This window comes from Myxocyprinus asiaticus, chromosome 3, assembly GCF_019703515.2.
Source record: "Myxocyprinus asiaticus isolate MX2 ecotype Aquarium Trade chromosome 3, UBuf_Myxa_2, whole genome shotgun sequence".
NCBI lineage: Eukaryota > Metazoa > Chordata > Actinopteri > Cypriniformes > Catostomidae > Myxocyprinus > Myxocyprinus asiaticus.
In genome coordinates, this window is record NC_059346.1 from 19,351,742 (window position 1) to 19,640,099 (window position 288,358).

The window sequence follows — 288,358 nt, forward strand, 5'->3', positions numbered from 1 at the left end:
TTTGGTGCAAGTGGCGGAAAAATGACACACTTCAGATTTAATGTGCAGAAACATCTGTAAGTAAGCCATTCATAAGTTGATTTCCCCAAAAGTATAAACTAAACACTGGGGCACTTGCAAAATATTGCTTTATTTGTTTGAGCACAACATAATATTTCATTCAACTTTTAACTCATCCAAAGCTGTGAGTTTGGGGCAGGACTATCTCTTTTTCCTAACAATAGCAAAAAGAGGGCGATGCAGAAGGGATGTAACAGTATTTTTTGCTAGTGGCATAAAAATATACTGAAACCTTAAAGACAGGTGTGTGGATTTCTCTTTAAGTGATCATTTGGGGCTGAATGGACTAATATACGCTGAAAAGAAGAAATTGCTGTACAGTACATGCACCACCCACTGAGTCACAGAATGCTGCACTTTGCATTTAAGTGCAGTAGGATGCTGTAATTGGGCACATTTAGCAGCATGAAGCAGATTTGGCTGAAAGAGTTGTACAAGTGTTTCCATTCACTTGACTTGCAGTATAGTGAATGCTAATGGACTAATTCAATTAAAGGCATAAAATACAGTCAGATCTATCTTTTTTTTTTTTTTTACCCATATTGCAGTGGGGAACCATTGGTACATGTTAATGCTTTTCAACTACATATCATGTCCTAATCTCATTACTGGGAAATTAAAGTAATTTTTTAGTTGTTAAAATCCCAATTTTGAGAATCCTGACCAGCCTGACATAGCAACATTAGCTCAACCAATGACAAAAGTTTAGATTGAGACTACCAATGGTCCTAATGCTACTAATGGTAGACAGGGGGAGTATTTGGGAAACCTGTCATTATTTTTGCAGTTTTGTTTGGTGATTAATTTAATCCATAAATGAAAGTGTCTAATTACAGGGCGGTTACTGAGATTAAGCGAGTAGTACTCCTAGTAATAACAAAGTCCCTTTTCACTATTTTTCAGTCTTATCATGCTCATGCGCACTCTCAATGAAAACAAACAGGCAACATCACATAAAAAAGGTGATTGGCTCTTTTAACTGTAAGGCGTGAATTTCATTCCTAGAGCCGCCATATTCAGCATTACGATTTCTCCCAAAAAATGTTTTTTTTCCCAGTGCGCTTTTAAATCCTCATGGTTGCGTAGTGATTTGCCTCAATCCGGGTGACGGAAGATGAATCCCAGTTGCCTCCGTGTCTGAGACCATCAACCCATGCATTTTATCATGTGGCTTGTTGAGCGCATTGCCACAGAGACATAGCGCGTGTGGAGGCTTCACGCCATCCACCGCGGCATCCGCGCTCAACTCACCACGCGCCACTGAGAACGAACCACATTATAGCGACCACGAGGAGGTCACCCCATGTGACTCTACCCTCCCTAGCAACCAGGCCAATTTGGTTGCTTAGGAGACCTGGCTGGAGTCACTCAGCATGCCCTGGGATTTGAACTGGCGAACTAGCAAGCTCCAGAGGTGGTAGCCAGCATCTTTTTCCACAGAGCTACCCAGGCCCCCGATTTCTCCCATTCATAAGTTTACCAGTGACTATTCAGTCTCTGGAAATAATCAAGACAATGCCAGGCAAGGCACGTTTATTTATATAACACATTTCATACACAAGGGTAATTCAGAGCGCTTTAAATGGAAATAATAAAGAAAATAAAAGATACATAAAAGTCCACATAGAAGGTTCGTTGTCTGGGCAATGAAGGAGTCAGGAGGCAGCGAACTGTCAATGTAAGTATTTTTATTACACTTCAGTGTCGTTCATAAAACATAAACAAAAAGGCACTCAGTGGCCAAGTAGTCACACACACAAATGAGTAAAGGCTTTTATCGAGCACACACAGGTACAGTCTCTCTGGTCTCTCTCTGTCACTCTGACGCCTCGTGCACCTTTTTATGTCTCCCTCCGCTGACACTACATCAAGAAACAGGTGTTAGAGATAATGACAACCCAGGTGATGAGCCTTACCGCTCTCTCTCTCCCGCAGACAGACACACGACCATGCCCCATCACCACATATCCCCACTGCCTGACTCAGGCCAGGGCAACATCTGGCCTGCCAACCCCTGAACAGAGGGTGAAGGCCCATCCCAGCATGTAGTAGCGGAGAGTGAGGACGGACCACTTAATCATTAGACACTCCTTCTCCACTGTGCTGTACTTAGTCTCTATCAGCGAGAGCTTACAACTAATGTACAGCACTGGTCGCTCCTCCCGCTCCACCTCCTGCGAGATCAATGCCCCCAGCTCTCTGTCAGATGCATCTGTCTGCAGATAATTTTATAATTACATAATAAAGGGGAGAGAGAGAGAGAAGAGAGAGAAGGAAGAGCTTCTGGTTCGCTGCCTCCCGGAAACGCTACCATGTAGTCCTCGTCCAGCTGGACTGCCTCCTCCAGCGACACCGGGCGGTGGCACTGGACCCACTCTGCCATCCCTCAAGGAAGCTGGGAGATGAACTGCTCCAGTGTCACCAGGTTGACGATCTCCAAGGCGCCGCGGACTCCCTCAGCCAGCAACCATTTCCGGCAGGCATCCCGGAGCTATTGTGCAAAAGCAAATGGGTGGCCGTGTTTCCCGAACCTCAGGGAGCTGAAACGCTGGCGGCTCTGTTCGGGAGTATGGCCAACCCGTTGCATGATGGCCCTCTTCAGGTCTTTATACTCGAGGAGGCTGGCGGCAGGAAGTTACTGGGCTGCTAGCTGTGCTTCCCCGGAGAGTAGTGGTAACAGGCAGGCCGCCCACTGGTTGGGAGGCCACTTCCACACTTCAGCGGTCTTTTCAAAGAGGTCGAGGAAGGCCTCGGGATCATCGCCTGGCCCCATTTTGATGTGGGTCACTGGCGATGTAGGCTCCGGGGTCGCAGCTGCAGCCCCCTCTCGGTTCATCAGGCTCCAGAACGCCTGTCGGTCCTCTGCTTGAGCCTGGAGCAGGAGTTGGAAACACCATGAGGGCCTGATGTTGTGTTTGCTGGATGCTGGCGAGGGACTCGATGACTTCGCCCTGTGGTGAAGACTCCATGATGACATTGTCCTCCAAGAATCCTGGGTTTCAGCACCACTGTAGAGGGTTTGTTGTCTGGGCAATGAAGCAGTCAGGAGGCAGCGAACTGTCAACGTGAGTATTTTTATTACTCTTTAGCGCCGTTCATAAAACATAAACAAAAAGGCACTCAGTGGCCAAGTAGTCACACACAAATGAGTAAAGGCTTTTATCGAGCACACACAGGTACAGTCTCTCTCTCTGGTCTCTCTCTGGTCTCTCTCTGTCACTGACGCCTCGTGTGCCTTTTTATGTCTCCCTCTGCCATCACTACAACAAGAAAGAGGTGTTAGAGATTATGACAACCCAGGTGACGAGCCTTACCGCTCTCTCTCTCCCGCAGACAGACACACGACAACGCCCCCATCACTACAGTCCATTTTAAAATCACTTAAGAACAAGAAAATAAAAAATAAGAATAAAAAGACATAAAAATGTAACACTGAGTTCGGGGTGCCACAACAATGAAAACGTTGAACAGGTGCGAATGTCGATCACCCTGCGATATTAAAGCAACCACTTCCATAGGCTTTATTAACCCCCAAACTTTCTTGTTCAGATGTTTCCACCAGGTATTTCAATAAAATAAAATAATACAGTGCAATCAGTAAGAACAAGAAATAAGAGTTTGGGCTTCCCTTATCCGAGTGGAATCACTGAACAAGAGCCCCAGGTCGATCACACGTGACAATGAAACGGCCACCCCCTTGACCTTTAATAACCACCTTCCTTCAGTCCTAAAGTTTATCACCCAGTGATCTTGAAGTGACTACTCTCATAGTCTTTAATAACCCTCAACCTTTCAGATGTACTAAACAGATGTGTTTTCAGTCTGGACTTGAATGTAGCTACTGTTGCAGCACATCTGACCTCTTCATGAAGCTGGTAACAGCTGTGGGTGACATAATAGCTAAATGCTGTTTCACCTTTTTTTGAGTGTACCCTTGGTATTTCTAACTATCTTGATCAAATCTCCATTCATAATGCAATTACTACTGGCTTGCACTGGCTTTAAAGCACATGCATTCACACATACTGTACACTGTCGATCTCTTTGGCTCTGCAGCATGGTTTATTTTGCAGGTTGATTTGGCAGACATTAGCGCAGCCAACACGTTTTCCAGACACTCCATTGTGTTGGCTACGTGCGCACCATTGCCTGAGCTCTCAAATGACAGCACATCTAGCCTTACAGCACTGCAATCACCTTCCACCATAATAGACTATTAATAGAGGAGAGCAAAGAGAAACATACTTCTTCTCTTTCACATTCGGCAGGTTTCAATTTCCCTCAAAACTCTCCAGAGTGGGTGGGAACCCTGTGGCCCACTGTGTGAAGAGTCAGCAGGCCCACAGAGGCTGTTTGGTAGAGACACTGAGTGATGGGTATTGCTTCAGTGCTCCTACATGAGCCTTTGCCCTTATTTCATTAGCTGTTTGACTAAAGATCTACTCCGTGACACTATCCTGATGACTCTCATGACCATCTGATAACGATTAATTCAAGATCACTGTTGGTGCACAATGCAGCTCTGACAGCAACTGAGGTTCTCCACAACACATTGGCTCTCTCAGATACACTAAGATTCTGTTGGCTGAATGTTTTCAGTATGCTTTGCTGCATTCATGCTTTGGCTGGTATAGGTAGGCACAATTTCAAAGACTGAATGCTATTGTATATAGCAGTGGTTCTCAACTGGTTTGCTTCAGGACCACTTTTTTTTTTTTTACAAAATTTACGATGGACATCAACTGGCAACCAGACACAGTACCAAAATTGTTTACTGTACAAAAGTAAACATAAATGTTTGTTCAAAACATTTAAATCTATTAATATTATGAGCCACGAGCATAGGGACAACAATATCCAAAATAATTAATATGACAGAAAAATTTACAAAACAAGCCTAAGGGCCATTTTCATCAAACACGTTTTTTGCTTTGACCGCTATGCTATGTTTTAACGCGATGCTGTGTCAAATTAAAAGAACTTGAAACGTCTTGAGAAACATGCATTTTGTTCCATTTGCAGTTTTGGGTGTCATCCAATTACAAAATAATTAGTTACTGTAATATAATTACTTTTTAAGTCAAACAAATAGTGTAATGCATAACATTTTAAATACTTGTAATCAGATTACAGTTACTGAGTTTTTTTTATTAATTTAATTAAGTACAATACATTATATGGTTTTGCTTATTCCTAATATATTATTTATGTAGAATACATGAATTAATATGTCATTGTGGAGGAAAAATGTGTGGTGCTGAGTGTATAGGTGTGTCCCAAACACTTCTGCACTATTCTACGCCATTTTGTAGTGTAAGAAGTAAGAAGTGCGAGTAGTATGTTTACACTAAAAATGCAGCAAAAAGAAGTGTCCTTTAAGTACCCGGATGATGCACTTTTTCAACTGTGAAAACGGAGTGTGGAATGTTGGACACTTCATGCACTCAACGCACATGGCTTGCCGTACATAGCGGAAGGGGCAAGTTACTTGGTTGCGCTGCTGGTCTGACAAAACAGTTGTAAATAATTAAAAAGATATGTATTTATTGTTTTCCAGGTGATTTACACTACCGTTCAAAAGTTTGGGGTCACTTGCCTGAAATGTTTCTCATGATCTTAAAAATCTTTTGATCTGAAGGTGTATGCTTAAATGTTTGAAATTAGTTTTGTAGACAAAAATATAATTGTGCCAATATATTAATTTATTTAATTACAAAACTAAAATTGTATTTAAAAAAAAAAAGTTTTTGAAATGGATGACTTGGACTGAATAATAAAGAAAAGCAGCCACTAATTGCCCAACATAGATGGGAACTCCTTCAATACTGTTTAAAAAGCATCTCAGGGTGATACCTCAAGAGGTTGTTTGAGAAAATGCCAAGAGTACATTTCTGCAAAATCTAGGCAAAGTGTGGCCACTGTGAAGATGCTAAAATATAACACAGTTTTGATTTATTTTGGATTTTTTTTAGTCATAATATAATTTCCATATTTCTATTTCTATTATTCCATAGTTGTGATGACTTTACTATTATTCTAAATTTTTATTTAAAAAATAAAAAAAATAAAGAATGAGTAAGTGACCCTTAACTTTTGAACGGTAATGTATGTAAAATGTATTGTTCTTCAATATGTTCAACACTAAAAAGGGTCTGCAAAGTATAATACCTGTTGCTTCAATGAACAGATATTAACATCATCTTACATACTGTGTAAGTACTGTCTCATCACTGTCACGACTGCTATGTTGATCGGAACTGCACCCAAGAATTTCACACACCATTGCACTTGTGTATATGGCTGTGTGACAATAAAGTGATTTGATTTGATTTGATTTGATTTGTAACTATTGTCATCTAAGTCACATATAAGAGCATTCACTTACAAATTTAAATGTGTAATATCTATACTAGACTTGAACCCCTTAATAGCCTCTCTGAGGGACAGACCTAGATGCAGTAATGAACCAATTAAAAGACAATAGTAATTAGGTTTTGTGACAGTTACCTCCTGCAATCCACCTGTCTTCCTGACACATGGGGAAAGATGAAACATGATTACCACTACTGGCTCAAGGGCCTCTTGAACAACAGGTGTTACTAGCCAAGCACGCAGGTAACATATGTGGAGGAGGTTTAAATTTTTAAAGAGATGCTGTATCAGTGCTTTTATACTCATCATCAGATATCTCTTCCCCTGTCATTTGAGATGCTGACTCAAAAATGATGTGGGTGAAGTTTGCTATCAAAAAGCACAGGAAATCCATTTTATTGGTTGTGTGTTGTCACTCTGTGGTGAACCACTGGTATCCCTTTACTACTGTAACCACAATTTCTGCAAACATACTACTAAAATGACTGTTATTAACTGAAAAACATTATAAATTAATATGGAATCTCCTACAAACATTGTAAAAAGCTTTCAAATTCTTACACTTTTTAACCACAATTAAATTCTGGTAACAATAACTGTATGAACTGAGGTATTATGACAGAATATGGATACCATGGCAAATGTTTGTAAGGGATGTTCAGGATTGTTGAGTGGACACTAGCCTAAGCTAACACATCTGTAGTTGGCCAGAGGCTGAAATACAGACCATAAAAATACTGGTCAATCAAGTTCGCCATAATAACAAGCTACGTGTAAATTTTTGATAGAATATTAGACCTAAAATTGAAAGACACGCCCACATACACATGCAAAAGTCGGTTGTATAATATTAAAATGCAATGACTCTCATAAGCTTCACAGAGCATTGCTGTATATGAGAATATCAGCTGACATTAGCATGAGGGCTAATTGAGGCGCTAATGCCAACACAGCATTCCGCTATTTGTTTTGATACTGTAAGAGTGAGACGGACTGCTCATCTGCTCATTTTGACATATCTGACAACGTGGTTTAAAAGTCGGCTGGTTTAAACTTCGCAAATGCCAGTGGTGAAATGTTTGGTGTAAACTAAGGTGGACTAGCATCTCTCCACGCCATAGAGGCGCTCATAAAGTGCATGAAAGTCCGCGTGTGTGTTTGACAGCTCTCATGACCTGCCTTGACATGATAAGCCCGTACAGTGATCAGCCACAGAAAAGCGTATTGATACAGGGGAAATGTTTGCTTATAATGAATTATTATTTTTTTTATTTTATTTTTTTTATTTTTAAGTTGCATGACATATTTGACTGTGAATGCTTATCGAACGATGCATAAATACCTGTAATAGGACAACAGTCCATTGCTGAGCACAAACCATCTGCGCTGGTAACCTTTAATATAGTTAGTCCATTTAAAGAGCCAGCCTTTATAGGTGTCCGAGCCAGGGGCTTGTGTCCCGCTCACTGGCGTGGACGCGGCACTCTTGCCCAGTTCGCTCATCCTGCTCCGGTCCACTGCCGCAGACTGATGCCGCCGCCGCCGCCGCTGCTGCTGTTTGCAGGGTAAGCACGGAACCGCGGTAAGAAAGGACACGAACCTGCCGGGGCCGCTGCAGGGAGCGGCCACTCTCCCCATAAACTAACCGCCGATGCGCTGAGATGAACGGACTGGCGGAGGAGGAGTGTCTGGGGCAGGGACAGAGAGATGAAGAGCAGTGTGAGTGTGAGTGTGAGTGTGAGAGCTGGAGCGACGACCACTGGCGTGAGATGAGAGCGCCCGCTACTGCTATCACTACATACCGTACTTCATCCAATCGGTCACACTTCACATTACAGTGATCATGTAACATTGAGTTATGCAAATGAACATATACTTCATTATTTTATGGAGCAACTTCTTAATACACTTATCATATACACTTTATCAAAGCCTATGGTATACTTGCACTATAATTTATACACAATGTAAGTTTATTTATTATTTGTTGTTGATATTATTAAATATTAATTATATGAAAATGATTATAAACATATGTTTCAAAAATACAATTAATTTCTTTAGGAGTTAAACTTTTTTAATGAGGAAAAAATTAACTGAGTGCACATTTAACCCTTTAAGATCTGATTGTGTTTGTTAAAGATTTAATGTTTCCGTGGCATGCCCAAAATTAAAGGCTTATAACTCTTTTTTTATAGCTTATAAAAAAAAAGTTTTGTATTATTTTAAAGAAAACTGTTCAAATGTTTTAATGATATAGATCTGATAACTGATACATTCTGAGACTCTCAGCCTATGAAACTGTTAAAAAATCAGAAAACTTTTTATTTTAAGTTTATTAAATTATTTTTATTTATCAGGGTGTAAATAAGGTAGCTCAGAAAAACTGCGTTTGTTTTGTTGCTAATCATGTCACCTGTAACTGAGTAAAAGTCTGTGTTGATGAGACAAAGCAATCAAAAATTATAGCATTATAAAAATAATTTATCCTCTTGTCCATAAACATCTCCAAACAAGTAAAACATAATGATTGTACATAAGAACTAATTACACTTGCAAATACAATGACTAAAGGTATGCTCTCTCTCCAAAGCATGCAGGTATGAGTAACGAGATCTTATTTAGTTCCGTTCTGTTATCATTAGATCATCATTATCATTATTTTAATTTATTATGAAACATTTTATTTGAGGACCGAAATTATTATTATTTAAATTTGACTTAGAGCCATCATTGAGTCTGTGTCATGTACTTGGCGCCATCTCCTGGTGGCCATATGTAATTAGTGTGAACGGTCCTCTCTGCCCATATTTGAATGACTTCCACCTCTGGTTGCCGCGATCTGACACTGGACAACATACTACATCGTTTCGGATGAAGTCATCTGATCCAGGAAAGCTAACGTGTTTTTCATCCTCCACTAGGGGATTCTGTTTATTTTCATGAAGTTATAAGTGAAAACGTAGCTTATAAGCAACACCTGTTTACATGTAACATTTATGTCAAAGACACATACTTAGCTATTGCACACTATATTTATTTGTATATATTTATTTTTACACAATATTTTATTTTTTATTTTTTTGCCGGCAGGCCAATCCGAGCTTAAAAGGTTAAACTACTGTCTTCTGCTTTTTCTGTTATGTGTTGAATATTCATTTTCTGTTTTATTGCATTGAACTGCTTTTAAACCAGAGTGAGTTGAGTGTAGACAGACAGTATTGTGATATCTCTTTAATATAAGATAAAAAATACCAAAATGTCATTTGTAGAATGGGGACAGTGAGACTGCAATCATTCAATGTTTTCTGAGCTCTCACCAACTGATGGCGCCACAGAGCTGCAAACGTAACATCACCTCTGAGTTTGGGATGTCATCCTCAAGTGATATGAAATATTGAACACAAGCGAAGAATTACTCTAACTTAGACGTTATTTGAAACAGTTTATTCATTCTTCATTAATGAAACATTACGACTACTAAAAAGAAAAACAATAATTTGTTTCAATTTTAGAAAAATCAGGTAGCCCTTTTAAATCTAAAACATATCGATACACAAAAACAATCCAGACAATTCTACCCAAAAAAAGAATCCATATTCTGCACTTGTCTGAATTTTCAGTCTAAAACCTTTAACATTACTACCACAGAACACATTCCAAATTTACACGAACATGACATTGCTACATGTTGTCTAGTCCTCAGTCCACATCTTAAGCACTTAACACTGTGACATGCAAATGTTTGACTCCGTCTGTGCTGTTTGAAATTTCATGATACTAGCCTGCCTCCTTCTCCACCCTTTTCAGTTAAATTACTTGGCTAAGTATGCTAATTTCACATTAACATTAAACAAAAAGACAAAAATGAGGCTCAAGTACTATTACAAAGATCAGCTTGTACTCACACAGTAGGTACATCAGTGCAATTTACCCCTGAATGACTTTGCTTTTGCCAATTAAAGCATGCAGCTCTATAAGACAGAAGACACAATTTAGTTCTATTGAATATTTTTATGGCTAAAAAAGATGTTTTAAAGATGACCTAAGTTACTAACTTCTTTAAGGATCTGCTGACAGATTTTCAACTCTTTTGAGTAATGTGAGAGACATGTACAAGTGCATAGATGAATCTCAGAGTTGCATTTGTGAGACAAGATGGAGATTATTCTGTGCACACTCTGTCTGGAATATGAATATTATGTCTTTTACCATTTTCTGCCATAGGAAATCATTCTGGGTGCGCATGGCTTCTTAATGCGGCATGCAAATTGACAAGTGCAGTTTTTGTAATGACAAAGTGATGACAAAGTTAACGTAGTGCAACCATCAATTTGCCAGATCAACCCAGATCTCATTGTAGACACTGAACTTCACTTAAGATTTTATGTATTCTTCATTTCTCAGATATGCTCCAGAGAGGAACAAGTTGATTGCTCTGTCATCCACTACCACACAGACTGCAGTCCACTACGGTAAAGGAGATATCCTCCTCTGCATCTTGTGTGTGTGTGGTCTTGTTTCAACACAAAATGTCTTCCCAGTTTTAGGGAAGCCCCAGAAGATCTCTTAGCTTTATCATTACTTCTCACAACTTCTAGAGTACCAGTGATTGTACATGCTTGCTGAAATCTGTACACCTTGTTAACCTGCCTGAGGAAGACTTTTTTTTGTGCCTCATTTCATAAATGCACCTATCTATATCTAGGAGGTAGGATGTTTGCCATGGTTACTGTACTTGATTTCTCAGGGCATCTGGTGAAGAAAGTATAATGTAGTTTTAGAAGGAGAATGTTGCTGCTATCTTGGCATATATGCTCAACAGCACAGGTTTATGAAGTGAAATGCTTTCGGTGGGTTCATAAGGCTAGAAAGTGTTATGTTATTGACTGGGCCTCTACAAACCCACTGTTGAGCATCTCTTACATCGCCTTGTTCATGAATACACCACAGGACAAAATGCAAAACAAGAGTGGTATGCGTGGAAAGACACCTAATCCACAGCTCATTAGACAAAATGCTGCTGCTTATTTTTTAAGGGTAGCTACTGGAAGAATATATTGTGGATGAAGACAAAGTTTTGTCATCTAAATTATCATCTAAAAAAAAATTTATAATTACAATTCATGTCTTTAGGATTTAAACTTTTAAGGAAACTTAAGGAAAAAAATACTGAGTGCACCTTTAAGCCTCAATGGGTCATAGTCCGCACTAATACATTTTCATTTGAAAACTTGTTGAGTTTGCTACATTTACTCCTCTTATCCACACGAGAACAGTATTTTGTCTCCACCAAAAATGGAGGCTTTCGAAAAACTGAAAACTGAGTTTTCAAAATTTAGCAGATTATTGTGGATGTGACCATAGGATTCATGTATGGTCCATGGATAGCTTGTCATAGATGGTCAAATGGAGTGGGAAAATGGTCAAATGTCTGTTCATGATAAGTCTAAAGTTTCACACAGGCTACTTATTGATAGAGATAAAGTTTATAAACATGTTACATTTTTTGCTGTTATTTCTTTGATCACATACTCTTTATTTATTACTTTAACATAGGAGAAGATCAGATCATATATCAAAAGTCAAATTTGAGCAACACTATAGATAATTTATTCATTTTTGATGAGAATAAAAACAAGGCTGTGTGTGAGAGATCAATTTTCAGTGTTTTGGAATGGATGTACTATTGTTTAAATTGGTGTTTATCGTTCAGCTGATGAAATATTGAAAAAAAAAAAAAAAAAAAGACCAAAAATTTTAGAAGGCAAAAAACTCGAAATTTGATGTGATCTAGGAACTTCATGCAGCTATATACAGTGCATGCCATTGAACAGACCGTAAGTCTATCCCTCACAGCCTCACTTTCATTCCCATCAAAAATTGTATATGTCGCTTCTCTGAATAAGGTCTATTAATTCACAAACTTTCACACACCATTATGTCTGAGCTCTAAGTGAACCTGCCAAGCTGTTTCCAAGCAACAGTTAAAAATGCACCTGCACCCACACAGTGTCTATTTAAAAATGAGACAGAGCTGGAAGCAGGGACGAATTACACTCTACTTGAGACAGATAAGCCAGTAACATCATACTTTCACCCTGACAAACTTTGGTAAGATGAAAGATTCCTTATCTGGTTCCAATTTGGGGATTTCAGTTTTCTGTTGGTTGGAGTAAGCTGGAAAAAGTGAAATCAGTAGTACTAATCCATCAGATTTATGCATCAGTTACAGAGGCCCCAAGGTGTTTGTATTCCAGCCATTTTGATTGACAGTTTGTCCTTATTCACCAAAGCTTCATCCTAGTAGTAAGTTGACTTTAAATCCTGATCTAAGACCAGTTTTGCCATTTTAAACCAAATAGTTCAGAAAATGATCAGACGAGCTGGTTCTAAATAAGCATAAGCAGTCAACTCCCACTACGAGGGGCAAATGGTTTCTTAGTCAAGGCAACATACTGTATCTATCAGTCACATGACATTACAGTGGTTCCTGTGCAGTGCCCCCTGTAGACGAATAGAGGTGTGGTTTGGACGGAGTCCTCGTGTCACAGCAATTCCCAGGAGCTCCTTAAAGAGCAGAAGTACATGCCAGTTATATTTGGCGGAGCACTCAACATAACCACACTTCCAGGTCTTCTTCACCAGTACAGACACAGCCCTCCGCTGGGTGAACCGTTGCCGCTGCAGGTCCCTCTTACTGCCCACCACCAGGATGGGCACCTCACTGCTGCTGCCCACTCTAATGGGGAGAGAGAGAGAAATAGAGAGAGAGAGAGGTTTAGTCTTATTATTTAGTTTATTCTATCTAAGCTTAGTTCATCTTCATTAATTATTCGTTCAATTTATATTATTACATCTACAGTAACATTTTACAATAAGGTTGTATTCGTTAGCATTAGTTCACTTCATACCATCAGTTAATATGAAGTAACATTGTACAATACATTTTCAGCCATTATTAATATTGGGTAATATTAATTTCAATATCCAAAATTAAAAGTTGTATATATTAACATTAGTTAATGCATTATGAACTAACAACAATTTTATTTTTTTATAAATTTACATTAAGATTAATAAAGGCTGTAAAAATAATTGTTCATTATGGTAGCTAATAAGTTTACTAATGTTAATGAATAGAACCTTATGGTAAAAGTTTTACCACATATTTATTCCCTTTTGTTTACATTTTTGAAAGGCTACTTTCTTAGTTTATTCTGCATTTTTACTGTATTTTATTTTGTTTTAACATTTTATTTTGCACTACAGACATTTCATTGTATTTGTTAATATTACTTTCCACTAATGTTATTTTACTTTATTTTACTTTCCACCTTTGTTAATTCCACATAGCTACAGGTATGCTGAAAATGCATTGGCAATATAAATGTGCAGTTTTTGTAAAAATAACAACAACAACAACAAAAACACTAAAACTGAAATTCAGAGAGGGAGAGATGGACAGGGCACAGATGGTTGAAATGAAAGAAACAATAGATGAGGAGAGCAATAGAAAAAGTGGTTTAAGAGGCATTTAGCAAGTAAAACAAACTAACTGCAAGGGAATCAATCCATTTCTTATATGGTATTTATTGGACATGACATTTGTTGGACATGGCATGCTTCTCTGTGATTGGTTTTATTTTTTCAAGCATCCCTTGCTGGAATGTCATACTAAAAACATTTACTGAAGATATTGTTGACTTTTGTATGAGAATTACTTGTTATGTTCCTCATTTGTAAGTCGCTTTGGATAAAAGCATCTTGTAAATGACTAAATGTAAATGTAAATGTAAAACCTTATTTAAAGGTTCACCAGTATCACCTTTTCATGATTTATAAATAGAAACACAAATTTAGCCGCATCCCACTGCGTAGCACAATGAAGAAATATGGAATTTTGGTCACAAAAATGGCGGCGCGGTTATACTGTACAGTGATGTCACATGAAACAGGTCAATATAAACAAGGACACTACGACAATGCTCAGCTCCTTGTCAGCCTCTACCTAGGCAATGAGCTCATAATGTGTGCTGGAGCATTCATGATGTGCTGTCCTGCTGTCCTTTCAGTGCTTGACTGTGCTTGAAGGTCACATACATATAATGAAGAATGAAGGCGTTTCAGTGTCTAGGGGGCTTTACAGCCACATAAGTGTGTGTGTGTGTGTGTGTGTGTTTTGCTGAAGGGAAAAAAAAATTAAATTAATTTAATTGCTATTCCACTGGAGCTAAAATGAAATAGCAAGCTTTCACTTTTGTCAGTAATGGTACTGTCCATATAAATTTAATTGGATATCTAGAATAAATAATTGGTCAATTAATAAAGGCTTTAAGTATGCTTTCATAATAGCAAATTACATTGAGCTCCATGTGTACACTCAGAGCAGTTGGTATTTCTCACAGTATTACCCTCAAATTATGTATTATAAATATTTAATAAATTAAATTTGGATATGTTAATTTAATTGAGAACCTACTTAATGTAGCTCATTTTTAATAGTTAAAGGAATAGTTCACCCTAAAATTAAAATTCGCTGATAATTTACTCACCCTCAGGCCATCCAAGATGTATCTGAGCTTCTTTCTTCATCAAAACAGAATTTAAGACTTTTAGGATTTCATTTCAGGCCTCCTCCTCTAAACAATGCAAGTGAATGTCCTCCATTTTTTGACGGTCCAAAATGCATATTTAGGGTGCATCAAAATAATCCACACGACTCCAGTCGACAAATAAAGTTCTTCTGAACGCAAACGGTTGATTATTTTTAGAAACAAAACAATACTTATATACTTTTTAACTACAAACGTTTTTACTACATCTCTGCGACATGCGCTCATGAGAGGGATGACGTAAGCTCGTTGGTAAGGTCACGCGTCACGTGGAGGAGGAGTCAGGAAGACTCATTGTTTACATTGTTTTTTTTTTTTTTATTATTATTTGGACATGATTTTTTTAATTTTATTTTATACTGTTTTTAAATAGTTTTGGACTGTTTTGGTTTGTGAACGGCACAAGTTTCTCTTGTAAACAATGACGCGCTTCCTGACTCCTCCTCCACGTGATGCGTGACCTTACCAATGAGCTTACGTCATCCCTCTCATGCGCGCATGTCACAGAGATGTACAGAAGCGAACATTTGTAGTTAAAAGTATATAAGTATTGTTTTGTTTCTAAAAATAATCAGTCGTTTGCATTCAGAAGAACTTTATTTGTAGACTGGAGTCGTGTGGATTATTTTGATGCACCCTAAATATGCATTTTGGACAGTCAAAAAATGGAGGACATTCACTTGCATTGTTTAGAGGAGGTGGCCTGAAATGAAATCCTAAAAGTCTTAAATTCTGTTTTAATGAAGAAAGAAACTCAGATACATCTTGGATGGCCTGATGGTGAGTAAATTATCAGCAAATTTTCATTTTTGGGTGAACTATTCCTTTAAAAGAATGCTTTTTTCTATTACTTTAAGATCTGCTTATTGTAAGTCTTGAGGATTTACACCATTGTGTGCATGTGTGTGTATATGTTTGGGGATAGAAAGGAATGTGTATGGTGAAGTGTGTCTGTGTGTTATCAGCACAAAAGCAGAATCTCGCAGAAGTGAATAATCATTCAAACAGACTCATAGCAATATGCTCCATTAGCCTATACCAATTCCTCATGCCTGTGTTATGTTTTACACAGATTTATCCCCCTTCATACAGTTTATCTATGCTTTAAAATATGACTCCCCCACTGCCACAGGCTATCTCTCAAACCTTTAAAGTCCATATTTAGTCCCAATACTTTTTTTTTTTTTTTTTGTGAAATGCTTCCTGGCACAATCTTCAAGATTTTCTCAGTACATATTCATATATATTAAACGGATTGTTCATTCATGAATGAAAATTCTGCCACTATTTACTCACCCTCATGTTGTTCCGTAAGACTTTCTTCCTTCCATGGAACACAAAAGGAGATGTTAGACAGGATGTTAGCCTCAGTCACCATTCACTTTCATTGCATCTTTTTTGCATACAATGAAAGTAAATGGTGGCTGAGGCTAACAGTCAATAACATTCTGCCTACAATATCCTTTTGTGTTCCACAGAAGAAAGAATTTTTATTTTGGGGTCAACCAACCCTTTAAAAGTATTTATAAGGGCTGTTTTTGTTCAAAGAACTGCACTAAGAAAAGGCACTAAGGCTGAAATATATTCAAAGCACATGCAGTAAGAGCGTGAACAGCATTTATAAAACAGAGGCGTGGTATTATGGCTGTGATAAAGGGTTAAGGGTGGAGACTGCAGACCTTTGCTGTCATTCAGTCAGTGAACATCAGACCTTTATGCATATACATGAAGCCACACTACATCTATGATGACAAGACCAGCATATGTGAAAAGATTTCTCACTGGCATCTATTATTCCTTATCAACTGAACGATGACAGTGTTTCTGCTCTGTAGCTGTCACTCATCCATATTCTCAAATGTCATCTCATTATTCCAGCATCAGCCAGGCAATCAAGGGCCGACTGTTATTAAGAACATCAAAACCAATCAGTAGTTTGTCACAGCAGCTGATAAAATCACATTAATCAACACAGATGTGTGTTTTAGTTAAACATATGTTTCAGTGATCCCATTCTGAACAATACTAAAAGAACATAACATAACAGGATGATTGTTCTCTACTGTTCTCTGAGGTGGCTCATTTCAGGTTCTGAATGAAATCTACCACACCTGTTTTCCATGATTTGCTGTCGGATCATCTTGACATACTCAAAGCTCTCCACACAGCAGATGTCATAGACCAGAATGTAGGCGTTTGCACTGCGGACTCCTCTACACCGTGCATCCAGCCACTCCTGATAGAAACAAACAGATAGATAAAAAAAAAAAAATGTTTTTCAAACAGAAGAATGCAACAGATAAGCACTCCATTTTTGATAGGAGATCAATGTGTTACTTGTATATATTGAAAATATTTATGCAAATAACTTCCTTTTACAGCATTTTACAGCATTCAGTTTTGGTTGTCGAAGTACAACATCTTAAAACCTAAGATAAAACATGTCATATAACCAATACATGATGTGCAATTTATATATCTGGAGAAAAAAAAATCAGATGAGTCTGGGACTTTGAGAAAGAAATAATTTCGTTTCAAATATGTCTTAATTTTATACAACCAAAATAAAATGCTGAGGAAATGTTGTGAAAAAACCTATAGATTTTCATTAAAGGAATATTATGTGTTCAATGCAAGTCAAGCTCAATCAACAGCATTTGTGGCATATGTTGATTACCACAAAAAATATTTCGACTCGTCCCTTGCTTTTTTTTAAAAAAAAAAAAAGCAAACATTGTGGTTACAGTAAGGCACTTACAATGGAAGTGAATGGGGCCAGTCCATAAACACAAAAAATACATAATGTTTCAAAAGTGTAGCCACAAGACATAAACATTTTACATTTTGAAATTATTTTAGTGTGATAAAATCACTTACTTTATCTGTGTAAAATTATATTCAATCTAACAACTTCACTGCCATGACAATGAAACCCTGTAATCCTGGTATTTAATATACTGTAAATGTATACAGATAAGGTTAGTTAGTGATTTCGTCACACTAAAATCATGTTAACACGTATAATGTTTACATTTTGTAGCTAAACTTTTGAAAATATATGTATTTTAGCATTTATGGATTGGCCCCATGCACCCTTAAACACATGCCTCGGGTCTTTAGTGACCCAGGAACTCATTCCACCCCCTGTACCTCATCCATTTTGTGGAGATGTGCCCACACCTCTTTAGTATTCCTCAATCTATCTCTTATAAATATTGCAACAACAAAAAACAAAAACAAAAAAAACGGCAAAATTGCAACAAAAATTTTTTAATAATAATTTTAACATTATCTGATGATAGATATGTGCCGGGTCTCTAAAGACCTGAATATGTAAGAGTATTTAGTAAAATTCACATCCATTTAAGGGTGAATTGCATGGGAATATCACCAAACACTCTTACATATTCGGGTCTTTAGAAACACGGCACATATATCTATAAAAATGGATCTACAAAATGCCCAGATAGTGTAACATTTTCCAAATATTTTCAAGACGATTAGAAAATAATAAGATAAAATATATTATGATATATTTTGATGTTTATATATATATATATATATATATATATATATATATATATATATATATATTTATATCATAGAGATAATGCAACAAATCAGGACAAATCTAGAACAGGATTCATTACTTACACACTGAAATTCAAACTGTCAAACACATACTGAGCTACATATAAGCTACTCATTAGCTACACATAAGTATTTTCCCAGGCTCTTATCTAATGTCCCTATACATTTTTGGTACGTAAACTATTATAAAAATGTTGTCGTTTTGTTTTTGGCGTTACACTATTTATAAGAGAAAGACTGAGGAATACTAAATATATGTGGGCACAACTCCAAAAAGTGGATGGGGTACAGGGGGTGAAATGAGGTCCCAGGTCTTTAAAGACCCGATGTATGTGTTAAGGGTTATATAAACAAAGGACGAGTCAAAATTGCTTTTTGTGGTAATCAACATTGTGCCACAAATGCTGTTAATTGAGCTTCACTTGTACTGAACCTGGAACATTCCTAGTATCCTCAAAAGATAATCATAGCATAATTTTATGACAAAAACAAAATCAGACTGTGGCAGGGCGGAGGGAGGGATAAAGGCGACCGTTGACGGCAGTGTGACAGAGAGAGAGTTACGGGCTGTCGTGCTTGACGAACACTCTCTCTCCCTCTGATGCTTCGGCGTGCCTTTTAAGCCTCCCTCCGCCATCACTATCATGAGAGACAGGTGACAGAAATAATTATGGGCCAGGTGACGAGCCTTACCGCTCTCCCTCTCCCGCAGACTGACACATGACCACGCCCCCCATGCCACACCGACCAAACTGCAAAGCCTCATATAGGCTTTTTTTTTTTTTTACTTCAATTAATGGCCCACTAGTTGTCTGGTGGTAGTCATGAAAAAGGCTCATAACTGAATGAGATTTTGATTGCAGACATAAATAATTAACAGCCAAGATAATAGCTCAAATATTTTTTATGAATGTCAAATCTGATCCACTTTGTTTCTAATGCCAGCACTCTACTCCAGCCAAAGCAATGAGAGCACAACATGCAAAGAACAAGGTGTATCTCTCAGGCGTGTGTGTGTGTGTGTCCATTATCATTTGTATTCTGGTACATTATAGTGACTCTTGTTAGCTCAATAGAGTGGGAAGAATATAAGGTAGCGGCTAATGAATAGTAATGATCTACCTACAGTAATTACATGACACAGCTGAATGGGGGACAGCCGAATGAGGCAGGGAGCAAATTGCTTCAGCCATGACACGCTGACCTCATCGCCTCTCTCCCTCCTTCCCTTCCCCTCCTCTCTCCTCAGCAGAGTTTTTATGTTATGAACTGAATATCAATTCCAATATCCATTTTACACCATGTATCAAATTTGATATATCATATTGTACTGGGTGACTGTGATTTCACCAAGTAGTACTGTATGTGCTCCTGAATCTTCTTTCAAAAAATTCCAAATAATTTAAGTGAAACAAAAGTCCAACGAAATGAACAAAACAAGTTCTAGCTCTGTCCCTAAACCCAACCCTTACCATTAACCACCCCTAAAATCAGAGGGTAATTATACTGTAGATTGATAGGAATGTTCTTCGAGCCCCAATCCTGCCAAAGCCTAGCCTTACCCTTACCTTGACCCTAAACTTACCCAAAAACCTGGTTTATTGGAATGTTGTTCAGGATGAACAAAATGTTAATGTTCAACTTGGCGAAATCACAGTCACGCACGTCATACTGTGAGATACAGATACAATATAATCTTATTTTATAAATGATACAGGTTTAATGAGATCCTGTCAGACCAGAGCCCATTCTTTTGTACTACATTCATAGCCATTAACCGGATTGAGTTTACTGTATATGTGGTGTTTGTGTGATTCTGTCCCTTGAGATTCCAAAAGATCCTATTTAATTGTCATATTGATTGTAGTGTTTGTGTATGGGTTGGGCTGAAGAGAAAGAGGGGGAAATCAAATTAAAGTAATTCGTCACAAGCTGATCTTTCTTGTAAAGAAAATCAATGTCAACTGTAGCAAAGACAGTGGTTGCACATTCATCTTGACAGGGAAATAATTACTTTTGTCCTCTAGTGGTACTAGAAAAGCTGCGTCCTGTTAATATTTCACACTTAGTAATGACCACTCTGATGAGTTGTACTGAGATTCACCCATACTACAAACAGAGTAATAATGAAAGCAATCAGACATGCACGTAAACACACTGGACTGTTTTTATCATTACAGAATGTATTATCAACATAACAAATTGAGTAAAAAGTTGAACTGAAAATGAACAAGAATTTCAGTATTTTGTAGTAATTGTTATATACCCTTTTTGTTTTAGTGGCAGCATGCACCCGAGTTGGTTTGGACTCCACAAGTTTGTGCAAAACCTAATGATCGAAGTTATTTCAGCATTATTTTAAATGTTCCAAAGTGCATCTTGTGTTCTTCAGTGGAAGCAAGGAAATCTGAGGTTTCATCTGTTTTGAGTCGAAATGGTCAATGTCACAAATTTTATTAGTGACTTAGAATTAGTATGGACTCTTAAAATTGTTTCTTATTCATCATATCAAAATATGCATCAGAATTCTATTCTACTTTCAGTTAAGATTTTCAGTCTAAGATTTTCAGTGTGGACTTATCTGAACTCCACTGTATATTTGAGCTGATTTGAGGTATTTCTACTGCAATTTCATTCAGCTCATGGCTGATAATCTATGAAACCCAAAAACAAAAAAACAAAAAACAAAACAAAAAAATACAAATAAAAGAAATAAAGGACGGGGAGAAAGTGTGTATGTGTCTGTGAGTTTAAACTGATCCTCAGCTACTGAATAAGAAGCCTTTATCCCCTCTTACTTTTTTGCTCTTTTGCTTTTTTCCTTCCTTATCAATTTTCCTCAAAAGCAGATGCCTTCCCTGCTGTCTCCACATGGAAATATGATGGTTCTCAGAACCACAAACTCAAATTCTATGAGATTTTATGGAGTAGCCCACAGATCATTGGTAGATTGAAGCAATTATCTACCATGGTTTTGGGTTAACTTTGGCCCTAGAGTGCAAGACACATTCACCAAATTTAAACATGAGCCTCAAAGCTTTCAATATCAGCTACAGAGTACTGTTCTTACATAAACACGCCCTCAATGTGCATCTGGTAGTGCATCTGAAACTGTGGGATGGCAGTTTCAGATGCACCGCCATCCCTGAGAAAGCTAAAAATAGAAGCTTCTCTCTCTTTCCTTGTCAACCCAGTGCTATTCTTCCCAGTGAGTGGAGTCGAGAGAGGACACATTCAAATTCACTTTCATCATAATTCAGTATTCTTCTCCAAGCAAGGAACTTATCCACATAAAACAAAAGGTCTGTCGAACATTGGAAGACGTCCAGCAGAAATCACTGAATAGGAAACTGTATTGCTCAGAGCTTCCAAGTGATTTCACAAATAAATGTGATCTGATCTGTGTGTGTGTGTTTGATTTTGTCCTGGATGGACAGCTTGGACAGACAGAGCATGTTACTACTGTACTAGGCTAAAATATGAGTGGATAGCAGTGCCGAATTCTCAGGGCCAGCAAAGCCTTCTCTGCTGGCCTAATATGCCAAATAAATAAATATTTTTCATCCTTTCATTCTCGATCACCTTTTTGCCAGTGTATTTTTAATCGCTTTCCACTCTTAATTAATCTACAAACAAATAGAGAAAAACGAAAAGTTTATCCAGTCAGAATTTATTCCTTGATGCTTACAAGCGAAGCGTGACAACTGTTAACCAAATCACATGCCCGAAGCAGCACGTGAGTTTGAGCTCCACCCCCTCAGGCCTTCAGAATTTCTACAGAATCCCTCAACAGTGCAAATGAATGGGCAACTAAAGTCAGATTGTCAGATTCATCAGCCAATCAGGTTTATTTGTTCTTGGTGGGTGTGATCTTTAGGATATGTTCCGGTCGAGGCCTTCTAGCTGGCCTTGAGTGATGCAATCACGCTTTAAGTGATGTAATTTGAAAGCGAGCGCCAGATCTTGCTGAGGAGTCGACTGTCATTACTGTCACTATTGCCGTTGAGAAAGAGATCCTTATGGATTTACAAACCTGAGATGTTCTGCATGACCGTGTGATTGCTTAATTTATTAATCATGAAAGGAGGACTGATTTTCATTTCAAGCAAATTGGTAAGTGCTTTTTACATTGTTATAGCAACATCAGGAGTTTTCTAAGTGTAAATTAGGTTGCTGGAGCATTCAGTGTCAGATCAAGTTTTGAAAAGTAGTGCAGTGTTCCATTCAACTCTGAAAGTCGGATTTTACAACTTCCAACTAGGAAAAGTGCAATGGAATGCATCTTGAAGTCAGAATTACAACTTGTAGGCTCATGCAGAAATTCTCTCAACTGCCGAGATGCAGGTGCATGATGTCACACAAACATGTCGACACTCAGGGAGACATACAAAGTACGTGATAAACATTCACTTTATTAAGTAATATCGATAAATGAGTTTGTTTCCACATTACATGATATTAAAACTTGTTTAATAAACGCCTGCAGAAACAGGTGTATAAAACACGGTAAATTATAATCTCTTTCGATAATTGTACACCTGAAGCACAAATGCTAGCGCTGCAGCATTATTTATCAGTTGGGTTGCTAGGAGACATCTCTAATGAGAGTCAAACCCCTGCTAAACTAACGGGAGCGTTGCAGTTCTGAATATCGGGGAATGGAATGCATTTATGGTCGGAGATATAAAGTAGGAATATCCCTCATCCAACTTGAATGGAACGCAGCATAACCGTGTACCCTGACGAAACTAAATTTTTTGCAAGCAATATTTAAATCGCAAATATTATTAGATAGATTTTTCCAGGTATTATAGACCTCCTTGGTAGATTCATATGAAAAATTATGATTTGTGAATGTTTGTTCGGGAGACGTTCATTTCACAAAACAGTCATGCTGCAGTTAAAATTAGGGTTGCTTGAGCATTAAGTGTCGTTTCAAGTTCTGGCTTTCTTGCGTGGACGAGTTTTTAAAATGTCAATTGGTATTACTAGTTAGCTGTGACATAATGTATGATGCCCAAAGGCATAGGGTGTCTTAATCATTGTGAAACTGTGTTTTCTTAATGGCATGAATCACACTGAAGATCTAGACTTTTAATAGTAATAGTAACTATAATGAATCAATGAGTATGAAAAAACGTTTTATTGTTTTTCTAATCAAACACGTAATTTGTCTTTTTTTCATCTGATATTTTTGAATGATCTCTTAGCCTCCTGTTTATTCAAAATGACTAGAGGCATAATGGAACCATACTTATAGCATTATAGCATAACATTCATTAATCTACAAAGCAATCAGTTTAGATAATAATCAGTGGCAGGTTAAAGATGTGCCAAATGTGGATAGAGAGACAAAGATCGAGAAAAGCAGGACTATGACAAATACTTTATGTCTCAGTTAAATCACTGGATGGCAGGGAACTAAACTGTTTCTTTATTATGCATCTTTATTTCTGGCTCAGTCCCTGGTGATTGATGGTATATTTACAGAATTATATCTCTTGATTTTATGCAGAGGGGTACAATTAGATTGATTATAGGTATTGTTTTTTTAATACTCACTGACACTGTGATTTATGATTATGCATCATTAATTAGAGATAACTCTTTTTAAGCAGTGTCCTTGAAACAGTTCTGAATTGTATTTGTTTTAAAAGGAGATTAATAAAATTAAAGGAGATCAATTAAATGCAATCTAGTCTCATAAAATGAATGGTACTATAACTAAATCTTTGCAAACTAAGTATTACGTGCCGCGGTTTATGTTTCGCATCACTTTCCTGGTGAAATTAAAGGTGTTGTAAGCAATTTTTTCATGGAAAGGTATGCAAAAAAATGACCTACTCCCTGAAAGATATTAATCAAATAAGTGTCGTGAGATATCTCACCTGTATCTGTGGCAGCTTTAGACACTGTAAACAGCAAACAATGTCAATAATTTTGTGCTTTCTCATAGTATTGTGGTTGCAGCGAATTATTGAGGCTTAATGCCACTTTTATGCTATGTTGTTCATTACAGTTGTCACATGAGGGCACTATACTGCTGCTGTTGTTTTTGACAAACGCTTCTGCTCAGTGTCCATATCAATAAAGCTCATTTGGTATCTTTGGAGTGCAGGGTTTTGGAAAAAGGGGGCGTGGCTAATCCAACAGCTCAGTCCAGTAGTTTGTATGTTAATGTAATCTTGTACAGAAGAGGTAAACGTATTTGGCTTACTATCCGTATACTGGAGGGCTCGGAGCTCAAGACTCGACTTGAGTTCTGATTACCCCCCAAAAAGGTGTTAAGGTGAAAGATCAGTACCAGGACAATGGCAGGAAATATTTAGGACAGCAAGCCAGCAACAATTCTATATGGTAAATTAGCTTTGCGGATACTTCTGAAAATGTGTTCTATTTAGAGGGAGCACTTTACACGTTTCTTTGAAGGTGCGTTTACGATGGCTGGTCGAGAGGGGCTACACAGCGATTCAAACGGGGGACCTCCACTCAGCATAGAAGTGGATGCGCTCATGGCATTCGAACGCGGAAGGTGAGAAAGAGAGTTAGCTCACACTGTGTTCGAAAGGGAGGGCTTACGCTGTGTTCGAATGGGAGACTGCTCTAAAGAGAGAGTGGTTTAGAGCACGGCATTCAAATGGGCAAGCCCAGCATGCATTCGAACGGGGGTCCACTCTGCGTCTGAAACGGAAAAGCCCATCCATCACCTCGAAAGGGAGAACCCGTGATAAGAAGACGTGGATGAGCTTGCGCAGCATTTGATCAAAAGGGGCTACAATGCGATTCGAACAGGAGACCTCCACTAAGCATAGAAGTGGATGAGCTCACGGCATTCAAACAAAGAAAGTGAGAACGGGAGTCGGCTCGCACTGCGTTCGAACGGGAGGGCTCACGCAGCGATTTGAACTGGAGACTGTTCTAAAGAGAGAGTTTTTTGGCTCGCAGTATTCGAACAGGTGAGCCCAGCATGCATCTGAACGCGGGTCCACTCTACATCTGAACAGAAAAGCCCACTCAGCGCTTCGAAAGGGAGAGCTCACTATACATGTGAACATGGGTGGGCTCACGCAGCATTCGAAAGGAGGGGCTCTTACTGTGATTCGAATGGGAGGACTCTGGTTAAAATATATATATTTGAAACGATTGGATCTGATGTAGCTGTGATATGCGTCTGAAGACCAGTGACCAAGAGATTAAATCTGTTGTTTTGCTGGGATGCCAGATTGGAGGAGGACTGATTTGAGGTGATTTTGAAACCAGAATCTTGAAGCTGCATGGTTATTATCATCTGTGAATAGCGGATCAAGAGGGGACTTAATTTGGGAATATCTATAAGCGAGAAATGACGCAAGAGATTGGTAAGGTTGGATGGGGTGGACAAGTTGAAAATACAAATCGAATGCCCCTATTAACTTGATCTGTTTGCTTAGTTTAATGAAGAGTCTGATCGTTTCGTTTGTCTATAATTTGCAGGTCTGAGAAAGTGGGATGAATGTTGGGATCGAATTGTGTATTGACAATGATTTCTGATCAATGTAGTAAGCCAAGAAATGGCTAGGATAAACATAGCATCGAGCGTGCAAGCTGTGTTTACTAAATGGTAACCAAGGAGGAGGGTGGTTAGGCATTTTGTTAAGATATCGATGGTTAGAGGCATCTTGGTGCCTGAGCGTTTAATGAGCAGAGAAATTTAGGGGTTATTGATTGCTGGGGCGGACTTGCCAAACATTTATTTATGGAAAAAAATACGGCGTTCAGATAGCCTTTGGAAGTATCTGGTTAAATGTATTTTAATTGGTTTAGGAATGAAATGAATGGTGAAATGGATAATATGCTGTAGTAGAACCATTATTAAGCGCAATATATATAACCCCCCAAACTGGGTGAAAGAAATGCAAAATCGAAGGCTGACAGAAGTGCTAGATCACGGTGAACTGCATTGGAACATCCGGTTTTCGGAGGCAGCCTCACGCGAGGGCCTGCTCTGGGAGGAAGGTTTAGATTAAAGGACCTGTGTTCGGCCATAGGGAGTTGTACCATAGGTATACTGTCAGATTGGCTGGCTTGAGGATGTAGCCTCACTCAATAGTCTACCCAGAGACAGGGAAATATGGTGCTTGAAAAGAACAGGAGGAGGTGGTGACTGCCATCTCCTGTAATACTCGTTGCAGCTGCTGAGAAGCAAAGACAAAGGGCTTCAGTGGAAGCATGGTAAAACACTGCTGCGGCTGTAGAGTAAGTGGGCCTCCTGCAGGAGCGGAGTTTAAAGTACTGTTGCCACAGTAGATTGAGTATTTGGGGGCATGGTTAAGGGGCTCCTGTGGGAGCGCTGCTGTGTTTCCATTGCTGTAGATGCACATCTATAAATTTATGGAACTTAGGAATTGAAAGTGCCTGTGGAGAAAATAGAAATAACTCTGTGTACACACCTGTAAGGGAAGCGAAAGTTTAGTTAGGAAAACCTAGCCATTATATTTATACACACCTGCAAGCCAAAGGTTAGTTAAGATAAACATGAAAATTACGTTCGTACACGTCTGTAGGGGAAGCAAGTTGTTAGATAGGAATACATAACTTAATTATATTTGGCATGGGCGGGGCACTGCTGCGGCAGTGTCAGGTGGGGCCCTGTTGCAGCGGTATCAAGTAGGGCACAAATGACTTTATTAAATTTATCAACACCTGTACGGGAAGCAAAGGTTAGTTTGTACTAACCTGTAGGGGGAACAAATGGTTAGTTAGGAATACGTTAATATATTACCTTTGTACACGTCTGTAAGGGAAGCAAAAGGTTAGTTATGGAAAACATGTCAATTACATTTATATGCAGCTTTAAGGAAAGCAAAAGGTTAGTTAAGAATACAACTTTATTACATTTGTCATGGTGGGGCACTACTGCGGCAGTATCAAAATGCGAAAAGGGTAATGCTGCGGCAGTATCAAGCATGGGCGGGCGCTGCGGCACATTGTATGGTGGGGCACTACAGCTGTAGTATCAAGTGGGGCACACATGGTTTTATTACATTTATGCACACCTGTAAGGAAATAAGGTTATATCAAGCTCTATTTATTATGTGTTGGGCTCGTTTTAACCATGAGTGAAGGAAATGCCAGTGCTAAGGTTAACAAGAAATGCTAAAAGGCTCTTAATATTACTGCAACACAACTGCGCTCAAACAGGAGAGCTCATACTGCAATCGAACGGGAGAAACTGTGGCTCAAATTGCATAGGTTCACATTGTGTCCGAAAGAAAGAGCCCACACTGCATTCGAATGGCATGTGGTGCCAAGTAGAGAACCTTGCCGAATTGTGGTTTGCAATGTGTATATACATTTATGAGTTACACCCCTAGACTTTTGATAAGAGGAAAACAGGCCCATGAAAGCAGTGCTTGGACAGTGCATTTACGCCGTTTGCAGGAATGATGCCACAGCTGTGGCACCTGTACTGCACGTTTGCGCTACTTTGCGATGTCGGGGGAGTTTGTCGTATGGCCCAAAAGACGCCTCGGTTGTGGCACCTGGACAGCCCATTTGTGCTGCTTAGGGAGGTTTTGAGACAATGGTAAGAAACCGCAGTTGTGCTTTCTAGCAACTTAAATGTTTTACCATCTTTGGCTCCTTGGAAGGTAACGGTGAAGCCTTGGAAGGATACCTAGATACCAAAAGCAAGAGGAAAACCTGTTAACAATCCCATGGAAGGAATTTTAGATGGGCTCTCGTAGAGACCTGCTGGAAGTAATATTGGTAAAACCCTTGCGGATGGTGCAATTTCAGGTGTTTCCGTAGAAACTACAAAATATTCATATTTAGGTGAAACTTATACACATTTCACAACCCTAACAATTCTGTGAAAAGTTAGATCCATGGCCACTGGAGTGTGGGTTTCACTTGAACCAGTTGCTAATGCTTATTTGAGGGGAAAACATGCGGACTGCTAATGCTTATTAGAGGGGAAAGCATGCAGTCGATGTTTCGGGGACATGAGTCTAGAGAGAAGAGAAACTAAATATTAGTAACATTTAGAAACAATAATGTGACCAACAGCATAAATTATCTAGGAATAAAGAGAGTTGCAGCTCTGCACTGCATACTGAAATGCAGGAAAAATGGACTTGCGATCATTATTGAAGGATTCACTTGTGGCCATTCGCTCCTTAGGAGTATGACTGCCACCTGCTATACGCCTTGCATAGGAATTGCATTGCATAGCAACAGATGTGAACAACATCATGAAATTATCTAGGAATAAAGAGAGTTGCAGCTCTGCACTGCATTCAGAAATGCAGGAGAAATGTGCTGGGAAATACATCTTAAAAAACAATGTGAAAAAACAGCATAAAATGATCTGAGAAATAAAAGAGCTTTGGCTCTGCACTGCATACTGAAATGCAGGAGAAATGGACTTGAGATCACTATTGAAGGATTCACTTGTGGCCATTCACTCCTTAGGAGTATGGCTGCCACCTGCCATACGATATACGTTTTGCATAGGTAATGCATCGCATGCCGATATTTTTGTGAGGAGGAAGTATTCCGCTCGATCCCCGGAGAATCAGAGCCCAGGCTTCAGCTAGCTCCAGGTGTTCAGCTCCTCCAGCTTTCACACGGGGCTCCTCAAGCTCTGGTGCGTGAGGAGTTTCTCAGGAGTTGCGAAAGAGTGAGAGGGGAAACAGCTGGAGTGCTGCAATTAAATAAAGAGGAACCACCTGCATGCTAGAACAGGAATAAATCAATCAGGCGCGTGGAATGAATTGGGAGAGTTACGATGAAAGGACCTGTGCACGGCCTTATGAAACGGTAGCACTGGTATACGATGAAGCAGTGGCCAGTCTTGCGGAGGCAGCCTCGATGCAATTTGATCTTCTTTGGTGAGTAATGGTTAAAAAGGAAGAAAGGTAGAGTAGAAAAACTACCTACTGCATTAAAGTGGCAGCCGCCATATTACGACAGTGGCGGTTCTAGATTGTATGGCGCCCTGGGCGAAACATGCTTCAACACGCCCCCTAATTTGTTTATGGGGTGGGGGGCAGATGGGGGTTGTATGTGTGGGTGCCTCGTGCCGCCCCACCACAAGATGCCGCCCCGGGCAACGGCACATGTCGCTCATGCCTAAATCCGCTACTGTATTATGATGTCTGAAAATAGTGAGCTGCTGCAGCAGCTTCCGTTGAATAGCGTAGTGATTGTGACAAAATGGCTTACAGCATCTATAACACTAGAGGCGCTACAACAACTGTGCATTTTATCCACTTTCACATAAAATCACGAGTACAGCGGCTGATTATGAATTTATAAACAAGTCATTTTAATTTGTATAGCGCTTTTCATAACACGCATCGTTTCAAAGCAGCGTTACAGGAAATTATGCTATAACAGAAAATGAAGCTTTAATGTCTGTAATGTCTTAGAGTCATCAATGTGCGGTTTGTTTAAAACTTGATTGTAGATTTTCCTTACAAAAAAGAAAAAAGGAAAGAAATAATAAATAATATTTGTATTTAGACCCCCAGTGAGCAAGCCAGAGGTGACTTTGGACAGAGGACACTTATTTTTCGCTCTATTACTCATTCACTGCTATGTTATGATATCGAAACACATTTACTCTAACACATCATCATTTGAAAAACAAGATATTTTAAAGCTTTTTTAACGTATTACAGACCCACCTACAGTAACACACTTTACCAAAGCGATTAGTTTCTGTGGTAGATCACTTGATAGAGTGTTAGACTTTGGACTTGGAAGACCAAGGCTTGAGCCCAGACAAGCACAAAAGCTGACACATGAGCTGAAAGTGTCATAAAAGCAACATGAAATGATGTGGTTGCTTCAGAAAATGTGCTTTCCATGTCACATTTGCTTTCAAGCGACTATCGTTAGGTTTAGGTGGTGGTTTAAGGTATCTTTTTTTAGGACACATTTTTGGTTAGGTAAACATTAAAGTTTTAGGTTAGGGAGGTAGTTTACTCAATAAACCCTCAATATAACATTCAATTTGTTCTGGTTACCTGATTGCACAAGCAGCATTCTTAGAGTGCTGATATTTAGAATAACCATTCTGGAATGCTTCACTGTTTGTGTCTTTCCATTGTTCATGTTCGTCTGTGCATTGCTCAGTGACACTCAACCATTAATCTCCGTGTGGGGATGGGGGCGTGGTCATGTGTCTGTCTGCCGGAGAGCGGTAAGGCTTGTCACCTAGGTTGTAATTATCTCTAACACCTGTCTCTTGTTATAGTGATGGTGGAGGGAGACCTGAAAAGGCGCATCAGTTTGGGAGAGAGAGAGCGACACGAGAGCACGTGTCGGCGTGTACTGAGTGTATTAAAGATTATGTTACTGAGTGTGGCGAAGAAGCCACGTGAATTTAGTGTTTTTTTTATTTTTATAGAGAAGTTAAGAACATGATTTTTTATTACTTGGAATGAATTGTAGTTACATATTTTAACACTGAGTTAGTAATCTATTTTATAAAGATATGGTATATATGGTAACACTTTACAATAAGGTTCCATTTGGTCTCTTAGTTTATTGTTAGTTCATGATACATAATGCATTAACTAATGTTAACAAATGGAACCTTATTGTAAAGTTTTACCATACATATATACTGTATATATAAATATAAGACATTTTATGTATTTGGAATTTTGTAAACTTATGAATTTGAATATGTTTTATAATATGTATGAAATAAAGTGATGAAAGGTCATATTTTAGCAAGCACTCATAATATGTGTTATGCCTTCAGCCAGAATAGTTTTTCAGTAAAATGATTTTCTTTTTTTTTCCTATTAACATTTTTTATTGATTCAACCATTAAATATAAATAGCAGAACACACATATACAGAATCAATATACAACCCCCACTATCCCCCCCACCCCCAACAACACCCCAGTGGTCACACAACCATAGACACACAACAAAAATAAATAAATTAATTAATTAAAAAAAATAAAAAATAAAAAAATAAAACAATCACACACATAAAACCCCCACACCTCTCTCTTCACTGTCCCTCCCTGAGAGCCCTCCAAAAAAGACAGATATCTGCCCCACTTCTTCACAAACATGTCCAGACTCCCCAGTCTTCTAGATACCCCCTCCTCAAGAGCTGCCACTCTGGCCATCTCTGAACACCACTCCTGAAACAGGGGCGCTCCAGCCGACTTCCAACTCCTCAAAGTGATCTGTCTGGTGATCATAACACTAGTTAGGACCCAGTTTTTCTTGTGCTTATTCTCCAAATTAATGACTGCCCCATCTCCCAAGATACAGAGTCTGGGGCAAAATAAAATTTGAGAGGCCAAAACCTCGCACATAAAACTCTGAATCCTCATCCAAAATTCTTGCATCTTAACACATCCCCAAAAGACATGGGTTGTGTCTCCATCTTCTGATTTACATCGCCAGTAGGTGGGTCTGTCTTTAAGACCAAGCCTGTGCAGTCTAGAGGGAGTCCAATAGACTCTATGTAAAATCTTAAATTGCATGAGGCGAACCCTTGCGTCTCTGGATGCAGATTTGACATTTTTTAGAGTCCCAGCCCACTGTCCCTCCTCCAATACCAAATTTAGATCTTTCTCCCATAATCTCTTAAGAGAAGTTGAAGTTCCATCTCCCAGACTCTGAATTAGTAGTGTTGGGCCTCATGTATTCAGATAGAAGACAAAAGCAGGTCTAACACAGTCGTAAAAACATAACTCAAGCCCCCACCTTCTAAGTCGTAAATCTTACTGATAAAAATCACGCCAAAATCAAACAAAGGGAGTCCAAAACAGTCTACAAATCCATGAAGCCTTGCTCACTAAAGGATCGAACTCTCAACTCCTATTGGATGAGGCACACAATAGAACGTCCCTCAAACATGACATCATCAGGAGTTGAAATACCTCTGAAATGCTTCCAGAATTGCTTCCAGCGACTTTGTTCACCGAATATAGACGTAGCTTTTTGCTGCTCTCAGGTGCAACCTCATGGCTCAAGGAAGTAATGTCCGACTTGAAACTGTAGCCATACAATCTCCATCTCGCTGGACGAGTTGAGATTACTCTGTGTTCAACCAAACACTCTATCGGATCCGAAGGAGACCGCCGAGCAATTCACATCTTCATCCGTTTGCCTACAGAAGTGAAGAGATTTCTCTTCCATCTTCAATCAAGTCGACATTTCTGAGTTCTCCGCCAGCCCGCCGAGAATCAACAGCCGTACCGCCCGCCGACAGAGCGAGGAAACGGCCTCCCTTCATCACCCGAGCCTCAAGGAACCGGGTCAGAGTTAAAGGACGGAGGAAAACACATTCTACCTGTGTCCTCATGCGATACAAGTAAGAGGTTTACGTCTGGGCAGAGATAGAATATTATAGTGTGTTATTCTTGTGTTTCAAGGTTTTTTCTTGTACAGTTTACGGACCGCCATGTCCGCTCATTATTAATACTCAGGGTATTAATTATCACGATTTTGTTTTGCTGTATTGTGGTCCAACCAAATTGGATTGTTGTGCAATTTCGCCATCGCGGGTGAGACAGCAACTGAGTTCATCCATTAAAGAGTCAAATAACACGGGACTGTTTATGAGCCATCCACCGTGTCTCTGAGCGATGAACTAAACAGCTGCTTTCTCTCCCACGATCGCGAAATCAGCTTTAGGGCTGTTACTTCTCTCTCTCTCTCGTACTAATTACACACACACTGTCACACACACACTGTCACACACACACATCTTATGTGTTATAGGATTATTTTATTTCCAAATCTAATCATATCACTGTTTAGTTTGTAGTTGTAAGTCGGAAGTTTATTGACTGCATTGTATTAATTATTAATTGATATTACTGCATAAATAAACTTTGTTTATATTACAAAGAGAAGTGTTTTGGTTTGTTTTGCATATGCCTGTGTCATGCTGACGGGATGTCAGTGCTCGGATTCAAACCTTCATTCATTGTTTTTTTTCCTGAAAATCGATATTCTTCGGATGTCGATTTTCCTAAGAAAACAATCTAATATTGAGACTGTTTTACTATTTGGTTATTAGTCCCTAATTCCAGGGTGGTGCCCTGTCAATGTTAATTCTTATTAATATTCTATTGATTTTTGATAATTGATAATTATCTTTGATGATTGAATTTGAATGATCAATAAGCTTGTGTTAATTTTAATTTATGTTTCATCGATGTTAACAATTAACGATTATCTTTGATAATTGTTGATTTAAAGGATTTTAAAAAGCTAACATTGATTCTCATCAATGTTCTATTGATTTTAATAATTAGTCATTATCTTTGATAATTATTAATTATTGCTAATAACCAAACTTGCTCCTAAACGTAGCACACTACATTTACTGGAGCCCCATATGAGGTTTTAATGAGTTAGATTCAATTGATTAATTTCAATATTAATTAATAACTACAGAAATAATTATTAATTATTTCTGATACTAACACTGATCTAAACAACCGGTAAAGCCCTACAGTAGGAAGTAATATACCGATGCTTTGTGACCTTTTCCAAAAGCAGTAATCACCCCTCCCAGAGTATCTGCCGCTTTAGGAGGGTGTAAACCACTCCCAAAAACAGTACAGAGCAGGTGGCGCAGCTGTAAATACTTATCTAGGAATCCCAAAAAGTTGAACCAAATTTTGAAAGGATCTCAACACTCCACTCTCATATAGGTCACGGAGTGTAGTAACCCCCCTCCCAATCCACTCCGACCAGCAAAAAGGGGACTTGTTGATGCATAGTTTGGGGTTCAGCCATATGCTCGAGGCAATATTTAAAAAAATGTCAGAATTAAACAGTCTGGACACTTTTGTGCATACCGAGTTCAAGTGCAAGATAACGGGATGTAACTTAGCTTCTCCAATTAATTTGATAGAAAGGCTCTGCAGTGGCGAAATAGGGGCAAGAACTTCCTGTTCTATACAGAATCAGGGAGGGGCTCTCTCAGGTGGAAGCGACCAATGAGCCAAATGTCTGAGACCGAATGCATAATAATAAAATAAATCTTGGGTAGGCCTAGCCCACCTTTGTCAATCAGCCTATGTAACTTATTGAAATGTAATTTGGGACACTTACCATTCCAAATGAAGGACTTTGCTATCAAATTGCTTGAAATAAGAGAGGGGGACATCTACAGGGAGAGACTGCAGTAAGTAATTGAATTTTGGAATACAATTCATTTTAATAACATTAACCTTCCCAATCATAGATAAATGTAATGAAGCCCACCTGCCCACATCGCTCGAAAACCGTTTTATTAAGGGGTCAAAATGAACTCTAACTAAATCACACAAATTTGCTGGAAATAAAATACCCGAATACTTAATGCCCTGTTTGGGCCACTGGAAAGTACCCGGCTGGAAAGCCGTTTCTGGGCAGTAATCTGTCAGAGCCAAAGCTTCCGATTTAGACCAATTGACTAAATTGACAATATATCCTGAAAATTTAGAAAAGGAATTAATAATTTTGTGGAGGCAAGGCATAGATCTACTGGGGTCAGAGACAAATAATAAAATATAATCTGCATAAAGCAAGAGTTTATGCGCCATACCTCCCGCCACCCTCTGGAAAATGATTTGGTTCCAGGGCAAGACAGAACAATAATGGGGAAACCCTGCCTGGTGCCCCTATCCAGAGTAAAATAATCTGAAATTAGTCCATTTGTTTGTACCACCGCTACCGGGTGTCTATAAAGTAACTTAATCCATCCAATAAACGTTCTCCCGAACCCGTATATTTCCAAAACCTTAAAAAGATAATCCCATTCTACCATATTAAATGCCTATTCGGCATCAAGTGAGATGGCAGTGACCGGAGATTGTTCATTCGCTACTGACCACATGATATTGATGAGACGCCTAATGTTATCAGAAGAGCTGCGGCCCCGAATAAACCCCACCTGATCTATATGTATAAGAGATGTCATAACTTTACTTAATTGATTAGCCAGAATTTTTGACAAAATTTTTACATCTAACTGGATCAGGGAAATTGGACGGTAACTTTTTACTTTTCGCTTGGATCTTTGTCCTTTTTAAGAATCAGACTGATCCGGGCTTGTGTCATGGTTGGAGGAAGCTTTCCATTCTTTAATGATTCCGTATAAACTTCTAACAAAAGTGGAGCCAGTTCTGTAGTATAAGATCTAAAAAACTCAGCGGAAAAGCCATCTGGCCCCGGAGCCTTGTGTAAGGTAAGACCTTAATTACCTCATCAATCTCTTCCAAGGTTATCTCAGAATCAAGAGAATTTTTTTGCTCAGTCATCAGTTTAGGGAGATCTTATGGTTCCACAAAGTTTCAGTAGACGAAGACGTGGAACTATAGAGATCAAAGTAGAATTCTTTAAAAGCATTATTAATATCAATGGCCGAGGTAAATATTTCACCACCAGCAGATTTCACTGAGGGAATGGTAGAAAAAGACTCTCTCTGCTTTATATATCTAGCCAAAAGTTTTCCTGCTTTGTCCCCCAACTCAAAGTATGACTGTCTTGCCCTGAATAACCAAAACTCCACTTTCTGCGACAAAATAGTATTATATCTATATTTCAATCGGGTCAATTCTCTGAGGCCATCAGATGACATACGGCGCTTCAGCTCTGCTTCAGCATTTTTAATATTTCCTTCCAACTCCACAAGTTCTCGTGCTTTGAATTTTTTTGGTGAATGAGGCATACTGTATGATCCTACCCCTAAGAACCACCTTCAGTGCCTCCCAAGCCACGCCCACAGTGGATACTGAGGACCAATTGGTCTCCATATAAACATTGATTTCAGTCTTTTTTGGAAATCAGGATTTTGCAAAAGGGACACATTAAGGCGCCAACTATATGATTTCTTTTTCTCCATATGTGGCACCACCTCTAAACTCACCAGGGCATGATCTGAGACAAAGATATTTCCAGTTGAGCAATCCACAACAGATGAAATGAGGGACTCGGATATAAAAAAAAAAATCTATTCTAGAATAAATCTTATGGACTGATGAAAAAATGTATAGTCTCTACCAGATGGGTTCAAAAGTCTCCAAATATCTGTAAGACCAAGATTTTTACACTTCCTGTGAAGCATCAGTGTTGCTCTAGGGGGCTTACACACTTTTGCTTCACTATGATCAAGGACTGAATCCATCAAAAGATTAAAGTCTCCTCCCAGTATTATATCATGAGGGGTGCCAGCGGTTTGCAACATCCCTTCAAGATCTATAAAAAAGCCCTGATCATCAGCATTAGGCACATAAATATTAGCCAAAAATCAACCTTTGCCCCTGAATTTCTCCTAAAACAATAATGACTCTTCCTAATTTATCTTTAATCTGTTTGAAACATTTGAATTGTAGATGTTTATTTACCAATATAATGACTCCCTTGCTCTTACTTGAGTCAATACTAAAGAAAACATGCCCACCCCATATCTTCCCAAATTTTTCCGCTTCCTGCGGAGAAAGGTGTGTTTCTTGAAGAAACACTATATCATATTTCTTACGTTTAAGAAATGTAATAACCTTCCTTATTTTTATGGGGTGCCCCAACCCATTCACATTCCATGTGGAGAGAGATAGTACACTCATATTAACAACTGACATACTGATATAATAAAAAAAAAGAAACTGTGTGTCAAAAACAAAATTGTACAGACCACATTCCCCATTAGTGAAACAATCAAACCCCAAATTTCCCCCGAACAAAACAAACAGAAAAAAGAAAAATGTGTGCATTAACCCCGCGCACGAGAGCGCCAACCGGCGACAATCCCTTTAAACTCAAAAGGTCCATGAACGCCCACGGGCCCCCACGACAACTTTGCCATCGGATTGCTCAATTTTGCCTCACAAATTTGTGAAGCAAAAGTACATAACAGAAAATACTTTGTAAAATAACCCCCAGCCAAAAGAAAGAATGAACATAGAACATGTAGATTAATTCACAAAACTGTTTTAAAGGTGTGATCCTCCACAAAACAAATTTCAGCTGATATAAAACCGTTCAGATTCACGGATAGACAAACGAATGTTCAGTGAGCCAGCTGTTATGAGTTCAGCGGATGACATAATCATTCCAGTGTCCCGTAAATGGCACAAGCTCCAGCCGCTTGGTGTAGCCAACACAAAAAGAAACAAAACCGACATCCCGGTTCCCCGGATGGTGAAGTCAATTCACCCGGAGGCCGCATAAAAGTATATACCATGACTTACTCAATCCGTCAACTTTATAAAAGACATCATTTGTGCGAGCATGTAGATATTTTGCAGTCATCCGTAGTGTTCACTCTCAAACTGGCCAGGAACTTCCATGCAAAAGTAATCTTCCGTCAATGCAAAAGCTTTTTTAAGGAAAGTGTTATTCACAAAACAAACTCCAGCCGCTAGGCGGAGCCAACGCAAAAAGAAACCAAAATGACGCCCAGCTTCCTAAAAAGCCGGAGTAAGTACAGCGAGTCGACCCATTCACATGAGAAACACCCAATGGTTTACTCACCCATTGATTCAATAAAAGACACTGCCTGATTGGGACGTGTAAATATTTTGCGACCGACCTTCGTTTCTATTCTCAGTTTGGCCGGGAACATCAGAGCAAATGTGATCTTTCACTGATGCAAGAGTTTCTTGCATTCCCTGAACCGATCACGTTTCTCTCTTGTCGAACTCGCAAAGTCCGGGAACAAGAAAATATTATGATTCCTCCAAGAAAGCTTCCCTTTGCTCCTCGCCTGGTGCAACACGACATCTTTATCGGATGACCTCAGAAATGTAGCCAGAATTGATCAGGGCCTATCTCCCTCAGCAGATCTCCAAGCAGGGACTCTGTGAGCTCGCTCAATTTCCAGCTTGTGGCCTGCTATGTCGAGCAGACTCGGGAAGAGCTCATCTAGGAATTTCACCATATCTATGCCCTCCTCATGCTCAGGAATTCCAACAATTCTGATGTTATTCCTGCAGCTTTTATTCTCAAGATCTTCAAGCTTTTCAAGAATACGTTCCAGAGCATCTTTGGTCGCGGGCAGATTAATGGTTAATACCCTCTCTGAAGACTCCAAATAATCAATTAGTTTCTCAGCATCCGACGCTCTTGTAACTAACAAGTCAGCAAGAACCTTCGTCATCATCACCGATATGTTGGACAACTGACGCTGGATTCCTTCTCCCACCATGCCATTCAAATCAAGTTCCCGGTCTGTAGGCCTGTTGGGGCTTTCATCCTGAACACGTAAGTGTCTTTTAATGTCTCCAGAGCCTGATGATTTTGACTTATTTGCCATGTTTTACCTCAAAGAGCAAATGTGTAACTGGGTGTATCGAATTTCACCAGATTATAACATGAGAATAATAAAAAAATTTAGCAAAATGCACAGAGCTCGTCGTTCACACGTCTGCTTCTTATATGGCATCACGTGACCTCCTGAATTGAGTGTTTTGATAAAGCAGCCATACAATACAAGACGCTGAAGGCAGAAAATAAAAAGACTTGCCTAAAACTGCTTAGTTGTCTCCTGACTCCTGGATTGCCCCGAAGAACCAAAACCTTCTCACACTCCCTTAGCCTTTGTTTGGAACTGTTTTCGTTAGTGGACCAAAATAGAAAAATAACTGCCCGTATTGTGTCTAAAATGTGAGTTACTCAATATTAACTTCTTGCTTATAGAACTTTTGTTTTAAAGCAATATCACACTTGTACTTATGTATGAATTACATCAGATATTCAGTCCAACAACTTTTTTGCCTGTGTGATATTGCTTAAATATCACATTGTGCTTTACATATTTATGTTTGAAATATATTTATGCTTAATGTGTGTGTGTGTGTGTGTGTGTGTATGGGCAGGTTTAAGTGGTTTACCAGGACTTTTTTTTAGGTTACAGACTGGTAATTACAAGGGTATTATGCTATAAATGTGGTTTATGAGGACATTTCTAGTGTCCCCATAATTCAAATCACTTAAAAAACATACTAAATGATGTTTTTTTGAAAATGTAAAAATGCGGAAAGTTTTTTGTGAGGGTTAGGTTTAGGGGTAGGGGTAGGGTTAGGGGATAGAATCTATAGTTTATACAGTTTAAAAATCATGACGTCTATGGAGAGTCCTCATAATGATAGCTGCACCAACATGTGTTTGTGTGTGTGTGTAATATTTGTGTAACACTCAACAGGTTACACTATAATTACTTTTGCTGTTTATGATAAGAGCGATCAGACCTGGAATTCAGATTTTCAGGAACTAAATGATCCTGCTGTTTACATAATAAATCATCCTCATTCAGGAGATTGAAAGAGAATAAAAAAGTGGAAACAAGCGAGAGGCAAGAATGAGAGAGGAAGAGAAGGTAATGAAGAGTCAATGTCTTCAATTCTTCCAAAATGAGAGCTGACAGTGTGACAATAGCACAGCTGTTGAGACTCAACACAGAGCTGAATAAAAACAGACCCTACAGCAACTGAGAGGCAGTTGTGTCTGAGAGGCAGAAACCTGCTGACATAGAGGGCACAGAACAGGAAAAACAAAACACACAGTCAATATTCTCCAACTTCACTGACTAAAGGAAAAACCAGATCTCCAGGGGGCGGCAAGGACATTCACCCCAACTAGCAGTGTGTGCCGCACTATTAATCCAGGAGGAAGCACATGGTTCTGGGCAAAGTGAATTGTACCATATTCTGAGGACCTTCAACAATTTATATAAATGTAAGTGCAGCGCAGTTCTAGCAGGAAGACTAGCAGCTGTACATCATCACGCCATTAGCTAGGTAACTCCTAGCCAATCACATGTAAGCCATTGCTTTATAAGTCTGCTCACAATCACATTGCTGTTTCAGTGTGCTAACATGGCAACCTCCACCACCCCACCACCACAGTTGAGTCCTGTCCTGCACGGGGGTAGGCTCCTCGCCCATGCCTCCTATCTCCGGCAGGATATGACGGTTCTGAGCACAACTTCTTCGGACTGCCAAACGGGGCTTACGCCAAAGAGAGACATTACATTTATGTTTTATATTCATCAAATAAATGTCATCTTAAATTTCACTCAAGTCTGCGAGTCTTCCTGATAGAATTAAGCAACTACTGTAGACACAGGGGAATGTCTCACTGAGCTCTCTGTCATAATAATGGAAAGAGAGTGAGAAAGAGAGGGAGAGAGTTTGGCAGTACAAGAAAATCCTGAATCATGCTGGCTTTTGATCTGCTCCATCTGCCATGGCATCATGTGAACAAACTATGACATTCACTCATCAAAGTTGCCAAGCAGCCACAGATTATTATTTACAGTTGTCTATACAAAGAATATCAGTGGATCTATCGCATATTGTAGTATAGTACAGAGATATGCAGGACATATTTCTCTGAGCCAAAAGGTATTAAGGGGAGCTGTGGAGATTTATCACACAACAATCTGTATTCAGTGCAACAGAGCCACATACTCATAACCAAACGTCGCTCTGGGAACTTTTTCCCTGCACCACTAAAATGTTGCCCTTGATCCATATATTTAATGTCACTCTGATACCTTATTCAATTCATTTTGGAGCATTCCATTGCTTTACCCAACGCTAAATGTTATATTAAATGATTTGAATATTCTGTCATCATTTACTCATTGCTTTATTTATTTATTGCTTATTTGCTCATTGTTTTCTTTGCTGTCGGACACAAAGGGGGATTCACAATGTTTGAGAAAAAAAAAATGAGCACTGTACTCCAGATCTTCAGATGTTGTGTGATCGCTTTGTGTGATGAACAGATCCAACATCCAAGTCTTTCAGCAACAATCAGCAAATCTGTAAGAGTTGGATGCCGTTCTGTGCTCATTTGAACATTCAAAATTGCAGCCACAACAAGTCAAGTCATTTTTATTTGTATTGTGCTTTTCACAACACATCGTTTCAAAGCAGCTTTACAAAAAATCATGCATTAACAGAAAACAAAACTGTAATATCTATAAAGTCTTAAGAGTCATCATTGTGTAGTTTAATTAAATATGATTGTAAATTATGTTTTAAAATAAATAATTAATTAATAATTGCATTTAGAGCCCCAGTGAGCAAGCCGAATGCAACTGTGGCAAGGAACACAAAACTCCATAAGATGTTGGCTAAACAGCATGAACATAATGCCCATAGTAGATATTTATGTGCAGTGCAAGTCATGGTTTAAAATGAGTAAACTATGTAAGTGTTAGGGGCCAGTGTTTAAACAAACATTTTGTATGAACAGTAAGATTAGTGACTAATGTCTTTGAAGTTAATCCTGGATTAACTGCAGAAGTTCACATAGATGCATTGTCCTGCGTTACGATCGCTTTGATGTGAGTGTTGTCAAATACCATTGGCTCTCGCTTGCCATGTAGTCATGTGTCATGGACTTAACAACTGATCTCACCCACACTTATCATATTGCTACTGAAGAATCAGAATCAGAATGAGCTTTATTGCCAAGTATGCTTACACATACAAGGAATTTGTCTTGGTGACAGGAGCTTCCAGTACACAACAATACAAAACAGCAAAAAGACTTTTAAAAAAAAATTAAAAACTGAAAAAAAAAAATTAATATCGAAAAGAAAATAAAATTGATATAGAATACACAATAGACAATATATATATATATATATATATATATATATATATATATATATATATATATATACACACACACACACACACACACACACACACACACACACACATACATACATACACACACATACATACATACACATATATACATATACATATATATATATACACACACACACACACACACACACATATACATACATACATACATACATACATACACACATACACATACGTAGTGCAAATCTAAATACAAATCGGTTATATACAGTGCAAGGGAATGTAATGGCAGAAGAGGTTGGATGTGTTGGATAATATAAAAAGACTAAGCTGTGTATTGCACATTAATTATTGCTCAATGGGGCAGTTTTAACTGTTCATGAGAAGGATAACCTGAGGGAAAAAACTGTTCCTGTGCCTGACGGTTCTGGTGCTCAGAGCTCTGAAGCGTCGGCCAGGAGGCAACAGTTCAAAAAGGTAATGGGCAGGGTGAGTGGGGTCCAGAGTGATTTTTCCAGCCTTTTTCCTCACTCAGATATGGATTTAATCACTAGAGTCGTATGGATTACTTTTATGCTGCCTTTATATGCTTTTTGGACCTTCAAATTTCTGGCCACCATTCGCATTGTATGGACCTACAGAGCGAGATATTCCCTCTAAAAATCTTTGTTTGTGTTCATCAGAAGAGAAAAAGTCATACACATCTGGGATGATATTAAGGTGAGTAAATGATGAGAGAATTTTTTTTTTTTTTTGGGTGAAATATCCCTTTAAGTATGAAACCTAAAGGCTGCCATTTTTGCTTCATGGACATTCAGTTCCAGAAACACGTTTTTGAGACATTTGCCTGAGCAATAAATGCCAAACTATCCCCCCTTTTCCTGAATGTGGAATGGTAGACTGTTTTTGTTTTCCAATCTCCAGTGTTTTCATTCGCATCTATGTATGTTTTTAGTGAATAATGTGCTTTTTAGCATATTACATTTGTCAAAATTGCCAAAGAAAAAAACAATTGTGGTTCCATAGTGCCGATACTTTATAAAGTCACAATAAGCGTGTAATTACAACTGGCTTTCAAATCATAAATACGATCTTTCCATCATGACCTGAATGCACCATTTGTATACTAGATCTCCTCGCAAAAGACAGGGAAAAAACATAAGTATTTATGATGTTGACCCCCATGACCCTGTGTTAGCAACTATCCTGCTGGCTAGTGCATGAGCTGAGACATCAAAGGCAGCAGACAGGGAAAGTCTATTTCACACTGTAAAGAGCCTTTCAAGAAAAATTGTCACTGGTGAAACAACACTGTTAACCAGGCCCCTGGCTTTGACTATGACTACCACTGATCTGAGGCCAGTTTGCTATTTAACTTGAGCTGGAATTTAAAGCACATCTCAATCATCAAAGATCAAAACAAGCATTGTCTCTAAGGCTTTATTTGAACCCAAATCCGCTGCTCCTTCACAACATATCTCAGATGACTTACACAGCTGATCAGATGATCTTTTTCTGGTGATCTAGGAATGAAAACTGCTCATAGATCAGAGGCAAGAGTTATATACTGTATAACTGAGTTGAGCTTCATAGTGCACCGCTTAAGACTGATGAAGCATTTAATGTATAATGTAGGCTATTAACAAATTTATGACATTTTGTAGAGAGACAGTTGGGGTGATGGTAAATCCTTTTTTTGTCCCTTTTAGTAGCTTCTGCATTTATTACAGTTGCTCTACATATCTATGGATTTGCTGGTGGTTAGTAAAATCGAAACCCTCTTCTTTAAAAGCTTTCTAAAAGCTTTTCTTTAAAAATCATGTTTATTAATTTGGGTTAAATTTCTTTCATCACATGTTTTTAAAACTATGGAAGTACAATAATCTAATACCAGAATCTGTCATAAGAGACTAACATAACAATCTCTTACAACCATCTGCATTTTAATTGAAAGGTATGCGCACGCAAGCACACACACAAACACACACACTTTCTCCTCTACGTGCTATTGCCTACTGTGCTCTAAAGAGAGCTAAATGGTATTTAGCTGCAACAGGCTCTGGCTCAATTAGATTGCAGTATCTTAATGTCCTATAAGAACTGAAAGCAATGCCCCCTCCGCACCTCGCAACATTACAGACACGTTCATGATTTCTTTTCATTCCATTATGCTGACACTCCATCAGAGCCACTAACACCTTTCTGATTCCCTCTGGGGAGAATCATTGCACCACCGTCAGGAGCAATCTTTTTTTATTCCTCCATTAAACACATTTCAACTCTTTTCTATTCTGTAAATATATTTTTTCTAATTATGTTTTTGCTGGTGTCAAGACACTTTTACTTCTTAGCCAGTAATAAAGAACCTGTAAACAATCAACAGGATCACTTGTTGCCAGGAGAGCTTGGTGGTCTCTATCTGGAGTGGGTCTTCAGGCTGTGTGAAGTGGTCACGACACAGAGAATTTACTCTGAAATACTGCCGAGGTAAATAAGGTGAATAAGGTGAAATGGCTCACAATTTAGTTTCAAAACCAAGAACTTTTCATAGGACAAGTGGCATTTGCCATTCTGCAAACTTCTCAAAATGTATCCCATGATGGCAAACTTAAAGGCAATTTTATATCCTTTTCATCCAACAGCAGTATTGTGGGTTTAAGGCTGTTTGCACTGGAGAGACCACATTATATCAGACCTGTCAGGCCATATCTCTCCCTTGTAAAGGTTCTGAGAGCAGGGACTAAAAACAAAATGTTTTTTATTTTGGTTCGTTCTGAGCAGAAACTGTATTTTTTTGTTCCGGTTCCAGCGTTCCACTGAGTCCTTTCCAATTGGTAACCGGTTAGAACGAAATCAAAGAACGGTTAATAAAGTTCTTTTTTTTTTTTTAAATGACAGTAATTTGTGCTAAGGTTGGGTGATGAACCAGTTGCAGTGTTACCAGATCTCACAAAATAAAAAGAGTAAACTGGTCTGGAAAAACAAACAAAATAAGTGCATTTCCTCAACCAAAATAAGTGATCACACGCAATTAATTTTTGTTCCCATGCTGAGAATTATCAGCATAGCATTTAATAAATTACTAAATAAAAAAATATACAAATTAACAATAAATGACTATAAATAACAATAAATAACTGGAAAATGTTTAATAAGAATAAAAAAATAAAAGCTACTCAGAGGCCCTAAGCAGCCGCTTATACCGCTAATAGCTAGAAGCGGACCTGCATTTGACAATACACTACAAGAAGGATGTAACCACATATTCAGGACTGAATGTACTGAATATATGAATATGCAGGATTGAAGGGCGGCCCTGACTTCAAGTACTGCATACTGCAGGACACTGACAGAATATGTTGGTGGTTTCAAGAGAAAATCAGTGGGATGCAAGAACAGCAAACACAGTATGATGTGTCTAGTTTTGTTATGTCCTTAAAAGGACTGATTATTTATGGATCTGTTCTTGGATTATTCTAAAACATTGGCAATTTAAAGATCTCTCATGCGAGATTTGAGGATTGTTTTAAAGGCCAAAGCAGTTCTACAAAATGAGAAGAAGAGTATACATGTTTATACTACATTGTGGGGACCAAATGTCCCTGCAAGGATGGTAAAAGCTGAGATCACCTACCTTGTGGGACCCAGCCAGCGGTCCCCACGAGGGAAATGGCTTATTAAACATACTAAACTATTTTAATGCGAAAAATGCATGGAAGTCTATGGAGAGTCCCCACAATGATATAAAAATAAGTTTGTGTAATACTGTGTGTGTGTGTGTGTGTGTGTGTGTGTGTGTGAGAGAGAGACAGAGAGAGAGAGAGAGAGAGAGAGAGAGAGAGGAGAGGAAAGAGAAAATAAGCTTACAGATGCACAGTTCAAGCCATGTCTCCATAGCAACTACTCCAAATTAGATTTTTTTTATTTATTTTTTCTGGAGGAAAGCCCCTCTCTCCTGAAGCAGTGCACTGAGAATCTCTACTTTGATTGAGGAAACAGATTCAGTTTGATTTAGCATTAGAGACCTACGACTAGTTTGCAACAAGAACAGTAGGACGATGCAATTATACTGGGAAGTATATTTATATAGTGTGAAAATGAATTATATCATGACAAAATGACATGCCGATTTTTGACTCCCTAATATGGTTATGGTTGGGGGTGGTTTTAGGTGTGGCCTATAGGGATAAGAACCAATGATTCCCTACTCTAGTTAGGGTTAGAGGTGGGCTTTAGGGATAGGGACCAATCAGGTAGCTTGGAGTCACATTTCAGCACAACACGTGTTTGTTTACGCAAGGTCAAACTGGTGGACTAAGAAACGAAGTGTCTAAGTAAAACAGTACGGCTCCTGGTCCTTTAAAGTGTGGGACACAAATTAGTTTTACACAGTAGCTATCACTAGAGTGAGAAAGTACCGTATTTCAGACAGAAAAGGAAATAACTTTATGTTTATGTCTATTTCTCACTTTTAGAGACTTAAAACTCAGCTATACTGATTTAGTCCCGAAGAAACAAACGTTTACTGCTTGAGCACCTGTGAAGGTTTACTTTTTACACGAGAATCAAGCGCGAGATCAATCGCTCGCGCGCTCAAAGCACAAGACATAATTGAACAAGCCTGCTCAACAAAACACGAATGTTGGACATGTGATGGAGGCTGACTAATTATTGGTATACTTTCTGTATTTTTTTCCCAACCTAATTTCACAAACGAACGCTTTGTAGAGATACCGTACCTGACTCGGGCTTGAAGGAAAGGAGGAAACTGGCGGGACATCCAAAATCTTCAGGTCGTACATAACACCGTTGAGAATGACCGAGGGTCTGTACACGTACCGCGTTTGGGTGGGGGTGTAAGTCTCAGGGAAGTCATTGTAAATAAACTGACGGATGATAGAAGTTTTCCCGACTCCAGGCGCACCGATGACGGCGATGCTCAGCGTCTCGACCATCCCGCGCGGATCAGGACCATGGACAGCGATTACGACGCTAGATAACTGCTCAACAAAATCAAAACACTATATTGTGAGCGCGTGCCTCGATTGTGATTACATCACCTTCGGCTGAGGGAAAACACTTCTGTCATTTCCAAACAAACAACACTTCCGTCAGGAATTGGCTCACTGGTTTTGTTATCTCTTCTGGAGAAATACAGTTTGTATCATCCGTTAACAAACGAACCAAACCAACTCCATTCACTGCGGCAGTTCCGCAGTCTTTTCTGCATTCCATTGGGGAACAGTCCTCAATGTTCAACAGTGTTTCTACGTACAGCTTTGGTGCTCAAACCCGTCAATTCCCAACAGTGTCCTTCTGGCAGCTCTCAGGATTGCGTGAGCACTTCGTTCTCATTGCTGCAATTGACCCTTTCTCCCCGTAACCTCTCATAGCTTTCCAAAACATCTCAGCAGTGCGGGCTGCACGGACGCATGAGCGCTTGCTTGACCGTGCACCTCACCACAAGCCCAATACAGTAAGCGCAAAGGACCATCGTTAAGCTCCGTAAGATTTGAGATGAAATGTATTCGCACAGATCGATGAACCTCGATGCTCAAAGAAAGGGTCCAGTGTTATACTCAGCGCTGTTCCTCCGCGCGCACTCATGTGCTTCAGCCTGACGCACGCGCGCGCGCATTCATGCCTGTTTTATTAGGCTTGCGCTTATGGTTTCTGGCTACATGCAGCTCTAAAATGATATGCTACGGTATTTAACTCCTATGTCATATCCAAATTGCCCTTGCACTGTGGGAGGATTACAAGGTGTCTCGGAATGTAAGGTAGCCTCCAACTATCTCGTGCAACCAGGATTGAGTGCTGGCTGAACGCCAGACCGTTGGGTATTTGCTTCACTTTCTGCTCTTCTGCTTCTCTTCATCCTGACGATGAACTCTGCATTTCTCGCCAGGGTCATTTGGGCAATAGAAGTGCATGGGCAATAGCATAGACTGTAATCTAATCTAATGATATCTGGATTATTAACTGGAATACAGTCATCCAATAGTGCAATATGATTTGCTCGAGAAAGATTCATGTTTATAACTCAAGGTCTCACATACAGTGCCTATAGAAAATCATCACACCCTTTTAGAATAGTCACTTTTTTTTTGTCTTACAGACTGAAAAAAAAAAAAAATCAGCTTTATTTACAAAATTTGCCTTACAACATTTAAGTAACAAAAAAAGGCAACCCTGATAGCACAGGTACATACCCCAGACGTCTATTTGATGTGTGTGTTTACATCTGGAAGATGTATTTCTTATCTTGTTTGCACATCTGAAATACCTATGTCAATAAGTATGTCTCGGATGTCAATAAGACATTCAGCAGATGTCTTTGAGATGTTTATTATTTAGAAAGTCTGTAAATCTGATCTTTTTAAGATGTTTAGCAGATGTTCATTAGATTATGATGCTTTCCAGATTAAAAGATCTAAAACAGACATCTTGGAGATGTGTTTGCTATCTGGGAACAGTTCCAAAAATGCATAAAAGATGAAAAACTAACATGATTTGAAAAGTGATCACACCCCTGGATTTAATACTTCATAGAGCTACCTTTTGAATAATGACAGCCATCAGTCTGTTTGTATATGTCTCTACGAGTTTCATGCAACTTGAATGGGGAATATTTACCCATTCTTCTTTGCAGAATTGTTCAAATTCAGTCAAATTTCTTCATGTCCATCTACTTTCTTTTGGATTTAGGTCAGGGCTCTGACTTGGCCACTCAAGGACTTTGACCTTCCTATCCTTATTTTTTTTTTTTTTTTTTTTTTGTGGGATGTTTAGGGTCATTGTCATGCTAAAAGGTGAACCACCTTCCCATCTTCAGTTTTAGAGCAGAGGGCATTTTCCTCAGAAATTTGGGTGTACATGGCAGCATCCATTTTTGCTTCAATCTTGAACCAATTGCTCAGTCCCTGCTGAAGAGAAACACCCCTACAACTTAAAACCTTTTGGCAATTGGACTGGGGAATTGGTGTTTGACCCTAAACACATCGGCAAAAAAAAAAACAAAAACAAAAAAACAACGCAGTGGCTTAAGGATAGGAAGGTAAAAGCCCTGACCTAAATCCAATAGAAAACATATGGATGAACTTGAAGAAAGCAGTACACTATTCACCCTGCAATTTGACTAAAATTCAAACAATTCTGAAAGGAAGAATTGGCAAATATTCTCCAAACTAGGAGCGTGAAGCTAGAAGAGACATATACAGTTGCAATCAAAATTATTCAACCCCCCTGACCAGCAATACATTCTAGTGATGTGAATTAAAACACATCAACTAAAACCTCACTAAACAGTCAAAGTAAGTTTTTAATACACATTTGAGTGATTTTGAGAACAAAGAGTTCAGTTTACCCAAATTTTAAAATAAAAAATAACTAATTCTCTCCACAAATGTCATGTCAAAAATATTCAACCCTAAAGTCAATCATTTGTGGAGCATCCTTTATCCTTAATAACAGCAAATAAATGTTTCAGGTAAGTGTTCTCAGGCTTCGGACACCTCTCTATTAGAATTTTTACACATTTCTCATGAGCAAAAGCTTCCAGCTCATTGACATTCTTTGGTTTCTGTGCTGCCACTGCTTCCTTGAAATCCCAACAAAGGTTTGCAATGGGATTTTAATGATGGACTGAAAGGGCCATTTAAGGACATTCCACGACCTATCCCAGAACCAGATTTTGGACAGCTTGGATGAATCCTTGGTTTTATTGTCTTGCTGGAAAGTCCAGTGATCACCGAGCTTCAATTTACACACTGAAGTCATCACATTTTTCATGCCAAAATGGCCTGATACCTGAAAGAATCCATGGTGCCAGTCACATAGTCAGGATAGCCGTTTCCTGCAGCCGCAAAACACCCCTGTAACAGGACTGACCCACCTCCATGCTTGACTGTGGGGATGGTGTCGTTCTTGTCATCACCTTGTCATCTTACTCCAGACGTACTGCTGACCCATGGGTCTAAAACTCATTTTCAGTTTAGTGTCATTTTTCTATAAAACCTTCTTCCAGGACTTCACAGGTCTTTCCTACTTCTTTCCTATTACTTTTTGAATATTTAAGTCAATATTTCCCTTGGTGAAGTTTTGCTTTCTTCCACACCCCAAGAAGGTTGCTGTTGTACCATATTTAAAAAATGTATGAATGGTGCTGCCAACTTTATCTATTGGAAATTGAAGTGCCTTGGAAATGTACTTTTAGCCATGACCTTTCTTGTGTAATGAAATAATCTCCTCTTAGCTTTTGAGACAGCTTATTTTTAATTGCATTTTTTGCACAGAAATACATTTTTGCTTACAACGCTAAACTTAAATTTTAAAACTTAAATAAGTGCCATTGCAGATTGATGACTTAATTTTGTTTTAAAACAATTACTTGTGTAGCCTTACATATTTATGAAACAGCTACATGCAATAGGGGTTGAATAATTATGACATGGCTGTATTTATATAAAAAAAAAATCCTGCTATTTACAAATATTAAGTTATATATTCACACTATGACTTTGAATGTGTCACTCAACTGGTATAGATGTAAAGTTTAAAAAATTCTGGGTCATCAGAAATGCTTAAATTTGTAAATCCTTACTGTCTTATTATGATCAATAATTTTGACTGCAACTGTACAAACAGACTGAAGGCTGTCATTAAAGCAGCTCTGTGAAGTATTAAATCCAGGGGTATGATCACTTTTCAATCCCTGTTATTCTAGTTTTTCATCTTTTATAAAATTTTTGGAACTATTGGCTTTTTTCTTTACTTGAATGTTATAAGGCAAAATTTGTAAATAAAGCTGGACGTTTTTTATTTTTAAATGGGTTTTGATTTCAGGCTGTAAGACAAAAAATGTGACTATTTCAAAGGGGAATGATGATTTTCTATAGGCACTGTAAAGGTAAATTTGAGGAAAGTCCCTGCTGAAAAACAAACAAAAAAAAACCAGCTAAAACCAGTCTGAGGTTTGCTGGTCTTAGTTGGTTCACAATGGTCACCTAGCTTGGCCAGCCTGATGAAGCTGGTATTCAGCTGCCTGGGAGGCTAGCTGATCTACATGTTGGTTGATTTTTTCAGCAGGGTTGTCAGGAGACAAATTTTAAAATATCATGCACACACAACCCTACAGCAAAATCCATTTAACATCAACAAAGAAGGCTGTAACCTCTAAATGATGCAAGTAGTTGCCATGCTGGTGGCCAGACGAGTTCATTAGTATGAGCAATAGATCACAATCCCAGCCTCATGTCTTCCTCTCTTAGATTGCTTGCCATCCGCTTTTAAATTGAAGTTCAGGCCTAGTGTTTGATTGCACATCAGTGCACTTAGTGAATTACATGGTTGGATACCCACAAGGCCCCCAGTTCCTTTATGGTCACTACATTAAACACAACACAGAAAAATATTTTTGTTTAGAACTCGACAAGGGTTCATATTGCATTGAATAAAAAAGGGATTTGCTCTTTGTTTCTAACCTGCAGAGTGGAAGTGTGCACCATAGCCACTTATACAAAACATATTGCTACAGTTACTTTTTAAGTAATTAATTACCTATTAGGGTGTTGTTTTGGCATGGGACTGGATGACACATGCCTACAACCTTTAATAAATGGCATTTCCTGAAACCCAATTGAACCTCATCTTTGGCAAGGTAGCCCATTAGTTTCACTCGAGAAAATGTCATTAGATGAGATATAGGGTAAGCCTAGCAATGCTAAACAGCCTTGACAGCATGTAGCAAACTTGGCTCTTGATTTAACTTTACGACACATCTATTACCAAGCCTATAAAATACCTAGTTTTTGAACTTGTTTGAGGTAAAAGGAGAGCTAGCAGGTTTTTTACCACCTGTATTTTATGCAAGTGACATGTTTTTAATCATATTACTATGAACTAATAAGAAGTTGTACTATAAGACTATGTATTAATACTTGAGGGTGCAGCAGTGACAGAGAAGTTTTAAGGAACAATGATAAGGAACTCATCCTCTCTAATTAGGACTGATCTATTAGGGCACCATCCCATTTGCTACTACACTAAAGTCACCATCAGTTAGTTGTACTGTACTTTTATTTAAAACAAGGGTGCAGTAACCACACTTTAACTATAAGGACAATATACTTTTTTTAATTTCCGTATCAGATGATGTATTCATGATAGAATACAACAAAAAGCAAATCAGATTTCTCCTTTGCTGGACATTTCCTTGTAGTCATCACTAAGATTAAATCCACAGAATACAATACACACTCATAAATGATCAATAAACAAACCATGTTTAAAAGAAAAACAATAAATCAACATTATTTGGAAACTTCTAAGTGTGGACACAAACACACGGAGCACTATAACATGTATCAGGTCAGCAGTGTTTTTTTCTGGCATCTGAATTTTATAATGAATTGAACAATTCACCAAAAAAAAAAAAAAAAAAATTATAATCTTATATTAAGCTCTTGCTTAGCTTGCCAATACGGTTTAAAAGAAAAAAATTACATGGACTTTTAAATCACTCCTCTTGGTCACAAAGAAAAACAGAAGTAATATGTTCAGTAAAGTTCTTTTGCAGTCTTTATATGCATCTTTTCAGTGTGATCTGTGAATGATATCCATACCAAAAGAAATCAATGCTTTTCATCAGGGTGATTTGAGGAGACTCACTGGTATCTAATGTATTTGTGCAAAAGTTTGCTTTACTTGTAACAAAAGCACACACTGAATAGACAGCCTCCCTGCCATCTGCACAAAGACAAACTCAAATGGTAAATGGAGGACAGGGAAGGGAGGATTGCCACCAGAAGAGGGAACAGAACATGCAGATTGTTGCATCTCCACTACCAAAAACAAACTCACACAAAAAAAAAAACTGATATACAGCACACACAAAGACAGTAGCAAATAAATCCCCAGCTTAATAACACAAAATGACTGCAATCTTAATATTCAACAAACAGAGATATTTCTAAAAAGAGAAAAAGGAGTTTACTCAGCAACTGTGTAGTGCTTATGGCTGGATAAATACAGAATTCACTTAAAAGAAATGGAGACCCAAATTACTGAGAAAAGACAGAGGGGTGAGCAGGTCACATCACTAAAAAGAAAATAAATAAACCAAGATTTTAACTTTAAGCACTGACAACTGTTTGTGTGTCTACACAACTTTATGCTGAAACCAAGAGACCCATGCTCTGATTATGAAGGATTAATTAGTTGAGAAAGGTTTCTCTCAAGAGCCACTCCAGCTGAAGTAAACATGACACAGGGAAGGAATAAAGTAATGCAGGCAATGGATTTAGCTGATAACACCACCTGTAAATATTTGGAATAAAGACGATATCTTTATATTTTGAAGGATGGCATATCTTAGGAGAGAGACAGTAATTTATTTAGGACTTGATCTAACTGGAGGATGGAAACAGGAGGGATAAAGAGGGGTGCTGGGAATGGTCAAAATAATGAAGAATGATTTCTTGGGATTCAGTCAATGCTGAAAGCACAGTCTGAGGGAAATACAAGACAGCAGGGGTTATTTTTCTGGCTGATCCAATCAAATTTAGGGTGCCACTCATTCTGTTTCAGTCACCCAAACAATGCCCAGTAGTTGCGGTCTCCTCTTGGTTTTTTGTTTCAGTTCTTCAGCACCAACTCATAGCATTGGTACACAAACTGCAAGACCTCTGACGCTCTGCACTTTATGGACAGCTGAGGAAAGAAATGGAAACAGAGGTGTTATTAGAATAACTGAGAGACACATGAGCTAATATCTCTGTAACATCAAAAAACATTGCCAAGGCTGGTCCCTGTTGTATCGATATAAGTTAATTTGTTAAGATATGGAGATTTGAGTGCATGCTAAAAAGGTTTGAAAGACGTTTCAAAGTGAGGCAATAGAAGGTGCGAGTTATAAAAAACAACAGTAATACTGAAACCCTGCCAACACACCATAATAAATCTAATTCAACTGCAGTGTTGAAGACTTAAACAAGCTTCAGTTTTACGACTAACATTTCCAATCTTTGTCTTATTACATGTTGAACAAAAGGTGAACTTAAGGCATTAGTTTCCAGTCTGCAAAGAGTACACAACTGCTCCTTTTATCAGGCCCGAATCATACTCTACGCCAGTACATGATTGCAAATGCTTCTAGCTACGTAAGCTTTGTTTCACGTGAAGTTGCGTTACGAAATGTGTTGAAACAAGGGCTGTTGATTTAACATGTTAATTTAGTTTGATTAATTATATGAAAAATAACATGTTAAAAATATAACGCAATTAAGCATGCCCCCTGACCGTACATAAATTCCATAGTAAGGTATTTCCTAACATTGAAGAAATTCAGGGGGCCTGGGTAGCTCAGTGGTAAAAGACGCTGGCTACCACCCCTGGAGTTCGCTAGTTCGAATCCCAGGGTGTGCTGAGTGACTCCAGCTAGGTCTCCGGGGCCCGGTTGCTAGGGAGGGTAGAATCACATGAAGTAACCTCCTCGTGGTCGCTATAATGTGGTTCGTTCTCGGTGGGGCGCGTGGTGAGTTGAGCGCGGATGCCGCGGTGGGTGGCGTGAAGCCTCCACACGCGCTATGTCTCCGCGGCAACGCACTCAACAAGCCACGTGATAAGATGCGCGGGTTGATGGTCTCAGACGCGGAGGCAACTGAGATTCATCCTCCGCCACCCGGATTGAGGCGAATCACTACACCACCACGAGGACTTAAAAGCACACTGAGAATTAGGCATTCCAACTTGGGTGAAAAGGAAAAAAAAAAAAACATTGAAAAAATTCAAGCTTAAAGTACTGTCTTGATATTTTTGTGAATTCGCAGTCAGCAGTCAATATACCCTCATGTATATTTCAAACTACGTCAAAACACAGAACTGCGTTCTTCGAAGCACTTTTCTGCAACTTTAAGTACTGGGGTTTGTTACAATGGGACTGTGAACTAGCTATGCGTTGGCCAAGCATTCGCCTCTGCATTTCAGTACTTGCAAAGAGTATGTTTCTTTCCTTATTCCCTTTCAGCGCCACAATTTAAACATAACAAATGTAACATGTTCATAAGCATGCCGTGATTATTTTTTAATCAGGTGAGAGCCAAATAAAAATTCACTCTTCCCTCAAGGATCTAAAGTGGCACTAACATTAATAGACAAACAAATGTAGACTAATGTCAGAGGAGCAACTTTGTTTGGAGAGGTGAGCTTAGGAGGAGGTCTACTGCAACACTTGATTCCTCTTTTGTCAAGTGAGCACTGCAGCACACTTGAGTTTAGGCTTCTCACAGAACAATCATAAGGAGGATAATCTGAAAGCCTGTGGGTACATACTCTTCCTTCTATTGCAATAGGATATCATAAGTGAGAAAGAGAGCGATAGAGGGTGAAGAGAGAAATCAATTGCACAATTTTTCTCTCCCAATTTCAGAGTTCTCCCTGCTTCTATGAGATCATCCTACAGCGTGAGGATGCCACTAGTCAAAAAAGAAATCAATCAGTGCCTGCATACTATGTTCAAAACAGTCCACATTGAAAGTGAAAATGCACACAAGATGTTTTGCAGCCTTCAAGTGGAGTTGGAAATATTGTAATTACGAGTTCCAAGCATATGAATGACCAAGCCATGTCATATTTACCAGTGGGAAACTCAGAATTCTACTTGATACCCGAATTGCTGACTTGTGACATTGGAAGGGGTGGGTTGACATGAAAGATGATGGAAAGTAATGATTTTTGCAAAATGATTGAAATTTCAGTGCTTTATTTCAATATTACTAATTTGTTATACATGACAGATCTAATAGTCAACTAATTTAAAGCCAATGACTCACCCTTCGTAGTTTGTTTCATGCAAAATAATTAATTTGTTAGATATCATACATTAAATAAACCATATAGGGCTGCAGGTGTATTTGCTTTTGCTTATCCACTGGTACAACAGAAAAGTTAATTGTGCATTAGCTTTATTTTAGTGTCTTCCTTATTTTGTTTTCCAATTATATTTGTGACATGTCGTAAAAACGAAGGTCCAACTCGGGAGCACTTGAAGGCAGCATTCTTTCTGCAGTTATGAAATAGAAACCAATAAAACAAGCAATATTTCCTGTCATGGCTGGTTAGAGCAAAATCTCAGATCAACAAGGATACAGACTTTATTGCTTGTCCCTTTATCACATCATGCCTCGTTACGACACGGTGTACAGCGCTCATTAAAGATTCTTTCAAACCATAATTACAATTCATACAAACCGACTGATACATTAGCTGAATGAATATGCTGAAAATATCTAAGCAGCAGCAGGCAGTCCTTATTAATCAAATTCCTGCATTTACTACTTCAAACTTTAAGCTCGGTCACATTTGGGAGATTTTGTGTAGCCCCATGCAGTATGTAGTGGGCGTGCACACAAACACACTTGATTTGTGGCATCAGCTTATTGCATGCGGAGGTGTTTTTATTAACAGTTGCATTGTTTCATCATTTGCCTCAAGAGATGGAGTGAGAAAAAGAGAAAGGGAAAGAGAAATACAGCACAGGTGGGTGGTGGGCATGACTTGGAGATGTATCAGCGGGTTGCAATGTTGGGGAAGAATGCAATCAAAGCGTAAATGAAAAAAGATGACATGGTGGGAAGAGGGGAAGAGCAGAAGCAGTGGGGAGCTGCACTGAGTGCTGTGGAAGAATGCTTTAAGAGATGCCTCCCATCAGACGCTTACAGCGGATAGAGGGGAATCAGCCCCATGTCATTGGGCACCTGGTTGCCATAGGGACAACAAAGTCACAAATTGTAGAGCTTCGTATCTAAAGGGACAATTACTAGATACTTGGAAAACAACACAGTTCACAGCATTGCCACCCAACCATTGTTTTTTAACCTTCAGACAAATTTTGTTTGAGCTACAACAACAGACAGGCACAAAACGACAATGATTCGTGGATATTTCAGTGTGTCTAAACTGTGAGAACCGGTTCTGTCTCTTAAAGTGGCTGTTAATGTAAGCATGTGAGGAGAGAGTAGAAGATTATTAGACCCGTGCTGGTGCGAGTCTTCATGCGCTACGGCATTAAAAGCACATGCTGTGAAATAACAGGTTCCCGTTAAAGAGCAACTCCTTTGAAGAAGGCCATTTCAATTGGATTATTCCTGGAATTAAATCTTGTACACGTATCTGCTGCCACAATCTCTGTACATCCCTATAATTCCATGCTGTTCTATTATGACGTAAAGACTGAAATAGATCTGAACTTAAAAGATTTCTACAAATTTCCTCATATTGTGGTTTGCTTGGTCATCCAAAACAGTTGCTCTTATACGCCATATGAGTTTGATATTCACTACAATATGCCCCACTTTGACAGGCATGCTGCTTTGTGTCAGTGGACCTTATTGTATAATATAATGTATAAGTAATGAAAAATAATGAAAAATCAAAGAATTGCGATTGTATAAAAGAAGATGTAAAAGATAAAAGAAGTTTAGTTTGTAGAGTTTAAGATAAAAAAAAAATTAAAAAAAATAAAACATAAAAAAACAATACAACCTCCATTTCCTGCATTGTGATGTCATCAAGGAGAATGCAGAGATGAGCAAACACACAGAAAAAAATACAACTAAATTAAACAGACAAACAACCTACATCCCCACATTCTATACAAAAACAACAAAGGTGGACACATTGCACTTTCCAAGAATAGGGTTCATTGAAAGTTTCCCTTTTTCAACAAAGGGTCAGTGAAATTATATCACTCAGTAGGAGCTAAAGACTAGCTACTTTACGTGCTATGATACTTTTAAGTAGTGCTAGGGGTTTTCGGTTTTTGGCCCAAAGTGGGTGCCAAAACTTCAAAGAAAAAAAGTGAAAAGTAAATAAGTAAAATACAAATTGACTGAACTTGACATTATTACCCTTTCATTAGGCCACAAATAACAAATTTACATGTTATTCTTCAAAATATTGCTTTTATTTTCATATTCATATTTTTATAATGCTTTTATATTTTTACAGCTTGTATAAATCATGAAAATAACATGGAAAAGTAATAAACATTTGCCTTGAGTTAAGGTGGCTACTCAAAAATGGCTGCCATGTTACTTTTTGATAAAGATAGCAAGTTGATGCCAGAGTTTATAAACAAAGTCACATGACCTCAGTATTTGCAGGGAGTTTGATTTTTTTTTCTCCCCAATTTGGAATGCCCAATTCCCAATGCGCTCTAAGTCCTGCGTGGTGGCGTAGTGACTCGAATCTCAGTTGCCTCTGCATCCGAGACCGTCAACCCGCACATCTTATCACGTGGCTTGTTGAACGCGTTACCGCGGAGACACAGCGCGTGTGGAGGCTTCGCGCTATTCTCTGCGGCATCCACGCACAACTCACCACACACCCCAACGAGAGCGTACCACATTATAGCGACCACGAGGAGGTTACCCCATGTGACTCTACCCTCCCTAGCAACCGGGCCAATTTGGTTGCTTAGGAGACCTGGCTGGAGTCACTCAGCATGCTCTGGATTTGAACTCGCGACTCCAGGGGTGGTAGTCAGCGTCTTTACTCGCTGAGCTACCCAGGCCCCCTGCAGGGAGAGTTTTTAAATATTTTTCACAAAAATGTGACCGACTCACTCAATGCTCCTCTTCCCCAGTCTCTCAAATGTTTGTATCCTCCAGGATATTGAAAAAAACCTTTTTGGGTTAAAAATATATTTCTTTAGGTTTATACATGTAACATTACTCTTTTACAGTTGAAGTCAGAAGTTTACATACACCTTAGCCAAATACATTTAAACTCAGTTTTTCACAATTCCTGACATTAAGAAAACATTCCCTGTCTTAGGTCAGTTAGGATCACTACTTTATTTTAAGAATATGAAATGTCAGAATAATAGAAGAGAGAATGATTTATTTCAGCTTTTATTTTTTTTCCATCACGTTCCCAGTGGGTCAGAAGTTTACATACACTTTGTTAGTATTTGGTAACATTGCCTTTAAATTGTTTAACTTGGGTCAAACGTTTTGGGTAGCCTTCCACAAGCTTCTCACAATAAGTTGCTGGAATTTTGGCCCATTCCTCCAGACAGAACTGGTGTAACTGAGTCAGGTTTGTAGGCCTCATTGCTCGCACATGCTTTTTCAGATCTGCCCACAAATTTTCTATCGGATTGAGGTCAGGGCTTTGTGATGGCCACTCAATACCTTGACTTTGTTGTCCTTAAGCCATTTTGCCACAACTTTGGAGGTATGCTTGGGGTCATTGTCCATTTGGAAGACCCATTTGCGACCGAGTTTTAACTTCCTGGCTGATGTCTTGAGATGTTGCTTCAATATATCCACATAATTTTCCTTCCTCATGATGCCATCTATTTTGTGATGTGCACCAGTCCCTCCTGCAGCAAAGCACCCCCACAACATGATGCTGCCACCCAAATGCTTCACGGTTGGGATGGTGTTCTTCGGCTTGCAAGCCTCACCCTTTTTCCTCTAAACATAACGATGGTCATTATGGCCAAACAGTACAGTTTTGTTTCATTAGACCAGAGGACATTTCTCCAAAAAGTAAGATCTTTGTCCCCATATGCACTTGCAAACTGTAGTCTGTTTTTTTTTTTGTGGCGGTTTTGGAGCAGTGGCTTCTTCCTTGATGATCAGCCTTTCAGGTTATGTCGATATAGGACTCGTTTTACTGTGGATATAGATATGTGTCTACCTGTTTCCTCCAGGATCTTCACAAGGTCCTTTGCTGTTGTTCTGGGATTGATTCGCACTTTTCGCACCAAACTATGTTAATCTCAAGGAGACAGAATGCGTCTCCTTCTGGAGCGGTATGATGGCTGTGTGGTCCCATGGTGTTTATACTTGTGTACTATTGTTTGTATAGATGAACATGGTCCCTTCAGGCGTTTGGAAATTGCCCCCAAGGATGAACCAGACATGTGGAGGTCCACAATTTTTTTTTTCTGAGGTCTTTGCTGATTTCTTTTTACTTTCCCATGATGTCAATCAAAGAGGCACCGAGTTTGAAGGTAGGCCTCAAAATACATCCACAGGTACACCTTCAATTGACTCCAATTAGCCTATCAGAAGCTAATTGGCTAATTGCCTAAAGGCTTGACAATTTTCTGGAATTTTCCAAGCTGCTTAAAGGCACAGTTAACTTAGTGTATTTAAACTTCTGACCTACTGTAATTGTGATATAATCAATTAAAAGTTAAACAATCGGTCTGTTAACAATTGTTGGAAAAATTACTCATGTCATGCTCAAAGTAGATGTCCTAAACGACATGCCAGAACTATAGTTTGCTAATATTAAATCTATGGAGTGGTTAAAAAATGAGTATTAATGACATCAACCTAGGTGTGTGTAAACATCTGACTTCAACTGTGTGTGTGTGTGTGTGTGTGTGTGGTGTGTGTGTGTATATTACAATTGCAATCAAAATTATTCAACCCCCCCGACCATCAATACATTCTGGTGATGTGAATTAAAACACATCAACTAAAACCTCACTAAACAGTCAAAGTAAGTTTTTAATACACATTTGAGTGATTTTGAGAACAAAGAGTTCAGTTTACCCATATTTTAACATAAAAAATAACTAATTCTCTCCACAAAATGTCAAAAATATTCAACCCCCAAAGTCAATCATTTGTGGAGCATCCTTTATCCTTAATAACAGCAAATAGATGTTTCAGGTAAGTGTTCTCAGGCTTTGGACAGCTCTCTATTAGAATTTTTACACATTTCTCATGAGCAAAAGCTTCCAGCTCATTGACATTCTTTGGTTTCTGTGCTGCCACTGCTTCCTTGAAATCCCAACAAAGGTTTCAATGGGATTTTAATGATGGACTGAAAGGGCCATTTAAGGTCATTCCACGACCTATCCCTGAACCAGAATTTGGACAGCTTGGATGAATCCTTGGTTTTATTGTCTTGCTGGAAAGTCCAGTGATCACCGAGCTTCAATTTACACACTGAAGTCATCACATTTTTCATGCCAAAATGGCCTGATACCTGAAAGAATCCATGGTGCCAGTCACATAGTCAGGATAGCCGTTTCCTGCAGCCGCAAAACACCCCAATAACAGGACTGACCCACCTCCATGCTTGACTGTGGGGATGGTGTTGTTCTTGTTATCATCTTATCATCTTACTCCAGACGTACTGCTGACCCACGGGTCTAAAACGCATTTTCAGTTTAGTGTCATACGTCTATAAAACCTTCTTCCAGGACTCCACAGGTCTTTCCTACTTCTTTCCTATTACTTCTTGAATATTCAAGTCAACATTTCCCTTGGTGAAGTTTTGCTTTCTTCCACACCCCAAGAAGGTTGCTGTTGTACCATATTTAAAAAATGTATGAATGGTGCTGCCAACTTTGTCTATTGGAAACTTAATTGCCTTGGAAATGTACTTTTAGCCATGACCTTTCTTGTGTAATGAAATAATCTCCTCTATTAGCTTTTGAGACAGTTTATATTTAATTGCATTTTTTGCACAGAAATACATTTTTGCTTACAACGCTAAACTTAAATTTTAAAACTTAAATAAGTGCCATTGCAGATTGATGACTTAATTTTGTTTTAAAACAATTACTTGTGTAGCCTTACATATTTATGAAACAGCTACATGCAATAGGGGTTGAATAATTATTATATTTATAGGTTAAATATTATAGACATGGCTGTATTTAAAAAAAAAAAAATCCTACCATTTACAAATATTAGGTTATATATTCACACTATAACTTTGAATGTGTCACTCAACTGATATAGATGTAAAGTTAAAAAATTCTGGGTCATCAGAAATGCTTAAATTTGTAAATCCTTACTGTCTTAGGGGGGTTGAATAATTTCGATTGCAACTGTATGTATGTATGTATGTATGTATGTATGTATATATATATATATATATGTTTGAAATTAGTTTTGTAGACAAAAATATAATTGTGCCACCATATTAATTTATTTAATTATAAAACTAAAATTTAATAAATAAAAAAAATAACGTTTTTGAAATTGATGACTTGGACCAAATCATAAAGAAAAGCAGCCAATAAGTGCCCAACATAGATGGGAACTCCTTCAATACTGTTTAAAAAGCATCCCAGGGTGATACCTCAAGAAGTTGGTTGAGAAAATGTCAAGAGTACATGTCTGCAAATTCTAGGCAAAGGGTGATTACTTTGACTATTTTGCTAAAATATAACACATTTTTTATTTATTTGAGATTTTGTTTAGTCACAACTTAATTCCCATAGTTCCATTTATGTTATTCCATAGTTTTGATGACTTTACTATTATTCTAAAATGTGAAAAAAAAAAAAAAAAAAAAAGATTATAATAAAGAATGAGTAAGTGTTTCAAAACTTTTGACCGGTAGTGTGTGTGTGTGTGTGTGTATATATATATATATATATATACACACACATACACACACACACACACACACACACATACACACACACACATATATTAATTCAATCTCTTTCTCCAAGGACTCAAGTGCATAACAATTCTGCTATTGAGAATGAAGCAAGCTGGTGTGCACTATTCTTGGTACACTTGAGATCTGAGACATTAATTGGTTTCCTACAATTGTTCCTGAAACATGATTTATGTGGGATATGTGAAAGAAAATGTGAGAGAGAAGAACCATAGGCTCTACATTGGGCGAAGTGATGACCAGAGGCTGTTCTAGGGTCAGTGGATATTCTGGGATTAGCCCAGAACTTTGGGGATACGTATGGGGCCATCCTTTGATGAAATATAAAAATATAATAAACTTTACAACAAAAAAAAAAGTTTACATTTTACATATGTGAGATGTCATTTATATAGTAAATCTTTAAATATTACTGAAACTAAAGGCCTGAGTATACTTCTGTTGTTGTTGATCAAATTTCATCATCAATACAGTCCGCGCGTGGCCCAGAGTTTCTCAACACGCAAACAGTCCTTGTCTGCGCATGCGCCTGCCGTTGAGTGTACTAAAAAAGTATCACAAAACAGTCGTAGTGCGCATGAGTCAAACGCGTTTGTATTTGCTCGCAGTCAAAAGAGTATACATTGAAAGGCAAAGCGGTCAAACGGGCATCATCCGATCAGGAACCCAGAAAAACGAAGCATACCCAGGCCTCAAATAAAAAAGGTCCCACGAACTTTTGTCTCAGCTTCAGAAACGCTGAAAGATAGGAAGTTACTTGCTTTTAACAATATGTACTTTAAAAATGTACTTTCTGTACTTCAAAGCCCATATGATTTGTCATGTGTTTTACATTAGTTTAGAAGATAGCAGGCTGTAAAAAGGCTAAAATAGGTGCTTATGATTTTTTTATTTGCCAAAGTTGCGAGGTTCATGGCATCATGTGTTAAAAGAGTTTTGCAAAAAACGCAAATGTTCTATCTTGTGACAAAGTTTTGCAAATTCTCTGAGCACATTTGTAAATATTACTCCTTGTTTTCAGGGTTATACTGTATATCTTGATATTTGGTACATACTGCATCTGGATGGACCAACTCTTGCATCTTGTTTCTTGTGTTTCACCAAGACAAGCATTTTGAAAGTTCACACACAGCTGCAATTGTGAGTGCTCTTCATGTGAATGTGCGCACATGAGTGCTTGTAAGCAGCTGCTGGCGCATGTGTATTGAACTGAGTCTGTATTTGGAATTATCGATAACGAGTAGAAAGACTGGTATCATTAATTTATATATATATTAAACTAACTTAATATTAAAAATATATTTCTATTTAGTATCAACTTGATACTGAAGATCTGGTACTTTTGACATCACTACAAGATGACAAAAATATTTGGGGCTTTCCTGAAAATATTCAGGGCTTAAGCCCCGGTAGCCCACCCCTAGCGCCACCCATGGTGATGATGACAAATTCCACCAACCAAAGGGATGAAAGAAATAACTGACAGGAGGATTGTCATCTTTTCTTTACAATCTTCATTCCTTATCTTCATCCACCCAGGAGTCCTAAAATTCTCTCTCTGACTAAAAGCATTGGCTCTATCTGGAAACCTAGCGAGCTGCCTACATTAACAGCATTTTTGGGCATCATAACGGCCAAAAGCTCACCAGACTTTGGACTTGTGGCATAAAGTCTGATTGTCAATGCAGCTTATTCTGGCCAAGAACCACCTACTTAGACTGGAAAAGACCGTCTGACCAACATGTAAAGTGACCACAGCTCATAAGTACCATTTAAGGGCTGGGTTATCCTTAAAAGTTTATAGTACAATAAAAAATCTAGCATGAAATAAAATAAGTACAAATATGGTGTGGCAGTTTCTGTGAACTGATGCACAGAAATTGCAGAAAATAGCTTTAAAAAAAAGTTTGTGATCAGAATTTGTCCATTCAAAATGAACAAGTACTGAAGATTTCAGACATAACTTAGAAAACATAGTCGAATATACAATTCTGTTTATGGACATCTAGTTAACTTGCTACCAAAAAAAGTGCCTTATCCAAAAAAGACTTGATGCCACTAACCAAGCAAACATTGGCGAATCTAGTGATTAGTTAATCTTCAATAGTGCTCACTGTATCAGTACCCCAGTCCTTCGTTTCCTGATGGATTAATAAAAACTACAACAAAACCTGCATGCTCTTACTCTTTTAAATTGCTTAAAGCCAGCCAATCAGATACTGATGACTAGTGGTTGGCCGATATGGGTTTTTTAGGGCGAGCACTAAAAATCACAGGCTTGTGTGCATCTCTTGAGCCGGTGGTATGGTTTAAATGAGACTGTATTGCACAGCGGTCTATCATTGTTGTAACACGATGGCACGTAACAACAAAACTAACTGTGATTGGTCGTTTACATGCCTCAGACGGCTCCTTCATATGCAAACGAGTGATTCTCGGCGCCATCGCCAAACGGGAAAATTAATCTTCCGATGCCGATAATTTAAAATACCAAATATCGCAGCGATATATCGGTCGAGCACTACTGATGACTTTTGCCAGGGTTTGCCATTGTTGTGTATGCATCAAATGGCCCCAGATCCTAGCAGTACATGGCCGTTCTGACGCTGAGACTATTTCTTCTCTGATCCTCTCTTTTTCATGCACACACACACACACACACACACACACACACACACACACACACACACACACACACACACACACACACACACACACAAACAGAGATTCCTCTGCATGTTTCTTCTTCATCATCATGACTCAGGAGAAAGAATAGAGGAGTCCTTCTGTGAAACACACGGATCTCACATGTGGCTATCACCATCTTCTCCAGCACATCCTTGAGTCTTTAAGGTGGATTTACATGGGATGCGGTGGGCAGCAGGCTTTGCTTGCGATCTTGCTGCTTCTCGTTTGCACAGGTGTTTTCCATTCACACGAGAAGCAGTGCGAAACACGCCAGTATAAGTGCAATAATGCCATCCACTGCTTAAGCTCAGTTACTGTGTCTATGAGGTGATTACTGTAAATATTGTATTAGTATTGCACTTAAATAAAATGCCACTTAATTTTTCATAAAATGTTTTATAACTATATTGTAAAAAGCAGTTTTTTATATGAATGTAAAATTATAATATCAAGGTTAAGCAATGTAATTGTAAATATTGATGGCGTCTTGCCACCTGTCTCCACATTTGTGTTGAGTTCCGCATTTTTTTTTAATGACCAAAGAAACAGGCTGCATGTTACTTCATATTTTTATTGGCAAACTGGTATAGTATAAATAACATCACATCAATAATTAAAATGGGAGGGCTACAAATGAACATTCAAAATCCAAAAAACACCCACCCGGGCAATTGTATTTTCTGTTAATCTAAAGTTGATGTTTCAGACACCTGTTGCAGAATAGAAAATTAAAGTATATGGTCCATGGCCCATTTGTATACATTGCACAGTCGTTTATTTTCCAAACATAAACTATACATGTTTTCGTAGTCTATTTTCACCTGGTAGACTGACTTGTCCACTCGCAGCTTTCCATGTGGCTGTTTTCCTATTTATGTCTCTATAAACGCTCAAAGAAACGTTATTTGTCAGGAAGAAATTCAACAACAGCGAGTATATTCATCTCCATGTTGTTTTTGACTACATAAAAGCTAAGTGTTGATTGGTTATGAATAAATTTATCTCTGATTGGTCATTGACAAGCGGCAGCTGCGGAAAGATAAAATGTTTATATCTTGCACTGTGTGCGCCGCAAGCAGTCGTGCACAACAAAGCGGCAGGTTTCTCGTGAACGAGCTTGGAAAGTGGTGCCGACTGTTGCCTCCGTTTTGTCGCCTGCCGCCTCTCTCTCTCACTGAAAATGAATAGGGAAAGCGTGGTGACCAAGTCCCATGTAAAATCGCCTTTATTGATCTGTGTGTGCGCGTGTGTGTTTGAGTGCTACTTGCTAGTCTCTTCAAATCCTTTTAAAAACTACTACAACGTCCTCCATCTCTCTCTCTATTTCCACTTACTGTGTAGCTGGGGTTGCCGGTCTGCACACGCATTTCAGCCAGCACCCATATGCCGTTGGTGAGTTTGATAGACTGGTACAGCATGTCCTGTCCGTCCACTGTTCTCTTGGCTATGGTGAAGATATTACTGCCCTGCAGCTTGTTACTTGCCGTGTCTGTGTGAATAAAAAAAAGAGATTTGATACTCATTAATAAAATACAAACTCAAATATCATGGGCTTTCAGAAGATGAACTGAACCTGAGGTAGACTCTATGGCTACATTCGCAAAGTTGTTTATCTTAACCTACATGTTTCAATGCGCTCCACCAGGCACTAATTACACTGATTTAAGTCTCACAAACCTTACAAATTTGCATAAATTGCTTTCAAAAAGTATAATTAAAGGTGCAATATGTAAAATGTTTCATGTACTATTTGCCTTTTTTTTGCCAATGTGTGAACGGCTTGTAACGCAACTTAAAAAAATGAGTCCTCCCGGACTTCCTAGGTTGCCTATTAAAGCCTGTAAACTGATTTTCATGTGAAGGGAGTGGGTCGCTTTTGCCGGGAAAATCCAAAGGATGTGAAGTTTATGCGCACTCCCGAGAGCCTTGCCTCAGACAGTAGCTTCTCTTCCGCTATTCAACAGCAACGACAAACTGCAACACTAGGTAATGTTATCTTAGAGATGGAACCCAGCAAATGTCTGGTTCCCAGCACAACACCGACTCCTACACAAACTCAGAGTAAAAAAAAAAAAAAAAAAAAAAAAAATTTATCTACTGAATCTTGGCTAAGCGGGAACGTGATCGTGGTCAGGCGAAAACTAGAGTGAACATCAGCAGGGTATTTGATTCCTGGAGGGACCGTTGTTCGGTTTTGGGGATCAAAACCGAACCTGAATTGGCGTTCTTCTTATTGGACAGGTAAGCTTACATAACTGCAAAGCATGTGAAATATAGTGTCATAAGGATTGATCTGTGTAATTTTAGCTAACTTGGTCTTGCCTGCTAACGCTGATGAATTGCAAGCTACATTGCTTTGTAACTTTCAAGTTATTTCAACGATCCTCTCTTTACACTAAAAGTCAGGTTAATGTCAATGTTAATCTGTAATTATTCAGCAAGGTAAACTAAAATAACACATGAAATGAATGCTCGACAATGTTCAAGATAATGCAAAAAGACCCATTCATTAGTGTAACGTAACTTGGTTATACAGAAAATATATACATTCTATTATTATAAAACAATAGCGCATCCATATATCAAAATGACAGTTGTGATGGAATCACATCAATACTCAATTGTATCAACATATTTATAATGTACAGTCTATTTTATAAACAACTACTGTCATCATCCACCAAATTTAGCTAACAGCTATTGATAAAGCTGGCTAGCTATCTAACGCTGACATTGACTACATTTATACAACAGCCTATGTATCATGCAAAGAAAAGTGATTACTTCAAACTACAGTCTTGCATAGTCAGACCTATATCCACACTTTGTTTTAGCCCTGGTCCAGCGCTGGAGAGTAAATTATATTATGCAGTCTCAAAGTTTGTAGTAAAACAATCATAACTGTGTAATTGTAATTATGTTACCTCATCTGTCAGCATGATGTCGGTGAATCACGTTCAGCCTCTTTGTACGTTACGTCATTGTTTTGGTTGATGCTCGCCCTATAGAGTGTGTGCACGAGCGCGAGCACGAGCAACAGGTAGATGGCTGCAGTTCACTTAAGGGCCACAGGTGTCATTAATAACAAGGGTTTCTGAATCTTACATACTGCACCTTTAACACAGTAATGGTTCTCAGGTAAACACTTTGAAATATCCAAACCATTAACTGAGTTTGATTCAGACTGATTCACGAATCGGTTTGACAGATTCATAAAAATAAAAAAAAAGGACTCAATTCCTTTGCATATCAGATATGACTAGTTGTCAACGCTGTGCAGTACATTCGTTCTGGCAAGCAACCAACAAGCACAATAAAAAAACTGTATTGTCTGTTTATAGTTTATATAGTTATATTTATAGTTTAACTATAGTTTATAGTTATATTGTGGCACAGAACCCAATCTTTCTCTCTCGTCACATTCAATTCAGACCACAAGCTCAAATTTTGGCAAACTTTAAAATGATTTGGCCATGGGGCTGAGGCTTAAGCTGCTGCTGCTGAATAGCATTACACGAAACACTGGTACCAGTTTATATTAATACCACGAGCGAGAAAGTGAGATAGACACCCACTGTGCATTCATTAGTAATATCACTGTGAGTGTGTGTGTGTGTGTGTGTTCATGATGGTGTGCTTCACCATTATTTCATGCAAACAGCCATGCGGAAGATTCCCCAAAAACCTGCCTGAAGTTAAATACACCCAGACATGCCAACAGATTCCCACTGCTCTTAGAGGCAGACGGGGATATAGAGTTTGTGTGATTATTAGAAAGACAGTGTGGACGTTATAAAAAAAAGCTTTCAGATAAATGTAGAGCTCTGCCCTCCACCCTTTCTTCGCTCATTTGTTTTCATTTCCTCTGTTTATTTTCCATTTCTATCTCACATTATCTCCCCTCATCTGTTTCCAAATTCATACACCAGTGCATGGCACTTATGTATGCCTATTACCTGAGTTGAGGTGGATGTCTTTGATTTGGAACTGTGTCTCGTTCTCGTTTGGAATGTCTTTCCACGTGGCCAGGAAAACCTGACGGTCTGAAGATTTGAAAGACAAAAAAAAATAAAATAATAATAATTCTTGTGAGAAGGACAGCAATGCAAAAAACAAGAATGCAGTTTGTTTGTGTGTGCGTGTACACGCGTGCGTGTGTATGCATGCATGCATAGGGGTGTGAATCTCCTGCAGAGATCTGACTCCATTCGAGTGACTCCTGGGGAAAACTGCCCATGCGTAAGCACACTCACACTCTCTCACTCTCACTTGGACACAGATCAAAACTCTGAGGTCCAGCACATGTGCTCAAAATTGTTTGTGAGCAAAAAAAAAAAAAAAAAAAAAAAAAAGAAGAAGAAGAAAAAAAAAGATTTCATTAAAGCACTGACGTCACAATCATCTGAAGCACTCATGTTTATGTCTGAGAGGATGCAGGCAGCAATTAAGGGTGCGCACACACACTCACCCATCTTTCCGTCCTCTACAAAGAGCAGACTGATGGGATACTGGCAACTGAAGTAGAACACGTCAATGTTATTCTTCACAGCTACCTGCAAAACCAACAAACAGAGAGAGAGAAAACAACACTTTACTACTGGGATTGGAGACACACTTTGGACTTAAAAAGCACTTAAACCGCATTAAAGGTGCTGTAAACCATTTTAGCCATTCTAGAACGTTCACCAGACTTAGCCGTTGATTGGTCACGCACCCACTTTATGAAACCTTGCACTTTTGAGTGTTTCGCAGGAGCAGGACAGAATACCAGCACTTTTATGAGCCAATATGGGCTGCCCTGTGAACGTGCACTGTGAATGACAGGCAGAAAGTCTTCTAATTGGCTTAATAAATGAACTGACCGCAGTCTGGGGACATCTTTTTCGCCACTATTTACCAGGCCTAGGGCTGTTACTGAGACAGGTGTGATATTTAATGGCACCTATTTCAATGATATCTAAAAAGGAAGTTTTCTGCATGTTGTTAAAAATAACTTACAGCACATTTAAGAGCAAAATGATTCAATTCACAATTTCTTCCAAAATGAAGAAGCTCTTTCTCCATTGCTTTCAAAGGAGGTACGGTACATGTATGCACACGCGCGCACACACACACACACTCTCTGAATATTAGGGAATGCTGGTCCTTTGATCATCTCCTTTTACATTTTGCTTTTCTCTCTATTCTTTTGTTTAAGTCCCTTTGTGGGCTTTCAAAGGTTGAGTTCAGCTCCTTTGTTTGTACATGTATCTGTATGCCAGTATGTGAACTTCAAACATGCTCAAATGCCTTTGAGGCAGTGCCTCACTAAGAGGATGCAAGATGCCCACTGACAGTTTGAGAAAAACAAAGTGAGTGTGTCTGTCTTGAGTAATCAGAATCAAAAGCACCTGTGCCAGTAAATATCCAGTCATGGAGTCAGATGTTCCAGCCAAACTCGGATCCATCATCAAAGCAGCAATATTCAACACTTTTGTAGCACTGTTTTTTTTTTCTTCTCTTAAATCCACTTGCAATGTTAGTCAAGATTTCATGCACCAAAAATAGTCATAAATTAATTTTTCATTACCATTTCCCACCCTTTCTTTAACCCATAAAATGACACAGACATTTTTGCTATTGCATCTTCTAGAGACTTCCACAAATTAATGACCTTTGTTATGATTAGTGACAGACCGATATATTGTCCAGGCCGATTAATCAGCCGTTATTTGGCCATTTTGAGATTATCGTCCGATAACTGTGCTGATTGGCCGATTAACAAAGTGGCCATTCCACCCAGGGTCATTTCCAAAATCTACCAACAGCCTTTATCTATGGAATTTTTGTACAACTATATCTGCTCAAGGCCATTACAAAAACCATATTGGTCGACCATTAGTTATGATTAGCAACCCTTCTAACCCTTTCATCATGTTTAATTTGTTGATAACTGAGCTAAACACCATCATAGAGATTTGTTGCTCTCTTGGCCTGATGCATTATTATTTGCCTTATGAATGCTGACATTGAATCAAGCTTACAGAAAAGAAAAAAGTTACATAACGGTAAGTTGGAGTAAAATTCACTTCCTGTGATATCATGGATCTATTATCAGCAGTCATATGAAATTAATAGCCACAACCTCTCTGAAAATATCAGCCTTTCTAATCCGGAGCTGCAAAGTGATTGGAAACTGGTCAGCCAAAGTAAGTCCAGAAAAAATGCACATGCTGAAACTGTATATGTAATATATGCTAGTATTATTGCATGTGTTACATCAGTCCAGCAAAAGTGCAGAGGTATAAAATACATGTTGCCTCCTGCGACTCGCAATGAAAATCCCACAATCATTATCAAACAGCTCTCTCAGTCACTAAACCCCTGCTGATGACTTCAGTGATACAGATTGAGCAGAAAGTGAAAGAGGTGGATTTATGATTAACTATTAAAGGCCAATCTAACATCTATGCTCTTCTGAACATGACATTCACTGATCTCTCTCCAAGAAAGCTTAATGTATGCATATAATCTGAAAATGGAATTAAAATGTTCCCTGGGACTCTATAAACCCTTAAGATTAATTCTTAACATTAAAACACTATCACTTTAAATCTCTTTTAAAAGGAGAAAGAAAGAGATTGCACTAAGAGCAGTATCTAGCCAAATAAATATTTTCTAGCTGAGCATAACGAGGAAAATGTATGCTGTAGCCAACAAAATACTTAGAAATTGAAAATGGAGAGAGAAACAGAAACCTCCTTCCTACATTGGGCACTTGCTTCATCCTAAAGTTAATGTGTTACAAGCTCCACACAATCTCCTCCCTCAATTACTACCGATTAGTGATTACTCTGCACCATAAAGAGACCATTTTAATCAGCATCCTCATCCTCTGCCTTCCTCTCGCAGTCTCTGTGGTCTATTCCCCAGTGCATTCACTGGAGAATACTGAATGACTTCACTGCGAGAGATAATCAGGCCCAGTTTATTCAGACCGCAGCCCCTATTGCTGTACTGCTGCAGACATAAAACCCTGATCGACAGAGGACAGAAGTGGACATGGATAAAGAGAGAGGCCATAACACTAATGATATTTTTATAACTGGACCTCTTCTGAGCAGCTGCATCCCCAGAAACCACCCACACCTAGTGTTCCTACAGTCCCTGGAGTGGCTGTTTCTGGCTGCATCCTCTGCCAATGTTAACTGGGAGCTTGCTTTGTTTCTTCATGTGTTGGTGTACGTATACAAGCACAACACTCATGCAGCATTTCATACCGTGCGTACAGTACGATGCTACATTAATGCAGTAAGAATGTTACCTGGAGATTGGTAAGAGGTTCCATTTTCATGACGGGGCCGCTTGTGCTGAGAGGCAGGCTGACATCAATGGTCTGATTGGGGCTCAGAGGAGTGAGAACCTGCAGAGGACCAGCAGGGGATAGACCAAAACTACAGAAAGACAGAGAAATACAGTTAGCTCAGTATTTAACTTAGGATATGCTTCAAATTTCAGTATAATGCTTCAAAAATACAACCTTGATCCACAGAGTGGTGCTTGCTAAGGAAAGCACCATAATTACTACTGCTTTCAACAAAACTCTAACTAGTGATGCATCGAAATGAAAATTCTTAGCCGAAACCGAAAATTATTTTCTGCCAAGAATTTTAATTTCAGTGCATCACTAGTTAGAGGTTTGTTGAAATCCCTAAACAAGTAAGCAAAAATTATTATTTTAAATGAGACTTTGTTTGGAATAATTAAATTCTAAAATGTTATAATTATGTATGACCTAAAACCACTTTTTCTATAATTACACATTATTTCATTATAGAGAAGCTGGAAAACAATTCCATAAAAAACGTATAGCCTATTAAGAAACCTGTTGTTAACTACTCTACTGAATAATGCAGCAGCAAAATGAATAGTAATTCCAGTGAAAAATAAAGCCAGTTCTATTGGCACATGTTTTTTTATTCAAATAGATTTAAGATCATTGATGGAGGGACCTAAGTTATATCTAGGATAAGAGAATATCATAAATACTTGGGGGTTTGACTTGGGCCAGTCAAAATGCTTTTTAAGGAACCACCCAGAACAACTTAGCAACTGCACAGCAACGTAGCATTCATATATACACATGCTTCAGAAAATGTAAAAATCTAGTTATATATAAATAGAAGTACAACCTTCTGTTGCCCTATAATTTGTATTTATACAAAGGTCTAGATATGTAGATCTCTAATATTATCAAATTTATGCATGCCTAGCATGCCCCTCAATTGTCCTACAGACAAAACCATATAAATAAAAGCAAAGTTTTTCAGGCAGGCCTCCAAACAGATTTGTAGAAGAAAACTAACAAACAATCTCCATCCCACCTGTTCCTGTTGAACTGAATGGCAAAGTCAGTCATAACGCTCATGGCTTTGTTGGTGAGAGACAGATCCATCTGTATGACCCCACCACGTCGGGCAAACGTCCCAGAAATCTCCAGCCCTTTAGCCTTCATGGCTGGTAACCACATCTGAATATAAACAATTGAGTGTGTTTGGGACAGAAAGAAAGGGGTCATCACACTGGACATGTTCTGTCTGCACTGTTTTTGTTGGTCTCATTATTGTATTGGTCTGTAAAACTGTTGGTCTATGTACTCAACTGAAAGCATTTTTGGCCATTTTAGCATCTCACTCCATGATCATTGTGTTTTTAAAATAAAACTAGTTAAACTTTTGTTATGCGGCTCATCAGCGAGTTTTAAAATGATGGGTCAATCAGAAGCTGGGGAGGAGGGGGGGACCTTTCGAGACCCCTGTGCTCTGAATTCTATTTCATTTTAAAATACAAGAGCACATCCTGTGTGTATGCCTCCTAAGAGTCAAGAAAACACTGTTGCATTACAAATTGACTTAAAGATAAGGGAAACTGCTTATAATAGACTGCTGAGGTCATAAGCAGAGTTATTGACTGAGAGTATTGATCAATTCAAGACTTACAATTTTAGGAGCAATGTAGGATCCTGTTGGCATGCCAACACCCCCACCAAGGTCAAAGAGGTCTCCCAATCCACCTCCAACAGCAGGAGCGCCGCCGAGAGCAGCAGGCATGGCTGCTGGGGCCATCCCCAGACTGGCACTCATCTGAGTAGAGGGAGAGGAGTATTACAATCAATTACAGCCCTTCTAAACTGTTATGAGACCATCAGAAAAGCGGCATGCAGAGAAATTAACTACAAATACATGGAGGTAGAAATTAACAGCCGTTCATCAGCTTCAATGATTAATGAAGGCGAACCCCTCTGTTGATGCTAATCCTCCATTCTAAGTGAACAAGGCACATAAATCTAATTCTGGGTGAACTTTGCTTTACATCCTTTAACTTACCGAAGGACTTCCACCGATGTCTCCCAGCTGGAAAAAGAGGACAAAAATTGAGTCAGGATCAACAGCAAGGAAAGATGCTGCTATTCAGGATTATTATGAAGAGGGTGATGAGGGGGGAACAAGCTCAGTGGGAAGTGGATGACAGGAAACAGCAGGTGAGCTGCTAAGGAAGCTGTGTGCCATTACTGCAACTTCTGAGAATACTGAGGGCCATGTCTAAGTGCTTTACTCTCTCTACAATCTATTTTTTTTTTATTTTGTAAAACAATCAACAACATACAGTTACATACTGACACAAAAGACAACACTACACTTACATTCACAGACCCTCTCTGCCATCCAAAATATGTACAAATTTGGACCCAGATCTAAACAGAATTTTTGTAACTTTGCAACTCCACAAATGAGAAGCAAGAAAACATCCTACATGTAACTAACACTCAGTGTTTCCAAATGCATTGAACTTCCTCTTAGCGCTCAAAGTTAAGAATATATCATGACAACCACAAATTCTTGTGAGCAATAACTAATATAACAGGTATTTTACCTCCTTAGTTAGGGAGACTAAAAAATTAAGTCATTGTTGCCATCAAAATATGGTAATTTTTGAATGTACTTGGTGTTTAGTTGAATACCACTACTTCCATGAAGTATTAAAATAAAAACAAAACTAAGTTTTGCAATGAATGATAGGGCTAAAATAAAACAACATACAATTTTCAGTTAACTGTAGGCAACAGTATAGTAAGCTTAGGTTAACTCCACATCAGATATGCTTTGTGAAACAACCTAGCTTGATGTGTTGATCAAAAAAGGCTTTTGCATCCAAAGGTGATTTAAATGAATGATTAGTATTGTCAAAAGTGAAGCGCAGTTTTGCCGGCTGATGTAGGCCATAGGAAATCCCAGCCTGCTTGAGCACAGAGTTGAAGGCAGCTCTTCAACGACTTAAATCAGCGCTCATGTCTGGAATTCATGCACCAGTTTTTTTTTTTTCTTTTTTGATTTTCTCCCCTTTTTCTCCCAATTTGGAATGCCCAATTCCCAATGTGCTTTTTAAGCCCTCGTGGTCGCGTAGTGATTCGCCTCAATCCGGGTGGCGGAGGACGAATCCCAGCTGCCTCCGTGTCTGACCGGCTGATATTTTCTGACACGTCAACCCATGTATCTTATCACATGGCTTGTTGAGCGTGTTGCCACGGAGACATAGTGCATGTGGAGGCTTCACGCCATCCACCGCGGCAGCCACGCTCAACTCACCACGCGCCCCACCAAGAACGAACCACATTATTGCGACCACGAGGAGATTACCCCATGTGACTCTACCCTCCCTAGCAACCGGGCCAATTTGGTTGCTTAGGAGACCTGGCTGGAGTCACTCAGCACACCAGGAGTGGTAGCCAGCGACTTTTACCACTGAGCTACCCAGGTCCCCGCTACTCACGCACCATTTTATGTAAGCTCGCTGCGTTTCCTGGAGGCTTGGAGAATCCTGGCCTTGTCGGAAAAGTAATGCAGGCTTAAATCATTGCTCGGGCCTGTCACCGGTCATGTTATCTTGCTTCAGGCTGGGGTTATCAAGGCGAGCCTGCTTCGCCATCGATTTCTTTAATGGATATACTCATCATTTTGGAAGGAATCAATTATCAAAGGAGGTACAAAATGTTCGACAGAAGACTATCCCACTTTTCAAATGTTTTGAGTGTGTCTTACTTAAATTAAAATGAAAACTGAATTTGAAATTGTGTAAAAGCACACTGAACTTGTGACTACTCCATGGTCTTGCTGCCTGAAAAACACTACTCTCTCTATATACTAATGACTATTTTCATTATACAAAACATTTGAGACACACCTACATGTGTGTAACTAGAACTATCACTACAAATGTATCAAGACAACACAAAGGAGATAAGCTGCTCTTAGAGCAGGGGTGTCCAAACTCCAGCCACCTTTTTTAGGAATAGAACATAATTTGGCCCACTGTTGAGAAATTATGTACAGCACTATCATGTACAGCCACATTTAACAGCGCATTGTGTCCATTAGTGCGTTCTCTTTCCAGTCGCCACCAGTTTCATCCACTGGCAGACAGGAGTGGCAACAGAAGTTTGGAATACTCTAGATTTCCATGGATCAAGCGACATGCAAAAAGAATTATGCATTTTTTGTTAAAGGACTGGTATCAAGTACATTTGTATCAGAGAAAAGATACTTAATCTCATGTACTTGTTCCTGTTAAAATGTCCCAATACCATGCATCATACATGTAAGTCGTTGTGTAGCGCGAGCAGCGGAACCGAGTTTATTGAGGGCGCACAGAGACACGCAAGCAAGCACACTCTCCCTGAATGTCCTCAGTAGCGCTGGGAAGTTTAGTTAATTGTATTTAAATGGTTTGTTCTGATGTTTCATTGAAACAAGAAAAGTGCTTCACGGGCTTCCCAGCACCACTTGAGTGAGGAGTGACATAAGAGAGAGCACTTAATAAACTCACACATCTGTGCCTGTACTGCATGTGCTCAGCTTGCACAACTGTGTCAACAAAATAAAAGGAAGAGCAATCATTTTATGTATATGTATTTGTAACGCAAGTAACAAGAGAACAAACTATAATTGAATTACTGAAAAATAAGAGTTATTGATTCTGATTATTGTAATGGGTCACACTCAATAATGCTCAGTAGCAGCTCTATATGTGCTCTGCAGTGAAACTGAATGGATAAAAAGATAACGGTCAAAATAGAATGGTCAAAAAGATAAAATTGTGAATAATGGAGTACATTATTTCATATAAGACTCATCACTGTTCCATTACAAGTATTCTTGGTGAGTGAAATAGCCTATCCTTTATTAATATGTAGGGCTTACACAAGCATTCTATAGAGCACAAAGTGTGATTAAAACTCATAGTAACTCATAAAAACTCAACACATAGTATTAAGCACACAATATATAGTCACTTTTGTATTATTATTATTACAGCGACGTGGCCACAACACCTTATTTTTCTTCTGCATTTGGCCCCCAATAAAAAAGTTTGGACACCCCTGTCTTAGAGACATAGAGACACTTCATACTGATGTGAGACCAGTTTCTCTTGTTTTCTCATGATGGTCTATATTAATCTTTAAGGGGACTGGTCTAAGATCAGTACAGAGGAATAACTCAAGGACAAACCCAAAGTTGAGAACACCCACACAAATCTCTCTCTCACTATAATCAGAAGATGGCTGAGGAGACTGTACTTCTGTCCTGTGGAAAACACTCGGCTAATAGAGGAATGTGGTATAGATCAAATGTTTCAAATAGATCAAAAGAGAAGAAATAAGGGAAATTATGTTGGGGATGAACTGTTCATTATTGCACCCAGAAACTAATGCTGACCAGTATTTCTAAAACTCAAGTCTAAGTCTTTTCATATGTGTTATGATAATGTAAACAATTCAAACCAATCTTAAAGATGCTTAATGCAGATATTCTTTAAATGTTACAACAAAAATGTAATGCAGTGTATAATAGCACAATATCGGGCTACAAATTTAAAGGTAAACTGTCATCAATGAAACAGCCCTCTGCTGGTGTGAAAAGCAGCACAGTTACCCAGTTTAGAGGAATTAAATTGCATGATATGAAAAAGTGACTGTCTGATTTCTCTTTCACTTAGTTTAATTACCGTATCTGATTCATCGCCCATCTGCAAGTGTAGCGCAAGGATAAAAAAAGAAGAAGAAGAGAAACAAGAGTCAAAAAAAAAAAAAAAAAAGAGGACCAGAGCGGAAAATCAGGCACGGAAAGTTTACTCTGATTATGCAAGACCATCTGTGATTCTCAAAAGACACAATAACACTGGCTAAAGGGATTTTGGATGTGTGCGTTTTCGATCTGGGATCAGATTCCACTCTTTGATGATCTTGATTTAGTAAAGTAGGCCTGGATCCACTCCACAACCTATGTGCTAGCTGAATGTACAGTATGTGCCAATTACAAACAAACATCACCTAAACAGGCCTGCTTCTTTATACAAACACATGCTGTAACAGGAACAGATGGATATATTCATTTTAGTAATTACACACTAAGTTCATATTATTTCATCACAAAAGGTGTGATTAGGTTTGGAGCAAGCAAGAGAAGGTGGAACGAGTAACATACCAGACTATCCAGACCTCCTCCCAATAGGTCCATGGCTCCCATCTGCATAGAGGGCTGAACTGAAGGGACAGTGGCAGTGGGCGGGGCCAGGTCCAGGTTCAACAGGTCTCCTAGGAGATCACCCTGTGATGGAATGACAGCAGGTGGAGCTTCAGAAGGTCCAGACAGGACAACATCAGGGCTTTCGGCACTCTCACCACTGAAAGAGAGAGAGCAAAACAATAAAACAGATTAACTATTATTCAAAAATCCTCCACAGGTTAAATGAGTAAATATATATAAATCAGACTTTTTCCACTGAGGTTACACAAAAGTAGAGATGTCCGATACCGATACTGGTATCTGAATCAGGTCCGATACCACACTCATGTACTTGTAAAAATGCTCCGATACAAAAACCGATACAATCTGATATATGAATGTCATTCCGTAAACATTCAGCGCACATATTAAAATCACGCTATGCCCTAGTGAGATTATTTAGCCACAAAAGCTGTGATTTAATTAGATAAATACTGTATATAGTTTGCATGAGCTGTGCGCTTCAAATGTGAGCGCTTGTGAATTTGTGGGGAGGAAAATTTTTTATATATTTTCATTTTATTCGTTTTAATGAAATAATTCATTTATACACCATTTTGATGATAAAACTGAAATAAACTGTTGATATGGAATTAAAAATAAAAAAATAAAAAATAAAAAAATAAAAAATAAAACAGGTTTTGGCCTCAGTATCTGCGAGTACCAAAAAGGAAGTATCGGTACTTGTTCTATAAAAAAAAAAAAAAAAAAAAAAAAAAAAAAAAAAAAGGTAGCGGGATGTCCCTACACAAAAGGCAAGCATATAAACAAATCAGAGACTCACGAGCCAGCACGTGCAGTGAGTCTCTTGTGCTGAACACCACGGCTGCCTTCCACAAAGGCACTGGGGGGCTTGTGATAGACGGAGGCCAGAGTACCGATGTGGCATATGAGCTCCTCCAGAAGGGTGGGCTCAATCAGGTCCGTCTCCTCAGAGATCAGAGGCTTTTCGGCCAGCACTACCTCTTTAGCTGCCACAGGGTCAGTGGAGAGCAGACGCCAGTAGATGTAGCCACGATCACGCAGGTCAGGGTTATCAGAATCCTGGAAATTTAGAAAGAGACCAAAATACAGGGAAAGTGAAATTGATCAATAGAGAACTGTGAGTAATCACTTTCCACATCATATTATGTGACAGTACAGCTGCATAATTATCAGAAAAATCCTAATCGTCGATTACTTTTATACTACATTTCCTACATATTTTAATTGTGTTTATTAATAAATCTTAATTAACAGAATTTACATCAAAATTTATTTTGTGTTTAGCAACTGCATACCAAATTCTTTATGCAGGCTCCACATCCCAAACCAGCTGAAATGGTGTTCCTGAATCAACTTATAGCTATTTTAAATATCAGTAAGTCAAGATTTCACACTGACCCTTTCAGCTGCATAAAAAGAACCATGTCAAATTCTTAATAAATTATACACAAAAAGTGAGTAACGTACATGACTAGAATGCTCCCAACCCATTACATTCACTGACGTTTTTACTGCAAATTCACATAACTTTAAACACTGAAGGTCAGCGCAAGATCATTGACTTTCTGTGTGCAGAGCTCTGTACTCTCATGAATACTCCAATTTTAACGCATCTGATTCACCACTGTATTCATGCGCACAGCAGACATGCAATGTTTTGGCTATAATGCTCTCCCACTGCAAAAAAACATGTTGCAAATAGAACATTTTGACAAAATGGGAGTAGACCTAAAATGGAATGCTGTAATCAATACTTTTCACAATGAGTTAAATGCACCAGCCGTAATCATGATCTTGATGATTTTTTATATATATATATATATATATATATATATATATATATATATATATATATATATATATATATATATATATATGATCAATTGTGCAGAGTAAATCTTCTTGAAGGAAGTGAAATTGAGTGAGTATGGGTGACTCTGTTTTGATTGTACTTTCCACAAAACCTTAATGGACAGAGTTTTGTGTAAATAATGCAGAACTCTGCCTGAGGACTAATTCATCTGCCTGATAAGATCAAGTGATGCAACAGCAAAACAGTGGTGAGAGAATTTGATCTAGAGGCCATAACACAGCACCTGGGATAGAGGAGGATTTTTCTTATTCTGACAGAACCCTGGCTCTGAGTACAGCCTTTGGCACTGAAACTCAAAGTTAATAATGACAAGATTCAGTCTCAGATCTCAGTCTGACAGCACAGGCTCACAGCTTCTCTGAATATTAACAAGATCATAAAAATGCTTCCTTAATCTTACACACACACATTGAATTACTAAGAAGCTACATCCCTCAGATGTACACTACTGGTCAAAAGTTTTGAAACACTTATTCTTTATTATAATTTTGTTTTTGTTTTTGTTTTTTGTTTTTTCACATTTTAGAATAATAGTAAAGTCATCAAAACTATGGAATAACAAATGGAACTATGGGAATTATGTTTTAAAATCCAAAATAAATCAAAACTGTGTTATATTTTAGCATCTTGAAGGTAGTCACCCTTTGCCTAGAATTTGCAGACATTTACTCCTGACATTTTCTCAACCAACTTCTTGAGGTATCACCCTGGGATGCTTTTTAAACAGTATTGAAGGAGTTCCCATCTATGTTGGGCACTTATTGGCTGCTTTTCTTTATTATTTGGTCCAAGTCATCCATTTAAATAAAATGTTTTTTTTTATTAAATTTTTGTTTTATAATGAAATAAATTAATATGGTGGCACAATTTTTGTCTACAAAACTAATTTCAAACATTTAAGCATACTCCTTCAGGTAAAAAGATTTTTAAGATCATGAGAAACATTTAAGTCAAGTGTTTCAAAAGTTTTGACCGGTAGTGTACATTAGGGATGCATTTTCAAAATTGGCTAGTTTATGGGTTGTCTGAATGACAAGTCGGTCTTATGAAGGCCTGTATAATTAGACTGGTTAAGGTTCATGTTTAACAGACACCAATTAGACAAGTTTCCTTGCGATACATCTTTGTACATCAATCAGGTATTATAGAATAACTTCTTTAAAAAGTAATATCTGGATTCTGAATTTCAGTTGATGGTGTGCCAGCAGGTTAATGAATTTCACATCTGTTCGAAGTGGGAGGACAGGACAGGACATCCTACTACAGGGACAAACATACATTTACAAGAGCAAGTGTCTCCAACTTGTCCTGTTAAGAACACGACTCAGATTTAAAAAAAAAAAATTTTTGAAAAAGAAAGCAGAGCTCCAGGCATGCACACTTAATCCGTAATGTGCTGCTTTAATTATCAGAAAAAGCTTGTTCTGATGATGCAGACAAGTGCAACTGGCAATTAAATACTAATTAAATGCTGTGATTTAGAAACCATTTTTACAGTTTAATAAAGGCTTACTAGCATTATGACAATACACAAAAAGTTTTCAATAAATATAAAGCCATTATTTGATTTTTTTAAAAAATATAAATATAATATAATATAATATATATATATATATATATATATATATATATATATATCACACACACACACACACACACACACATATATATATAAACACACACACACAAGTTTTGAATAATGTACAGATTTTGCTGTTTCAGAAGGAAACTGGTACTTTAATTCACCAAAGTGGCATTCAACTGATCACAAAATATAGTCAGGATATTACTGATGTAAAAAACAGCACCATCACTATTGAAAAAAGTAATTTTTGATCAAATCTAGACAGGCCCCATTTCCAGCAGCCATCACTCAAACACCTCATCCTTGAATAATCATGCTAAATTGCTAATTTGGTACTGGAAATCACTTGCCATTACATCAAACACAGTTGAAAGCCATTTGGTTTGTTAAATGAAACTTAACATTGTGTTTGTTTTTGACTTGCCACAGCATGCAATAGACTGGCACTTCATAAGGTCAACATTAGGTCAAAAATGGCAAAAAAGAAACAGCTTTCTCTAGAAACTCATCAGTCAATCATTATTTTGAGGATTGAAGGCTATACAGTGCTTGAAATTAGTGCCTGACCGATTTATCGGCCGATATTAGCCTTTCACAGATATATTGTATCTGTGTATACGTTTTCTGATATGTGCAGATATATATAAAAAAAACAAAAAACATTTCAGAACATATAATGCAGAAAACAATGCTTTAGAATTGGTGTCATAACGTAGTTTGTCCAGCAGAGCACGCGCAGACTCCATTGTTTACAGAGCTGAGCTGACGGTGGTTCTGCAGACAGTACAGCGTTAACGGTGTCTTCACAGTAAGTTGCTTACTAGTTTGTGAAATACATAATGGAAAGTTAATAAACAATGACCCCATCATTTTCCCTTTTCAATATAACTAATATAACGTTAACCCTGTCCCTGACAACCATGTCACTCATGTTTATCACATCTGTTTGCTATATTAGACAGCTATATTTTGTCAGTACAGTCAGTAAGGTAGCAGATTGAATGATAAGCATCAGAGCAGCTTTTTGCAGCTCAGCAGACAATGGTGCGGTGGTGGATTGTGTCTGTTGAGTGTTGATTTCACGCTATGTTGTTAACTAGTTGATGAGACGCAATGCTGGAAAATAAACAACATCCATCTTTTACTCTCCGTGACAACAAGCTTATAGCTAACTAGCTAACCACGTAGCTACTTTCATAGCTTGTCAGCTGAGTGGAAGCTAATGTGTAAACATGTATTCACCAAACTGTTTTGTTCAGGATTTACAGTTTGGTACCCCTTTAACTGAACAATTCGTTGCATTTACAAAATGCAATATTTAAAAGTCTGGTTTTCCACCATTGAAAGTTTCCCCTGAACTTGTATAGCAGAATACGGTGTAACACCGCTGCTGCTGTTTATCTCTTGACTAAGCAGGTGTAAATGCTTCTAGTTTTACAACCTGCCCCTCATTGACTGGCAGTATTAAAATAGTCAGCATTTGACTGATACTAAACAGTACTACTGATGTTTATTTAGCTATTTATTTTATTCTTTATTTAAATGGTCAGGAATTGATTGATACTAAACAGTATTGATGTTTATTTAGCCATTTATTTTATTTGAATTGATTATTTAAATGGTCAGCCATTGACTGATACTAAACATACTGTACTGATTTTTATATAGCTATAATACCAATTTATTCTTTATTTAAATGGTGAGCAACTGACTGATACTGAACACACTGTACTGATGTTTATTTAGCCATTTATTGTATTTTTATGTATTCTTTATTTTCTCAGTGTTAATTTCTAGAATTTGTTGACAATGTATAATAATAATGTCAAATATTATTTGATAAAATTATTTAAGAAAGCAGCCTTCTGAGTACCTTTGGATAGTCATATTGGTGCACAACCCACATAGTTTTCATTCCAGCTAAAAAATTAACTATATCGGTCACGAGGGGGACTGGGTAGCTCAGCGAGTAAAGACGCTGACTACCAATCCTGTAGTCGCGAGTTCGAAGCCAGTGCGTGCTGAGTGACTCCAGCCAGGTCTCCAAAGCACCCAAATTGGCCCAGTGGGTAGAGTCACATGGGATAACCTCCTCATGGTCGCTATAATGTGGTTCTCGCTCTCGGTGGGGCATGTGGCGAGATGTGCATGGATGCCGTGGAGAATAGCGTGAAGCGCTCAACAAGACATGTGATAAGATGCGCGGACTGACGGTCTCGGAGGCAACTGAGATTCGTCCTCCGCCACCCAGATTGAGGCGGGTCACGACGCCACCACGAGGACTTAGAGCACATTGGGAACTGGGCATTCCAAATTGGGGAGAAAAAAATAAATATATCAGCTACCATATCGGTAATCTGTGAATTTCCCCCCTCTAAAATCGGTATCAGTATCAAAAATCCCATATCGGTCAGGCTCTACAGAAACTGAAGATTTCATACAAAGGTGTACACTACAAAGAACAACTGGCTCCAACAAGGACAGAAAGAGATGAAAATTTTAGCGATCATTAGCATTTCAATCAGCTGTATTTTGATACGCCAAAACATTTTCCTTGGATGGAAACGTAGTTACAGACACTGGACAACAGATAATTGGAAAAGAGTAATATGAATCTTAACCCCATTGAGCTTTTGTGGGATCAGCTAGACTGTAAGGTGCATGAGAAGTGCCCGACAAGACAGCCACATCTATGGCAAGTGCTACAGGAAGTGTGGGGTGAAATAAATAAATATATATATATATATATATATATATATATATATATACACACACACAAACCGATCAGCAACAACATTAAAACCACCTGCCAAATATTGTGTAGGTCCCCATCGTGCCACCAAAACTGCGCCAACCCGCATCTCAGAATAGCATTCTGAGATGATATTCCTCTCACCACAATTGTATAGAGCGGTTATCTGAGTTACCGTAGACTTTGTCAGTTTGAACCAGTCTGGCCATTCTCTACTGACCCCTCTCATCAACAAGGCGTTTCCATCCGCAGAACTGCCGCTCACTGGATGTTTTTTGAGTAAATTCTAGAGACATTTGTGTGTGAAAATCCCAGGAGATCAGAGTTACAGAAATACTCAAACCAGCCCATCTGGCACCAACAATCATCCATGCAATTATCTAATCAGCCAATCATGTAGCAGCAGTGCAATGCATAAAATCACGCAGATACTGGTCAGGAGCTTCAGTTGATGTTCAAAGCAACCATCAGAATGGGAAAAAAATTTGATCTCAGTTATTTCGACCATGGCATGATTGTTGGTGCCAGACGGGCTAGTTTGAGTATTTCTGTAAATGATAATCTCCTGGGATTTTCACGCACAACAGTCTCTAGTGTAAAGAGAATGGTGCGAAAAACAAAAAACTTCCAGCGAGCGGCAGTTCTGTGGGTGAAAAGGGCTTGTTAATGACAGAGGTCAGAGAAGAATGGCCAGAGTGGTCCAAGCTGACAGGAAGGTGATAGTAACCCAAATAAACGCCGAAAAGCATTTCTGAATGTACAACACATCGAACATCGAGGCGGATGGGCTACAGCAGCAGAAGACACCCCCCCCCCCCAGGTACCATTGCTGCAGTGGGCACAGGCTCACCAAAACTGGAGAGTAGACGATTGGAAAAACATCGCCTGGTCTGACAAATCTGGATTTATGCTGAGGTACACAAATGGTAGGCCCACTGCAGCCTGTTCTTGGCTGACAGAAGTGGAACCCAACGTGGTCTTCTGCTGTTGTAGCCCATCCGCCTCAAGGTTCGACGTGTTGTGCATTCTGAGATACTATTCAATTGTACAGAGTGGTTATCTGAGTTACCGTAGCCTTTCTGTCAGCTCGAACCAGTCTCGCCATTCTTCGTTGTCCTCTCTCATCAACAAGGTTTTCCTTTCCGCAGAACTGCTGCTCACTGGTTGTTTTTCACACCATTCTCTATACACTCTAGAGACTGTTGTGTGTGAAAATCCCAGGAGATCAGCAGTAACAGAAATACTCAAACCAGCCCATTTGTCACCAACAATCATGCCACGAACTAAATCACTGAGATTACATTTTTTCCCAATTCTGATGGTTGATGTGGACATTAACTGAAGTTCCTGACCCATATCTGCATGATTTTATATATTAAACTGCTGCCATACGATTGGCTGATTAGATAATCACATAAATAAGTACAGTTGCAATCGAAATTATTCAACCCCCCTAAGACAGTAAGGATTTACAAAGGTAAGCTTTTCTGATGACCCAGAATTTTTAAACTTTACATCTATATCAGTAACACATTCAAAGTCATAGTATGAATATATAACCTAATATTTCTAAATAGGATTTTTTAAATACAGCCATATCATAATTATTCAACCCCTATTGCATGTAGCTGTTCCTTAAATATGTAAGGCTACACAAGTAATTGTTTTAAAACAAAATTAAGTCATCAATCTGCAATGGCACTTATTTAAGTTTTAAAATTTAAGTTTAGCGTTGTAAGCAAAAATGTATTTCTATGCAAAAAATGCAATTAAATATAAGCTGTCTCAAAAGCTAAGAGGAGATTATTTCATTACACAAGAAAGGTCATGGCTAAAAGTACATTTCCAAGGCACTTAAATTTCCAATAGACAAAGTTGGCAGCACCATTCATACGTTTTTTAAATATGGTACAACAGCAACCTTCTTGGGGTGTGGAAGAAAGCAAAACCTCACCAAGGGAAATGTTGACTTGAATATTCAAGAAGTAATAGGAAAGAAGTAGGAAAGACCTGTAGAGTCCTGGAAAAAGGTTTTATAGATGTATGACACTAAACTGAGAGAGAGTTTTAGACCCGTGGGTCAGCAGTACGTCTGGAGTAAGATGACAAGGTGATGACAAGAACGACACCATCCCCACAGTCAAGCATGGAGGTGGGTCAGTCCTGTTATGGGGGTGTTTTGCGGCTGCAGGAAACGGCTATCCTGACTATGTGACTGACACCATGGATTCTTTCAGGTATCAGGCCATTTTGGCATGAAAAATGTGATGAAAAATGTACACACAAAACTTCAGTGTGTAAATTGAAGCTCTGTGATCACTGGACTTTCCAGCACTGGACTTTCCAGTCTGAAGCCTAAGAACACTTACATGAAACATTTATTTGCTGTTATTAAGGATAAAGCATGCTCCACAAATGATTGACTTTGGGGGTTGAATATTTTTGACATGACATTTGTGGAGAGAATGAGTTATTTTTTATTTTAAAATTTGGGTAAACTGAACCCTTTGTTCTCAAAATCACTCAAATGTGTATTAAAAACTTACTTTGACTGTTTACTGAGGTTTTAGTTGATGTGTTTTAATTCACATCACCAGAATGTATTGCTGGTCAGGGGGGTTGAATAATTTTGATTGCAACTGTAGATGTACAGGTGTACCTAATAAAGTGGCCAGTGAGTGTGAGTGTATATATATATATATATATATATATATATATAAAAAAAAAACATTAATTACCCATTATTTAAATCTGGTGGGCCTAATTTTTGCTGACAATCAGAATGCCGTTTCCATTGCTACATAAATACAAACATATTGTTTAGTTGTGTAGTCTAACAGAAGCCCATGAGTTAAACACTAATCCCTCCAAGTCTTGAGGTTTTAATTATCTGTTTTGTTTCCTGTGCACTTCACGTTCATTTGAGACCTGTTCATCATTTAAAACCCAAGGCTATGGTTTTCTAGTTTATCCTCTTATTGTCTGCCTGTGGCTACGAAAAGCAATTACAGCATTTTGAAAATAACTACCAATCTACCAACTTCTCTGAATATCTTGTACACTGCTAAACACAAGGCTCTTCTGTGAAGTCAGCCAGCCAGCCAATCAGCCTTGCTTTTCTTTGACCCTGTTTACACCTGGTAAATGATGCATCACGGGTGATCCAATGACATGTGGTCAGTCGAGACACATCATGCGTCTCAAATGAGTCTCCTGTGACCACTTCGTGTTTGAATTTTGAGGGGTGGGTCTCTGATTTCATGACGGCATCCATCAGTCACTATTTCTTTGTGTTACTACATGATAATAAACCACGAAAAAGTCAGAAAAGACAAGGAAAGTGTGAACAGATTCCAGACGCAGTTGAAATTTAATGCAGTTGAAATTTAATGAAACAGTGCAGTGCAGTGCCCCCCCCCCCACCCCCCATGCTTTTGCCTTTTATGATATTTTTTGCAGTTTATTATCATGCAGTAACACACTCACAAAGTGATTAATGTAAGTCATCATGAAATCAAAGACCCTCCAATCGAAATCCGAACAGAAGTGGTCAAAGGAAATGCATTTGAAACATATAGTAAAACCATCTTAATACCAGGTGGAAACAAGGCCTTTGAAATCTAAAGTTTCTGAGGATAGAAACACTTTCAGACAATGTCCTTAGGTGTGAGCAATTATAGGTGTGGTGTCATTTTCTGTTATCAACTGCCTGTGTTTCTCTAACCTGTGTGGCAAGACTGAGAACTTGTTGCACCAGCTCCTGGGTCTCAGTGGGCTTCTTCAGGAACAGCTTCACTATGGCTGTAAGCAACTGCAGCTGTACCTGCAAGACAACCATAAAAAATAAAAAAAACATTAACACGTGCAGACAAAACCTGTAAACCGGTCTCCCGAGAGAAAAGGTTCATTGCACTTTCATTAGTCATCACCAGGTTAGTATTTAGGGTTGTCAAGTATTTCTCAATTAAGTAAACATTGCTTTTTCTAAGCATTCATCACTGAAAAATATACAAAAGTTTTCAAATGTAAAATAAAACTACTTAAATTACTTAAAAAAAAATAATAATAATTACTCTATACTCTAACTGTATAGTTATAGCCATTTTTGATTTTGCCCATGACATCTGGGCAAATGTCATTTTTTCAAACTCTACTGGTTCCATATTGCTAATAAACAATGTGCATGGCAAAAGGAAATGACAACTTATTAGCCTACAAGACTTGCTGGCCAACTAAATGCAAAAAATAACCAGATAGTGCCATCTCTCTGGTCTTCCTAGTGATTACAGTAATTATCATAATAGGCAGTAATTATCTATTTTCTTAGTGGCTGGCTCTAGAACCTTTTAACTGCAAGTCACAGGCCATTTTCCATGAACTTTTTAAGTCAAGACTAGACTTGATCTGAATCAAAAGCAGCTGCCTCGCAAACTAAACAGACAACCTTTTTAGTCAATCTTTTTTGGTTATCGCCTTCCAGTCCCTTTATTCTACTGGTACGGTTTAATTTACAGTGGCTTTGGAAGCTTTAGTGCACTTCACCTGTGTGCTCTCATCATGAAAGCCTTCCAGGAAGCTCTCCAGCAGCTCATCAGCATTGTCAATCCTCTCAGCGTACTCTCCCACAATCCAGATCATGGCTGCCCGCGCCTCGGGCTCATCCAGAGAGTCCAGGTTCTCACACAGGGTGGCAATCACACTCTCATACCTCAGAAACACATTGCAGAAAAATTTGAAAACTAAGCAGCATGAAGAGCAAAAAGGGATGGGTTCAATGTATCTTGGGAAAAAGAAAATTTAGTGTTTTCTTTTACACATCATTTTCAAACACATTCCATCATGGGAGACAGGGCAGAACAGACGCTGTGTCAAGATAAACCTCTTCTGCTTTCTGAAGGGTGTTCACAGTGACAGGGATTGCAGGGACAAAAAGACAAAGTTTCAACCAGAGCTGCCGATTTCCGGTGACATGAGAAACAGCGACTTAACGCAAGTAAGATTTAATTTCTTTAAAGGCATTTCTGCCTTTTACTGCTAGCATTGCAAAGTTAGAGCTCAACTTTATGCAAATTAGCAGCAACACAATGCGGCGACTACAAATGGGAGTGCAGCCAATGATCTGTCAACCTCCAGCACAGAGACTCCACGGCCTCCAGTAAATACAGTAAATCGCTGTCAGTGTCTGAACACCCCTTTAGTCAGCCAGCAAAATGCGATGAAGGTAGTCAGCTCAACAGAAAAGATGATCAAGTAGAGACAGAATAAGAGAGACATCAGTGCAATAAAGTTTTGTTGACAAACGGTCATGGACATGAGAAGTTATTTAAGAAACACATAGAAACATACTTATTGGGGTACTTGCGGAAGATGTCCTTGATGACCACAATGGCTTCCTGCACCACATAATTGACCTTGGTCTGAATAAGGTCAAGCAGCGTGCTGACACAACGTTCTGCTGATTGCTGTGACAAGGACATACAACAGAAATGGGAGAAAGAGCAATCAACCATCTCCTCCATTAGAGAGCAAAAATGCAACCACTCAGAAATCAGTTAACAGATTAAGCAATTGGTATTTGGTTCACATCAGGGGTAAATTGGGGTGATGACTTAATTAAAAGGGGTGAACTGTGATTAAAAATAGTGCTCATTAGATTGCCATTGTTAATTAAGTTAATAATTATGTCCTCATCAGTGTCAGGCCAGCTCACCTCAACTTTTATTGCGCAGCGGCCGATGGCTCGTACAGCTTTACGCACAAAGTCTACGTCCACCTCAGTGGCATATTCCTTCAGCTCAGCCAGCACCTACACAACACAAACCCACACACAGATTCAGCACAGACTCTCAGGAGCACAAATGTCAAATGTTGATGTGACAAAGTATATACAGCAGTGTAATAAAGGATGTACAAAAATAAATAATTAGATATAGACAGGCAGAGATAATGTTCCACATTAGTCAGGTATAAGACTCTGAACTACTCTACACTAGTGCTTTGAGAGAAGTCTGTGAGTGTGAGTGGCATTTCAGTCACCTGAGCAATGTTGGCCTGAGATGCCAGACGAATCATTATGTCCAGCTTCTCCAGTTTGACATAAATCGGGTCGTTATATTTCACAAAGAAAACTTTCATCTCATGCTTCAGGATTTCAGCGCTGTAAAACCGGAATAATGAAAAAGAAAAAGGAAACACATTGATGAAATGGGAACTTTAAAATATCAAATTGTGTCTCATCTTGGGGTAACTGTCATTAAAAATAGTTTGCGTAGCACCTACCGTTTCTGTACGATGAGATTAATGTTCCTGAGGGCGACGTACTGCAGTTCAGGCTCCGCTGAGAGCAGTGTGACCAAGGGAGGAGCCAGTTTCTTTAGCAGAGTGCCGTAATAGTCTAGATCTTTAGGTAGCATCTCCATAAACTTCATCAGAACCTTCACAGCAGACAGCACCACAGCAGAGTTGGCGTGAGACAGCCTTGGAGTTACACGCTCGCAGATACTGTTGTAGGAGGGAGAGAGATGAACATTTTTCAAAAAGGCAGAGTGCATAAAAATGATCAGACTAAGCACTAAATTCTCTACAAGTCTTTAAAGGCAAAGACATGTTATGAAATTAAAAACTGTATGATAGCTAAAAGGATAGTTCACCCAAAAATTTAAGTTTTCTCATCATTTACTCACTCTCATGCCATCCCAGATGTATATGACTTACTTTCTTCTGCTGAACACAAAGATTTTTTAGAAAAATATCTCAGGTCCACAATGCAAGTGAATAGTGTCCAGAACTTTGAAGGTCCAAAAAGCATATAAAGGCAGAAGAAAAGTAATCCATACGACTCCAGTGATTAAATCCATCTCTTCAGAAGCAATTTGATAGGTTTGGGTGAGAAACAGATCAATATTTAAGTCTTCTTTTTACTATAAATCTCCACTTATACTGTCTTCTTTTGTTTTTGGGGATTTGCATTCATTGTACATACCGCCACCTACTGGGCAGGTATGAGAATTTACAGTAAAAAAGTCCTTAAATATTGATCTGTTTCTCACCCACACCCATCATATAGCTTCTGAAATTATGGATTTAAACACTGGAGTCGTATGGATTATTCTTATGCTGCCTTTATGTGATTTTTTTGACCTTCAAAGTTCTGGCCACCATACACTTACATTGTATGGACCTACAGAGCTGAGATGTTCTTCTAAAAATCTTCGTTTGTGTTCAGCAAAAGAAAGAAAGTCATACACATCTGGGATGGCATGAGGGGGAGTAAATGATGAGAGAATTTTCATTTTTGGGTGAACTATACCAAAAGGACTTTTTTAATCTATAAATTCTAACAAATCTTTAAGGGCAAAGACATATGTAGTTTCAGTGGCTGGATTAGGGCTGGTTAAAAATACTGATTTTATGATTAATTTATAATAATAATACAATATTAATTCATAAATAAAGCAATTTTGGGATTTTAATCTTTAAATTAAAATTTCACTAAACATTAGTAGCATACCTCCTGCAGATGTCATTCTGCACCAACTTTTTTTCTAGACTAGCTTACTCTGAATACTTGGATATTTACTGTACATATCTAAACAAAATTGACATTTTAACTGAAATATTCCTAACTGAATCAATTGAACTGAATCAGAATCTGAACTGAATTGGGAAATCAAAGCATACAGTTGAAGTATACAGTTTTTCACAATTCCTGACATTTAATTGTAGAAAACATTCCCTGTCTTAGGTCAGTTAGGATCACTACTTTATTTTAAGAATGTGAAATGTCAGAATAATAGTAGAGAGTATTATTTATTTCAGCTTTTATTTCTTTCATCACGTTCCCAGTGGGTAAGAAGCTTTTTTAAACACTTCGTTACTATTTGGTAGAATTGCCTTTAAATTGTTTAACTTGGGTCAAACGTTTTAGGTAGCCTTCCACAAGCTTCTCACAATAAGTTGCTGGAATTTTGGCCCATTCCTCCAGACAGAACTGGTGTAACCGAGTCAGATTTGTAGGCCTCCTTGCTCGCACACGCTTTTTCAGATCTGCCCACAAATTTTCTATCGGATTGAGGTCAGGGCTTTGTGATGGCCATTCCAATACCTTGACTTTGTTGTCCTTAAACCATTTTACCACAACTTTGGAGGTATACTTGGGGTATTGTCCAGTTGGAAGACCCATTTGCGACCGAGCTTTAACTTCCTGGCTGATGTCTTGAGATGCTGCTTCAAAATAGCCACATAATTTTCCTTCCTCATGATGCCATCTATTTTGTGAAGTGCACCAGTCCCTCCTGCAGCAAAGCACCCCCACAACATGATGCTGCCACCCCCATGATTCACGGTTGAGATGGTGTTCTTCGGCTTGCAAGCCTCACCCTTTTTTCTTTAAACATAACGATGGCAATTATGGCCAAACAGTTAAATCTTTGTTCCATCAGACCAGAGGACACTTCTCCAAAAAGTAAGATCTTTGTCCTCATGTGCACTTGCAAACGGTAGTCTGGCTATTTTATGGTGGTTTTGGAGCAGTGGCTACTTCCTTGCTGAGCAGCCTTTCAGGTTATGTCGATATTGGACTCGTTTTACTGTGGATATAGATACATGTCTACCTGTTTCCTCCAGCATAATCACAAGGTCCTTTGCTGTTGTTCTGGGATTGATTTCACTTTTCGCACCAAACTATGTTCATCTCTAGAAGACAGAATACATCTCCTTCCTGAGCGGTGTGATGGTTGCATGGTCCCATGGTTTTTATACTTGTGTACTATTGTTTGTACAGATGAACGTGGTACCTTCAGGCATTGGGAAATTGCTCCCAAGGATGAACTAGACTTGTGGAGGACCACAATTGTTTTTTCTGAGGTCTTGGCTGATTTCTTTTGATTTTCCCATGATGTCAAACAAAGAGGCACTGAGTTTGAAGGTAGGCCTTAAAATACATCCACAGGTACACCTCCAATTGACTCCAATTAGCCTATCAGAAGCTAAATTAGGCGTGACATCATTTTCTGGAATTTTCCAAGCTGCTTATAGGCACAGTTAACTTAGTGTGTGTAAACTTCTGACCCACTGGAATTGTGATATAGACAACTAAAAGTGCAACAATCTGTCTGTAAACAACTGTTGGAAAAATTACTCGTGTCATGTACAAACGTCTTGCTAAAACTACAGTTTGCTAATATGAAATCTGTGGAGTGGTTAAAAAATTAGTTTTAATGACTTCAACCTAAGTGTATGTAAACTTCTGACTTCAACAGTACACTCAGCCCTAATTTAGATAAACTTCGTTGCTTATGTATTACATAGACTTTATTAGAGAAACCCATTTTAAGTCTCCCCCACACAGGAGTGATGACATAATTTTGCCTTCTGACCTCTGTGATTCACGGTCATCACGGGGCGTGTAGTTGGCCAGGCAGTCGAGGATGAAGATCTGGCCCCACTCTGTGCATTCATTAAGGGCTGTCAGGAGCTTGTTAATGGTTTGAGGGTTCAGGTCCAGAAGGTTGCTGTTAGGATGAGACTCCGCTATCTCAGACAGAGCTGCCACTGCATTTGCTACAACCTAATGGAGGGAATGGAAATACACAGACATTAAACTTGATACAGTGACTGTGTGTGTGCCTTGTCCAGGGTTTCACACAACAACAGCATGTAATTACACACCAAGAAGACTCAGAGAGAGCTAAATGGCACTGGCAAGCCCATGGATGCCCTTAATACAAACATAAATGCATGTGCATGTGTATAGCATGAGCTGAGAGATGATTTTTGAGATTCCAGACATTCTCTAAACCTATATTTGGGTAGTTGGCATGAAACACTTTTGAGAAATTATCCTACACTGTGACATGCTAGGATATATCAAAAACTATTCTACACAGCATTTTGATAATTATTATGCCTGCAGCTTATACTGTATGTCCTCATAATAATTAAGAGGCCACATAGAATATTTGAACTTCTATAAATTAATTTTTCACATCACAGGACCATTTAAAATGAAGTAGAAGGCAAAAAAGTGTTTAAAAGTATTAAACATTTTATGATGATCATTTACAAGACCCAAGAAATACAATTTTCCTAATATATTCATATCTATTTGAACCTAAAGTCCATGAACACACTAAGCATCAACAACCCATTTCGACTTTCCGATCACATTTCGATCATAAATCATGTATCAGGTGTATCTTATCTGGCTAGAGGGGTTAGCCAAAAGGCAGAGCCTCACCATGGGGTTAGAGTCAGAGATCAGGTCTTTTAGGGTGTCCAAAAAGCCTTGGTCTTCTACCAGCTGGGCGTTGATATCATGGAGCTTGGCAACACAAACGGCGGCTGTCTTCCTCACATAGGGGTCTTCATCTTTCAAACACTTCCTCAGAGGCTCACACAGATACTCAGTGATCTTGTCCACTCGGATGCAGCCCATGGTGCGCACAGCCAGGGCACGGATCAGAGGGTTTGGATCCTCACAGTCCTGCAGGAGAGAGAGAGGAACATATCGCCAAACACTCATTAGGTCTAACATATGCACATTTTAGGATATCATCCTGAAGTTTTTTGTGTGTATGTAATTGTATATAAATATATACAGGTATGGAGTATGTGACAGTGATACTACTAATACTGAGGGACTTATTTGCCATGGTTTTGCAACAACAGTCATCCACAATCTACTGCTGCTTTGGAGCCAACATTATAAACAGCTTCCCTCATTCAACAACACAATAATTTTAATAACAGTTGATTCGTAAATCAATGGGCAACATAAACAATTCTTCTTACATTTTCTAGACTTTGGGCTTCTTTAGGCTTAATGCCTTAATGAAAAATGGTTTAATAAACAACATCAGGCTCTTCTTCTGAGTTTTGTTTTTTGACATTTGACTCCCTGGCACAGTAAATGGATATCTGGAAGTACTTGTACACTTTAGTTGTCTTGGCGTATTTGCCCATGCAAACATTATTAAAATGACCATTAACTTCTCAAACACTGATGTGCAAATCGTACCTTAACAAAGGTGTTGACTGCCATAATGGCCATGTCTGGCTGGCTCTTGGCATAATTCATTAAGTACAGATAGACCAGTTTCTTCAGTTCCAAATTATCCGTCTGCATGCAGTTTACAACATCAGGAAACAGGGCACTGTGGACAAAATATTCAACAACTCAAAAATCTCCACTCCGTCAGCAGAGAACATGATGGTGGAAATTCAGAGAACCATATAAAAGCATTTAGTAAAAGAGTGAGGAATGTAAAAACACGTTGTATATTTCAGTGTTTCTCCTATATGCATTCATCAGCGGCACATTATAATCTCGAGTCCGGCGCTTTATACACGCTAAATATGCTTCTCATCTGCAACGTGATATTTTTGCGGTGCAATTGAAGCCTGGTCTTCGTGCTTGGTGAGAGCCATCATGGAACCACTCTCGCCAATGATCTGCTCTGCATCTCTGGAGCGCACACATCGGGCTCAGAGGCTTCCTTTGATATCGTTGTGCAGACCACAAAACTGATGTGACCCTTTTGAACTCTTGTGAAAATTTTCCCATTTAAAGTGCTATGGAGGAAGTCAAACCTTTTAAACAGCAGACAGCCCCGACATGCTTAACAGCACTAAGGAGGAAAAGAGCAACACTATGCTATAAGCCACAATAAAGGGTTTTTCAAATTAAACATCATCCTCCTCACTAAAATATATCAAGATTTTACAGTAGTAACAGTAACTGTGATATTTTGACAAAAATGTAATAGTTTCATATTAAATAGAATATTATGTAGAATCTATTAGACTTTTTATTATAACTGTGGCTGTTGTCATTAAAGTTCCTAATGTGTTTTGGCTACTATTTTATTCATAACAAATACTATAATTTATTATTATTATTATTTAGAAAGACTAGCTACAATGACCTAACCCCAGTAATGAGGAGCCATCCATGGACTTACCTGTGCTTATATGACATTGCACTGTAAATATAAGGGCAAGTTTATAAAGACCTTTAAATTTTGGACCTCCAAGACTAATGTACAATCTATGGACACATTTTTCCTCCTGTGTAATTTATGTTATGTCTGAATGCTTTTTGATATTAGGAAATAAACTGGATAATAAATATAATAGGCTCATAAAAATAAATAGGCTCATCAACTTTTAAAAGGGGGGAGAGAAAACTTATTGTATCTTTTGTTGATGACATCAAAAATAAAAATAATGGCACTTGATTATGCCCTTATACTTGAAAACCATGCAAGATAAAAAAAATAAAAATGCAACCCAGGCTACATTATATAAAGTTTACGCTTTTTACTGTTAGAACCGAAGCAGAACCAGTTGAGAACCACTAGTGTAGCAATTCAGTAGTGTTATAGTTGTTATGTGTATGTTCTATTAAATAAGTTTATATTATCTATTTGTATTTATGTTTAATAAAAATAGTGTAAGTAATTTTCTGCATTGAGGCATTTCATTATTTGGCAGTTATTACTACAGCTATCTGGGCTTCCAGAGTCGTTCAAGTGTCAAAAAGTAAATAAACACACACACACACACACACACACACACACACACACACACACACACACACACACACACACACACACACACACACACACAGCGCTTATGAATAACCCATCTATAATGATTCTAAGGCTGTATTTAAGCTATTCCTCCACTGCACAACAGCAAGGCTGCTTAAAACAATTCTAGGAGAAACACTGTATTTAGCTGCACAAAAGATTGAAAAACAGAAAAGTCTGTGTTAAACTGTACCAACAACGGCTCAAGAGCTTAAACATAGCCTGGCGTACCTGACATCTTTTCCCACTGTCATAGAGGCAATGACCTTCTTTACCGCCTCCTTTTTCTTCTCTTTCTTATCACTGTTCAGCTCTGCCTTCAGTTCAAAGATCTCCCCTAAAGGGTCACAAACAAAACAGTTTATTCATTTTAATCAATGTATTAATAGTGTTTTTAGATAAAATCACAAAACAATGACATATGACAATCATGTGCTTTGAGAAAAATGGTGCCTGTAACAGCTGGAAGTACAAGGATAGCAGCTCGCCTTATTTCACAAAAGAGAAGACAATGAAAGATGCTCATAACTTCTATCATGAATTCTGTGTACACAGCTTTTCTTGGCTTTGACCAAGTAACAAAAATGGGCTCATTTGTTTGCAGTTAAAAATACTATTTTCTGGCAAAACATTGAGTCTGCAAGTATTCCAAATAAAAGAACAACTCTAGCCTAAGGCACCAAATCTAATGTAGAATTTGACTTACTCAGCCATTTCTAACCATCTATCTCTACACAATATTAGTCTCCATTAGAGTCCAGTGTTCTGCACAAGAAACAGTGATATGTCACAAACTTAGTAAAAGTATTTAACACTGCTTAAGTGTGTAATGTGACAATGCACTTAAAAAATATCCTGAATGGTGGTGATTATCTGACTCTGACAGAACACAGTTCATGAAAACATCTCACAGACAGATAAAATCCTTAAACAGCCGTATCTTCAAAGCAAAATAGAAATCAGCAGACACCAAACCTTTCTTGGTAGTGGTGAAATATTTGGAGTCTGTCATCTTGGATCCCAAGCCTCTGTTCTCCTGCAGAAAAAGTGAACGAGATTTACACACAGCCCGTAAGAAAAGAGAGGAAGACAATAAATTATGCTGAACTGTCCAGTGTGGAGGTAGGATACTGAAAAAGTGCAAGCACAGGAGAAAAAGAGGAAGTCCAGTCCCTGTCCTGCTGGAACCTTCCCTGATGTTTCTTAGAGATTGTGAAAGGGAAAAACAGTTGTGCAAAAACAATTGTGAAAACCTCTTGTTCTCTTCCAGTCAGCAAATTAGGCCTATATCATCCTCTGCTTGAAGCGATTGCCCTCTATCTGTCACTAAATCTGCTGTGAAGAGTTTCCCATTTCCTGTTATTGAGCATTAGACTTTCTGTAAAAACCTGAAAGATCTTCCAAGAGGAAGATTAACATAAGGTTACACCACTTTTTCTTTTGGCTTTACAGACTAAATGACACGTCCATAGAGACTTAGCTAACTAAACCATGAGCCGTTTTTAAAACTTTTCATAGTCAGAATTGACTCAAATTCACAAAGAGCACCATGAACCCAGTGCATTTACAGCCTTTCTTCCCCATGACTCTCTCACAATGTTTATGAAATGTTCATTCTGACAGTTACGACAAAGAAACACATGACAAATATAATCTTTAAAGCCCTTCTGACTATTTCCATGCAAATTGTATTATTTTCACCCATAAAGCATTGCATATAACTGTTAAAGGAATATTGCGGGCTCAATGCAAGTCAAGCTCAATTGACAGCATTTGTGGCATAATGTTGATTACCACAAAAATGTATTTAGACTCGTCCCTCCCGTTTTTTAATAAAAAAAAAAAAAAAGCAAAGATCTGTTACAGAGATGCTCTTACAATGGAAGTGAATGGAGTCAATCTGTACGACATTAACAAAAGGGGGGCATCTCTGGGTAATCATGAATATAACACAGTAGTACATGACCCATAACACAAACTACTGTTATTCCCACTGGTTCACCCATTTATCTCGTCAGCTCGTGATGCAGGGGCCAAGCTGCGAAGATAACAACAGCTGTCAACCGACAAGTCGTTGACACCAGTAAACGACCGTTAAATTTTAAATTCTTCTGGGCTCGTGATGAACGCTATATCTCATATGATTACAAATACTGTAACACCTCATAAGGCAGTACGTGGCGCTGAGGTAACTGCAGCAGGTGACAGTCACACTAGCATCCACTGCTTCATTGAGCTAACTAGCAAATCCCACTTACACCCGAAATTTTCACACTAATTTCGACCCCACAAGTATTCGCAGGCCTTACTCCTAAGTCTACGGACGAAATGGACCGTCACTCACACATAGTTGACTTGCCCACTCCATTTCTGTCGAATGAATGAACCTGCTCACAGAGATGTCGAGTCGGTGCTTAAGCTAGCTAAACGCTAACGGTTGCGAGCTAAAGCTTCATGACCTTCTTATCCACGGCTTATATGAGCGCACAGTTAAGCCTTTAATCTAGCGGACTGTATTACTGTCTAACCACGCAGAGCTGAAAGCCATAGATAAGTAAAAACTAAGCACCGTACCTCAGTTAAACCGGGAAACTGCCCTTACCGAAGTCAAGTGTGAGTGTGTACAAGTCGGCCTTCGTCCTTCCCTCCCACCTTACATGTTTTGTCATCATATGATTCACACTTCCGTCTTCCGCCTTTATTAAGAAGTTTTCTCCTGATAAATGTTATAGTGGGTTCTGTTGAATGCACGTTGTCACATTATTGTTCTATTTGAATTAACTCTTATATCAGAACTACTCAGTTGTTATGTTCTGAAATCAATATGTAAATACAGCCTAAAAATAAGAGTGTTGCCTTCCTGCTATTCTGTTTGAGCATATCACGCTACATTTCTTTGGCATTTCATGAAACTTAGCCTATACTTTAGTGAAGACACATAATATTTTAAAGCACAAAAGCATCTTACAAGAATAGTAATGTAGACATCAATAGAGGACCTGCCCTCTGCTTCTAAAGTATTAATGTTCTTTAAATGATCTCAGTAAAGAGATGACCTCAAACGAAGTATTTTACGTTTTCATTACATCTTATTTCCCATTGCATACAGAGCAACACAAGCACCATGCAAAGCATTTCATCCAAACCAGTTTTATTACAAGAATTAAATGAACAGCAATTGGCTTTTGAGGAACAGTGGAATGTTGGTCTTGCAATATTGCTATTCAACACATACAGATTTCACAATGTCAAGACCTTACATTTCATTGTCAACATTAAACAAATTAGAAACAAAAAATTAAAGTAAATCCAAAGGCATTCAGAATTCAAATTAACCAACAGCCTTTTCATTTACTGAAACCAGAGAATGACAAAAATTTGACATGCGTTTTTGTAGCTCAGATCTGAACATCACATTTGCACAATTCAGATCAGACTGGTTTTCTCAATTAAAAAGCATGTGAACCTACATGCCTCTAGTTTTGATGTCAAATAATGAATAAAGAAAAAACCCATCCGTGCAATGTAGTGTAGGCTATATTGCCTGGCCAAAAAAACAAACAAAAAAAAAAGTCGCCATTTGGGTTTAAATATGCAGATAAGAGCCTATGACTGGATCATTATTGCAGTGATTAACATGTTTAAACTGGCAACGATTCTTTTAACCCTAACTGATGCAGTGTATAGCTTCTCATTTCTTAAACAACCATGCTGGAAGACGTATCCCATGGTTGTGGAAAAGATGTTACTGTGTTTCAGAAGGGGCAAGTTATTGGCCTGCATCAAGCAAAGAAAACAACTAAGGAGATTGCTGAAACCACTGGAATTGTGTTAAGAACTGTCTAACACATTATTAAAATCTGGAAGGATAGTGGTGAACCTTCAGTTTTGCGGAAGAAATGTGGAAGGTAAAAAATCTTGAATGATCATGATCGGAGATCACTAAAACGTTTGGTGAAGTCACATTGTAAAAAATCAACAGTAGAACTCACGGCTATGTTTAATAGCGAAAGTAAGAGCATTTCCACATGCACAATGCGACAAGAACTTACAGAATTGGGACTAAACAGCTGTGTGCCCACAAGAAAGCCACTTGCTAGTGAGGCTAATCGGAAAAACAACTTCAATTTGCTAGGGAGCATGAAGATTGGACTGTGGCGCAATGGAAAAAGGTCATGTGGTCTCTATGGGTCCAGATTTACCCTATTCCAAAGCGATGGGCGCGTCAGGGTAAGAAGGGAAGTGCATGAAGAGATGCACCTGTCATGCATATTGCCCACTGTACAAGCCTCTGGAGGCAGTGTTATGATCTGGGGTTGCTTCAATTCGTCAGGTCTAGGCTCAGTGTTATGTGGTAATAAAATGAAGTCAGCTGACTACCTGAATGTACTGAATGACCAGGTTATCCCATCAATGGAGTTTTTCCTTCCCTGACGTCACGGGCATATTCCAGGACAACAATGCCAAGATTCATCGGGCTCAAATTGTGAAAGAGTGGTTCAGGGAGCATGAGGAATCATTTTGCACACATGAATTGGCCATTGCAGAGTCCTGACCTTAACCCCATTGAAAGTCTTTGGGATGTGCTGGAGAAGAATTTACAGAGTGGTTCGACTCTCCTGTCATCAATACAAGATCTCAAATGAATGCAACTCTGGATGGAAATAAATGTTGTGACGTTGCATAAGGTTGTCGAAACAATGCTACGACGAATGCATGCCATAATCAAAGCTAAAGGCTGTCCAACAAAATATTAGAGTAGCCTATGCAACTTTTTTCCCCCTTTTTTTGGCCAGGCAGTGTATTATCTCAGTATTTCTAATTATGATTAGAAATTCATAATGAATGTCATCGCAGAAGAAAAAACACTTATTTTTTCTGTAAGATTTAGTAGAAAAGCAAAACAGAAAATACAATTGCAGCTCAAAATGAGTTAACTGTACAAACGCATGGCAGTTAATGATTAGATACTGGAAAGATAAATGAATGCAGTTTCATTGTGTAGTTGGGAGAGTATGTGTATGTCCGACTAAAATGAGAAATAGGCACAGCAACCATTAATATAATCTGAAAGACTGTTGAAAGTTTTACAGTCCTTATTTATCCCTAGGTTTGACATTTAACAATGTCCTAAAGTGCCACAGATGACACTGGACACAGAAGCAATGTGCAGTGATGCATTGTATTGCAGTTTTTATAGAAGAGGCGATGTGGAGTGTCAATAGTCATGCTAACAGTAATAATCATATCGTTGCAGTCCTTTAGGCTAGAAAGAACACTGAAATCCAACCCTTTAAAACATCTGCCCTAAGACTCCTTTTTGATCATCAGAATAAACATTAGAATATCTTTTGATAAAACACTTGAGCCCATAAATACAGAGCTGTATAAAACCTCTAAAAGAGAACTTGCCAAAAGTAAAACAATTCAACCATTCATTCAGAAACATAAAACATCATCCCTTTATGATAAAACAATTCACCCACAACCATTTACCAAGGCCTAAAGACTTATTCCTTTCATATAAATAAACACAATCCAATGCCAAACCAATATGTGTGTAGTGTAATTCTTTTTAAGAGTAAATGTTTTTCCCTATTATATGCAATGGTCCAGTACCTGTCAGATTAGAAGTGTTTGAATATAACACAAACAAATCATAATAACTTTCAAGTCACTTAAAACATCGCCTGTGACATTCAAGTTAAAAAGCCAAAGAACTGATTAAGTTTTCCCTTGCTTAATCAAAACTATGCACCTCTTCCTTGCAACATGACTGTTGTAATGTGTAGATTACTCATTCAACCGCTTGGTGGGGCCATAAAGCTCTATGAGAAACTGAGCTTTTGAAGATGATATGACACAGTGGAAAGTATCACTAAGTCATGGTACACTATAAACAGTGTTGGACTCAGTATGGAATTCGCAATAAAAGGGACTCACTTATGAATTGTTTAATTTTCTATAAAAAGTTGTGATTTCCATCTTCTTGAAAACATCTTATTGATGCTTAATATGGCACTATCTTGTGCAATCCATTAAAATAATAGTCTGTCATTTCTCAAATGTGGAGAAATCCTTTAATCTTAATCAGGAGCTTGCTAAGCATAGGAGTGCTGAGAAAGCATGACATTGTTATTACTATTATATTATGTTTGGCTGTCTCACATAAGTTGTCTCACAGAGTTAACAGTAGTGTGAAAGCAGAGGGTCCATAAAGTGACACTTTTGCTATCTCACATACTCAGACCCACCCAGATACCTGAACACACACACATGCGTGCACACACGTGTACACACACACATGCACGCACACACAAACAAACTTCTCATCCTTTAAGGCAAGAAGATTAGTAAAGGCAACTTTCAATAACATTGCATAGCTAAGGCAGAATTAGCATACTGAAATAAACAGCATACAATTTATACATTAATCTTAAATTCGATTCATAATAAGTATATGTACATAACACAATCACACATTTAAGCAAATTAACATATATTACATATAAACCTATACATTAACCTTTGTAGTTTGTCCAGAAAATAATACACAAATACAACATATTTGCCTACATCTTTTGTCAAGGTGAAGTAAAGCAAGCAGATAACTTATGGATTTTTGGCCTCTCAAATGTTTTTGAGAGATCCCCAAAACAGAGTTGATATGATGTGAGTTTATATGATTTGCTATTTAGCAAAATGATCTAAATAAGAATACAGTTATTTAACTGTATTTGCAATTCCGATACCAAATGGAAGTCTGGTGAAAACTTCATAAAGGCATCCATCTTGCTAGAAGATGCACATAAAATTACACCAACAAGACAGCACCACTCCATCTTATTTGCTCTAGAGATTCTAAAGCTCTTATTCTCTATTTAAAACACCATCCCCAATTATACAGTGTACTCTGTATATTACAATTCCCTGATTAACATAGAAAGTAACATTTCACACTTTGTTTTAATAAAAGAAAACTGAACTAAAAAAAAAGTTCTCATGGAGATAATTAAAAAATGAACCATAAGGCCATGAACTATGGAAGGGCACTGCCTTTTTGGTAAAACCTGTAAGTTCCTTGTGTTCTCCCTTTTGAGGGGAAATGCAGTAATTTTCTTTCTCAAATAGAAAACCCAAAGGAAAGAATTATGACCTGATGAAATTAGACATAGCCAAGATGGTGCTATGAATAGGCTATGTTGGTCATAGATCTCAAGAATGTAGTTGGTAATGTTCTTAACCACTTTGGGACAATTTTATGTCTCCAGTGAAATGACAGCATGCTGCTACATGTTAGACATAATATTCAGATGTGCATTGTCTCTTAGTCATTATAAGTGTGCTTTTTTTTCCAACCACTCTCCCCTCTGATCTGAATGTAAAGCTGTAAATGCTGAGAGAAGGTTCACAGACATCATCATCATCCTCCATACCACTATGTTTTATTACATCCAGGCTTCTGTGTCCAGGCTGGACTCTGAAGAGAAGGCACGCTCTCTAGAGCCCATTGCCGGGGATCGCTGCTGGGGTTGGATAAGGTCTAAAAAGGCCTGGTGCAGAGCTTTCTGTGAGGGTTGGTGACGGTTGGAACAGGGGGACTGTGGTGGGGTCTGCAGGGGGGAAGAGTTGGCAGGAGACTGCGGACAATGATTTCTGTATCTTACTGGAGTAGGGATGCGGGATGGGCTGTTGTCAGGTCTGTTGTCAGTGCGAGGTCTGATCCGCGGCTGCAGCTTACACTTGTAGATGGAGGGTACTCCCTCTGCCTTCTTTTGACCCCTTTTTGCCAGGAGGATCACTGCACCATCAGCATCCCCATTGGCCAGTGGTGGAGGAGAAGAGCAGGAGCCCTCAGATGGAGGTTCACTCAGACTAAAGCACATGGAGGAACTCTCACTGGAGGAGTCCTGGTAGGAACAGTCATCTGGAGGTGGTGGCGGGGAGGGAAATGACTCGGGAAGTGGCAGGTCAGCATTTGGAACATATGGTAGGTCAGGGTGATCTTCAGTTTGTGGGACATCCCCCTCAACCCCAGCCCAGTCAACCAGGCCATGCTGGCTCTCCATTGGCACCTCTGCCAGAGCGAGATTCCCATGGCTTCCATTGAGAACTTTATGGAGAAACACAGACTGAGACATCTGAGAACTGAGTAGGCCTTGTTTTGAGGCCTGTGGGAGCTCACCTTCCTCTGTGGAGCTGGAGATGGCTGGGAGCTTACAGAGACCTCCACCTCTACCACCCCATCTTTCTCCCTCCAGCAGCCCCACATTGGGGAGGCCTCCGTGAATCTGGCTATGGAGAAGGGTGGGAGGGTCCTCGAGAGCACAGGCACGAGGGTTAGTCCGTTTAGACTCTCGCAAATCAGGAAGCACTCCCACCTTGCCTCCAACATTGAGAGAAGATGTTGAAGAGTTAGAGGAAGAGTAAGCAGAGTCTGTAACATTAGTGTCACCTGTAGATGTTGGGAGTACCCCAAAACCTTGTTGGGAGACAGGAAGCTGTAGGGACCCTATTTCCCTTCCAGTGGATGCTTTACCCTCTCCAGCCCTGGCTTGTTGTGTGTTGGCCAGGAACTCGTTCTCAAAGCTTCGATACAGGTCTTGCTCCCTTTGGGGGTCCAGACTTGGCAGCAGGTGTAAACTAAAAATACTGTTATCGTCCTGGCTCTCCTGCTGCTGGTGGTGGGGATTTACCCACCCTCTTTGGTCTCTCCCTGGAGACTGTGGTTTGTGTGTAGTTCGAGGGGAATATGGTGGATGGTGATGACTTGATCGTGGAGAAGAATGTGGAGAGCGCCGCCCTGCCTGAGTGACAGGGGGAAGCAACCTTTGACTCACAGATGAAGGTGAACATGGAGCAGGGGGTCGTGGCGTTCCCATCCCCTTCTTCCCAGGACTTCCAATGGTGGTGCCTTTTACAGGCGAGTTAGAGGCAGAGCCAGACGTCTGTCTTCTTGGAAAGTTTCCGCTTATTCTTGAGGATGCTGGGGGGACATGCTTGAGCCTCAGTTCCTCTCTACGATCCATGGAGAGAGGCTGAGGGTCTCTGTGGCGAGGTGATGACCCAGGACTTACCTCACCCAGTCGGCCTCTAAGTGTCTTGCCCTGGCTGAGGGAGCGTGGGGCCTGGAGCCTCCGGGGACCTTCAGGCCCTATGGATCTGCCCCTCTCTGGGTGAGAGTTGCATTTTACCTCTGCTGATCTTTGGGGTGGGCTAGGTTTCAGGACAGAGGTGGACTGCGGCCCAAGGCGCTCTCTAGAAACACTGCGAGCACGGGTCTTAGGTGTTCTCGGTGCTGAAATCTGTGTCCCTGCTCCAGGACGCTCGATAATATGCTTCCCCTCCTTACGGTTCACCACCAGCACCACCTCCTCTCCGTGACCATGCCGTGTACCCAAAGAGAAGCGACATCCTCCTGTGCTGCCTCCTCCACCTTTAGAGGAAGCTGTAGAGGAGTCACTATCCCCTGAAAGCCTGCGAGTTCTTGGAAAAAGAGATTCCTTATTCCTGCGAATTAGAGAAAAGGGAGAGAGTTTGAGATGGATCTTGGGAGAATTGAAGTCAAAAACTTCACATATTTCTCAGACATGGGACTGGCTGATTCTTTAAATAATATTTTGTGTCTCTCATTGAGCTTAAATGTAAAAATATGCAAAGTGGGTACTTAAGTTAAATGTTAATTTGTGGATTGATGGTGATAATTCTTAATCCACATAATATCCATGATTTTATTTACTATATGTAGTCACTAGACATGTAGTGATACACAAATTTCATGATATGATACAATGCAGTAGCCTCACGATACAAAATTATACTATTATAAAAAAAAACAGTGCCCAAAAAGGACTTGACACAAATGTATTTTAAATCTTTTTTTTTCTCCCCTTTTCTCCCCAATTTGGAATGCCCAATTCCCACTACTTAGTAGGTCCTCATGGTGATGTGGTTACTCACCTCAATCTGGGTGGCAGAGGACAAGTCTCAGTTGCCTCCGCTTCTGAGACAGTCAATCCACCCATCTTATCATGTGGCTCGCTGTGCATGACACCGCAGAGACTCCCAGCACGTAAAGGCTCATGCTACTCTCCGCGATCCATCCACAACTTACCACGTGCCCCATTGAGAGCGAGAACAACTAATTGTGACCACGAGGAGGTTACCCCATGTGACTCTACCCTCCCTAGCAACCGGGCCAATTTGGTTGCTTAGGAGACCTGGCTGGAGTCACTCAGCACACCCTGGATTTGAACTCACGACTCCAGGGTTGGTAGTCAGTGTCAATACTCGCTGAGCTACCCAGGCCCCCCAATGTATTTTAAATCTTAAGTGACACAACAGTGTCTGACATTGGCAACAAAAAGCAGAGCTCCATAATAAAGTAACTTAAACAACAGCACTGCATTAATCAGCAGATTGTTATGAGAAAAACTCACATTTTTTGTTTTGTTTTTTGTGAAAAATGAGTTTGTCTACACTCAAATAATTTTTATTTATATAGCACTTTTCACAATGCACATCGTTTCAAAGCAGTTTGTAGAAAATCATGCCTTAATATCTTAAAGCCCCCAGTGAGCAAGTTAAAGGTGAATGTGGCAAGGAATAAAACTCCAATGTTAGTGGAGAAAAAAAAAACTTGAGAGGAACCAGACCTCTGGCTTTGCGATATTTGTAAATATGGCAATATTATTTAGTGGTTTGAGCAAAAAACGTTCAGGAGACATACTTTTTGCCCTTTTTCCCTGAATCCATTTTGTTGTAAACACCTTTACTGGCATTCTTACCGGCTTATCACATGTGCACTTGTGTTGTGCTCATACTTGTTTACATTTCAACGTCAAAAGCAGAGAATAAGTCTCCTGCAAATTAGGGTTTCTTATGTTGTCGGTTTTTTTAATAAGCTGGTTTTTGATTGTCATCAGCTTTTGCTGTGCAAGTAATCTTGCTCCGTGTCAGCTGGGAGAGGTTGTCTGTTAAATACAGCAATGAGGCAAACTTGCTGCTGTTGTTTCTGCCTCGCATTTTTTGTGATTTCCACCGGTTTGCATAGTAATGTCGGCATAAATAAAACAACATGTTTGATGTAGCACCGGGCTTATTCGACAAGCTGTAACAATCTACTTGCTGTTTGCCATTGATCTTCAACTATTTTAGACTAGCTGTTCTGTTCTGCAGTTAGATACTACTCGGCCTCTCCGGGGAGAAGACTGTATTTTGCCACTCTTAAAGTTGCACTGCTTGGTTTTAAACACTTCTAAAGCAGTAGCTGTATTAACACTACCAGTTATATATTTATTTATACGATACATATGCTATTGTATCGAAAGCGTTGTATCATATGATATGAGATTGTATTTCGCTGCTCTTAACATTGCACTGCTTGGTTTTAAACACTTCTAAAGCAGTAGCTGTATTAACACTACCAGTTATGTATTTATTTATACGATACATACGCTATCGTAATGAAAGTGTTGCATTGCACAATAAGAGACTGTATTTCGCTGCTCTCAATGTTGCACTGCTTGGTTTTAAACTCTTCTAAAGCAGTAGCTGTATTAACACTACCAGTTATGTATTTCTTTATACAATACATACAATATCGTAATGAAAGCTTTGTATACAATATTTGTTTACACCCCTAGTTGTCACTGTTGACAACACAGGCGATCTGTGCAAAGCATGTCGGAAGGCGTATGCAAGAGCGCACCCTCAGCAACCATTGCTGTGGAATTAATTAAACAAAGAGGAAGAGCGAGAGGGATTACCCATTCTCTGGTATTATCAAACACACACACACTCACACACACTCAAACTTGTTTTTATATAATTGTGGGGACTCTCCATAGACTTCCATGCATGTTTTGGATTTTATACAGATCTAATGATAATTTCTATCCCCTAACCCTAACCCTACCCCTAAACCTAACCCTCACAGAAACCTTTTTGCATTTTTACATTAAAAAAAAAAAAAAAAAAAATTGTTTAGTATGTTTAATAAGCCATTTCCCTCGTGGGGACCACTAACTGGGCCCCACAAGGTAGCAGAAACATGTACACACACACACACACACACACATTCTTTATAAACAGTCTTTAACTACTATTACAATTCTTTAACCTGCCATCATAACTATTTCTGTTCAACCTTAAGACTGACTTGCATGCACTGAGACAAAAAAATAATTAAAATTTATGATAAATTTATTTATAAAAAAACCTGTACACAAACATTATACACAAATAAACGTCACTGCAAGAAATTCCAGATCCCAAAATACACTTGAACTGGACTCTGAACTTCTATCACTTGAACTTTGTAATGGTTTAAGTTCTACCCTTTGTCATTTTATTCCAATACACAACCAGGAAATTACTGAGAGAAAATGTTAGCCTTCTGCTAACATGTTTCCTCAGTGACAGACCTGAGGGGTGAGATTATTCTAATCTTCAGTAATCCAGCATGTCTCACCTGCATCTCTGGGAATGCAAGTGTTAAAGTGTGCTGCTCTGACACTTGGCCTGCATCATTAGTCATCCTAAGGAAACTAAGGCACTCTGCCAAGGTAAACCGGCAAGCTGTTCATGGTTATACAATGGTGTCCCTATAGCAAACATTGGCATATAGTGTGTCCTGCTATCTGATGGGAATAATGAAACACCATTTAATTTAATTTAATTTAAAGGAATTTTCAGAGTTGCTTGTTCTTTACTGTAAGTGTTCAATAACATACATGTGGAGGTTCCACTGTTTTAACAGTCAGAACAGCGTAAAAAGTGAAAAAAAGATATAATTCTCTCTTTTCCCTGAAAATTAAGAACAACAGAAAAATCTTCAAATATCCAAGCCCACTTTACTATTTTCATAATTAGGCAAAAAGAGGCTCTTTGCTTGTAAAATTATTATTTCTTATTTCAAACACAAGGGGGAGTCACAATTAAGCAGAGGATGGGTGTCAGGACAATGTCACCTGGGATTAGTTTAAATCTGCTTGCAGTAATCCATGTCTTCTCTGTGTGTGTTTGTGTGCATTTGCACAGTTGCCTTAAAATCCAGCTTAGCGTGAAGGTACAGTGGACTACCAGAGTGCTATAATTTGTGTTGAGTTATCTGGGTCAGTGTGAGCAAATGGCAGACACCCTGAGGGATCCATACAGACAAAAACAACTGTACAAACACGTATTCCTACATGTCACAGACAAGCGCTTCATGCTACAAAGACCATACACTACCCATATCCATACATGCATAGGGTGTTGTAATGTAAAAAAGAAAAAAATATCACGTGAATTCTGTGAATGTTTAATGTTTGTTTGAATTAACTATAATTCATATTTCTGTCTGTGTGAAGGCATGTTGCATTGGCTTATAGTTCCAGGCAACTTCAAAACTTATTATTATTAACCTGCAGAGGCAAAACCCTTATTGAGACATATACTAAAATATGTCACCTTTTTCTCAAGATGATTAAACTCCATTATTAAAATGTATATTTACAAAATGTATGAATTGTTTGATGTATTGCTTACAAGACTTGTCATGTTTACCCATATTACATCTAAAGAAAATAATTTCAAACTTCCTTTAAAATAATCTTGAATGGTCAGTTTCACATTCATTTTCCAACAAGGCACCTTTGATTCCAGTGTGACTTTTGGGTACTTTTCTATTGTAGGTAATTTCTAACAGTTGTAAAGAAAAGCTTCTAACTAACACACACGTAGCCCTTTTCCACCGACATGGTTTGGGGGTTGGTTCCTGGGCCAGTGCGAATTCTCGAACTGGTCCGCGCATTTCCACCACAGAAAAGGCAGTTGGCCCCAAAAGCTTGCTAGTCTCAGACGCAGGAACCGATTATGTCAGGATGCAGAGGGCGGTATAATGTTTCGTCACGAGGAAATGTTTTCCCAAACAACAACAGAAGCTACCGTCTGCAGCAAAGAGTACTTTTTCAGTTTATAACAACAAAAACTCCACACAAAAATGTCAGACGAGGACAAAACGAGCACTCTTTAGCGATATGGTTTTAAAATGAGATACAAGATAAGAGAGATCGCAAAGGGAAAAAAGAGTCTATGAGGAGATACGGCAAGAAATGATGCACATAGACTTTTATCAGATGATTTAATCAGTCCTATGTAGCTCATCTAATTACATTTGCCAACTTTGTTAGCTTTCCTTTCACGCTTCTCATCTTATTTTGTGCATTGTTTTGTTCAGTAAGGGGACTACCCACTTATTTAGTGAGATTGCGGCTATCTATTAAGGTAAACCGGTGGTATTCTCAACCATAAACATAATTTTATATGCTATGGCAAAGCCCCAAATATAGCCATCTGCTACACCAATGTTAATAATAATTCCACTGTTACAGTTTATAGTACTGAGTAAATTAAGCGGCATTAAAAAGTTCATACAAAGTAATGTAATAATGTTCACTGTCGCCTTGAGCGTAGATGTTGTCTCCGGCAATCTTGTTAAGCAGTGTAAAAATGTTCGATTGCATTTCTCTGTATATTTACATATGTCCCTAAAAACAGTATTAAGTTGTACACAAACATTACAACGCACCATGATTGTTTTGGGAAGGTAAGGTAGTCACGTAAAACTACCACGTAGCCAGTAACCCGTTACACCACTGTTCGGTTCTCAAGCAGATCTCAGGTCAGTGGAAAAGCGCGGCCCATTTGCGAGAGGCTCTAGATTGCCCCGGCAGTGAACCAGCCGAGCACAGGCTCGGCACGCAAACCATCGCCATTTCGGTGGAAAAGGCTAACATACACACTCCCTCCAATAAACTGCATCACACCCAAACACACCTACACTGACCTGAGGGGATTAAAGTGGCGTGGCTCTGATCTGTCTCGTGGGGGTTGTGGCAGGAGTGTTGTGGGTCGCCCAGTGTTAATCTCCATCTCCACAGGCACAGCTGCATGGTGTGACCTGCCAAGCCGTGAGGGTGAGGAATGGGCAGTGGAACCCAACGCAGGATCTAAAGAGCGCCTGTCTGGGGTTTTGTAGGGGGCTATGCCCTCATTTCGCCAGTGAGGTCCAGGGCTTGTAGAGCGGGAGGAGTGAGTGCTGGAGCTCTTGCTGTGAGGACCCTGACCACTCGCTTTAGACTGCTGATACCGGTGAGCTGTTGAGGTCAAATAAAGGCATCAGACAGCTTTTTTAACATTGAAATTTAATCAAAGGTCAAAAGAAAATGATGAAAATGATCATATGAAATGATATGAAATTAAATAATTTTTAACTTGAGGAGACTGTTATGTGTCTGTTAATATACAATTATTATGTATTATCTGTTCTGATATATAAGCATTATTTTTTGAGTGAAAATGAATGGCATTATATGGACTTCTGAGGCGGCTACTAATAACCTATTGTAAAAGACCACAAAAGGACCATGAATTACACTAATAGTGTTGAGTCCTGAAATTAAGGAACTAACCCTTATTAACCAAAAAAACAATAGAAACAAAAACTAGTATAACTTGAATGTACAATACTGTTAGAAAGCAAACTAAAACAAATTAGAAGTGCACATAACATTGTTTGCTAATTCCAAGAAGTCTCAAGCTCAGAGACAGGGAATGAGACACTTAAGTGGTGAGCTCACCAAACGCGGCACAGCGACAGGGATCGTGTTTGTCGAGGTAATGCTCAAGTGTGTCCCAACCTCCACCCACACGCACCATCACGTGAGTCCGTAACACCTACAGAGAGAGAGAGTGAGAGAGAGAGAGAGATGAACACATATTCACATACCCACAGTAAAATTCTCTTCTGATCAAGATATATATATAGCTTTGTGCCACACTCATGAGGGCTTACACACACACTAAAATCACTCAAAATCAAAGTTATAAACCTTGTTCACAGCTGAGGAAGGAATTCAAAAACTCTTTATTTGAGTTTCATGGTTATGGTATTAGAAATGTAAACAGCTGGTTAAAGAGTCTAGGCTTTGTACTTTTCCACTGGAGAAATGGAAAAGTACTAAATAAAGTGTAATGTAAAAAAAGATTAGTCTGTAAATATTTTTCAGTTCTAGTGCTCTGATATACAAAGATTACATAGTACAACTTTAAATGCAGCATTTGTTAGTCAGTAAAATTAGAGAATTTTAGAGGATCTAAAATTTGGTCGAGGATCTAAAACTTCTGGGAACTCAAAGTAGGAGGAATATCAACACTCAACATGAAATCAAACTGGATACTATTTACTTTGTTAATGCATGTTCCTGATCTTACGATGCATTGGTGCACATTCCATTTTTTTATTTGTATTTTTTGTAATGAACTTGCTCTTCCTCTGCAACTACTTTCCTTTTCTGCAGACGTCACTTATGGCACTTTTCCACTGCACATTACGGTTCGACTTGACTCTGCTCGCTTTACTTTTCTGAGCTTGCTTATCCACTGCAGTTTAGTGCAGCCTCAATGTGGGTGGGATTATAGGCTGATCATCATAGTTGTGCCGCCTCTTTGCGTCGCCCCATCCAGCTCTCGTTGGATCCTCTCCTCGGCTACTAACGAGAGGAATGTCTGCACCTCGTTTATTGACCACAGCGTGGTTTTGCGCACAGCCATTTCTTTTTACAATTCGAAAGTTGCGTGAACATATGATACTGGTATCGCTGTTGCTAACTTTAAAACTAGCGGGTTGATGTCCCGTGTCGCAAATCCAGTGACGCTGGTAGTGACGATTCTCTCTGACCAATCAGTGATCTGCAGGGTTTTGACATCACATTTAGTATCGGCTCGGCTCGCTTGGAACCTCGACCGAGGTGGTACTAAAAAAGTACCAGGTACCGGGTACCTTGGGGGTTTTCCACAACTATGGAAAACCCCCAAAAAGCGAGCAGAGTCGAGTCGAGTCGAGCCGTACCGTGCAGTGGAAAAGCCCCATCAGGCCACATGGGGTATTGGATAATGTTAACCAAAAGCCAAACAAATGGCTCCATTCTGGTATGGAACGCCCACTTTTCACAATCCAATCAATTCCCAATGAGTTCTGCCCTAAATTTTTTATTTTTTTTTTTTAAAGCCTGCCTTTCATGCTTTTGATGGGTTTCATGCTGTTTTTAAACTGATCAGATTAGTCAATATTTTCTGTCTTTTTTTTAAATGTAACACAAAACATAACAGCCATGAAAAAAAGATTAACATGTCAATAATACAGTTGGAACAGCATGCTAGTCTGCTGTTTATTATGATATCAACCTCCCGTGTCCAATACTGTTATTTAACAGAGCTGCCTACCAACAAGTCCTCTATCCATCTCACTACTGCCTCCACTCCCTTCATTATCATGACAACACACTATGACAGAGCTGGAGAGAGCACAAAATGACAACATGCACCAACCCCCCTCTCCACTGGTATTCAGAGAGCAGAATGGATGAGAATTAGCATAGAACCACCCCTCCTTTGAGCCTTGTTCCTTTATTTCTTCACTGCTGAACAGAGATTGCCATTGATTCCTTTATCAAACCTGAGTCAGGAAAACTCTTTTTCCCAATCTCTATCTCTCTGTTGTTGATTGTGTACTTCGAAGCTGATGCAGTTGAGCTCTTTACAGTCTTAGCATTGCTAAACTACATCTGCTGAGCACATGCTAAGGAACAATTGTGAGTGAGTGTGTGCCGGTGCCATGAAAAGAAAGCACATCTGTCAGCTGGCACAAAGCCCACCTCCACAAACTTACACAAGATGTCATTTTTAGAAAGACTGAAACACAAACTTGCACATACAAGATAAACCTTAAACTGAACTGTATGTTTTTTTTTTGTTTTGTTTTTTTGTTTTTTTTTGATGTTATGATAAAATAATTGTGTAAATGTAACTTCAAGTAGATCTACACTAGCTTTGTTGTTATCTCCTAAGGTAACAAATGACTTTTATAGTCCCTGCTGGAAGAAAAAACTGCTTAAACCTGCCTAAAGAGGTGTTATCGGGTTTAAGCTGGTCTCCCAGCCTGGCCAGGCTACTGTTAAGCTGGTCAAGATGGTCTTTCAGCATGCCCAGCTGAAAAGTGCCCAAAACCCTCAGTGGCCGTCCACCTTAAAATGCGTTTTTGCCTCCGTCTGTGCTGTTTTTTAATTGTTTTTCCATGTAACCATGTGCTAGACGAATGTATCTGAATGTTGTACCAAAGCACCTTGTTGTTTTTAGTGTCTTGCTCAGGAGCGCCACGCTTTTTTAGATGCCATATCAGGTTAGAAATAATGTCAACTTTTAAAAACGCATCTAAAAAAACACATGCGTTCTGTTCTATTCATCACGTTGCATCTACCTTTTTTGGCGAAAAAACATGTTTGGCTGGTTTAAGCTGTTTTTTCAGCAGGGTTTCCTTTTCTTCAGCCAGTGGGAGTGTTACATCCCTTGACAGCTCTCCTCATTTGCCCTTTAAAAAGCACTTGAAATTCAGCCCTTGAGTCACCATGGCAACAGGCGCGAAACATGCTAAAACCATAATCATAGAAAACAGTAAACAAAGCTAATGTCTCCCATGCCAAGGTCTCTAACTCCAGGGGTTTTGATGGCACAAGTGTTTTGAACCTCTGAATGAGGTGGCCACCAAGAAGATCAAGTCTCAAGGTCATATTTTTTCTCTTTCCTTTTTACTCTCCATCTTCATCCCTGCTTTTAACACAGCTGAAATTGGCATGTGAATGGCCCCTGCTTCACCCCATGGTGAGCTGCTTATGTTAATTGTGCTGGTGAAGGATGATGGCATGATGGGTCTATATATAATCACTGGCACAGTAAATAAAAGGGCTCAATCTAACAGCACAAGCTAAGTGATACACACTAGACCACAAAAGTGCACACATACACATACCAAGGGGAAGAAAACATTAGGGACAAGAAAAAACTGAGAGCTAATCAAGACAGATAGAGACAGGGAGAGAGAAGGGAATATAAGGTTACAGTTATATTATCCATGCTGAGAAGAATCAGACTAAATTGACTTAAATCGATTCAACCCTGCTGAACCGGAGGAAGATAAAATTCCTTTAAAAAAATCCTCCAGCTGAAGGGGAAAATCTATAAAGTCAACAACATGAATAAAGTTCATTTAACACATTCACCCACCCATAATCACACACTAGTCCAGAGAGCTGGATAGAGGACAGGAAATGACATAAGTGTCTATTTTTGTGTGCATTATGAATGGGTGTGGGTGCTTTAAGATGCATTTGGATAACAGACCAAGTCTTGAATAGGTCAGCTTGGAAAAATATGTAAACACCATTCAAACCTCAAGATGACTTAAGAAGCTATAATTATTATAGTCTGGCCTCCATTCTGGGCATGTTAAGGTACTAATACACAGAGGCAAAGAATCAAACAGTAAATAGAAGAATTGATGTCTGAATGGTGCCATATGTCTTTGTACTAAGACAAATTAATAAAAGAAAGCTAAAGAAATCTATATGTGGTTTTAAGCAAACAAGAAAGAAAAGATAGCATCTCTATGATTGACAGAATAGACACATCAATGAATAGCTATTGGTGAAAGAGTTAAGATTAAACTAAAATTAAGTAGGGCATACCCTGATGAAGATCAGTGCGCTGGAGTCGCCCACTTTGTACTTCCCTTCTGATACTTTGGTCATGGGGAATTGTGATGGACAGGAGCACTGGCCCAGAATCTCCCTCACCTACAAAACACAATATGGATACACATAACATACATATGTAGACAATCTTGATTAGAACTCAACAATACTGATATAAACAAATGTTTTATCACTTATGAGAGCTGAATAAATGTGTATAGCCCCTATGAAAATGTTCTAAAATAATCTTATTTTTTTTCCCTCCCCTTTTGGAATTCCCAATGCGCACTAAGTCCTCATGGTGGCATAGTGACTCGCCTCAATCTGGGTGGAGGAGGCCAAATCTCAGCTGCCCCCGCGTCTGAGACCGTCAATCCGCGCATCTTATCATGTGGCTTGTTGAGCGCGTTACTGCGAAGACCTAGCGTGTGTGGAGGCTTCACGCTATACTCCGCGGCATCCACGCACAACTCACGTGCCCCACCAAGAGCGAGAACCACATTATGGCAACCACGAGGAGGTTAACCCAACATGACTCTACCCACCCTAGCAACCGGGCCAATTGGTTGCTTAGGAAGCTTGACTGGAGTCATGATATAAAAGAATCACGTTTCATAGTTTGATATCTATGTATGAATCATACCTATTGTATCAAAAAAAAAAAATTAATGTAAAGGAAATCTACACTTTCCATGTCTTTCACTGATTACACTAACATAAAAAGGCCAAAAAGTTTTTTGGACATTTTCCATAATATCATGGTATTCTTTAAAGTGCCTTGTAATATCTTCTAAATACCACAGTACATGCATATAGTAATCATTTGATACAATAGTACAAAGTGTCATGGTATTACCATCTGATATAGGGCTGCACGATATATAAAATTTATCAAAATATCACATATTTACATACACTATATTGCCAAAAGTATTCGCTCATCTGCCTTTAGACGCATATGAACTTAAGTGACATCCCATTCTTAATCCATAGGGTTTAATATGACATCGGCCCACCCTTTGCAGCTATAACAGCTTCAACTCTTCTGGGAAGGCTTTCCACAAGGTTTAGGAGTGTGTTTATGGGAATTTTTGACCATTCTTCCAGAAGCGCATTTGTGAAGTCAGACACTGATGTTGGACGAGAAGGCCTGGCTCGCAGTCTTCACTCTAATTCATCCCAAAGGTGCTCTATCGGGTTGAGGTCAGGACTCTGTGCAGGCCAGTCAAGTTCTTCCACACCAAACTCGCTCATCCATGTCTTTATGGACCTTGCTTTGTGCACTGGTGCGCAGTCATGTTGGAACAGGAAGGGGCCATCCCCAAACTGTTCCCACAAAGTTGGGAGCATGGAATTGTCCAAAATCTCTTGGTATGCTGAAGCATTCAGAGTTCCTTTCACTGGAACTAAGGGGCCAAGCCCAGCTCCTGAAAAACAACCCCACACCATAATTCCCCCTCCACCAAACTTCACAGTTGGCACAATGCAGTCAGACAAGTACCGTTCTCCTGGCAACCGCCAAACCCAGACTCGTCCATCAGATTGCCAGATGGAGAAACGTGATTCGTCACTCCAGAGAAAGCGTCTCCACTGCTCTAAAGTCCAGTAGCGGTGTGCTTTACACCACTGCATCCGACGCTTTGCATTGCACTTGGTGATGTATGGCTTGGATGCAGCTGCTCGGCCATGGAAACCCATTCCATGAAGCTCTCTACGCACTGTTCTTGAGCTAATCTGAAGGCCACATGAACTTTGGAGGTCTGTAGCGATTGACTCTGCAGAAAGTTGGCGACCTCTGCGCACTATGCGCCTCAGCATCTGCTGACCCCGCTCTGTCATTTTACGTGGCCTACCACTTCGTGGCTGAGTTGCTGTCATTCCCAATCGCTTCCACTTTGTTATAATACCACTGACAGTTGACTGTGGAATATTTAGTAGCGAGGAAATTTCATGACTGGACTTGTTGCACAGGTGGCATCCTATCACAGTACCATGCTGGAATTCACTGAGCTCCTGAGAGCGGCCTATTCTTTCACAAATGTTTGTAGAAGCAGTCTGCATGCCTAGGTGCTTCATTTTATACACCTGTGGCCATGGAAGTGATTGGAACACCTGAATTCAATTATTTGGATGGGTGAGCGAATACTTTTGGCAATATAGTGTATCACAATATCAGAGATGGGTAGTAACGCACTACATTTACTCCGTTACATTTACTTGAGTAACTTTTTGGAAAAAATTTACTTTTATGAGTATGTTTTATGGTGGGTACTTTTCACTCTTACTCAAGTAAATTTCTGATGAAAACAAATGTACTTTTACTTGGTTATGATGGGTGGCATTCCTGTCATTACATTACTGGTTTTAATTTAATAAGTGTTAATAAATGTGTAATTTATTGAGATTTTTTTAATGGGACTCATTACAACAGCGGAACTTCACAGCTGCACGCTGTCACTCGAGTCGTATTCAACACTACAGCAGCAAGCACGCAAAACAAACATTTCTTCACTCCACACAATGCCTTCACTTTACACTAAGACAAGAATATACAGTGTTTCAAGTTTAAAATTGCAGCTCCAACTTAAGAAAACATGGTGAGGTACGTTTTGTTGTCTGTGTCATGGTGATACTCATTCATTTTCAGCATGAATCTGTAACTATGGGCTCTTATGACCTCAGTTTCTAAGTTTACATTTTTATATCAGCGCTGCAACAAATCAGTGCCTACTGTATAAATCTTTGTAAACATTCACGTTAAGTGCAAATGTTTTGCCCTGCCTATCGCAATTGTGAACATTTCTGCATGTGCAAGGTTGGCGTGTGCACAGCGTTTGACAGATGTGGGAGACTTTGTCTTATGGAAAACAAGCTTCCAAACACAGAGATATGGTGCAGTTTACTCTTATTTTACAGAACTAATTATCTAAATTCTTTCGACCCTGAAAATGCTGGAACTACACTGAACTAAATTCATGCAGGATGTAAAAAGCTGTGAAATAACGACAGAAAGCATGAATAAAGCATGATCTTGCTTCAGTGTATAATTAAACATTATATATAATTTGGGACTGTTTGACATTGGTCACGTTTTTCAATGTAGTAATTACTAGAAAAAGGTTTCCAAACTTCTTTTCTAATTGACAGATTCGTCCAAATCTGAGAAGCATCCTTAAAGTGATAGTTCAGCCTTTAATTAATATTCTGTCATCATTTCCCTGCCCTCATGTTGTTCCAAACCTGTGTAACTTTATGTATTTTGTGGAAATCAACAGAATGTTAGAGATTGACAGTCTCAGTCACCATTCCTTTCAAAATATGGAGGGGGAAAAAAACATGCAGTGAAAGTAAATGATGATTAAGTCTAGCATTCTGTCTAATCTCTCCTTACAGGAATACTTTTCCCACAATTGAAAATTCTCGCATCATTTACTTACCCTCATGCCATCCCAGATGTGTATTTTTCTTCTTCTGCTGAATTCAAAGATTTTTAGAAGAATATCTTAGCTCTGTTGGTTCATAGAATGTAAGTGAATGGGTACCAAATCTTTGAAGCTCAGAAAGCACATAAAGGCAGCATTAAAGGAATTCAAATGACACTGGTTCAATCTGTCTTCAGAAGGGATATGATGTGTAGGTGAGAAACAGATCAATATTTAAATATTTGTTTTACTAATAAATCTCCACTTTCACATACTTCTTGTGTTTTTGGTGATTCAATTCTTTGTGCATATCGCCACCTACTGGGCAGGGAGAAGAATTAATAGTAAAAAAGGACTTTATATATCATAAAGTTATAGATATTTATCCGTTTCTCACCCATACCTTTCATATTGCTTATGAAAATCACTGGAGTCATATGAATTACTTTTATGCTGCCTCTTTGTTCTTTTTGGAGCTTAAAAGTTCTGGTTACCATTCACTTGCATTGTATGGACCAACAGAGCGGAGATATTCTTCTAAAAATATTCATTTGTGTTCTGCAGAAGAAAGAAAGTCATACACATCTGAGATGGCATAAGGGTGAAGAAATGAGAGCATTTAAATTTTTTGGTGAACTATCCCTTTAATTTGATGCATGGAAGAATGAAGTCATATGGTGGGGAATGATGACAATTTTCATTATTAACAATAATATTAATAATAGTATTATAATTATTATTAATAATAATCTTTCTGTAATGCATGTTAAATGTGTATCATGTACTGGAATATAGGAGAGTAAACATTACGTTATATGTGAAAGTAACTATAGTTACTCACGAGAGGTCACGTGACGCCATGCGAGAAGCAGACGTGTGAGCGGCTAGCTCTGCGCACTTTGCTGTTTTTTTTTAAATTAATTTCATGTTATAACCAGTGAGATTCGATACACCCAGTTACATATTTGCTCTTTGAGGTAAACATGGCAAAGAAGTCAAAATCCTCAGACTCTGGAGACATTAAAAGACACTTACGTGTTCAAGCTGAGGCCTCTGGCGGCCCTGCTAGCCGGGAACTCGATTTGGACGGCACGTCGGGAGATGAAATACAGCGTCAGCTGTCCAACATCTCGGAGATGCTGACGAAGGTTGTTGCTGATTGGAGGATCTCGCTGTAATACGACGATCGATTACGGCGATGGAAACAAAGTTCTCTGAGTTGGTCACAAGAGTGACAGATGTTGAGAAAAGAATAGATTATTTGGAGTCATCAGAAAGGGAATTATCCGCTAATCCGCCCGCGTCCAAAACAGATTTGGAATTTATTTTTGAAAAACTGGAAGATCTTGAAAATAGGAATCAAAGGAACAATATATGAATTGTTGGAATTCCTGAGCGTGAAGAGGGCAGAGATATAGTGAAATTCCTAGACGAGCTCTTCCAAAGTCTGCTCAACATAACAGGCCATAAGCTGGAAATCGAGCGAGCTCACAGAGTCCTGGCTGGCAGATCTGCTGAGGGAGACAGGCCCCGATCAATTCTGGCTAAATTTCTGAGATCATCCAATAAAGATCATCTGAGATCATCTCGTGTTGCGCCAGGCGAGGAGCAAAGGAAAGCTTTCTTGGAAGAATCACAATATTTTCTTGTTTCCGGATTTTGCGAATTCGACAAGAGAGAAAGGCGATTGGTTCAAGGAATTTAAGAAACTCTTACATCAACGGAAGATCGCTTTTGCACTGATGTTTCCGGCCAAACTGAGAATAGACACCAAGGAAGGCAGCAAAGTATTTTTATGTCCCAAAAAGGCACTGGCCTTCATACAAACTATGGATGAGTAAACCATCGGGCGTTTCTTATGTGAGTGGACTGACTCGCTGTTCAGTATCTCGACTGTCCGAGGAAGTTGGGCACCATTTTTTGTTTCTTTCTGCGTTGGCTCCGCCTAGGGGCTGGAGATTGTTTTGTGGCATGACACTCCAAGAAACTTTTGCATTGACGGAAGATCGCTTTTACACTGAAGTTCCAGGCCAGATTGAGAATGGACATTATGGATATAATATCTACACGCTCACATAGAGGACGTCTTTTATAAAGTTGACGGACTGAGTAAGTCATGGTGTATTTTCTTTTACACGGCCTTCGAGTGAATTGGATTCTTGATCATCCGAGGAACCGGGATGCCTGTTTTGTTTCTTTAGGTGCTGGCTCCGCCTAGCGGCTGGAGTTTGTTTTGTTGAATAATACTGTCTCGGGTCAGCTGTGGATGAATCTGATCGTTCTTTGTTCTTGCATCTCCTGTTGGATGGAGTTTATTTTGTGGAGTATTTTTAAGGGACATTAGAATGATTACGTCATCTGCTGCACTCTTAACAGCTGGCTCACTGAACAATTGTCTGTCTGTCCCAGGAAACTGAACGGCTTTATTTCAGCTGGAGTTTGTTTTATGGAGGAACGCACCTTCAAGACAGTTACATGAATGAATCTACATGTTCTTTGTGTTTACTCTGTCTGTTGGCTGGGGTCTGTTTTACAAAGTATTTTCTGTTATGAAATTTTGCCTCACAAAATTTGTGCAGAAGCACCGGACTTGAGCAATCTGATGGCAAAGTTGTCGCGGGGGTTCTCGCATGCGTACATGGACCTTTTGAGTTTAGAGGGATTGACGCCGGTTGCCGCTGTCATGCACGGGGTTAATGCGCACATTTTTCTTTTTTCTGTTTGTTTTGTTAGGGGAAAGTTTGGGGTTTGATTGTTGCATTAATGGGGAATTGTGGTCTGTATAATCTTGCTTTTGACACACAATTTATTTTTTTCATTATATCAATATGTCAAATGTTAATATGAACGGATTGTCTCTCTCCACAAGGAATGTTAATGGATTGGGGCACCCCATAAAAAGAAGGAAGGTTATTTCTTTTCTTAAGCATAAGAAATATGATATAGTCTTTCTTCAAGAAACACATCTTTCCCCACAGGAAGCTGAAAAATTTGGGAAGATATGGGGTGGACATGTTTTCTTTAGTGCTGGCTCAAGTAAGAGTAGGGGGGTCATTATACTGATAAATAAACATCTACAATTCAAATATCTCAAACAGATTAAAGATAAAATAGGAAGAGTCATTATTGTTTTAGCAGAAATTCAGGGGCAAAGGTTGATTTTGGCTAATATTTATGAACCTAACGCTGATGATCAGGGCTTTTTATAGATCTTGAGGGGATGTTGCAAGCCGCTGGCACCCCTCATGATATAATACTGGGAGGAGACTTTAATCTATTGATGGATTCAGTCCTTGATCATAGTGAAGCAAAAGTGTGCAAGCCCCCTAGGGCAACACTGACACTTCACAGGATGTGTGAAAGTTTTATATCTAAATCCCTCATTTTATCTGTAGTTGATTGCTCAATTGGAAACATCTTAATCTCAGATCACGCCCTGGTGAGTTTAGAGATGTTGCCACACACAGAGAAAAATAAATCATATGGTTGACGCTTTAATGTATCCCTTTTGCAAAATCCTGATTTCCAACAAATGTTAAAGACTGAAATCAATGTTTATATGGAGACCAACTGGTCTTCAGTATCCTCTGTGGACATGGCTTGGGAGGCACTTAAGGTGGTTCTTAGGGGTCGGATCATACAGTATGCCTCATTCATCAAAAAATCCAAAGCTCGAGAACTCGTGGAGTTAGAAGGGAATATTAAAAATGCTGAGGCAGAGCTGAAGCGCCAAATGTCATCTGATGGCCTCAGAGAATTGACCCTATTGAAATACAAATATAATACTATTTTGTCACAGAAAGTGGAGTTTTGGTTATTCAGGGCAAGACAGTCATACTTTGAGTCAGGGGACAAAGCAGGGAAGCTTTTGGCTAGATATATAAAGCAGAGAGAGTCTTTTTCTACCATTCCCTCAGTGAAATCTGTTGGTGGTGAAATTTTTACTTCGTCCATTGATATTAATAATGCTTTTAAAGAATTCTATATTGATCTTTATAGCTCCACGTCTTCGTCTACTGATGAAGATATTAGAAAATTTGTGGAACCATTAGAACTTCCTAAATTGTCGACTGAGCAAAAAAATTCTCTTGATTCTGAGATAACCTTGGAGGAGCTTGACGAGGTAATTAAGTCCTTACCTACAGGCAAGGCTCCTGGGCCAGAAGGCTTTGCCGCTGAATTCTTTAGATCTTATGCTACAGAATTGGCTCCACTTTTGTTATATTTTTATACAGAATCATTAAAGAATGGAAAACTTCCCCCAACCATGACACAAGCCCGGATCAGTCTGATTCTTAAAAAGGACAAAGTTCCAAGCGAGTGTAAAAGTTACCGTCCAATTTCCCTGATCCAGCTAGATGGATGAATTTTGGCTAACCGATTAAGTAAAGTTATGACATCTCTTATACATATAGATCAGGTGGGGTTTATTCGGGGCCGCAGCTCTTCTGATAACATCAGGCGTCTAATCAATATCATGTGGTCAGTGGCGAATGATCAGACTCCGATCACTGCCATCTCACTTGACACCGAAAAGGCGTTTGATATGGTAGAATGGGATTATCTTTTTAAGATTTTGGAAATGTATGGGTTCGGAAATAATTTTATTGGATGGATTAAGTTACTTTATAGACACCCTGTAGCAGCGGTACAAACAAATGGATTAATTTCAGATTGTTTTACTCTGGATAGGGGCACTCGACAGGGTTGCCCTCTTTCCCCATTATTGATCTGTCTTGTCCTGGAACCATTAGCAGCCGCAATAAGAAGGGAAGATGATTTTCCAGGGGTGATGGCGGGAGGTATGGCGCATAAGCTTTTACTTTACGCAGATGATATTTTATTATTCATCTCCGACCCCACTAGATCTATGCCTTGCCTCCACAGAATTATCAGTTCCTTTTCAAAATTTTCAGGATACAGAGTCAATTGGTCTAAAGCTCTGGCTCTGACAGCGTACTGCCCAGTAACGGCTTTCCAGCTGGGCGTCTTCCAGTGGCCCAGACAGGGCAATAAGTATTTGGGCATTTTATTTCCAGCAAATTTGTCTGATTTAGTTAGAGTTCATTTTTACCCCTTAATAAAAATGTTTTCGGGTGATGTGGGCAGGTGGGCTTCATAACATTTATCTATGATTGGGAAGGTTAATGTTATTAAAATGAATTGTATTCCAAAATTCAACTACCTACTACAGTCTCTTCCCATTGAAGTTCCCCTCTTTTATTTTAAGATAGTATTGCTAAATCCTTTATTTGGAATGGTAAACGTCCTCGGATGCATTTTACCAAGTTACACAGGCCAGGTGACAAAGGTGGGTTAGGTCTCCCCAAGATTTTGTATTACTATTATGCTTTTGGTCTCAGATATTTGGCACATTGGTCACTTCCACCTGAGGGAGCCCCTCTCTGGCTCTTTATTGAACAGGAGTTCCTTGCCCCTATCTTGCCATTGCAAAGTCTTTCCACCAAGCTGTCCAGAGAAGTAAAGACACATCCCGTTATCTCACACATGCATTTAGTGTGGACAAAAGTTTCTCACGTGTTCAACTCTGACATTTATCTGAACACTGCCGCAAGTATTTGGTTAAACCAGAAATTGTGCATTAACAAGTCCCCTTTCTGCTGGACGAAATGGATTGAGAAGGGTGTTATTACACTGGGTGACCTGTACGAAAATTGAGTATTGAGATCCTTTGAAAATATTATACAGCAGTTTGGGATTCCCAGATCTCAATTCTTCAGGTATTTACAGCTGCGCCATCTACTCTGTACCACCTTTGGGTGTAGTACGCAGCCCTCTAAAGCGGCAGACACTCTTGAGATGGTGCTTGCTGCTTTTAGAAAAGGTCATGAATCTTCAGCGTACTATTCCTGGCTAATTCAGAGTCTAGGGGACGGGTTTCTAACATCTCTTAAGAAGTTATGGGAGAGAGACCTGAATTTAGTACTAGAAGATGGAGAATGCAGTAGGATTTTTAAAAATGTCAAGTCTATGTCTAGGGATGCAAGGGTGCGCCTCATTCAATTTAAGATTCTGCGTCGTCTTTATTGGACCCCCTCCAGACTGTACAGGCTTGGCCTTAAAGACACACCTACTTGCGTATATGGATAAAAGTTGATTCCGTGTTTTCATTTGTTGTCTGTGTTAATTTTAATTTTGGAATCAATAAAATTGTTAATGGCAAAAAAAACTATAGTTACTCACAACTTGAGTATTCTTTTTATTGGATACTTTCTTACTCGAGTAATTTTTTAATTATTACATTTACTTAAACTTGAGTAATTTAAAAAAAAATGTAATTGTACTTTTACTTGAGTAAAGTTTTTGGCTACTCTACCCACCTCAGCGAAATATGCATATTTTAAAAAGTAACATTTATGCCGATGCAGATAGCCAAAAATAGACTGGTCGTACAATATATTTCCATTTTCTTTTTTCCATGTCAATATTTCAACATTAACAGATTGGGCGATTATATGAGTTGATATTTTATTAAGTTGTATTGTATATTTCAACATACCCTCTGATGTTCATTCATGTTTTTTTGTGTGTGATATAAGTCGGAGAGAGATCATTGCGCCCAGCTTCGTTTATATGGGTAGCTACAGTGATCTGTCACATATAGCATTAAAGAGTATCAAAATAACATTTATTGTTGAATTTTGTGAAAAAATTGGCATTATTTGAAAGATGAGACTAAAATAGTGTTTCTCCAAAAACTACTTCTGACTCAAATGATGGAAGCCAACACATTTGTGGATATGCAGATATTGCTAAAACAGTATATTGTCCTCATGCGACCCCGCGTCCACCACATGCGTGGACGTTGTATTTTGGCTTTATTTAACGCATAATTTAATTTCATTTAAACCGACTGATCTCAGTTCAGGAGACAGTAAAGGGTTAAACTTTTGAGTCATGTGATAAAACAAAATGGCACTGATCACAGCATAGTTTGTGTTTAGTTGAAATGCGAACAAAACTACATCTGGTTAGGGTTGCACGGTAGACCGGTGCTACGGTTGTTAAAAATACTAGTGGTGCCACAGTATTTTTTTAAACGGTAGTACTGTTAATATGGAAGTATCGTAAACTATGTTGTATGTGCGGTAGTAAATATTATTTTCGCTAAATCCTTCATTTGAATCAGACCTGTCTGCAATAACATTAAAAATATAGTCTTTTTGAGTGGCATCCCCTTCACGCAGTGCCCTTTAAGAGCACATAATGCTGTATAGAATTTGCTCCTTATATGGTATTGTTTATTTTTAATGAGTGGTTTTCCCATGCTTCAAACACACAAGTCTGAATCCCACTGTGTTAATTTGGCAGTCGTGTCTCCTAATGGATAATATGGATTTAAGTAAAACTTCGGAGAGTGAGAAGCTTTTTACACAACGCAATTCACATAGCGAGATTTGGATTTTTTCTGGTTTTGGCTGATGAGACCGGCAAAACCCATCTGCTGTGAATGTCGACAGAGATGTCAAGCCAAAGGGGGAAACAAAAGCAACCTTATTAAAAACCTTCGGACATATCCCACTGCCTCTGCAGAATACACACGGGTTAGTGCCACTTCATTTAACCTAAATGCTTCTTAACATTTACAGATTTACCATTTCTCTGAAAAATCGAACGTTGCACTTGTTACATTTTTTTCCCAATTACAAATGCATGGTGGTGGTAACTTCACTAAGTTCACACTTATGATTAGATCACATCCCTGAGCCATACGATCAAACCGGTGTGTGTGTAATCTGCATTCGCACTGCTGTTTACCAGGAGACTGGGGCTGAAGCAGTTATAATTATGAAACAGCTGCTCAAAACAGTCTTTTCAACTTACAATATTTTTATTTTTATGTTATCAAAATACAAATAATCACAGAAATAATGGAATAAAATTTAAAGACATTGCCGTTTGAACTGCCTGTTTTGATGTGGCGAATATTTATTTATTTATTTATTTTTACATCAAACTAAGAATGTATTAGGTAACAAGTTAGTCCATTTGAACCTTCTCCCTATTCATCCATCAGTTATTTTCACCACTTCCAGAGCAACAAATGGAATTTCTAAGAACCACCTTTGCTATTACAAACTGTGTTAAGAATTAACACACTATCGTGTGGTATCACGATACTACTTGGTATCATGATACTTTAGCTGGTATAGTGTCGAAAGATATGATTATGGTATCGTGACAACCTTACATCTGGTAAGAAACCAAATTAAGTGTTTACATTTAAATCAGTTTGAGTCAAAAGATTAGAGTCTCTAGTTTCATCCGATATGCCATTTTTAAAATTTGAGCAATTTATGGCAAAATGGCACGCTGTTAAACACAGTGACCACGTATGTGGACTGTATGCTCAGCTCCATTTAAAATATCCTATATGTACTGTGCATTGTCACACTGAGAATCAATGGATGCATCCAAAAGCTGGAAAATGTTGCTTTCAGAGGCTCTATACGGATTTAGGATGAAAACAAGGTGCATTTCAAACTGTTCTGAGACCAGTGCAGACAGACACACACTGGAGGTTAAGTGTATTCAATCCAAACTTCCTAATTAAAGTTCAGTTTCAGGCTGCAGATGATGTTTGGACCACTCAAAATGTTTGGCAGACATGGGACAATGATTATATTTATAATGTATAATTTTTATTTTAACATGGTTGGCAGTGATTGGATGATGCTGGCCATTACTTTGAATCAGAATTATATGCTAATTTCTGATGTAATGTCTGTAATGTCTCAAAAACATGAACAACCACATATATATATATATATATATATATATATATATATATATATATATATATATATATATATATATATATCTTTTTTTTTTTTTTTTTTTTTGGTTGTTTATTAGGTGCTACTAGTTAAAAATCAAAAGGGAAATGGAAAATGCACACAGCAGTCAAGCTCGGTCTCAGGAGGTAAAACGCAATCTATATGCAATTTGGAACAAGACACAACTATGACTGTGATCTCTGGGATGTAAGTAATTTTTTCCTCCCAATAAACTTCAGTATATTTGGGAGGCGGTGGTTCCAATGTTCTGTGCACTCCGATGACGTCATCATAGGATTATAGCATTGCATATCGAATATCGCATTTTCCAACTTCATATCGTATTTAGCATTTTTCCCCATATAGTGCAGCCCTAATATAAAACCATATTTGTACATAGGTACCACCACATTTCTTTTTATAGGATACTGGTAAAATCAGGAACTTCTAAGGATCCACTACAAATTTCGTATGCTCATTTATTTATATACAATTCTTATAGTTTCAGATAGAAATATATAACAATCTGTTTCCATTTTTTCCATTTGACTCGGCAGATTTCCGCAGAATTGCAACATTTGTCATTCATTAAACTTTTATGCATTCCCAACCCCTTGCATGTTTATTTTTTTTTCCTCCTCTTTTCTCCCCAAATTGGCATGCCCATTTCCCACTACTTACTAGGTCCTCATGGTGGCGCGGTTACTCACCTCATTCCGGGTGGCGGAGGACAAGTCTCAGTTGCCTCCGCTTCTGAGACAGTCAGTCCGCGAATCTTATCACGTGGCTCGCTGTACATGACACCACGGAGACTCACAGTATGTGGAGGCTTATGCTATTCTCCGCGATCCACGCACAACTTACCACGCACCCCATTACCACTAATCGCGACCACGAGGAGGTTACCCCATGTGACTCTACCCTCCCTAGCAACCAATTGGTTGCTTAGGAGACCAGACTGGAGTCACTCAGCACACCCTGGATTCAAACTCGTGACTCCAGGGGTGGTAGTCAGCGTCAATACTCACTGAGCTACCCAGGACCCTGCATGTTTGTTTATTAAATATTTTAGCTAATTTCATGATGCTTTCAGATACCAATATGAATGCAGTACTCTCAGCTCCATTTAATACATTTATTACAAATGACATTTAGTCACACTCAGAGACGCACATGTTCCACTGAGTGTTCAGCAGCACCTGAACAGATGCAGTTTCCTGTGAGAAACACTGAGTCACATCCCTTACCTTCCTTTAACTCGCTGCATGATAGAATGAAGGAAGCAGGGAGTGTGTGCGTGTGCGTGTTAACGGATCAAATGTTACTTTTTTGTTGGTCTTTTGCTTTTTTGAATTCTACTCTACCTTTCCAATTCCTGTCACACCTTAACTGAATCACTCTCTAGGGGAAAACAAAAGGTCTCTCCCTCTCATACACAAATACAGAAACAAAGAGCCATTCCCTAAGTTGCGTCATGTCCTGATGAGATTTGGGACTTACCCAATGATTAACTCAAAGGCACAGACACTGCATGAGATGTAATTATGGATGTGAAAAAGAGTGACGTAACAGCATGGCAGCGTGTGTATTTTGATTTAGACCAGCAGAAGCCGAGTGGTCAGGCTGGTTAGAAAGCGCTGTACTGGGTGGGGTGAGCATAGACTTGGGCTCCCATTCTCTAAAGTCCACTCTGATGTTGTTCCTTTCTGTATGCTTTCTTTGAAAAGACTCTCTTAAATGAACATGGCCCCAAGGCCGCAGACAGGCTAAAACAGGCAAAGATCAATCAAGCTCAGAAGAGAGAGCAATATTGTATAGGACAGGCTTGAAACTCACAAATTCACATGGAAAACCCAAACTCTCTTTCTCTTAACACACACACACACACACCTCCACCCCTTTCAAAAGGGTTCTGAACAAAGAAGATGAATAAAACACAGACACTAAGTCAGAAAAAGAGGCAAATATTACAAATCAATTCCCAAAGAGAACATCTGCATGTGTGAATCTCAGAAAAATACATTATTTATGCAAAATAGTATTTTGCATACAAGTGTCACAGAGCCACAGTGTTTACACTTCTCAGGGAAATCAACCAACAAATGGCTTATTTATAGTTGTCTCTGTATAGTTAGCTGGGATAGGAAAAAGTATTTTAACATTTAAACAATTACATACTTCACCTTTAAGATAGTTTTTTTTTTTGTTTGTTTGTTTTTTTTTTTGCATAGTTTGGAAAACCCAAACTCTCTTTCTCTTAACACACACACACCTCCACCCCTTTCAAAAGGGTTCTGAACAAAGAAGATGAATAAGACACAGACACTAAGTCAGAAAAAGAGACAAACTTTTTGTCTTTGAAGTGACTTTTCTCTTACGTTAGACACTGCTTTATAAAAAACCTATGGGAAACACATCCTTATTTCCTATATGGCCAAGTTTCCACAGATGAGAGTGACAGATTGCTGGTGGCACGATGGAAAAAATATATTGCCTCACAGTCACTAAGAGTTCATTGAATGTTGAAACTGCAGTTTAACTTGGAGACTCTATAATGGTCTGTGAATAATTGTAATCTTCCACATTATTGGCCTGTTTGGATGATTAGAAGGTTAAAGCTGGAATATTCTATAATTAGACCAACTTGGTCTATGTCTATTTAGGCGGCACGTGTATGACAGTTACCACAAAACCCGAATGAACCGTAATACAGACTCTGTCTCTCTCCTTCCCCTTACACTCTGGTTCTCTCCCCCAAAAAATCAGACTCTCTCTCTCTCTCTCTCTCTCTCTGCCTCTCTCATCCATCACTTTCTCTCTGTCTAGACATCTGTTCTGGAAACCCAGTAACCAGTGACCAGCAGTGAAGTTTTCTGTAGTAACAGACAATAGACATAACTCCAAATGGCAGACATGCACTGAGCTTTCACACTGTCTGAATTTATGATGTGTAACAGAACTGTGGAACTATACAGAAAATAAAAAGATTTATGGGTTACCAGATTGAGTATTTCCTTCATAATGGCCATAAACTATAAAATGATTTTTGAGAGCAGGCCACTGAGAACTATTACAAACTTGATTGTCGTGAAATCTAATTTACATGAGGGGGAATCACTTTTGCATCTAAATGCTAATTAATTTACTCTGAACCTAAACCCCAAAGTGCAGGCTATAAACTGCTTACAACCTCAGTCAGACTTAGCGAACAGAAAGTGACATCTGTGTGCCTGTCACTACGTGTGTAACTTGCATCAAGCCAGAGTCCCAACAGACATCTTTTTTCAAACAATGTGTGATTAGTTCACCCCATTATTGTATCGCAGTGGTTACAATGAGTGTAAAAGAATGGAAGATGCTATTTACATGATGCAATTAAGTGCAATAGAAGATAGCAGCTCTTTACACTCCATGTAAATATAGATACTATTTGCACCAAGTGTAAATAGCATCTTGTTTACACAAAGTCCAAACAGTGTGAGATGATATTCACTCAAAATGTAAATAGAAGTAATATGCTATTTGTACTAATGGTAATTTGTCTGAGCAGTAGTCGGTGGAGTTAGTGAAAAAGCCTTTGCAAACAAGGTTGGCTATTTACACAGAGTGTAAATAGACTCTGTCTTAATTAGATAAAGCTTCACAAAAGCGTTTATTCCAAATCAATTGGTTTACAGTGCATTTTCACATCATTTTCTGCTTAGTCCAAAAATAATCTCAATATCAAATCATCAAATACTTGCAGTGGTACTTCTACTACTCTTCTGTTTTGAGAGCCATGCTGCTTATGCATGCAGTGTGATTACAGTCATCTGTTAATATGTTAATATGATAATAAGGGTCGGAGAGGGTGAGAAAATGGTCATATACTTACATATAGCACCTTTAAGTAAAAATGATAAATTAATAAAATGAAAAGTGAGTACATTCTTTAAAAGTGCTTCACAGAAGAAAGAAAATGAAACTTCTATAATCTTTTATTCACCTGGAATGAAAGGAGGGTGAATACCTGATGACAGAATTTCATTTTTGGGTGAACTATTCCGTTAAGCTCTATTTGCAGTCTCCTTCCATTTGACTGAATGAAAATGGGGTTTACACAGAGCTTTTCCATTCAGTGTAACAGAACCAGAACAGACAGACTCCCAGTAATATTCTCACAGCATTTCTTTGTTGATTTAAGCTGAGGCACCACCCTTTTCAAAAGCTGTGGAGACGTTATTTAAATGTATGTCTCACCAGCATGATGCATTCAGCTGGGCCACAGTCAGCGCCATATACACAAACAGAGCAGAAACAATAAGATTTGTCTGTGATAGGGATAGAATGGGAAAATGCTGCCTCTGCACTGCTCTGGGGACAGTAATAAGAGCTGAGGGTCATGAGAGAGATAGGACGAGCACAGTTACAGCTCTGTCAGATATCTGCAGACTGTGTTACGGATGCACGCATCTCATGGGGAAAACATACTGGCAGACAGCGAGAGGCGGACCCCCAATGAAGGGAAGGGGGTGAGAGAGTAGATGATTGCATTTCAGATGTGTATGACTTTTTTTCTTCTGCAGAACACAAACAAAGATTTTTTTGAAGAATATCTCAGCTCTGTAGGTCCTCACAATGCAAGTGAATGGTGACCAGAACTTTGAATCTTCAGAAAACATATAAAGGTGGAATAAAAGTAATCAATAAGACTCCAGTGGTTAAATCCATATCTTCTGAAGTGATAACAAATAACAAAATTCCATAAAATTGAATTGAGTAGTCTTTAAAGGGATAGTTCACCCAAAAAAACAAAAAACAAATCTCTAATCATTTACTCATCCTCATGCAATTCCAGATTTGGCTCCACATCTGAGATCATCAATCTGCGCATTTTATCACGTGGCTTGTTGAGCGCGTTATTGCGGAGATGTAGCGTGTGTGGAGGCTTCATGCTATTCACAACTCACCACACGCCCCACCAAGAGTGAGAACCACATTATAGCGACCACGAGGAGGTTACCGCATGTGACTCTACCCTTCCTAGCAACCGGGCCAATGTTGCTTAGGAGACCTGGCTGGAGTCACTCAGCACACCCTGGATTCGAGCTTGCGACTCCAGGTGTGGTAGTCAGCGTCAATACTCGCTGAGCTACCCAGGCCTCCCTACTTGATAAGGATTTTTAAAACAATTCAAATTTAGACAGATTTGCTAATGATTAATTAATTAATTTGGAATTAATGATTCCAAATTCAGACCGATTTGTGAACCGCCTCAACCGATTAATTGGAAAGCACAGATTCAAAATAATTATTTGCACACAAATCAGACATCACTATGGCTTGCGAGCAAGTTTTTTAAATATTTTATTAAATATTTTAGAGCAGAGAGTATATTCATTATAGAAATTTAGAGTACTTTTCCAGACTTGGAAAATGCAATTTTAAAAGTCCCTGATATTTCCAGGTTAGCCATGAACTTGGAAACCCTGAATAATTTGTTCTGATTGAACATAGAACTGAATGAAAAGGTGTTCTTTAAAGAAATGCATATGGACTCCTATGCGTGTTTGTAGACCTGATCTTTGTTTTGTTTTTCGTTACCACACAGCTAACACTACCAGCACACCATCCCTAGTGCTGTTATCTGTTCTGCTTTGACTGAGTGTATGTCTAGAGGGAACACTCTCTGTTTATCAACCCGTTTCCTCCACCACTAACACAGCAGCTCTAAGAGAAGGCATCAAAGATACAGCACCGGGTGTGGTCGGCCTGGAGACTTGGACAAGGAAATGGAGCATCTGAGAGATAGTGAGCTGTATCTGGGTCTCTGATAACTGTGGGCTACCTGTTATACACGCATTCACATTGATGCCTTTAATGTTTGACAGAGGTGACCTCATGCAGAAGGCCAGCCATGGTGAAGAGAGAAGGACCCTTCCGGGTTAGATAAAAGGGTGTAAGGGTGGATTGTTTTGGAATAGCTGAATCGTTTCTCAGATACCGTAATTGTTTGAGAATCTCAAGAGAGTGTAAAAAGACACACTTGAGTAAATTACCAGTGAAAAATATTTGTAGACCAATATGCAGACTTATAAAAGGCTATAAGATAACTGTTTGATTCTTTGTGAAGTGTGAGGTAATGCATACTGGGACAAGGATTTTGAGTTGTACTGCAGTATACATGTTTACACCCTTAAAAACTGTATCATGTTTAACTATAGTTTCTTCCAAATCTTTCTGTCATTGTTTTTACTGATTTTACTGTACTAACAAATAGATTTAGATTTTTGATTTTTTTTTTTTTTTTATGCTTTCTTGTGCTCCTGTTACCATAGTGCTCGGGTGCATCTCAAAGCTGGCTTCTCTGTGTTCTTTACACCACAAACAATATGTGAGTGTACTTATCACAATATTTAAACAGTATGATACTGTTTGAGCAAAGTCTGAAAACTTCTATCCCACAGAACAACATTTGTTGTTTCAGTTGTGCAAGAATGAGAAATCTGAGAGGTGAGAGGTTTATATCTGATTTCACTGGCAGATATCACAAGACGACTGGGCAGATTCAAGCCAAAACATAATCATGGCCTGAATCTGAGACAGTGTTCTCTGGCCCACAGGGGCTGTCTGGTACTTTAGAAACTGTTTTGCACCTCCAGAGGGGGTGAAGTGAGCTGCACCAGCTGAAACCCACCTAAGATCAACATAATACGCATAATAAACAATAAAATACATACGCTACATTGCCAAAAGTATGTGGACACCTGAAACACGGCACTCATATGTGCTTGTCGAACATTTAATTTCAAAACCTTTGGCATTAAACCCTCCCTTTGCTGCAATAATAGCTTCCACTCTTCTGAGTAGTCTTTCAACGAGATGTTAGAACATGGCTGTGCAGATTTGCTCCTATTCAGACACAAGTGAATCAGTAAGGTCAGGTGGTGATATTGGGCAATAGGGGCTTGGCTTGCAGTCAGCATTCCAATTCATCCCAAAGGTGTTCAGAGGGGTTCAGGTCTAGACTTTGTGCAGATCAATCATGTTCTTTCACATCAGACTCATTAGACCAATATTTTATGGACCTTACTTTGTGCACAGGTGTATTGTGTAAGCACAAAAGTCAGCATAGTTTTACAGAGAGAGGGAAAATATGTATGGTACACACACATATACTGGATACAGACAACACACTCTCATGGATCTCTAAAGACACTTATCTGATTTGTCATCCGCAATTAAAAAAGGACAGTCCTACCTTCACAACAACACCACTGAAATTTCCATTACTTAGACACACACACATAAACACAGAGAACTAACCAGACAAACCAGATAATTAGGAAATAGGGCTTAGGATAAATTTAAAATGAATGTTATCTTTCAATCTGTAAATGACAGATTTGCAACTCAGTTAACATGACAGAATAATTTCCTTTTAGTTAAGTAAGCCATTTTGTGAACTGTCTGTGACTGTCGAATCTGAAAGGTTACACTCCAGTAAATACACTACAAAGGCTAGTTGTGGCTTGTGCTTAAGGGCAGAGCAAAATGTGTGTTCTATCAGGAACCAAAGAAAAAAAGCTCTCCTCACACCACAAGACTGTCACACGTCTGGCCTTATTATGATGACACCAAAGCTAAGACATGGGAAAACAGCTACAGGGAGATACACTGAGCTATAAACTTATGTTAATACCAGGAACATCAAGTAACCCCTTGGTAACAATATGGTATAAAATTCACTTGACCTTAATTGCTCCCAGTATAATAACTCAAACTATATGAACTTGAACTTTTGGAGTTATCGTCTTCCATCTGTTTTTCCATAATCCAATGCATATTATGCACATTTTCATATTTTAACCTTAGCAAAATGTGGTCAAGGAAATACTACACCAAGCCAATATCTCCCAAAGGGGGGCTGCATTTTCCTATGTATAAACTAGTAGCAGTCACAGCCTTGGTTCACATTTTGGAGGACAGGCAGCATGTTATTATTAAGCATATTATTATACAGAACATTTTCATTTAGGTCCCTTACAACAAAAAAGCACTGTGGTGGCACCATGGTCAGAGACTATTTAGCCCAAGATGAACCACTTGTATTAAAATGAATGGGAGAGATTGAAACACCCAATAGGGTGGGTGTAAAAAAAGGAAGTCCAGCCTTACAGGTAAAGAGCCAATCACCTTTCAGATTTAGACACTGTCTGTCATTTAAAACTTCAGCTATGTAATTTCTGCTACACAAGCGCCACCAAGCGAATTGCCAAAAAATAAAAAATAAAACAATGTTTTCAAAACAGCTTTCTGAAAAAGAAAAAAAGATTTGATTCATAGCACGTAAATTTTAACTTTAAAGGCTGAAATACACCAGAGACTCTTATTTTGATATGTATGCACTTCACTGCTTCCAGCCGTTCAATCAAACATATAAGGAAAATAAAATGGTGCACTCCTACAATAATCTACAATGTATCACAATATAAACAAATAAAAGTAAACTGTGGCAGGGCAGGGGGCGGGGCTGTGTCCTGATTCCGCACACCCGGCCCCGAATTAGGCTGATTAAGCCCGAGAGGGATAAGGCCGACTGGAGACGGCAGTGCGACAGTTCTTGCCCGTTCTCGCCTCCTCCTTTCCATTGAACTGTGTTACACTGGTGCCGAAACCCGGGAAGGAGGAGGGATGCGCCGTATTAGAGTCCTCGCCACTACCATCCACCCCAACGGAGCAGCCGCGGCCATCCGCCGGGGAACGGAGGAGCCCGGCCGCCTGAGAGCAGAGCAATGGCTGCCGACCGCGAGGGGAGGAGGGGCTCCTAACCGACCGCCTGGAGTGGTCAGGGCCGCTGCCAGGGATGGAGGAGGCCCCTACCAGCCACTGAAATGCGGCAGGATCTGAGACTGCTGACCGAGAGCAGGGTTTGGGCTCCTGGCTGACCGCCTGGAGCGGGAGGACCGCCACCAGGGGTGGGGGAGACCCCTTCCATCCACCGGAACGTGGCGGGGCATTCCGTCTGCCAAGGGCCGGAGGACTGCCTCCGATCCGCCCGGGGAGGCACGGTTGTCGTCCGCTAGAGGGTGGAGGAGTGGCTGAGGACCAGGCTACGGCGTACCAGAGAACCGGCGAGTAAATAATTTTTTTTCTCTCTCTCTCCTCTCTCTCTCCTGCTGCTGCTCCGCATTGGCCTTTCCCTCTCTTTTTAAATATTTTTTGTTTTGTTATTATTGTTGTTTCCCTCCCCTTGTCCCCTCCCTAGATCCAGGAAGATGGGGATGACCTGCTGGCAGACGGAGCCGGAAGGGCACGCCTCCCCCCTGGGAAGAGGGGTGGATTTACGTCATGCCGGGGGCTCCCTGGCCTGAGAGAACGAGGCAGGAATGTGGCAGGGCGGAGGGCGGGGCCGGTTCGTGATTCCGCACACCCGGCCCCGAATTAGGCTGATTAAGCCTGAGAGGGATAAGGCCAACCGGAGACAGCAGTGCGACAGAGAGAGAGTTACGGACAGCTGTCCGACACCTGTGTGTGTTTGTCTTTTAGGCTCAGTTTATTATTCAAATATTATCTATATTGTTAAGCCGGTTCTCTCCTCCTCCTTTCCATTGAACTGGGGTACATAAATATTGTCATATTTCATCAACACTATTGTAACAGGGGTTTAAAATGGGCAAGGAGGAGGTGGGAACTGGCTGAACAGTCAAAATAATGTTTAATGAAAACTTAAAAAAACATAAACATAAACACACATGGCAGCTGCGTGTGGCTCTCTCTAACTGCCGGTCTTATCCTTCTCCTCAGCTGATTAGCCCAATTGGGGCCCGGCTGTGCACACTCACGGCCTGGCCCCACCCTCTTCCTTGTCACACTCCTCCCTCCTTTGCCTCAGGCCGGGGAACACCCGGCATGACGTACATCCCCCTGTGCCTGCCGGCAGGCTTTCCCCACCTTTCGAGACCTGGGAGGGAGATAAGGGGAGGGAAAAGAGGAGAGGGAAAGAGCGAGGCGGAGCGACAGTGAGAGAGAGAGAGAGAGAGAGAGAGAGAGAGGAGAGAGAGAAAACAATTGCTCGCTGGTTCCCAGACACGCCGTCGCCTGGTCCTCGACCTCACCTCTATCCTCTGCTGGACGACAGCCACTCATTCCCAGGTGGACCGGAGCGAGTCCTCCGACTCCTGGCAGATGGAATGCCCCTCTGCATTCTGGCGGCCGGTAGCGAGCCCCTCCACCCCTGGCAGTGGCTCCACCATTCCAGGCGGCCAGCAGCGAGCCCCTCCTCCCCTCACGGATGGCGGCCGATCCTCCATGTCCAGGCAGCCATCAGCAACTCCTCCATCCCCCGACAGATGGCCGCAGCTGCTCCTTTGGGTGGATGGCAGTGGTGAGGACTGCACGGCAGTGCATCCCTCCTCCCTCCCGGGTATCGGCACCAGTGTAACAGGGTTAAGGATGCTTAAGGATGCCCAGCCCTGCCCTCCTCCTCATTACAACTATATTGTCATCATCAACAGTTGATAATTAGTAATCGCTTGTTATAAATTTCCGATATGGCCTAATGATTATGAACTGCTCTGCAACAGCTGAAAACACTCACAAGCCCCGCATGCTGAAGAAAATACGTTTTCACTCTGAAGGATGTAGTGCATATATTTATTTAATCAGATCATAATCTTTTTAAGTTTGATAATCACATTAGTTCATATCAAGATTCCTGTCTATCCGCTCCCAAATTTAAGACCACTTTAAATGACAATTAAGACTTTTGTTATATTATTTAAGATATTTAAGACATTTTATGACCTTAAAATTGGGAAAACTGAATTCAAGACATTTTAAGACTTTTTAAAGATCTGCAGGAACCCTGAGATAGTCCCGCCACCAACTCACGCCATTGGTTGAGTAACGTTGTTTGGGTCTAAGCGGGTCACTCAAAACAAACACATACATTTTTATAACGCCACAGAGACACGGTGAATGGCTTACTTATAGTTGTCTCTGCATAATAAGCTGGGATAAAAGAAAGTATTTTACCAATGAAAAAGTTACATACTTCAGCTTTAATTCGAGATCATGCATGTGCATTAGCTGACCAGCCTAAAAAATAGTTTTTCAGCACAATCTGAGCTAAAGAATCACAATTTATGATACCATTGTACCATTGTCACATTTTACTGCTGATTAAAAAACATTCTTTGATCGTAATCTTGACCAAATGTTTTAGAGATTTTGGTTTCCCCATTCAAGTACATAGGAGCGCAGTTTTTATGCCACTTGTATTGATAGAAAATAGCTGCCCAGGAGCATCCCCAAGATGGCCACCGAGTAGGCTCACTTGCCTTGAAAGGGACTTGCTGGCATTGTCCAGTGATGGTATCAGATGGTAATACCATGACACTTTGATATATAACATAGTACTGAATGATTATCATACTCACACATCAAGGTATTTACATGGTACACCAAGGTACTTGAATACCAAAGAATACCATGGTACTATCATGGAACATGTCCAAATGGTATCAGATGGTGTAATACCACAGTACTTGTAAATATCTTAGTACAAAATGATTACCATATTCATATTCCATTTACATCCTACTACAATGTAAAGTACCTTGAAGAATACCGTGGTGCTAGCACAGTTCATGTACAAAAAACCTTGTGGTAGAACCATGAAACAGTGATGGTATCAGAGGGTAATACCAAGGTACTGAAAGACTACCATATTTATGTACCATAGTATTTAGGTGGTACTCCAAGGTGCCTCAAAGAATACCATGGTATTACCTTTGTACTAGGGATGGGCACGAGTACTCGATTACTCGGGTACTCGGACATGGCAGCAATGATCGATCATGAAAACGATGATCAATAATGATCACGCATGATGTGACTTTTCACTTAATTCAAAATCCAGTGACAATTACCTGACAACTAAACACACAAACAAAGAGGGAGCTTATTTTTAATTTTGAGATTGATTACGTTGTGGTTTTGAGGGGTACACTGACTGTCAGAAACATCTCATGGCAACCAAACTGATACAACACTGCAATGCTATCGTTACGATAATCAAAAGAGAGTGTAATTAACCGTGTTTTAAACACCTGCCTCTGCAAAACGTTTGCTAAACACGTTTTATTATCATTTCATGTAAGAATTTTGACTCGTTAATGGATATTATTTAATAAAAGTAAATGTTTGTCACTGACTGTAAACCTCCCTGCCCTGCGTGAAGTAACATGCACCTGCATCTCGACGAAATGGGAGTTGAAGATTTCTGCACGAGTTTCCAAGTTAGATGTCCAATATAAAGTGTCATTCTGTTGCACTTTCCCCAGTTGAAAGGTGGAAATTCAAACTCTCTGAGTTGAATGGAATGCTTCATGAATCACAGCAACAACAATACAGAGCATCGCGGCTTTCCTCACAAGAGCGAACATTTGGGGACACATACACACACCAGACGCATGTGGCAGTGGACTCAATGTGCGGAAGCAACGCATATACAGTAGGCGAGTGTTTCAAACAGCTAGACAGAGCGCAGCTAAATGGAGCACAATGCAGCGTCTTCAATTTAACACGCATATTAAAAACGTAGTGGTTATGGCGTCTCCTGTTATTTGAAAATAGACGGTTCATACAGTCACTAAAAAAACTGGTGCATGCTCACTAAGATTGCTACGGTAACCTGAAGGAAGAACAGACAAACGTGCGTTGGGTACATTCTTTCAGATTTCGACAGCGAATCTTCACATAATGATAAAATATGATGCATTATATTTTGAAACTTTTGTACATTTTGTAACAAATTATTTTATAACAGCCAATAATAATGAATAGACGATACACTGAAACACCAAGGCACAATGCAGCAGCCATAGATGTTTGTGAGACATGTTATTATATATACAGTTATGAACATGTAATCGCCCCTCGAGTTCTCGACAAGTACTTGAGTAATTAGTCAGAGTACTCGAGTAGACAAAATGACCAAAATGCCCATCCCTACTTTGTACCATGTCCAAAAATCACAGTGGTACATTTGGTACTTTTTGTTAGTGGCAAATAGCTAATGTTATTATGCTTGCATGCCATTCAGACACATACTAATCACATTAATGCTGTGATTCAATTAGCCACCAACAGAGATACAGATATCAGTTAGCTTCCATGCTGAGCAGATACAGACCCACATGCACAAGTATTCATCTACACATGCTCAGTTACACATTCATGTATACACATGCGTGCACACAAACAAAAGAATGAGCATAAACAGGTGCTGTTTGAAATGACATATACAGACCTCTCTACTAGTTCAGTTAATAAATGAACACTGTAGCCCCCAAAGAGAAAAATATATGTCCTATGGCAACATAATTAAAGGCATAAATCAGCATGACCATAAAAAGAGAAAAGAATGAGTAAAGCTGAGCTCATATGGGAAATATTCAGACACACATACAGAGAGAGAGACAGAGACATTCTCCTGCAGCAAGCTTGTGTGAGCCTGAACCAGCACTAACTGCAATGACCTAATTTTCCTGTCACTCTCTCTTCTCTCTCTCTCTGGTGTCAAATCCATTAGAGGCAGGTCTAGCACGTACAGTACAGGCACCTCTGGCATACTGTCTCCTGCTCTTACATGCATTGAACTATGAGGTTCACTGAGCAACACATCACCCCAGCTACCCTCTTTCTGTTTCTCATTTTATTATACATTTGGGCTGGGCGATATAGCTGTAAAAGTACTATCTCAATATGTTTCACCCTTTTGATGATATTCAATACATCTATATTCGATATTCAAAGTATTTGCACTGAAATGGCTTAAAAGCAAAGATAATATTGATCAAACAGCCATTAAGTGTGTTAACGTGCACATTAATTTGCTGATAATGACCAAAATTCAGCATATTCAAAAAGTTAAAAAATAAATAAATAAAAAAAAATTAATTGCTGGGTTTTGAATCGATTAATTGAAACAGAGTTTGAACTAATTGATGGAAATGAATTGAATTTGCCAACTATAATGCCATTTTTGCTTCTGAAATTTAAATGAGACACTACTAAAATCTCATGCCACATCCACACTAAGAAATGACTTTCTTTCTAATGCAGAACACAAATGACGATATTTAGAAGAATATATTAGCAGTGTAGGTGTATACGATGCAAGTGAATGGTGACCAGACCTTTCAAGCTCCAAAAATCACTTAAAGGCAGCATAAAAGTCATCCATATGACTCCAGTGGTTAAATCTATGTCTTTAGGAGCAATATAATAGGTGTGGTTGAAAAACAGATCAATATTTAAGTCCTTTTTTACTCTAAATCTTAAATTTCACATTCTGAAAATGAAAGTGAGAGTGGAGATTTAAAGTAAAACAAAATATATTTTAAATATTGATCTGTTTCTCACCCAAAATGATTGCATCGCTTCAGAAGACATTAATCCACTGGAGTATGGATTACTTTTATGCTGCTTTTAACTGCTTTATGGACCTCCAGATTTCTGGCCACCATTCACTTGCATTGTATGGACTACTGAGCTGAGATATTCTTCTAAAAATCTTTGTATGTGTTCAGCAGAAGAAAGAAAGTCATACACATCTGGGATGGCATGAGGGTGAGTAAATGATAAGAGAATTTACATTTTTGGGTGAACTATCCCTTTAATGGGCAAGTCAAAAGTTCATTAAATTATCAAGGTATTCACAATGCTGCTTATATCGTACAGGCAGCTCTGGTATACTTCTGCTCTTACATGCACTGAAGCATGAGGTTTACTGGTTCACTGAGCAACTCATCACCCCAGCTGCCCTCACCATTTCTGTTGCTCCCTTCATTCTCCATCTTGTTCTTGTTATTCTGTCCTCTGTTCCCCAATATGATCTACCCCTTTTCTCTCTCTGTCTGTTCTTATTCCTTCTTTCCTTTCCCTCTTGCCCACACATCCCTCATTGCCTCTCTTTTCAATGAACTTTGCATTTTTTATTTTTTTTCTTATCTCTTGCTGCAAAACATTTTGTTGTTATCCAACCCTGCCTCTCTCTGATTTCAGCCTCTCTCATACTATCATTGTCCTTCGATTCACCTCTACCTCAAGGCAATATATTTGTCCCTCCCTCCCTCTCTTTCTGTCCTCTCCATAGCCCTTTCATCCTTCTGGAGATCACAGTTCCCTCCATAAATGTCTCTTTCTTGGCCCTTGAAAAAAATATGCAATGTGAAACAGCACACGTGTGGTCAAAACACTGTTATAATATCCAGCAAGATAAAAGACAACAACTAGAATTTCATATTTTCTGAAGGAAATTAGACAGAAAGTAGCATAAGAAAGTACTTTCTTGCACCCTGTCCACACCGGACACAAGCAGCACAATGAGATAAAAGCAAATTGCTACTATTATAATCAGTGATGCCGTCTACACTGGATGCGTCCGCCGCATCACAGTGGATGGATGCCTCGTATTTCTTTTGCCATGAAAGCTTGTTCATTATATATTTAAATAGGCCTAACTTCTGACCATCACATCAAAGCCAGCTTGTGATGTTTTTGATCTCTGATCTACTAATTTAAATCATCTAACTATATATTTATATAGATATTGCAATAATAGCATTATATCAGTAATTAACAAATATATTTTATACAAATGGATTTCCCTTGAAAATAAATTAACATTTATAATTTTATATTGACACATCCAATAAAGACTTTTTGTGCAAAACTCGACACCAAAAATGCGGAACGTTGCCTTAACTGATGAGTACAGTGTACACAGGGTGTTGTTCAAAACTCAACACCAAAATGCTGTTCTGCGTGGTTGTCAGGGCATTGCTGTGTGGTTGCTAAGATATTCAGAGTTGATACACTGTGTGTACTGTGTATCCGCCCTGGCTGCTAACAAAACAGCATGTTCTCTCTGTCTTTTTCTTCTTAGCTCAGGGCAGAGAGTGTGTGTATTTGTACATGTAAATGTGTCTTTTTTTGTATGGCATGGTGGTGGTAGTTAGGAGAGAGAGGCTGTGTGTGTGTGAAGAAGAAAAGGAGAGAGAGAGTATTGGGGTTGCACATTATTGACAAAACTGTGAAGCAGAATGTCAAGGCCTCAGGGTGTGGAGAGAGAGAGAGAGAGAGAGAGAGAGAGAGAGAGAGAGAGAGAGAGAGAGAGAGAGAGAGAGAGAAAAGAGAGTCTGTTGGATGGAAATGTACTGATGTCTTAGAAAAGGCCAGGACATCCTTCTGGTCATGTGCTTAGAAGTCATTTCATTATGCATTTCTCACAAAATGAGGTCTGTTTGTCTGTGTATAAGATAATATACAGTATGTAATATCTAGGGATTTTAATGATTAATTGATAATCGATTAATTGTCGTTAATAATTTGATCACTTAACTTTATAGATCATTGATTCATTCATTCCAGGAAAATGCATTCAGCAATCATGCCAGCAGACGCTGATGAGGCTGTCTATACAGTAATCTGCCGCTTGACGGCACTTGAGTGCTGCATGTCACGTCTTGTCCGCATCACCACAAAAGTGTTGAAGCGTTTCTCTATAAATGAACATTATTTATTCTGCATACACCGTGACAGTATGTTCAAGTACAACATGACAACAAGCTGGTCTCCTTGTTTCATCACAACCTACAATTATGTCAGTGATCACCGGGAAAGCACGAAGGCACATTCAACTGACATCTTACCAGCACCAGAGAAACTGTATATTATGTAGGCTCAGACACTATTTAACAGAGGCTTGTATAAAAATGAATGGGAGAAATTGGAACGCTCAATGGTCAACGTAAGTAGAAAGGAAGTCCCGCCTTACAGGTAAAAGAGCCAATCACCTTTTAGATACAGACATTGCCTGTCAATCAACTCGAGAACGTGCATGCCCATTAGCCATACAAGCAGGGAAAATTTTGTTTTTTAGTGAGGTAAAGAAGCATAATTTACGATTCCAGTGTTGTCAGATTTCACTGCTGATTTCAAATATGTTCTTTGATCGTTATCTTGACCAACTGTTTTGGAGATTTCCCCATTTAAGTAGATAGGACCTTCTCTTGCATACTGCTTGTTTACATAAAAAAATAGTAGCCTGAGAGTGTTCCAAAGATGGCCTCCAGTGGACTGACTTGCTCGAAAGACTTTGGTAGGCTACTGTGTTTATGCAGCGTGTTATGATTTGACTTAATTTCAAATAAAAAATAAGTCCAAAGGTCCAAAATATCCCACGATCCACAACGTGAAGATTTAATGAACTCAAATATGTATACAAGTCATCATTAACAGTAATACATTAACAGTAATTAAACAACTGATAAAATCATACTAAACATAGCCTAAATGTATTAATATAAGAGTATTAAAAAGAGAAAAATGCCAAAATACTTGCATTTCTTAAGTGTCTCAATTTAAATTACAGGTATATTTAAATAGTACATTCAAATATTACTTGGAGTCCTCCAAATGCGTATTGCAGAATTAACATTAACGATTAATTGATAAATCGATTGTTAATTTCCATGAAGATCGATTATGAAAATGTCTGAGAATTGACATGCCTGGTAAAATCTATTAGTTACATTGTAGTATTGTACACAAAATAGATAACCACACAGAAAGCAATATTTAGGGACCTAAAAAGCAGTGGGGCTGTATCAAAGTACAATAATGGTGTAAGATGTTTATATAATCGTATTTTGATATATGCCATGGTAGTGAATTATCAATATTCATGTAATATAGTATTTACATAATAATCCAAGGTACTTCAAAGAATAGCATGGAATTACCATGGTACATGTTGAAAAAACATTGCAATACAATGGTAATATATTCAAAATGCAATTAAATGTTTCATTAAAAAAATAATTTTATTGGCAACCCTGCTTGGCAACCCTTTTGTTGTTTTTTTGTTGTTGTTTTTTTACATCATAGGGAATTTCTATTTAAATCAATCATTAAATGATGGTCGCAAACCATTTGACTTTCGTGATGTGATGGATTTCCTAATGAACAGGTCACGTAACAAATAAATGTTTTTTAGAGAAGTACTTTATCCATTAGGAATGGATTAGAAAGTAATCTCTATATTGGAGAGGAGTGTTTGAAAAGTTATTACAAGTCATTATATTTTGATGAAAAATTATGAAGACAAACCATTTTTTCTTTGGAATAACATGCACCGATGAATCAAGCACAATAAGATCAGGACATGCATTAAGAAAGTAAACAGGTTCTATTTGGATTTCATGTTGATAAAAGAGTGTGTGTAATACAACTATATGATGAGTGACATGATGTACTGAAACAGCATGTCACTTACAGAAGCTACACAAACAAATGGCAACAGGACTGAGTAAGCAGACAACGCAAAAAACTGTCACTCCCTTGACTTGGATTACATAGCTTGTTAGGAGAGCTTAACAAGCAACATATGAGTGTTTTTCTGACTGTATGATATACAGTACGTAATTGTGCAAAGCTGCTCTTGCATTTTTGCAACCACACATTTTTATTGAGAGCGGTAATAGGTAGTACTAAATAATATTGCAGGGGGATAGCAGTCTCACTGTCTCCCCCTATGCTGTCCAACTGGAAAATCCCATCCAAACCCATTTATGATGAGTAAGCATTAGAGGGAGATGTACAGAGGAGTATATTTATGACAGTTTTTCTGTAACTAAGAAAATCAAGAGAGGAACTATAGCTGTGTAATAAAAATACACTAATCCCTGAGATGCTTCTGCTTTTCATGATACAGCATGAATGAGATTTCAGATTAAACCCTCTGGGGAAGTACAATGTCTGTCTGCGTGTATGTGTGTGAGTGTGTATGGGAGTGTTTGTGTGTGAGACACTAATGAAAGGTGAGAAGGTTCAAGCAAAACTACCTTCTATATTCCTCATGGATGAATAGAATTCACAACACTAAATCCGGCAACATCCGCAAAATCTTTCCCCCATTTCCATGGAAATCTCTTTAAGAAATATAAGATCAAAGAGAGAAAAAAAATCATGGTCATAATTTTACTTTATACTCATGAATATTTAATTTCAACAGTCACTTTGATATTTGTATGTATCAGTGTTAACATTTTCTATTAATCATTAATGATAAACTAAAATCAAGGGTCATGTGACGCCATGCAGGGAGCAGACGTGTGAGCAACGAGCTCTGCGCACTTTGCTAAATTTTTTATTACTTTTATGTGATAACCTGGTGAAATTCGACACAGTCAGTTACACATTTGCTCTTTGAGGTAAAATATGGCAAAGAAGTCAAAATCCTCGGGCTCTGGAGACATTAAAAGACACTTACGTGCTCAGGATGAAAGCCCCGTCAGTCTTACAGACCGGACTTGATTTGGTTGGTGCAACGAGAGAGGAGATCCAGTGTCAACTGTCCAACATGTCGGTGATGCTGACGAGGATTCATGATGCTGTCTTGGAGGATCTCGCTGTTATACGTCGATCGATTACGGCGATGGAAACAAAATTAGCTGAGTTAGTCACAAGAGTGACGGATGTTGAGAGATGAATCGATTGTTTTGAGTCATCGGAGAGGGAATTACCCGCTAATCCACCCGTGACCAAAGTTGATTTGGAATGTGTTCTTGGAAGATCTTGAGAATAGAAATCGCAGGAATAACGACCGAATTGTTGGAATTCCTGAGCATGAGGAGGCCAGAGATATGGTGAAATTCTTGGATGAACTCTTCCCGAGTCTGCTCGACATAACGGGCCACGGGCTGGAAATCGAGCGAGCTCACAGAGTTCCGACGGGTAGATCTACTGAGGGAAACAGGCCCCTATCGATTTTGGTCAAATTTCTGAGATCATCCGATAAAGATCTTGTGTTGCGCCAGGCGAGGAACAAGGGAAGGCTTTCTTGGAAGAATCACAGTATTTTCTTGTTCCCGGACTTCGAATTCGACAAGAGAGAAACGCGAGCGATTCAAGGAGTGTAAGAAACTCTTGCATCAAAGAAATATCGTTTTTGCACTGATGTTTCCGGCCAGACTGAGAATAGAGACGAAGGACAGCCGCAAAGTATTCACGTGTCTGAAACAAGCACTGTCTTTTATACAATCTATGAGTGAGTAAACCATTGGGGTTTTTCTCATGTAAGTGGATCGACTCGCTGTTCATTGACTCTACTGTTGGAGGTAGTTGGGAGTCATTTTTGTTTCTTTTTGCGTTGACTCCGCCTGACGGCTGGAGTCTGTTTGGTGGAATAACACTTTTCCTTAAAGAATCTTTTGCATTGACAGAAGATAGCTTCTGCACTGAAGTTCCTGGCCAGATTGAGATTAGACACTATGGATGACCACAAAATGTTTACATGCCCACACAAAGGATGTCTTTTTAACAGTTGGCGGTCTGAGTAAGTCATGGTGTATTCTTTTAATGTGCCCTCTGAGTGAACTTGACTCTTGATCACCCGAAGAAATGGGATTCCTGTTTTGCTGCTGCTTATGATGGTTCCGCCTAGCGGCTGGAGTTTGCTTTGTGGAGTAACACTGCTTTGGTACAGTTTTGTGGATGAACCTGCATGTTCTTTGATCTTATGCCTCCTGTTAGCTGGGGTTTGATTTGCAGAGTTTTTCTGCGGGACATTGGAATGATTACGTCATCTGCTGCATTCATAAGCAACTGGTTCACCGTTCATCTGTTTGACTGTTCGAGGACACTGAACAGGCTGGAATTTTGTTCTGTGGAAGAACACATCTTTGAGTCAGTTCTGTGAATGAATCTATATGTTACGTGTTTTTATGATGCCTATTGGCAAAGGTTTGTTTTACAAAGTATTTTCTGTTATGTAATTTTGCCTTACAAATTTGTGAGGCAAAATTGAGCAATCCGATGGCAAAGTTGTCGTGGGGGCTCTTGCAGGCGTGCATGGACCTTCTGAGTTTGGAGGGATTGATGCCAGTTGGCACTCTCGTGCGTGGGGTTAATGCGCACAGTTTCTTTTTCTTTTTTTTGGTTCGGGGGGGAGTTCGGGGTTTGAATGTTGCACTAATGGGGATTGTGGTCTGTATAATCTTGTTTTTGACACACATTTTTTTTCCTATTATATCAAGATGTCAATCGTTAATATGAATGGATTATCCCTCTCCACATGGAATGTGGGTTGGGGCACCCCATAAAAAGAAGAAAGGTTGTTACTTTTCTTAAGCGTAAGAAATATGATATAGTGTTTCTTCAAGAAACACATCTTTCCCCACAGGAAGCTGAAACATTTGGGAAGATATGGGGTGGACATGTTTTTTTTAGTGCTGGCTCAAGTAAGAGCAGGGGAGTTATTATATTGATGAATAAACATCTACAATTCAAATATCTCAAACAGATTAAGGATAAATTAGGATGAGTCTCTATTGTTTTAGTTGAAATTCAGGGACAAAGGCTAATTTTGGCTAATATTTATGCACCTAATGCATAAACCTCTTGAAGGGATGCTGCAAACCGCTGGCACCCCTTATGATATAATATTGGGAGGAGACTTTAATCTTTTGATGGAATCAGTTCTTGATCATAGAGAAGCGAAAGTGTGTAAGCCCCCTAGAGAAAGAGTGACACTTCACAGGATGTGTAAAAATCTTGGTCTTGCAGATATCTGGCGACTTTTGAACCCATCTGGTAGGGACTATAAATTTTTTTCATCAGTTCATAAAACCTAATCTAGAATAGATTTTTTTTTTTATATATCTAAGTCCCTCATTTCATCTGTAGTTGATTGCTCAATTGGAAACATCTTAGTCTCAGATCATGCCCTGATGAGTTTAGAGATGTTGCCACATACGGAGAAAAAGAAATCATATAGTTGCCACTTTAATGTATCCCTTTTACAAAATCCTGATTTCCAACAAATGTTAAAGGTTGAACTCCATGTTTATATGGAGACCAACTGGTCCTCAGTATCTTCTGTGGGCGTGGCTTGGGAGGCAATTAAGGTGGTTCTTAGGGATCGGATCATACAGTATGCCTCATTCCTCAAAAAATCCAAAGCACAAGAACTTGTGGAATTGGAAGGGAATATTAAAAGGGCAGAGGCAGAGCTGAAATGTCGTATGTCGTCTGATGGCCTCAGAGAATTGACCCAATTGAAATATAGATATAATGCTATTTTGTTGCGGAAAGTGGAGTTTTGGTTATTCAGGGCAAGACAGTCATACTTTGAGTTGGGGGACAAAGCAGGGAAGCTTTTAGCTAGATATATAAAACAGAGAGAGTCTTTTTCTACCATTCCCTCAATAAAATCTTCTGCCAGTGAAATATTTACCTCGACCAGTGATAATAATAACGCTTTTAGGGAGTTCTATTTTGATCTCTATAGTTCCACGTCTTCATTTACTGATGAAGATATTGGAAAATTTCTATTAGAACTCCCTAAACTGACAACCGAGCAAAAAAACTCTCTTGATTCTGAGATAACCTTGGAGGAACTTGACAAGGTAATTAAGTCCCTGCCTACAGGCAAAGCTCCGGGGCCAGATGGATTTGCCACTGAATTTTTTAGATCTTGTGCAACAGAACTGGCTCCACTTTTGCTAGAAGTTTATACAGAAGCATCAAACAATGGAAAGCTTCCCCCAACCATGACCAAGCCCGGATCAGTCTGATTCTTAAAAAGGATAAAGATCCAAGCGAGTGTAAAAGTTACCACCCTAATTCCCTGATCCAGTTAGATGTAAAAATGTTGTCAAAAATTCTGACTAACCGATTAAGTAAAGTTATGACATCTCTTATACATATAGATCAGGTGGGGTTTATTCGGGGCCATAGCTCTTCTGATAATATTAGGCGTTTCATCAATATCATGAGGTCAGTGGTGAATGATCAGACTCTGGTTGCTGCCATCTCACTCGACGCTGAAAAGGCATTTGATATGGTTGAATGGGATTATCTTTTTAAGATTTTGGAAATGTGTGGGTTCTGGAGTACATTTTTTGGTTGGATTAAGTTACTTTATAGACACCCTGTAGCAGCAGTACAAACAAACAGATTAATTTCAGATTATTTTACTCTGAACAGGGGCACTCGGCAGGGTTGCCCACTTTCCCCATTATTGTTCTGTCTTGCCATGGAGCCATTAGCAGCCGCGATAAGAGAAGAGGATAATTTTCCAGGGGTGATTGCGGGAGGTGTGGCGCATAAGCTTTTGCTTTATGCAGATGATATTTTATTATTTGTCTCCGACCCTTCTAGATCTATGCCTTGCCTCTACAGAATTATTAATTCCTTCTCCAAGTTCTCAGGATACAAAGTCAATTGGTCTAAATCCAAAGCTTTGGCTCTGACAGCATACTGTCCAGTAGTGGCTTTCCAGCCGGGCGCTTTCCAGTGGCCCAAACAGGGCATTAAATATTTAGGTATTTTATTTCCACCAAATTTGTCTGACTTAGTTAGAGTTAATTTTGACCCTCTAATAAAAATATTTTCGAGCGATGTGGACAGGTGGGCTTCACTACATTTATCGATGATTGGGAAGGTCAATGTAACTAAAATGAATTGTATTCCAAAATTCAACCACCTGCTACAGTCACTCCCTATAGATGTCCCCCTCTCTTATTTTAAGCAATTTGAAAGTATAGCGAAGTCCTTCATTTGGAATGGTAAGCGTCCCAGATTGCACTTCAACAAATTACATAGGCTGATTGTCAAAGATGGACTAGGCCTACCCAAGATTTTGTTTTATTATTATGCTTTCGGTCTCAGACATTTGGCTCATTGGTCGCTTCCACCTGAAAGGGCCCCTCCTTGGTTTTGTATTGAACAAGAATTTCTTGCCCCTATTTCACCATTGCAGGGCCTGTCTATCAAATTAACCGGTGAAATTTAGTTACACCCAGTCATCACGCATTTGAACTCAGTATGGACAAAAGTGTCCAGAGTGTTTAATTCGGACATTTATTTGAATGCTGCTTCGAGCATATGGTTGAACCCAAAATTATGTATTGATTATGTAATTATGTATCTGCTGGTCAGAATGGATTGTCAGGGGGGTTTCTGCACTCGGTGATCTATATGAGAACGGAGTGTTGAGATCCTTTGATAATTTGACTCAACATTTTGGGATTCCCAGATCTTAGTTTTTTAGGTATTTTCAGTTGCGCCACCTGCTCTGTACTATTTTGGGAGTAGCATACACCCCCCTAGAGCAGCAGATACTTTGGGAGAGGTGCTTGCTGCTTTTGGTAAAGGATATGTGGCATCAGTGTATTACACTTTGCTAATTCAGAGTTTGGGGGATGGAGCTTTAACTTCTATTAAGAGATTATGGGAGAAATATTTTAATTTGGTGTTGGAGGATGGGGTGTGGGCTGGGATTTTAAAAACATCAAGTCTGCATCTAGAGATGCAAGGGTGCGCCTTATGCAATTTAAGATTTTGCATCAATTTTATTGGACCCCCCTCTAGAATGTATAAGCTTGGTCTTAAAGACACACCCACCTGCTGGAGATGCCAATTGGAAGACGGGGACACATCCCATGTTTTTTGGGGATGTGTTAGGATACAAGAGTTTTGGTTGAAAGTACAGAGGTTCATATGTGGTCAAAAAAAAAAAAACATTTTCAAGTGGTTTGAGGTTGTATTTTCTATTATGTCTGTGTGATTTGCTGCATGAATCAATAAAAATGTGTTATAAAAAAAATGTTTTTTTAAAAATGATAAACTAAAATCTACAAACTAAATCCGATACATCAAAATTTATGTCCAGAGATCAGTCCTGCTGCCTAGATTACAACATACATTCAACTTTCACATGGTGAACACCACGACTACGGATAAAAATAACAGGGATCTGGCAAACGTTCAAGTGCCAATTTGTGTCAGAATAGTGGAGACGACAACTGAAGTTATAACACTATAAATGTTTGCTAAATTAAAATTTAAGGACCACAATGTGGGCTAGTACTGCCAGTTTTCCAGCACTGTGAAGTAACACTGAATCAAAGTGTTTACAACGGTTTCATTCAAAAACGATATAGCAAGCGTCATGATGAAAAGAGAAAAACAAAGTAAAAAAAGAACTTCCACATTCTCAAATTGCTTGAAACTGTTAAACAACAAGCTACTTAATATATAAGTGGAAGTCTGAATGCATAAGTAGAGGTGTTTAAATGTATTTAGTCATGCAAGTGGTTCCATGTCAGATTTATGGACTGTGGCAACAAGGTCATCTGTACGTGAATCAAAGCAAAAGTTTTGTACAAACTTGCCTGTCAGAGACCAAAGGCTGTGAGAAATCTTGTAATTATATAGGGCTAGTAATCTCACAACACATTATATCAAAGAAGACAAGAAAGAAAGTATTGGATTGGACAGCTGAATTCTGCTGAGTGCTCCAGCGTGTCCTGAAGGTTCAGGGTGATGCAATGTTTGGACTTGCTGCCCGTTTTTGAATCCACCCTGTCACAGCAGGACAAAACCAGTTTCTCTATTCGACCACATGGCTCATGAGATATGATGACTAGCAGCTGTATGCGAGGATCTAGACAAGGTCACCCATAAAAAGGCACAAATAAAACCTCTCTGTGTGTGACAACGCTTAAATCACTGACTGTATAATGTAGGAATGCAATGCTTTCAGTAAAAATGCCAACAATTTGTATTGTAAAATTACAAACGGAACAAATTCCTAAGGTAACAGCACCTTAAGTCTACTGTTTACTTCACCCTCCCTGAACTCATGCTGATGCTTGCAGTTCTAGCTTAGGAAAAAGGTGTTTACATGCTCACCGAGAGCTGACAGCTCTTTCAGACCAGTACTAGATCAATACCTCAACTTTATATGAAAGCATGTACAGTATAGATTGATATATCTGTTGCCGATTTGACAGTTTTAAGTGATGAAATTGCTGCTGTTGATAAGAGTCATAATGGATAAAAGAGAGGGACTTTTAGAGGGAAATTCTAGTCAGGCAATAAACACACTGTCATCCGGCACACAGTAACTGGGACACAGTCAAATTATCAGTCAAATAACGTCCCTGTGCACCAGTGCTTATGGGAGATTGCGAACTTTCCCCTGTTGTTCCCCCAAAATATTTTGATGACTAGATAATTTGATGAGAGCAGATTATCAGGACTGACAGAAGCACAATGCAATTGATGAAGCATCCAACAATATTTCTCCTCTTGCTGCAGCACAGCAGAGAAATGCAATAACAAGCCTGAGATCATCAGTCAAATCTCTGCACTAGCATCAATCTTTTAAACCCTTCAAAATCTGAAGGTTACGTAAGTGAAAAGGGGCCTAAACCTGTTACAAATTAGGATCTGATTTAAATGTTAAGGATTCCCAGGGAACACACAAACTTATAAAATTTATACCTTGAATGCACTGTAAGTCGCTTTGGATAAAAGCATCTACCAAATGCTTAAATGTAAATAGATAGCGCATAGCTCTCCTGCTGGCCTTGCTTTATTCTTAATGAGAAGAGCATAACTGAGTGGCCAGACTTTGTATTTCTGTATAGTAAACTGTTTGGGCTCATTCACACAGACCAGACCAAAATTCAATAGCTCTGATCCAAAAGGAACAACCTTTCACCCTCAAGAAAGCACATAAGTGAGATACATCATTGATTATCGGCATTCTACATGCTGATGGTCCATGATGGAAAATATGTTGAATCAGATGCTACAAATAAATACCTATCACGCACTTTCTGACCTTTCATCCTGAACACACACACGACCAAATATCAATAAGATATTCCCTTGGGAGAGCACTTTCCCCACACTAGGCAGTTCTGCCTCGAATCTCCTTTGGGATGTTATTTTATGTTATTGATGCAATTGCATTAATTTAGCAAATTGCAGAGTAATATTATGACCACCTGCCTAATATGCTGTTGGTCCTCCGCCTGCTGCCAAAACAGCGCTGACCCGTCGAGGCATGGACTCTACAAGACCCCTGAAGTTGTCCTGTGGTATTTGGCACCAAGACTTTAGCAGCAGATCCTTCAAGTCCTGTAAGTTGCGTGGTGGCGCTGCCGTGGATCAGACTTGTTGGTCCAGCACATTCCACAGATGCTCAATCGGATTGAGATCTGGGGAATTTGGTGGCCAGGGCAACACCTTGAACTCATCATGTTCCTCAAACCATTCCCGAACAATGTGTGTAGTGTGGCAGGGTACATTATCCTGCTAAAAGAGGCCACTGCCATCAGGGAATACCATTGCCATGAAGCGGTGTTTCTGGTCTGCAACGATGTTTAGGTAGGTGGCACGTGTCAATTTGACATCCACATTAATGGCCGGACCCAGTGTTTCCCAGGACAAAATTGCCCAGAGCATCACACTCCCTCCTTGGCTTGTCATCTTCCCACAGTGCATCCTGGTGCCATCATTAACCCAGGTAAACGGCGCACACATACACGGCCGTCCACGTGATGTAAAAGAAAACGGGATTCATCAGACCAGGCGACCTTCTTCCACTGCTCCAAGGTCCAGTTCCGATGCTCACATGCCCATTGTAGGCGCATTCGATGGTGAACGGGGTCATCATGGGCACTCTGACCGTTCTGTGGCTACACAGCCACAAACGCAGCAGGGTGTGATGCACTGTGTGCTGTGACACATTCCTCCCGTAACCATCATTAAAATTTTCTGTGACTTGTGCCCAGTGTAGGGTAAGTTACTCTAAAAAGTAATTAATTACTAACTATTAATTACATCTTCTATGGTGTAATTAGATTACTGTAATAATTACCCTGTCTAAAAAGTTATTGCATTACTTATTACTAATTACTTTCTAAAACCCTTATCAACCTCGACCAGATGAAAAATACAAGGATAGACTTGAAACTGTTCTTTTAATTCTTTCAAATAAATCATATAAAATAAAATATTATTAATGAACTGGCCAAAGAATTTAAGGGGGCAGTGTTAAATTAGAAAATTAGATGTTACCTTTCAATTTTAAATTCACTATTGTTTTAAATAGAATTGTTCTATAGTCTGTACAGTATTTAATGCAATCAATCAGAAGTAACTGTCATGAAATTACTGAAAAAGAGTAATCCCTTTACTTTTTTCAATGAAAATATAATTTAATTACAGTAATGAATTACTTAGAAATGCATTACACCCAAAACTGCTTGTGCCACAGAAAACCTTCTGTCGGTTTGGACCAGATAGGATAGTCTTCGTTGCCCTCGTGCATCCATGAGCTTTGGGTGCCCAACACCCTTTCGCCGGTTTGTGGTTTGTCCCTCCTTGGACCACTGTTGGTAGGTACTCACCACTGCTGACCGGGAGTACCCCACCATTTCAGAGATGCTCTGACCCAGTCATTTGGCTTTAACAATTTGGCCCTTGTCAAAGTCACTCAGATCTTTACTCCTGCCCATTTCTCCTGCATTCAACATGCTGACTACAAGAACTCATTGTTCGATTAACTAATCACCCAGACATTGACATGTGTCTTGTTAGGAGATGATCAACGTTATTCGCTTCACCTGTGAGTGGTCATAATGTTTTGGCTCATCGGTGTATATATGTATATACAGGTGCATCTCAATAAATTAGAATGTCGTGGAAAAGTTCATTTATTTCAGTAATTCAACTCAAATTGTGAAACTCGTGTATTAAATAAATTCAATGCACACAGTCTTTAGTAGTTTAAGTCTTTGGTTCTTTTAATTGTGATGATTTTGGCTCACATTTAACAAAAACCCACCAATTCACTATCTCAAAAAATTAGAATATGGTGACATGCCAATCAGATAATCAACTCAAAACACCTGCAAAGGTTTCCTGAGCCTTCAAAATGGTCTCTCAGTTTGGTTCACTAGGCTACACAATCATGGGGAAGACTGCTGATCTGACAGTTGTCCAGAAGACAATCATTGACACCCTTCACAAGGAGGGTAAGCCACAAACATTCATTGCCAAAGAAGCTGGCTGTTCACAGAGTGCTGTATCCAAGCATGTTAACAGAAAGTTGAGTGGAAGGAAAAAGTGTGGAAGAAAAAGATGCACAACCAACCGAGAGAACCGCAGCCTTATGTGGATTGTCAAGCAAAATCGATTCAAGAATTTGGGTGAACTGAATGGACTGAGGCTGGGGTCAAGGCATCAAGAGCCACCACACACAGACGTGTCAAGGAATTTGGCTACAGTTGTCTTATTCCTCTTGTTAAGCCACTCCTGAACCACAGACAACGTCAGAGGCGTCTTACCTGGGCTAAGGAGAAGAAGAACTGGACTGTTGCCCAGTGGTCCAAAGTACTCTTTTCAGATGAGAGCAAGTTTTGTATTTCATTTGGAAACCAAGGTCCTAGAGTCTGGAGGAAGGGTGGAGAAGCTCATAGCCCAAGTTGCTTGAAGTCCAGCGTTAAGTTTCCACAGTCTGTGATGATTTGGTGTGCAATGTCATCTGCTGGTGTTGGTCCATTGTGTTTTTTGAAAACCAAAGTCACTGCACCCGTTTACCAAGAAATTTTGGAGCACTTCATGCTTCCTTCTGCTGACCAGCTTTTTAAAGATGCTGATTTCATTTTCCAGCAGGCTTTGGCACCTGCCCACACTGCCAAAAGCACAAAAAGTTGGTTAAATGACCATGGTGTTGGTGTGCTTGGTGAGCAAACTCACCAGACCTGAACCCCATAGAGAATCTATGGGGTATTGTCAAGAGGAAAATGAGAAACAAGAGACCAAAAAATGCAGATGAGCTGAAGGCCACTGTCAAAGAAACCTGGGCTTCCATACCACCTCAGCAGTGCCACAAACTGATCACCTCCATGCCATGCCGAATTGAGGCAGTAATTAAAGCAAAAAGGAGCCCCTATCAAGTATTGAGTACATATACAGTAAATTAACATACTTTCCATAAGGCCAACAATTCACTAAAAATGTTTTTTTTATTGGTCTTATGATGTATTCTAATTTTTTGAGATAGTGAATTGGTGGGTTTTTGTTAAATGTGAGCCAAAATCATCACAATTAAAAGAACCAAAGACTTCAACTACTTCAGTCTGTGTGCATTGAATTATTTAATACACGAGTTTCACAATTTGAGTTGAATTACTGAAATAAATGAACTTTTCCACAACATTCTAATTTATTGAGATGCACCTGTATAATGACTTAGAACAAAACTGAAAATGATAACTATTTTGTTTAAAAATAAATGTGATGATTTCAGGGATTCTCAATAGCTAAACAAATTTGCAACATTTTATAAATTATTAAATATTAGATCAACTTACCTCAAAATTAAATGTTAGACATTGCGCTCAAAAATCTCATAGATCAGGAATATTTAGCAGTGTATAGTGACAAACAGGTGTTAAGGAAAGTACAGTGATACTTTTTGTTGCTGTTTAGTGTTTTGGGAGAAAATAAAATCAAGAGTGCCTTTTACCCCAGGGGCCTTTAGCGGCTTTGTACACTATGTGTAATTTTGATCCAGATTTCTAAACAGCAACACAACTAATTAAACCACTGACACCAGAAATCATCAAAACACATCACACCCACATCTAGTGTTTCGAATATGCAAGATGTGTTTTTTGAGTATTAAAATGCAACAGGTTCTAATGAGACTAATCTTTAGCTTGGCTGCCCAGACTGATTATAATATACCCTGTCCTAATGCAAGATCAGCCTGATTGTGCTGACAGGTGTCAAATGTGAACTCACCAGTTCGTCCAGGTTGCGCATATCCAAAAGGACTCTCTTCTGCTGCTGTTGCCAGCGGGCCAACAGCTCTGGGTCGGGCTCGCCAATGCTCTCCTTCCGGCCAAACGTCCTGTTTGGCGGGCTCGACTCCCCTTGAACCTCCGTCAGGTTTTCCTGGTCCCGTATCTCTTCCTCGATCTCCTCTTCGAGTTGAATCAACATGGGTGCGAGCACGCCGAATTTGGCCCCCCGGCGAGCCACCTCCAGCAGGCACAGCACGAAGTTCTTCTCGTTACATCTCTCCACCAGGTCGTTGGTCTCGAACATGAGCACATCTTTGATCCAGAGCTCCTGTCTGCACCAGCCGATGAAGTTTGACACGTTGTCCCTGGCCAAAAAAGATCCAGGTATGACGTTCCTCGACTGGAAGACCACATCCTTGCTGGGTATCCGTAGCGACTGCGCCGCATCTGGATACTTTGCCTTGAATTCGTGGGCGGCGCGGTTAACGTTATTGGCATGCCGGCAAAGCGCGCAGCCGGTCTCCAGACACTCCATAAAAGTGTCCGCCGTGATGTCCAGGTCGTACAGCGTGTTCAGCCATTCAGCCAGATCCTCCTTCATGGCGTACAGGTATTCCTCACTGGATTTAAACGGCCGGATGCTTTTGGAGGCGGCGGACTGAATGTTGCTCTGATCAGCCATATTATGGGAAAAATGAGTCTCAATCAAGACACGTAAATGATGTACGATTGTCTCATACAGTAATCCTCCACAAACAGTGCTGCGGGTGGCGAAATAACTGTGTCCGCCCAGCCATCACACAACGATGCGCGGTAGGTACGAGGTCCTACAGCGGGCCGCTTTGACTCTCAGCGCCGCGCACTGATTCGCGATACAGCTGTTGGATTCCGCGACGGATTCCGGATGTCTGTGAGATACCCGCCTCCTCAATGACCGCATAGCGATTACTCATTATCCTATGGAAGAGCAGACAGAAACTTGACAATAATCAATAGATTCAGCTCGACCACATTACTATCCCACACGAAGCGCTCTCGCGTATCTGAGGAGCATCCGCAGTGGCTAACAACGTTCAGCAACGCCTCGTTTCTTCATTCGTTAGCACTTATTCGGAGCTGAGAGAGGCCACATGGCCGAGTCGGGCCCGGTCTACTGGGGAACTGTAACAATAATCTTCTTCAGTGGAAATGATCGTCCTCGGCGCCGCCTCCTGCCCAACATGTGGAGTTGCAGTAGCTTATACACTAACTTTCATCTCATTACAGGATCAACGGCAACTTTATCCCTGACCATCTTTTTTATTTAAATTGCATGAGCTAGCTATGCCAACGGCCAAAACGTTTATATTTGCATCTGACATTCAGTTGATAATAACGATCATTTTTATTCAAATCCAGTTACTGTTTTGCAAACAGTCAGTTCATAATTTGCCCCTTCTGAAACACAATAACATCTTTTCCACGACCATGGGATACATCTTCTGACAAGGATGTTTAAGAAATTAGACACACTGCATCAGATAGGGTTAAATTAATTGTTGCCAGCTGAAAAATATTAATCACTGCAATAATGATTCAATCTGCTTATTTAAATCCAAACGGCAATTATTATTATTTGTCCAGGCAGTGTAGTTTTAAATAAACATTAACAATAGAGATGAAAATTAACTTCCGTGTGAATTTTTACTTTTGCTACTGTAAATTCCAAAGTTTTTTACATTTTGCCGTATTTTTTTCTCTGCACAGTGTTGATAAGGCAAAAAGTAAACAAATTAAGTTTTGTCTTTCCAGTGTGTGTGGAAACATTTAAACCATGTGTGTTACAACTAGCCCAGCGTTAGTTTGTACTCCGCTCTCCCCTACAGTGAAAAAAGAGTCACACTTTGGTCTGTTCTCACCCAAGATGTGGATTTAACCACTGGAATCATATGAATTAATTTTATGCTGTGTTTATGTGCTTTTTGGAGCTTCAAAGTTCTGGTCACCTTTCACTTGCATTGTATGGACCTAAAGTGCTGAGTAAGTTTTCTAAAAAATCGTTGTGTTCTGCAGAAAAAAGAAAGTCATACACATCTGGAATGGCATGAGGGTGAGTAAATGATGACAGATTTTTCATTTTTGTGTGAACTGTTCCTTTAACTTTGCTTATCATTGATATGGAATTTGCATGTGCTTTGATGGAAACAGTAAACATTAATGCTTGTAAAGAGTAAATCAGAGTTAATCAGCACAAATTTGATCATGTAATATCTACACGCGCTGTCTGTTCGGATTAGCCCATGCACTTGATTAAGAGTACATGTGAACGCAAGGGAAGGGAAATTAACTAGTGATGTAATTAAGTGCGCATTTGACTTCATGTGATAATTAACTTTACCACTATGTGCGTTTTGAAGGTTATAAAGTTTTGAAGGTGTTACAAGGGTTGGCACACTGGAGACGTGTAGCTTGATTTTAATTGTTGTTTACTTCAAAATGTGTAAAGCAAGTGTCTTAAAGTACAACGTACCTTCTCTTGCTCTCCTCATGTAAACAATGGTGTCGAACTTTAAACATAAGGTTTCATAAATCAACTCAAGGAAAAAGGCATTTAAGGCATTCTTTGATCCACGTTCGTAAATGCTTTAATAACTTTAACCAAACTCTCCAAATTTAATTAATGTGGCTATCCACGATGCGCCAAACTTTTTAGCCAGTCAAACTCACAGTCCTCTGCCAACGGTCTCTTGGTCATCAGCAAATGAAAGGGACCATTCTGAAAATGCAGACAAAAGACAGACATGAAAACATCATCATGATGTTAATCAGCATTCATTCGTCTCCTTTTAACAATCAGTTCAATGATTGCAGGACAACTGAAAGCCTGCCTTCAGAAACTCAAATTAGCAACCTTAGGTCAAAGCCACACACAGGCTATGAATTAAAAGGCAAAATAAAGTGTCTACTAGGATTAATATCTGAAATTCAGATCTGGATCTTCTTAATGTAATGTAAGTTTTGTTAATACTAACCCACTAAACATGCAGGGTAGGCCAGATATGATCCCTTATGAGGAAGACCCAAGTGTCCAACTTCACCCTCCAAGTGTTGTCCTATTTTAAGGGTCACTTTTGCTTTGCATATTTCATCCATACAACAGCAAACAGGCCAACTGCTGATTTAAATCACTCCCACTTTTCTCTAAATATAACAGCATACATAAAAGACACTAATTATGTGCAGTGGGAAGTTTTTCTTCAGATTTTCTCATCTTGTATTCTGAGCTGCATATCCTGGTTTTCGCCAGTAAAGGACATAAATGGAACTGAATCTTTTTTTCTTTCATTACTGCTCTTGTTTAACTTCAGTCAGTCAGCCCAGACTACTGCAGTGTGATTATTCCAACAGCAGCCAAAGGGAGGCCCTTGTTTTGATTTGAAAAGCGGCGGTTGTTTCTTTAAGAGGGCTAGACAGAGGGGAGGACAAAGTGAGAGGAGGCATGAGATCATTCTCCAACGCCTGGATGAATCAGCTCTTCTGTGAACACACAGAAGAATATGGTTTCACTATATTAGTAAGGACATCTCAGAGATGCAATGTTTTTTATACAGATGCAATGATATATTGCACTCTATACCCTAGCCCTATTCTTCTGTTACAACTCATGTATTATTTGAGATGTAAAGTTGTTTAAAGGAATATTCTGAGTTCAAAACAAGTTAATCGACAGCATATGTGGTATAATGTTGATAGCCAAAAAATTTTATTGCGACTCGTTTCTCCTTTTCGTTTTAAAAAAAGAAGCAAAAATCAAGGTTACAGTGAGGCATTTACAATGGAAGTGAATGGGGCCAATTTTCGGAGAGTTTAAACACAGAAATGTGAAGATTATTTTATAAAAGCACTTACATAAATTCTCCTGTTAATTTAAAATGTAAAGTTGTTTAAATCGTTGTTTTTATGGCGGTTTTAGTGTTACGTTGTCACGGCAAAGTAGTCGTACACAGAAACGATTACTGTTAAATAAGTTAAAACACATATTGTTTATATTTTGTGGCAATTTTTAAAACAGTGAGTATTTTAATGTTTATGGGTTGGCCCCATTCACTTCTATTGTAAGTGCCTCAATAAAACCCAGATTTTTGCTCTTAAAAAAAAAAAAAAAAAATTAGGGACGAGTCGAAATGACTTTTTGTGGTAATCATCATTGTTCCACATGCTGTCAGTTGAGCATAATTTGTATTAAACCTGGAATATTGCTTTAAATCACAGGGTTTACGGTGTTACGTTGTCATGGTAACAACGTTATAAAATTGGATATAACTTTAAACAGAAAAAGTTACTAAGCGATTTTATCACACTAAAACATGTCAACACATATTGTTTACATCTTGTAGCTTCACTTTTAAAACAATAAATATTTTAACATTTACAGAATGGCCCCAATTCACTTACATTGTTAGCACCTCACTGAGTGCGTTTAAATGCACTTTAAAAGTTTGATTTCAGTCATATTAAAGCAATAATTGGTCTTTTTAAAATGTAATGTAAATGCATTAGTCTGACTGAAATCGTGCCACCCTTACAAAAAACTTAAACTAGCCGCAAATTTGCCGCTCATTATTTTCACATCTAAATTAGCTTTTGATTCACCGTAAATGTTTGCCAGCAGTTTGCAGCTCTTTGCTGGTAGTGGTGAACCTCCGGCAAACCTTTGGGAACAATGGACAATTTGCCGCAAAGCTCATTTACATGTGAAAATTATCAGTGGCGAATTTGCGGCAAATTTGCCATGAACTCTCGATTTTTGTAAGGGCAGTCAGGAAGTTTTTGCGAAATTGAACAGACCTAAATAATGCAATCGTGGCATGACTCCGCCCAGCATGTATACACATGAATAATGTAGTCCCCTCCTCCAAAGACCCGGCCATTATTGAACAGAGCTGTTCAGCCGTGACGTCAGTTTGTAGGCAAACCCGGAAGTGTAATTCGCCATGGGTTCCCTCGCGACTTTCCTATGGGTTTTTATAATGGTTTTTTTTTTTGAACTTATGAGTAAAATAAGGTTTGTGGTAAACATTACTTGACGATACGTGAATGTTTTGTTCTACAACATAAATTACACACTTTCATACCTCAAACGTGGATTTTGAAGCCGGCGTGTGTTTTTAAAAAAAACATTATGCAATTCAATACACCATCAAAATTCATTTTTGAGATATGACTTACTGTAATTTATGTTATAGAACAAAACATCCACGTATCGTCAAGTAATGTTTACCACATACCTTATTTACTCATAAGTTCAAAAAACCCATTATAAACACCCATAGGTGTTGTGGTGTTGGTGTAGTGGACTAAAGCACTGAATTGGTAAACAGAAGGTAGTTGGTTCAAGCCCCACAGCCACCACCATTGTGTCCTTGACCAAGGCATTTAGCTCTAGGTTGCTCCAGGGGGGGATTGTACCTGTAATAAGGGTATCGTAATTTGCTTTGGATAAAAGTGTCTGCCAAATGCATAAATGTAACCCATGGTGATTTCTCTTTCAGGTTTGTAGACCACAACCTGAACAGCTCTATAGTTTTATGATTTGGAATTACCAGACTCCAACAGTAAAACCTAACCCATGACATGTTATGCATGTTGAGTGAGATTCAGTTTAGATAGGAACTTAAGATGGATGTTGTATCAAGTATCCAACACTCCTGCCAATGCTTCAGTTAACATGAGCAATGATTCAAGACAAGGCTTTTGGTGAACTTAGCCAGATGCATTGAAATTTTGAGCATAACGCCCTTTCCCACAGGCACTAAAGCCCATTTTAGGTACCCCAGGACTAGTACTTTTCATCACTTTCGCACCTATATTTATGCATTTGGAAGACACTTTTATCCAGGGACAATCCCCCTGGAGCAACCTGGAGTTAAGTGCCTTGCTCAAGCACACAATGGTGATGGCTGTGGGAATTGAACCAGCAACATTCTGATTACTAGTTATATGCTTTAGCCCACTACGCCACCAACACCTAAGGAACTATAGTTCCTCTGAGCCATTTTCAGGGGATTTTTATCTGACTGTGACTGTGGGAGGTGCTGCAGCCTGTAATTGGTCAAAACATTATGACACACAAAGGAGAGGAGTCCACAGCCGTCATTAGTAAACAACTAGCTGCTAGCCTGCTACTCAGAGGATTTTATAATTCCCTTAACAGAAACAAAATAAAACCAACAATATATACAAAGAGGGTCAACCATTTCACGTGTGTGTGTGTGTGTGTGTGTGTGTGTGTGTGTGTGTGTGTAACTTCATATGGAGACACGCTTTGAGATTTCATCGCATCTGTACTTTTTGTACTGTGTGACTATACAGAAAATAAAGTGATTTCTGGATTACTCAGTTTTAAAGAACTCTATCATTTAAGGTGGTGTAAGCGATTTTAGCCATTCTGGAACTTTCTCAAGATTGAGCCGTTGAATTAGACACGCCCCAATTTCCAAAAATCCCACCCTCCACATATCCCGTTAGATATCTAGATATCTACACTGATCAGCCACAACATAAAAACCACTGAAAGGTGAAGTGAATAACATTTATTATCTCGTTACAATGGCACCTGTCAAGGGGTAGGATATATTAGGTAGCAAGTGAACAGTCAGTTCTTGAATTTCATGTGTTGAAAGCAGGAAAAATGGGCAAGCGTAAGGATCTGAGCAACTTTGACAAGGGCCAAATTGTGATGGCTAGACAACTGGGTCAGAGCATCTCCAAAATGGCAGGTCTTGTGGGGTGTTCCCGGTATGCATTGGTTAGTACCTACCAAAAGTGGTCCAAGGAAGGACAACCAGTGAACCGGCGACGGGGTCATGGGCACCCAAGGTTCATTGATGCATGTGGGGAGCGAAGGCTAGCCCGTCTGGTCCAAACCACGTCTATATATATATATATATATATATATATATATATATATATATATATATATATATATATTTTTTTTTGTGGATAATTTTGGCAATATTAAATAAAATATGAAAACTTTCTGTACTATTTATCACACTAGTGTGCTTGAATGTTTAACCAGATAGTTTGTTTTAAAATGCTTTTATTTTGTACAAAATGGCACAAAGTTACACTTGTGGTGTTCCCGGTCAAAAATGACTGGCCATAGAAAATGAATGTGGGAGATCAAAAATAAGTGAAAAATTTAGTGTTCAGGAGCATGTTCATCCATTAGGTGAGCACTTATGCGCACGTGTGCTTGTAAACATAAAGGCCTCGGACCTGTGCACGTGCGCATACACACACTCGCGTACACGCACAAACCCCAAGTATTACATGCTTTCTTTTCCACAGAGATTAACTTTATACTACCCTGAACTGCACCCAACATCCATCCAACACTATCACACACACACACTTGAGAAGTACATGCTTTCATTTTATGATTTTTATCCTATCCTGAACTTTATCCACCATCCATTTATCCATCCAACATTATCATAAACACACACACCTGAACTTTCTTTGACCCACAGTGACCCCTCACCAACAGAATCTTTCTTTCATGATCTTTCTTTCATCACACCTTTCAGACAAAATATTATGACAATGTGTCTTGGAATTTTCATGCTTTCACAAAGAAGCAGATCAATAGCCGCTTTTCCACTATCGGGGCAGTGCGAGCCAGGGCTATCAACTGGCCAGCCGGGGCCAATAGCTGGTGCCAACGTCACACACCTTGCCCATTTCACAAGCAAAAGTGGAGGTCAAGCGGAGGTATCATGTTATCTAGTTATCTAGAATATCGAGTTTATATGGAATGTAAACATTAGCTAGCTAATAAGATAAATTAGTGATAACAACTCATCAGCTGTAACTGCCATGATGTCCCGAGTGGTCTCTCCACTAACAGCGGGACGATGTTCCAGCACACTGTGAATGAAAGTTCTCCGAACCATGGAAAGTAATTTATTTGGACACCGCTTAGTCCATTGTGCATTTCAACGGATTTGTACTGTACCTGTATTTTATTATTTATTTTTTTCCCTAACCTGTACCGTTGTGCACTGGATGCATACCCTGACAAGTTCAGCGAATCTACATGCACACCAATACACTGATTACTCTCTAAAGTCAGGTTATTTAAAAAATCTAACAAGGCAAGAAATCTGTGTTTACATGACATTTGAAATAATCGCATTATTCCCTACTTTTCACATCAAACCGTGAAGAGGCATGTGCTCAACATGTGCTCTCAACGCATGCGAACATTGGATGAGCAGGTAAGAACACTGGGTAAGGTGTTTACATGGCATGCGAAATCGGCGTAATGGACAAAAATCTACCTGTGTCGACCAGGTTATCCATAAGCCATTTATGGTCGTTACGCTGATAAAGGAACGTGGTTTATTGTGTTTACATGACTGCATGTGTTGTCATCTTATTAAGCATAATAGCTGTAAGAACATGCATGTAAACGTGCTCATTGTACCCGCATCAATCCCCGGTTGGCCTTGTTTGGCACAAGGGTAATCGGCGGGCCTAAGGTCTTTGGCTGTTGGCGCAAGGAGACATGATGAAGCCCCGGAAGTGACAGTGGGAATGCAACTGGCCCTGGCATGCCCTCGTTTGGCACGATAGTGGAAACACGGCTTATGTTTACTAATATACAGAAGCTTTCCCAAAGCTAAGGTATATAAATCCTCATAGGGCCTTGCTCATCATTCACTTTGTGGCAGCACAATGGCCAAGCGGTTCTCTGTGCATGAGGCTCTTGATCACATCCTTGATCATGACACTAGACCACTTGCCCTTGTACATTTCAAAATAAAAGTCTTGTTTTTTTGTGATCTTCCCCATTCATTTTCAATGGCCAGTCATTTTTGACCGGGAACACCAAAAATGTGACTTTGTGCAATTATTTACTAAAAAGTTTTTCAAAACAAACTTCCTGTTTAAATATTAACGCACACTATATAGTGCAGCATGTTTTCATATTTTATTTAACATTGCCAAAATTAACCACAAATAATGCTTTTTTTCACTCAAAAATTAGGTGCATACGCTCAGACCAATGAGGCCTACAATCAGTAATTTCCAAAAAGAAATACAAAACCTGTGCTAATTGAAAGAAAACAAGATGACAAAAAGATCTAATCCAATTTTTGGTAATAATATAGCATAGTGAGAATTATAAGCAGTTTTAATAGCCTGGTCATTTTTGACTGGGAAGACCAAATTAGGTAAAAAAATTTAAAAGACAGCACAAGGGTTAAAAAAAAAAGCTTACAGAACCTTTAATAACCTCATTCAGTTATTCCTCTTGGACAGGCTCTCCTGAAAAAATGTGACTTCAAGGTGACACTAGTTTGCTCATAAAAAGTTGCTCAATATGTATGATTGCAATATCCTAATGAATGCTTCTTGGGCTTGAGGGGGGAAAACACCCATCCACACACCCACACACTAGGCCATTAAACCATGAATGTTTTGGTTGTCCAGTTTCTTTAAACAGTTTGTTATAGCGCAACAAAGGCTATTTTATTATTAATTAAAAAGTTTTAGATGTACTTATACTTGTTCATAAAAGGGCTCTGATAGAGGCTTAAGGCTAATTTATACTTATTGGGCGAACAGACGAAATGCAGTGACATTTATGTTCTGCCAAAGTGTTGGTTTGGTGATATTTCTCCTGTCGCGCACATCTCCGAAATTCTTGAACCAGGAGAACTCGGCTGGTCGAAGAGCGTTGATAATTGGTTAAAACTATAACTGGGTGTGGTTTGGACGTGACATTTACAGTCTTGCGTGCTGAGTTGTTAACAAGGTTACTGTTGTTAAGATGGATAACTTTGAAGCCCATCTCTCAGAGATTGTGTGCAAGTATACTTTATTATTATTTTTACAGGATTTGCAACAAACTCTCCAAAGACAGCGCGGCCACGACAAATGATATGCCAGAGATTTGAGTTTTTAAAAGTGGGTCGTGACAAGTTTAACTAAGTAAAGAAGAGACACAGCGCTAAAAGCGGCGGTCCACAGAGAGAAAAACCTGCATTATTGGCTTTACTTGTGGCTGGAATAGTACGTTACACAGTGACATCACCCTAAACTAATTTTAAAACGATGCTGAGCTTGCCTGGTTTATACTTTGGAAGAAGCCAAACATTTTCTCCTCGAACTAAAGCACCATAGGTGAACGAAGCCGCCGTTTATACTACGCGCGACATCGTTTTAAAATTCGTTAGTTTAGGGTGATGTCACGGTGTTTAACATACTATTCCAGCCACAAATAAAGACAATAATGCAGGGTTTTCTCTGCGTGGACCGCCGCTTTTAGCGCTGTGCCGCTTCTTTGCTTTATGAGCGCAACAGTCTGGTTCCGGAAGTAAAATTCCCATTCATTTATCCCATTGACGAATTGATTTTCAATGATGACTTCTAAACCTTTAAAGACAGACCTACCGTGAGCTACGAGGTTATTCACCAATGGTATATGCTTCCGTTGAAGCCATTCGTCTGCGTTATTTCAAATTAATTGTTTAAAAATCTTGTTTGATAGCGGAATACATGGTAAACAACTACATAACTCATGGTACAGCAGAGAAAGATCCACCATTACGCACAGTGAATGACGTAATAGAGTTGGTCTCCCTTCACCCTTAAACTACTTATATTTGTACATATCGGAATATTTAGCAATAAACGTAAAATATATTGTTTCTATACAACAACCTAAAATCAATAGTTTTGTATGGTCACATTTTTTATTCAACTATATCATTCACAATGCAGTTAGGATTGTAGTTTGTGCCTTCTTGAAAGACGTTAAAGTTCACAGCCTTGTACCCTTGTCTTTATGTCCGATTTTCAAATACTTTTTTGCCTCAAAACGAAGTTCGTGATGTGAGTCTCCTCGTATCTGGTTGGTTTGGTTCGATTCATGGCTTACAACTCTTATGAAGGATTTTTATAAACTCAATGGAAGAAATGAATGGGGAAAATACTTCCGGAACCCAGACAGCTGAAAAAGTCGGCGGTCACTGTTGCGCTCTATTAAATTTGTCATGGTACCTTATATTTGCAAAAACTCCAATCTCTCCATTTATTTGTCGTGGCCGCGCTGTCTTTTTAGTGTTTGTTATAAACACAAATTAAGAAAAAAAAAAAAAAAAAGTATACTTGCACACAATCTCTGAGAGACGGGCTTCAAATTTATCAATTTTAACAACAGTAACCTAGGTAACAGCTCGGCAAGCACGACTGTAAATGTCACGTCCAAACGAATAGTTTTAACCAATCATCAGCACTCTTCGACCAGTCGAGTTCTCTTAGGTCAAGAATTTCAGAGAGGTGCGCAAACAGGAGAAATCTGCCAAGGTGTTCGTTTTGTAAGAGCAAAAACACTGCATTTCGTCATTTGAAGGCGAACTAAGCAAATCCTGTTCACCCAGCAAGTATAAATTAGCCTTACGTATAAACGCAGGCTTCATTCGCCAAAGATTAAAAGTTCTGCTTCTTCCAAAGTATAAACCAGGCTTCAGTCAGCAGATAGTTCTGCTCTTATCCACATGGTGGCGATGGAAGCTAGAAAACAGATGCCTCATGGCCAAAGCATGAATTGCACCCATTCAGAGGGAGAGTGTAGGAGTACAATATAAAATGTAAATGTGATTTGCACTGTAGATAAATGTTTCCTTGCTGTTTTGAACAGTTCACAGGAGGCAGTAAATCTCTCCAATTAGACCATTTTAGTCACAAAAGGAAGCAATGACTTGCTGGCAACTCCAGTGAAAGTGAAAACCATCTCACACAAGCAGCAAAACAACTGGTGGAAAAAAAAGTTTATTTTTCTTTTTAAAAATAGTTCAAAGTACATAGTAACAGACACAGGTTAGACAGACCCCCAAAAATGGTGACAAAGGGGAACAGATTTTTTGTATTTTTTTTTTTTTTTAAAAGGGAAAAGCCAAAATAGCATACACAAAAAAAAAAAAAAAAAAAAACTAAAACCATAATGTGGTACTGTAAAATAAAAAGCAAGCAAAAAGAAAGCCATTTATAAATATGGAATCATAAATAAAAAGGACTTTAAAAGCATTCTTCTATTTTATGCATTTCCTCTTTGCTTGATGCAGTTACTCAGTAAGGTCTGTCTCTGCGCTCCTGACGATGATCCCTGTTGAGAATAAAGAACATATTTAGCTGAAATTTTTTCTAAATACATCAAGTATATCAGATCAGAGCTAAAAAGTTTACATTCAAGCATCACAGAGACCAAAACATTTAACATTTGGCCTGTTATACTCACAGTAAGTTTGGCTCACCTCATATCCTTGCCTGGAGGTCCCATGCCTCTCCTGGCCCCTCTGTCCATGGGAGGACCACCCCTGCTACCACCTCTGAAACCGCCCCTGTCCATTCCACCACGGCCACCTCTGAAGCCTCCACGATCTCCTCCCCAGCCTCCACGCATGCCCCCACGATCCATTCCCCTACCACCTCTCATTCCCATACCACCCCTGCCACGATCACCTCCTAAACACGTATAATAAAATAAATAAAAAGTTTAACAAATCTGTTTTTCATGACTTGCCATTACACACCAACACAAACCTCACAGTAAACAAAATACATGCAGATCATAACAGCAGATGAAGGAATCCATTTTTTTTTTTGTCACTGTCAATCTCCATGTGTACCTGCAGGAGGGAAGGGTGGAGATCCAAGGCCTTCGGGTTTCGGAGCTTTACATTGGTTACACTCCATTCTCCAGGCAAAGTTCTGATTTCCACATCCACTGCAGTGAGATTATATAGTTAAGACAGAAGCATAGACAAGACATTTTTATGTTTATTTAGCAGGCCAACATACACTGCCTGGCCAAAAAAAAAGTCAGCATTTGGATTTAAGCAGATACATAAGAGCCTATGATTGGATCATTATTGCAGTGATATGATTCAGCTGGCAACAATTCTTTTAATCCTAAATGATGCAGTGTGTAGCTTCTCATTTCTTAAACATCCATGTCAAAAGACGTATCCCGTGGTCGTGGAAAAGATGTTACTGTGTTTCAGAGTGGGCAAATTAGGGGACTCTCTTATCACTGTCTGGCTGATCTTCCAATCTACAGGCAGAAACTAAAATCAGCTAGACCTGTAGTAAAGACTAAAGAGATGGACCACTGAAGCAGAGCTGGAACTACAAGCTTGCTTTGACTGCACTGATTGGAGTGTTTGAGGATGCAGACACCAATTTGGACGAGTTCACAGATACTGTGATATATCAGTTTCTGTGAGGACATGTGCATTCCAACTAGGACTTATTTAACATACAAATGACAAACCATGGTTTACAGCAAAACTCAGGCAGCATGGTCAGACCAAAGAGGACACTTACAGAAGTGGGGATAAAATCTTATACAATCAGGCCAGGAACACCAAGGAAATCAGAGTGGCTAAAAGAAGCTATTCTGATAAGCTGAAAAACAAGTTTTCAGTTAATGACCCTGCATCAGTGTGGAGAGGCCTGAAAGATTTTACTAACTTCAAGACACCATCCCCCAACACTGTAGGAACCAACAACTGGCTGACAACTTGAATGTGTTTTACTGTAGATTTGAGAGGCCCAGTCTCACACCCCACAGCCGCTCTGACCTTCACTTCACACAAATATCAACAACTCCTGCTACCCAATCTGCACTAAAGATCTGTGAAGGAGGTTTGCTGTGTCTTCCAGAAACAAGGAAAGCACAGGGCCCAGACAGTGTTTCACCCACTTGTCTAAAATCCTGTGCTGACCAGCTGGCCCCCCATCTTCACACAGATCTTCAACAGATCACTGGAGCAGTGTGAAGTTCCCTGCTGCTTCAAAAGTTCCACCATCATTCCTGTCACAAAGAAACCCAAAATCACAGGACTTAATGACTACAGACCCGTCACTCTGACGTCTGTGGTCATGAAGTCATTTGAGAGACTGGTGTTGGCCCACCTGAAGGACATCACTGGACCCTTTCAATTTGCTTAGAGCAAACAGGTCTGTGGATGATGCAGTCAACATGAGATTGCATCATATCCTGCAACAATTGGACAGACCAGGGACATAGGCAAGGATCCTTTTTGTGGACTTCAGTTTGGCTTAACACCATCAACCCGGACTAAATTACACCAACTCTGTTCCCCTGTCCATCTGTCAGTGGATCACCAGCTTTCTGACGGACAGGCAGCAGCTAGTGAGACAGGGGAAATTCACTTCCAGCACATGTATGATCAGTACTGGTGGCCCCCAGGGATGTGTGCTCTCCCCACTTTATACCAATGACTGCACTGCCAAGGACCCCTCTGTCAAGCTCCTAAAGTTTGCAGACAACACTACTGTCATCGGCCTCATCCAAGATGACGATGAGTCTGTATACAGAAGGGAGGTTGAATGGCTGGCTCACTGGTGGTCAAAACAACCTGGAGCTGAACATGCTCAAAACAGTAGAGATGATATTGGGGTGTTCCTCTTGAAGTCCACTATTGACCCCGCTCACCATTCTAAACAGCACTGTGGCAGCAGGGGTCATTCAGGTTCCTGGGCACTACCATCTCACAGGACCTGAAGTGGGAGACCCACATTGACTCCATTGTGAAAAAGGCCCAGCAGAGGTTGTACTTCACCAGCTGAGGAAGTTCAACCTGCCACAGGCGCTGCCGATACAGTTCTACTCAGCAGTCATTGAGTCTGTCCTCTGCACTTCAATAGCTGTCTGGTTTGGTTCAGCTATGAAATCAGACATCAGAAGACTACAAAAGGACAGTTCAGACTGTTGAGTGGATTATTGGTTGCCTCCTGCCCTCCCTTCAAGAACTGCACACTTCCAGACTGAAGAAAAGGGCTGAAAAAAAAAAAAAAAAAAAAAAAAAAAAAAAAAACACTCTGGACCCCACTCACCCAGCCCACTACCTTTTTGAACTGTTGCCTTCTGGCAGGCACTAGAGCACCAGAACAGTCAGGCACAGGAACAGTTTATTTCCCCCCTCAGGCTATCCATCTCATGAACAGTTAAAACAGCCCCACTGAGCAATAAATTGTGCGCAATACACTTAGTTTATTTATATTTATCCAACATACCCTACCACTTCTGCCATACATTTCCTTGCATCTGTATATAACAGATTTGTATTTGTACACATTGTGTATTTCTATATATACACATTTTCTATTCACTTTATTCAATTATGTTTTTAATTGGGGGGGGTTTGATTCATAGCATGGAACTTTGAAATACACCAGGGACTCTTTATTTTGAAATGTTTGCGCTTCACTGCTTCCAGCTGCTCATTCAAACAAGGGATAAACTGTGCACTCCTACAAAAATCTATAACGTATTACAATATAAACAACTAAACATTGTCATATTTCATCAACACTATCATCATCAACAGTTGATCAATAGTGGTTGCTTGTCATATATTTCCAATATGGCTTAATGATTGTGAACTGCTCTGGAACAGCCAAAAATACTCAAGCCCCCACATGCTTGGAGAAAATACAACAGTGGTGCGTTTCACTTTGAAGGGCATAGTGCATGCATTTATTTAATCTTTTGAAGTTTGATGACGTTAGGTCATAACGATTCTTGTCTTTCCGCCTCAATTTAAGACCTCCAAATAAAAATGAAGACTTTTGTTGTACCATTTAAGATATGAAGACTTTATGACCTTAAATTTTGGTAAACTGAATTTAAGACATTAAGGATCCACGGGAACCCTGGGAATTGGGTTAAGAACTGTCCAACAGATTAAAACCTGGAAGGATAGTGGTGAACGTCAGCTTCGCGGAAGTGGTCAAAAAAAAAATCTTGAATGATTGTAGGTCACCAAAATGCTTGGTCACATTGTAAAAAAATCTACAGTAGAACTCATAGCTATGTTTAATAGTGATGGTTTGTTAATGTTTTTGCTTTTATTTGTTAATATATCAATTTAAAAAAAAGTTAATCTAAAAATAGTGAGAGCATTTCCACACACAAGGATTGGGATTTACAGGACTAAACAGCTGTGTGCCCACAAGAAAGCCACTTGTGAGGCTAATCGGAAAAAATGACTTCAATTTGCTAGGGAGCATAAAGATTGGACTGTGTAGCAATGGAAAAAGGTCATGAGGTCTGATGAGTCCAGATTTACCCTATTCCAAAGCGATAGGCATGTCAGGGTAAGAAGGGAAGTGCATGAAGAGATGCACCAGTCATGCACAGAGCACACTGTACAATGTTATGATCTGGGGTTGTGTCGGTTGGTCAGGTCTAGACTACCTGAAATGTACTGAATTACCAGGTTATCCCATCAATGGATTTTTTCTTCTCTGACGGCACAGGCATATTCCAGGATGACAATGCTATGATTTATTAGGCTCAAATTGTAAAAGAGTGGTTCAGGGAGCATGAGGAATCATTTTCATCTTTGGGATGTACTAGAAAAGACTTTACGGAGTGATGGCTGGAGAGTTGAACCAATATAACGGACAAATTAAACGTTGTGGCATTGCATAAGGTTGTCAAAACAATGCCATGACAAGTGCATGCCACAATCAAAGTTAAAGGCGGTCCAACAAAATATTAGAGTATGCAACTTTTTTCTTTTGGCCAGGCAGTGTAAAATAAAACAAAATCCAGTTAGAATGCATCATAACTCTTCTAAAAATCAAACAGGTAAATGACAGTGAATTCAGTAAGAAAGGTGGTGGCATGTGTGACCTGCTCAGGTCTATAAAATCACATTAAGATTTATGCACTGTAAGAAAAAAGTTGTATCCACTGCATCTGCGGTCACATCTGACAGCGATGGTATTTAATTTGAGCTATTCTTTTTTCCCCAGGCTAACGAAGGCCATTGGCTCTCTCTCCTGAGGTAAATGAGCACAACTGATCGTGGGGAGAGATGCTATATGCAGCACTCCAGGTTCTGTCAGTTTAAACGGAAGCGATTTGACCAAAAAAAAATAAATAAATAAAAAAATAAAAAAAATTCTTGATAACATCGGCCATTTAAAAACAGACCGTTTTATCAAACATAGAAAACCCAAACAGTCAACCATTTTTGACCAAATTTCTCCAAAAACGTCCCATTGCGACTAATGACTCATTTTGAGGAAGCACATTACATGTCACTTACGGTTTAGGGCATTCCCAGTCTCCAGCTCTCGCCTGTGCATTACCTCCTTGAGGCCCACCCCAGCCCATTCCACCTCGAGGTCCCCCACGAGGTGGGAAACCACCTCTATCTCCACCTCTTCCCATACCTGTAAAAAAAAAAAAAAAAAACAACACACACACATTCATTACTTTCTATTTAAAGGAAATGTGAGAATTTATCTTGGATGAGAAAATGACAGTGGCTACTATACATCCCATTACTACTGCTCTGTGAGTTTCCTATGTGCCCAGTACAGAAAGGTTTGTGCTTTGATTACTAGAGCACATGTACAAAATACAATTAAATGCACAAGAGAAATATTTCCAAAACCATTAGATTTAACAAGGAACAGCATACCTCCACGGTCCATTCCACCTCTCATTGGCATTCCTCTCATACCCCCCATCATGGGCTTCCGGCGAGCCATTGACACCTTCAACCTCCTGCCCTGGAACTCCTTACCTGTGAAGTAAATGTTCAAGAATGTTTTTTGAAAAGTAGGGAGAGAAAAAAAAAAAAAGAAAAAGATCTTGAGGAACAGACTGACACACAGGGCAGGGTGTCTGCAAATATTTTTTTTAAATGTAAAAAAAAAAGTCAATACAAATAAATGTGAAATGTTTCTCTTCAGGTTTAAACATCTTATATTGCCATAATATATATTTTTTATTTTTATATATATATATATATATATATATATATATATATATATATATATATATATATATAAAAAATTAAATACCATATTTTCCAGATAAAGTCTGAATCAATTTTGCTATATAGTACTATAAATGTCAGTTACTTTTGCAAACAACATGTCTTTATAATGTTAAGTTTACTATTTTTCCACAAAGGGGGACCCTCGACTTTTCAGCGTGCATGAATTGGGGGGGGGGAGCTTCCAAAGGAGCACTGAAGGGAGGGGCTGTGTTTGTTTTGGCAGCTGAGTTCAAATATCAACAGCATTTCTCAAGAATCGCTGATTGCACCTTTAAGGATTAAGAGCAACAAACCATCAAAGTATTCAACAGCAGCTTTGGCACACGCAGGTTCCTCATAGGACAGAGTGGCATCTCCCTTTGGCTTGCCGGAGTCTTTATCTGTGTAGATGTTTATGGCTGGTTGGTTTAAACGCCGGTTTATCTTTGAGAGGAACACATAGTCAAAAGGACTAAGAGTTAGAGAACATTAAAAAGGTTTAATTTGTCATTTTCACTCCATCCAAGCACATAACGAAAGACTTTCTTTACTGATAAAAGGTAAATAACCTTATTCAGAATAAATCATGTAGATATGTAGCCCCTCACCCGTATGGTTCCAGAGTGCTTAAAGAAGTCAGCCATCTCTGCTAGATTGGCATTCTCTGTGAGGCCTGTGATGTAGATGGTGCTGTTCTCAGAGTCATCCTGCTCTCCTGGTGTGTGAGAAAAAAAAAAAAATTTAAGAAACATTGCATTTCATGAAAAGTTAATATTTCACAGGCTCATCAAGAGATTTCATGGGATCTTTAAATATGCATTCAGTAAATTTTTTTGTTTATGTTGTACTGGTTAAAATACGCTGACACTAAGAGGTATGGATGCAGCATCATTCTTACAATCATTTTGAAATGTCAGTGCTATTGTAGAAATTCACTAGATTAATTTAGTATTTGGCTGGACATGTGATCCTAACATGGCAGCTCCCATGAGGGGACCCTCTCCATGTAGAAAACAGCTTTTATAAGGTTACTAAGCTTATACTTATTTTATAAGCTTTTATATGACTACAGCCTTCATCTGTCAGTGGTCACGATTTGATTAATGCGTGTCAAAACTACTATTGATTTCTTTGAGTAAAAAATATTGAGCAAGCAATTCCTGAGTGCACATTTAATAAAACCAGGTGAAGAGTTAAGCACATACCCATTTCACCCCTCATGGATCCTAGGTTTCCATGCATCAAGGAGAAAAACAAGAAACACTATTACACAATGAAATCACAACTTCAAAGCAAGCTGCCAACCTGCCAAGAAAAAAAGATTACCAGCAATATTAGGTATATAAGTTCCCTGAAAATATATGAAATGGGACAATTTTCAGGATTACCCTTGACCAGGACAAATTTTCAAAATGAAACGGGAATACAAATTTAAAAACATTGCTTCGGTCAAAAGGACACATCTGCACATCTGACATTTTTTGATGAAATCCAAATATATAAATACAAACAAAACCATCAGGACACTCACTCTTTTTGGAAAAAAGTGGCACACCAATGGGAGCTTTTAAGACTCATAGCTGTGAACATTATTTGTGGAGTGGATTAGCCAATGGAATACTCTTTAACAACTTACCACCAGGCTTATTGAAGCCCCCTCTGTCTCCAGCGATGCTAAACATGAAGATATGAAGGCGATATTCCATTTAGTCTCCAACCAAAGGACATGAGTAGAAAAACACAATCTCTCTCTAACTTCAGAAAAGCCTAGTGTATTTTAGCTTCTAACGGGGTAGCTTCAGTTTCTCTCTTTTTTTTTTTAAATAGTATTTCACAGTTTGGATCCACTAAAATAAAATAAAATACCCAAAATAACAGCAGAAATACATATCCCTTTTGCAAACTGAACTTTTGGCTTTATATCCAAATACATTAGGCACATGCTAAATAAAGAAATTGTTAGTTGGCTAGAATCCTTTTAAAATCAATTCTTGTATCCATTTAAACTAGTTTCAACCCAAATTAACCCAACAAAATGTCAGCACTGGGAAAAAATAAAATATATATTGGGTAAAAGGTACATATCAAACATGAACATATTGCGAATGACAATGTAAAAAGTGAAAAATTATGCTGACAAAAACAAAATACAAACTAAAGAAATAAAAAGAACTCTTCCACTTGGTTCGAGCTGTCGGCTTTGAAATGGAAAAAGGTACTTAAAGAATAAGTACAGCTGTTCTTACATGGATCTCTGTACACCTGTAGCGTATAAATGTGACAAAGAATGTTAAGACAAGACCTTGTAAATAAGAAAACAGTTCACAATTCAAAAGTATCTGAAAATAAGGTATACATTTACATAGATCAGAAATATTTGTGAAAAATGCTCATGGTTCTGTGGAACCAAGACATTTGGAACAGAAATGTGTTGATTTTCCTTTTTTGTTGGTTTAAAACGAGTCAGTGACATACTTGTTTATCTAAAACATCACACAAGAATTAAGAATTGTGAATGTATAAAATGAAACTCTTACCTCTTATTAACAGTGCATGTGCCCATTACATACCCAAAAGGTCCAGGTAGCTCCAACCACTACACCATTTAAAAGATCTTTTTTCCCTGTGGTATGAGTGCCTATGTCTGAAGTAAATATCTGCCCAACCCCCGTCACTGAACCAACACCTTTGCTCGCATTGAACCATTTGCAAGCTGAATACTTTCCACAATGAGTGCCTTCAAATTTTTATTACAATTTAAAACCCAGCAAAAAATAAAAATAGTGTGCCACAAAGACGCTCTTAAAATTCCATATTAAACCACCTGTATTTCTCTAAACTTTTTTTACCAAAGTGCCACAATTTACTGATGCCTTTTTCCTCCTCATGAAATAAACTCAAATAGGTTTAAAAAAAAAAAAAAAACAATTTAAATCTCAGCCCTTAATTTTTATTTATTTTTAACCAAAAGTTTGTAAAATGTTGCTTAAATCATACTGCCGTGTATGTAAGATGAAAAAAATAACAGGTGTAATGAAAAGAACTTGCCACAAACCAAACCTCTGATAATTCAATAGACCTCTTCTCACACTTGACAACCATGAAATACACTAGTAAAGTAAACTGAGAAAAATAAACAGCTCTCCACTGTGGAATATAGAATAAAAAAATAAATTAAAAAAATGCAGTGGTTTTCCAGAATGAGTACTTCATTACAAGCCACCCAAGTTATATTTTCACCATTATATTTGTGCGACACCAATTACTTTAAGATGTACTCATCATGCGAACAGAGCAAAACATCCCTGCAGCTGTATCCACATGGTATATTATCTTAAAACCTTTAGTAATCAAATAATTGTTGGATGAACTACACAAACTCCACTCAACCTGGACTCCCTGCACATACAAACCATGTGTGACTGGTGAGTGATTCCGCTCTGTGAAACAAGTGGGTGGGAGAGTTTCAGATGGTTAGTTAAATCAACGTGGTCTGAACTTACCCCATGCCTCCACGGCCCATCCCCCCACGCCCCCGAGGGCCTCCACGCTCATAACCATCTCTGCCACCCCGTTGTGACCCTTGGTATCCTCCACCCTGACTGTAGCTATCTATAGGAGATCACATACACAGGAGGTTTAGTGTCTAGACAAGTCATTTTTATTTGTATAGCGCTTTTCACAACAATTTCAAAGCGGATAAATTAAATTCAGTGGAAAGGACAAAATGTTCAAACATATGGTAAATATGGAGAAAATAAAAAAGTACACTGATAACAGCACTCTTACTATAGTGACTTGACTGGCTGTAATCGTTCTGTGGTGCACTCTGGCTGTACTGAGGCTGTCCGTATGCGCTGTTGCCCTGAGGGTAAGAAGCAGGTGGGCCCTGCTGAGGGGGCTGTCCCTGCCCATAGCTGCCCTGCTGCTGCTGTCCGTAGCCTGGCTGCTGAGCCTGGTACCCACTCTGAGGCTGAGAGTAAGCACCAGGCTGGGAGTAGGTTCCCTGGTTATAGGTGGGCTGGCTGCTTGCACTATAGCTAGAAGACATAGGAAAAAGGACTTTTGAACAATGGAGTGCAGTCGATATAACCCAGGTTTTAAATAAGAAAATTGTTGAAAGCTGGGCGATATATTGTGGCAAGTGTCAATCAAAGATTTTGCGATATGTAAATATCCAAGTGCACAGTGTAGGCTTATATATCGGAGGGGAGAGCTTCACGTGAGACAGAGAACTGAAGAAACATTGACAGTTTGCGTGAAAATCCCAGGAGATCAGCAGTTACAGAAATACTCAAACCAGCCCGTCTGGCACCAACAATCATGCCACGGTCTAAATCATGAGTTCACATTTTTTCCCCATTCTGTTGGTTTGTGAGAACATTAACCCTCTGGGGTCGACGGATGCACCGGCGCGTCTTGCTGGATTTTTTCGGAAACATCTTAAAATACTCATTTTTGGGCATAAGTGTAAGACATCATTACAAACCATAAAGGGTCTACTTTTATTTGTGTACACTCACAATAACAAAACCTTGTGCTTTTGTAAAATAAAGAAAATAAACAGGGTGTGCTTTCAGCCGTCTCCGTCTCCGCGAGCATCTTTCTGAAACACGTCACAAAAATGAACTGAAACTCCACGAATACTTATCAGACAAACATGAAACATATGTCTAAAGAAAGCTTAAAATGTCTACTTTTAAATAAAACAATTCAAATTTAAAACAAATATTCTCCTGCAATGTAATCTGTAGGAAACAAAGCGATGTACAGTTTCTATGGACTCAGCTCATTATCGCTAATGAGATCACACCCACCAGCAGAGCGCGCTATTCATACGATAATGTGCTGAGGCGATCAATGCAAATGGTAAACGCCCCACAACAATGCCGTAAAAAACATCGTTCATCATCAGATTCATTCACTTTCCTGCGCGTTTGGAAGATGGCACGCTACACAGGTGAGGAAGCTCTACAGATGGTCCTGGATAGTGATGAAGAGTTCACATTTTCCTCAGAAGAAGAGCGGGAATCAGACGATGAATGTTTACATTTTGAAGAGCGACTTAATCCAGCCGAGGATACAATTCTGGATAAGTCATTTAGTTTTACTTACATTAGTTGACATCCTATTTTATATAAACATGTACATATTTTACTAGCTGGACTATTTCCAGACTTGCCAGCCAGTATTCAGAGTATTGAAATATGTCCTAATAGGCAAGTTTCAGTTACATTTGAATGTTGTTTCAGCTAAAGCAGGTATTTAAATTGTATGCTGTATGATATAAAAATATGAATGTTTAGATTATATTTTAACTAGTGTTTATGCTGCCTCATCATCAACGAAGCTTGTGCATGCAATATCTGTTCAGGTGTAAAATGTGCTGTAAATATGCCCATATTAGAAAATCAGCATATTAGAATGATTTCTGAAGGATCATGTGACACTGAAGACTGCAGTAATGATGCTGAAAATTCAGCTTTGATCACAGGAATAAATTGCATTTGACAATATATTCAAATAGAAATTGTAAAAATAATTTCACAATATCACTGTTTTTGCTGTATTTTGGATCAAATAAATGCAGCCATGGTGAAAAGGAGACAAAAAAAAAAAAAAAAACTTTCTGATCTAAAACTTTTAAATGGTAGTGTTTCTAAATTAAAGATTATGTAAAGAAAATGTATAGTCAGATTACTTTTAACTTAAACTTGATTTTGTGAATAAGCTACAAACATTCAATCTCTCTCAGGGGAGGGGTCTTTGTCTCAGGTGTGAATCACATCAATATTCATGATCATTCACGCCTCCTCGCATATGGCCTAACACTAAAAGGGTCTTACAAAAGTTAAATGACTATATTGTTTTGTATGAATGACTGATCAGGATGGTTTTTACATCATTTTATAGCAAAAACTCTAGGCTACAAGATCCAGTCCTCAAAAGTCTTGTGAACAAATGTTTAGTATGTGTTATATGGCCTTATTTCAGTGACTTAATTTTTTTTTCAAAAACCACGCATAAATGTTATTTTCTCAAAAATACAAACATGTACACATATGTTGCTCACATATTATTGTAGCCCCGTTTGTGCTGAAACAGTGATATCAGACTTTAGCCATTAATGTTTTTAAGCAACTGAAAAAAGCACAAATGTCAAGGCATGTCAAAACTTCTCCAGGGCCCAAAAAACCCTCAGACCCCAGAGGGTTAACTTAAGCTCCTGACCTATATCTGCATGATTTTATATACTACACTGCCGCCACACGATTGGCTGATTGGATAATTGCATAAGCAGATGTACAGGTGTACATAATAAAGTAGCCGGAGAGTGTATATCATTATAGTGATATAAAATTACTCATATGGTGATAAGATTTTGATCATATTGCCCACCCCTACAATGCAGATATCAATATAATACTCAGTAATATTTGGTATACAAGCATAAATAGGACAGAGAGAGAAAGATGACATTTCTTGAATAAACATTATGGTGGCAGATCAATCTCTGCAGTGGCTAGTTACACATTAGTCCACCACTCTAAACGTACCCTTTCAATACAGAGGAAAATGTGGGGGATATACCAGTACTTGCATATTTGATATTTAGGCAGCATGAGGGAAGACCAGCAGATACTGCAGGAGGCTCTATAATAGCATCCTGTTGATGTGCTTATTTAGGAGATGGTCCAGTTACCTCTGAGGAGCGGAGGCAGCAGCTTGCTGGTTGTAGCCAGAATAGGCTGGTTGGGCAGTGTATCCAGGCTGAGAGCCATAGGAGGCCTGGGCAGCAGGGGCTGCAGTGGAGTTAGTGTAGCTACTTGCTCCGTAAGTCTGTGCAGGCTGACTATAAGTTCCTGATTGCTGTGTTCCATAAGCAGCTGAGAGAGATTATGAAGAATTAAGAATAGTGAATGTGCATGTATAAAATTAAACTCTTACCTCTTACTAACAGTACATGCGATTATGAAGTTTAGTTAGAATGATTTTGTTTGTGCACCTGGGTAAACACAGCATGACTTATTGCACAAAACAACCAAAACAGTAAATGTCCCGGAAATTCCTAATTTCTTACTATCATTATCAACTAGGATGGGAATTGCCAAGGACCGGGTAAATTTGATACCTGTACCACAATATAATACACATGCCAGGTCTTTGTGCTCTTAAAAAAACAAATATTGTAACATGGTATAGTAACAAGTACTTGAAATTGTACTATATTGTGTAACAGTACATTTGAGTGCAAGCACTGCCTTCAGACCTGGTGGTGTTGCTGCCACTGCCGTTGCCGCAGCTTGTCCATACGAGGATGCATATTGCTGTTGTGCATATCCTCCAGCAGAAGGCGCTGCTTGACTGTAGGTTGACTCCGGTGCTGCAGCGGGCTGAGCATATGAGGCATAATCCTGCTGAGTATATCCCTGCTGTAAAAAAAAAAAAAAAAAAAACTCTGGTAAAATCTGCACAGGTGTCATCTCAATCACACATACAGCAAGTACAAAATAACTAAAAGGAAAATTCCAGGTTCAACACAATTTAAGCTCAATCGACAAAATTTGGGGCATAATGTTGATTACCAGAATTTCGACTCATCCCTCCTTTTAATAAAAAGGAAATGCAAAAATCAAGGTTACGTTGATGCACTTATAATGGAAGTGAATAAGGAAATTTTTGAAAGGTTTTAAAATGGCAAAAAGCTTAAGCTAAATTTATAAAAGCACGTCAATTCAGTTAAAATGTGTGTATTATTTAAGCTGTAATGTTTTAAATAGTATTTTTTAGGGTTTATGGCACTGCATCACCATGGCAACAAAGTTGTAAAATTGGATATACCTTCACACAGAAAAGGTAAGCTACTTTATGACACCAAAATGTGCAGATTGCCGTTTACATCTTGGCACGTTACTATGGAGTATTTTAAAGGGATTGTTCGCCTAAAAATGACAATTCTCAACATTTAGTCACCATCCCAGATGAGTATGACGTTCTCCTGCAGAAGAAAAGTTTAGAAGAATATCTCAGCTCTGTACATCCATACAATGCAAGAGAATGGTGACCAGAACTCTAAAATTTCCAAAAAAAGTTTCTAAAAGGTTAGCTTTGGGTGAGAACAGACTGAAATATAACTTACTGTAAATATTGCAATTGCAGTCTCTAGGCACAGTCGCGATTAAGCTCGATTACACTCGAGCGTTTGATGCATGCGCAGAGCACTAGATGGTGCTACAGGGAATGTAATCGAGCTTGAAAGCATGATCTCCAAGACTGCTGTCAAGATGTACAGTGAAAAAGGAGTTACAATTTGATCTGTTCTCCCCCCGAACCAACAGGATTGTTTCAGAAAACAGTGATAAAACCACTGGAGTCTTATGGATTACTTTCTGCTGCCTTCATCTCCTTTTTGAGATCTGGTCATCATTCACTTGCATTGTAAAGACCAACAGAGCTGAGATATTCTTCTAAAAATCTTTGTGTTCAGCAGAAGAAAGTCAAACACATTTGGGATGGCATGAGGGTGAGTAAATGTTGAGAACTGTAATTTTTGGGTGAACCATTCCTTTAATGGTTACAGGTTGGCCTCAATCACTTCCAATGCAAGTGCCTTGTTGTAATCCAGTTAATCAACATTATGCCACAAGTACTATCGACTGATTAACTTTTATTAAACCCAGAATATTCCTGTAATAGACCTGAGTGAGTCATGCATGCTTGCTTGCTTGGGATATTACCATGAAGGTCAATAATTTACCTGTGCAGTTTGTCCATAGCCCTGAGAAGGTGGTGCAGTGTACGCTCCGTACCTGGGTATAGGAAAAGCAATCTTTATTCTTGTACTTTCTGGGTCTCTGGGCAACAAATAATTGTTAATGGGAGTTTATAATACAGTATGTGTCAATTCAGAACTTACGACTGCTGTGCACCAGCCTGGCTGTAGCTGCTATAATCTACAGGGAAATAAATGCATCACATTTTTAGTCATCCTGTAAGACCTACAATAGTATATTACGAGTAATCCTTTAGTCAATAAACATTGTGCTTCACTATTGTCTGTTTATGATGGGAGACACATTAGTGACTTCAGCAAACATCAACTGCACAGACAAGAGATTCGGCAGCTAAATTCCAGGCTTGCATATCTCCTTCACATGGAGCGAAGCTAATAACAAGTCAGGCTTGGTTGTACTGTATGAAACAGAATAAACATCTGCAAGACATGGGGTTCCGAGACAGTACACAACCAACAAATTCACATTTTAGTTGTGAGCACACATGGGGTCAATTTAAGAACAAAATCATGATTGAGCGTTTAAGGCTTCTTTATTTTTGAACTCTAAAGTTAACAAATGAAAGACAGCATCAAGAATAAAACTAGAAAGAAACCAAATATCTGACACAATTCAGAATCTTAACCATGTAAAATAGCATTATGTCTGCTATATGGATGACAAACAAATTAACTTCAAAAAAGGCGAGTAGTGTGCAGCTCTGGAACACCGATTACGTTGAGCCCGCCAGAACCCCTCTACCAGGAGCCTGCAAGGTTAGCAAAACAAAGCATAACGCAGCGAGGTTATATGAAGAAACAGCTCATCACTTAATTAATTGACCGCCTGTCCGTTAACCGTCAACACGTTTTACACTAAATCATTTGAGCTAACTATGTGTGGAGATTACTACGATTAAAAAAACCCGCTGTTTTAAAAGAAGTCACGGACAATTTTGCGACAGGTAGGTGTCCGTTTACGGCTCAACCCAACCGTCTTTCCGCAAACTGTGATTTACTGTCGTAACACTCTGAACGCGGTTCATTGACCTCAGGACCACTGTATGATTGGATTAGACGACTCACACGATCAAAGTTTACGGTTTAACTCTCTCCTGTGGTAAAGCCGTAGAGGTTGAAATATAAAATAATCTATGGAGCCCGCTTTGGCTTTACAAGCAAGGAAGTGAAAGATCTGCGTTGCAGACGTGACAAAACATGCAGCACGCATGCGGAAGTGCGCCCTCTATCGGCACACGACTGTACAGACCATTCTTTCATCTCATAATTACTCAACGCATTTGTGCTGAAATTTATTATTAATCGCCGATCGAAAAGATTAATCAATAAAACTACCGACAAATAATAGTTTATCGATAAATCATTAACATCCCTAGTTTGCCAATCATGCAACAGACGAATGGCTGCGCTATCGATCCCGCTGTTTTTAAACCACGCCTGCTGCTGTTTAAACTATCCAAAAATCCGAAACAAAGAGCACTGGGTTTACGTGAATCCGTACTTAAAGAACAACAATGTGTAAAATAGTTAATGATAACAACGTATTCAATATAGGCTTTTATTATGCGGCAACCTAAATTTAAAACCGGTTTAGCCGAGTCTTCGAGCAGTTAGCTGCGCACGACCATTTTGACCTAAAAAAAACAAAGCTCAAGGCCGCACACTCGAGTACTGTTCAAAATGTGAAAAGTTTCCTAAGAAATGTATATTTTATTGATCAGTTCATTCTGTTCTCGACAAGTTCTATGAGCAGCAAATAATTTACAGATTAAATAAACAAGAAAAAAGGGGAAAAATACTCACTCGTGACTGACGCCATCTTTCCGTTGCAGACCAGCTGTAGGTGTGAGCATACGTGATGCGTGCGCAAGCGTGAAAGAGGCAAGGAACGTACCAACACTAAGAGCGCAGAGGGGTGGAACTGAAATGGACAGTCCATCTGTGATTGTAACTGCCTAGATCTTATATGTCTGGTGACGCGTATAGTTAACTCAATTAAACATTACACAATTTAATAACAGTTCAATTAGGGTTATTTCATAAAAACACATTTATAACGTTTTCCAAAAAATAAGTGAATCCTAAGACTCTCCCAATGCGCTTGTCTGCAACAGGAAGTTGTTCGCTGTCGAAATAAAAAGGTAGTTAAATGACATTGGTAACTTGTGTGTGTTGGTGCTATGTATTATTAAATGTAAGCTCATCATTGGTTAAGCTGATTTACCAAACATAGCGCGTGATGCTCGCGAAAGCTGGATAATGCAGTGAAGCGCAGAAGCAAGTTTAATATTTGAATCGTGAATACATGTCATCCACTTGCAATACAAATCTAGATAGATGCTTTCAGTAATAGCAACACATCAGCTGATGCATACTTCTGTTTACAATGCTCGATCATCTCTTTTCGGGATGGATTTGGTGTGCTTCCAACCGTCCAGGATTTTGTAGTGGTACATTTTTAATATCCATATTCATTTTGTCGACTTGGCTCTCTGGAATTCACGCCAGCCTAAGTTTAGGACCAGGCGGCGAATTCCCTGGATTTTATGGTAAGCAATACACGAATCATACTCTTTTAACCCTCATGTTATGTTTGGGTCATTTTTGACCCGTTTACGATTAGGTTTAAAAATGCCTTTGGGTTATCCTCAACATTGACTAAATGAATATGTAAAAAAAAAAAAAAAAAAAAAAAAATTAGGTTTTTATATTTGTTTATATTTATGGAATGTCAAACTTTTTATCTCCACCTTTTATGTTTGGCTCAAATCTGACCGGGGTAAATAATGCTGGTTCTCTTTGGACTCAGTACACTTGACATTGCATAACTAAGCTGACGCATATGGGGAGTGTCCTTGCATCTGGTGAGTGGTCTTTACATGCCACGGAAAAGGAGATGCTTTGTGCAGTCAAGCAACTGCGTTCCGCAGATCTGCCCCGCTCTTCCCGGGAGTTCATAACGAACTGACAAAATCATGGTGCGTGTCCTATTCAGCTCGCTCGCACAGCGATTCCACTCTTCTCAATAAAGTGGACCATGGGGAAGACAAAAGTTATAATTGCTGAAACAGGACAATAGGCATAGTAAGAGACAGTGCAGCGCTGACTAGTACACAGTACTAGTGTGAAAGTGTCAGATGAAACAGGTAGTGCAAAAAGATATTACAATATAATAGAAAATGCTGTGAATGTAAACATAACGTACTATGACATAGTATTCAGCAGATAAGCTTATACTGTATATGGACATAGCAGTTACTGGGGTAGCAACCAAGTAGAAGTGACAAGAAATTAAGTACAATATTTTATGAATACAGTAGCAGCAAATAAATTCAGGTAGATAATACAGAAATGAGCAAAATTGTAAAGGGAGTTGGATGGTGTTCAGTTGAGTGTGTGTGTTGTCAGACCAGTCTCTGAGTGTTGAGGATGGCTTGGGGGAAGAAACTGTTACACAGTCTGGCCATGAGGGCCCAAATGCTTCGGTACCTTTTGCCAGACGGCAGGAGGGTGAAGAGTTTGTGTGAGGGGTGCGTGGGGTCATCCACAATGCTGGTGGCTTTGCGGATGCAGCGTGTGGTGTAAATGTCTATGATGGAGGGAAGAGAGACCCCGATGATCTTCTCAGCTGTCTTCACTATCCTCTGCAGGGTCTTGCGATCCAAAACAGTGCAATTTCCAAACCAGGCAGTGATGCAGCTGCTCAGGATGCTCTCGATAGTCCCTCTGTAGAATGTGGTAAGGATGGGGGGTGGGAGATGAGCTTTTCTCAACCTTTGCAGAAAGTAGAGACGCTGCTGAGCTTTCTTGGTCATCAGAGTGAACAGCAGTGGACTGCGCACATAGCCCTGGGGGGCCCCAGTGGAGATGCTGCTTCCGATCCGGATTGACTGAGGTCTCCCAGTCAGGAAGTCCAGGATCCAGTTGCAGAGGGAGGTGTTCAGGCCCAGCAGGTTCAGCTTTCCAAACAGGTGCTGAGGAATGATTGTGTTGAATGCTGAACTGAAGTCTATGAACAGCATTCAACCGTACGTTCAACCGTGCCATCCACCCAAAGGAGCAGCCGCGGCCATCTGCTGAGGGACGGAGGAGTTGCTGCCGACCGCCTGGACGCAGAGGAATGGCCGCCGTCCACGAAGGGAGGAGGGGCTCGCTGCTGGCTGCCTGGAGCGGTGGAGCCACTGCCAGGGGCGGAGGAGTTCCCTACCAGCCGCCAAAACGTGGAGGGGTGTTCCATCCGCCAGGGGTCGGAGGACTGGCTCTGGTCCGCCTGGGGAGGAGCGGCTGTTGTCCACCAGAGGGTGGAGGAGTGATCGAGGACCAGGCGACGGCGTGTCTGGGAAACCGGCGAGCAAGTTTTTCTCTCTCTCTCCCTCACTGTCGCTCTGCCTTGCCAATTCCCTCTCCTCTTTTTTGTTTTTGTTTTGTTTTTCCCTCCCCTCATCCCCCTCCCAGCCCTAGAGAGGTGAGGAAAAGCCTGCCGGCAGGTGCAAACACAAGGGCAACACAAGCTTTCCCGCTTCAAAGGCCACACATTATGCACAACTGTTTCCCAATGGTCCTCAGGACTGATTTGCATCAATAGATCTGAAGGACGCGTACTTCATGTACCAATTGCACTGCATCATAGGTGGCTTTTTAGATTCGTGTTTGAGGGAACTGCGTATCAATTTAAAGTCCTTCATTTCAGTCTGTCTCTGGCTCCCTGCACGTTCACGAAATGTATTGATGCGGCACTCGCCCCATTGAAAATGAATGGTGTGTGTGTTTTGAATTACCTCAGTGACTGGTTATTACTAGCCAATCAGAGGCACTACTGATATGCAAAATCTGGTCTGATGTCAACTGGGCAAAAGCACACTTTTCCCCAGCCAGTAAATCTCATTTTTAGGAGTTCATGCATGTGCACCTCATGAATGAGCACATACAGACCATTCTTCGGTGTTTGTTTCAGTTCAAACTGAAAAAACATTACCACTGAAGTCATTACATTTTCATGTGCAGAAGAAATACTGGACAGGCCTCCATGGGAAAGACCACTGAAGAAAGATCTTCTCTCTCAAGCACAAGGCACGGTTTGGCATCCCCAGCCAGAGCTGCGAAGCCTACATGTGTGGCTTTTGAATGGAGCACAGTGGACGAGCCAGAATTGGCTCGGTCGGTTATGAACACCATATTACAAGCTAGAGCGGCATCCACGAGATGCCTTTACGCACTGAAATGGAATGTGTTCACTAATTGGTGCTTTTCACATGACAAAGACCCAGTGAACTGCCCCATACCTAAAATTTGTACGTTTATTTAGAGCGAATGGATGCAGGGCTCACTCTTTCTGTGCTCAAAGTTTATGTGGCGATTATATGTGCGTATCACATACTGAAACCAGCACGTCTATAGGAAAACATGATTTAATCATAATTCCTAGGGGGCGGGGTTAGGATTATTCCCCTCCCCTGGCTACAGCCCCAACTTGGGACCTAACTTGGTCCTAAAAGTGCTTGCGGGGCCTCCCTTCCAGCCTCTGGACTATGTTGAATTGCGTGTCTTTTTTCTTCAGACCACATTCGCAAGGTTTTACAACCTAGACATAACGTCTCTCTCAAAACAAGTCCTCTCTGTCTAGAGCGCTTGCTGTTTTATTGGCCAAATATATACTTGTGCTTTTTAAGGATGAGCTCCCTCACTTTACACAACCGCCTGCATTCGGACCATTGTCAAATAAAAAATCAAATCACTTTTATTGTCACACAGCCATATACACAAGTGCAATGGTGTGTGAAATTCTTGGGTGCAGTTCCGATCAACATAGCAGTCGTGACAGTGATGAGACATATACCAATTTACAATAACATCAAATTAACACAGCACAATTTAAAGTCTAATATACACATAATTACACACAACACAATATACAAATAATAACATACACTGTACAGTATACAATACACACAATATAGATACACATTATTCAATAAAAAAAAAGTATATATAGTAGTATATATAGAATTTACAGTAGGTTGTATTGTACTGTATTGACATTCAGGCTGTCGGTTGATAGTAAGTTGTTAAGAGAGAATATAATATAATAATAATATAATTTATGACAGTCCGGTGTGAGATATAAGAGTAAGATTAATAAAGTGCAGTGCTGATGTATTTTGATTGTGGGAGATCAAGAGTTCAAAAGTCTGATTGCTTGGGGGAAGAAGCTATCATGGAGTTGGCTGGTGCGGGTCCTGATGCTGCGATACCGCCTGCCTGATGGTAGCAGTGAGAACAGCCCATGGCTCGGGTGGCTGGAGTCTCTGATGATCCTCCGAGCTTTTTTCACACACCGCCTGGAATATATGTCCTGGAGGGAGGGAAGCTCACCTCCAATGATGTGTCTGGCAGTTCGCACCACCCTTTGCAGTGCTTTGCGGTTGTGGGCTGTGCTATTGCCGTACCAGGTGGAGATGCAGCCAGTCAGGATGCTCTCTACAGTGCAGGTGTAGAACCGTGTGAGGATGTGGTGGTTCATTCCAAACTTCCTCAGCCGTCTCAGGAAGAAGAGGCGCTGATGAGCCTTCTTCACAACGACTTCAGTGTGGATGGACCGTGTTAATTCCTCAGTGATGTGGACACCCAGGAACTTGAAGCTGCTGACTCTCTGCACTGGTGCTCCATTGATGGTGATGGGACTGTGTTCTCTGTCTTTTCTTCTGAAGTCCACCACAAGCTCCTTTGTCTTACTAACGTTGAGGGAAGGGTTGTGCTCCTGACACCAGTGTGTCAGAGTGTGCACCTCCTCTCTGTAGGCTGTTTCATCATTGTCAGTGATCAGACCTACCACCGTCGTATCATCAGCAAACTTAATGATGGCATTGGAGCTATGTGTTGCCACACTGTCATGTGTGTACCAGATTGTTGCATCAGGAAAAACACAGGATTTTACATAAATTATGATACTTCACGGGTCACCGTCATTGTTATCGCGGCTGCTCTATCAGACACAATTGACCCGCAGCAGCTGTTGGTGGATATGAACTTTTTTACGAAGAAATCACGCAAACTCTGATCTCAAACGGCTGTTTTTAATTTCCAGAGTGCTGTCGCTGTTACAGATATGAGGTCAAATATGATCTAACAATGATCTTATATAATCAAGACCACCATATACGATATAGCAGGAGGAACAGATCCCATCTCCACCACCGCAGAACATGGACTACTGTTTGTGAAAGGATAAGTGAATAAAAATGTCATACTGTGAAAATAATGTCTTTGCATTTATTTTGAATGCAGTTAATAATATTGTTCAATCGAAACGGAATAAGGAATAATAATACTGCCAAAACTGTGTAGTGCGCGCACACACACACACACACACACACACACACACACACACACATTTGTAGTTGTACAATTGCACAGTGTTGATTTGACAATGCTGACAATGTATTTGTTCCTATGGTTGTATTTGTTCCTGTTTAGCATTCAAACTAACAACATTTCGAAGTAATCCAAGTATCAGCTTATTTTAAGTACTGTAAATCCTTACAGTAAAGCTAAGTATTTTCTGTATATCTTCTGTGCACATGTAGTACCCCGACTGACATATAAAGGTAACCAGGTCTTTCCAGTTAAAATTCTACTATATAAGCCTGTGTTCAGTGTGAAAGCATGTACAGTGCATCCGGAAAGTATTCACAGCACTTCACTTTTTCCACATTTTGTTATGTTACAGCCTTATTCCAAAATTGATTAAATTCATTATTTTCCTCAAAATTCTACAAACAATACCCCATAATGACAACATGAAAGAAGTTTGTTTGAAATCTTTGCAAATTTATTAAAAATAAAAAATGAAAAAAAAAAAATCACATGTACATAAGTATTCACAGCCTTTGCCATGATACTTAAAATTGAGCCAGGTGCATCCTGTTTCCACTGATCATCCTTGAGATGTTTCTACAACTTGATTGGAGTCCACCTGTGGTAAATTCAGTTGATTGGACATGATTTGGAAAGGCACACACCTGTCTATATAAGGTCCCACAGTTAACATGCATGTCAGAGCACAAGCCATGAAGTCCAAGAAATTGTCTGTAGATTGCCGAGACAGGATTGTATTGAGGCACAGATCTGGGAAAGGGTACAGAAAAATGTCTGCAGCATTAAGGTCCCAATGAGCACAGTGGCCTCCATCATCTCTTCCTAGAGCTGGACTCTCAGACCATGAGAAACAAAGATTGAACTCTTTGGCCTGAATGCAAGCGTCATGTCTGGAGGAAACCAGGCACAGCTCATCACCTGGCCAATAACATCCCTACAGTGAAGCATGGTGGTGGCAGCATCATGCTGTGGGGATGTTTTTCAGCGGCAGGAACTGGAAGACTAGTCAGGATCAAGCGAATGATGAATGCAGCAGTGTACAGAGACATCCTTGATGAAAACCTGCTCCAGAGCGCTCTGGACCTCAGACTGGAGCGAAGGTTCATCTTCCAACAGGACAATGACCCTAAGCACACAGCCAAGATAACAAAGGAGTGGCTCCGGGACAAGTCTGTGAATGTCCTTGAGTGGCCCAGCCAGAGCCCAGACTTGAACCCGATTGAACATCTCTGGAGAGATCTGAAAATGGCTGTGCACTGACGCTCCCCAACCAACCTGATGGAGCTTGAGAGGTCCTGCAAAGAAGGATGGAGAAACTGCCCAAAAATAGGTGTGCCAAGCTTGTAGCATCATACTCAAAAGACTTGAGGCTGTAATTGGTGCCAAAGGTGCTTCAACAAAGTATTGAGCAAAGGCTGTGAATACTTATGTACATGTGATTTAAATTTTTTTTTTTTTTTAATAAATTTGCAAAAATTTCAAACAAACTTTTCACGTTGTCATTATGGGGTATTGTTTGTAGAATTTTGAGGAAAATAATGAATTTAATCCATTTTGGAATAAGGCTGTAACATAACAAAATATGGAAAAAGTGAAGCGCTGTGAATACTTTCCGGATGCATTGTAGGTTAGCCTATGCCCATTTTTATGCTCATAATTAATAGATGAGTGTGCCTTAAATCTACTGAAAATCTATTGTTCTCTATACGGGTAATTTTTGACCCGATCATCACAGTTGTCATTGTTTTTAAACATAACTGAAGGGTTTATACAGATTCATTCAGTTAGTAATGGCCTTGTGCATTTACAGATTTCATCTTCTACGCCTTAAGTCATGAGGAGTTAACCTCTTTTCTCTACAACATCATCCTGCTGTTGTGGCTCGGACCCTGTCAGGAGAGAAGATGGGGCACCTTCGTCTTCCTCGCTCTCTCCTTCCTCTCAACTGTGCTTCTACCTCCCATTTATGCCCTCTTTCTCTTTGTCACCGGTGATGAAGCCAGCAGGGTCAGTGGATACTCAGCTACTCACCTGGCCCTGTTCACAGCTCAGTGTCGGCAGGTGAAGCAGAGGAGAGTCCTGCGTCATGTTCCTGTCTGGTTCTTGCCTTGGTTCTTCTTACTGCTCAACCTCTTCCTGCTTCCCAGTGCTCCAGGCCTGCTGCACTTTTATGCCATTTGCCTGGGACTCAACTGTATCCTTTACACTGATATTATTTTGTGGCATCCAAGAACTGGTATGAATTGAATTTCATGAACTGGTCTGTTCATGTTGTGTTATCCTTAACATATTATACAGACAATAAAGAGTTCATTGATATATTGCAGCAGTTCGAAAGACGGGGGGGTTGTGCCTGCTTGACAAAATGGGCCTACATCCCTGTTACTTCTCATCCACACCTGCCAACTTACGTCAGCTCTTTAGAAAGGTTATTGTGAGCTTTTTGGAATATTTTTAGTTTAAGTTTAAAAGCTTTTATTTGTCTTAAATGGTGCGATGTATAAAGGAGCGTCTCTTGAGTAATGTTATTTCAATTATTGAGCATTATTTTATTGTGTAATAGACCCGAGTCTTGTGTTGAGCCATCTCGGATGGGACACCTGCCATCAGTCAGTAGATCCCAGTTGGAAGATCATTCACATGTGCTGCCATGGCAGCATTCTGTGTCTGAGTGGCATGAGGAGTCTTCGTTGGCAAGAGATGTGCATTTGTTAGAGGAGCAGATGCTAAAGGCTGGGATATTAGCGTCACTACAAGATGCACCTGAGGGTGCGGATAAAGTTGAAGTACCCAAGTCCTCTGTATCCTCATTACGGTTAGTGCAGTTTATACTGTATTTGAACACATACAAATTTGTTGCTCTAAAGCTTAACCACCTTTAAATGTCTTTAACACAATAGTTCACCCAAAAGTAAAAATGCTCTCATAATTTACTCACCCTCATGCCATCCCAGATGTGTATGTCTTTCTTTCCTCTGCTGAACAGAAACGAAGATATTTCAGCTCTGTACGTCCTCATGATGCAAGTGAATTGGTACCAACATTCTGAAGCACATAAAGACATCATAAAATAATCTATATGACTCCAGTGGTTAAATCCATATCTTCAGAAGTGATATAATTGTGGGTAAGAAACCCACTCTCTTTTGTTCATTCTTCATGCATAATGCCACTTACTAGAAAGGGAAAAAAATTGATAGTAAAGGACCTATTTCTGTCGCTTCTGAAGATATGGATTTAACCACTGATGTCTTATGGATTCACTTGCATTTTGAGGACCTACAGAGCTGAAATATTCTTCTAAATATCTTGTTTGTGTTCAGTAGAAAAAATAAAGTCATACACATCTGGGATGGCGTAATTATTAGAGAATGTTATTCACTTGTCTGACAAGACAAATGATACAGTTGTATTTGCTAGACTTATTATTACAGGTTTCCCATGGTCTTGGAAAACCCAGAAATGTCAGGGAATTTTTAAATTGTGATTACCAAGCCTGGAAAGTCATTGCAATTTTTAAAATCTTAAATGTCATTGAAATGTCTTTTGTGGATATATATTTTTGTAGTATTCCTCTGCATTAAAATGATCTCATCAGCTAGATATTGCTCTTGTGTAGAGTAAAACTTGCTCGCAAGCCATAGTGATGTCTGATTTGTGAGTCAATGAGCACTAATCATTCTGAATAAAAATGTGTTTCCAGTAGTCACAAATAACTGAAAAAGTCATGGAATTTCATTGATCAAAAAGGTTGGGAACCTTGTTATTAACATATAGCGATTTATAGTGATGTCTTGTATGATGTCTATGCATCTAAAGAACAAACTCTTGTCCTATCAGGTTGCAGCAGCTGGAGAAGATGGGTTTCCCTACAGAGAAAGCTGTTGTGGCTCTTGCTGCTACAGGGCAGCTGGATGGAGCTATTTCTCTACTTATTGATGATCAGATTGGGGAGGAGGCAGTGGTCATCTCTAAAGGGAAGAAGTCACCATCATCCTAGCTCCTGAATATTCAGACCATTTATGGACTTTTTTCCAAGTTGTTTTATGGCACTGACTTTGGATCATCTCCTTACATTACTTGCAAGTTAAGCATGGCATTGCTCTTGGTCTAGAAGGCAGAGATTAAGATGAACTGTTACTATGCATTAACCAGTTACTTCATAACTCTTGGGTGGAGTCCAGTTAATGATGGGTGGTGTGGAAGATTAATATATTTATATTATGGTGTTGGCAGCTATTACGGTTAAAGTTTAAATAATGGAAAAATGTACTCCAAGCAGCGATCGAATTGTCCCAATGGATGAGACTTTGATGTTTATTATGATCCAACAAACCTCTCCATTGACATTGTGTCATTAAACCCACATTAGTAGATTGTCACGCAAGGAGGAGCATGTGCGTATGTTAGTATGTGATCCCTATTTTAGTTTATTGGCAACATAATAGCTCATATTACCAAACATTCTGAAAGTTTAGCAGTTTCATTGATGAAAATGTGAATTGTATTAAAAAAGGAACACATAAAGTTTATTTTTTTTCAACACCAATTGGTAAATGCACACTGGCGAGTCTAATTCACACAGTTTTGAAATGAAAAAAATACAAGTGATGTTACATGAATTGGTATACAGAATAAGGAAAACATCAATTGCTAATATTCATCTATAAATAATTAATACAACAATATTTATATAGTAATACAAAGACAGTCATGGAAAGAAAGTTCTTGAGGAAGGAAACCAGTCCTATGAATGTGCATGTAGCTGTGATGGAAAGACATGCATGAAACATAAACAGATTCTGAGTTATATGTGGTTTTCTTCCCTCTTTGTGCTCCAGTCTGGTTTTGAGACACAAACTCTCGTAGCTCATGCAGTTGCACTTTTGTTTTGGAAGGGTTACTGCGTATTACATTTTTATGTAATAACTGTTTATCTGAAGTAGAGGAGAATCATAAAATATAATTCAGAACCACATAAACCCCTGCTCACTGGCATCTTTTAGCAAAAGATAAAAAAAAAAAACATTGACAATGTTTTCACTAATCCAAATCTACCTACAGTTTCAGTCCATTTCTATGAGGGAGAGAAACAAAGAGTCATTCTTCTATTACAATTACATTTTGCTATATTAACAACACGTTCTCACTCCCAAGGCATCAAAGACTAACGCTTGTGCAAGAGACCAGCGCGTCAATCTACAGACGCCAAAAGTGCCCTCTGGCGTCAGTTTTACGATGCATCCGGCAAGTGCGTTCTTTTCAACAAGAAACCTTTGACATCAACTGACTGACGCGATGGGCATTCGAATTTTAACATTGTTTAATTATACGTTGGGGTACAATTTTGTCATCGTGATATGTTGGGGGTATGATTTTCATTTCATTTGAAATATTTATTCACTGTGGTTAATATTTAATCTGTCTGTACACATCCTGCACTGAAGTGACCCGTTTCATTCCAGGTGTATTCCGAGTCTTACAATCATTTTATGTCAAGAACAAACCTAAAATGTAGGTTTTTAGTCGCCGATGACAGTCACCCGGCGTCCACCGTAACACATCCTGCACAAGTTTTGTTATAACCAAGGGCATAGCCAGGAAATTACTTTTGGGTGGGCCTCGATAAAAATGGATGGGCCAAGTTTTTGCCCAAATTTTTTTTAACCAAATTTTCCTTAACAACAGAGAAGCAGCGCATTCAAACAGTTCTTCCACACTTTCAGAAATTAGAATATATGCATTTTTTAAACTGTTTTATAAATATATATTTGAATTAAAAAATATCTCTAACATTGTGTGGCTACACCACTGGTTATAACACATTTTTTGTGAAACGGGTTTCAGGTCAGAGACTCACTGGCTCTTGCGTGTCTTGTGACCGATTGTCAGCTCAAGTTCGGATGTACGTGTATTTTTTGAATGAGATGTGCTGGTAGAATCAGGATGACACATGATTGAGATGCCTTCACAGAGGGGGAATATTTTTACCAATTAAAACATTCAGTTTCACTCTGCTACTCACACAATGCCATTGTATGGTTTGGAATATTATTATAGTGCATTAAAAAAAAAATGATCGTGACTACTTTATCTGCTTGTTACATCTTTTCTATTATTGAGAACAGGTTTAGGCATAAATGTGCGGTTGGGTGCTTAAAAATATCTATAAATACTGTAATTTATATCAAATTATGTATATCAAAGTGTCTCTTTCATAATTTATATTGTTGATTATTGGTTAGGTTTAGAAATGGGGTTTGGTTAGGGGATCTAAAATATTACATATGATTGTATAATGTAATATCACACTAATATAAGTATTACAAAACATTGAGGTTAAACACACAAAATAATATTCAAAGATTGATAACTGACGACAAAGTTTTCTCGTTGAAAACAATGGGATTTCTTACCGCATCATGAAGAGGACGCCAAGGGGCTCCTTTGGCGTCATCATGCAGACGCAGACGGCTTCTGCACAAGCGTCAAAATTGGACACTTATGGAATGAGAACAGGTTGATATTAAAGTTTACAAATATTGAGATTGGACGTTTATGTCCTTAACCTGTCCTTCCTCTTTGAAAAACAAAGTGTTTCTCTATCTTCATAGTGCATTTAATGTCAAAAAGAAAAAATATAACATGATTTTCAGTTTTTCATCATCGAGGGGTAGGGGTTGGTGTTTTGCAGAATATATATATATATATATATATATATATATATATATATATATATATATATATATATATATATATATATATAATGAATATGTGGATTTTCCTCATACAGTACAATTTGCTGAAGTTTCTGAGCACTTAACAGAAGCTGGAAAGACTAATAATATTTTGATTGATACTCTAAACTGTTCTTCATCTCTATGTACCCTTCTTGCCCCACATTTTTAGACAGTTGTACAAGCACCAATTCAGTTTACATGTTTTATATTCTAAAACAGGTTTATTTCTTTTTTATGTGAAATGAGTATCTTAGAATTGAAGAATTCCTTCTGAGGCTGATTCTTTACATTTGGTTATGTCATAAGAGTGACACAACAAGAAGGCAAACCATTGTGCAAATAATTTGCCAGAGGAGAGGTGCTAGGAACCTATTAGGTCCCATTAGAGGTGGTTAATTTATACAGCACCATTTGGTCTTCCCTGAGGTGTCTCCCCCTTCTTGATTAATTGGAATATTCCAACGCAGTTATCACAGTTGGTTATTGGATTGGTTTCAGGGGACTTGCTTAGGTGTTGCCAGTTCAGCTGATTTACAAATGATGGAATCTAGAGGAAACAATGGCTTCACTCTGTGGAATATGAAGACTACTTCCCTCGAACCTTGGTCTCAGCAGTGATTAAGGGTGAGTTCACCCGGAATGATGACATTCTTGCCCTCTTAATCCGGTAGACATCTGGAGACGTTGTGCCAAACAGATCATCTCCTGACCCTAGATCTGGTTCTGTTGAAGGAAGAGAGAGTTCAGGCAACTAAGCATCTATTATGCCAAGAACTTTGTACAATGGCTGGAGAACTGATGAATGAGGGTCCAGTGATGCAGTTCGTTTTATCAAATCACAGTTGCATTTGTTTGACGTGGAGATGGCATCTGTCGAATTTTTAGAAGAGGAATGGTGGTCCTGCTGTGCATTATCTAGAGCAAAGGTTTTCAAACTGGGGTCAGGGACTCCCAGGGGGCCACGAGGGGGTGCTATGGGGTCCATGGAAAATTTCAGAGAAAGAAGCGTTTATAAATGTAAAAGAGTAAAACACTATATTTACCGAATTTGACATTATTGCTATTTCAGTTTAATCGAAATGTTTCTCTTCAGGTTCATAAATTTAACATTACTCAGTTATTAGGTAGAAAAAAGATACACTGTTCACATACTAAAAAAGTAGGCTAAATATTTTCCAGATAATTAGGGATGCACTGAAATTAAATTTTTTGGCCAATACGATATAAATTTTAATGAAAAACTATAGTCCAAAACCGTTATTTTGCCACTTACCTTATTTTTTCAACAGGTCATTGTTTTGCTTAGATATTATAATTTCCATCGAACATGGATTGGAACTCTTGACAGGCCAAAATTCAAATGTGTGTGTGTATGTATATATATATATATATATATATATATATATATATATATATATATATATATAGATAGATAGATAGATAGATAGATATATATACACACACATACACACACACACACACACACACACACACAAAAATATATAGTGACCTTTATATATTTTAGGAGGGGATCCCTCGCAAGGTGATTGTCATATATGGGAATCCTTGGCATCAAAAAGTTGAAGGAATAGTTCACCCAAAAATGACAATTCTCTCATCATTTACTCACCCTCATGCTGTCCCACACTTGTATCGTTATTTTTTCTGCAGAACACAAAATATTTTAAAGAATATCTCAGCTGTTTTTGTCCATACAATGCAATCAATTAGGTCCAAAACTTTCAAGTTCCAAAAAGGGCATCATGGTAGCATAAAAGTAATCTATATGACTCGAGTGGTTTAACCCATGTCTTCTGAAGAAATTTTATAACTTTGGTTTAGAAACAAAGCAAAAATGTTGTCCTTATTCACCAAAAATCTTGAATTGAAAGAAGTGAATTAAACCACTTGAGTCGTATGTATTACTTTTATGCTGCCTTCATGCCCTTTTTGGAGCTTGAAAGTTTTGGACCCTATTGACTTTTTGGCATTTTATGGACAAAATCATCCCACTCGTCCCTCATTAAAATCTTCATTTGTGTTCCGCAGAAGAAATAAAGTCATACGAGTTTGTCACGGCATAAGGCTGAGTAAATAACAAGAGAATTATAATTTTTGGGTGAACTATCCCTTTAAAATGGTTGTTTTTTTATGGGTAAGGATGGGCCCTCAATCTTATCAATAGGTGTTTAAAGATCTATGTGAGTAATTTAAAGGTTGTTGGTTCAAACTTCAGAAGGGGCAATTCATGCACTGGAGATTTACTGGGGTTGCCATCACTGTGCGTTTAAGAAAAGCGCTGTACCCGGGTTGTTCCATCTCTGTAATGAATGTTCTGTAAGATTCTATGGATAGGAAAGCATCTACAAAATAGATGAAAACAGGTAAAGTGGAAATTTTTTTGTTATTCATCTCATGACTAAAGAAAAGTGTCCCACTTTACCTGTATTCATGCAACTTATGTGGTTGTGTAGCATTATAAAGAAAAATAAGCACTAACAAATCTACTGGGAAATGCTGCTGGAGTCAGGCCCTGAATGAGGTTTGGAATCTTTTGTGGTTCCTGTATCTAAAATTTGCGAACCCTTCCTATGTTCTGGTCTTCTTGTAGTAGATTGACTCGCTAGGCAAGGCATTACCTGGCCAGATGATCGCCTCCAGCAGCTGCACCCTGCGAGCCAGCAGTTCTAAGTCAGCCTGCAAGTCTTGGAACTTCTTCAAATTAAAGTCCTATCAAAGATCAAGAATTTTGACAATCATGGTGGGGGAAGGGGGGGGCTAATGGACAAGGTGCCACTTTCCGAGTACTTGGCCCCTGTCCTCCGCCATACTTTGCTCCTCATGCACTTTCCAAAATCTCGGACCCCAGATCTGTGACCTTAAAACCTGACCCTACTTCTGACCTCCTACTCACCATGGATACCGATCATAGTCTCGAGGATTAAAACCCTCTCGGCTAAGATCTTCAGGGCCTCGCGGATTTGGTGTATCCCATCCCCCTGTGGAGATAGATACAGCTGTCATGGTATTGGGCACAAGCCAAACAAAGCGCTCGCCAAGATGCAAAGTCATTCTGTTAATCCATGATTTCAATCCCAATCATTACCATAGTTAGAGAGTTATGAACTCAGCTCCATTCACTACAAAACTCCAGTTAACTGCACAGATTTAGCTCTGTCCATCTTCTTTTTTTTTTTTTTTTGTGGCCATGCTGTAAGTTTGGACAAAACACCATGCATTTTGTTCAGGCTAGGCCAAAGGATCCTCCGAGCAAATCAAGACCAAATAATCAATCATTATAGATTTGAACATGCATTTAACATTCCCAGTACCCTTAGACTATATTATTCAAAGACCAGGAGGTGAGCAGCTTTGTTCAAACTAAAGAGCTTGTCGAAGTCATCGGTACTATTATTGAGCTCAGGTGACTCTGCACACTTTAGTCTTTAGTCTGCTCATCTCAAGGTAAAGGATGCTCTTACACCAAAGCCACCAGCATTAGCTCACATTGAAAACCTGCCTGTTTATCAGACTACAGGTGTCAGAGCCAGTATATAATTTCCATATGATACATACCTAATTAATTCAGTCTATAATGAGTTCATGGAATAAGTATACATGTGGACAAGACAAACATTTAACAGATGTTAAAAAAAAACATTTAGCTAGTTTACTGAAAAATACATAATATAATGTATGTGCTATATACTTACATATAATATAATCATATTCAAAAGTTAGATTTTGAATAGTTATGTGGCTTTGATAGGCACTTCTTGAACAGTGTAAAGAAATGTGTCACATAAAGTACATTCTACACAACAGTCCCAAGCTCAAGCACATATTAGAACAACATTGTTATTGATGAACTGACAGCACTCAGGAAAGAGTTATGGATGCAAAGGTTAGTGCCTGTGAGAGCTGAAAGTAGTTAATCTAGCCAAATAAAACAGTAAACAATATATCATATAGTTCCTAGAAAACAATACCATATTCATTAAGATATGCAAATATGGCTACAGTCCATAATATTTCTCCACAGTATCATAAGAGCGTTCGGTTTCACACTGATAATTAATTTCGTAGTAGAGGTATGGTCTTTGTACATGTTATGTATATATCTCCAAGGAGAGTCTACGTACAGCAGAAATATTAAAACTATAGATTTTGAATTATCTGTCTTAATTACACACAAATGACCCATATCTTCGTGTCGACAGGATGTGCTGAAAACTAAGTCAATTTGTTGTGAACTAGGAGGATTTTCCATATAGCAAGCCATTCAGAGCAAAATGTGAGGTTGTGATCAAGTACTAGAACTATTTAAGTAAGACATTGGGTTTGACTAATAGTCACCCAATGGTACTAAACTGAAATTTGGATGGTTAGATGTGAGTTGAGGAGGCAAAAAGGAAGATGGAAAAGGACGAGATGGGATCATGCAGCAATGTGTTGTGGGACACTGAGGGATAGCTGTATCCACCCACACACTCAAACACACACCAAAACCGCTGTCCCAATAAATGCTAAAATAAAGCATATACACAACACACACAATGAAATATATACTTCCAAACTTGGATATGCTTTTGTTCTGGTTTGTTTCCCTGCCAAATATGTGTAATTTTTTTTTCTCTTATTCCAGATTAATATGCAACAACAGCTATAAGGAAGCCATTCGAAGCTTGATTCCTGTGAAAAGTGTGAATACTCAGGAAGTTTACATGCAATTTAAAAGTTTGATTTCAGTCGAAACAAAAAAAAAATAGTCTTTTCAAAATGTCTGTAAACACACCCGACTGAAATCATCCAATTTTTATGAAGTCGGACCATAAGACCTAGATATTGTTATTGTATAACATCCATCATGTAATCACGTTCACTGGACCATAGTTTGCCTCGCCATTGTGTGCATGCTCCAAAAGATATATTTATGCTTATTTGCTTCCTTCAAATATTCTATCAGCTCAATTATAACTGCACAAGTAAACATACTGACACCGTTTACATGGACATCAATAAGCGCTTATTGTGAGAAAACAGTGTTGCAGTTCACATGCACTGTATAAGTGCTGTACTCTTCACTCCCATATATATCTATGCAGCTCGGTAAGTAAGCAGCTTTCTCCACAGCAATGTAAATTCCCCACGATGCTTGTGTAAATAACAAACATGGTATCCGAGGGAGACTTCACTATTTTTATTCCTTGTTGCTTCGCTTTATTTCCAGATATTCCATAGTTGTTGCTGTGTTTGTTTTCTTAACTTTGTCGCAACCTGCAGCTGAATTGTGCAGAAATTGTGGGGTTTCCCTCTTACATAAAACTCCAGAGATCCCCCAATGTACGAGTGCATATTCACGAACATGAGAGACCGTCAATATTTCACATTGGTATGTATAAATGGGTACAGTTTATAGTGTATGTGCTTTTCTCACTGTACTTCCAGCAATAAATGTTGAATTCTTTCCACTTTGTTGACTTGTTCTTGGGCTCCATCCTATGGCGTTTGTTATCTGGTCTGTTCACGCACATGCACACTCTTCAAAAACCTGTTAGAATGTCGCTTGTGTGTTTACATTACCACATAAGCCACATTCTCCAGGAGAAACCTGGATGTGTAAAACTGCTTTCTCTTAATTTCTTAAACGGCGTAAGGTAATCGGCGTTCTTGTTTACATGATGTTTCAGAACACTGTTTACTGGAAAAACCCTGGAATAAACTGTTTTTTTAAGTGCATGTAAACGTAGTCACTGACTGTGGCTCTATAGGGCTATCAAAACATTTATCTGTTTGCTTGAACATCCCAGCATAGAAACATTGGCAAAAACAATGGTGTGAGTTTGGGGTGAGACTATCTGTTTGTCCAACCAATGGAAGATAGGGGTTGTGTTTGAGAAACTTTCCATTTAGTGATGATAGTGGCATAGAAATTACACACTTCACCTTTATGGAAAGATACAGCCATTTGGTTGCTTCAGTTTACAATGTAATATACAGTCAAGTTCTAACAGTAATATAGTGTTTCCTCCTTGCCTTGACGGCACAATAAAGCAAAGAGGTAAATTCTCTGTGTGTTGGGTATATGCCAGAAATGGTAGCTAAGAGACTGGTGGCTGTGAAAGGCAGCCATGGAGACAGTTACAAATAGGAATTGGACAGCTTTAGAGGACAGGGGAAACACTCAGAGACAGCCCCAACCACCAACCAACCCAAATAAAAAGACCGTAACAACACAATTACAACTTCACAATAGATTATGCCCTTTTATGCAAATCTGAGACTAGTTCAGAAACCCCCAAATTCTGTCTAGACAGTGTAAGAGCATAGGCCAAAAACTGGTCTCAGATCAGCTTTAAAGAGCAACCTCTGTCACATATGGAAACAATATTATCAAGTGCACAGTCAAAACCAAAACATATAATGTGGTAACTGTGAGTACTGTAAGCAAGCAATGAATAGCATTTGTGAAATAAATCCTTCAGTGGAGTTTTCAATGAAACATCTGTATCTGCATTTTTCACAGATTTAAGTTAAGAGCATTACATAATAATTGGCCCTTGTTGCTCATGATGAAAATTCCACTAATGGATTTAACATGATCGTGGTGTTAAAATATAGATGAACAGCAGGATGAGCAATGTAAGTCCTTCAACCAGAAACAACAAAAATATCACAACAAATGTCAAAATCTCTTACGTTCAAATCGCTCTAGAACAACGATAAGCAGGCATAAGGAAAAGGGTAATTACAGAAAGAGATTATTTCTCCATTAATATTGAAAAATTCCTTTTTGACTTGTTGGAATAATCAGTGCAGTTAAAACATCTCTTAAATTAATGAATTATTCGGAGGTCTCTCCACCACACTTTCTCCTGGAAAGACTGGGGAGAGAGTTTGTGACTAACAGGGCACCTGATGGGCTTGTCTTACCGGAAGACCTTTCTCCCCTGGCTCTCCTTTAGGTCCTGGCTCTCCCTATGAAGAAAAACATTAGTCAAGATTTTCAGTAAATAAAGACTTTATTTTCAGTGTGCTCCTCACTCAAAGCTATATCAAAACTCACTGAGCACTTAAGTAGGAACACCTGTACACCTACTTATTCATGCGATTATATAATCAGCCAATCATGTGGCAGCAGTGCAATGCATAAAATCATGCAGATACAGGTCAGGAGCTGCAGTTCATGTTCACATCAACCATCAGAATGGGGGAAAATGTGATCTGACTGAAAGGCTACAGTAACTCAGATAACCACTCTGTACAATTGTAGTGAGCAGAACAGCACCTCAGAATACACATGTCGAACCTCGAGACGGATGGGCTACAACAGCAGAAGACCACGTCAGGCACTTGATTAGGACCATAGTGTTCCAAATAAAGTACTCAGTTAGTGTAGCACATGAACTATAGTTGAAGTCAGAAGTTTACATAAACTAAGTTTAAATGTATTTGGCTAAGGTGTTTCACAATTCCTGACATTTAATCATAGAAATGTCAGGAATTGTCTTAGGTCAGTTAGGATCACTAATTTATTTTAAGAATTTGAAATGCCAGAATAATAGTAGAGAGAATTATTTATTTCAGCATTTCTTTCTTTCATCACATTCCCAGTGGGTCAGAAGTTCACATACACTTTGTTAGTATTTGGTAGCATTGCCTTTAAATTGTTTAACTTGGGTCAAACGTTTTGGGTAGCCTTCCACAAGCTTCTCACAATAAGCTGCCTGAATTTTGGCTCATTCCTCAGTCAGCTTTGTAGTCCTCCTTGCTCACACACGCTTTTTCAGTTCTGCCCACAAATTTTCTAACAGATTGAGGTCAGGGCTTTGTGATGGCTATTCCAATACCTTGACTTTGTTGTCCTTAAGCCATTTTTCCACAACTTGAGGTATGCTTGGGGTCATTGTCTATTTGGAAGACCCATTTACGACCAAGCCTTAACTTCCTGGCTGATGTCTTGAGATGTTGCTTCAATATATCCACATAATTTTCTTTCCTCATGATGCCAACTATTTTGTGAAGTGCACCAGTCCCTCCTGCAGCAAATCACCCCCACAACATGATGCTGCCACCCCCATCATGTTGTGGGGGTTGGGATGGTGTTGGGATGGTGTTCTTCGGCTTGCAAGACTCACCCTTTTTCCTCCAAACATAATGATGGCAAAACAATTAAATTGTTTAATCAGACCAGAGAAAATTTCTCCAAGAAGTAAGATCTTTGTCCCCATGTGCATTTGCAAACTGTAGTCTGGCTTTTTTATGACGGTTTTGGAACATTGGCTTCTTCCTTGCTGAGCGATAGTCGATAGAATACAGGGATAGTTGAAATGGGACTCGTTTTACTGTGGATATAGATACTTGTCTACCTGTTTCCTCCAGCATCTTCACAAGGTCCTTTGCTGTTGTTCTGGGATTGATTTGTACTTTTCGCACCAAAATACGTCATCTCTAGGAGACAGAATGCGTCTCCTTCCTGAGCGGTATGATTGCTACATGGTCCCATGGTGTTTAAACTTGCGTACTATTGTTTTTACAGATGAACATGGTTCCTTCAGGCATTTGGAAATTGCTCCCAAGGATGAACCAGTCTTGTGGAAGTCCACAATTTTTTTTTCCTGAGGTCTTGGCTAATTTCTTTTGATTTTCCCATGATGACAAGCAAAGAGGAACCGAGATTGAAGGTAGGCCTTAAAATACATCCACAGGTACACCTCCAATTGACTCCAACTAGCCTATCAGAAGCTAATTGGCTAATTGGCTAATAACCTAAAGGCTTGAAATAATTTTCTGAAAGCTTCCAAGCTGCTTAAAGGCACAGTTAACTTAGTATTTAAACTTCTGACCCACTGGAATTGTGATATAGTCAATTAAAAGTGAAACAATCTGTCTGTAAACAACTGTTGGAAAAATTACTTGTCGTAACTTTGTACTTGACAAAGTAAATGTCCTAAAAGACTTGCCAAAACTATAGTTTGCTAATATGAAATCTGTGGAGTGGTTAAAAATGAGTTTTAATTATTCAATCTAAGTGTATGTAAACTTCTGACTTCAACTGTACGTTTATAGTGCTTTTGTGTCCCTTTTGAAACTTGCTATATGCTGAATCTCCAACCACTTTCAAGACCAGCCTGGACATTCTGCAAAATATTTCCTTTTGTGGGATACACAGGAAATAAAATCATACAGTTTTTAAACAATATGAAGGTGAGGAAATGGAGACAGAATTTTCATTTTTGGTTGAACTATTAAACCAGCCTACGATGGTTTGCTGATCTTGGCTTGTTTAAGCTGGTCTCCCAGCCTGGCCAAACTGGTATAGATGGGGCACATACCAATCTAAGACCAGCAAACCAGCTTAGGCTGGTTTAAACTTTTTTCAGCAGGGGTTTTTCTGCTTTTGTCATTCATTCAAAACATCCATCCATGGGAAATTATTTTGATGAAGTAAAAGGTGGGCATTTTACCAGCTCTCCCTTGAACCCTCTCTCTCCTGGATACCCAAGAGGTCCCTGTGGAGTCAAATTAAGGGTTATATATGCAGAGTATAATATATGTACAGACAGTGTTGCATTGTGTGTAGGTTTTAGCTTGTGTTGTATAGTTTATTTTGAACTCACTCTTTCTCCTCTTTCTCCTTTTGGTCCCATGGGGCCTTGCAAACCAGAAGCTCCTGGCTTTCCCTTATTACACAAGGAAAACATGACATGGTTAGTACACACACATATTTACACACTCACACAAGGGGTACTTTGTCACGGTACATAAGCAGGAACAAGCACCCAAGTGCAGGAATGAGTGAAAAATAAATATATTTTATTAAACAACTGAAAACAAAACTCTCACGAGGGAGAGAAAACAAACTAAACATAAACCAGAATAAAGACAAAGACTAGGACCGACCGGGAACAGGAACAAGACTTGAACAGGAATAGACAAACTTGGTAACAAAACAATTTGACAAACACAAGAGCAAAAAAAAGGGCACAATATATAGAGCAAGATACATGAGGGTCAGGTGCAGACAATCAACAAGAGGAGGACTAAACAAGGAGGCGTGGCAGGAGGAAATAAGCAGGCAGGGAAAGCAGAGCGCATGGCAGACAGAAAACACAACAGAGCCATACGCTCAAACACAGAAAAGAAACAAACACATTAATAGACAACAGAAAGGAAAGGGCTGTCAGACTGGGGTTGACATACTTTCCCCATCAGCCTATAACTTACAGTCAGTCCGATAGGGCCTGGTGGTCCAATTGGTCCTGGAGGCCCTGCATGGGATAAAATAAACATATTTTAATACAAACCCTTTTAAGATTGTTTTTTTTCTCACTTTATGTCATGTGTACAAAAGGGCTGTTCTGACATGTTTCATGATACAGTTCACGGTTAACACTGCCTACTGTGAATGTAATGTTAACCACTGTGACTTTCCAGTCAATTGCTTCAGGGGGTACTTCAAATCAAAGACCTGCCACAACAAGTTCTCATAATGTTGATATTATATTTAGGTACAAACGTATCTCGTTTAGCTGAGTGAAGTACTCACTAGTCAATGATTCTTATAATAACATACTTGAGGGGACTTAAAAACGTCATATGCTTATAAAAGAACTCATATATAATAATACTAACTCATAAAAAATAAAAATGATGAAGTACATTTTATTTTCAAAATGTAGGACCTTTTCATACTAACTGTGATAACTTTATTTGATAGAACAAATAATTTAGTCACCCAAGATTCTAATCAAAATAGAGAAAATAGAGACATTTGACTCAAAGGACTGTAGCAGAGGAAATCTATGACATCAAAACTGCAAGCTGGTTGGATATTCATGTAAAAGATGATTATGTACTTTCTCATGCATTAGACAGTTGCTTGTGCTAAGCCCTCTGGGTACTAATTTGTTTTTAAGAAAAGGCAGATGTAGACAATCACTTCACAGGAGAAAAAAAAGAGGCTGAGTCTGTGTCCAAAATAAAAATATTCCCATTTCGCATGATAAAACGTTTTCACATCCAAGAGAGTGTCATATTTTATCTTATGCTTGACACATACTGGGAGAGTGAAACCCATTGTTTTTAAGTACTTTTAAACAATGCACAATTTAAGACAGGTCAGTGTAATTAAATTAGAATCCTATGACAATTTGTACTCTTGTTGTTGGCAATATTCAGTATGTAATGTGTGTGGAAGATGATATTTGCACAAATTAGGTCATATGAATTAATGCCTGGAATGTTGTAAACAAAACAAAAAAACAGATATTCTTGCAAAATGAAATTAAGGCTAATTCACTAAGCATCATCTGCTTTTTCCCTCTGTTTTTAAATCAGGCATTAAAAAGCCTGTAAGTAGTTTAATAAGTTTAGTTATAAAATGAATGATGGTGCCTCAAATTTGAAAGTAATCATCTATGGTATAACTGGCCAGTAATAAACGATTTTGTAAACAGGATACAAATAAGTATCACTGACCTGTGGGTCCAGGTGGACCTGGTGGTCCATGTGGAGGGGTCACTTGGAGGTCAGGGAAGTTGTTATGGAGCAGACTGTCTTTTTTCAGGCCTGTAATATTACAAGAATATTAAGCAGTCCAGACTCATGTTTGTGCAAGCTGTAATTTGTGCTAATCTAGGATAACTAGCTGGAAATTGGGTGTCTGGGGTCAAAGGTCAACTCGTGAGGGCCACTGCTGTTCAGAGTGACCATGGCAGAGGCAGTGATGCTGAAAAGAATGTCAATTTGCCTGTAGATGGCACTGTTTAGGTAAGAATAAACTGATGTGATTACCAAATTTGTTGCAGATCATAAAATGTTGGTACATTGCAAATTGTAATGCGTCCATGGTTCCCACACCTTTGACTGACAAATTTCCTTGATTTTTTCATTACATTTCCAGTAGTTTTTTTTAAATTTTTTTATTACTGGATAAAGATTTTTAAATCTTTTTTATTAAATTACAATTTAGATCGCTTCGCTTATGAATCATTCAGACCAATTTGTGAATCAATGTTTTAAAAGAACCAGTGCAGAAGAACTCACAAATCAAGCACAAACAAAAACAATACTAAGCCAATTCAATCTTTTAGAGCAGAGCAAAACTAGAAAAATGTATTCATTCAATACAGATCTATTTATTAAATTAATTTATTCAATATATTTAATACAGAAATTTCCATGAATTTTAAGATTGTAATTTTAATTGTCTGCGACTAAAAGTGAATAAAAAACAAAACAAAAAAAAAACAAGCCAGAGATTTTAAATTCTAATCTAATGATTATAATTGTCTCTCCCTCTTTTATGGGAGATATTATCTGTTTTATCTGCAATCTTGACAATCAGATCAAATATTTTATACATTTATAAAAACATGCAATAAATCCATCCTCTTTGTCTGTTGATTCACTGATGTTTTCTCCCATCTCCTCTGATTCTAGATAACACATTCACAGTCTCACTGAAAGGCTTATGGCTTTGTAACTGCTGGAAATGTTCACACAGTGGGCTGAGTACTGATTCAGCTTTTAAAATTACACAGGCAGATTCACATCACTCTTTCTCTCTGCCTTTCTGTCTCTCTCTGACTCTGCCTCTCCCCAGCAGGTGAGTTTGCCGCTGTAGACTCTGTAGCTGCAGGGTGTCCCAGAGCTCAGACTCAGACAGGAAACTCCAACAAGACAATGTTTTTCTATGGAAGCCCCTTGCAGACCTTTTAATTGCCCTGATTACTTTGAAGGTGGAATCACAGGGAATAGCAGTCTTAACCAAGTTATAAAGTTCTAAGGTCCCTAAATTTAAAATTCTAAAACTTTATGAGGTCTGGGCTGGCTTGTGTCCCCTTGAACGGAGAGCAGATATAAAACTGAGCTGAGGTGAAGAGTCATTCTGCTACAAGGGCCAGTCCTCTTCAAAAGTGACGACACACATACTAAAATATTATTGCTTCTATTCTAAAACACTCCCTCGTGCTTCGAGCTCAACTCCGTTTCAGCCTCAAGACAGCCCTCACTGCGCGAGCACAAACACACACACACACACACACACACACACACACACACACGCACGCACGCACGCACATCTGGAAGTGGTTGAGTGACATCAGCAGCAGACAGACAGGTCTTTTTCCCAGCATGTGACTATTGAGTCTAGCCTGAATTACCTCCTAAAACCTGCCATTTTAATCAACTGCAGGGAAGTGAAAAGAGGGGTAAAAAGAGATGCCCCTAAGTTACAATAATTCCTTGATCTATCTCCCTTTTTTTGATCCATGTCTCTTTCACTCTCTCTTATCCTCATCTGTGTAATGTCGAACTCATTTGAAGCTTTCTAATCGCTCTGTTGTTGCACAGTCAAGAAGTATCGATAAAAATCTCAACTAAATAATTTTAACTTTATTACTGTCCCATGACTGGCCACAAATAAGCTGCTGTGCAGAACTGGCCTCTACTGACAAATAAATACAGGTGGGAATCTTCACTGACCTCAAGATTTGATTACGATTCAAAGGGTAACGATTCGATTATAAAACAATTCTGGATGCATCACAATGCATCTTGTCCTTCAATTTCTTTCTTTTTTCAGTTTCTTCAAAATTTATTTTTTACTTTCTATTTTTTCCTTTTCAGCTTTTTATTTAACAGCTGTTTTAAAAAATCAGAACAAGTCATATTACATAAACTGGCTTTTTACATTCAGTATGAGCTGTGAACAAAACATGGAACATCCACAAGATTAAATAAATGGTTATATAGTTTAAAAGAGAGTCTCAGTTTTTCAGTTTCTTTCTTTAGAACCTTATAAAAAAATCTCTTAATAGCACAAGAAAAAAATATTGGTTCTCCATCAAAACACACTGAATACTGTTACTTTAACTGATTATATATAATAAATTCCTCATTATTTTCTTCTGTGTTTTCCCCCTTTGTGTGCAAATCAGTGCAATAATGGGTGCGAGCTCGTCTTTCATGTTGTTTGTAGGCTTGTTATCATGAATAAACTCTCCCGTTGCTATTTGCGTGGGGTTTGTGAAAGAATTTCGGGATCGTAGTTTCATTCGGGCACAAATGGTCATGTGTTTGATACTGCTGGTCTGCAAACAGTCGTGTTTGTGCACTTGACTTTAGTGTATGCACTTAAATCACTCTTTGTTTCTACATCTGTCTTTGGCTTGTGCCACTGCTCTGCCATGATTTAAACTGAACTCAGAATCGATTCTGATTCTTTTGAGAATCGATTCAGAATCATTTGAGTATGAATCGCGATGCATTGCTGAAACGATTTTTTCCCCCACCCCTACAAATAAAGCAGTTCCACATGAAGAGGCACAGAGTATAATATGTGAGTGTGTGTCCACAGGCACCTATAATGCATCTGGTTCTACACTACAGAAATACCCTTCACACCTCCATTCTAAAGGTGTGCAAAATCTGCAGAGCCACAACAAAGAGCGCAGCATAAATATTAACTGAAGAGACAGAGAGAGAGACAGGGAGAGGGATCCAAAAACAACTATACTACAACTATACCACATATTATTAACTCTATAAAGCCGTACGTATCATATTTGATACACGGTTTGCTAAAGCCTCTACATCTTCAGCACAATAAATACTTACTAAATAAATAAAAACCTGTTGTTTTCTATGTACTAGATGTCTGCTGCCTCCTGGTTAAAGTTTCCATCCTCTTCTGGAAATAGAAGACCATCTTTGCATCTCAATGTGCATACTATCCATTCTAATTAGTATGTGAGATGAGAATTAGTGTGTCTCAAATCAAAGTATGTTTAAAAAGGTATGCCAAAGTTGCCCGGATGGTCTACTATTTCCGGTAGATTTTCCAAGTGTGGATCCGTCCACGCTTTTTCGACTAATATTTCCCAAAATCCCTAGCTCCATTGCATGATGGAAGGTTTACTTCAGAACTACAATTGTGAAATGTGAAAAACTACAAACATGGCGGTGAGACCGAAGGTGCTTCATCAGTTCTTAAATGTTTTAAACAACTTAAACGTTACTTAAGTTAAATGGTTGAATGCTGTGGAAAAAACTACTTCGTTCTCGCTGTAGGATGAACACACTATTATGATGTGTTCTGATATGATCTGCTCCATTTGCACAGTGACCAGGAAAGGGTTTAAGTGATTAAAGGTGCTGTAAGTGATTTCAGCTGTTCTAACTATGCTAACTAACTATAGACACAGGATCACTTTCCTTAGGTAAATGAGGAGTGCTGATCGGAGGAGAGACACTATATGCAGCACTCCCATTTAAATTGATAGCAACTGATGCGACTTGACACACTGCATTTAAAAACAAAAATTTCATGATAACATTGACAGCATTTGAAAAACAATAGAAAACCTGAAACAGTCAAAAATGTTTCACATTCTTTTAAAAACAACCATTGCAACTTACGACTCATTTTGATTGAGCGCATCACATATATTACAAATATTTAAATGTTTTCTCAAATATATAATTGACCATTGTCCCAGCCAACTGTTATTCTACTTACAGTAGCTATGCTTGTTTTGTGTCTCAAGTATCAGTCCGTGGTCTCTTTCTCCTCACATAATAAAACAATTTATTTATTTATTTGGTAAGTAGACATGTAATAAGCGGGATAATGTACAGTCAGTCGGTCATTATAACAAAATAAACCCCTTAAGGATGATACAAGACCCCTCCACTTTACACTGGGGTCCTGATCACCCTGACGGGGTTTACTTCGGGATAAAGACCAGTTGACTGTACATTATCCCTTATGTATGCAAATGAACTTAAATTAAAGAATTTGTACTCATACCAGCATCTTGTTCAGGCACAGGGGCTGGAGGTCCAGGGGGCCCGGGAGGGCCAGGTGGCCCAGGGAGGCCCCTATCTCCTGGGAGGCCAGGAGGTCCCTGCGGACCTAAAGAGAAAGCATAAAAAAATTAATTGAAAAAAAGAGTAGAACAGAGAGACCACTCAATGCAGGTAAAGTCTTCAGTGGGATGAAATAAAGAACACAAGGTGCATATGAAACAACTACCGGCTCTGCTCTGTACCTCTCTCTAAAGCTACCTTTCCCTTGAGTAGTCAACTATAAGGCGCTGTTGTCCTGCTCATCAGAAATATTTCCTTTGCACACCAAGTCAAGCATATATATGATAAAAGGATTTCAAGCAAATCATAAATATTCAAAGATATTCAAAGTCATAAAAGAGAGGAAGTGAATAAGAGAATAGATTGAGGTAGATCGAGGTAAAGAGTTTTGATACTTGTCTGTTCTAGGAAGTAGGTTAATAAGAGTGGTAGGATTGCAGTGTGTGTGGGGTGGGGGGGCTCATAATGGCCATGAACTGGGCTCTAACAGGGAAAGCTGGGAAAACTCAAATAAACACTGTTAAATGCCGGAGCATATTAGCAGCTCTGGTGTGTAATAAATTAAGACCTGGCCAGTGACTGTGCTGATTCAAACAGCTCTGTGTGTGTGTATAAGAATGTAGTCTTGCAGCTGGACCTTGTTGCCTGTTATTTTGGATTAAGTGGAAAAAATTGAAGGAAAGAAAACCGTTACATATCACGGCTGGTGCACGAGAGCAGCTGTGGAGAAAATGTGTGATTATTAAACAGTTTTATATGCTCTGTCTGTCTCTTGCTGAAAAATATAGCATAAGCTGGTTAGGCTGGTCTGGACGTTTGGGCACATTTCAGCTGGTCATACTGGGCACACTGAGTGACCAGTTAAACCAGCTTTAACCAGCCAAGACCAGAAAACTACCATAGGCTTTTCAAGCAGGATTATATACTCTAGCTGTTTATTTTCTTTCCCCTTTCCTACCCTTTCTTTCTCCCTGTTCTCCCATCCTCCATAGTCACCTCTGACATCACTGTTTACATTTTCACTGAGGTAATATTGCTCATTACTCCTCTGTCACCCCCATTTCTCATCGGTCTCTCCTTTAGGTGTTTGAAAGGTGATGCAATGCAAAATAATGTTTACAAAAATTATCTGGAAAGAATGAGGTCAGATGAGAGATCGGATAAAATTCCATTAACTTGAATAAAGAGTTTGCATATTTTGAGTGTCAGAGTGCAGGTCATATGTAGAGCCCACTGATATTCTCTGTAGAATGCTAATTAAGTGAATAACAGTCCATTGTGTGTGTGTAAGAGCATAATGTAAAGAGGATGTCCTGTTTCCTTTCAACAGAAGTAGACCAGTATTCTGCTGAGTCAGGAGTAGAAGCACACACAAACTCTCAGAGCAGCAGCCCAAGCAGTATGATCAGGTTTTTTAAATTAACACCCACCAACCCGCCAAATGCGGGTAAAATTCTATGAATGTCGAGCAACATGGAGCAAATTTGATGAAGCAAATTTAATGGTATTCATCTCTCGTTTAGCGCTTTATAAGCACTAAATATGCCACTCATAACTTACACGCACATCTGTGTGTGGCAAATGAAGTGTGCTTTCATGCGAACCGCCGCAGCGCACATCAGCGTGCTCCAGCGATAAGTCGCCAAAGCTCTGGGACAGCGCAGAGCGAAACTTGCGGGATTCACTCGGCCTTCACTCGATATCGTGGCGGCCGGCGGAGACCCCAACACTTATGTGACCCATTTGAATTCTACAGAGAACATTTTAGTTTAAAGCTCCATATGGAGGAAATCAAACCTCTCAAACTGCTTAACAGCCCTGACATTAAAAACTGCACTGACGAGATAAAGATTTTTTTGGTAACTTACAGATTCATATTAAATCTATTAGGGCGAATCTATTAGACTTATTTAATTACAATGGTTTCTAAATGTGTTTAGACTATGAGTTTTTTTCAAAACAAATACTATTGTTTATTTTTTTGGAAAGACTTTCTTCAATAGCCTAACCACAGTAATGTGGAGCCATCCATTGTCTTACCTGTGATTATGGCCTTATCATTACAAATGCCACTGTTAAACAATGGTAAAACAATGGTAAACTTTCATATAGGCAAGTACAATTTAGAATGAAGAGGTTAAAACATCCATAAATTATGGACAAATTATTGACAAATTCTTCTCTTGTTCTATCCTACTCCTGTTCTAAATGGACATGTTTGCTTTCAGATATTCCAAGAGATGACTTAAATCATAAGGCTTGTGTCCTGCTAAACTAATAAAATTTTCGTTCAAATAAAATGTCCAAACAAATGCATGCAATTACAGTCTCCAGTCACCTTTATCACTTTTTCCTATAGGTCCTCCCGGTGGCGGAGGAAGAATCTCAGTTGCCTCCGCGTCTGAGACAGTCAATCCGCGCATCTCATCACATGGCTTGTTGAGCACATTACCATGGAGACCTAGCGCGTGTGGAGGCTCACGCTATTCTCCGCAGCATCCACGCACAACTCACCACGTGCCCCACAGAGAGCGAGAACCACATTACAGCGACCACGAGGAGGTTAACCCAACGTGACTCTACCCACAGTAGCAACCGGGCCAATTGGTTGCTAAGGAAGCCTGACTGGAGTCACTCAGCATGCCCTGGATTCAAACTTGTGACTCCAGGTGTGGTAGTCAGCGTCTTTACTTGCTGAGCTACCCAGGCCCCCATTCTTTGAAGTATCTTGAAGTACAGGGTAAATTAACATGAAATATGCAGTATATATGGTAATGATTCAGTACTGTGATATACAGTACATCAAAGTATAATGGTATGATGATACTTTGGTTTTTGTATCAGGAAGTGGAAACGGGCTAGACAGACAAGCTTGATTGGAGATCGACTTTAATGGACATAAATTTTGATCTGTTCCACACACATAGCTAAGACTTGGAATATAGAGAATGAGTTGTATGGATTAAGTTTATGGTGGTTTTTTATCACTTTTGGAGCTTGACATACCCTGTTCACTATGAAATCCCATTGAATAGCATTCTTCAAAAATTTCTACTTTGTTGTTTCGTGGAAAAATAAAAGCACACAGGTTTGGAACTTTATAGCGGTGAGTAAATAATGATGGAATTTTCATTTTTGGGTGAACTATTCCTCCTCTGACACATTTTCCAGAAATCTTTGAATAGCATGATGTTGTTTTTCCTAAATCTTGTTTTATTTGAACTTAATTTAAGCATACCTCTTTTACATGAATACAGCAATCAGATACAGTTCTTTGTGCACCATACGAATGTATAATTAAAAAAGACAGACTCAAGAAAAACAATACAAAGGCAAACATATGGAAGAAATAATGAGCAAGTATTGTATACATATCTCATGTTCACCTTAGATTAGATTCATATGCCAGAGGAGCATTTCAGTAGGGCCCTGTGAGGGCCCTGAGATCACTCAAACCCCCTTCAGGCAGTCAGAGCACTGGTTAAAGAGCCATCATACCTGTGGCCATGTTTCACACACATTATGACAACACTACATTCTGTATTGCTATTTTTGAATCTTTGGGTGAGTGATATGCTAGTCAGTGTGTGTGTGTTTTTAGGCAAACCCCAGCAAAGTGCTACATGCTGTGAACTAAAGTTTATATATATATATATATATATATACACACACACACACACACACACACACACACACACACACACACACACACACATAGAGAGAGAGAGAGAGAGAGAGAGAGAGAGAGAGAGCAGTCCAAGCACAAATATTTTGGCAGTGGACCTGGGGCTCAATGCTGACACTGCAAATTCTGTATATACACTACCGTCCAAAAGTTTGGATCACTTACTAATTATTTATTTATTTATTTATTTATTTATTTTTTCACATTTTAGAATAATAGTAAAGTCATCACAACTATGGAATAATAGAAATGGAAATATGGGAATTATGTTGTGACTAAAAAAATCCAAAATAAATCAAAACTATGTTATATTTTAGCATCTTCAAAGTGGCCACACTTTGGCTAGATTTTGCAGAAATGTACTCTTGACATTTTCTCAACCAACTTCTTGAGATATCACCCTGGGATGCTTTTTAAACAGTATTGAAGGAGTTCCCATCTATATGCTGAGCACTTAGTGGCTGCTTTTCATAATTATTCAGTCCAAGTCATCAATTTCAAAACCTTTTTTATTTATTTTTTTATAAAATTTTAGTTTTGTAATTAAATAAATTAATATGTTGGCACAATTATATTTTTGTCTACAAAACTAATTTCAAACATTTAAGCATACGCCTTCAGATCAAAAGGTTTTTAAGATCATGAGAAACATTTCAGGCAAGTGACCCCAAACTTTTGAATGGTAGTGTGCCTCTTATGGCTGTCATAGTCCAGCACAAAAATTAAGGAAATCAGGGTATGTTATTAGCAGGTACTATTATATGTATATCTATGATGTACAAAGACAATGTTTTGGATACATGTCCAAGCTGAAACTGACAGTAGATAGTCTGAATAAGACAATTCTACGTGTTTCTGTGCTAACTGATTCCTATTTTGGACCATAACACAAGCTCTGCCATGTTTGCCTAGAGTCAGAAAGGGGTTCCTAACAAACCAACCAAACTGAATCAACATTTACATTTTTTACATTTACACTTATTCATTTGGCAGATGTTTAAAATCAACTTGCAGTGCATTCAAAATATATTTTTTTTATCATTATGTGTGTTCCCTGGGAATCGAACCCATGACCATGACATTGCTGGCACCATGCTCTAAAAGTTAAGCAACAGGAACATGAGAAGGCTGGTTAAACAAAATTGATAGGGACAGTTCAGAGTACCTGGAAGGCCAGGTGTTCCTTTTGACCCTGGAGCTCCAGATGGACCTCTGATGCCTGCATCTCCTTTGGGTCCTGGCAGACCTCGAGACCCTGGTTTACCTACCAATACAGAGTCATTTATTTTATGAGGCAATGCACAGGTTTATGAAAACATAGATCTCAGCCAGATGGTATTCTCCATTGGGAGCAAGATAAAGTTTGTACATCCAAGAATTTTAACTCTATATATTTATTAACACAGTTATACAGTTAGCATTTAACTAACAACGTATCCAAACTTTTTGACATATGTGAGCACAAAGTAATGTTTGTTGTCGTCAACTAGGCTACAACTGCACATTTACATTTGTGTTTTAGGCTCACTGTTTGAGGTGTTTTAGGATAATATACATATATGGTATCTGGCCCACTGGTACCAGTTTGAGACCCCTGTATTAAAACAAATATATGTTTATTATAATGTAATTTTAGTATTCATCTTTCTATTTAAGACTGAACTGAACAACTGTATAGTCAGTGAACAGAATCTGACTGTGAGGTTCAGGTATGAATCAACTTACCATCTTTACCAGCTAAGCCATCCCTGCCTTTCTCGCCCTGTGGACCTGGGACAAACACACATAAAAATGTACAGTTGCAAAGGTTAAGGATTCTCTTGTAAAATGTAGGACTGCTAGGCAAAAGTGTCTTCCAAGCCTGCCATTGGAATAGTTCCAGAGCCTGATAAAATCAGTGAATCAGTGAATAGTGAAGTGCCTGCTGGCAGACACAGTCCTAATAACACTGAGCTCATCATGTGACCTCACTATCAGTGTCATCACTGCAGAGACAGGATTCTCTGAAGGAATAATTTATGAACTGATACATCAATAAATATATGAGTCACTCATCTTAATCTTCCCCTGAAACACTTTACGATAAAACAAAAGTTTCTCTCCTTCAAAGAATCTGGCCATGGTCACATTCACACTAGCAGTTTTTCTTGCAGGAACATGGTGACTGAATGTTAAAACAGACCAATAATGCAAATTCAACAGGCTTAATAAAACTATTATATCATAGAAGTGAGGAAATCAAACTAAAACTAGATTTGCGTTTCCTGAGAGAAATACCAGTACTTGCAAGGCAGCAAAGGTTTTAGGTAAAATGATAGTAAGAAAAGTTACAGACCCAAATACAGACAGGGCGAAAAGCAGAGAGACTGATGTGATAGTAATAAGTCATACTGATGGATGAATAGTTGCAAGAAAGAAAAGACCAATCACAATTCATTATAAAAACATTATGATGATGTCTCGTTGTTGGTTAAATATTGAAGGGAGAAGGAGAAGAGAAGTAGGAAAGAAGATGATGGAGATGGAGTTTATTAAATAAAGTATACACTTTATTCTTTATATCTTACAATAGAAAAAAAAAACTTGCTAATGATGGAAAAGGTCCAGGCTGCAAGCCAAAAAAATCTGACGTCACTGCCCTTGGAGAGAGTAGATTGAAGCCTGGCTAAAGCGCAGACAAGTTAAAGGAATGTGCAGGGTTCAATACAAGTTAAGTTAACAGCATTTGTAGCATAATGTTGTTTGCCACAAAATAAATATTTAGAAAAGTCCCTCCATTTCTTAAAAAAAAAAAAAAAAGAAAAAAGCAAAAACCTGGGTTAAAATACTCTTTTTTTTTTTTTTTTTTAATATAGCCACAAGAAAAAACAATATTTGTGTTAACATGATTTTAGTGTGTAAAAAATTGCTTAACTTCGTTGCCATGAAAACGTAACGCTGTAAACCCTAAAACTGTAAAACAACCATAAAAATGACAATTTAAATAACTTTACACTCACTTACATTGTATGTGCCTCACTGTAACCTTTTTTTTATTATTATTTAAGAAAAAATAATTCAAAATTATTTTTTGTGGAAATCAGCATTATGCCACAAATGCTGTCGACTGACCTTAACTTGTATTGAACCTGGAATATTCCTTTAATCTGGCAGAGATTCATGCTGAACTAATGTCTTGATCAAATTTATGCTTTATGCTAAGCATACTAATTGCCAATGCCCGGCTGGTTGACCGCTAGTGTTGACAGAGTGTAGATGGAGTGCACCCTTACAGATTTAGCAGACAATCAGCCACTTCAAGTCCACACAATCCTCTTCAGTGCCTTAATACTACATCTCTATGGAAACTGACAACAATTCAAAGCCACATGCACCATGGCATTCCCTCAAAATCCACCCACCACCGTCAGCACTTACACTGTCCAATACACACAAACCTTAAATCTGCTCTAATCTCTCTGCAGTGAAATCCCCAACAACTGTGTGGGGAGATAAGTGAAATGGTGGGTGAGTTCTTGCCTAAATCCAAAATCAAAATAGGAAACAGGATTATCTCCACATGCCCATTGGCTTATAAAGATTTGTGTGTAATTGCATGTAAATGGATCCAACGCTGAAAAGTCATTTTGAATGCAGTGCTAAAGGATGTGATTTTAACCATGCATTAAAATCAAAATCATGCAAATGCATGGCTAAGAGAGTGGGAGATATAGGGAGGACAAGGAAAGGACAAAAAGTAAGAACTTAGGGGAAAGTGGGAATAAAAGACAAAGTGCTTTGTTTTCAATTAACCACTGTGCTGCTGTGCATAAGCCTGATATACAGGTTTTTAAGTGTTTTATTTGTTTGAGTGACTATTTATATATACACTCACTGATCACTTTTTTAGGTACACCTGTGCACCTACTTATTCATGCGATGGCATGATTGTTGGTGCCAGATGGGCTGGTTTAAGTATTTCTGTAACTGCTGATGTCCTGGGATTTTCACACACAACAGTCTCTAGAGTTTACTCAGAATGGTGCCAAAGACAAAAAAACTTCATGATTCTGTAATGTAAAAATATAAACATACCTGCGGGACCCTGAGCCCCAGGAGCACCTTTGGCAGGTGATGCCCCCATCAGAGAGGAGGATTCAGGTCCATTTTTCAACTGCGTGTGTTTATGAGAGGTAGAGGAAGGGGCAGTAAGAAGCTGAACCTGGAAAAAAAAAGATGGAAAGATTGAGAAAGAGAGAGAGAGGCACAAGGGTGACTGAACAAACAGTGCTAAATGGGTATTTTTGGAATGATTGTTGGACTGGATTGATAAGAAAAGAGCATCATAAATAACTGAAAGCACCTCAAGTTGAAAGACTTTACCTTGGCCTCCAGAGAGCTCACACGATCTGTGAGGGCAGTGATACGACTGCAGTTCAGACAGTCTGAGATAGAGGGAAGACAGAGAGAGAGGTGGGGGGACAGGGACAAAGAGAAACAAAAGGGCAGAAATAGCAAGTCATAATCGATCAGATCAATAACAGCTTTCACACTGCTCTTACCAAGGTGAGTTCTTTTTATAAGAGTTTTTTGTAGTTTTCAAACAAAGTGTTCTGCAGTTTAAACCTTATTCTATATCTGTTTAGCCATTGTAAAAGTTTTTGACCAGGTATGAATATACTGTAAGGAGGATGTTGGAAAAACTAAACAGGTCACAGTGTGAAAAGGTGCTGTTTGGAAGAACCAAAAACTGAGCATGCAAACTCACAATGACCAACACAAATGGGCTGTTTACTATTACAAGCTGGTTATATCATTAAGTCTCAAAAAAAGGCCTTAGGTAAAATTAATAAAAGTTCCATATGGACAAACTTTTTAAAAGGTGTTTCACAAAAGCTTTGGTCTTTTTTAAGCCCTTTTTTTATGTCCTTTTTCTCCCCAATTTTTGGAATGCCCAATTTCCACTACTTACTAGGTCCTCGTGGTGGCGTGGTTACTCATCTCAATCCAGGTGGTGGAGGACAAGTCTCAGTTGCCTCCGGTTCTGAGACTGTCAATCCACACACATCTTATCACGTGGCTCGCTGTGCATGACACGCAGTATGTGTAGGCTCAAGCTACTCTCCACGATCCACGCACAGCTTACCACGCGCCCCATTGAGAGTGAGAACCACTTAATCGCAACCACAAGGCGGTTACCCCATGTGACTCTACCCTCTCTAGCAACCGGACAAATTTGGTTGCTTAGGAGACCTGACTGGAGTCACTCAGCACACCCTGGATTCGAACTTGCGACTCCAGGGGTGGTAGTCAGCGTCTTTACTCGCTGAGCTACCCAGGCCCCCAAGCCCTTTGTTTTGTTATGTAAAATATGGTGAGGTTGAGTATATTTTGAGTTAATAATTGAGATTAAACTTTCGGATCTTACTAGAGAGTTGCTCTCCTGTTCTAACAGCAGGTTTCAAAAGTGAAGCGTGTTTTCTTACAGCCTCCTGGGCAACCAGGTTACTTGATGACCCTGTACAAAGAGGTTCAAAATGAAAGATGAGGAAAAACATTCTATTTGATGCCATTTTAAAATCTCATTTTATTCAGGAATTTGTTTAAGGCAAATTAAAGACCAAATGAAATGGTTGAAAATGGTTGGCAAGCACAGTTTCCTTAACTGTTATGATGTATTTCCTATTGAAACAGGAAGATGAGACGGGGCATAACTAAGGGCTCATTCTCATTCTAGAGAGCATTTCATTGGATAAAAATGTATCCAATATTTGAGTAATACAATTTGAGCCATCAATATTTCCCGGAAGAGAAAACTATATTGGCCATTGGCCAAAAGTTTACATTTAGGAGAACACTAGCATATAGATGGCGTCAGATATGCATGAAAAGCCACAAAACTCCCATTTTGATTTCATGGGGTCTTTAATATAAATTTGGGATTTTGAAAAAAATCCTCCCATGAGTTCAATCTATAGCTAAAAATGTACATCAGATACACCATAAAACAGAATAGAATTTCAAATGTATTTAAATAAAGGAATGAAATAGTACTAGGTCAAAAGAACAGACCACCAACACAATCCCTGTGTCCAAATATGCCTTCTTCCCAACTATATCCATTAGCATGACAAAAGCAGTATGTCAATTGAGTATGATGTCCAAATTGTCAGTTTTCATAAAACAGAAGGCGAACATTATGCAGATGACCTACTACATCTGCTGAGATTCTAAAGTGTGCATCCACTGGACACTTTACTATCTCATAATACCATGGGAATAAAAAATGACAGAGAACTGAAAGTCTGATGGCTCTTTTAAACTGTAAGTGCTACATATATCAAGAAAGTTGTTGCTTGTGGTTAGATTGTACTTGTTTAAATTATTTTAGTAGTTGTTGTTACTACATCGTACATTTAGGTCATGGAACCATGTCAACGTTCCCGTATGAGGTATGTTTGGGAATGTATTCATACTGTTCACCTGCATACCTTAAGAACACAATTTATTAACAGCCAAAAAGTATGCTCTTCATCAAATGCAGTATATACTCTGACAGTACGCAAATCCGGACACAGCTTATATATGTACTTTTTGAGACAACAGTATAACAGTAAAATACTGCCATTTTTTCAGAATGTTTTCTGTTAAGATTAAACTGTAACTTAAATAGCTGTTTTTAACTCCTGGCTTTTTCTCTATATACGGATAGTTACGCTCTGAAAAGCACTAATAATGCTGCTTCATATCTGCAGAGACAGTAAAGACATAGAGGGGCCTCTCTGACAGGTAAGCCCACACAGAAACTTGGCACCAGGGAAAGGGCACACATGGATGGGCTGAACAGGATGTTAAGTATAGAGGGAGAACTGGGGCAGAACCATGGAATAGCTTTTTATAAGATACTAAAGACTAACTCATCTGTGGGTATTATATTTTTTCATTTTGGTTTTTCAAATCATTGGGCTCTCAGTTCTATGACAGTTTTTTGCTATCTTCAGAGTGATCTTGAGGAAGAGGAGGTTATATTTGGTAGAAAGAAAAAGAAAGAAGCTCAAATATAAAAAGAAAGGTTTTCTTGTGTTGCTCAAGTAGGCCTCAATTCATTTTCCCCTTCCTCTCTCTTTATCTGTTTCAAGGTAGTGGGAAGTTTTAATACTCCATAGACTGACCTGTTTCAGCTTACTTACTCGGTAATTACAGATTACCTTATGTGTTCCACTGAAGAAGAAGAAAAAAAAAGTAATATGGGTTTGGAACAACATGAGGGTGAATAAATGATGAGAGAATTAGAATTTTAGGGTGAACTATGCCTTTAAGACTTAGTGTGAGTTCATGTGGACAAGTCAGAATTTGAGTGATGTGCTCAGAGGAGGAAATGAAGGAGAAAGATACCGCAATGGAAAAAGTAAAGTAAAATAAGAACCTTATTTTGAACAGAATTCAAAGAGGTAGACAAAATGTTTTGTGTTAAGTAAACCTCACCAGGGGATGGTAACAATTTTGCACTTAAACCTTGAAACCTGGGCTAAATGTTTCCTTTGGGGGCCTAAAATTCTCTTTTGATTTACTTTTCTCTGTGTGTGTGTGTGTGTGTGTGTGTGTTTGTAGAGGAGGCCGAGAGGAAATTTCCCACAAAGTATTGCTCTTACCTGTTGTGTTTTCTTCCAAATGGCCCTATGTTTTTAAATGATAGACCTTTCTACCTATCCACCCAGGGCCAGCTAAAGCCTTTTTCCAAAAGCCAACTCGACACAAAAAGCGAAGCTACCTACATCCAAATGCCAACAACTTTCCATTTAACTTAAAATCACACTTTAAAGCAATCTCTAACCAATTAAATGCATTAAAGGGGGTTAGTTCACCCAAAAACAAAATAAATTACTCACCCTCATGACGTTACTTCTTCCATGGAACATTAAAGAAGATTTTGAAAAGTGTTCACACTGTTCTTTCCATACAATGAAAGCATACAGTGGCCAGGTTTTGTCAAGCTTTGAAAAGGACAATTCAGCACCATTAAAGTAATCTATATGGCTCGTGCACTATATTCCAAGTTGTGAGCTGTAAAGTTGTTTAAACTGTAATTGTTACAGTCATTTTAGGGTTTGTTGACATTACATTGTCATGACAACGAAGTTGTAAAATTGGATATACTGTAACTTTACACATAAAAGGTAAGTAAGCAATTTTATCACACTAAAATCATGTTAACATGCATACTGTTTATGTCCTGTGGCTATACTTTTGAAATAGTGAGTATTTTAATGTTTATGGATTGGCCCCATTCACTTCCATTGAAAGTTTCTCACTGGAACCCAGATTTTTTTTTAAAGAAACATGTTTTTGTGCTAATCAATATTATGCCACAAATGCTGTCAATTGAGCTTAACTTCTATTGAACCAAGAATATTCCTTTAAATGTGCTCTCTCGCATTATTTCTGACTTTTTAAATTTTATTTTTACACTTAGGCAAAACGTAGCAACTACACATTTTGTCAAAACTGAATTATTGTCTGCAATCTGGACCCTTATACTATAATCTATCCTGTGTGACAGAAAGTTTTGGTTCAACTATGCTCAGATTTAAAGAAAACTGAATGTGAAAATTGACATCAAATCAATCAAAAGAACTTTAAAGCCATTTTTCTCTGTTACCGTGTTTTGCCTTAGTAGGGAAGAAATATCTGTGTATTTCAATTTACAGTCATCACTTTCATACTGGGTTTGATGAAAATAGTGGATCTGTCCTTCGAACTACCCCAGATTTGTAATATCCCTTCTTGGACTATAAATATATTTCCCCTTATGAGTGCCAAGAGTCACGTCAACCTGTGAATGTGTGTGAGATTGACCTCTCAACTTTGGGCATGTGCTAGGGGGAGCAGTCATCGATATTATCTGCAGGTTTTTAATAACAGAGTTTTCTAAGAGTCTTTGAAGGAGCAGAGGGGATGGCTACATTAGAACATGTAATAATAATTTTCCCTCATGTATCTCTCTTAGCTCTGTGAGGTCAGAAGTTATTTGTCTATGCATGTCTGATAGTTAAGGGATTGAGAGCACTTAACAGCATTATGAAGTCACTTCCTGTCAAGATGTGTGGGAAACGGCTGGTCTCTGGTCTCTACTGTGATAGGGTTATCAAGAAGTTCAAATTAATAAAATGTCGAGTTAAGGGGAGGAAGATATCCCTAACAGTGTTGGGTAAAGTAACTTTTAAAAGTAACTCGTTACAATATTGTGTTACTCCTTAAAAAAGTAACTTAATTAAAAAGTTAATTTTTATGGAAAGTAAAGAGTTACGTTATTTTTGCGTTACTTATTTCTCACAGACACTTTCTCTTCTGCTATGTTATGTATTCCATACAAATAAGCCATGCATTACACACAAGAGACATTACAGGTCTTGCTAGCTACTGTACAACACTCATGTTAAAACAACATAGTAAACAAACAGATTTTTAGAAAGAAGTTCTTCATATTTATAATATAGAATCAATAACATGAATATGCATGATTTGTTTTTCCATCAACATGGCAGCCAATATGAATGATGAAGAATAACCACTGTCTTACCTAAAGCAGCAAAGTCCAACACTTGAACCTGCATCATATCTGTCATCGTGTGCTGTGCCCATCGACAATGTCAGAGTCAACTTAAGATGTTTTTCAAAAGTCAGGATAAAATTCAGTGGGAAATGACAGCCTAACACATTCAAGGAATACGATGTCTGATAATAAAATAATATTTTTCACTTAAGTCTTCTCAGTGCACGCTTGTTTTGAGTTGATCCACGGTGCGTACAGACGCCACTGGTTGATAGCATACAATTTCAAATGTGCATGTTGATACAATTTAAATGGAATCATTTTTAATGCTACCAAAATGTCATAACAATGGTTTGTTTCATGAATAAAACTACGTGTTTATCATAAAACAAACCTGTAGAATCTTTTTAGAAATACATTTTCTCTGCATACACAATCAATGTAGAATGTTGCTCGGAGCCACTGATCCAGAGTCAGCTTTTCTCATCCCATTCTCCCAGTTACAGGAAGCTGTAACACGGAGCAATTCAGCTGCATAAGTCAGGGAATTGAGCGAGTATTTCACCCTGTGTATAATGTCATGGCCAGTGGAAGACTAGTCTTATAATTCCTCTGCCTGAATGCGTTTGATTTTTTATTATTTTGTTTTAACACATGAATCAATCACATTTCACTCAACCAAATGTTGACCTCATATTACGCTAAGACAAGACATTTTCCCAGCTTGTATAGCTAATGCACGTTAGCGAGTTGATCCTTTCTACATCTGTTGACTGTTGGGTGCTAGAGCTTCTTGGTTGGGCATTCCAATTTCTCGCATTTATTTAAATAGAAGTGACTCATCTCTGCTAAATAGTCACTGGCCTCACACTCTATAGAACTACAATACCCATCATGCACTACGTCTCCACCCCGAAGTTTGCACACTTTGTGGTGAGAATCCCATGCGCTTCAGTGACGCCCTGGAATTGGAGCCCATTATCCAATAAATCCTGGAACGCAGAGTGCTGCTAGCCACTGACAGCGAGCGAGATCGTGAGTTGAGAGTGATTGCCCCTAATGTGTATTCTGATTTGTTCCAACAGATAATGGAAGGGGGCGCATTCGGCAAGGAACAATGAGAGGATGACCGTCTAAAGAACTGCTGGTCCCAGGTCAGAATAGTCAATGGCGAAGAACGTCATCCCGCCCCCCATCCCTCTCCTCACTTTATCATGGAAAATGGTCTGCTTTACTGTGTCACTCACAGGCGGGGGGAGGAGAAACGCCTCTTGGTGGTGCCGCGCACGAAGATCGTGCTCCAGCTGGCCCGCTCGCACCCCATGGCCAGGCACTTAGGAGTTGAGAACACCACCCAACGAAATAGGGACAGTTCCATTGGCCCGGGTTGGATGCGGAAGTAAGACGCTACTGCCAGAGCTGTCTGGTCTGCCAAAGAACGACCCACCTAAGGATATCGGAGGCATGCTTCCATATGTATCAGATCGGAAGGGGTCTGATCATGCCCCAGGAACAGAAGGTGGAGGCAGTACGCTCCTTCGGCCGACCTACCACTAAAACCCAGGTACGTGCATTCCTTGGGTTGGCAGGGTATTATCGATGCTTCATACCTAACTTCTCCACTACAGCCTGTCCCCTAACAGACCTGACTAAGAAGGGGAAACCTGAGAAGGTGCAATGGAGCCGCCCTGCAGAGGAAGCCTTCCAGAAGCTAAAGAACACCCTGGCTTCGGCTCCGGTCCTACATGCCCCAGACTTCAGCTGCCCCTTCCTCCTACAAACAGACGCCTCGGATACAGGTTTAGGGGCCGTCTTGTCCCAGGTCCAACAGGGAGAGGAACACCCCATAGTGTACATCAGCTGGAAGCTGACCCCAGACGAAACCCGGTACGCGGCAGTGGAGAAGGAAGCGTTGGCCATAAAGTGGGCCATTCTGGAGCTACAGTACTACCTACTGGGCCAGAGCTTCACTCTAGTAAACAACCATGCCCCCTTGCAATGGATGGCGCGAGCAAAGGACTCTAACGCCAGGGTGACCCGCTGGTTCCTCGTGCTCCAGGATTTCCATTTCAAGGTGCAACTTCGAGCTGGGGCAGCCAACGGCAATGCAGACAGCCTGTCCAGGATGTTCAGTGGATGGTCAGGTCTGTGTAAAAACTCACTCACTCCCTCCCTCCCATCCCCTCTGTCTGCTTCCAGGTCCAGGATGTCGCTTGGGGGGGGGGGGGAATGTGGCGAGTATCCCGTGCACTTCAGTGTCGCCCTGGAATTGGAGCCCATTATCCAATAAATCCTGGAACGCAGACGCTGATCGGCCTCGCGGTTGCGTTTGGGCATTCACATTAGCCGCGTCTCTTTTCTAAATTCCTACGGCAATGGTGGGCAGTCACGTGCACTTGCTTAATAGCGTACTTGGTCTTGATTGGTTAATATATCAAAGCCCCTTTCAAGGCAAGTCAGTCCACTCGGCTGCCATTTTTGTGACACTATTGGACAAGCTGGGCAGCTATGTAAAAAAGCTGCATACAAGTATAGCTCCTATCTACTTGAATGGAGAAAGGCCGAAATCTCCAAAACGGTTGGTCAAGATAAAAAGAACATGATAAAAGAACATATTTAAATAAGCAGTAAAACCCGACAACAATAGTATCATAAATTGTGCTTCTTTAGCTCAGATCACGCAAAAAGTGCTTTTTTTCAGGGTGGTTCAGCTAATGTGCATGCATGTTCTCAAGCTGATTGAAAGGCAATGTCTGTATCTAAAAGATGATTGGCTCTTTTACCTGTAAGGCAGGTATTCCAATTTCTCCCTGTAACAGGTAAGGATGGGCAAGGAGGAGGCGGGAACCGGCTGAGCAGTCAATGAAACTTTTCATGACATAAATCAGCTTAAATCAACTTAAACACACAGACACACACACAGCGGCCGCGTGTCTCTCTCTCTCTCTCGAACTGGTGCCTCTCGACTTTAGCCCCCTCCTGGCTGATTAGAACAATTCAGGGCCAGGCGTGCATCTTCATGGCCCGGCCACGCCCTCCTCCTCATCACACTCCCATTCATTTTAATACCAGTGGTATTTCTTAATCTTTGATGAAGATTACACAAATACTACTGTAACCTCCAATATATGTGGACTTTAAATATCACCGAAATACTAGTGCTGAATAATGAATAATCATTTGAAAAAGGCACCTGCTGGTGCTAGTTAGTGATTTTCAACATAATCAGCTCAACTTTGTGTGTTTGAACATCTGACCTGCTTGCTGTTCACACCTTCAAGAATGCGATTCGGCAACAATTACAAATACAACTACAATTAGCACTTCAAGTTGGAGTACTATGACATCCCCATTTCGCACGTTAGATCCCATGTCCGCCTGTAATCATCTATACATGCGACTGCAAGAGGAGGGGGAACTGCCAGCAGCTACAGGTAGTCCAGGCTACATTAAAATATGTTCAGACACTTATGTTAACTTTTAGTTACATTACAGCTAGACGAATTCGACTCGACTAATATGCTCGACTAGTCGACTATTTTTTTTATAGTATACATTTTTTACTCCCCTTTTCCTCCCCAATTTGGAATGCCCAATTCCCAATGCTCGCTAAGTCCTCGTGGTGACTCGCCTCAATCCGGGTGGTGGAGGAAGAATCTCAGTTGCCTCCGCGTCTGAGACCGTCAACCCGCGCATCTTATCACGTGGCATGTTGAGCGCGTTACCACGGAAACATAGCATGTGTGGGGGCTTCACGCCATCCACCACGGCATCCACGCACAACTCACCACGCGCCCCACCGAGAGTAAACCACATTATAGTGACCATGAGGAGGTTACCCCATGTGACTCTACCCTCCCTAGCAACCTGGACAATTTGGTTGCTAAGGAGACCTGGCTGGAGTCACTCAGCACTCCCTGGATTTCGCGAACTCCAGGGGTGGCAGTCAGCGTCTTTACTCGCTGAGCTACCCACTGACTAGTCGACTATTAAAAATCAGTAGTCGTGCAACCTCAAGGCAGTATACAGTGTATACTGTGCAGTATTCAGTAAGTATTAAGCTAGTATTCTGTTCAGAACAAAACCACAGAGTGAATTCTATTTCTGCTTTCAGGAATTAAAGGAAACATAAAACAGCATGAAGTGTGGGAGTATTTTGCCAATGTGACTGCGTGAGACAGAGAGCTTTTCCTGTTTATCAGCTTATATACAATCAGAGATGTTTGTGGAAGGAAGCGCACACTGTTTGTCTGTGTGTGTGTCTGAGTTATGATGCAGTGTGTGGGGCAACAGATGTGTTTAGTAAAGTAAGTGTGGGTGCACTTATTTTGACAACCTGTCTATTACAAAATAAAACAACGTGTGTTACTGTTGAACTCATCTCATACAGCCTCTCTCCCTCTCTCTTTCTTACAGCCAATTCAGCTGTGAATGCAGAGACAGAGGACAGAAACAGATAGTCCTGGCATACAGAGATTATTCACTTTATTCTCGGGTTAAGGGCATTAAAACCGTGCTGATATTGATTGATGTTATTGATTATTCTTAAAAGTGGCTTAGGAAATTCAGGTATTATACGTATGTGTGTGTGCCTGGAGAATTACACAGGTCTATTTTTCTTTGCTTGACCCTGAAGTTATTAATGGTCCAAGGTCAGCCATTAATATTCCTCTCATTATATAAATAAACTACACATAAAGTTCATTCTCACACGCACGGTCACTTTGATTTTGCCAAGTGAGACATGTTTCTAAATAATTATCTTTTGCTAGTCCTGAAACAACATTCCAGTTCAAACTAAATTCGAGTGCCCATCGTGCGATTTTTGCCATGATTTTGCGCCATTGGAGACAAATTTTGGGGAAAATATTTTTTTAGTCGTAGGGCAAAATCAGCAGTCTTGAATGACTTGGTATGACATACTCACGGATGGCTGATTATTTAGCATTCCCTTCACGTTTTGATCATTCTATCAAAGTTACCTAGAGTTTGCTCTGAAGAATGAGCAGTCCCTCTAATGCCCAACTGCAACTGACCCCAGATTAACAGGAAAAGAAAAAAAAAATGTAAATTGGTTAAAAGGAATATTACGGATTCAAATACAATTTAAGCTCAAGTGACAGCACTTGTGGCCATGTTATGCTGCCTTTATGTGCTTTCGGAATTATTCTACTTCTCACTTCGGAAGTGGTAAAAACGAATACATCGCATTCAAGTGCTTTGTTGTCAGAAAGAACAGGAAACATGGATGATGGCAGGTTCATTCATACTAGGGGTGTAACGGTTCTCAGTAAAACAAATGTACCTTACGGTTTGCCAACCACGGTTCGGTAAGCATTTGCTCCGTGGTTCATCTCTAGTTTAATTTCGCATCTGGATCATATAGTTTAGCGAAGAAAATAAAGCACCAAATAGACATGCGCAGTTACCTTCGCTAATGCACCTGTATGGCTCTGTAGATGGACACAATCCACCTGTGTTTCATGTGGGTCAACTTTCTACAGAGAGAAGCTGTCCTATTAACTGTTAGTCTGTAACATCAGATGATGACATCACAGTTCTGCATGCGTTAATTGGCAAAATGGCAAGCGGAGAAAACAAGCCGCAAGAGAGAAGCCCCATGCATCATTTAAGTCTCCTGTCTGGGAACTTTTTCTTTATGCAATCAATTACAACAGCAATGGTCAAAAAACTTTTACAAAACAGGTACTATTTGCAGACATTGCTCAACACGAGTGCTGTATACTGGTAATACATAGATATTTGATTAGCTATTTACACAACATCCCTGCCGACTTGCAAGCACTTGGTGCTAGTTTGGACAGACATGAAACAAGAACTAAAGCACTTGGGGTGTTCATAGCCAAACTAAGTTATGTTGCCCTTACTCCGTTGATGACGAGGTGGAATTTCCGCTTATAATTAAAATACTCGAGTCGCATTACAACATCCATTCTCAAATTCATTTTAATAGCAAATTTACTTCTTCTATAGTGAAGTACAGATTCTGAACGTTGAATATATGTTGAGTTTGAAATGCACTTTATGTTGATGCATGTAGCGTAATAATGCAGGTATTAAGTTAAAATGTTGAGTTAGTGATTAGAGAAATATATATATATATATTTTAAGGACCCTAACGAAAATTAACCATGGTTTTACTATAGTAATATTGTAGTAACCATGACTGTAAGAACAAGGACTTTTGTCACCATGGTTTTCTTAGCAGGAATCATGGTTTTGATAGAATTAACCATGGTTTTATAATACTGTAGTAGCCATATAGTAACCATGGTTTTACTATAGTAATATTGTAGTAGCCATGACTGAAGTAACAATGACTGCTGTCACCATTGTTTTCTTGGCAGAAATCATAGTTCTGATAAAATTAACCTGCCGTCTGCCTGATCTGCACTGGTCTCCTTGGTCTCCTGACCGTCTGCCTGGTCTGCTCTGGACTGCTTGTTCTCCCAGCCATCTGCCTGATCTGCTCTGGACTCCTTGGTCACCTGGCCATCTGCCTGATCTGCTCTGGACTCCTTGGTCTCCCGGCCATCTGCCTGATCTGCTCTGGTCTCCTTGGTCTCCCGGCCGTCCGCCTGGTCTGCTCTGGTCTCCTTGGTCTCCCAGCTGTCCCCGTGATCTGCTCTGTTCTCCTTGGTCTCCCGGCCATCTGCCTGATCTGCTCTGGTCTCCCGGCCATCCACCTGATCCGCTCTGGCATCCTGTCTGTCTGTCAGCTCTGTCCTGGTTCCCTGCTCTCCCGCTGGCTCCACCCTAGACTGTTACTCATCTTCACACATGGACTTTTGCCCCTCCTGTGCCTTTCTGACCGATTTTCCCCTCCTCAAGATCTATCTTTCTTACCCCCTAATATGGACTTTGTGGGACTCTTTGTCTTAAGGAGCTTTAGTAGCTGCTCCTTAGGGAGGGGGCTATGTCACATATTCCAGATGACTGGTGAAGGTCATCAAACTTGGACTTTGTTTTATGTCTGTTATATTTAGTTACTCTGTTCTGTATCTGTTCTGTGTAATGTTCTGGACGACTGCTAGAGGTTTTCATCCCTGTTTTCTGTTCCTGTTTCCTGTTTGTATTCTGTTATGGGTTTTGTAGTCCGTTGCAGTTCTGTTTTGTCATTGGTCTGTTTGATTATCTGTTCCAGGTGTTTCTTGTTTGCGTTTAAGTGCCCTGTTTTCAGTACTGTTTGTCGGTTGTTAATGTTCTGTTTACATGGTTTTGTATGCATCGTACAGTGTAACGGGTTGCTTCTGTCTGTTCCCATTTGTTCCTGCTATGATCTGGATTTACCCATTCTGTCTTTGGATTATCTTTTGTGTTTGGATTTTGCCTGTAGTCTGGATTTACTAATTTGGATTGACCTTTTGTGTTTTGCACCTGGATTACATGTGAGTTTTGCACAGTTTACGTTTGTTCACCCACATCTGCACTTCAATAACTTCAGCTTGCACTTGGATCCATCACTCCTGTGATTACTCCCGGCAATTGTTACACTTTTTAAAATAAAAAAATAAAACTATTCACTCAACGGTGCTGCGGCATCACGTAGATTGAAAAAGTTCCGGGTAAAAAGCCTACTCGTTGTTCCGGCTGCCATATGTATCACTTATTTTAGGGGGCAAACACAAAATCCTGAGAAAGATAGGTGGGCATACGGTGTATGCCTGCGTATGCCCTAGACTACACTACTGATTCTTTTACAGTAGCATTTTTACATTCTTTTACAGAGAGATTTTGCTTGTAGTAAATGGGGAAAATGTATATGTTTAACAATTTATGTTTATATTATGTTTATTCATGTATATGAAACTATTGTTAAAATTAATGGTTAAAAGTACATTTAAAAGTGCAGATATTTGTATTTCCAGTAGGGCTGTATATAAACATTCTATCATTTAATGATACAGTAGTGAACTGTAAAATACAGGCACCAAAATGACATCCCCTAATGCCCGAAACTTGGTCACAGTATTAAAACTAAACACAGCTGCCATTTTGTTTAGAATAAATAATTTAAAAAAAAGTGTAGGCCTACCCTTTTCTCTTATCCTATAATCTAACTGGTTGATAGGAATGTTGTTCCAGAACCAACACAGATGTCATACTTGTCAAAATGTCAAAATAATGGTCACCACACACTCACCACGTTTCTGGACACAGTTCCTCCACTGTAATCATATCAGCTTTATATAAAGATATTTCAATCTTTCTAACTGTGTAGTTACTGGCTTGTGTTTAAAGTGTCAGATGTCAATGTTTGCATTGCAAGGATATTTCAGGGAGGAATAGAGAGATATTGATGATGTGTAAGTCTGTGTCATTCACTTCTCTTCTCTTTAGTTGGATTACTGAACTTCATTAAAGGAATAGTTCACCCAAAAATGAAAATTCTCTCATTCACTTACCCTGATGCCATCCCAGTTGTGTATGACTGTCTTTCTTCAGCAGAACACAAATTAAGATTTTTAGAAGAAGATAGAACTCTGTCAGGACCTTATAATGGAAGTACACGGGTACAAGCACTTTGATGGTCCAAAGGTCACATTTAGGCAGCATAAAAGTAATCCACACGACTCCAGTCGATCAGTGAATGTCTTCTGAAGCAAATCGATACATTTGTGTAAAAAAATAAACCGATAATGAAAACGTTATTGACTTTTAAAAAGCTCTTCCTGCCAGCAGCTGACGCATCACGTAGTTGTCGTGTGACGTAAGCTTGTCGGCGAGTTCACGTGAGAATTCAGAACCGAAGACAGAAAAACGAACGTCACACGAGAGTTCAGCCATTTCAAACAGCATTAGAGCCCTGGATGGAAGCGCCGATTTAAAGTTAAAAATGTTTTAATTATCGACTTTGTGATGAGGAAGAGGTCATGGCCAGGCCATGAGGACGCAAGCCCGGCACTGAATTGCCCTAATAAGCCGGGAGGTGGATAAAGATGAGCCGGAGGTGCCAGTTCAAGAGAGAGAGAGACACACGTGGCCACTGTGTGTGTGTGTCTGTGCATTTATGTTTCTTTAAGTTGATTTATGTCATTAAAGTTATGCTGACTGTTTCGCTGGTTCCTGCCTCCTCCTTGCCCATCTTGAACCCTGTTACATTGGTGCCGAAACCCGGGAACAGGAGGGAGGCGCTGTCGTGTAGTCCTCACCGCTGCCATCCACCAGGAAGTGGAGGAGCCGTGGCCATAAGCCAGGGGACAGAGGAGTCGCTGCCAGCCGCTGGAAGTCAGAGGAACCGCTGCTGACCGGCAGGAAGCAGTGGAGCAATTATCGTCCACCAGGGGTCTGAGGACTCACTGCCGTCCGCCAGGGGAGTGGCTGAGGACCAGGCGATGGCATGTCCGGGGACAGGTGAGCGAGTTTTTCTCTCTCTCTCCTCTCTTTCTCTCTCTCTGTCTCTCCCCCTCGCTCTTTCCCTCTCCCCTCTCTCTCCCCTCTTCTCTCCCAGGGCTCCAGAGAGGCAGGGAAGACCTGTTGACAGAAGGACGGCCGGAAGGGCAACACCTCCCATCCAGGAAGGGAGGGGAGTATGTCAAGTCGGAGGTTTCCCCGGCCTGAATCGGGCAGTGGAGGAGTGTAACCAGGAGGAGGGCATGGCCAAGCTGTGAGGACGCATGCCTGGTGCTGAATTGTCCTAATCAGCCGGGAGGGGGTAAAGATGAACCGGAGGTGCCAATTCGAGAGAGAGAGAGACACACGTGGCTGCTGTGTGTGTGTGTCTGTGTTTTTATGTTTGTTTAAGCTGATTTATGTCATTAAAGTTATGTTGACTGTTCTGCTGGTTCCCGCCTCCTCCTTGCACATCTTGAACCCCGTTACAGACTTGTTTCTTACATAAACCTATCGATTCGCTTCAGAAGACTTTCATTGATCGACTGGAGTCGTGTGGATTACTTTTATGCTGCCTAAATGTGACTTTGGACCATCAAAGTGCTTGCACCCGTGTACTTCCATTATAAGGACCTGACAGTGCTCTATTTTCCTCTAAAAATCTTCATTTGTGTTATGCTGAAGAAAGACAGTCAAACACATCTGGGATGGTATCAGAGAATTTTCATTTTTGGGTAAACTATTCCTTTAATGTGACTGTCAGCAAAGTAGGAAATGCCACTTAATGCTGAGCTGGAATCAGTCAATGTCCAAAGTCCATTAGAAGAGATGCTTCAAAACCACTCTCAGATCAACAAAACAAGATTGTGTCCAACATTTTTGTTCCTTAAAAGTAGTCAGTTTACAAACAAAACATTGCACTGTGATGACTAAACATATGAAGGACAGAATGGCATTATTATGTTTTTGGAGTCCAGCTGGCTTCAAACTGAACTGAGGCTTTGTTTAACCTGATTAAACTCTTGACTATATTTTCAGGGGGGAGAAATGAGGCTGGTCAAGTGTGCAGCTGTGGAGGAACAGTACAAAAGAGGAAAAATAAGAAGACTCCATCCATCTCTGTCAGTGAAGACTGCTGCCCTCAGCACGACAGACTCATTAGAGACCAGGTGGTGGTGATGAAAGCAGGTGAGGTAGGTGTGTGTGTCTGCGGGTTGAAGAAGTAAAAGTCAGGCTCTCTCTCTTTTCATTATATCCACCCTACAGAATGTTGACTGAGTCTGCAGGGAGTAACTTGTGCTGAGAAAGCAATTTCTGTGTTTTAAGATAGAATATGGTAAGTACCTTGTGTGTGTGTGTGTATATGTGTGAACCTTTCTCTCTCTGTTGCACATAGCCGCCATTGTTTCTGGGCTCTAAAAAATAAGGCTCCAAATAGCTCCAGGCTGAAAGTGACCACCGCTCTTTTATCATTTTTTTCCTTAAAGCTTAAGTAGTATGTACATAATTCTCAATCTGGATCTTCAAGGGGCATCACTTACTCTGAAGTGGCATCAGCATGGGATGCTGGTGTGCTGGTGTAACCATCAGGCTTCTTGGCTAATTTTAATGAACAGTTCACTCCTAACGTATTTACGTGAGAATTTACGTTGCTTTTTAGCACTAAACAATTCAAGTTCTCATCTGGACACACAAACCACTGTGAACAAGTTTCTTTCAAAGCGTTAATGACTGTGCAACTGAATATTATTGTATGATGTTTACATTGCAAAGCCATTGAAATAATCATTAAATGCTGCCCTGCAGAAAAGACCAGCTAAAACCAGCCTGGTTGGCTGGTTTTAGCTGGTTGCCCAGCCTGATCATAGCTGGTCATGCTGGGCAGGCTGGTTTTGGAGGGGTTCTGAACACTTTTTTTAGATGGCCAGGCTTGTCTTATCTGGCCTTAACTGGTCATGCTGATCTTAGCTGGTCAGGCTGGTCATGCTGATCTTAGCTGGTCTCCCAGCCTGGCCAAGGTGGTTTAAGCTGGGAGGCTAGCTGGTCTCCCAGCCTGACCAGCTAAAAAGTATTCAAAACCCCTCTGAAATCAGCTAACTGACTAGACTGGCTAGGATGGGTGACCAGCTAAATCAGCCAACCAGCTTAGGCTGATTTTAGCTGCTCTTTTCACAGGGTGTACAGCATGGATGTGCAGCATTTTTGACATGAAGTCACATTTTTAATTTTCCTTGTTAATCACTGTGCCAAACCTCCTCCAAAAAGAAAGAAAAAGACCAGTCCCTCCAGGATTTTGCGATCTTGCGATCGCAAGAATTCTTGCAAATTCAACCAATCTCCGCATTTTTTTGCGGTAGTTTGCAATTTTTTATAATTTCCGCAAATTTTCCGCAAAAAAATTTTTAATCTGAGGGAATCCCATCGCTTTCCTTCATGTTTGACAGTGGTAAAACAAATACTTGAAAAGCTTGAAGCAGCCGCAACATATCCAAATGCACAGCTGCCGTTTGTATCATCTCCATAGTACCAATGTAAGCGTCTCTGCCTCGTCTCCTCCACGTTTTGCGTTCACTATCAAAATCCTTGTCTAATCTTTCGTGGGACTGCAGACTGCACACATGCCAAACACATCACAGCTAACGTTTAATCTTCACCCTGAGTGCTGCGAATGAGACACAAAACCTGTGTTTATACACAGAAACCCTAACATTCACTTAAAATTCCCATTAGTTGTGTAGTAAAATGTGATTAGAATTTGAAGTGCTTAATTCAGTAGGCTACAAATGTGAAAATGGCCATTTATGCTGAACACTTATATGCTGAAAATAAATGTTTTTACTGATATAAAAAGGTCACTTATACATACAGTATATTTCAAAATATGACAAAAATGGCCATTTTCATATATGTAACATATTTGTTTGAAGCACTTGTGGGATTTAAAATTGTACATAAATGCTCAAATATATTAACTCTAATTGTATTTGTTTGTATATGGCCATATATCAGATTTCAATATCAAACAGTGCAATAATTGCAACAGGCCTAATGAATCCTCATTGATGTTTTTAGTTTAGTTAATTACCGGCCGGTTGAACTGCGATGCACCTCACTGATCTCTGCCTGCATTACCTCGGTCTAATGATGGACTACACTCTTATAATGGAATATATAGACTATCAATTAATTGCCAACAAAACCCTTCATCAGCCAAATAACAAAGGACAACACATCTATGTGAACTTCTGTAGTTAATCCAGGATGAACTTCAAAAGACATTAGGAATTAATCTTACAGTTCTTACAAAATCTTTGTTTAAACACTGGCCCTTAACACTTACTTAGTTTAATAATTTTAAACCATGACTTGCAGTATACATAATTAAGTAATATTGGCATTATATTCATGATGTTGGAACTGGCCCCACAGTGAGTCTTGTTTCTCCCAAGTTTATTTTTCTCCATTTACCAACATTTTATGGAGTTTTGTGTTCCTTGCCACAGTCACCTTCAGCTTGCTCATTGGGTTTCTAAATACAATTACTATTTAATTACTTTTTTATCGTATTTTATCAAACTACACAATGATGACTCTAAGACATTACAGATATTACAGTTTCATTTTCTGTTAATGCATGATTTTCTGTAAAGCTGCTTTGAAACAATGTGTGTTGTGAAAGGCGCTATACAATAAAAATGACATGACTAGTTTACAGATTTATTGCACGTCTATTTTAAACTTAGACTAAGTCTAAGAAACTACATTTTCTTGCATTGTCTGAGGCAGAAAATTTAAAAACTAAAATAATTAAGGGTCTTCCAAAACCCACAGGATTCATCTATAGTAAATGTATGGTAGCCTATTTTTGTGTTTAATTTTTTTTCTTGCTAACTGCATATTCAGTTATTGTGCACTAAAATATTATATGTAATTGCATTTACAATGTAATTAACACAATTACAAAGGTATATAATGACGATTTGTGAGTTTTCACTGCAAAACAACCCCCAAAAAATGCCGCAAATTGCATCGCAATATTTGAGAAAAGCCTCAGCAAATTCAGTCAAAGTGCCGCGAAATCTTGGTGGGACTGAAAGACAGACAGATAGACAGACAGAAAAACAAACAGAGAGACATACAGAAAGACAGACAGACAGACAGAGAAACAGACAGACCCTGTCCATGCAGAATAAAACAACTTTTATAAGGTAACTAAAATGGAGTCTTCATCGTATGTAAGTGGTCGATTTTATACATATATTTCAAAATTTCAGTTCATTTCATTGAGTAAAAATTTGCAATGAGGAAAACAATAACTGAGTGCCCCTTTATGTTGATTTTGAGAGTCACCATCTTTTGTGTGTGGAACGTTAAGGTGGATGCCGGCTTGATAATCTCAGTGGTAACTATTTACACCAGGTAAGTAGGCTATTGTTCTGAAAGCAAAAAGCAAATAATAATAAAAGAAGCTGTCATCTGCTCCACCGCACAGCGTGACCAATGCAAAGCAGAAGCGACCTTCCACTGCAGCGCTGCCAAACCTAATCTGTCGCGTTATAAGCGGCTCATGATGAGCAGTGGTCACGTGAATGGTTTGTCCATACTGCGTGCTTCTGCTGACTAGCGCTGTTTAGTCACACTTTAAGATTTGACATTTTGTTGAGAGGAACTTCAACATGTTGATGAATTAAAATACATACTCCTCTCTCTCACTATTGCTTGCATGTGAGTGATTATTACAAATGCCAATGGTGGATCAAAGAATAATTTGCAGACCCCCTGCTGAAGATTCTTGTTTTATGTTGTTTTTAGAATGGCTTCAGAAGATTTGGAATATGACACATGAGTCGTTTGGATTACTTTTACTATACTTTAGGATACTTTTTTAAGTTTTAAATTGAGTTCCTATCAACTGCCATTATATAGAGCTGTTTAGTAGTGACGTCGATTTGTAGGCGAACCTGGATAATTTGTCATGGGTTCCCTCTTGAATTTCAAATGGGTTTTTTAATGGGGTTGTTCCAAATTATGAGTAAAATAATTTCTTACACACAATCATACGTCAAATGTGAATTTTGAAGCCATTTTTTTTAAAACATACTATTTTTCAAGGCAATTATAAAAACCAATAGTGGGAACCTATGGCTCGAAAATCTGAATTTTTTTTACGGTTTTTGGACTACAACCTGAACAGCTCTATTTGTTAAGACAGACTTGAATATCCTTTTGTGTCATATGGGTTTGGAACTACATTAGGGTGAGTACATTATGACATAATAAAAATTTTGGGGTGAAAAGTAGCTATCTCAAATTAGCTATCTCAAATAGCCAACTCTCATTGAAAATAAACAATGACTTTTTAAGACCAAATTACATACACTGACATACAATTACATTGACTAATGTCAAACATGGTGTCCCCAAGGGCTCAGTCCTAGGTCCACTCCTTTTTCTAATCTATATGTTACTTTTGGGACAAATAATAAGTCATGGCTTCAGTTACCTTCAGATCTATATTAGCTCATGATGCATTGGTAAAACATGTTTAATTTACTTCTATGGCTTATGGTATATCCTTGATGTTATGATACATATTCATCATTTATAATTAGTCATGAATTCATCTGCATTTCTGTAATAATTTATCTATACATTCATGATACCCTTAATCACTGTTGATCACTCTATATTTTATGTTTGATTTACTTATTGATTTAATTATAAGTGGAAGCTTCAGGTAGAATTCTGTTCTGTTTCAAGACTTTCTGCATTCCAGAATGGTCTGGATGCCATGTTCAAGTATAAATAAGGCATGTTTGTTCTCACTAAACATATTTCCTCCATGGAAATGTGTCTATGTTTTGTTAATAGGGTGCCTCATAGCCAATCAACTTCTACAGAATGGATGTTTCATGAACATCACGAGTAAAAAGTCCCCACAACTCATGATACATTACCTACCTCAGTGCTAGAATTAGTTATGGTTATGATAAAAATGTTATGTCTTGAGGAGGTCACATGACGCCATGCGAGAAGCAGACGTGTGAATCACCAGCTCTGCGCACATTGCTAGTGCACTTTGCTTAATTATTTTCATGTTATAACCGGTGAGATTCGATACACCCAGTTACATATTTGCATTTGAGGCAATCATGGCAAAGAAGTCAAAATCCTCAGACTCTGGAGACATTAAAAGACACTTATGTTTTCAAGCTGAGGCCTCTGACGGGCCTGCGAGCCAGGGAATCGAGTTGGAAAGTGCATCGGGAGATGAAATCCAGCGTCAGCTGTCCAACATCTCGGTGATGCTGACGAAGGTTGTCACTGACTTGGAGGATCTCGCTGTAATACGTCGATCGATTACGGCAATGGAAGCAAAGTTCTCTGAGTTGGTCACAAGAGTGAGAGATGTTGAGAAAAGAATCGATTATTTGGAGTCATCGGAAAGGGAATTATCCGCTAATCCGCCCGTGTCCAAAACATACTTGGAATGCATTTTGGAAAAACTGGAATATCTTGAAAATATGAGCCGAAGCAACAATATACGGATTGTTGGAATTCCTGAGCATGAAGAGGGCAGAGATATGATGAAATTCCTGGGCGAGCTCTTCCCGAGTCTGCTCGACATAACAGGCCATAAACTGGAAATCGAGCGAGCTCACAGAGTCCCTGTTCGCCGATCTGCTGAGGGAGACAGGCCCCGATCAATTCTGGTCAAATTTCTGAGATCATCCGGTAAAGATTTCGTGTTGCACCAGACGAGGAGCAAAGGAAAACTTTCTTGGAAAAATCACAATATTTTCTTGTTCCCGGATTTTGCGAATATGACAAGAGAGAAACACGATCGGTTCAAGGAATGTAAGAAACTCTTACATCAACAGAAGATCGCTTTTGCACTGGTGTTTCCGGCAAAACTGAGAATAGATACCAAGGATGGCAGCAAAGTATTTTTATGCCCCAAAAAGGCACTGGCCTTCATATAAACTATGGGTAAGTAAACCATCGGGCGTTTCTTATGTGAGTGGACTGACTCGCTATTGAGTGACTCGACTGTCTAAGGAAGCTGGGCACCATTTTTTGTTTCTTTTTGTGTTGGCTCCGCCTAGCGGCTGGAGTCTGTTTTTGTGGCATGACATTCCAAGAAACTTTTGCACTGACGGAAGATCGTTTTTACACTGAAGTTCCTGGCCAGATTGAGAATAGTCACTATGGATGACCGCAAAATATCTACATGCTCACATAAAGGATGTCTTTTATAAAGTTGACGGACTGAGTAAGTCATGGTGTATTTTTTTACGTGGCCTCCGAGTGAATTTGACTTGCTCAATACACACTTGATCATCCGAGGAACCGTGATGCCTGTTTTGTTTCTTTTCGTACTGGTTCCGCCTAGTGGCTGGAGTTTATTTTGTGGAATAACACTGCTTTGGGACAGTGTTGTGGATGAATCTGTTCATTCTTTGTGCTTATGCCTCCTGTTGGCTGGAGTTTGTTTTTGTGGAGTATTTTTAAGGGACGTTAGAATGATTACGTCATCTGCTGCACTCATAACAGCTGGCTCACTGAAGAACTGTTTGTCTGTCCGAGGAAACTGAATGGCTTTATATCGGCTGGAATTTGTTTTGTAGAGGAACACACCTTCAAGACAGTTCTGTGAATGAATCTACACATTCTTTGTGTTTATTCTGCCTGTTGGCTGGGGCCTGTTTTACAAAGTATTTTCTGTTTTGTAATTTTGCCTCACAAAATTTGTATAGAAACACCGGGCTTGAGCAATCTGATGGCAAAGTTGTCGCGGGGACTCTCGTATGCGTACATGGACCTTCTGAGTTTAGAGGGATTGACGCCGGTTGGTGCTGTCGTGCACGGGGTTAATGTGCAAGTTTTTTATTTTTTCTGTTTGTTTTGTTCAGGGGGAAGTTTGGGGTTTGATTGTTGCATTAATGGGGAATGTGGTCTGTATAATCTTGCTTTTGATACACAATTTTTTTTATTTTATTATATCAATATGTCAAATGTTAATGTGAATGGATTATCTCTCTCCACATGGAATGTGAATGGGTTGGGGCATCCCATAAAAAGAAGGAAGGTTATCTCTTTTCTTAAGCTTAAGAAATATGATATATTCCTTCTTCAAGAAACACATCTTTCCCAGCAGGAAGCTGAAAAATTTGGGAAGATATGGGGTGGGCATTTTTTCTTTAGTGCTGGCTCGAGTAAGAGTAGGGGAGTCATTACATTGATAAGTAAACATCTACAATTCAAATTTCTCAAACAGATTAATGATAAATTAGTCATTATTGTTTAAGCAGACATTCAGGGGCAAAGGTTGCATTTGGCTAATATTTACGCCCCTAACATTGATGATCAGGGCTTTTTTATAGATCTTGAAGGCATGTTGCAAGCCGCTGGCACCCCTCATGATATAATATTGGGAGGAGACTTTAATTTATTGATGGACTCAGTCCTTGATCATAGTGAAGCAAAAGTGTGTAAGCCCCCTAGAGCAACATTGACACTTCACAGGATGTGTAAAAATCTTGGTCTTGTAAATATTTGGTGACTTTTGAACCCATCTGGTAGGGACTATAAATTTTTTTCATCAGTCCATAAGATTTATTCTAGAATAGATTTTTTTTTTGTTGTTGTTATATCTAAGTCACTCATTTCATCTGTTGTTGATTGCTCAGTTGGAAACATTTTAGTCTCAGATCATGCCCTGGTGAGTTTAGAGGTGTTGCCACACACAGAGAAAAAGAAATCATATAGTTGGCGCTTTAATGTATCCCTTTTGCAAAATCCTGATTTCCAACATATGTTAAAGACTGAAATCAATGTTTATATGGAGACCAACTGGTCCTCAGTATCCTCTGTGGGCGTGGCTTAGGAGGCACTTAAGGCTGTTCTTAGGGGTCGGATTATACAGTATGCCTCATTCATCCAAAAATCTAAAACACGAGAATTTGTGGAGTTGGAAGGGAATATTAAAAGTTCCAAAGCAGAACTGAAGCGCCGAATGTCGTCTGATGGCCTCAGAGAATTGACCCGACTGAAATATAGATATAATACTATTTTGTCATGGAAGGTGGAGTTTTGGTTATTTAGGGCAAGACAGTCATACTTTGAGTTGGGGGACAAAGCTGGGAAGCTTTTGGCTAGATATATAAAGCAGAGAGTCTTTTTAACCATTCCCTCACTGAAATCTGCTGGTGGTGAAATTTTTACCTCGGCCATTGATATTAAAGAATTTTAAAGAATTCTATCTTGATCTCTATAGTCTCACGTCTTTGTCTACTTATGAAGATATTAGAAACTTTGTGGAAACATTAGAACTCCCTAATTTGATGACTGAGCAAAAAAATTATCTTCATTCTGAGATAAACTTGGAGGAGCTTTACGAGGTAATTAAGGCCTTGCCTACAGGCAAGGCTCTCGGGCCAGACGGTTTGCTGCTGAATTTTCTAGATCTTATGTTACAGAATTGGCTCCACTTTTGTTAGAAGTTTATACAGAATCATTAAAGAATGGAAAGCTTCCCCCAACCATGACACAAGCCCAGATCAGTCTGATTCTTAAAAATGACAAAAAGCCAAGCGAGAGAAAGAGTTACTGTCCAATTTCCCTGATCCAGCTAGATGTAAAAATGTTGGCTAACCGATTAAGTAAAGTTATGACATCTAATATACATATAGATCAGGTGGGGTTTATTCGGGGCCACAGCTCTTCTGATAACATCAGACGTCTAATCAATATCATGTGGTCAGTGGCGAATGATCAGACTCTGATTGCTGCCATCTCACTTGAAACCGAAAAGGCGTTTGATATGGTAGAATGGGATTATCTTTTTAAGATTTTGGAAATAGACGGGTTCAGGAATACTTTGATTAGATGGATTAAGTTACTTTATAGACACCCGGTAGTGGCGGTACAAACAAATGGATTAATTTCAGATTATTTTACTCTTTTACTTATTTTACAACTTATAGATTGGGTCTTAAAGACGCATCCTCCTGCTGGCGGTGCCAATCAGAAGACAGGGACACAATACATGTATTTTGGGGATGTGTAAAGATCCAAGAATTTTGGTTGAGGGTTCAGAACTTTATGAGTGAGGTGTTGAGCCCCAGACTCTGTATCCTGGGTGATGGGATGACTCTGGACATTGGAGACAGTTATTTAAAAAGTTGGGTCCTGATTGGTAAAAAAAAAAACATGCAGTACTGTGGAAAAATTTATTCCATTTTTTATGTTGTGTTTGTATGTTTTATTTTTGGAATCAATAAAATTGTTAATAAAAAAATAAAAAAAAGTACTGAACATAGTACTGTTCACACAGTCGGAGGAGCCCCATGAAAAGCAATCTTTGCAGAGACTTTTTAAGGAAGAGCTTATACACGCATATATAATTATATAGGTTCTGACAAATATCTCCTTATCTCTTCTCTTTTTGCTTTCTGCATTGACTACATCTCTGAGGCCTCAGTCTATCTTGACTTAATCCTTTCTTTTACTTACTTGGTTCATTAGATGATACAAGATACTATAGACTTAGTTTACAGGTTAGTTTTTTAAGATCTTTTTACTCAATATATATTCAACATATAATATAATAATAAATAAAATATATTTATTAAGTTCTACAATTAAAATTGTTATTTCTTCTACAAACCATCTGGTTAACTGAAATTATTTACATCTGCTGGATCAATTTGCACCAGCTCTCGTACAAGAGTTTCCTCCCTCTTCCTTATCTGCCTGCATCCATGACTTGAAGCACTGGTTGACTGCAAACTATCTTCCATACTATGGACCTGGATGGTGTCCCAATTAAGCCCTCTAAAAATATGCGTAACCGTGGCTTGATTTTTTATCCCACACTGCTGTTTGATGCCCACGTTAGCAAACAGCTTTTTCCATCTATGTAACATCTCGCGCATTCATTCCTCTCTGTTTGCAAGATGCAGAAACTGTAATCCAAGCTTTTGTTACCTCACGCTTGTATTATTGTAATTCACTCTTTCTGCTAAAACGCTCTACGATTACCATATGTTTATATCTCTGCTGCCTGTCTTCTCAAATACACTAGAAAACCTTCTCACATTTCTCCCATACTCAAGTAACTACACTGGCTCGTTCTCACCTACAGGGCCCTTCATAATCTTGCTCTCGAATATTTTTGGACATTCTCAAGTGCTACTCCCCTGCTCGCTATTAAGGTCCTCTGAGGCTAGTCTTTTGGTTGTTCCTAAGTATAGACTATCTTCAATGGGTGGTAGATCATTTAGTGTTGTTGCCCCTAGAACTCTCTCCCTCATAACCTCTGGGAGGCCTTTTCCTTTGAATCGTTCAAAAAGCTATTGAAAACTCATCTCTTTTCTCTTTGCTACCCTCACCATTTAGTATGATTATTTTCCAACCTTACTTTTGATATCCTTTTTATTATTATTATTATTATTATTATTTGTATTATTGGTTCTGTATTCTGTTTTGTCTATATGTTTCTTAGAGTATTCAATATGTCGTTGTATTTCTCTGATTCCTCCTTTCTTGTTTTGTAAAGTGACCTTGAGTTTTAGAACTGCGCTATATAAATAAAACATATTATTATTATGACAAGATGAAATGGCAAGCAGAACAATTAAGTATACCCTAGCCTTTAGAAGGTCAGTGCAGCAGTGTAAGCTTGAGGTCACTCTCTTATTAGGGGAAAAATTGACTTCAATTTTAAGAGTGTAAAGGCAGAACATATCAGACTTAAGCCAGAAATCAGATGTGTACGCAGAAACACACAAATTCTTGCACCTGACCAGAAAACATACAAAGAGCCCTAATTGCAGACTTGGAGGTCTTGGAACAGACCAAAGCCAAGTTAGAACAGACGGAGAGAGAGGGAGTGACGGATTGAAATGAGGGGGAAGAACTCACCTCCTACATGCATGCATACATACATCTCACCTCATTAGTCAATGTTCCCTTATTATCACACACACACACACACACACACACACACACACACACACATTTCAGTCTGGCTTCACACACACCCACACACTTCTGTTGGGTCATGCACAATCACACTCAAGACCCACCTATGTCTGACTATGCCTAATGGCATTGCTGTACTGCAAAACTGTTGGAAAAACTGACTGAAAATGTAAGCAGCAGCAATGTTCTTGTTTATATACTGTCTGTACCCATTAAAACTCACAACGTCCAGGCTGCAGGGATTACCTATAATGTATACCTATAATGGGGTTTCAGTTTAAGGATTAGATCAGAACTGGAGCCCATCCCTCACAGTCCAACAGTAAACTACTTGCAGACTTGAGTGTTTCCCAAACAGGGGGTTACAACCATTATATCCTGTATCAGGTAAACGCCCCTCCTCTGAATGTGTGCCTGTCAGCTGGTCAAAAGCATCAGATGTCCACTTACTGTTTACTGATATCTCATTTTTTTCCTCACACTTTTTTGCAGATTTCTCTCCTATCGCTCCATCCCAGATTGTGGCAGTTACTTTCAACTCTATCCGAGAGCGATATTCACTACCAACAAGAAATAATAAAGAAATAATGCATTTCTATGAATTTATTCACAAGGGCAAAGAACACTGGTCTGACATTAGAACATATTTTTATCATGTAGGTTGCAATGAACACAATAAGGAAAGTCATATAGGTTTGGAGCAACATGAGATTTTCATTTGTTTTGGTGAAATACCCCTTCAAGGCTGAGGCCTAGACTGTGATGCTGGGTCTTGATGATTAGATACACCACTCTGCCTAATATCAGTAACTCCCACTACAACCAGTTTGAACCACTCCTGGCAGCAGCCCCTACAATTATGTCTCAGAGAAATGCACATATGGCTCTCAGGGACACTAAAAGTCCTGAAAACAATCCCAAGAAAGAGTTTCTTCTTTTTGGGTTCTTCTGCTTTGACAAAATGTTTTTCTTTAAAACTGTTTCACTCGAACCTTGGAATTCTCTCTGGCACACAGTTAACATAAAAGTAACCTTCATTTGAAATTAGTTTAACATTTGCGACTCTATGACATCATGCAATGACAGACGTAGGCCTAAACACAGAAAACAAAAGACTTTATTTTCTCCTGAGAAAGAAGGAGAGTATAGCTGCCGTCTCTCCTACTCTGATTTTGTTGCTCTTTTCCTTGGTCAAAATAATGTGCTTCAGTCTCGCTCTTAATTGGTCTCTCTCTTATCTCTGATGAAAACCTTCAGTTAGAATTACAACATTTTTAAGAAATGTAAGTAGATCTAAAATGTAAGTGGTTCTTAGTGTTTTTTAGCATGTTGCTAGGGGTGTTCTGGATGGTTGCCAAGTCAAAAGTGCCCATCCTCAAGTCTCTATTTGATACTGTGGTCCCAACATATAGCTCAGGTCTCTCTTTCAATGTAAGTCTACATTATAACATTTTTTTGCCCATTTTAACAGCTGCCAGGAGGAAATCAAAAGTAATAGCATACCTCTTCTCAACAAGCTGCATGATTTGAAATATCATTCATATTTATAGTACAAACTGTGCTGGAGGATTTATGCATGACGTTTAATAATTTAGCTCAACGGTTTCTCTCTAACTCTAATAGTGATTGCAAGCACCACTAATCTATGGAGTAACCCTACTAGTGGTTTCTAAAATAATAGTTTCAGATTTTATCATAAGAAAATGTGTCAAAAATGCAGTGCACTGATTTACAGGAATAGTTCACCCAAAAATGAAAATTCTCTCATCATTTACTCACTCTTATGTCCCAGATGTGTATGACTCATCCCAGATGTGTGTGACTTTTTTCTTCTATTGAACACAAATGAAGATTTTTTTCTATAAATTCTCCATCCTGTCCAGTAGGTGGTGATATGCACAAAGAATGCAAATCGCCAAAAACAAAAGAAGAAGATGAAAGTGAAAGTGGAGACTGATAGTAAAAAAGGACTTAAATATTGATCTGTTTCACACCCACCATATTGCTTCTGAATATATGGATTTAACCACTGGAGTCTTATGGATTACTTTTATGCAGTCTTTATGTCCTTTTGGAGCTTCAACATTCTGGTACCCATTCACTTGCATTGTAAAGACCTACAGAGCTGAAATATTCATTTGTGTTCAGCAGAAGAAAGAAAGTCATATACATCTGGGATGGCATGTGGGGGAGCAAATGATCATTTTTAGGTGAACTATTCATTTAAAACCAGTAAAGTTTCTTCTTGCAAAATGCCTGAGAAAGAGATTCTAAAAGAGGAGGCTGCTCCTACATGTGCTTTGATGTCCTCTGCCCCATATGTGTGTAAAAAGGGATAATTTTCTATCCGTTCCGGAGTGGAACTTCAATAAATTGCCCTTTGAAGGTCTCTGCATTGTTCTGAGCACTGAAGTAAAGCAATTATTGTTAATTTACACTTTACAAATTGATTCTGTTATTCATTTTATCTGACTCCAATTTTATATTAATCTGACTCCAATTTTAAGTTGACCTCTAATTTATATTTAAGCTCTAATTAATTTCTGATCATTCTTTTAATTTAACATTTTTAGGTTATTGATTACTCTAAATCCTCCTCTATCCATTGTCCTTTCGATCTTTGGAGAGTTACGCCGGCCGTTATTAAATTACGTAAACTTCCCGAAAATGGATAGCCAGTTCCATTCTTAGTCAGCGGTTGTAGGGTTAACTAATATCATCTGGTTTGGCTTGTCTCCTAACCAAATGATATTGCCGCTTAGTCACATACATACAACTTGCTAAGACGGGCGGTGAGCAGTGACTGAGAGTCTTTAAATGGCTTTCTCCTACCCGGTTGTCCTATGTGGTTGTCCTACCTGGTTGTCCTGAGTGGTTTCTCCTATATTAAAGCTCCAGTATGGTCTACCCTGGTCTAATGAAATTCAAATCCTACCCGGTTGTCCCAGGTGGTTGTCCTACCTGGTTGTCCTGAGTGGTTTAAATTCAAACTGAGAGACTTTAAATGGCTTCCTCCTATATTAAAGCTCCAGTAATGATATAAATGATTTCGGATGAATTCAGTATAAATCAAATAATAACAATTTATTTGTCAGGTAGGATATAAAACATTGTTGCAGAAATTCAAATCAAAGCCAATTTCACATGATCAGAATAAACAAGCATTACTAAAAATAAAAGAAAAGTCAAAGAAACATACCTGACAAAACTACATGCAGCAGTACAACATGGGAGATCTGCTTACAGATTCCCAGAGCTTCATGCCAACTTTCCTTAAATACCTAGACAGAATAAACATTGTGTACCAAATGGTATTATCCTTTGAACAATGAGAATTTGGGGGTGAATGTGTTCTTGACTTCCTGGGGTTAACATACAGGAGTCCTTTATTAACATACAGGAGATCATTTAAATTGTAGGTCAAGGAGGGAGATAGACCTCCAGAATTATGCAGTATTTGGCAAAGACCTTATAACTTTGTTACCATTAGCTTTATCAACATGGGAGAGAGACCATTATACCAGTCGCACAGAGACCTCTTAAATGATATCAAACACATACAGTTGCATTCTTTGTTTTCATGGAATTTGTTATATTTTTACATATAAATCTTGTGTCTTTGTGTTGGTCCAGAGCTGTTGAAGGGGAGAAGGTGGAGAGAGAAGAGGGGGCAGCAAGGTGATTTGCAATTTATCACACTGTGGTGATATTCAGGTGAAGATTTCAGCTTTGAAAAACAATGCAAAGGCGATTTGCAATTTATCACACATTGTGATATTCAGGTGTAGATTTCAGATTTTGTGAGAGAGTTCTATGATGTTGATTCTCGCAGAGTTCTTTGACTTTTACCGGAAATGGCGCCTTTTGGTTGTAGACATCCTGGTGCCAGCCTTACATGTGGAAACAAATTTGAAAGTGTACAGCAGGGCTATTCAACTTCATAGACAAGTAGGCCAGTTAGAAAAAAAATGTCAGGGCATGCGGGCCAAGCCAGAACATTTTGTTAACGAAAAGCTCCTATCAGATATTGTGTTATAGTAGGTCTATAATTTATGTTCACTATATATATATATAAAAAAAAAAAATTGGTCCATAACTGAGAAAGTAAATCAGATTGATACTAAAAACTGTACTGAACAATAACAGTGAGATTGTTATTGATGCAAATATATAAACTTTTGACTTTTCAAATCGAATGTTTTCTTGACCAAATAAATGAAAATAACTTTTCTGCTTCTCCAAACTCATGCTTGTCAGTCGTCCATGAGTTTATTTATTTAATCTTCTCATTTCATCAAAATTATGGATAATGATTATTTGTAGCGCAACCTCTGAAAGCATCTAAAAGTGCGGCGCTCTTGCACGAGACCCTGCAAAACATAGAGAGCTGGCATGACTGCCGTCCAGCGCAAGTTTACATAGGACATTTTTTTTAAAACAGTGTGATAGACACGAAATGCGTTTGGTGTGAACAGCCCCTAAGACAACAGACAACCTCAACCGGACCACTGAAAATACCAAATGGGCCACCAGTTGAATAGGCCTGGTGTTCAGCATGAAAACACTTTTCAACCAGAGACAAACAGCCATGTGGTGTCTGTGGAAGATCTAAAATAAGCCCTGGGACCATATGTAACACCATGTAGGCCACAGACCAGAAGAACCGTAAGCCTCTTTACATGAGACGATCCACACCGCAGAACTGCCTTCTTGGTTCTCAGACACTTCCTCCCACACTAAGAAAACAGATGTTGAACAGAAAGAAGGCTAGCCCACTTGTCCTTCTTTATTAGGCAGAAACCCAAAACATACTGCCCGAGATCCTCCACCCATCGTAAAATATGATCCCCTTTCATGTCTTTGTCTGCTGATCCTGGCCGACCTCATGCTAGACGGGTACCCACGTCACCTCACTTCCCTATTGGTCTTACACACGTTGCTCGAACTCTGTCGCTTCATAAATTCAGTAGCTGAGACCCCCTCTCCTTCCCAATTTTCTCCAGAAAGAAACTGTGGTGGGTGCTACTAAAAAAAATGGCTGTCTGAACCACAGAATGTTGTTTGTGAGAGAGGCAAGCAGGGAGTGGATTATCTCAGCTGGCCACAGCAGCCACTCCAAACACTCTATAGTCATTAAGAAACCTCTCTGCTTAGCAGACACGCCACCACAAGAGTTTCATAAAACAAGCACAGGAAAACTATTTAGGTTTATTTTATGCCACATTTAGGGCCTCACAAAATCAGCTCCTTAGCGCACAAGTAATTAAAGAAGGCATCAAAGGGAGGGCCTTAAAAAGAGTGTGTACTAACAATAGAGACTTGAATTTTCATGACTTTTCCATGACGTTTCATGGATAAGGAATTTAAAAAATATATTTTGATTAAAACCAATTTGCCAATGAATCATTCAGACTGATTTGTGACCCGGTTCGTCCGATTCACTGAAAAGAACCAAATCAAAATAATGATTTACTCGCAAATATAATATCACTATGGATTGCAAGCAAGTTTTATTCTACACAAGTTGTACACAAGATCAATATCTAGTTAATGAATTTGTAGAGCATGAATTTTTCATTAATGAAACAAGATTGGAGGTGTGGGTTATAGCTACCCTGACTTATAAAAAGCTCTCAAAAAGTTTGAGTTTGCTATTTATAAGAAGCATCTTCTGAAGTGGAACATGCCTCACAAAAAAAAGATCTCAGAAGACCTATCAAGAATTGTTGCTTTGCATAAGACTGGAAAGAATTACAAAGTTATTGCAAAGAGCTTAGATATTCATCTGTCCACAGTTTGGCAAATTGTGTATAAATGGAGACAATTAAGTACTGTGGCTACTCTCTCTAGAAGTGGCCGTCCAGCCAAAATGACTCCAAGGGCACGCAGCAGAATAATCAATTAGGTAAAAAAGAACCCTAGAGTGACAGCTAAAGACTTTAAGGAATCATTGGAACTGGTTAACATCTCTGTTCATGAGTCTACTATACAGAAAACATTAAACAGGCATGGTGTCCACGAAGGAAGCTGCTGCTTTCAAACAAAAAACATTGCTGCACTGCAAAAAATTATTTTCAAGACAAGTAAAAATATCTAAACATTCTTAAAACGTGATTTATTTACTTGAGCCCAGACCTTAACCCAATAGAGATGCTGTGGAATTACATCAAGAGAGCTGTTCACACCAGACATCCTATGAACATGACTGAGCTGAAGCAGTTCTGTAAGGAAGAATGGTCCAAAAATTCCCTCTGACAGTTGTGCAGTTCTAATCCGCAGCAAACGGAAACGCTAGGTTGAGGTTATTGCTGCCAAAGGAGGATCAACCAGTTATAAATTCAAGGGTTCACTTATTTTTTCCACAGCATTAGAAATGTTTAATGGGTTGTGTTCTTGTTACTTTGATGAAGATGAAATTACATTTTATGACCAATTAATGCAGAAAACCAGCTAATTCAAAAGGGTTCACATACTTTTTCTTACCACTGTATCTGACCACAGAATGCTCATCAAAATCAAGTATTCCAAAGAGCTGTGTAATAAGAAGATTTAGTGGTTTATGTGAACATAGAGGTCAGGAATATACTATTCTAGATGTGGTGCATCCTCCAGAATCATCCAATATAGTGGAAAATTACTCAAAATCTTTCAGAACATAGCCAAAATGATTCCACAAAATCTAGTGCCTCAATTGTTAAATGCTGGGGAAATGTTATTGAGTTAGCTCACACGGAGTTCAGACCAAATGCAAAGAGTATTTTTGGCCACCAGCTGCATTGTAAGTGCAACATAATCTTTAACGAGACCTTTAGGTCGTATGAGCACAGATGGCCAAAACTTATCCCACCTTTAGCCCCCCCAACAATAACAAAAACATTTTGAAGTCCATTATAACCCCGCTGTTACCACGACAACACCATAAATATGGCATCAAGTCCAGGAACTATATCATCATGATGCACAGTTCTCTTGGCCAGGCATTACATGCAAGGGAAGTGCTGTTCAAGTTCCCCCCTCAGCAATATTCTACCTTAATCACAGACCATAAACCTGCATTAATCTTTGTGGTAATGAATGCACTCTTTACTCTGCCTCATTTCAGTTCTCGAAAAAATACCTTTGCTTCAGGCTGTGGAGCTGATTTCTCAGTGAACCGTGTTAGATCGTATGATCCAATGTTTTAGGCATATAACACTAACAAAAACCTATTGACCATATTGTTCACAAAATTTTGGAAGCAAATGGTGGAATTGTGACAATTTTTAGTGTTTGGGAAAAGCTGACTTTGGCCTCAATTTACTAAAGGCTTGCGTGTATAAAAACATGTTCAAACTTGATAGCATGCTAAAAAAAGGTTAGAGCTGATCTACTAACGTAGTCTTTTGAAGATTGCGTCTTTCAGATATGCAAAATAGTACGTCTTGTCAATTTTTGCGTGTTCCCCCAAAATTAATATGCAATTTAGAGGCATGCCTCCAAATGAGCATAATAAAGGGCAGTCTAGAGGCAAATGAATCAAACTGCACCTGCAAAGTGATTTATCAAGCCTGAAATTTAGAATTGGAAACTACAAGACAAAATGAATACGAATGAAAGGCAGGTATTAATCTGATTTGCACTGTGGATCATGCAGTCATTGTGACAAAAAGGAGACTATAAGAACAGATAATACATAGAACACCCTTTATTGACACACATTGATGTGAAATTATATTAATACTCATGAAAAAAACTGTTTTATTCGATTATTTTAAAACTCTATATCATAACTGATAACACCATAAGCCTACTAACAATTTATGCCCAAATTATGTCGTAATTTAATGTTTTAAACATTGTTTTTAACTGCTGAAATATTGCGAAATATTTAAAGTGGTGGTTCTTTTCAGTAGGCAGGCCGATACGCACCTCTATGCCGAACAGTTTTCGTCTTGATCCCGTGAAACGAATACAGAGTGCAAGTTCTTTACCGTGCAGCTTCCCGTGTCAATCTCGTATGCAGCTAACTTTGCCATGGTCAAGATAATAGCGGTTTCAAATTCAGATTTCATTTAAGTATACATCAGTGGTGCAATGGCTTCAGGTGTACATAATATTGTATTTTCTTTGTGAATTATGAACATTTCAAGTGCAGTGTCATGAGCATTCTCATCAACTAAACTTACACTTGTTAAATAGCAGGGATTTTATGATGATATCATACAATTCTATAAATAAACATATAAATGCCATATTGAATAAAAATAAAATGGCATTTAGTGAGAGCTGTACTTTAATTGCATTTGGTGCATGTACCACATGCAAAAGCCTCCTTTTGGAGGATGTGCCCAACATATTTGCACGTGTAGTTATTTGCGCAATTTTTCTTTGTAAATCACCTGCAAAATGGCCACGATGTAAACGCAATTTCAAAGACTGCACAAGCAAATTAGCACCAGTTATTTGAGATCTTAGTAAATCGGGGCCATTGAGTCAGCAAATGTATTCTAAAAGGACTGAGAGGTTTGGGTTTATCTCCCAGAGGTCAAATAGAAAGGTGTTCTGTGTGGTTGTTAAAACGTTGATGGGTGGATGGTAGGTGGTTGCCTTCTGGTCCACCCGAAGTCTCTTTGATATTCTGGTCTCCAGATATGGCTCGGTTCTCTCTTTCTTTGTAAGACCATGGGATACTTTTTATGTTTTATCACCTGCCAGGTGTAAACTGTAAGTATGATCACTTAGAAAAGTAATAGCAGTCCTTCTCAACAAGCCGCACAATTTGAGATGTCATTCAAGTCTGTAGCACAAACAGTACTATGTGAGGAAGTTTAATACTTAGGGTTAGGGGTTTGTTCAAAGTTCTACTAAGTAATAGTATTAGTGATGCTTACTTTAGAAAACTGTTGTAAGCGCTTCAGAACACCCGTTACTTCTTGTGGAATCACATATTCTGAAGACAAACTGAATATCTGAGCCTCTCCTACAAACATCAGTAGTATTTCACCAAAAGACGAGGTTGAGATCAGTATTATGATTGTCCAAATATGATACAAATCCTTTGGAATTTGAAAATGTTTGAATCTTTGGAGAAAATTATTTGATCACTATCAAGGTAGGAGTAATATTAACCAACAAATCATTCTTGCTTTGCCTCCCTCTTATTTTTTCTCAAACATACACAAACCCTCACATACACACCTCCTTAGCAACAGTACTCATTTGTTTTCATACAAAAATGACTTAACAGCTAAAGTGTTACCCAGCTAAAGGTATTCAGCTCAAAACTTGCCAACATACAAACACAGAAAAATGTCCAGTCAAGATAGAATCACTATCACTGCTGTCAAATAGAAAACTGTGACACTGATCGGTTGGTGGGTGTTGGTAGTGGGACTGTTTGAGCAAAACAATGGAAGAACAGGCATATACTGAAGAAAGTGGTAGGAGTGTATGGGAAACCTGTTTGGAAACAATATATATTTTTTTAATTCCTTTGGTGGTGCTAGTGGTGCACAAATTACACAGTTCGCCTTTTAAGTCAGACAATTCTTAAAAAAGACCCTTTCACTATGCTGTTCATGTAACCTTCTAAATGCCAACACTAACTTCCACAATGAGCATTCCCCACACACGCAGTGCAGTGTGTCTGTGCATGTGTGCGTGCCAGAGTGCATGTACTGCATAGTTAGTATCAAAGTCAGAGTTAAAGAGAGTTTAAAATGTCGATGAACTTCGGGGTGGCCAAAGACATCGTTAAATAAATTGCTGTCATAGGAACAGTAGCAGTGTCATTTGAGTCGTGGCTGACCAGAGTAACATATCTCAGTGTTTCCATCTGTTTTACTCATACACACAGAGGTACAATATTACAGGGCTTGAAGCAAAGGCTTGCAGTTGCCGTTATAGTCCAATTCTGAATGTATTGTTGTTTGCCATACATTCCGTTGTACATGTATTCTGGATTAGAACCTTCTTACTTTTGGAGGCCAGGGGTTACAATCAAAGCTTGGCTGGACTTTACACAATGGAGCTTCTTTGCCGAGTCAAGTAAGACATGTTCTGTAACTGGCCATGTCTGAAGTCATCTTCTAACTAATTAGATGCAAGACTGTTTTACTTAGGGTGACCATATTGTGGTTGTCCAAAAAGAGGACACTGTGCACTGGGGGTGGGGCATCATTTATTCAATGTATTTAAAACATTTAATGAAGAGTAACATTAATACATTTAATAATGACCATAAAATAAAATACAACAACAGAAAATAAAAACAGAAAAGATCAGATGCCTTTAAAAAAAAATTATTTTAAACTACTACACGTCACAATTATCTGCTGTGACCAGGTGTACTTCCCTGAAGATCAAAATTTTTGGCTGACGTTTTGTGTTTGTCACTTAATATTTAGTACGAATTTAGGATTTAGCACTACACTAACCACATGTCCAAAGTAGCTGCAAATGTGAATTGCAATGAATAGACAGCTATAGGATGATTGTACTTTGGTTGTTAGTCAGTAGCTATTCAGTTGATGGTTTGATCTCATTACATCATCCTGTTTGGAATTGAACCTTCAATATTTGTATTTGCAGCCCAGAAACCTAAAGGGATAGTTCAGCCATAAAAATATAATTCTAACTTCATTAACTCACTCTTATGTTGGTCCAAACCCATGACTTTCTTTTTTCTGTGGAACACAAAAGGAAATGTCTGACAGAATGTTAGTCTCAATCACCATTCACTTACATTGCATCTTTTTTCCAAAAAATGAAAGTGAATGGTAAATGAGGCAGTCATTCTGCCTAGTAAGGGTGGGTAAAAATATAGATCTTCATTTGAACAATCTCAATATAGATCCCAAGATCAATCTTTTACTCTATGCGCAACCCTCCATTACAATGAAAGGCAAATCACTTGTATTTGCAACCAAATTTCACACTATGCAACTAAAAATTTATATATTTAGCAACTGGCTGGTAAATATTTAGATTTATCTCACCAGTGAATGAATGAATTGTGTAGTAAAGTGTGAAGTATTAAGCAGCAAGATCCTTTCACTGCATGTTGAGAGTAAAAGTTGTTTTGTGAATGTGTATCCAAAGACGAGATCCACACAACCCATTTGTCAATTAATAATGTCTCTTAATACCCTTTCTGTTCTTTACAGTCAGTTTTTGATAAAAAAAAAAATAAAAAAAAAACATTTAATTCTAATCAGGCATAGTACAGGTGAGATAAAGTAATTTGAGTCTCTCGTTAACATGCGCTAATTTAAAGAGGCTGTTTACAGAAATGCCGGTTTCCTTAAAAAGAAAGTACCGGGTTTTAGAACATGTTCAACAAACCAATATCAATACCTGTAAATAGTACAAATTCTGCAATTAAACAATAAACATGTAACAAAATATAATATATGCAATAATAATATCATATTTATTGGTTAAATACATTGATTTGTTCATCTTTAAAAAGCTAAAATGTGACCAAAACTAATAAAATATATTATTCAAATTAACATTTTCTTAATGTACCTAGTTAGAAGGTCCCCTGTAAAATTAACAGCATTAGCTGGGAGAGAATTTCTTTCATATGTAAGCAAAAGGGACATTGTAACTGAAATATACCCATATGAATCGATATCAAATTGAATCAAAATACTCTCAGAATAATATACATACTGTATACACGACCTCTTATACAAATGCGCACACACTTACAGATTTCAATCCTTGAGTGCAGGAATTCTTGCAACTGATCTGAACTGTGTGCTTAAAATTCAGTGCTTTCAGTACAACACTAAAATAGACATGGCAGCAATCAGACAAGTGCAGACACCTGTACAGAGTGAAAGTGTCCAACTGTGAAAGAAACATTGTGGTCAGAGAAACAGGATGCTACCTAGTATTAAAAAAACCCCAATAACAATAAATGTTTCAAATTGCTGTTAGAATACCTCACTATTTTTCAGGAGGGATTCACAAAGAATGATTTACTTCCGGTAAAAGCCTTGTTATTTGCATGCAGAGTCAGCACCCAATCTACCAAAGGCAAACGTGCCCTCAAAATCTGTGATGAACGCAGTTTGTACGCTGCCACTCTGATCTTGCGGGCCAGGTTTTGACACACTTTGTCAGTTCTGTACAGCATCACTCCACTACTGTGATCCAGACACCTGCATCATTTATAACATGTTGAAAGAGCGTTTGACTACACTACATGTGTGTCTGGATACATGCAGAGACTACTTAGCAGAGACAGGCTACTTCTACTAAAACGAATGGGAGAAATTGGAATGCCCAACATTCAACAGATGTGAAAGGAAGTCCCGCCTTACAGGTAAAAAAGCCAATCACCTTTTTGATATAGACATTGCCTTTCAATCAACTCAAGAACGCATATGCGCATTAGCTATACTAGCCTGTTTTTTTAACCTGATGTAAAGAAGCACAATCTATGTTCCCATTGTTGTCAGATTTTATTGCTGATTTGAAATATGTTTTTGATCATAATCTTGACCAACTGTTTTGGTGATTTCGGTCTTTCCCCATTCAAGTACATAGGGGCTGCACTTTTATGCCGCTTGTTTAAATAGAAAAATAGCTGCCTGAGAGCTTTCCAAAGATGGCCGTCAATGGACTGACATGCTAAAAAAATACTTTGATATATGAAAGGTGATGCTCCATCGCTCTTCATCCTTCATTTGATAATTTTTTGATGCTAATAATGTACATAGAAAAGAGGTGTTTGCATGGAAAGGAATGTTGTTGTTTTTTTGTTTTGTTTTTTTTAAAGTTTTGATAGTCATCAAATAATTTGCAGAAAAGTACATGTAAAAAAACTGTGCTTAATAGTTAATTTGTCACACTGGACATGGAAAGTTGAGTACCTTGCATTGTAAGATACTGTATTCCATTCAGTGTATTCCGTTTTTACTGCACAATGTAGCAGGTCATCTGGGTATTCAGTGCATACAGAAAATGTGCATGCTGTGCATAGTACAAATACTGCACACTGAAAAAATAGTGCCAGAGAAATAAGGTAGCATGCCATTCAAGCATATCCCATGTAACAGGACTCTCCATCAGGAGAAAAGTATTCCAAAAAATAGAAATTACTGAATCATTGTGCCTAAGAGTAATGTAAGAACAATGAGGCTCAGCTGATCCAGCAGAATCCAGCTGGATTTCTCTTGATGAAGCAGTTCATGTGAAGCTCTGGACTTCATTTTAGTTTAACATGAATCTAAACACTGGGATGATCATTTATACAGAGCACCGAGGTCAGTGCCCTCATGTATCTCCAGGCTACTGGCATGACTGGTGTGTATGTACAGGCACACACACAAATGACTGAATAACACAATAACTAGATTGTAAGAACTGGGAGCTGGATGAACCACTATTTGCCAAGAACTCTATATACAGTGCATCCGGAAAGTATTCACAGCGCTTCACCTTTTCCACATTTTGTTATGTTACAGCCTTATTCCAAAATGGATTACATTCATTATTTTCCTCAAAATTCTACAAACAATACCCCATAATGACAATGTGAAAGAAGTTTGTTTGAAATCTTTGCAAATGTATTAAAAATAAAAAACGAAAAAAATCACATGTACATAAGTATTCACAGCCTTTGCCATAACACTCAAAATTGAGCTCAGGTGCATCCTGTTTCCACTGATCATCCTTGAGATGTTTCTACAACTTGATTGGAGTCCACCTGTGCTAAATTCAGTTGACTGGACATGATTTGGAAAGGCACACACCTGTCTATATAAGGTCCCACAGTTAACAGTGCATGTCAGAGCACAAACCAAGCCATGAAGTCCAAGGAATTGTCTGTAGACCTCCGAGACAGGATTGTATTGAGGCACAGATCTGGGAAAGGGTACAGAAACATTTCTGCAGCATTGAAGGTCCCAATGAGCACAGTGGCCTCCATCATCCGTAAATGGAAGAAGTTTGGAACCACCAGGACTCATCCTAGAGCTGGCCACCTGGCCAAACTGAGCGATCGGGGGAGAAGGGCCTTAGTCAGGGAGGTGACCAAGAACCCGGTGGTCACTCTGACAGAGCTCCAGCATTTCTCTGTGGAGAGAGGAGAACCTTCCGGAAGAACAACCATCTCTGCAGCACTCCACCAATCAGGCCTGTATGGTAGAGTGGCCAGACGGAAGCCACTCCTCAGTAAAAGGCACATGACAGCCTGCCTGGAGTTTGCCAAAAGGCACCTGAAGGACTCTCAGACCATGAGAAACAAAGATTGAACTCTTTGGCCTGAATGGCAAGCGTCATGTCTGGAGGAAACCAGGCACCGCTCATCACCTGGTCAATACCATCCCTACAGTGAAGCATGGTGGTGGCAGCATCATGCTGTGGGGATGTTTTTCAGCAGCAGGAACTGGGAGACTAGTCAGGATCGAGGGAAAGATGAATGCAGCAATGTACAGAGACATCTTTGATGAAAACCTGCTCCAGAGTGCTCTGGACCTCAGACTGGGGCGAAGGTTCATCTTCCAACAGGACAACGACCCTAAACACACAGCCAAGATAACAAAGGAGTGGCTCCGGGACAACTCTGTGAATGTCCTTGAGTGGCCCAGCCAGAGCCCAGACTTGAACCCGATTGAACATCTCTGGAGAGATCAGAAAATGGCTGTACACCAACACTCCCCATCCAACCTGATGGAGCTTGAGAAGAATGGGAGAAACTGCCCAAAAATACATGTGCCAAGCTTGTAGCATCATACTCAATAAGACTTGAGGCTGTAATTGGTACCAAAGGTGCTTCAACAAAGTATTGAGCAAAGGCTGTGAATACTTATGTACATGTGATTTTTTTCGTTTTTTATTTTTAATAAATTTGCAAAGATTTCAAACAAACTTCTTTCATGTTGTCATTATGGGGTATTGTTTGTAGAATTGAGGAAAATAATGAATTTAATCCATTTTGGAATAAGGCTGTAACATAACAAAATGTGGAAAAAGTGAAGCGCTGTGAATACTTTCGGATGCACTGTACATTGTGTGTCAGTGTGATGGGCCCTTTTTATCAGTGAAACAGGGTTCTTATCTCTTTCCCTCTTTGTGGCATCAAAACACACACATGCAGCCTCTCATCTTCCCTCGTGTTCTTTGTGTTATCTAGACAGGTATAATTACCTCTTATCTGACCTCATCTGACCTTGTTCTCTTTATCTGTCTTTTTCTCCTTGTTTTGCTCTACGACTGCATCTGCTCTGCATCACAGGTGGACAGTCTCAGCTCTTGATGAACAAAAGTCCTATGGTGTCATCTTTTGAGCTGACTTGACAAAACTTTTGGAGTTTGTTAGATGTTCATGGGAGGTTTTTTTTTTTTCATATACCAGACTACCTATATGGTTCTTTGGATGTAAAAAACAAAAAAAAACAAAAAAGAAAAGTTTGTTATAGTGTGGTTTCTTCAGATCAGTGCATTGGTTTCTGGGATCCTTAAAGCACCAGAATAGATTATATTCTATTATAGAATTTAAAAAAGTTATTTGTGGAACTTTAACTGTTTCTCCTATGACATCAGACTGTAAAACCCTTTATTTGTAAGAGTGTTTGTGTCAAGATAAAATTATCAGTCATGGGTGAGTGTAGGAGCGTCGGACCCAAACACAGGAATGAGGTAAATAAAATAAACAAACAATCAAAAACAGAACAAAAACTCTCATGGGGGAGAAAATAACAGGAGAAAGCAAAAACTGGCAGGAATGGGTTAAAAAAAAAAAAAAAAAAAAAAAAAACAGGATACAGGAATTGACCAACCAACTTTAGTTCACAAAACTAAAAAAAATTATATGACAACACAAAAGGGAAGAGGGCACAATATATAGAAGAACACACATTAGCTACAGGTGGAGGCAATCAACATAACATGGACTTGACTAACAAGCAGGTGTGGTTAGGGGAACAAGCGGAGCAGGTAGAGCACATGGCTGGCAAACACACATATTCAAGTGCTCACAAAACAGAGACAAACACAGAACAGTCCAGCAGGGGTCATGACAATTATCAAAATTTGCAGATTTCCAATAGTCAAAGGGAGATGAGAAGTTAAACAGTTGCTAACACTTTTAGAACAAATTCAGCAATTTTCCAATTATTTGACCTGTAATATTTTATTTTTTTTAATTCCCAACATAGTGACTGAAAAATGATTACATCACCCAAAAATATAAACTTTTCAAAAGTAAATCATAGATTTAGAAATTATTTTTAGTCATTTTCTATCAAAACTTGTGACATCTGTGGCACTGTGCTGTGTGATAAAACTGCACATTTTAGAGTGGCCTTTTATTGTGGCCAGCCTAAGGCACACCTGTGCAATAATCATGCTGTCTAATCAGCATCTTGATATGCCACACCTGTGAGGTGGATGGAGTATCTCGGCAAAGGAGAAGTGCTCACTAACACAGATTTAGACAGATTTGTGAACAATATTTGAGAGAAATAGGCCTTTTGTGTACATAGAAAAAGTCTTAGATCTTTGAGTTCAGCTCATGAAAAATGGGGGCAAAAACAAAAGTGTTGCGTTTATAATTTTGTTCAGTGTATATCATCAACAGTCCTCAATAGATTTAAATAGTAAAATTTCTTAACAAAATATTCCAGGTTCAATACAAGTTAAGCTCAATCGACAGCATTTGTTGCATTATATTGATTACCACAAAAATTTATTTTGACTTGCCCCTTCTTTACATAAAAAAAACAAATCTGGGTTACAGTGAGGCACTTACAATGGAAGTGATTGGGGCCAATCCATTAATGTTAAAATACACACTGTTTCAAAAGTATTGCCACAAGACATAAACAACATGCATGTTTTAGTGTGATAAAATCGCTTATTAACCTTTTCTGTGTAAAGTTATAGCCAGTTTTACACCTTCATTGCCTTGACAATGTAATGTCCACAAACCGTAAAACCCTAAAATAACTGTAACAATGATGATTTAAACAACCTACAGCTCAAATACTACATGAGTTTTAACAGAAGAATTAATGTAAATGCTTTTATAAAATTACGAGCTTCACATTTCTGCCTTTAAACCTTCCAAAAATTGGCCCCAATCACTTCCATTGTAATATTCCTGTTAAAAGATGATACATCCATTCAGTCTTGACATTCAGTCCAGCATTTCAACACCTCATCTCTCTTGTTTTTCCTATCTGCTGGCCTGCCTGTCTGTTTCTGTTTAATGAAAATAATGAGATTCAATTACAATACCCAGCTGTCCCCCAATCCCCCCTTTTCTAGCTTCAGGTTGACCCACAGGCCAATACTATGACACAGGCACATACAAACACTCCTTAAACACTAATTTTCACTGACAAAAAGCACACTAGGCCAGTGAGTGGTGGCTGAGATTGACAGAGACTAAAAGGAGTCCCACAGAAATTCCAGTCAATCCCCACAGCCTCTCTCTCTCTCTCTCTTGTCCCACTGATATAGGTTTTATCTCAAGCAGCCACTTCCATGCTGCCTTGTGTTTGTGTTAATATAGGGGTTGGTTGAATGACAGAAGCATAAAGTGTACTGTGGAACAGGATGAGAGAACCCCTGCGAGCAGGGCAATGAGGGGGTATTCCAATGTAAGAGGAGAAGAATGTCAAACAGCACTGATCTGACTGTGAGAGAGTTGTGTATGAAAACAATCCCAGATTTTCTGTCACTAGTCAGTCAAAATACATGTGTGAGGCAAACCAGCTAGAGGTCAGGTCACTGAGAAATAGCGCTACAGGGCTCTGAAGGATTTTAAAATAAAAGCCAAACTATAAGCTATTAGACCATTTACTGGTCGTGGCTTGCATAGTCTGACCCCAAAGGTTAAAGAGAAGGCAATAAAAATTACAGTATTTGGATAAGTTTGTACACTTAAGTTACACTTAAAAATGCATGAATGTCACTGAATTATGTAGACACAAAATATCAAATAAAATGTCATCTGTAAGGGAATGGTGCTAGACATTTTCTCAAAACTAACTTCTGAGCCATTTTTCCTAATTACTTTCAGCTAACTGCTGTCCTGACTGCATCGAGTTGGTTGCCCTCAAATTCACACAGGTGTCCTTGCACAGTAACCAAAGGTCATGTTCCACTATGTTTGACAACCAGAAAGTGTTCAAAAACTTTTGTCTTAAACAATATCTGTTGTTTTAAAATTTGAAACCTGACAAAAAAATGTTTGAAAGGTTTTTGCTTGATAACTCTCTCTGCAATAAATGATACTTGGCTTTATATTGTCTTATATAATGCAAAGACATTCATGCATTGTTAAGTGTGGCTTACAGTAACTGTCCAGATATTTTTGGGGTAATAAAGTGGGTACAAATATCCAATGTAATTATGTATTGAGGGTTTGGATCATGTATAAAAACCACACAATAAGGCATCTATGCCACATTATCTAATCCAATACATGTTTATGCTTCTTTTTTGTAATTTATACTTATAATCACTCCTCACAGAGGTGTGTCTATGTGTATTTGTGTCTGTACATTTTTAATTGTATAATGCATAAATAAAAATGACTGTTTTCATGGGTCTGTCTAATAATCCACTTTGAACTGCAATATTAATTAAGCAGCAGCCAGATTACCATATAATTACACAGACGAAAATAATATCTCAGTCCTACACATGAAAATGTCATTTTATCAGCTGTTTTGCAGTTGGCTCACTCAACTCGTAAAAGCTTTTAAGAAAACAGGGTGGTTAAGCCTTTCAAACTAACTTATGAAAAGTCTTCAAGCTTTATGAATACAAATGACTTCACCCAGTGGGCAGATAATGAGATAGTTTAGGCAAATGGAAAATGAAATCATGCCGTTTCAGCAGGAAAATGTCTTTTCCATATATTTTGTGTGGGGTTGTGGGGTTATGTAATTAGAGAAGACTTTGATATGAGCAGCACTGAGGCTACTGGATGTCTGAGCATTGTGGGCAAAAAACGTTTTATCTGAAAATCTGATGTGACTCATCGAGGGTGAGAGATTTGTGGTTGTGGTTTGACTGAGTGCTGTAAAATCTTCAGAAATAGTTGAACTGTTCGACCTCTGGGAGACAGAAGTTGATCCGCAAGGTTGGTGCGGTTCCTAGTGTTTCTGTTGGAACAATTTTTGATGTACCTCCTCAAAACCTGTCTGCGAGAAGTCCAGCATAAAAAAGGAGTGACGTCTGTTCTCAGAAGCAGATGGTTTTGAAAGATGTCTTTAAAGCTGAAACTAGCATTGCTGTCCATAATATGCACCACAACCTCTGGAAAGCTGTCGCCAAGCTCTGCTGTGACATGCAAAATCTGATTATCTATTAAGTACAAACCTATTCCTAAAGTAACTTTATCCTGCAGACAGTGTATTTCCATTTCTTGTAAAAATGGCATTCAGTGATCTGAACTTTTTCTTAACCAGCCATAGTACACAATACCAACATAACTGACCATCCAATTCATGGGTTACATTTTAGCTCAAGCTTGAAACACACCATTTCAGAGAATGCATTTATTTAAATGTGACAGAAACCAAGGTTACAACTAAGATGATAAGAGCACTATGCTCTTGTTGGTACTTTCTGGTCTCCTTCTGGTTTCTGTATTGTTTACTACATGCAAAATTAATTGCAACACACCACAATCACATTCTTGTTAGCATCTACAGAAAATATTAATGTAAACAACAGTCTCAAATGTCTACTGTGGACTTCACAAATGCTGTAAACACTGCTCTGTGTACCCTTCATGAAATATGAGGTCATAAAAAACAGATGAAATGAACTGAACTAAAAAAAAAAGAGAGATAAAAAGGCTGCTGGGGGACAGACACATTTGTCCAAGAAAAGTATGTTTAAAAGTAGAGCAGAGTGTGATGCTGGTGTGTGAGAGCTGAGACTCAGGACTGGAACTAGTGCTTTGCAAAAAGAGAAGAGCAGATTGATCATGTGGAAAAGGGGATGATTCCTCACCATCGAGACAACAAACAGAAAGAAAGGGGTCATGTAGAGATTTTAGATTTTGATAAGGGAGGGTGGTGTTTTATATTGGAACAAAAATGTAAAAAAAAAAACAATTAAAAAAAAAACTGATAAAATGTTTAAAAAAGAATGCAGGGATCAACAAGTATGGCTCGATGGCCTGGGGCTAGTGTGAGAGAGAATTTGGGCCAAGTGACAGCCCAATGCTTCATTGTCACTACATCTTACATTTTTTCATCATGTACATGTGTTTTATGTCTTGCAAACTTAATTGATTTTCTGTAATGTGTTAAACGTTGTTGTAGTGCTTTCTGCTGATTTAAATTTATCACCAAGGTAAAGTTATTGTTGAAAATTAAATGAAAATGATCTGGGAAGCATCGGTTAGAAATTAGGCAAAAAATGATAAAGAACAAAGTAAATCAGTAATGTTTGTCCCATATGTCATAATAAATCCAGCAAATGTGTTTATGAATTTAAAGCTGTCATGGAGATACATCATAGCTTTGCAATTTCCATCTATTATTGCAAATCATAGACATAATAAATAATTTGTTCAATGTTTTTGAAAGAAAATAATAGTTAATGAAAAATAAATGTCTGAAACTTAAAAATTGTTGCTAAAAATAAAATAAATTGTTTTGTGGTGGGCCCTGTCAATCTGAACCAGTTTAAAGACTGGGTCAGCAGAAAAAAAAAAAACCTAACTGAGTCCTGGAATTAATTACTAAATGAATGAGAGAGAACGTACAGTCCTGATCCCTCTGATCAATGAATCAATGTAAATGTAGTAACACTTTACAATAAGGTGGCATTTGTTAACATTCGTTAGCTCCATTAATTAACATGAACTAACAATGGGAAACTAACACTAACACAAAACTAACACTTGTTAAAGTGATAGTTCACCCAATAATTAAAATTCTCATTATTTACCCACCCTCATACCATCCCAGATGTGTGACTTTCTTTCTTTGCTGAACACAAACAAAGATTTTTAGAAGAATATTTCAGCTCTGTGGGTCCATACAATGTGAGTGAATGGGTACCAAAATGTTGAAGCTCAAAAAACACTGTTATTTTAGAGCATAAAATAACAGATGTCTAGATGTCACTGGGATGGAGTTTGTTTGGGAGCAAAAAACACAATTCAACAAAAGCCAAACAAACACTGGAAAAATCATAATTCTATGATACATCAATTTGGACGAATCCAATCTAATCCATTCGGAAGAAAGAGACATATGAAGCCACACTAAGCAACGCCTGGAATCTGGCATTGTGGCATCTTTTACGAAGCACAGAATTCCAAGAATATGGAGATTAAACCATTTCACAAAAAAAACTACTCACACAGCACTAATGTAATAATAGTGTAAAAGCCATCTGGGCTGGACCGTATCATTCAGACACTCAGAGGCTGACCACTGAGTTCTTGTTCATATTTTAGACTAGAGAAGGGAAATGAGAAACATGGCCCCAAACTCTTCACAACACTCAATCCTATTCCAGAAATATACAACTCTCAAACCACAATCATACTGTATATACACTCTACATACAGTACATGAGACCAGTGTTGGGTTACTAAAAAAAGTAATCCACTACAAATCACTAACTACTTCTCTAAAATTATAATCAGATTACTTTACTGATTACTTCATTGAAAACTAATTATTACTAATTATTACTAATTATTTTACTGTTAAGTTACTTTCTATAACACGTCACAAACTTTTTTTGGTTTTTCTGCTCATCAAATATAAAATGATGTATATTTTCTCCTTTCATTGTCGCACACCCTTCAGCTGTCACAGAAACGCAAATAGATGTACAAATGAACATATGAATTCACATTTTAATTGTATTACACATACTGTAAATTATATTTTTTTAGAAATATATGTCACCCATATTGTACTTAAAAGTAATTAATATCATTGAAATTCAGTAATTGTAATCTGATTATAAGAATTTAAAATGTAATGTGTTACACTACTTTAAGTTAAGTTAAATATGGGCTTATTTAGGAAAACCAGTTTGTGGCAGTCCTCATTGCTTTTACCCAAGAAGAGTTGAGTTTCTTAACATTCAGCTTAAACTATTAAAGGGGTCATAACATACATTTTTGTGTAATTTTTTAATTAAGGGCAGAATCAGAATCATAATAAGCTTTTTTGCCAAGTGTGCTCACGTACACAAGGAATTATTTTATTTTTTTGGTGATTGGAGAAACAAGAAAGCAAGTGCACACAGAATATTACAGTGAGACACAGAATATAAAACAAAGTAAGAGTATAAATAGACACAACAAATAGGATATATAACATAGAATGGCGTATGTACATGTGCAAGTGGTAATATATGTGCAAGGTTAAATATGGGCGTATGTACAGTTATAATTAAATATGACAGAATTTACATACGCACATGACATATTTACACATTACTGCACTATGGGACTCCTGAAGGCAGTTTAATTGTTCATGTGGTAAATGGCCTGAGGGTAAAAACTGTTCTTTTGCATGGTTGTCCTGGTGCTGAGTGCTCTGCAGCGCCGCCAGAGGGCAACAGTTCAAAAAGGGAGTGGGCAGGGTCTGTGGGGTTCAGAGTGATTCCACTTGCACGTTTCCTCAATCTAGAGATGAACAGGTTTTGGAGGGTGGGCAGGGGGGCACCAATAATCCTCTCAGCAGTCCTGACTGTCCGTTGTAGTTTCCTTCTGTCTGATTTGGTGGCTGAACCAAACCAGACAGTTATAGATGTACACAGGACAGACTCAGTGACGGCTGAGTAAAACTGAGTCAGCAGCTCTAGTGGCAGGTTGAACTTCCTCAGCTGGTGAAGGAAGTACAACCTCTGCTGAGCCTTCTTCACAATGGAGTCTATGTGGGTGTCCCACTTTAGGTCCTGAGAGATGGTAAAGCCCAGGAACCTGAATGACTTCACTGCTGCCAGAGTGCTGTTCAGGATGGTGGGTGCGGGGGGATTTCTCCTGAAGTCCACTGTTTTGAGTGTGTCATCTGCAAACTTCAGGAGCTTGACAGAGGGGTCCTTTGCAGTGCAGTCATTCATGTACAAGGAGAAGAGCAGTGGAGAGAGAACGCATCCCTGAGGAGCACCAGTGCTAATAGTGAGGGTCCCGGATGTGAATTTCCCCAGTCTCACTAGCTGCTGCCTATCTGTCACAAAGCTGTTGATCCACCAACAGATTGTGGTTGGCACAGAGAGCTGGGCCAGTTTGGTTGAGAGAAGATCAGGCTTGATGGTATTGAAGGCTGAACTGAAGTCCACAAATAGGATCCTTGCATAAGTCCCAGGTCTGTCGAGGTGTTGCAGGATATTATGCAGTCCCATGTTAACAGAATCATCCACAGACCTGTTTGCTCGGTAAGCAAACTGAAGGTGGTCTAGCAGGGGTCCAGTGATGTCCTTCAGGTAGGCCAAAACCAGTTCTACAGTGTCTTCTACTTGGTAATGCTTTTCAGGCCTTTCCAAACAGATGCATTATCGTTGGCTGAAAACTGGTTTTTCAGTTTTTCAAAGTAGCTTCAGTCAGTGTGTTTCTGGCCTGGTTGTACAATATTTTATCCCCACTTCTGTAAGCATCCTCTTTGGCATGACGAAGCTGTCTGAGTTTTCCTGTAAACCATGGTTTATTATTATTGAATAATAAAAATGTCCTAGTAGGGATGCGCATATTCTCACAGAAGCTGATATATGATGTCACAGTGTCTGTGATCTTGTTCAGGTCTGTGGCTGTAGCTTCAAAAACACTCCAATCAGTGCAGTCAAAGCAGGCTGGTAGTTTCAACTCTGCTTCATTAGTCAATCTCTTTACAGTCCTTACTACAGGCATAGCTGATTTTAGTTTCTACTTGTAGGTCGGGAGAAGATGAACCAGACAGTGATCAGGGAGTCCTAAAGCTGCGCGTGGGATAGAGCGATATGCATCATTTACAATGGTTTAGCAGTGGTCCAGTATATTTCTGTCTCTGGTGGGGCATGTGATGTGTTGTTTGTATTTTGGCAGTTCACGGGTGAGGCTAGCTTTATTAAAATCTCCCAGAATAATGATGAGGCCAGTGTTAATGTATTAGATTTTCTGACATCAGAAATCCAACGATTTTGGAACAAGCAATTTTTCCAACCTTGTCTCACAGAATCATGTTACTATACATACATGTTTGCAAAATGATCATAATGTTGTTCGTTGTATGAATTGCAGCACTTTCTGGTGAAATAAACACTAGAGGTGCTATAACAACAACACACAAATCCCAAGTAAAATGGCAGATTTATCAGATTCAACAATTTTCACCTTGTTCCTCACACAATGCTTTCTTATGGTATCTAAAAACTTACTAGTGCATGACTTGTAAGGTGATACATTTCAACATTTGCATGACATAACCAACTAATAAAGTAGCTTATTTAAGTGTGATCAAATTGTGCAGTAACTCAGCTGATAAAGCGCTGCACTTGCAATGCAAAGGACCGCGGTACGAGTCCTGAAATGTACTCGAGTCGACACATGAGCCAAAAGTGTCATAGAAGCACCACAAAATGGTGTGGTGGCTTCAGCAGTTGCGTTTTTCATCTCATATTTGCCTTTATGACACTATTGGTTAGGTTTAGGTGTAGGGTTTAGGGTAGGGAGATAGGTTTTCTTTATTTAAAACTCATTTGAAAAATGACATTAAAAAAAAAATTTGATCTGTTTGGGAGAACATTTAACTAGCTTTTAGCGCCACACAGTGGACATTTCACCTTGGAACTGCTGCTATACGTGTAATGTCATTTTGCAAAATTGTCGCCATAGTCACATAATTTTCATAAGATCGGGCTGAATTTTTCTTAGTTTCAGTACATGGTCTTCTTGGACTGGGAAGTCAACACATGTTTTAAAGGGATAGTTAAAATTTTTTAATCTGTAATCATTAAAAAAACCCTCATGTTTTTTCAAACCTGTATGACTTTTCATCTGTAGAGCACCGAAGAAGATGTTAGGCAAATTAATTTTAGTCACCATTCACTTTCATTGCATTTTTTTTCCATACAATGAAAGTGAATGGTGACTGAGGCTAACATTATGCTATAGATGCTAACATCTCCATTTGTGTTACACAGAACACAGCAAGTCATGCAGGTTTGGAACAACATGAGGGTGAGCAAACGATGACAGAATTTTAATGTTTGGGTGAACTTTCCCTTTAAGTTCTGAAACTTTCAGTATGATTATATAGTACATCAAACTCTCTTATTCCGAAAGATCAAGAGAAATGTGGTTTTCATGACATGACCCCTGTAAAAGTCAGAAGCATGTCCTACTAGAGCACAGCATGGTGTCCTGTATTTCTCCTGAACACTGTTTAGAGAACATGAGAGCTGACATGACTACACTAACCTTCTCAATCTGCAAAACTCTCTTCTCCACAACATCTGAAAGAGGCTTGTCTGTTGATCTCTCTCTCTCTCTCTCTCTCTGTCTTTATTTCATACCAAAGTGCCCTACAATAACCATTTTTCACCAGAGACTGAAAGAGAACTGCAATCTAAACCCTTAAGGTGCCTCTGCCAGAGTTAGCACAATGTCAACCTTGACAGTGAGTAAGAGAGTTAGGGAGGAGGGAGAGAGAGAGTTAGAGTTGATTGACTTATTGTGGCCCTGATACCTGGCAGCAGTCATAGGAAACGTGTATTTTTAGGGTTTCCCCATCCTTTCACTCGTCCCCTCATGCTTTTCTTTCATCATGCTCTTTCTCTGTGCTGAAAGAGAGGAAAGAGATATCATGATACAGAGAAAAAGAGACAGGGACTCTTTATCACGTCTTTCCATCTGGAACTAAAACTAAACGTTTATACGGCAATTATGGGACCTCGCAGTGCGTAACAAACTCAACTTTATCCAAACAATTTGAAAAGCTCTATTGTTTACCACGCATCATAACATGGCCTTTAGTAAATGAGTGTTTTATACCAGTGGATAAATAGAAACAGAGACTGACAACAATTGAAGGAGACTATTGTCCAGTGAGCTTGATATTTCAAACTGTTTGTGTTTATGTGTGTGTGTGTGTGTGTGTGCGTGTGTGTGTGTGTGTGTGTGTGTGTGTGTGTGTCTGCTGAAGGAAAAGCTGAGCTGTTCAAAGCCTAAATATGAGTTCTATAAATGCAACAAGAGTTTAATACCAGCATCTCATTGACTTAATTGCAAAACTCCATATACAGTATCAGTGTCATATGTTTGTTTTAAGACCATAGTATTTGTTAACCCTCTTCTAAACACTACCTAAATTTGAACAGAATCAAATGCAAATAAAATATGTAACAATAAAAATATCATCTCTGTAAATTTTTACATTTATATGCACGTTTCATGATTTTTAACACAAAGTACTCCTTGGAAAAAACCTTGGAATCGGAACCGAAATAAAATATATTTTTATTTCAAATTTAACCTTTAAGTGCTTGTCTTGTACTATGTAAAAAAGTGTATTTTAGCTGTTCGAATATGATCTGCAATGTTTGATTTACCTCATTAACATTGACTGTAAAACACCGTACTTGCATTTTCACGTGCTGTCATTGAACGAACTTAATTTGGGGATTTTTCTAGCTTAGCTAACTAACCTATTTGTAGGACAACCAGATACATTGCAAGCTGACTTGCTGAAAGACATGTTAGAATGAAAGTACTGGCAAACTGCTTTCATTGTCTGCCATGTCATCCTACTGAGGGCATTGAGTACACTTAATTCAATAAGTCAATGATCCTAACATATTTACATTTATTAGTGAATTGACAGTATATTCAGATAGACTTTAGTGCTTATCACACTTGAAATAGTCAACCCTGGGTCATTCTAAACCTCAGGTAAATGGAACCCAGGGTTATCCTGTTTCATGTTTCACACTGTTCACACTTTAACCTGGGTTAAAAATTAGGCGAGGGCACTTGTTTTGATTATTTGGGGATTACCTCCCCCAGAATCTACGCCCCTAATCTTATGAAATATGCCACGAAAACACGGAATACTGCTTCTTTATTATTCCAGCTATTGCGTTTGCCATCACTGACACTTAACATCCCACAGATGGAAACGTAAACAGCGCATGAAAGATGGGGAAAATTTCAGTGACTGTACAAAGTGAATGAATATTAAATGAGGTAAGCACTGAGGCATTATATGATTGGTTGTGTGTTGCTAAACAACTTTGTGAAACATTGTAACACTGCATCGTTTCACACTGTATACCTTTGACACTGCAATGCAGGGTTATCCCCACTAATGCGGTGCTAACCCTGCTCCGGAGTGTTGTTTTACAAGGGGTTAAAAGATGGGTGTTAAAAGAGGGGTTTTAGACATTAATCCCGGGGTTAAGGGCAATGTGAAAAGCCCTTTTGTGAAACCGAAACTGTCCTATATAAATTGGGATGTCTGGTCACCATACTGATAAGGGGCTAAAAATAGTTAATGTCTGAACTCTGCTGCAGTGCATTATTTAATGTATGTATGGATTGTTTTTTTTCCAAATAAGTACATCTCAAAATGTCCCAAAAGGGAGGTTTTGTCCAATTTAGCTCACTTTTGGATACAAATTTGTCCCCAAACTATAGCAGACACACACACACACACAAACTGCCCTCTATTTCAGGTTTGTTCGAGACATCTTTTAAGACGATATGAAACGCTTCCAGACCAAATAACAGAACCAGACATTAACCTGCCAGTGCTAAATACACATGACTCTTCTCTCCTGTCCCAACCAATGGCATCTCCAGACAACTCTCACCAAGTTTCTTCCATGGCTGGTCATAGGACAGAATGCAGAACCCTTCACATGCATTATGTCACAGCACACAATCTATTACAGTGATTTACTAACTGATTTACGGCCCACCCCGTCTTTCTGCTGAAAAGAATGGCAGCGACAGTAGCTGGCAACTGTTTGTGTAAGGTGTGCTTAGCTCAGGCTCTGAGTAAGACAGCAATAAACAGTTGATGAAACACACAATCTGACATTCCTTTAAGATGTATTTATGTTATTGTGGCTGACAAGTGACAGATCCAATTTTATAATCTCCCTAAGTGTCTCTCTATAAAGGGCCTTTCTGATGACACATAGACTGTTGCAAGGCAGTTATGACCTTGGCCTGAACGAGCTGGAAAATGTACTCTATCAAACCCCTCGCTGTCATCAAACACTAAAACATATACTGTTTTTAAAAACGGATATTGTGACATTTACTAATTCTCATGTTGGATAAAACCAAAATGATTTTCTTTCTTCTGTGGAACACAAAAAGAGACACATTATTATTATTATTATTTTTAATAACTATATGTGACAGATATGGCAAAAGAAAAAAAAAGTGAAACACAATATGCAAAGATGTCCATTTAAACATGTACACAGACCAAAGATTAAAAATTAGCTCAGCTGGACCCCTCCCCCTGAGTTCTTGATTGCCTGGTTGATTTCATCTGAGTACTTGTGTAGACAAAATGACTAAAATTCCCATCCTTAAAAGGTGGATAGAAATTTATACTGTTAAGCTCTAAAAAAAATAAATAAATACATAAATTCCATAGAAGTTGTCCATACGACTTGTGTGCTATATTCCAAGTCTTCTGAAGCTTTGTAATTTGTGTGATGAACAGAGTTAATACTATATAGGTTTTAACTGAGATGAAAGCGAGTAATTGATGACAATATTCTAATTTTAGAGTGACCTATCCCTCAATACATATTACCTTCACATGTCCAATTATATTTGAAAATACTATCCAGGCACACATTTTTGAGCCAGTCACACTCGATATCAGCAGCACGCACACATGTGAAATCACTTCGTTTGAAATTTCCTGCTCTTCATGATGGATCTCTTTTCCGACACAGATTCGGTCTGTTAGAATGAAGTCAGCACCACACACACTTGGCCAAACCCACAGACAAAAAACTCTAATGCACACAGCATACTGCAACTCCATCATCCCCTTGTGAACACCAGCACCTCCATCATCTCTTAATGCAATAATGCTGTCTTTAAAAACCCAACAATACAGATTAACATCAACACATAGTCACTAATGTCTGATTTTATTATCTTTACAGACAGATATACTGCCTTATTTTCCCACATGCAAAAAAACTCTGATTGGGATCTAAAGATCTTGCTAAAAATGTGCTTTTTCAAGTACATTTAAAATTGTGCACTCAAGTATGTATTTGTGATATGGTACACATCCCTTTTTGTGTATTGTGCAAAATTTAGCAGCTTTACATGGTCATTACAGGAGTGTAAAGACTGACTATAGCTTTGCACGGACAATGTTATTAAGCAATTTTATCTCACTAATCCCATGTTAAAATGTCAATTTTAAGTCTTGTGGTTGTACTATACTTTTAATTTGCTCGCTTGTACAAATTGAGACAATTGTACAAAATTATTGTGTGAGGTAATGGACAGCATACCACAGACATTGTTCATAGAACTTAACTCATATCAAACCTGGGAACTTTTCTTTGAATCAGAAATATAAATCCAGTCTGACAATCCTCAATGCTCAAATGGGAATTGCTGCAGTTCTATTGTAACACGACCCCTCTGCGGTCAACCGGTTTCTTTCTAATCCTTTTATCCTATAAGTGTCTACAGCACTGCTGTGGAGCATGCCTCTTATAATCATATATGTGAGTGTGTACAGTATGTACATCTTATCCATAACCTGTCTCTCTAATCACAACCATCTCTATTCCACTTGTTGTCTTGACTCCGTCAGCACACACAGGCCCAGGCATATATACAGTACATACAAACAAACACACACTTACAAATGTTTGCATATGGAATCAGGCAAATACAGGTTTGCGTTGATGTGCTGTTCTGCTTAAGCAGTGGCTCGGGATTAAAGGAGCTCTAGGAAACCACAATGTAATTTAAATATCTGAATGACATCATAACCGCTCGCCACAGATGAGGACTTTTCTGTCTGTCTCAGACGACCACAGTAATAAGTTAGAGAGATAGTGAGGTGGGGAAACAAGGGAGAAAGAAAGAAACTGATTCTTTCTCCGGTTTTCTAGTCAGTAATTGATATAAAACACAGCACTGCCTTTTCATGTGGCAGACTTATAGTTAACTTTTACTGACATATAAAAAAACAACAATAAAACCAAAAACACACACTCCAGACAATACGGTTAGCATCAAACCTCAGTATATTTAACACATTGAAGAATGGCCAGGATAAAACAGATAAGAAAGGAATGAAAGGACTGGGCAATGTAGCACTTCAGCTATAATATCTGATGCAGATTTTACACCAGATATCATGTGGCAACCCAACGCTGTACCTACATAAACAACAGCAGAAGTGTGATTTACCAGCCTACAGTGTAGGGTAAGTTACTAAAAAAGTAATTAATTACTAACTACTAATTACATCTTCTACAGTGTAATTAGATTACTGTACTAATTACTCTGTCTGAAAAGTAATTGCATTACTTATTATTAATTACTTTCTAAAACCCTTATCAACCTCGACCAGATAAAAAATACAAGGATATGCAAGGATGAAACTGTTCTTTTAATATAAAATCAAATAAATTATTCATGAACTGGCCAAAGAATTTAAGGGGACAGCGTTAAATTAGAAAACATATACACTGGTGGCCAAAAGTTTGTAATAATGTACAGATTTTGCTGTTTCAGAAGGAAATTGGTACTTTAATTCACCAAAGTGGCATTCAACTGATCACAAAGTATAGTCAGGACATTACTGATGTAAAAAAAACAGCACCATCACTTTTGAAAAGAAAAGTCATTTTTGATCAAATCTAGACAGCCCCATTTCCAGCAGCCATCACTCCAACACCTAATCCTTGAGTAATCATGCTAAATTGTTAATTTGGTACTAGAAAATCACTTGCCATTATAATCAAATACTGCTGAAAGCTATTTGGTCCGTTAAATGGAGCTTAACATTGTCTTTGTGTTTGTTTTTGAGTTGCCACAGTATGCAATAGACTGGCATGAGAAACAGCTTTCTCTAGAAACTCGTAAGTCAATCATTGTTTTGAGGAATGAAGGCTATACAATGCTTGAAATTGCCAAAAAACTGAAGATTTCATACAAAGGTGTACACTACAGTCTTCAAAGACAAAGGACAACTGGCTCTAACAAGGACAGAAAGAGATGTGGAAGGCCAGATGTACAACTAAACAAGAGGATAAGTACATCAGTGTCTCTAGTTTGAGAAATAGATGCCTCACATGTCCTCAGCTGACAGCTTCATTGAATTCTACCAGCTCAATGTCAGTTTCATGAACAACAGAAAAGAGAAGACTCAGGAGTGCAGGCCTTATGGGAAGAATTGCAACGAAAAAGCCACTTTTGAAACAGAAAATCAAAAAGAAAAGGTTAGAGTGGGCAAAGAAACACAGACTTTGGACAACAGATAATTGGAAAAGAGTGTTATGGATCTTAAACCCATTGAGATTTTGTTGGATCAGCTAGAGTAAGGTGCGTGAGAAGTGCCTGACAAGACAGCCACATCTATGGCAATTGCTACAGGAAGTGTGGGGTGAAATGTCACCGGAGTATCTGGACAAACTGACAGCTAGAATGCCAAGGATCTGCAAAGCTTTCATTGCTGCAAGTGGAGGACTTTTTTATGAGAACTCTTTGAAGTAGTTTAGCACATTGTAATAGTAATTTTTCACATTATTTTATTTATATATTTTTCTCCCAATTTGGAATTCCCAATTCCCAATGTGCTTTTAAGTCCTCGTGGTCATGTAGTGATTCGCCTCAGTCTGGGTGGCGGAGGATGAATCCAAGTTGCCTCAGCGTCTGAGATCGTCAACCTGTGCATCTTATCACGTGGCTTGTTGAGTGCGTTGCCACAGAGACATAGCGCGTGTGGAGGCTTCACGCCATCCACCGTGGCAACCACGCTCAACTCACCACGCACCCCACTGAGAACGAACCACATTATAGCGACCACGAGGAGGTTACCCCATGTGACTCTACCCTCCCTAGCAACCGGGACAATTTGGTTGCTTAGACCTGTCTGGAGTCACTCAGCACGCCCTGGGATTTGAACTAGCGAACTCCAGGGGTGGTAGCCAGCGTTTTTACCACTGAGCTACCCAGGTCCCCCAATTTTTCACGTTATTAATGTCCTGACTATACACTGTGATCAGTTGAATGCCACTTTGGTGAATAAAAGTACCCATTTCTTTCCATAAGAGCAAAATCTGTACATTATTCCAAACTTTTGTCCGCCAGTGTATTTTAAAATTAAACGTTAAATTTAGATTTTAAATTCACTATTGTTTTATATAGAATTGTTCTATAGTCTATACAGTATTTAATGCAATTACATAAGTAACTGTAATTAAATTACTGAAAAATTAAGAGTAATCCCTTACTTTACTTTTTTCAATGAAAAATTAATTTAACAGTAATTCATTACTTAGTAATGCATTCAGTGGCAATTTCTCAGGGCCAGCAAAGATTTCTCTGCTAGCCTAACATGCCAAATAAATAAATAAATATTTTTTATCCTTTCATTCTCAATCACCTTTTTGCCTATGTATTTTTAATCGCTTTCCACTCTTAAACAAAAAATTAAACAAATAGAGAAAAACCAAAAGTTTATCCAATCAGAATTTATTCCTTGATGCTTACAAGCAAATTATGACAACTGTTTCCCAAATCGCTTGCCCGAAGCAGCGCATGAGTCCGAGCTCCACCCCGTCAGGCCTTCAGAATTTCTTCAGAATCCCTCAACAGTGCAAATGAATAGGCAACTAAAGTCAGATTGTCAGATTAATCAGCCAATCAGATTGATTTATTTGTTCTTGGTGGGTGTGATCTTTAGGATATGTCCCGGTCGAGGCCTTCTGGCTGGCCTTGAGTGACACAATCACGCTTTAAGTGATGTACGTAATTCAAGAGCGAAAAGTGTAAGATCAAGCTGTCTGACGAGTCATCACTGCTGGTATTGCCGTTGAGAAAGAGATCCTTATGGATTTAAAAACAGGAGACGTTCTGCATGACCGTGTGATTGCTTAATTTATTAAACACGAAAGGAGGACTGATTTTCACTTCAAGTAAATTGGTAAGTGCTTTTTCATTGTTATAGCAACATCAGGAGTTTTCTAAATGTAAATTAGGCTGCTTGGGCATTCAGTGTCAGATCAAGTTTTGAAAAGTAGTGCTGTGTTCCATTCAACTCGGAAAGTCGGATTTTACAACTTCCTACTATGAAAAGTGCAATGGAATGCATCTTTAAGTCAGAATTACAACTTGTTGTTCTCCCTAAATTGACAACTGAGCAAAAACATTCTCTTGATTCTGAGATAACCTTGGAGGAGCTTGATGAGGTAATTAAGTCCTTACCTACAGGCAAGGCTCCCGGGCCAGATGGCTTTGCCGCTGAATTTTTTAGATCTAATGCTACAGAACTGGCTCCACTTTTGTTAGAAGTTTATACAGAGTTACGGTTCAATTTCCCTGATCCAGCTAGATGTAAAAATTTTGGCAAAAATTTTGGCTAACCGATTAAGTAAAGTTATGACATCTCTTATACATATAGATCAGGTGGGTTTTATTCGGGGCCGCAGCTCTTTAGGCGTTTCCTCAATATCATGTGGTCAGTAGCGAATGATCAGACTCCGGTCGCTGCCATCTTACTTGATGCCGAAAAGGCATTTATATGGTAGAATGGGATTATCTTTTTAAGATTTTGGAAATATACAGGTTCGGGAATACTTTTATTGTATGGATTAAGTTACTTTATAGACACCCGGTAGCGGCGGTACAAACAAATGGATTAATTTCAGATTATTTTACTCTGGATAGGGGCACCAGGCAGGGTTGCCCTCTTTCCCCATTATTGTTCTGTCTTGCCCTGGAACCATTAGCAGATTATATTTTATTATTCGTCTCCGACCCCACTAGATCTATGCCTTGCCTCCACAGAATTATTAATTCCTTTTCTAAATTTTCGGGATACAGAGTTAATTGGTCTAAATCCGAAGCTTTGGCTTTGACAGCGTACTGCCCAGTAACGGCTTTTCAGCTGGGTGCCTTCCAGTGGCCCAAACAGGGCATTAAGTATTTGGTATTTTATTCCCAGCAAATTTATGTGATTTAGTCAGAGTTAATTTTGAGCCTCTAATAAAAAGTTTTTCGAGCGATGTGGGCAGGTGGGCTTCATTACATTTATCGATGATTGGGAAGGTTAATGTTATTAACTGCATTCCAAAATTTAACTACCTGCTGCAGTCTCTCCCTGTAGATTTTTTCCATTTATTATAGACCTCCTTGGTAGATTCATAAGAAAAATTATGATTTTTTAATGTCTGTATGGGAGACGTTCATTTCAAAATACAGTCATGCTGCAGTTAAAATTAGGGTTGCTTGAGCATTAAGTGTGGTTTCAAGTTCTGGCTTTCGTGCGTAGACGTGTTTTTAAAATGTCAATTGGTATTACTAGTTAAGGCATAGGGTGTCTTATTCATTGTGAAACTGTGTTTTCTTAATGGCATGAATCACACTGAAGGCCTAGACTTTAAATGCACGGTCCACCACTGAATGCATTACATCCAACACTGCCAGCCTAACACATGGAACAACTACTGGGCTAAATATTGTTATAATACGTGGTTAGTTGCAGTTTATTATTTGCATCTAGCCTTGTTTTTTCCTACAGTTTGCTGCCCTATCAGAACAGACCTGCAGCCTATTTTTGGTCGTGACACACTAGTTGAGAAGCACTGCTCTCGAAGCCCTTTTAAAATAAAGGTTCAATGTGTAAGGGGAAAGGGGGAGAAAAAAAGTCCCTTTTTTAAGAAAGAGTGCAGATGTCCCACTGCAGATCGGAATAAACCTGCCCTCAAAACATCTATTAACTACATCAAACCCTCTCCAGACCACACTAAAAGTGGACAACTGCCCATAAACTAAGGCAACTGCATGAAACTGCAAGCACATGCTTGTCAGGATGAAGAAAAACCGAAAGCCTCTATAAATATGTACTTTCCTTCCTTCTTTTCAGTTCATTTGTTTCTTTCCATCTCCAGTGCTACACTTCCTTTAGTGGGGCCCTGTGCCATGCAGCGCTTCCTGTTAGAGTTTTTGTTGGGATATACAGCACTCTGGCCAGATAAATGTGAAATTCCTGGTTTATACTGATATGTTGAATGAGCACACACATATCCACTTCAGCAGGTGGGTTTTGTTGTCATGCAGATTGACTGGGGCAATGGAAAGGAATGGTCAGCTCATAGAGAAATGAAAGGAAGAAATGAAAGGAAGTAATTACATTACTAATATACAATATAGGCAGCGAGAATTTAGAATAACAAACAGCTTACACATTTAAACTTACACAGCTGCATGCAGTAACTCAGATGGAAGAATTGGTGGAAAGAGGGAGTAAGATTACTGCTGATGGGTAATTCAGACTGTGTATTCAGAGTGTGTGTTTAGAGCATGTGTTCATAGTTAGTGTTAAGAATGTACATTAACTGAGTGTGTGTGTTCAGAGTATCTGTTCAGACTGTGCACTCAATGTGTATTGCGTGTGTGTTCAGATTGTGAGTTCTGAGTGTGTGTTCATAGGGCTTGTTCCAAAACCTAGTGATTTTAAGAATCAAAGGCAATCCTTCCCAATGCAAAGGTTGTACTAAAAGGTAGGTATCTTAGATTTGCAGCCTCCTAAGATATCCGTTTTAGCCAAATTCTTGTCACACTGTATGCATCCTTCCCTGGAAAAACAATCCCAGAAAGCATTATGATGAGCTTTGTGAAACAATAAATCCAAGATGTGGACAAACCGAGAGAAATTTTGATTATAAAAATACTTATAATCGATTCAGTACTGACAAGTATCAAAAGTAGTGTAAAATAATAAAACTGCACCAAAATGTGTGTGTGATGTATTGTTTATGCTCTATTATATTTATGATTTAGAGTATTGCGTCGTTCCTCTCGCGTCACCTGTACTGAAATCAATTGTGAGTTGAGTCTCCTGTATTGCTGCCCATCCACAATATTCCTGATTCCCATGAAGCTCTGTGGGCAATGTGGGGGGAACTTCCACTAAAGCGTAAACAATCGTTATGTTAAAGGTGCAGTATGTAAGATTCAGACACCCTTGTTATTAATGACACCTGTGGCCATTAAGTGAACTCCAGCCAGCTACCTGTTACTCGTGCTCGCGCACACACTCCATAGGGATGCGAGCAACTGAGCATCGACCAAAACAATGACGTAACGTACAAAGAGACAACGTGATTCACCGGCATCATGCTGACAGATGAGGTAGCATAATTAAAATTACACAGTTATGATTGTTTTACTACTAACTTTGAGACTGTATAATATATTTGACTCTCCAGTGCTGGAACAGGGCTAAAACAAAGTGTGGATATAGATCTTACTATGCAAGACTGTAGTTTGAAGTAATCACTTTTCTTTGCATGATACACTGACTACATTTATACAATAGCCTATGTTGGCGTTAGATAGCTAGCCAGCTTTATCAATAGCTGTTAGCTAAATTTGATGGATGATGACAGTAGCTTTTTATAAAATAGACTGTACATTATAAATATATGTTGACACAATTCAGTATTGATGTGATTCCATCACAACTGTAATTTTGATATATCAATGCGCTATTGTTTTGTAATAACAGAATGTATATATTTTCTGTATAACAAAGTTACGTTACACTAATAAATGGGTCTTTTGGTATTATCTTGAACATTGTCTAGCATTCATTTCATGTGTTATTGTAGTTCAGCTAAAATTACACAGATCAATCCTTATGGCACTATATTTCACATGCTTTGCAGTTATGTAAGCTTACCTGTCCAATAAGAAGAACACCAATTCAGGGTCAGTTTTGATCCCCAAAACCGAACGAAGGTCCCTCCAGGAATCAAATGCCCTGCCGATGTTCACTTTAGTTTTCGCTCGACCACGATCAC

At 39.0% G+C, this 288,358-nt stretch overlaps 7 protein-coding genes across 13 annotated transcripts in view; 1 reads left to right on the forward strand and 6 right to left on the reverse strand.

The window, feature by feature from the left end:
- Positions 1-8,178, reverse strand: part of LOC127417164 (oxysterol-binding protein 2-like) — a 134,269-nt gene extending 126,091 nt beyond the window's left edge. The window contains exon 1 of the mRNA XM_051656919.1: positions 7,775-8,178. Within this exon, the coding sequence (XP_051512879.1) occupies positions 7,775-8,070 (296 nt within the window). The 5' untranslated portion in view covers positions 8,071-8,178. The remainder of the gene's footprint in view (positions 1-7,774) is intronic.
- Positions 8,179-9,890: 1,712 nt separating this feature from the next.
- LOC127424721 (ras-like protein family member 10B) lies at positions 9,891-47,786 on the reverse strand. The gene is made up of 3 exons (XM_051670143.1): positions 46,956-47,786; positions 17,159-17,283; positions 9,891-13,174 (listed from the first exon to the last, which is right to left on the reverse strand). Exons 1-3 carry the CDS (start codon positions 47,169-47,171, stop codon positions 12,904-12,906), a joined length of 612 nt encoding a protein of 203 aa, XP_051526103.1. The 5' UTR covers positions 47,172-47,786; the 3' UTR covers positions 9,891-12,903.
- A 4,548-nt stretch (positions 47,787-52,334) lies between these two features.
- On the reverse strand, positions 52,335-100,393 carry LOC127421767 (AP-1 complex subunit beta-1). Of its 4 annotated transcripts, none has more exons than XM_051664895.1 (23): positions 100,304-100,393; positions 98,705-98,765; positions 97,961-98,066; positions 96,157-96,292; positions 95,377-95,622; positions 94,517-94,707; positions 91,419-91,640; positions 91,176-91,296; positions 90,850-90,945; positions 90,486-90,601; positions 89,682-89,847; positions 88,864-88,962; positions 79,729-79,988; positions 78,864-79,062; positions 78,385-78,405; positions 74,709-74,735; positions 74,322-74,465; positions 73,707-73,852; positions 72,647-72,776; positions 69,812-69,896; positions 69,300-69,386; positions 66,678-66,832; positions 52,335-53,925 (listed from the first exon to the last, which is right to left on the reverse strand). In XM_051664895.1, exons 2-23 carry the CDS (start codon positions 98,739-98,741, stop codon positions 53,851-53,853), a joined length of 2,865 nt encoding a protein of 954 aa, XP_051520855.1. In that variant the 5' UTR covers positions 98,742-98,765; positions 100,304-100,393; the 3' UTR covers positions 52,335-53,850. The 4 variants fall into 4 exon arrangements, with proteins under 4 accessions (XP_051520855.1, XP_051520864.1, XP_051520837.1 ...); XM_051664904.1 differs by having other exon boundaries at positions 100,332-100,392; XM_051664877.1 differs by lacking the exon at positions 100,304-100,393 and adding an exon at positions 100,074-100,163.
- Positions 100,394-100,872: 479 nt separating this feature from the next.
- LOC127428345 (GAS2-like protein 1) lies at positions 100,873-162,404 on the reverse strand. The gene is made up of 5 exons (XM_051676690.1): positions 160,178-162,404; positions 117,295-117,402; positions 113,353-113,449; positions 112,560-112,869; positions 100,873-107,239 (listed from the first exon to the last, which is right to left on the reverse strand). Exons 1-5 carry the CDS (start codon positions 160,859-160,861, stop codon positions 105,178-105,180), a joined length of 3,261 nt encoding a protein of 1,086 aa, XP_051532650.1. The 5' UTR covers positions 160,862-162,404; the 3' UTR covers positions 100,873-105,177.
- A 9,582-nt stretch (positions 162,405-171,986) lies between these two features.
- Positions 171,987-188,684, reverse strand: LOC127421090 (RNA-binding protein EWS-like). 2 transcript variants are annotated; one of them, XM_051663859.1, is made up of 16 exons: positions 188,632-188,684; positions 186,952-186,988; positions 186,793-186,844; positions 185,305-185,464; positions 184,738-184,921; positions 181,824-182,074; positions 181,538-181,646; positions 179,671-179,708; positions 179,240-179,260; positions 178,643-178,749; positions 178,349-178,478; positions 177,693-177,797; positions 177,315-177,441; positions 172,860-172,957; positions 172,485-172,695; positions 171,987-172,336 (listed from the first exon to the last, which is right to left on the reverse strand). In XM_051663859.1, exons 1-16 carry the CDS (start codon positions 188,645-188,647, stop codon positions 172,300-172,302), a joined length of 1,683 nt encoding a protein of 560 aa, XP_051519819.1. In that variant the 5' UTR covers positions 188,648-188,684; the 3' UTR covers positions 171,987-172,299. The 2 variants fall into 2 exon arrangements, with proteins under 2 accessions (XP_051519819.1, XP_051519810.1); XM_051663850.1 differs by having other exon boundaries at positions 185,305-185,467.
- A 261-nt stretch (positions 188,685-188,945) lies between these two features.
- LOC127419411 (rhomboid domain-containing protein 3-like) lies at positions 188,946-200,295 on the forward strand. Its single transcript, XM_051660781.1, has 5 exons — positions 188,946-189,377; positions 196,013-196,396; positions 196,501-196,630; positions 196,766-197,017; positions 198,043-200,295. The coding sequence occupies exons 1-5, from the start codon at positions 189,215-189,217 to the stop codon at positions 198,200-198,202; spliced, it is 1,089 nt and encodes a 362-aa protein (XP_051516741.1). The 5' UTR covers positions 188,946-189,214; the 3' UTR covers positions 198,203-200,295.
- Positions 200,296-200,918: 623 nt separating this feature from the next.
- Positions 200,919-288,358, reverse strand: part of LOC127419400 (EMI domain-containing protein 1-like) — a 119,213-nt gene continuing 31,773 nt past the window's right edge. Inside the window, exons 4-17 of one of the 3 annotated variants that reach the window (XR_007893665.1) lie at positions 225,908-225,997; positions 224,863-224,924; positions 224,575-224,701; positions 222,226-222,270; positions 221,666-221,764; positions 216,757-216,861; positions 212,424-212,513; positions 211,170-211,213; positions 210,563-210,625; positions 210,410-210,454; positions 207,876-207,920; positions 203,857-203,941; positions 203,582-203,672; positions 201,620-201,665 (exon numbers count right to left, since the gene is read on the reverse strand). Coding sequence is in view for 2 of the 3 variants with exons in the window: in XM_051660746.1 (XP_051516706.1) it covers positions 201,529-201,665; positions 203,582-203,672; positions 207,876-207,920; positions 210,410-210,454; positions 210,563-210,625; positions 211,170-211,213; positions 212,424-212,513; positions 216,757-216,861; positions 221,666-221,764; positions 222,226-222,270; positions 224,575-224,701; positions 224,863-224,924; positions 225,908-225,997 (1,043 nt within the window). In the remaining variant the exon portion in view is untranslated. Of the gene's footprint in view, positions 201,666-203,581; positions 203,673-203,856; positions 203,942-207,875; positions 207,921-210,409; positions 210,455-210,562; positions 210,626-211,169; positions 211,214-212,423; positions 212,514-216,756; positions 216,862-221,665; positions 221,765-222,225; positions 222,271-224,574; positions 224,702-224,862; positions 224,925-225,907; positions 225,998-288,358 lie in introns of all 3 variants that reach the window. The other 2 variants (XM_051660746.1, XM_051660753.1) reach the window with 2 other exon arrangements.

Bases quoted from the DNA above. Each gene is read 5' to 3' on its own strand.
- LOC127424721 (XM_051670143.1), bottom strand. From the start codon at position 47,171: ATGGTCGAGACGCTGAGCATCGCCGTCATCGGTGCGCCTGGAGTCGGG. The intron at 17,284-46,955 runs GTACGGTATCTC...TGTTTCTATCAG, and splicing joins TTCCTTCAAGCCCGAGTCAG to GAGTGGCTGGATGCACGGTG. The intron at 13,175-17,158 runs GTGTGGTAGATT...TCTCCCCATTAG, and splicing joins CAGCAAATCATGGAAAACAG to AGTGGGCAGCAGCAGTGAGG.
- LOC127428345 (XM_051676690.1), bottom strand. From the start codon at position 160,861: ATGGCTGATCAGAGCAACATTCAGTCCGCCGCCTCCAAAAGCATCCGG. The intron at 117,403-160,177 runs GTGAGTTCACAT...TGTGTTTTGTAG, and splicing joins TGCGCAACCTGGACGAACTG to GTGAGGGAGATTCTGGGCCA. The intron at 112,870-113,352 runs GTGAGCTCACCA...TGACCTCAACAG, and splicing joins CTGTCGCTGTGCCGCGTTTG to CTCACCGGTATCAGCAGTCT.
- LOC127419411 (XM_051660781.1), top strand. From the start codon at position 189,215: ATGCTCGATCATCTCTTTTCGGGATGGATTTGGTGTGCTTCCAACCGT. The intron at 189,378-196,012 runs GTAAGCAATACA...GTGCATTTACAG, and splicing joins CGAATTCCCTGGATTTTATG to ATTTCATCTTCTACGCCTTA. The intron at 197,018-198,042 runs GTTAGTGCAGTT...TTGTCCTATCAG, and splicing joins TCCTCTGTATCCTCATTACG to GTTGCAGCAGCTGGAGAAGA.
- LOC127421090 (XM_051663850.1), bottom strand. The intron at 178,479-178,642 runs GTGAGGGGCTAC...TTCCTCTCAAAG, and splicing joins AGCACTCTGGAACCATACGG to ATAAACCGGCGTTTAAACCA. The intron at 172,337-172,484 runs GTGAGCCAAACT...TATTCTCAACAG, and splicing joins CCTCCAGGCAAGGATATGAG to GGATCATCGTCAGGAGCGCA.
- LOC127421767 (XM_051664877.1), bottom strand. From the start codon at position 100,097: ATGGAGTGGGCAAGTCAACTATGT. The intron at 91,641-94,516 runs GTCAGAAGGCAA...CTCCTACAACAG, and splicing joins GATGACCGTGAATCACAGAG to TATCTGCGAGCGTGTAACTC. The intron at 69,897-72,646 runs GTAACATTCTTA...TTGGTTTTGCAG, and splicing joins AACCTCTTACCAATCTCCAG to GTAGCTGTGAAGAATAACAT.